Source organism: Ranitomeya imitator, chromosome 5 (genome assembly GCF_032444005.1).
Source record: "Ranitomeya imitator isolate aRanImi1 chromosome 5, aRanImi1.pri, whole genome shotgun sequence".
Lineage (NCBI taxonomy): Eukaryota > Metazoa > Chordata > Amphibia > Anura > Dendrobatidae > Ranitomeya > Ranitomeya imitator.
This window is the reverse complement of record NC_091286.1, coordinates 321,370,892-321,610,766: the sequence shown is the minus strand read 5'-3', so window position 1 is coordinate 321,610,766 and position 239,875 is coordinate 321,370,892. Positions and strand designations below refer to the sequence as shown.

General features: G+C 45.5%; 1 protein-coding gene across 1 annotated transcript; it reads left to right on the top strand.

The window, feature by feature from the left end:
- The first annotated feature begins 35,271 nt into the window (after positions 1-35,271).
- On the top strand, positions 35,272-199,583 carry FHL5 (four and a half LIM domains 5). The gene is made up of 6 exons (XM_069767998.1): positions 35,272-35,428; positions 159,021-159,192; positions 167,128-167,302; positions 171,635-171,804; positions 178,632-178,818; positions 198,714-199,583. Exons 2-6 carry the CDS (start codon positions 159,034-159,036, stop codon positions 198,863-198,865), a joined length of 843 nt encoding a protein of 280 aa, XP_069624099.1. The 5' UTR covers positions 35,272-35,428; positions 159,021-159,033; the 3' UTR covers positions 198,866-199,583.
- The last annotated feature ends 40,292 nt before the right edge of the window (positions 199,584-239,875 follow it).

Sequence of the window (239,875 nt, the reverse complement as noted above, 5' to 3'; positions counted from 1 at the left end):
TTTTTTTTTCTTCTTTTATTACTATAAAGACTAAAAGCAGCTCCTCTCCTACTACCTCTACTCTTGACTACCAGACCTAACAGGGAATAGATTTACAAAACTCCCACTCTCTATTATTGTCTTTGTGGGATGTTTTAACTAAGTTATGATGAACCATTCTGAAACCTAAATGAGGTTGGTTAAGCTTAATTCACACAGTGTTCTAATCTGACATTGGAGATACACCTAAAGAATTCCTATCATCAAGCTGCCCTTTTTATTTAAGAAAGCAGTAGGCAGCCACAGACTGATGGTAATTTCTAAATAGCATTTATTGTCAAAATGATTGCCACCTTAAATTCCTGACACTTCATAGCACAAGTTAGGTCCGAACTTCCAGGTTGTAGGATCCCGGCATATAGAGCTGGATCCCACAACTCTCTATGGTACTCCTCACTGTCTTGGTGCAAGAACTGCATGCATCGCAAGATCTCGTGCTTGGAACTAAATCAACTCTTCAGTATCCTTTCATAAGCATTTACTGATTGGTAACATCATTAGTTTGGTTACCGTTCAGCAGCTGATTAGTAAAGAATATGGAAAAAAAAAAAAAAGTGTAACCCAAAGTATTTTTTTTTTTTTTGTGGTGACTATACTACACTGTGTTGGAAAGATTCTTCTCTGCTTTCCTATGCGGTAGACTACAAGGATAATTTAATGCATGCTGACCCATCACAGGCTTAACCCAAGGAGCTTTTTTCGTTTGTTTTTCGCTCCCTTCCTTCCAAGAGCCATAACTTTTTTTTTTATTTCTACATCGCCACATTGGGGGACACAGGACCGTGGTGTATGCTGCTGCCACTAGGAGGCTGACACTAAGTAAGTACCAAAAAAGGTTAGCTCCTCCTCTGCAGTATTCACTGACTCCTGATAGAACCAGTTTAAGCTTAGTTGTCCGTAGGAGGCACACTGGGGTCTGTCATTCAGACCACACTTTCTTTATTTTTATTTATTTGTAACCCTTTTTGTTTTTGCGCAAGAGGAAGACTGGGGCAACGGACCCTTTCAAGGGGCCGATCTCCCCCAAACATCAATAGGCTAGCACGGCGAATGTCGCCTCCCCATACCCTCTCCTGCGACGTGGGATGCCACAGCAGGACACAGCCCTGCGAAATCCTAGGGGATCGAACCCTTAGGATACACAAAGGCCCCCATTACCATGGTGTCTGGCTGCCCCCTCTGCACCACCACTGTTTAAACTTGCAGTCGTTCACGACGAGTAGGGCAGGGATCTGGAGTCCTCCGGATACAAAATTGCATTACCCCCCCCCCCCCCCCCCTCTTCCAACCCGTTTTTTTTGCTTCCCGGCCCCCCCTAAGCAGGAGCGCACGTTCGGGCTTTTTCCCAGGCCATTGAGTCACTCCGCCGAGACGGGGTCATTGTCTCTGTCCCAGAGGACGAAAGGTTCTGAGGTTTTTGATCAAATCTGTTCATCGTCCCCAAGAGGGATGGAACAGTCAGGCCCATCCTGGACCTAAAGCTCTTAAACAGATTTGTTAAAGTCCGACATTTCAGGATGGAGTCCCTCGGTTCCATCATCACCTCGATGGAGCAAGGCGAGTTCTTAGCCTCCATCGACATTTAGTATGCTTATCTTCACATCCCAATCTTCCCGCCTCACCAAAGGTTCCTTCACTTTGCTGTCCGCGGGGGACACTTTCAGTTCACGGCCTTACCTTTCGGCCTCACCACCGCCCCCAGAGTTTTCACAAAGGTCATGGCGGCGTTCATGGACATAGTACACGCTCAGGGTCTAGTCGTGCTCCCCTATCTAGATGACTTACTGGTCAAAGGCCCATCTTTCCAAGCCTGAGAGGAGTGCGTTGGATACTCTTTCTCGGCTGGGCTGGTTGATCAACTTATAAAAGTCTTCTCTTGTCCCAGCTCAGCGGATCTCCTTCCTGGGCATGACTTTGGACACTTCCTGAGAGTTGGTGCTTCTCCCTCAGAAAAAGGTCCTAGCTCTTCACAGGGGTCCGGAAGCTCCATCAACGTCTCCCTGTTCTATCCGTTTCATCATGAGGATTCTCGGGAAGATGGTGGCTGCAATGGAGGCAATTCCATTTGCGCAACTGCATCTTCGTCCCCTTCAGCACGTACTGTTGTACAAATGGGATAGGAGTCTTTTTTCCCTCAACCAACCGTGTCCTCTGACCCCTCGGGTCAAGCAGGCACTCCAATGGTGGACGCTCCGGACCTCTCTTCTCCAAGGGATGTCCTTCCTCCCAGTCCATTGGCTGGTAGTCACTACTGATGCCAGCCTCCACGGCTGGGGAGCTGTTTTTCGCCATCACACTGCACAGGGCACTTGGACTCATCACGAGTCTCGCCTTCCAATCTATATCCTGGAGATGCGTGCAATTTGGCTGTCCCTGAGGCGGTTCCATCATCTCCAAGGAGGCCGCCTCATTCTTATCCAGTCGGACAATGCCACAGCTGTGGCTTATATAAATTATCAGGGGGGCGCCCACAGCAGGGCTGCAATGCGCGAGGTAGAGCACGTTCTTCGCTGGGCCGAAAACAACCACTGTGTCATATCGGCTGTTCACATTCCAGGAGTGGAAAATTGAGCTGCGGACTTCCTAAGCCGTCAAGGTCTTGCCTAAGGAGAGTGGTCTCTCCATCAGGACATTTTCCAACAGATCTGTCTTCGTTGGAGTACTCCGGACGTGGACTTGATGGCCTCCTGGTTCAATGCCAAGGTACCTCACTTTGTGGCCCGGTCTCGGGACCCAAGGGCAATCAGGGTGGACGCGCTGGTCCTTCCTTGGAGCCAGTTTCATCTTCCTTATCTGTTTCCTCCCCTGCCCTTCTGAGAGTCATCCGGAAGATCAGGGCGGAGGGCGTGTCGGTGATTCTCATCGCTCCGGATTTTCCTCGCCGGGCGTGGTACGCAGAGCTGGTCCAACTCATCGCAGATGTTCCTTGGCGACTACCAGATCGTCCGGAGCTGCTTTCTCAGGGTCCGATTTACCACCAGAACTCTGGGGCCCTATGTTTGATGGCTTGGCCGTTGAATCCTGGGTTCTGACTCAAGCAGCTTTTTCCCGCGAAGTAGTTTCCACCTTGATCAATGCTCAAAAGCCGGTGTCATTGCGCATCTATCATCGGACCTGGAAGACCTTTGAATGGTGCAGAAGTAGAGGTCGCCCTCTGTTGGTTTTCAATATCCCTACCATCTTGGAATTCCTTCAATCCAGTCTGGACTTGGGGCTATTGCAGAGCTCCCTTGTCTTGGCCTTGTCAGTCCTTTTCCAGCGTAAAATTGTTTCCAAACCCCAGGTGAGAACGTTCTTTCAGGGAGTCTCCCACGTGGTGCCTCCCTATAGAGCACCTCTAGAGGCTTGGGACATTAATCTGGTCCTAGGCGTCCTGCAGGAATCTCCCTTTGAGCCGTTGCAGGACATCTCTCTATCTCTCTCATGGAAGGTGGCCTTTCTTGTCGCTATTACTTCTATCAGACGAATCTCGGAGTTGGCTGCCCTTTCCTGTCGGACACCATTCCTTACATTCCACCGAGACAAGGTGGTCCTCAGACCGTCTCCTTCCTTTCTTTCAAAGGTGGTGTCTTCCTTCCACCTTAACGAGGATATCGTACTTCCTTAGTTTTGTCCTGCCCCAGCGGCACCGCGTGGAGAAGGCTCCTCACTCCCTGGATCTTGTAAGGGCTCTCAGACAGTATGTGTCTAGGACGGCACCTTTTCGTCAGACGGAAGCTCTGTTTGTACTCCCGGCAGGACACCGGAAGGGACTGGCCGCTTCTAAGTGGACAATCACCAGATGGATTCGGTCGACTATTAAAGAGGCTTATCGCATCAGAGGCAAGCCTATCCCAGCGGGCATCAGGGCACACTCCACTCGGTCAGTGGGTGCTTCCTGGGCCATTCGGAATCAAGCGTGTGCAGAGCAAGTTTGCAAAGCTGCAACCTGGTCTAGCCTGCACACTTTCTCAAAGCATTTCAATGTTCATACTCGGGCATCTGCAGATGCAAGCCTGGGTAGGCGTATTCTGCAGGCAGCAGTAGCGCATCTTTAGACAGCAGGCGCCGTGAGTTTACACTGTTATGTGGTTATTTCCCACCCAGCGGCTGCTTTGGGACGTCCCACGGTCCCGTGTCCCCCAATGTGGCGATGGAGAAATAGGCATTTTCGTGTACTCACCGTAAAATCCTTTTCTCCAAGCCACTCATTGGGGGAAACAGCACCCACCCTTCTTTGGCTTGTTGCCTATGATGAGCGTTATAGTTTTGACATGTTGTACTTACGGTTAAAATTTTTGTTAATCTCCTACTGCTTGGTCACTAAACTGGTTCTATCAGGAGCCAGTGGGCGGTGTATAAGGCTGCCGTCACACTAGCAGTATTTGATCAGTATTTTACATCAGTATTTGTAAGCCAAAACCAGGAGTGGGTGATAAATTTGAAGTGGTGCATATGTTTCTATTATACTTTTCCTCTAATTGTTCCACTCCTGGTTTTGGCTTACAAATACTGATATAAAATACTGACCAAATACTGCTAGTGTGACGGCAGCCTACTGCAGAGGAGGAGCTAACCTTTTTTTATTTACTTAGTGTCAGCCTCCTAGTGGCAGCAGCATACACCACGGTCCTGTGTCCCCCAATGAGTGGCTCGGAGAAAAGGATTTTACGGTGAGTACACAAAAATCCCTATTTTCCGTCAATATGGCCATGTGGGGGCTTATTTTTTTCGGGATGAGTTGTACTTTTTAACAACACCATTGATTTTACCATGTCGTGAAACAGAAAACGGGAAAAAAAATTCCAAGTGCGATGAAATTGCAAAAAAAAGTGCAATCCCACACTTGGTTTTTTTGGGGGCTTTTTTGCTAGGTTCACTAAATTTTAAAACTGACCTGCCATTATGATTCTCCAAGTCATTATGATTTCATAGACCCCAAACATGTCTAGGTTCTCTTTTATCTAAGTGGTAAAAAAAATTCCGCAATTTTCCGATTCCCGTAGCGTCTCCATTTTTTGTGATCTCGTGTTGGTTGAGAGCTTATTTTTTGCGTGCCGAGCTGACGTTTTTAATACCATTTTGTGCACATAGGATATTTTGAACGCTCGTTGCATTTTAATGCAGTGTTGCGGCGACCAAAAAAATGTCATTTTGGCGTTTTGATTTTTTTTTCTCGCTATGCCGTTTAGCGAACAGGTTAATTCTTTTTTTTTTTTTTTTTTTTTTTTTTTTGATTGGGCGATTCTGAACGTGGCGACAACAAATATATATAGATTTGATTATTTTTGTTTGTTTTATTTTCATTGGGGCGAAAGGGTAATTGCCACCTGGTATGCTGCTCATCTATTCCGCTTTTCCTGCAATGTCTGTCTATGTGACGTGCATGTAATTTCCACCTGGTATGCTGCTCATCTACTCCGCTTTTCCTGCAATGTCTGTTTATGTGAAGTGCATGTAATTGCCACCCGGCATGCTTTGCTTAACCATTATTTTCTATCCATACGTACTTCACTCCTCTTGCGTCTTCCTTGCACACCTGAGTGGCCAATCTACCCCCCACCCCCTCTTTATGACCTGGCTTAACTGTGAACATGTGCTCTGGACACACACGCCCACATCCCCCCTCTCAGCTGTGAGCCCTTAGGTGCACATATATTCATAGCCATGAGTCTGACCAGACGTGTCTGAAAATCTTTGAAATTCCATCTATTAAATTACAGATTTTTAATTACTATGAATTAGACTAGAATTGGACTGGAATTGACTGGAGGGTAAAGGAATAGAAAACTACTATAATGTTTCGGTTTCTTTTAACATTCACCCCCATACTACTTTATTTCTTCCTATTTCCTGTAATCCCTCCACCAAGTAAGGAACTAGTCATTTCTTCCTCCATCCTCCGCAGCCACCTCACCTCACCACCACAGAACTATTCCCCCACATACAATCCTTTCTCTCCAGGCACACACGGCCACATCATGACCTATCCAGCTCACACCTTCTAACGCTCTGTCTACTGCTCCTCATTGCTGGCGACATATCCCCAAATCCTGGACCTCCTCATCACATCCCCACACTCATTTCTAATCCCCTGCCACGATCCTCTACACGTCTTCGCAACCACAGTAACCTCATACCCATTCATCCAGCCCCCAATTTCCCTACCTGGAGCACTATGGAACGCACGCTCTGTCTGCAATAAACTGTCATTTATCCACGACCTCTTTATCAATAACAAACTCTCCTTCCTCGGCATCATTGAAACCTGGCTTACCCCCCATCTGACTCAGCCTCTCCAGCTGCTCTTTCCTATGGTAGATTCCACCTCTCTCACACCCCTCGCCCCAGCAACAAACGTGGTGGAGGGATTGGCTTTCTCCTGTCCGATACCTGCTCCTTTACCCCAATTCCACTACCACACTCTGCTACTCTTCCCTCGTTCGAGGTGCACTCTGTCCGAATCTACTCCCCCTCCAATCTCCAGCTGGCTGTCATCTACCGCCCCCCAGAACTAGCCATCTCCACCTTTCTTGACCACTTCACCACCTGGTTACTTCATTTCCTCTCAGCCGACATCCCCACTATCATCATGGATGACTTCAATATCCCCATTGACACTTCCACCTCAGCCGCCTCTAAACTTTTATTGCTCACTGTCTCCTTTGGTCTCACTCAATGGTCATCTGCAGCCACCCATAAAGATGGCCACACATTGGCCACACCCGCCTCTGTTCCCTTACTAATCTTACTAACTCACCCCTCCCCCTGTCTGACCACAATCTATTGACATTTTCTTCTCTATCCCCTCCTAGCTCGCAACCTGCACTCCACAAACTCTCACCCTCGCAGAAATCTCAAACACCTCAATTTACAATCACTCTCTGAGTCCCTTCTCCCTCTTACAGACATAGCTTCCTTCCATGACACAGATGCTGCTGCCTCTTTTTATAACACCACAATAACAGCAACAGGCAGCACTGGTTAACCAGCCTGGCCAAAGAACTGAGACGGGCTTCCAGGATCGCTGAACGGCGATGAAAGAGATCTCGTTCTGCTGAGCACTTCACTGCACATACAAGCAGTCCCTCGCCAGCTTCAAGTCCGCGCTCACTGCCGCAAAACAAACTTACAGTGCCTACAAGTAGTATTCAACCCCCTGCAGATTTAGCAGGTTTACACATTTGGAATTAACTTGGCATTGTGACATTTGGACTGTAGATCAGCCTGGAAGTGTGAAATGCACTGCAGCAAAAAAGAATGTTATTTCTTTGTTTATTTTTTTTTTAAATTGTGAAGTCTTTTCAGAGGGTCATTTATTATTCAACCCCTCAACCCACCAGAATTCTGTTTGGTTCCCCTAAAGTATTAAGAAGTAGTTCAGGCACAAAGAACAATGAGCTTCACATGTTTGGATTAATTATCTCTTTTTCCAGCCTTTTCTGACTATTTAAGACCCTCCCCAAACCTGTGAACAGCACTCATACATGGTCATCATGGGAAAGACAAAGGAGCATTCCAAGGCCATCAGAGACAAGATCGTGGAGGGTCACAAGGCTGGCAAGGGGTACAAAACCCTTTCCAAGGAGTTGGGCCTACCTGTCTCCACTGTTGGGAGCATCATCCGAAAGTGGAAGGCTTATGGAACTACTGTTAGCCTTCCACGGCCTGGACAGCCTTTGAAAGTTTCCTCCCGTGCCGAGGCCAGGCTTGTCCGAAGAGTCAAGGCTAACCCAAGGACAACAAGGAAGGAGCTCCGGGAAGATCTCATGGCAGTGGGGACATTGGTTTCAGTCAATACTATAAGTAACATACTCCACCGCAATGGTCTCCGTTCCAGACGAGCCCGTAAGGTACCTTTACTTTCAAAGCGTCATGTCAAGGCTCGTCTACAGTTTGCTCATGATCACTTGGAGGACTCTGAGACTGACTGGTTCAAGGTTCTCTGGTCTGATGAGACCAAGATCGAGATCTATGGTGCCAACCACATACGTGACATTTGGAGACTGGATGGCACTGCATACGACCCCAAGAATACCATCCCTACAGTCAAGCATGGTGGTGGCAGCATCATGCTGTGGGGCTGTTTCTCAGCCAAGGGGCCTGGCCATCTGGTCCGCATCCAAGGGAAGATGGATAGCACGGCCTACCTGGAGATTTTGGCCAAGAACCTCCACTCCTCCATCAAGGATCTTAAGATGGGTCGTCATTTCATCTTCCAACAAGACAACGACCCAAAGAACACAGCCAAGAAAACCAAGGCCTGGTTCAAGAGGCAAAAAATCAAGGTGTTGCAGTGGCCTAGTCTGTCTCCTGACCTTAACCCAATTGAAAACTTGTGGAAGGAGCTCAAGATTAAAGTCCACATGAGACACCCAAAGAACCTACATAACTTGGAGAAGATCTGCATGGAGGAGTGGGCCAAGATAACTCCAGAGACCTGTGCCGGCCTGATCAGGTCTTATAAAAGACGATTATTAGCTGTAATTGCAAACAAAGGTTATTCCACAAAATATTAAACCTAGGGGTTGAATAATAATTGACCCACACTTTTATGTTTAAAATTTATAAAAATTTAACTGGGCAACAAAACTTTTTGGTTTGTAAGATTTATGCATCTGTTAATAAATCCTGCTCTTGTTTGAAGTTTGAAGGCTCTAACTTATTTGCATCTTAGTAAACCTGCTAAATCTGCAGGGGGTTGAATACTACTTGTAGGCATAGTACTTCTCATCTCTCATATCATCCCTGACTCACAACCCTAAACAGCTCTTCAACACTTTCAATTCTCTACTCCGTCCCCCAGCATCTCCTCCCTCCTTTCTCATTTCAGCTGAAGAATGTGCCTCTTTCTTTAAGCAGAAGATAGATAACATCAGACAAAGCTTTGGCCCGCAGCCCCAATGCCCCTCCTCTTGACTTCCCAGCCCTGTTCCAAAGCCAGCTTCTCCACCATGACAGACGATCAGCTCTCCATCCTTCTATCAAGATCGCATCTCACCACTTGCACCCTTGACCCACTCCCATCCCACCTCATCCCTAACCTCGCAAAAGTCTTCATCCCAACCCTAACACAACTCTTCAACCTCTCACTTACAAACGGTGTCTTCCCCTAATCCTTTAAACACGCATCAATCACACCCATCCTCAAAAAACCCACCCTCGACCCATCCTCTGTGTCCAGCTATCTCCCGATATCCCTTCTCCCTTATGCCTCAAAACTACTGGAACAGCATGTCCATCTTGAACTGTCCTCCCACCTCTCCTCCTACTCCCTCTTTGACCGGTTACAATCTGGCTTCTGAACACATCACTCAACTGAAACTGCCCTAACTAAAGTGACCAATGACCTACTAACCGCCAACACCAAGCGACACTACTCTGTCCTCCTCCTCCTGGACCTGTCTTCTGCCTTCGACACTGTGGACCACTCCCTCCTGTTACAGATTCTCTCATCTCTTGGCATCACAGACTTGGCCCTATCCTGGATCTCATCATATTTAACAGACCGGACAATCAGTGTCTCCCTCTCCCACACCACCTCCTCATCTTGCCCCCTGTCTATCGGTGTTCCCCAAGGCTCAGTTCTAGGAACCCTACTCTTCTCCATCTACACCTTCGGCCTGGGACAGCTCATAGAATCCCACGGTTTACAATATCATCTCTATGCTGATGACACGCAGATCTACCTATCTGGACCCGACCTCACTTCCGTGCTGACCAAAATCCCACAATGTCTATTTCATCCTTCTTTTCTGCTCGTTTTCTAAAACAACATGGACAAAACAGAATTCATCATCTTTCCCCCACCTCACTCTACCCCTCCACCTGACCTATCCATCAATGTCAATAGCTGCTCACTTTCCCCGATCCCGCACGCTCGGTGCCTCGGGGTGATCCTTGACTCTACCCTCTCTTTCAAGCCACATATCCAAGCCCTTGCCTCCTCTTGCCGATTCCAACTCAAAAACATTTCCCGGATCCGTGCATTCCTTGACATGAAACCACAAAAACACTAGTACATGCCCTCATCATCTCCCGCCTCGACTACTGCAACCTCCAACTCTCTGGCCTCCCCTCTAGCACTCTGGCACCACTCCAATCCATCCTAAACTCTGCTGCCCGACTAATCCACCTGTCTCCCCGTTACTCCCCAGCCTCTCTCTGCCAGGCCTTTCACTGGCTTCCTATTGCCCAGAGGCTACAGTTCAAAACACTAACAATGACATACAAAGCCATTCTCAATCTGACTACTCCATACATCTGTGACATGGTCTCCCGTTACCTACCTACACGCCACCTTCGATAATCTCATGATCTCCTTCTCTACTCCTCTCTCATCTCTTCCTCCCACAACCGCATCCAAGACTTCTCCCGTGCTTCCCCTATACTCTGGAACTCTCTACCCCAACACATCAGGCTCTCGCCTACCACAGAAACCTTCAAAAGGAAACTGAAGACCCACCTTTTCCAACAAGCCTACAACCTGCAGTGATCCCCAGTATATTGAACCGCCACATGACCAGCTCTACCCTCACCTAGTGTATCCTCACCCATCCCCTGTAGACTGTGAGCCCTCGCGGGCAGGGTCCTCTCTCCTCCTGTACTTGTGTGTGCCTTGTTTTACTCATGTTTATTGTACTTGTCTATATGTGCCCCGTTCACATGTAAAGCGCCATGGAATAAATGGCGCTATAAAAATGAATAGTAAAAGGGTGGTGATTTTAAACTTTTATATTTTTTTTATTTTTTTAAATTTTTAAACACTTTTTTTATTTTGGCATGCTTCAATAGCCTAGAAACATGCACTACTCGATCGCCTCTGCTACATAGAGGTGATGCACAGATCACCTCTATGCAGCAGAATTACAGGCTTGCTGTGAGCGCCGGTCACAGGGTGGCGCTCATACCAATCTGCCATCAACAACCATAGAGGTCTCGAGGAGACCTCTGGTTGTGATGGCAACGCACCGATGACCCCCGATCACATGACGGGGGTCAGCGATGCGCATACTTCCGGACGCGCTGCCGGCAGCTCTTGTTAAATGCCGCTGTCAGTTTGACAGCAGCATTTAACTAGCTAATGGGTGCTGGCGGATCGCGATTCCGCTCGGGCACATGTTGATAACAGCTGACATGTCGCAGCTTTGAGGTGGGCTCACCGCCGGAGCCCACCTCAAAGCGGGGGATACTGCCAGCTGACGTACTATTCCGTCATTTCTTTTTAACCACTTTGCATCTTTGGATAACTGATGCAGTTAAAAGAAGTTCAAGAAGACCACATATGGACAGCAAGTTGTTTTTACATTGCTGTGCTTGTGTTTATTCTTTTGTGCGTTTATTTAGCACTTTTTCAGGCACAATACAGAGTGTAGCCTCCTGAAAAAGAAGGACTTTGCACAAACCCTTAGACTCCAGGCCAATTGCTTAACACCGGTGTTTGCCAACCAGTGGCTCCTCAAATACTGCAAAACCATATCGCCATATTTTGCAAAAGTTAAGACTTGCTGGGAGTTGTAGTTTTAGAGTAGGTATGGAGCTGGTTTGTTCTGTCCACATATAGAAGCACATGCTCGCGCTGGCAAGTTTGAAAGAAGTACTTGGCTGTAATGCCTAGTAATAAGTAATATCTTATTGTACTAAATTTAGGGCAAAATTGGCCAGAAATTGTCAAATTGAGCTTCTAGCATTTGTATAATTCTGTCAGTGAAAAATGACGCCTAATCCATATCTCCCAATTTTCCATTGCCCTTTTCTGAACTCTTAGTACTACAGATGCATGAGTGTTTGCTTGACTTTACCAAGCATCATATTTCATTAAAATATCTCTAAGAGATGGTAACTTGCTTTATTTCACAAACGATTTGTAAAAAATATATATTTCCAAATGAAAAATTTAGTTTGTCCCTTCAAATTATCATTATAAAATGAATAGAAGAATGGATGCAAAATATGTTTGGTGTTTATTTTTGTGTTTCTTGGTCTTCGTTCAATAAATTGAGCTTGTTATCTTTTCATGAGTGGAAATACTTTATCATTTGTATAAAAAAAAAATATTAAAGACATGGATGAAGACATTGTGCGAATGAAAAGCCCCACAACTTCTAGAGTCATATTTCTAGATTACGATGCAGAATAAACCTGGAGAAAGAGGCTTGTGGTGTTACTTTGCTTGTCTAAAGAAGTGTTCAGGTTTCATGTCATTGCCATATACGGTAAATCAATTAAAATTTCTATCCACTTTATGGAAATATTGGGACACTTGCATATTACACCCACAGGAGCTTTTGACATTCCATTCTAAACCCAGGTCAGCTTCCATTTTTCTGAGAAGGCTTTCTCCAATATTTTGAAGTGTATACATTTTTGCCCATTTTTGCCCATTCATCCAGAAGAGCATTTGTGAGGTCAGACATTTGATGTTGGATGAGAGGTCTTATTTCGTAATCTGTTTCAGTTCATCCCAAAGATGTTTGATGCTGTTGAGTTTCGGGGCTCTTTGCTTGCCAGTCAAATTCTTCCACACCAAACTCACCCAGCCATGTTTTTTATCAATCTTGCATTGTGCACTTGGGCCCTGTCATACTAAAATGGAAAAGGCCATGCAGTTGTCCAAAATGACTTGACATGCTGATGTATTAAGATTTCCCTACATTTGAATTAAGGGACCTACACCAACCACTGTAAAAAAAGAAAAAACATATCGCTATCTCTTCACAAAACTTTTATAGCGTTTGCAATTAGGCAGGTAAAATTCTCCTGGTATTTGCCAATCCCCGACTCATCCATCATACTGCCATTGGTTTGCCTGTCCATGGAGTCTTGTAAATAGGAGCCTTACCCTCCGTAGGGATGTTTGTACCCATGGTCAACATGCCCATAACTATAAAAATACAGAAAGTAGAACGGCACTAGAGTAGAACGTCTCCAAGCAGTCAGGACTATTAGCGGACAGCTGTGTATTCAGGCGCCACAATCAGTATAGGAACCGGTGCTCTGCATAAATGTCCAACAAGAAATCCATAAACAGCAGAGAAAAAGAAAATATGCGGCACTCACCTCAGAATAACTGTGAAGATTGTGGTCTTTATTGGAGAAAACTGCAAGTTACATCCATCAGGACATCAGGTATATACGAGGGTGCGGTATAGGAGCACCGCACCCTCGTATATACCTGATGTCCTGATGGATGTAACTTGCAGTTTTCTCCAATAAAGACCACAATCTTCACAGTTATTCTGGGGTGAGTGCCGCATATTTTCTTTTTCTCTGCTGTTTATGCCCATAACTATGGTGATGCTTAGACCCCATTCACTGCACTGATCTTAATTAGTAGAAATCTGCTCCTAAATCTCTGTAAGAATCAGGCTATTTCTTAGATGCTTTCATACAGCCATTATCACCATATTTGAGGCATTTTCCACTTTGAAGGCTTTGGGGCGCCTAGAGGTAGATTCTCAAGCTTTGCCTTGAAAAAACATTCTGGTTCTCTATTTAATTATCTTATGAATTTCATCAAGATGAAAGTAGTTTTTTTTCAGATATCCTTCACTTATTCCTCCAAAGAAGAATAATTTGTCTGCTCCACAAACTGGAACTCCTCAGCTGACAGAATATCAGACTTTCTGCGCTAAAGGTACCGTCTCACAGTGGCACTTTGGTCGCTACGACGGCACGATCCATGACGCTCCAGCATCGCACCATTATCGCTCCAGCGTCGTAGACTGCGGTCACACTTCGCAATGCACAATGCTGGAGCGATAATTTCATGACGTGTTTGCGATGTAGAAGCTGTTGGTTACTATGCGCACATGGTATACAATATCGTGCACACCTTTGTTACACGATGCGATCATGCCGCCACAGCGGGACACTAGACGACGAAAGAAAGTTTCAAACGATCTGCTACGACGTACGATTCTCAGCGGGGTCCCTGATCGCAGTAGCGTTTCAGACACAGCGAGATCGTAAGGATATCGCTGGAACGTCACGGATCGTGCCGTCGTAGCGACCAAAGTGCCACTGTGAGACGGTACCCTAAGTGTGACAAATCTCTTAGAAGGTGATTGACTCCTTCATTTAATCTTGAGTATAATATTTCACTTTGATTACTACATATTGTATGGACAGTTCTGCTGAACTCTCTGGCTGACAGGATATGAGTAAGGCCTCTTTCACACTTCCGTCTTTGAACTCCCGTCGAAATCCGTCGATTTTTGAGAAAACCGGATTCAGCTAATTTTTCTGCTGGATCCTGTTTTTTTCCATAGACTTGTATTAGCGACGGATGGCCTTCCGTTTCATCCGTCATGCACTGGATCCGTCGGAAAATCGCTGTCCATTGGGCGGGGACAACACAGAGGAAGGTTTTTTTCTGCACGTCGGAAAATTGCTCAGCGATGGATCCTGCGCTGCCCGTCGTTGGCTATATTGGAAGCCTATGGATGCAGGATCCGTCACTGACTGTCAAAAGCAGGAATCCAGCCACGGGTTCCGTCTTTTGAAACTGAGCATGCATGAAAGAATTTCCAGTCAGGGAAATTTGCTCTCTCTTTATTATTGATGATGCCTATGCAGCATCAATAGTAACAAGATATAATGTTAAAAATAAAAAATTGCAATATTCTTTACCTTCCTGCATCCCGCACAGCGTTACCAATGCTCGCGATGCTCCAGGCAGCTAGCGTTCCCAATAATGCATTGCGAAATGACCCGATGACTTTGCGGTCTCGTGACACCGCTACGTCATCAGAGGTCATTGCACGCAAGGCATTACTGGGAACGCTAGCTGCGGGGAGCATCGCTAACGCTGTGCGGGACGCCGGAAGGTAAAGAATATTGCGATTTTTTTTTTTTTTTTTTTTTTTTTTTAAACCTGGGTTGTGTTGTGTATGCGTTTTTGCAGCGGAAAACCGCTGCGAAGACACATACACAACAGGTGCACATAACCTCAACGGGTCCGTCAGGAAAACGGACCCAGGGCACCCATTTTTTACAGTCTGCACAGGATCCGTCATTTCAACATTTTGACGGATCCTGTGCAGATTGTAAAAATGGAAGTGTGAATGAAGCCTAATAAACTCATGGCGAGAGGAAAACAAAAGGTTTGGCTTATTAGAAGAAGTAATACTGTGATCACTAGTAAGGGTCTATATAACTGTATGCCAAGGGAAAAGAACCAGTATTGGTTATGCACCAATTGCAGCTCTGCCCACTGACTGACTGCTCCGTAACGCGCACTCTGACTGCTATCAAACTCTGACCATGATACATGGAAGCCTAACCTAGTGAGTGCCTGTAATAAGCACACAATCCAAGTGCACAGTGGGGACAGAGGCTGGATACTGCACCCACTGAAGATGTACTAAGACTGGATGTCAGACTCCTGGTCTATCATCTAGTATTTGTACTCTGCTTGTACAAAGCTGAGTACAAAATTTGTCTGACTACACACATCTAGAAGGTATGCAGAAAGGGATAGGGATGGCACTTCTGAAAGGTGATCGGGCTTCCATCAGCAACAAAAAAAAAATGGTGATGGAGAGCATTTAGGAAATGTTTAAAGGGAGCATGTCATGTCCGATGACACTATTAACCGGAAGGTATGGGGTTAATATAATTATTGATCTAAGGGGGCAAGCATGGTATTTTGGTCATGTGTAAATAGCTACTGTAAGCTGGATGGCGGCATCTTCAAGCATTGTCACGTAGCTTTCACCTTCCACATTTTAGTACAGTGATCAGATCTAGCAGTAAAGTAGCTCAAGATTATTAAAAACAATAGCATCAGACACCTATATTTGTTATTAAAGCACTCTGCCAGATCATATATATATATACCTGTGTAGCTGTGCCGTTAACGTCCTCGCCCTATTCTACAATTCCTGTCTTCTCTATATTCTCCCATCACTCAGTGTGCAGAAAGAGGAGTAATCCAAACCATGAAAGGACACTACAAGGAGAAGTGACAACAGCAACAAGGGATTGACCTTTATCTGCCCTTCACTGCCAAGAATGTCAATAATAACAACTCCCTTCTTTGCCCTAGACCACTAGGGATCCTGACATTAACCCCTTCTCTGACCTAGCCCTAAAGGATATTTGCATAGACTTATTGACTACACTACAGTAGTTATGGCTAGGGACTTGGCACTAAATACAGCAATATTTATGTGCTGCTCTTTACCCAATTCTCGAAGTGATCTACTCATGAGCTACAATAGCTTAGAGGGAACATTGTTGTAATTACCATTTCTGTCAATGTATCACACCTATGTTAGTATTTTATCAAATTATTTACGGATAACGTAAAAATACCAATTTTGTAGCTCTACAGCAGGGATGCACAACATGCAGCCCGTTGGCCACATATATATATGCTTTTCTGTGTCTGGCTCCTTACATGTATATTCCTTGCCAGAAGGAAAATGTGTTGTGTAGTGTAGAGCAAGGAAGGATAAGTACGCTGTGTCCCTCTCTGTAATCCTCAAATAGCAAATTTGTAGCACTCCAGAAAGGAGTAGATGACACAGAGAGGTGCCTATACATCAATAGAGCGCTCTTCAAGGTAGGTTTATGGGAGGAGTGAAACTTATTTTCTCTATCACTTCATTGGGGGACACAGGAAACCATGGGGTGTATGCTGCTGCCTCTAGGAGGCTGACACTACAAATAAGTTAGCTCCTCCTCTGCAGTGTACACCCCACCAACCGGGGCCAAGCTGGTCAGTTTTAGCTTAGTGTCAGTAGGAGGTAGACACGGGTCTTTCACTAAACCCATTTCTACCTTGGTTTTCGTCATTCTCCAGTAATGTCTCTTGATTTTCTCCTTTACCTCTGGATAGGTACAGTGTGAACAGTCACAACTGTACTCCCACGTAGAGACTGAGTACGGTGTGTACTGCCACCCTGTATCCTTATATGTCTAGTTTGGCAGGACCCCAACCCCTAACACTTGAAGCATGTTTAGGTGATCCTTATATGGTCCTGACCTGATGGTTTTAGGAGGCACGGTTGCATCTTCTGGAAAGGTACATCTCCTTTCTCCACAGGTTTTCCAGAAGTGATAGAAGAGCAGACTCTAGTAAAGAGGAAGATAGAAAATAAGTTTAGAATAAGATAAAGAAATTACCACAAAAGTAAATAGTAAATGTGGAGAATAGTAGTAAGGAAAAGATCTCTCTATCTCAAAAGATCCTCTTTTATTCTTAACCTCTCTGCGTAGACCTATTTTGTTTTATATGGGGCCTGTTTCCCTTTTATTTTCTGCCTTACAGGTAACTTCTGGGCCTCCGCGCTATCATTCCCTGCTCTGAGGTCGCTGTTTCTAAATTTAGGCCTCGACTTCAGCGCGGCCTACTCCTGGTATTTTAGCTCCTCCCCTTCATCTCAGTGGGCTTCTCCCCTGCCCATCATGGGTACGCCCCCTTTACTCTCATCAGCAGGTGACTCTGCCTACTTCACCTTGGCAGCTTCGGCGGGCTTTCTCCCGCCACCACTGGCATGCCTCCTTTTCTGTCTCCAACACTTAACTCCACCTCCCGGCAGTTTCGGGTGGGTTTCTTGTCCTGACGGTCGCAGTCACGCTCCCTCATCTTAGTTCTGGCGGTGAGCCCCGACCCCAGCAGCCTCATCGAGTCAGCCTTTTCGGGTAACTGCCCCTTCCCGCTCTTCAGTGGCGCATATTCTACGCACACTTTTTCCTTAGTGGCCCCTCCTCTTCCTCCCTATGGTCGCCATTTTCCGGCATCTGGTCCCGGAAGATGGCACCTTTTCTGCATGGAACTTATCTCCTGCAATCGCTCTATTCGGACCTCCTGGAAGTAGGCTTCAGAACCTGCATCTTCATGTGAGTATCTCTGCTCTGCAGACTGTCCCTCTCTTCAGCATATATCTTTCTGTCCCCTGACCTTCTGGCATTAGTAGGTCTGCTGTTTATCATGCCTTAATCGGTGGGAGTGCACTCTCACCCCCTACTCCCTTTTCCCTGCTCTTGTCAGGCACCTTCTGGGTTCTTCAATGTAAATGAGAGATCCCTTCTGGTCAGTACTCTCCCCTCTGTCAGGACTGCAGCAGTTCCCCCGTGCCCGCCACACAGGAGTCTACCTACTGCTCCCAGTGTGGGTTTTTCTTCCCAGTCACATTCTGCGGCAGACCTTTTAAGGTGTCGCTGACCTTAGTGGCCATTATTGACAGATGGCCTGTCCTTTCAGTAGTCACCAGCGAATCGCAGGATTCACTAACAATGCCTTGCAGTAGAGGCTGAAAGAGTTCTTGGCAGGAGCATAGTTCAAGGTCTTCCTCCTGTACTTCTCCTTGTCTCTTCCAGCAGACATCTCTCTCAACCTCCGGAGTCAGCCGTAGCAGGTTTAGATGTCATGTCTGAGGCTTACTTGGGCCCAGATTCTGAAGGGGCCTGTAATATGAGAGACATGGTTCAGAACCTTATTGTGGCCATCAACAAGGCATTTTTCTTTAATGATGCTACTACGGAACCCACAAAACACACGGTTTTGTTTAGATGATCGACACCAGCACCTATGGTCTCTGCCCCTCATAGGGATCTTGAGGAGGTTCCTTCCAGTGGCACGCCCCCCCTCCTCCCTCAGTGGCGTAGAAGCTCTTAGCCTTTTTTGATATGCAGATCTGCCTCTCCCTCCCTATGATCACTATCTGCTGGCACCTGGACATGGAATGTGGCGCTTTTTCTCCAGGCAACTCAGGTGCTCCTCCAGCATCTCCACACAGCCCCACTCCTGATGCCAGCATTTCACTGCTCTAGGCAGAGAGGTGGGCTGCTCCTACCCCTTCACTAGCGCAGTGTTTGGGACCGACTTCCTGCTGGGAAAAGACTATATCCTCCAGCAGTGTCTGCTGTGGCTTAGTTAAAAAAAAATACCACAAATCGCTTGCTCAAAGTTTTGAACCCAGGAGACAGAGAGGAAAGTTTAGTCTCCCTCTCATCCCAAGCTGACTGTTCTGCCTTCAGGTGAGATGACAGGACAGGCTTCAGAACAGTCTTTGTGGTGCTACTTACTACACAGCTGGACGGGAGATTGTTATTCTGCCTAATGCCATCAGGTATTCCGACCTAGGCTGCTGCTCTGAATTGGCTATATCCCATACCCTTTCTCCAGGGTTTTTTTCCATGGTGCATCAATCACAGCATACTGAGAGCTGATTGCAGCACACCTACCAGGCACAGTACGGTAGATTGATGCGGCCATCTTTCCAGTGCATTAGATGTGTCTTGGGTTGACTGCTGCAGTGTTACTGGTGTTCATTACCAGATTCAGGTGAGTCAGAAGCACTCTCCTTCATGTTCCTCATGTTCGATTGCAGCAGTACTCTATCCACTATCCAGGATTTAGATGCAGCACCTACCAGATACGTTTAGTCGATATCTGCCATCTTTCCAGTGATTCTGAGGTGCCCAGGGTTGTTGGCTGCATCGGTCCTGGTCTTTTGTCCCATAGTCAAGTGAGTCAGAAGCACTCTCTGTCATGTACCTCAGGGGTTTTGGCAGTACCTGCCTATGCTCTCTTCTATTCACCACTCATTAAATCAGAGGTGTTTGGCATTCATCTCTTCCAGCTGCAGCAGCGGTACTAGTCTGTGAGTAGTCTGTAGTCATGTGAGTCAGGCGCAGGCAGTGTAAGTGGCTAGTCAACTTTCAGGTACGTCAGACACGCAGGTGTCAAGTACCGGATGTCATCTGTCAGCCATGCACTGTGCCCTATTTGCATTGGCTCCCCAGATGTTTTTTTCACCTTTTGGTTATTCGGGCCTACTGTTAACTATCCAGTAGGTCGCTTTACAGCGCTGTCCTCAGGCTGTCTTCACTATCCAGTGAATTACACCTATCATAGTTGATTTACCATTTGCAGTTTATATGTTCTGGCTAATTCTTACTGAGTCAGATCCTATATATACCATGATTCTCTTGACTGTTCACTGTACGATCCTAAAGGCCTTTGAATTATCTCAATACCCGAGCGCTCCATCTGTTTGTCAGTACTGACCTCTTTTTTACTTACAGACACAGAATAGAACCTTAAACACAAGAATCTATCAACTCCGTGATTTGATTTCCGAATGTTGCAGGAACAAGTTCCCCCCCCCCTGATAGGAATTGGATCTTACTCTGCACAAGCATTGACTAGTGTATGAAGGCTACTCCAGGTTTCTTCCTTCGGCAAGAATCGTATCCTTAGTATGTTCACATTTACTTTTTTTCCGTTATCTGCGGTTGTGTTGTGACTCATACTTGGGTAAGCGGAGTCACCACACGAGAATCCTCACTGCATCCCTGGTAGTCCAGGATTGACAAGGTCACCCAGGAAGTCATAAGAATTGTCCCTTTCGTCAGTCACGTTTTCTTCTGGATGCTATTTGCTCCTTCCCATGACCATCCTTTTATGGATTGGCCTGGTCTCCTCCCACGTGTGCCGTGGCATACTTCAGTTCTTCTATTTGCTCTCTGTTCAGAGTAGGGTGGTATCCATCTCTCTATCGGGTTTCACTGCTCATTACTATTGTGCCTTCCCAATGCCATCTAGACAAATATTTCCATAGTTCCTTATGACCTTTCTCATCCCAGTACACTTGAGTTTAGCTTCCTGATTGATCCGAGTCTGCGGAGTCGTCCACAGCAGTCTACGTTCTACCTACGTAGAGAGGGAAGGGGTTGGCTCTTCAGACGGTTCTTGGTTTTTCTGAGCCGCTTGTTGATAAAACAGAACCCACGTCGCTCTGAAGAGCTCCCGAGTACTACACGAGGTTTCTTTCAGTACGTCAGTGTTTTGCTCTACAGTAGGTTCACAATAGCCTACTTTCAAGTTTTTTTTTCTTGTTATATCAATTTTTATGTCCCTGTCCTTTTTTATGGCCTGCTAGTGAAATGTGAAATCCAAACTCTGTTTCCTCTTGTCAAGGCGATCTTTGCAGGGAATCCTGCCTTTACAGTGGGGAAAAAAAGTATTTAGTCAGCCACCAATTGTGCAAGTTCTCCCACTTAAAAAGATGAGAGAGGCCTGTAATTGACATCATAGGTAGGCCACAACTATGAGAGTCAAAATTGAAAAAACAAATCCAGAAAATCACCTTGTCTGATTTGGCAAGATTTTTTTTCGCAAATTATGATGGAAAATAAGTATTTGTTCACCTAAAAACATGCAAGATTTCTGGCTCTCACAGACCTGTAACTTCTTCTTGAAGAGGCTTCTCTGTCCTCCACTCATTACCTGTAGTAATGGCACCTGTTTGAACTTATCAGTATAAAAGACACCTGTCCACAACCTCAAACAGTCACACTCCAAACTCCACTATGGTGAAGACCAAAGAGCTGTCGAAGGACACCAGAATCAAAATTGTAGCCCTGCACCAGGCTGGGAAGACTGAATCTGCAATAGGCAGCAGCTTGGTGTGATGAAATCAACTGTGGGAGCAATAATAAGAAAATGGAAGACATACAAGAGCACTGATAATCTCCCTCAATCTGGGGCTTCACGCAAGATCTCACCCTGTGGGGTCAAAATGATCACAAGAACGGTGAGCAAAAATCCCAGAGCGACACAGGGGGACCTAGTGAATGACCTGCATAGAGCTGGGACCACCGTAACAAAGGCTACCATCAGCAACACACTATGCCACCAGGGACTCGGATCCTGCAGTGCCAGACGTGTCCCCCTGCTTGAGCCAGTACATGTCCAGGCCCGTCTGAAGTTTGCTAGAGAGCATTTGGATTATCCAGAAGAGTATTGGGAACATATCATATGGTCTGATGAAACCAAAGTAGAACTGTTTGGTAGAAACAAAACTCACTGTGTTTGGAGGAGATACCAAGCGTCCTGCACGTTGTTGGGCTGTGAGCACAACCCCCATCTGTGGACGTCGGGCACTCAGACCATCCTCATGGAGTCGGTTTCTAACCATTTGTGCAGACAAATGCACATTTGTGGCCTGCTGGAGGTAATTTTGCAGGGCTCCGGCAGTGCTCCTCATGTTCCTCCTTGCACAAAGGCTGAGGTAGCGGTCCTGCTGCTGGGTTGTTGCCCTCCTACGGCCCCCTCCAAGTCTCCTGGTGTACAGGCCTGTATCCTGGTAGCACCTCCAGCCTCTGGACACTACGCTGACAGACACAGCAAACCTTCTTGCCACAGCTCGCATTGATGTGCCATCCTGGATGAGCTGCACTACCTGAGCCACTTGTATGGGTTGTAGAGTCCATCTCATGCTACCATGAGTGTGAAAGCACAACCAACATTCAAAAGTGACCAAAACATCAGTCAGAAAGCATTGGTACTGAGAAGTGGTCTGTGGTCCCCACCCGCAGAACCACTCCTTTTATTGAGTGTGTCTTGATAATTCCCAATAATTTCCATCTGTTGTCTATTCCATTTGCACAACAGCATGTGAAATTGATTGTTAAACAGTGTTGCTTCCTAAGGACAGTTTGTTTTCACAGAAGTTTGATTTACTTGGAGTTATATTCTGTTGTTTAAGTGTTCCCTTTTTTTTTTAGCAGTGTGTGTGTGTGTGTGTATATATATATATATGTATATATATATATACATACATATACATATACATACACATCTCATGCTAATTATTTTTCACTGTGGCTTTTGAGTCCTTGCACCCTTTGTTGGCCTTACACATTCTTCAATGTCCATTAACTAATTGTGTCTTTCTTTACTGATCTTTATTTATCTTGAAAGCATTCATGGGAAATGAGGAGGCTCATGTTAATCCCTGAAGATGATATATTGTATGGCTCGGCTTCTGAGGATCCGATTTTTCATGGGGCAGACACTCGCTAGATATGCTGCCTCCTTGTTTATAGACCTTCCTGTGAACATGGTAACAAGGATTACACACTGTTCCTTCAATCTTCTTTATATACTGCAACAGGTGTTGAAGAGAGGTCACAGCTTCCCTTCCAGGGACGGTGACCTAGCAGCCTGTTAAATGCAAGTGGACTCATTTAAGAATGTTTATCTCTAATAAACAAGTAGAGAGGTTATATAGTTTGTGTACTTGTTTATGTATTTGCTAATACACTCAACATGTCACTCAAAGCCAGCCCATACACCTTACCATCTAATGGAAGGAGACACACAAGAAAAAAATAAGGACCGCTATTCTTGGGAAATACAGCGATGAGCAAAGAGAACAGGTCAAAAATGGTCAAGTGGTCAGTTTTTACTTCATTCCTGCTGCTACCATGAATATTTTTTTAATCTACCATATGATTCCAGAGATATAGACCTTTTTATAGAGTGCTACTTTTTATTGTCTTTACAACAGGGCGTGACTTATAGGGTAATAATGCAGAGCAGTCAAAATGCACACCCCCAGATTAATCGATTAGTGCCCCACTTGGTACAACCCAAGAAAATTAGCGCCAAAATAACCCCCATATCTCTACTCTATTTCTATGGAAATAATTTTTTTTAAAATGTAATATTTAGGAGAGCAGCAGGAATAAAATAAGAGCAAAAACTGATCTCTTTTGCTCTATTGACAGCTCCTCTTCAACTACTTTTGAACCGCCCATAGATGAAAAACATCCAGGCTGTTTGTGTTGTACTGTGTAGTGATGCTCCAAAACGTACCTGCATAGTAGAAAGGCTGCACATGCAGCTGTGGGAGGAGGCATCCAGTTGTCAGACCCCACCTGACTGCCTAGATAGAAGGCAGGGATGGTTTGTTGCCATCTGTGCCTTCAAGCACAGTGTATGCAGTAAAGGTACCTTCACACATAACGATATCGTTGTTTTTTGTGATGTAGCAACGATATCGTTAAGGAAATCGTTCTGTGTGACAGCGACCAACGATCAGGCCCCTGCTGGGAGATCGTTGGTCGCTGAACAAAGTCCAGAACTTTATTTCGTCGCTGGATCTCCCGTGGACATCGCTGGATCGGCGTGTGTGACACCGATCCAGCGATGTCTTCACTGGTAACCAGGGTAAATATCGGGTAACTAAGCACAGGGCCGCGCTTAGTAACCCGATGTTTACCCTGGTTACCAGCGTAAAAGTAAAAAAAAAAAAAAACACTACATACTTACCTACCGCTGTCTGTCCCCGGCGCTGTGCTCTGCACTCCTCCTGTACTGGCTGTGAGCGTCGGTCAGCCGGAAAGCAGAGCGGTGACGTCACCGCTCTGCTTTCCGGCCGCTGTGCTCACAGCCAGTACAGGAGGAGTGCAGAGAAGCTGAGCGCCGGGGACAGACAGCGGTAAGTATGTAGTGTTTGTTTTTTTTACTTTTAGGATGGTAACCAGGGTAAACATCGGGTTACTAAGCGCGGCCCTGCGCTTAGTTACCCGATGTTTACCCTGGTTACCGGCATCGTTGGTCGCTGGAGAGCTGTCTGTGTGACAGCTCTCCAGCGACCAAACAGCGACGCTGCAGCGATCCGGATCATTGTCGGTATCGCTGCAGCGTCGCTTAATGTGAAGGGGCCTTAATAGGATTTGGGTGCAGTGATTATTTGATTGCTGGATCTAGAGAGTAAACACAAGCTGCTGACTTCTAGGAGTCACAATCTGCTCTTCTAAGCAACCAGGAGGCTGCAATTCCACTTTAACTAGAGCTAATAAACAGTGGGTACAGAAAGTATTCAGACCCCTTAAAAATTTTTCACTCTTTGCTTCATTGCAGCCATTTGGTAAATTCAAAAAAAATTCATTTTTTTCACATTAATGTACACTCTGAACCCCATCTTGACTGAAAAAATGTAATTTTTGGAAAATTGTTAAATAACTGAAATATCACATGGTCATAAGTATTCAGACCCTTTGCTCAGTATTGATTAGAAGCACCCTTTTGAGCTAGTACAGCCATTCATCTTCTTGGGAATGATGCAACAAGTTTTTCACATCTGGATTTTGGGATCATCTGCCATTCTTCCGTACAGATTCTCTCCAGTTCTGTCAGGTTGGATGGTGAAAGTTGGTGGACAGCCATTTTCAGGTCTCTCCAGAGATGCTCAATTGGGTTTAGGTCAGGGCTCTGGCTGGGCCAGTTAAGAATGGTCACAGAGTTGTTCTGATGACACTCTTAGGTTTATTGTCTTGTTGAACGGTGAACCTTCAACCAAGTCTGAGGTCCAAAACACTCTGGAAGAGGTTTTCATCAAGGATATCTCTGTACTTAGCCGCATTCATGTTTCCTTCAATGACAACCAGTCGTTCTGTCCCTGCAGCTAAGAAACACCACCTTAGCATGATGCTGTCACCACCATGTTTCACTGTTGGGATTATATTGGGCAGGTGATGAGCAGTGCCTGGTTTTCTCCACACATACCGCTTAGAATTATCACCAAAATCTTTGTCTCATCAGACCGTAGTCTGGGAGTCCTTCATGTTTATTTTAGCAAACTCTATGCCAGCTTTCATATGTCTTGCACTGAGGAGAGGCTTCGTTGGGCCACTGTGCCATAAAGGTCCGACTGGTGGAGGGTTGCAGTAATAGTTGACTTTGTAGAACATTCTCCCATCTCCCTACTGCATCTCTGGAGCTCAGCCACAGTGATCTTGGGGTTCTTTTTTACCTCTCTCACCAAGGATTTTCTCCCACGCTTGATCAGATTGGCTGGACGGCCAGTTCTAGGAAGATTTCTTGTGGTCCCAAACTTCTTCCATTTAAGGATTCTGAAGGCCACTGTGCTCTTAGGAAGCTTGAGTACTGCAGAAATTCTGTTGTATCCTTGGCCAGTTCCTTTGACCTCATGATTCTCATTTGGTCTGACATGCACTGTGAGGTCTTATATAGACAGGTGTGTGCCTTTCCAAATCAAGTCCTCTCAGTTTAATTAAACACAGCCTGACTCCAGTGAAGGAGTAGAACCATGTCAAGGAGGATCACAAGGAAATGGACAGCATGTGACTTAAATACGAGTGTCCGAGCAAAGGGTCTGAATACTTATGACCATGTGATATTTCAGTTTTACTTTTTTTATTAAATTTGCAAAAATGTCTACATTTCTTTTTTTAGTCAAGATGGGGTGCAGAGTGTACATTAATGTGAAAAAATGAACTTTTTTGAATTTACCCTATAGCTGCAATGAAACAGAGTGAAAAATTTAAATGAATACTTTTCGTACCCACTGTACATACCAGCCTAAGTTACAGGGAAAATCAGGAACAAAAATGTTTTATATTAAAGTGCCCCTCAAATGTCTTTTTTGACCTTATGGGAGCAATATATGTGAAACAAATGAAAAAATAAATAAAAATCAGATAAAAAAATATAATATAAAAGCTACTGCCAAGCCACCAACACCTTTACTAGCCCCACTCCTATCAGAAAATGATGTCCAATATATAAAAATAATAGTTACGGAAAGGGGAAAAAAAATTTAAAAGCATTTTGGTGGTCCGAAAAAAATGTGAAAAATAGATATGTATTTCCTTTATTTTAACGATATACGGTATGCAAAAAAAAAAAAAAAGTTTGACAATGACAGAACAATGTAGGCCAAAAGAAAATATACAAAATTGATGTCAATGTATCACAAAAAAAGATTTAAAAAATGTTTGGATATCCACAGGAGAAAAAAATGTACAGCTCTTTAAATTGCATGTATGAAAAAAAAATGTACCTGGTTAAGCATGTGGGTAAATGGCCTGGTCTTTGGCTTGCTAAACAAGGAATACTTGTTTATTTTCTGTATACATGGGATGATGAAAGGATTATTGTCTAAAGCCAGGCTGGATTTCTTCCAGCTCATTTCTTTGGTTTTTTCGTACTTTGTTCATCATACAGGGACGTGACTTCCCCTTTTTGGGCTGTGTATGTTGTCTATATAGATTTCAAAACAGTCTGGTTTGGGTCCTGCTCTGCCCCCATCTATTTTGAGGGTTAGGGTCTATCCTGATTGGGTACACCTTGTCACGGTAGGGTTGCTTTTATGCTCTTTTGATCAAAATAATCTAAGCTAAATGACCTGTGTTATTTACATGTACTATTACTGCTTCTATATTACCTTCAGGGTATGTGCATATTTTTATTATCCTAGGCTCTGTCTATTAAACGGCCACAGTGTGCATGTGCACCTACACATTGCACTTATACCAACATCTGTTCTGGCACTTTTCTTTGGTTTTGCTTTAGTACCATGTCATTTGTACATACAAGGGTGTGACTCCCCCTTTTGGGGCTGTGCATCTGGTCTATATAGCTTTCCCAGGCAGGTGCAAAACCGTCAAGTCGGGGTCCTACTCTACCCCATCTATTTTCCGGTCAAGTGTCACATTGGGTACACCTTGTTGCGGCAGGATGACTTTTATGCTCTTTTGGTCAAAATAATGTCAACCAAGTACCCTATGTTATTTACATTCACTATTACTATTTATTTTTGTATTTACTTACTGCAGGGCATTTTTCTTATTTTGTTTTCATCTTAGGTTCAGACTACCTTTAAGAAAACCTACTTATTTGGAGGACACTTTGTTTTAACACTAATTTTGTAGGAGTTAATCGTATCTATCAAAAGAATTTCTGACTCCTGGCAAAACACAATTTTCACTCGGAATTTCTAGTCTGATTTTGCAAATACACCTTTGTTCGGTTCCCCCCTATGAAAAACGAAGGGGAAAGGGTACATAGATCCAGCTGCAAATGGATATGGTAAAATTAAAAAAGTGGACGAGAGGTGGCAAGTGGAGAAAATTGATATGAGAAAGGATTTAGGTATACTAGGAGACAGTGAGCTAAATAACAGTACTTAGTATCAGATCGCTCATTCATTTACTCTCACCTATGTGCTGCATACAACTTGGAGAAGATACACATGACGGAAATAGATATATTACTGTATAGAGGGACTATGTGGAGGTAAAATTAGTTTTCTAATTCTAATTATCATACATTTTGAAATATATTGAAATAGAAGCATTATTATTAATATTTTATAATAGTATAAAATAAATATTATCATTGAAATTTAGAAATATATTGACAATGAGAGCTTTTAGGGACAATGGTATTAATGTGTTCATCCGATACAGGATTGTTCACTGCTGTTTAAACTTCAAATTTCCTAACAGAAGCAGATTATGTGGACCTGAATGTGAAGAATATTATGCAAATGCTTGGAAGAAGAGGCTTATCATGTATGTCATTCATTTGCTTATATACAGAATCGGCCTTCTCTCCTTGGGGCATATACCCAGTGGGAAATTTAAAGTTTAAGTAGTAGTTAGTGATATTGCAAAATTGAAGGTACTTAAGGCCATGAAATCTTTCCCAGCAGCTAGCTCATTTAGATCTCCGTGTTCTAAAGGTCATTGATTTATAAATGTGGTAGGACCACTGTAAAAACTATTTCTTATATGTCATGAGAAATTAAAATCAAATTAAACCTAAAACACTCTGCACCTGCATGGATAATGGGGTGGTCCACAGAATGGCCTAATGAGTGGACATACTGTGGCATGTAAAAGTTTGAGCACCCCTGGTCAAAATTACTATTATTGTGAAGAGTTAAAAAAGTTGAAGATTAAATGATCTCTAAAAAGCCTGAAGTTAAAGATGACACATTTCCTTTGTATCTTAGGGGAAAAAATTATACAGTGGGGCAAAAAAGTATTTAGTCAGTCAGCAATAGTGCAAGTTCCACCACTTAAAAAGATGAGAGGTGTCTGTAATTTACATCATAGGTAGACCTCAACTATGGGAGACAAACTGAGAAAAAAAAATCCAGAAAATCACATTGTCTGTTTTTTTATCATTTTTTTTGCATATTATGGTGGAAAATAAGTATTTGGTCAGAAACAAACAATCAAGATTTTTGGCTCTCACAGACCTGTAACTTCTTCTTTAAGAGTCTCCTCTTTCCTCCACTCATTACCTGTAGTAATGGCACCTGTTTAAACTTGTTATCAGTATAAAAAGACACCTGTGCACACCCTCAAACAGTCTGACTCCAAACTCCACTATGGTGAAGACCAAAGAGCTGTCAAAGGACACCAGAAACAAAATTGTAGCCCTGCACCAGGCTGGGAAGACTGAATCTGCAATAGCCAACCAGCTTGGAGTGAAGAAATCAACAGTGGGAGCAATAATTAGAAAATGGAAGACATACAAGACCACTGATAATCTCCCTCGATCTGGGGCTCCATGCAAAATCCCACCCCGTGGGGTCAGAATGATCACAAGAACGGTGAGCAAAAATCCCAGAACCACGCGGGGGGACCTAGTGAATGAACTGCAGAGAGCTGGGACCAATGTAACAAGGCCTACCATAAGTAACACACTACACCATCATGGACTCAGATCCTGCAGTGCCAGACTTGTCCCACTGCTTAAGCCAGTACATGTCCGGGCCCGTCTGAAGTTTGCTAGAAAGCATTTGGATGATCCAGAGGAGTTTTGGGAGAATGTCCTATGGTCTGATGAAACCAAACTGGAACTGTTTGGTAGAAACACAACTTATCGTGTTTGGAGGAAAAAGAATACTGAGTTGCATCCATCAAACACCATACCTACTGTAAAGCATGGTGGTGGAAACATCATGCTTTGGGGCTGTTTCTCTGCAAAGGGGCCAGGACGACTGATCCGGGTACATGAAAGAATGAATGGGGCCATGTATCGTGAGATTTTGAATGCAAACCTCCTTCCATCAGCAAGGGCATTGAAGATGAAGCATGGCTGGGTCTTTCAACATGACAATGATCCAAAGCACACCGCCAGGGCAATGAAGGAGTGGCTTCGTAAGAAGCATTTCAAGGTCCTGGAGTGGCCTAGCCAGTCTCCAGATCTCAACCCTATAGAAAACCTTTGGAGGGAGTTGAAAGTCCGTGTTGCCAAGCGAAAAGCCAAAAACATCACTGCTCTAGAGGAGATCTGCATGGAGGAATGGGCCAACATACCAACAACAGTGTGTGGCAACCTTGTGAAGACTTACAGAAAACGTTTTACCTCTGTCATTGCCAACAAAGGATATATTATAAAGTATTGAGATGAAATTTTGTTTCTGACCAAATACTTATTTTCCACCATAATATGCAAATAAAATGTTAAAAAAACAGACAATATGATTTTCTGGATTTTTTTTTCTCAGTTTGTCTCCCATAGTTGAGGTCTACCTATGATGTAAATTACAGACGCCTCTCATCTTTTTAAGTGGTGGAACTTGCACTATTGCTGACTGACTAAATACTTTTTTGCCCCACTGTATATATAATATACCGTATTTTTTGGACTCTAAGATGCATCGGACCATAAGACACACCTAGGTTTTAAAGGAGGAAATTAGGAAAAAGGAAGCAAAAAAATGTGGTAAATTCTGTACTTAATATCCCCTATCCTGGTAAATATGGTCCCCTCATCCCCATCCTGATACACATGACCCCTCCTTCCTTTCCTGGTATGCATGGCTCCCTCATCCTTATCCTGGTAAGTGACCCTCATCAGTAGCGCAGTGTCAGCTGGAACCTTCCTGCTGCTGCCGGTGGTCACGTGTGCCGATACTTCAGAGATATGAACAATCTGAATATTCATTTCTCTTAGGTATCGGCACACCTGACAACTGATAGCAGCAGGAAGCCGGTGGCTGACACGGTGCGCTAGTGAAGAGAAACGAGTACTCCCTGCTCTCTGCGATGAACAGTCCCAGTGAGTATTCCGGCAACTGTGCTCTGCTTGTGAGCAGCGCATGATGTCCCTGCCATGTGCTGCTTACAAGCATAAAGCAGCTGCTGGCAACGGAGCAGGACGCCACGAGGGAGTGGAGTAAGGTAAGTGTAATTTTTTTTTCTTCTCTTTTCTGATGGGCACATGCATACTAGGACCGTGATGAGGCCAGTCATACCAGAAAAAGGATGGGACCATGCATACCAGGACACGGATGGGGCCAATCGTACCAGGATAAGGATGGGGCCATGCATACCAGGACTGGGATGGAGCCAATCATACCAGGATAAGGATAGGACCAATCATACCAGGATGCCAGAAAGAAATTAATATCCATTGCTCTGTGCCCATGGGCGTGGAATATAGTGAATATTCATCTCTCTTGAGCAGCAGGCACAGGAGGTAGCCACAGCCACCGGCTCCTGCCTCTGTGACCCGCTGCTCCAGAGAAACCACTCCCCCACTATAAGAAGCACCCCTCATTTTCTTCTACATTTTGGGAGGAAAAAAGTGTGTCTTATAGTTCGAAAAATACGGTATATCTACAGTACAGACCAAAAGTTTGGACACACCTTCTCATTTAAAGATTTTTCTGTATTTTCATGACTATGAAAATTGTATATTCACACTGAAGGCATCAAAACTATGAATTAACACATGTGGAATTATGTACTTAACAGAAAAGTGTGAAACAACTGAAAATATGTAATTTATTCTAGGTTCTTCAAAGTAGCCACCTTTTTGCTTTGATGACTGCTTTGCACACTCTTGGCATTCTCGTGATGAGCTTCAAGAGATAGTTACCGGAAATGGTCTTCCAACAATTTTGAAGGAGTTCCCAGAGATGCTTAGCACTTGTTGGCCCTTTTGCCTTCACTCTGCGGTCCAGCTCACCCCAAACCATCTCAATTGGGTTCAGGTCTGGTGACTGTGGTGACCAGGTCATCTGGCGTAGCACCCCATCACTCTTCTTCTTGGTCAAATAGCCCTTACACAGCCTGGAGGTGTGTTTGGGGTCAATGTCCTGTTGAAAAATAAATGATGGTCCAACTAAACTCAAAAAGGATGGAATAGCATGACGCTGCAAGATGCTGTGGTAGCCATGCTGGTTCAGTATGCCTTCAATTTTGAATAAATCCCTAACAGTGTCACAAGCAAAGCACCTGCAGACCATCACACCTCCTCCTCCATGCTTCACGGTGGGAACCAGGCATGTAGAGTTCATCCGTTCACCTTTTCTGCGTCACACAAAGACACTGTGGTTGGAATCAAAGATCTCAAATTTGGACTTATCAAAGCACAGATTTCCACTGGTCTAATGTGCATTCCTTGTGTTCTTTAGCCCAAACAAGTCTCTTCTACTTGTTGCCTGTCCTTAGCAGTGGTTTCCTAGCAGCTATTTTACCATGAAGGCCTGCTGCACAAAGTCTCCTCTTAACAGTTGTTGTAGAAATGTGTCTGCTGCTAGAACTCTGTGTGGCATTGACCTGGTCTCTAATCTGAGCTGCTGTTAACCTGTGATTTCTGAGGCTGGTGACTCGGATAAATTTATCCTCCGAAGCAGAGGTGCCTCTTGGTCTTCCTTTAGTGAGGCGGTCCTCATGTGAGCCAGTTTTGTTTGTAGCGCTTGATGGTTTTTGCAACTGCACTTGGGGACACTTTCAAAGTTTTCCCAATTTTTCGGACTGACTGACCTTAATTTCTTAACGTATTGATGGCCACTCGTTTTTCTTAGCTGCTTTTTTCTTGCCATAATATAAATTCTAACAGTCTATTCAGAAGGACTATCAGCTGTATATCCACCAGACTACTGCACAACACAACTGATGGTCCCAACTCCATTTATAAGGCAAGAAATACCACTAATTAAACCTGATGAGGCACAATTGTGAAGTGAAAACCATTTCCAGTGACTACCTCTTGAAGCTCATCAAGAGAATTCCAAGAGTGCGCAAAGCAGTCATCAAAGCAAAAGGTGGCTACTTTGAAGAACCTAGAATATAAGACATACCTGTAAGTTCAGTTATTTCACACATTTTTGTTAAGTATATAATTCCACATCTGTTAATTCATAATTTTGATGCCTTCGGTGTGAATTTACAATTTTCATAGTCATGAAAATACAGAAAAATCTTTAAATGAGAAGGTGTGTCCAAACTTTTGGTCTGTACTGTATATTTTTAGGTTACAATATGTGGATATACTGCAAAAGTTATGAACAATGATATCTGGGTAGCAAACTCTAAAGAGATAAGTCTTCAAGAATGTCAAGAGTAGAAGGAGAGACAAAAAAAAAAAGAATGACTTACAGTGTAGACCTCTCCGGTAAGTCACTGCTTGCAAATTTTTATGTGACCTTTGACTATGACTGATCAGTACGGTAGTTACTGTGCTTTCTGGGAGCAACCATGGTTGAAGATATTCTTGTTTCTGAATTAAAAACTCCAAGCACGTCTTTACTATTGCTCAGGTTATACTGGGATATGTAGATGCGCATGGTATAAATTTATTTAGCTGGTCGATGCCAAACATGAGTTCAGGGCCCATTCAGATGTTTTTCACAGGCCGCTATATACAATGTTCTCCCTTTTTGTTTATTGCATCATTCTTTATTACATACAGTGTTTCCCTTGCTATTTATTGCATCATTCTTTATTACATACAGTGTCCTCCCTTATTATGATATTCAGTGAATGCGTGTTTAGTATTTCTTTGGTGGTCTGGAGTGTGGTCTGACTTCATTTTGAGGTGTAATGAATTGTGTTATTTTGTACTATTTGTGAGTGAAATGCCATACTATGCAAATCGCACAACTATTTCTTCTCCTCTTAAGTGCCTAATTGCTAGTCTCCAAAGTTCTCAAGTATAGTGATATGCCAAACACCACAAAAGCATAGCCTCATGCATGTTGCAAGCTCTTAGTGTGGAAGTAAAAGCTGTCAATTTCATTTATCACATGCTTTTATTCGCACCCCTAAGCAGCTTGATACATTATACTGCACACCTAACATCATCTCCAGGACCCTGGAACACACTAAGTAAATTTTTTTGGTCCACCCCTGAGTTGGTATACTTAGTAATAGCAGGATACTCTAAGCGTCCATGTGATCCAAAATACGTCTGCTGCTGATGGCTACCAATACATATCTTTGTTATTATCTATAATTGTATGTACCCTGGCTCTGTTGTCATTAGGTACTATCATAATAAACCTATGTGCATTTTTACTGTGCAGGCTACCAAGAAGCAAAAGGTCAACCGAAAGGGTCTAATAGGATTGCTGCGTCAGTCTACACAGGATTTTCTTGTAATCTGTAACCATCATCTTTTTGTCCAGAATAACTAACCACAGTTCAGCTGATAAATGTTAAACTACAGAAGAATAAAGAAGTGTGGACAATTTTTTGTCCGTTTTAATACTAGTCACCAAAGTGAAATATGATCAAAATAGAATCAATCAAGAGGACATTAAACCCTTCACGACAGAAGACATACATGTACGTCATTTGTCATGTCCCGCACTTTGCCAAGCCCACATCTTCCTTCTCTAACAGCCCCAGGCAGATAGGTGCTCCACCCGCAGCTGTTAAACTGTTAAATGCTGCTGTCAATTACAACATGCGGTCAGATGATCACAGCTTCAAACCTAACAAATACAGTAAAAAGTGAAAACCATGTTTTTCAAAATAGGACAAAAGGAAAAAACAAAACCAAAGCTCAAATCATCTCTATTTTGTTCCATTGAAAATAAAACAAACAATAAAAAAACATATTTGGCATTGCTGCATTTGTGATCAATCTATCAAAATATAAAATAAATTAATTAGATTGGTAAATGATATAACGAAAAAAAAATGTAAACACTAGAATTACATTGTTTTGGCTGCCTCAACATTGCAATAAAAGATGATCAAAACATCATATCTACTCCAAAACAACATCAGAAGAAATATCAGTTCAGGGTGCAAAAATAATTCTTCACAGTTTGTGGCTCTTGGAGGAAGGACAGGAAAAGCGAAAATGAAATTGCATGAAGGGGTTAAAGGGAACCCATCACTATATAAATGCAGTCCAGTCTGTAGTTGTCATGTCATAGAGCAAGGGGAGTGGAATAAATTGATATCTAGTTTTGTGAGAAAAGATTAGGTGTAACTTAGGTTTTGCTCTATAATATGATGCCAGCAGTTTAGACTGCGATTTCACGGTGACAGGTTCCCTTTAAACTACAAATAAAGCACATCAGTCTGCGGTTATAGAATTATATAGCAGGAAATGTCCATCACTGAAACAAAAAATCCCTTTTTTTCCCCATTTTCTTTTGCTTCCAGTAAATACCATATTTGACAGTTCCATATAAATTAGTGGAAAAAACCAGCCCTGAAATTTGTATCTATACATCTTTCTATCCTCTTTACAACAGTGTGTTTCCAGAAACACATTCCATTTATTTCTCCAACCATTGAAATTCTGAAAGTTAGCCCTTTGGGTTCTGGCAATGGTTAAAAAGAATCCAGCTGAACTTTACATTCTTCATTAAATCTATGCTGCTTTCTTTAATTTGCAAGTTTAGGGGCCGAATATAAACATCCGGTATTGCTATTTAGGAGACAGGCATTGGGATAAATGTGAAGAATAACAAAGCCGAGCTGCCTGGGAGCCAAAATCTGACAAGACTGGAATGACTGATACATTGCTCACTGACTCCAGTATGTAACTGGGAGCCCTCCCTAGAAGCCACTAACAGCCCAGCTGGGAGGGAGAGAAGAAGCTGTGAGTATCTGTCCAGAATGACTCTCGTAACATGTACCGCCATGTACCGATGTTAGATCTGGGGCTAATATTCCTTCTCTATATTCCATCTAGAAGTCTGTACTATTTTCCATTGTGCTGATTCATTTCTTCAGTAAATATGGGTTAATCTGATTAGGAAGTGAAATGTTTGGACTTTTTCTGATACACTTTCTGGAGAACGAGCCAAGCTGTGGGGCGATGATCTGGAGGAAATGCAGCAATATTTGGCCAGTAATGTAACACTTTTGGTCTCGGTAGAAGGTCAAAGTTACACGATCTAGAGTTTTTCCTGAGAAGTTGACTTAGTGTCAAACAAATATATTATGCATACACTACTTTTACTTGACGTACTATGCTTCACTATTTTATTATCACTGCTTCTACTTTTGCAAAAAAAATGTTTTGCGTTTCGCTTTAATTCTTGGTATTTTAATGATCAATATCTAAGGAGCCTCGGTAACATTAAGCTAGTGGATAAGCCTGCCTTCTTTAGTGACAAACAAAGCTTTTCCCCACATGCAAATATCTTACCCCACCCAGGAGCTAAAGTAGAGGTGCTCCAGGGACTTGTCCTGGGAGGATCTAGAAACCAGGTTAGTTTGGAAAACTGTGAAGGGTTTACTGTACCTGGGTAACAGAATAATTCATACTTCCTGAAAGAGCGCTCTTGGCCAGTTAGTAGCTCTATGAAACCTTTTGTACCAGCACTTTAAAAGCCACAGACTCGTGTATTAAAAAGGATGTTGTTAGGTGCAATTACTAGAATTCTGGACATTTATGATCTTTCTTTAGTTATTAATAGCTGAATAGATTTGGTTTTAGTGATCCACCATAAAGTAGGCACCAGTCACTCTTTAGGCAACTAATCCTCAATAATCCTACTTGCTATGTACACTATGTGTTACTTACAGTCCTACAAGGTCACTGACTTAGCTGACTCAGTGCTCATATAGAAGATACCTTCTAAGTTGTCTCCTAATATTCCATGGAAACGCAGGTAAAATTTTCAACAGGATCCCAGTTTAAAAAAAAAGTTCTATCTAATCTGCATACAGGATGTTATACAACCATGGCAGATCAGATTGATACATTTTTTTGAGAAGTTTTAGTAAAACTTGTATTGTATTCATTGGAATCCCTGGGGTTTGTACAGTATGTATATGAGTCCAGTGATTGTCCGTCTTCCTTGTATGACTGTACATGTAGAGATAGTTGTCAATCAGTAGTGAGACCGTCTACTGGGCTTATAAGCATATGAACTTTAAGGGTTTCCATGAATAAAATACAAGCAAATCTACATACATATCGTTCTGCTCAGCTTCTCCTACATCTATACCATGATGTCCACAGATCAGACTGCTTGTATAGCATCGCAGGTTCCCTTTAAACCAACGTGCTCATTCATCTAGACAGATATATGGAACAGTTCAGTTCTTTTTAAATTGCTTTTCCCTGGGATTACATTCCAGCACGGTCTAATGTTTGGCTGCGATAGCAGAGTGATGATCGGTGTCATTTTAGTTACTTCTGATGTTCACGCTCTATTTTATTCACTGTGAGAACTGTAAATGGAACATATTTGAATATGACACTTTTTTTGCATCTGAAGTCTGGTATATCATACCTGTGCCATCTGGGCTGCAGATGTGTAAACCATGTTTGACAGTTTTCAGAAAATATATATTTTTAATCTGAATTCAGAATATAGTCCCCGTAGCTACTTCTGAGAATTCAGATAACTTGGAATGTATTTCCAATAATTCTTTAATACATGGAAATTAGATGTACTAGTGAATAGAAAGTAGCATACTGTAGATCAGTAGAGTGTACAGATGGACATTATCTTCCATTTTTTGTTGGAACCATGCACAATCTTTCATCTAAAAGCTCATGGCTAAGACCTGAAGGCCATGAAAGAGTTAGTTAAACCTACTACTGCAGTAATTACATACATCAAGTGACTAGCATGTTTTCTGCTGATGTGTGCACTACTACTGCTACTTTCAAAAATGTGTGCATTTCTATCTAGAGTGGGGAAAATAAGTACTGCATTTGATACACTGCAAGTTTTCCCATCTACAAAGAATGGAGCGATCTAAAACTTTTATTATAGGTACACTTCAACTGTGAGAGATAGAATCTAAAAATAAAATCCAGGAATTCACAATGAATGGTTTTTACATAATTAAGTTGCATTTTAATACATTAAATAAGTATTTGATTTCTTACCAGCCAACAAGAATTCTGGATCTGACAGACCTGTTAGTTTTTCTATTAGCTACTATCTTCCTCCGTCTGGGGTACCATGCAAGATCTCGCCTCGTGGGGTAAGGATGATTCTGAGCAAGGTCAGGAGTCAGCCCAGAACTACATGGTAGGATTTGCTCAAAAACCTGAAGAGAGCTGGGGACAGTCTCAAACATTACTATTAGCAACACACTATACCATCATCAATATCCTGCAGGGCAAGTAAAGTCCCCCTGCTTATGCAAGCACATGTCCAGAAAAATCACATTGTATGATTTTTCCATAACTCATTTGAATGTCAATGGAGATTTTGCATGGAGCCCCAGACCGAGGAAGATTGGCAGTCATCCAATGTGTTTCTTCCATTTGCTAATAATTGAGCCAACAATTGTTACCTTCTCACCAAGCTGCTTGCCTATTGTTCTGTAGCCCTTCTCACCCTTGTGCATGTCTATAATTTTGTGCCTAATGCCCTTAGACCGCTATTTGGTCTTGACCATGGTGGAGAGGTTGGAGTGTGATTGAGTGTGTGGACAGGTGTCTTTTATATAGGTAAGAAGTTCAAACAGGTGCAATTAATACAGGTAATGAGTGTAGAGTAGGAGAAATTCTTATAGAAAAACTAACAGGTCTGTGAGAGCCAGAATTCTTGCTGGGTGGTAGGTGATCAAATACTTATTTCATGTAATAAATGGAACTTAATTATGTAAAAATCATATAATATGATTTCCTGGATTTTATTTTTAGTTTCTGTCTCTCACAGGTGAAGTGTACCTATGATAAAATTACAGACCTCTCCTTTGTTTGTCGGAGGAAAAACTTGCAAAATTGGCAGTGTATCAAAGACTTATTTTACTAACTGTGTATGTGTTTATATTTCAAAACATTAGGCGAGACATGATAAGACAAATTCCAGTTGCTTTTAGCACCAGGTTAATGCTATGGGGTTGGGAAGGTAGCAGCTGACATTCTGTAAATGCCGCAGTCTTCTTCCCAGTCTTTGGTGGTCAGTGACATATTCAGTCTTTTAAAACTAGTTGTCATTGTGTACTAGTGTAATGGACAACTTGTAAACCCGCTAGTGAGAGTCCTATAGTTCTGGGGATCGACCATGTTTCTTTTATTTATGGTGCCTTAATTTGAAAGACACATAAAACTCTGAAATGCATTTATGCTTGAACATATACACTGCACCAACTGTGAACACCCAACATTGTTGCTAATGTCACTGCCTTAGTCAGATGTAATTCTTGTCCTAGAACAAATTGTCGCTATTCTGGATGTTCAACACTATAAGTCTTGGTATCTCACAACTAGTAACAGGATTGAAGTTCAATGTGTATAAATTCTTAAGACATGCCCACTGCTTCTGCCAGCAAGACCAAGACACAGCCTAATTCTAAGTGTCCAACCTCTTTTAAAAATGTCACTATTACCACCTTTCTGACATCTGATGTAATAATCCATGCCTGCGCCCTGGGCCTATATGACCAAGGACAGATTGTTAAGTCATCGCGATTGCCGCCGGGTGTCAAGTGATTTTGATTGCTTGCACTAAGTGCCAGGAGCGGTCCCGCACCACTCTTGGCACTTTAATCCCCTAAATTCTGCAATCGAATTTGATCGCAGCATTCCAGGAGCCAGCAGAGGGGCGACAGGCCCTCCGCCTTTGGATCAGAGACCCCGCTGCGTGACGCGTTGTACCAATCGTCACAATGGTGACCTGATGTAGTCATGATGACATCTGGGTCACCAGAGCCAAGAAACTTGCTTTTTGTGCACAGTACATGATCAGCAACTTTGTCAGTGCAGAGCTGGCAGTTTGTACAGCACGGGGATGCTACTGCATCCAATACTGTACAATCGATCAGCCTGCAAAAAATGAAAAAAAGTAAAAAAAAAGTAAAACTTTTTTTAAATAATTGTAAAAATATTAAAAAATAAAAAAATAATTAAAAAAATCAAAGATAATGTATCTATAAATATTTTAATGAAAAAAGATTTAAACAATAAAAGAACACATTTGATATCATTGCGTCCGCAATGACCCAACATATAAAACTGTCCCACTAGTTAACCCCTGTAGTGAACACCATTAAAAAATAAAAAGCAAGGCAAAAAGCATTGCTTCATCATCATACCGCCGAATAAAAAGTAGAATAAAACCTGATAAAAAAGACAGATATAAATAAACATGGTTCCGTTGAAAACGTCATCTTGTCCTGCAAAAAAAACAACCTGCCATACTGCTCCATCAGCGGAAAAATAAAAAAGTTATAGCTCTCAGAATAAAGGGATGCAAAAATAGTTTTTTCTATAAAAGTTTTTATTGTGTAAAAGCGCCAAAACATAATAAAGATATACAGTAAATGAGGTATCACTGTGATAGTACTGACCCGAAGAATAAAGCTGCCTTATCAATTTTACCACACACGGTGTGTGATTTTATTATTTTCACGGCTCAATGTTATAAACATCTGTGAAGCACCTGGGGTTCACTACGCATCTAAATATATTCCTTGAGGGGTCTAGTTTCCAAAATGGTGTCACTTGTAGGGGGTTTCCACTGTTTAGGCACATCAGAGCCTCTCCAAATGGGACATGATGTCTGCTAATGATTACAAGAAATTTTTCATTCAAAAAGTCAAATGATGCTCCTTCCCTTCCAAGCCCCGAAGTGCATTTTTTTCCCCTCTTATTGGGTATCATTGTACTCAGGAGAAATTGCACAACAAATTGTATCATGCAGTTTCTCCTGTTACTGTTATGAAAATGCTAAATTTTGGGCTAAAAACATATTTGTGGGGAAAACAAGATTTTTTTCATTTTTATGGCTCAACGTTATAAACTTCTGTGAAGTACCTAAGGGTTCAATGATCTCACTACACATCTTCATCAGTTCCCTGAAGGGCCTAGCTTCCAAAATGGTGTCATATGTGGGGGATTTTCACTGTTTAGTCACATCAGGGGCTCTCCAAACGCGACATGGCGTCCGCCAATTGTTCTAGCAAATTTTGCATTCAAAAAGTCAAATGGCTCTCCTTCCTTTCCAAGCTCTGCCGTGTGCCCAAACAGTGGTTTTCTCCCTCATATGTGGTATCGACATGCTCAGGAGAAATTTACAACACATTTTGGGGTCCAATTTTTTCCTGTTACCCTTGTCAAAATAAAAAAATTTGGATCTGAGGTAAATTTTTTTGTGAAAAAAAAGTTATATGTTCATTTTTTTTTTCCATAGTCCAAAAATTCATGTGAAGTACCTGACGGGTTATTAAACGTCTTGAATGTGGTTTTGAGCATCTTGAGGGGTGGAGTTTTTAGAATGGTGTCACTTTTGGGTATTTCCTATCATCATATAGACCCCTCAAAGTGACTTCAAATGTGATGTGGTCCCTAAAAAGAAAATGGTTTTGTAAATATTGTTGGAAAAATGAAAAATCACTGGTGAAATTTTAACCCTTATAACTTCCTAACAAAAAAAATTTGGTTCCAAAATTGTGCTGATATAAAGTAGACATGGTAGACATGACATGGGAAATGTTACTTAATAAGTATTTTGTGTGATTTACAGTATGTCTCTGATTTAACCCCTTCATGACCAGGGGATTTTTCGTTTTTCTGTGTTCGTTTTTCGCTCCCCTCCTTCCCAGAGCCATAACTTTTTTATTTTTCCGTCAATTTGGCCATGTGAGGGCTTATTTTTTGCGGGACGAGTTGTACTTTTGAACGACATCATTGGTTTTAGCATGTCGTGTACTAGAAAACGGGAAAAAAATTCCAAGTGCGGTGAAATTGCAAAAAAAGTGCAATCCCACATTGGTTTTTTGTTTGGCTTTTTTGCTAGGTTCACTAAATGCTAAAACTGACCTGCCATTATGATTCTCCAGGTCAGTACGAGTTCATAGACACCTAACATGACTAGGTTATTTTTTATCTAAGTGGTGAAAAAAAATTCCAAACTTTGCTAAAAAAAAAAAAAATTGCGCCATTTTCCGATACTCGTAGCGTCTCCATTTTTCATGATCTGGGGTCGGTTGAGGGCTTATTTTTTGCGTGCCGAGATGAAGTTTTTAATGATAGCATTTTGGTGCAGATACGTTCTTTTGATCGCCCATTATTGCATTTTAATGCAATGTCGCGGCGACCAAAAAAACGTAATTCTGGCGTTTCGAATTTTTTTCCCGCTATGCTGTTTAGCGATCAGGTTAATACTTTTTTTTAATTGATAGATCGGGCGATTCTGAGCGCGGCGATACCAAATATGCGTAGATTTGATATTTTTTTTATTGATTTATTTTGATTGGGGCGAAAGGGGGGTGATTTAAACTTTTATGTTTTTTTTTATTTTTTTCACATTTTTTTAAACTTTTTTTCTTAACTTTTGCCATGCTTCAATAGCCTCCATGGGAGGCTAGAAACTGGCACAGCACGATCGGCTCTGCTACATAGCAGCGATCTGCTGATCGCTGCTATGTAGCAGAAATGGAGGTGTGCTGTGTGCGCCGACCACAGGGTGGTGCTCACAGCCACCGCTCATCAGTAACCATAGAGGTCTCTGGGACCTCTATGGCTACAATATACAAGCATCGCCGACCCCCGATCATGTGACGGGGGTCAGCGATGACGTCATTTCCGGCCGCCCGGCCGGAAGCGGTAGTTAAATGCCGCTGTCTGCGTTTGACAGCGGCATTTAACTAGTTAATAGGTGCGGGCAGATCGCGATTCTGCCCGCACCTATTGCGGGCACGTCAGCTGTTCAAAACAGCTGACATGTCCCGGCTTTGATGCGGGCTCACCGCGGAGCCCTGCATCAAAGCAGGGGAGCCGGCATCGGACGGTATAGTACGTCCGATGCCGGTAAGGGGTTAAGGGCAAAAAAATTCAAAGTTGGAAAATTGCAAAAATTTCTAAAATTTTTGCCGTTTTAATTTTTTTCACAAATAAACGCAAGTCATATCGAATAAATGTTATCACCATCATGAAGTACAATATGTCACGAAAAAACAATCTCAAAATCAGTGGGATTCATTGAAGCGTACTAGAGTTATTACCTCAAAGTGACATTGGTCAGAATTGTAAAAATTGGCCTGTCATTAACGTGCAAAACCACCTTTGGGGGTAAACTGGTTAAAAAGGAATCTGTCAGTATGATCAACCCTCCTAAGCCGTATATATGGCACGTAGGTCATTTGAAGCTGACTAAAATGATACCTTGGTATCTGCAATCCGATGTCTTATTCCAGAGAAATCCACATTTTTCTTGTATGTAAATGTGCTGCTCAGGACCATGGGCGGACACTGATCTGCATGAGAATCTGCCTCCAGAGCTTCTTTTAAATAGAGGTGGGCTTTACCAGTGTGAGACATGTAACACAGTACAGCAGAGCTGAAGTCAGTCTCGTAATAAACACATTTGCAGGTGCAGCTCTCACAGCTTTGCTGTGCTGTAACACTATTGCAACCCTGTTGTCTGTGAGATGGAAGCAGAGCGGAACCTGCAGACATGTCAGTTATAATCACACACAACTCCGCAGTTAGGTCAGGAGAGCAGAGTGCGGCCTTTACACAACACACTGGTAACCATTACATATCACACTGGTAACCCCTCCTTTCACTTAAAATAATCTCTGGAGGCAAATTCTCAGGGAGATCAGTGTCCGGCCCATCGCCTGGAACAGCTCATATACGTATAAGAAAAAAGTGGACGTCTGTTATAAAACATCGATATGCAGATATCAAGTTATCATTTTAATCAGCTTCCTACGACCTGCATGCCTATATAGATGGCTTAGGAGGGCTGAAACCAGAAAACCCCAATAAATACATTGTCCATACAGACAGGACAACAGTACACAATTCTTTACTACTGTTTGCATGCTAGTATCTTTAAATCTTTTTAAAAGTTTTTACCTTACCCAAAATAAAAAAAGAAAAACACATGGAAACAGTTACATGGAATAAAGTTAAGACGCAGCTTAATTTTGTAGCTAATATATTTTAGGCAGGGTTTATGTGCCACTGATAAAATTGGACCCATCATGCCCATATGTTGCTTTGTGTGGGACGCATTGTTCCTGCCGGTATAGCTGAGGGGTGGAAGACTTGAAGGCTGTTTTATGCACTATTCTGGTCCACTTATTTTAAGCAGGAGGACTGTGGGTAAGTGAGAAATGTCTTTTCATTCACATGACAAAAAATTGGCCACAACTGACCAGGAAACGAGTCTGAGGTTGGATACAGCGCAGCGCACAAATAGTGTAGGTTATTTTTGTTGGTCAACAATAAAACTGCAGATTGCTTATTCCATAACTTCGAGATGATTCATTTTTCTTCTATCAGGAAACCAAGACAGAAGTTTAGTATGCACATTTTTTATGGATTTTCCAAAAATAGACTTTAGAAAACAGGACGGAGATGGAGGAGGGAGAGAAAATGGGAAGGGGATAGACTATTCCTTTGAGGTTTGTGGTTTATTTAGCTATTCATTCCTTGTTTATTTTTCAAATATTTTTCATACAATTTCAATACTGTTTTGCTTCGAAGAGAGTCTACTGCATACTGAGAATCTACAGATTTACACTTACTTTTCTACATTTACTGAGCTGATAGAGATGAATTCCTTATTATATATTCTGTATGCAGTGTATGCCCCAGAATGGCTCTGTAATTATTATGGTGCTTCGAGTAGTGTGTTGACTTATTCTATGTTTTATACCTAAATGAAGCTCTTCCACCAAACTTTTATTGGCTCTCCAGAACTTGCCTTCATAGGCTTTTATCATTAAAATGATATTCGGCCCACACGTAGCCTCCAGTGTGCTCCGGGAAGTTGGAATAGTCGTCACCTGACCCTGATGGGGACTGGATTGGTCCTGAAAGTTAGGAGAAGATGGCAATCGACAAGTATACAACCACATTTAATCTACACTACGTGTACATTTCCACAAGTTTAGACAACAAAGTTTTGCGGGGTACTTTAAATGCAAAAACAACAAGGTTTATTTATTGGAGGTATCCCTCGGGTCCTGGATTTTTAGAGCAGCGTTCTCTGATTACCTCCCACACTTCAAAACCATACTGATAGGTTACTGAAAGTCCTTTAATCCATCAATATGGACATAAGTGCTTGGCCCTATAGGAAAATAAAATTAAGGGAAGTTCTGTTGTGTGCCGATTGCTCCCAGGTCAGAGCGGTAGTTGCCAACAATTCTCCTGCTTTCTGTGACATGGGGCCTCACTGCCATGTTGATTGACAGCTGGCTTCCCGCTGCATTAGGCTGAGTTGGCTGTCAATCAACATAAAATCAGCAGTGATGCCCCATTGACAGAGCAGAGCACAATACAAGAAAGTGCGAGAGGGAACTACTGTCGGCATCACTTCACAGAAAGTAGGAGAATTGCTGCCAGGGGCTGTCAGTGACTACTCTTAGCCAAGAGCCAAGGCTGCAATGCAGAACAGGCAGGTAGTTATCAAGTTAGCAACTATGTGCCGATAAGTGCTTAGTCACTTAGAAAAATAAATTAAGTCTCGGATAACCACTGTAACTGGCTGCTGATGAAGTGTGAGTATGTAAACTCCATACGGCACATGTTGGTGCTATATGTAGTGAGCGTTGGGAAAATAACGTTAATAATATAACTGACTCTATATCTAAAGCTTAATATGCCAAATATAATTCAGTGAACTACAAAGTAGTTAGTACTAGTATAACTATTATACCATTACATTGTTCAATACAGCGAGATTATCGATGCTGGAGTGGAACTTAAAGAGAAGCTGTGATCATGATGTAAAGTAAAGCAATGGCTGTAATGGTCCTGTAATACTGATTACAATGATGCCATAGGTGAAGAAATCCACTCTATTTTTCATTAATCATCATTTGAAATGTTCTGCTAACTAGATAATTCGATTTTGGTGCACAGGGGATGGTCTGTACACAGGGTCTCCTCCTCCCTCTCTGTGATTCCCCAGCACGTCCACATGCATCCTTTATTTGAAGAGGAAATTTCAAATAGAGGAAGCAGTGATTTGTTATTCAAAGACTGGAGGCAGGCGGAGTGGCTGGGGAATCACAGACCGGAGGCAAGTGGAGGGGGTCGAGGAATCACAGACCGGAGGCAGGTGGAGGGGATGGGGAGTCACAGACCGGAGGCAAGTGGAGGGGGTCAGGGAGTCACAGACCGGAGGCAAGTGGAGGGAGTCACAGACCGGAGGCAGGTGGAGGGACTGGGGAATCACAGACCGGAGGCAGGTGGAGGGGATGGGGAGTCACAGACCGGAGGCAAGTGGAGGGGGTCGAGGAATCACAGACCGGAGGCAGGTGGAGGGGATGGGGAGTCACAGACCGGAGGCAAGTGGAGGGGGTCAGGGAGTCACAGACCGGAGGCAAGTGGAGGGAGTCACAGACCGGAGGCAGGTGGAGGGACTGGGGAATCACAGACCGGAGGCAGGTGGAGGGGCCGTGGAATCACAGACCGGAGGCAGGCGGAGGGGGTCGAGGAATCACAGACCGGAGGCAGGTGGAGGGGATGGGGAGTCACAGACCGGAGGCAAGTGGAGGGGGTCAGGGAGTCACAGACCGGAGGCAAGTCGAGGGGGTCAGGGAGTCACAGACCGGAGGCAGGTGGAGGGGCCGTGGAATCACAGACCGGAGGCAGGTGGAAGGGTCGGGGAGTCACAGACCGGAGGCAGGTGGAGGGGCCGTGGAATCACAGACCGAGGCAGGCGGAGGGGTCGGGGAGTCACAGACCGGAGGCAGGTGGAGGGGCTGTGGAATCACAGACCGGAGGCAGGCGGAGGGGTCGGGGAGTCACAGACCGGAGGCAGGTGGAGGGGCCGTGGAATCACAGACCGGAGGCAGGCGGAGGGGTCGGGGAGTCACAGACCGGAGGCAGGTGGAGGGGCCGTGGAATCACAGACCGGAGGCAGGCGGAGGGGGTCGAGGAATCACAGACCGGAGGCAGGTGGAGGGGATGGGGAGTCACAGACCGGAGGCAAGTGGAGGGGGTCAGGGAGTCACAGACCGGAGGCAAGTGGAGGGAGTCACAGACCGGAGGCAGGTGGAGGGACTGGGGAATCACAGACCGGAGGCAGGTGGAGGGGATGGGGAGTCACAGACCGGAGGCAAGTCGAGGGGGTCAGGGAGTCACAGACCGGAGGCAGGTGGAGGGGCCGTGGAATCACAGACCGGAGGCAGGTGGAAGGGTCGGGGAGTCACAGACCGGAGGCAGGTGGAGGGGCCGTGGAATCACAGACCGAGGCAGGCGGAGGGGTCGGGGAGTCACAGACCGGAGGCAGGTGGAGGGGCTGTGGAATCACAGACCGGAGGCAGGCGGAGGGGTCGGGGAGTCACAGACCGGAGGCAGGTGGAGGGGCCGTGGAATCACAGACCGGAGGCAGGCGGAGGGGTCGGGGAGTCACAGACCGGAGGCAGGTGGAGGGGCCGTGGAATCACAGACCGGAGGCAGGCGGAGGGGTCGGGGAATCACAGACCGGGGCCAGGGAATCAGACCGGAGGCAGGAGGAGGGGCTGGGAAATCACAGACTGGAGGCAGGCGGAGGGGTCGGGGAACCACAGACCGGAGCCAGGCAGAGGGGCCGGGAATCACAGATTGGAGGCAGGCAGAGCGGCCGGGGAATTACAGACTGGAGAACCACAAAGCGAATTTCTTCAAAGTATCAATGTAATCTGTATTACAGCACCAGTATAGCAATATTTTCTTTACTTTACAAAATCTTGCTGAAAGGTTCTCTTTGTAATCAGTCCTGTCATAGCAATGAATACAGGATTACCTGCTTCTTATACAAAATGTATTTGTGTGGTGATTGGATATGAGAGTACTAGGTAATATTTACAGTGGAGAAAATAAGTATTTGTTGCAATGACAATTTTGCGAGTTTTCCCACCTACAGAGAACGGAGAGGTCTGTAATTTTTATCTTAGGTACATTTCAACTGTGAGAGACAGTCTTAAAAAAAATCCAGAAAATCACATTGTATGATTTTTACATAATTATTTTGCATTTTATTGCATGAAATAAGTATTTGACACAATAGAAAAACAGAATTGAATATTTTGCACAGAAACCTTTGTTTGCTGTTACAGAGGTCAGACATTTCCTGTAGTTCTTGCCCAAGTTTGCACACATTGGAGCAGGGATTTTGTCCCACTCCTCCATACAGATCTTCTCATGATTTTTCAGGTTTCAGGGCCGTTGCTGGGCGACATGGAGTTTCAAATTGCCCTGGCTGAGTGTTTTGGGTCATTGTCATGCTGGAAGACCCAGCAATTACCCATCTTCAATACTCTTACTGAGGAAAGGAGGTTGTTGGCCAAAATCTCGTGATACATGACTCCATCCATCCTCCCTTCAATAGGGTGCAGTTGTCCTGTCCCCTTAGCACCACAAAGTATGATGTTTTCCCCACCATGCTTCATGATTGGGACAGTGTTCTTGGGGTTGTACTCATCCTTCTTCCTCCAAACATGGCGAGTGGAGTTGTCACCAAAAAGTTCTATTTTGGTCTCCTCTGACCACATGACATTCTCCCATGCCTCCTCTGGATCATCCATATGGTCACTGGTGAACTTCAAATGGGCCAGGACATGTGCTAGTTTGAGCAGGGGAATTTGTCTGCTCTGCATGATTTTAATCCATGATGGTGTAGTGTGCTAGTAATGGTAATGTTTGAGACTGTAATCCCAGCTCTCTTGAGGTCATTGACCAGGTCCTCCCATGTAGCTTTGGGCCGATTCCTGACCTTTCTCAGAATCATCCATACCCCACATGGCAAGATCTTGTATGGAGCCCCAGACCGAGGAAGATGGACAGTAAAGTTGTGACAACAGTGGTTGACTTCCTACCAAGCTGCTTGCCAATTGTCTGGTAGCTCATCCCAGCCTTGTGCAGGTCTACAATTTTGTTACTGGTGTCCTTAGACAGTTCTTTCGTCTTGGCCATGGTGGAAAGGTTGGGGTATGATTGATTGAGTGTGTGGACACGTGTCTTTTATACAAGTAACGAGTTCAAACGGGTGGAATTAATACAGGTAATGAGTGCCGAGAGAAGTGCTTCTTAGAGAAAAACTAACAGGTCTGTGAGAGCCAGATTTCTTGCTGGTTGGTATATGATCAACTTCTCATTTCATGCAATAAATTGCAATTTAATTTTTTAAAAATCATACAATTTTCTGTTTTTTTATTTTTTTTAATTTTTAGACTTTGTTTCTCACAGTTGAAGTATACCCACAATAAAAATTGCAGACCTCTCCATTCTTTGTAGGTGGGAAAACTTGCAAAATCGACAGTGTATCAAATACTAATTTTTGTACATGTAATGTTACATAAGTCATTGCATGATGCTGTCATGGACTGTTCTTGGGTAAAGAACATGTCCTAACATATTTTTAGTGTCCATTTACTGCTAGTGTCTATGGAAAGAATTCAGTATGCAGGAAATGCAGTATAAGAATGTGTGTGTGTGTGTATATATATACTAGCTATTGAACCCGTTCTACGCCCAGGTGGTGAGCATTTATATTGGTATATGGTCTCCATCCTGGTATGTGCTGCTCCATCCTGCGTCCCCATCCTGTCATGTGTTGCTCCCATCCTGTGCCCCCATTCTGTCATGTGCTGCTGCCATCCTGCGCCCCCATTCTGACATGTGCTGCTCTATCCTGCGCCCCCATTCTGTCATGTGCTGTTCCCATCCTGCGCCCCTGTTCTGTCATGTGCTGCTCCCATCCTGCGCCCCCGTTCTGTCATGTGCTGCTCCCATCCTGCGCCTCCATTCTGTCATTTGCTGCTCCCATCCTGCGCCCCCATCCTGTCATGTTCAGCTCCCATCCTGCGCCCCCGTTCTGTCATGTGATGCTTCCATCTTGCACACCCGTTCTGTGATGTGCTGCTGCCATCATGCACCCCCGTTCTGTCATGTGCTGCTTCCATCTTGCACCCCTGTTCTGTCATGTGCTGCGTCCATCTTGCACCCCCATTCTGTCATGTGCTGCTGCCATCCTGCGCCCCCGTTCTGTCATGTGCTGCTTCCATGTTGCACCCCCGTTCTGTCATGTGCTGCTTCCATCTTGCACCCCCGTTCTGTCATGTGCTGTTCCCATCCTGCGCCCCCGTTCTGTCATGTACTGCTCCCATCCTGCGCCCCCGTTCTGTCATGTGCTGCTCCCATCCTGCGCCCCCGTTCTGTCATGTGCTGCTCCCATCCTGCGCCTCCATCCTGTCATGTGCTGCTCCCATCCTGCGCCCCGGTTCTGTCATGTGCTGCTCCCATCCTGAGCCCCCGTTCTGTCATGTGCTGCTTCCATCTTGCACCCCCGTTCTGTCATGTGCTGCTGCCATCCTGCGCCCCCGTTCTGTTATGTGCTGCTCCCATCCTGCGCCACCGTTCTTTAATTTGCTGCTCCCATCCATATGCCCCATACGCTGCTCCATAATATATGCCCCGTATCAGGTGGCGTAAGTAACAAATAGCTGTGGCATGAAGTGCCACAGCCTCATGCCACAACAATTTGTTACTTGCGCCACCTGATTCCTTTCCACCGCCATTATCTTGGTCCTCCTGCTGGCGGAATCGGCGCCTGCGCAGTCCGTGCTTTCCGGCACCATTTTCTTGAAGACACACTGCAGGGCGCAGGCGCCGATTCCGGCAGCAGGGCAAAGGAATCAGGCGGTATAAGTAACAAATTGCTGTGGCATGAAGTGCCACAGCTTCATGCCACAGCAATTTGTTACTTATGCCATTCCTTTCTGCCCATTTTCTTCATCCTCCTGCTGCCGGAATCAGCGCCTGCGCAGTCCGCGCTTTCCGGCGCCATTTTCTTGAAGACACACCTGCCGGAAAGCGCAGACTGCGCAGGCGCCGATTCCGGCAGCAGGACGAAGAAGAAAATGGGCGGGGCGGAAAGGAATGGTGTAAGTAACAAATTGCTGTGGCATGAAGTGCCACAGCATAATCAGGGTGCAAATATGTGCACAGTGTCCCCCTGATCCCGACCCCCTGCTCCCGGCAGTCCGCGCCTTCCAGCGCCATTTTTTTTTATCTATAATATAACGCTGGGAGTGTCACTCTGTCCAAAGCCTTTATAGACTGCACAGGCGGGACGCTCCTAGCGTTACATTATAGCCAGTGTCAGGAAAAAAAAATGGCGCCGGAAAACGCGGACTGCCGGGAGCAGGGGGACATTTATGATCCGTAACCCGGATGTGGGGACACTGTGGACATGATTGCGCCCTGATGATGCTGTGGCAGTTCATGCCACAGCAATTTGTTACTTACGCCACCTGATTCCTTTCCGCCACCACTTTCTTGGTCCTCCTGCTGCCGGAATCGGCGCCTGCGCAGTCCGCGCTTTCCGGCGCCATTTTCTTGAAGACACACTGCATCGCAGGCCCCGATTCCGGCAGCAGGAGGACCAAGAAAATGGCGGCGGAAAGGAATCAGGTAGCGTGTGCACAGGATCCGCACATGACAGAAAGGGGGTGCAGGATGGAAGCAGCACATGACAGGATGGGGACGCAGGATGGAGCAGCACATGACAGGATGGGGACACAGGATGGAGCAGCACATGACAGGATGGGGACGCAGGATGGAGCAGCACATGACAGGATGGGAGCGCAGGATGGAGCAGCACATGACAGGATGGGGACGCAGGATGGAGCAGCACATGACAGGATGGGGACGCAGGATGGAACAGCACATGACAGGATGGGGACGCAGGATGGAGCAGCACATGACAGGATGGGGACGCAGGATGGAGCAGCACATGACAGGATGGGGAAACAGGATGGAGCAGCACATGACAGGATGGGGACGCAGGATGGAGCAGCACATGACAGGATGGGGGCGCAGGATGGAGCAGCTCATGACAGGATGGGGACGCAGGATGGAGCAGCACATACCAGGATGGAGACCATATACCAATATAAATGCTCGCCACCTGGGCGTAGAACGGGTTCAATAGCTAGTATATATATAATATAGTTGTGGCCAAAAGTATTGACACCCCTGCAATTCTGTCAGATAATACTCAGTTTCTTCCTGAAAATGATTGCAATCACAAATTCTTTGGTATTATTATCTTCATTTAATTTGTCTTAAATGAAAAAACACAAAGGAGAATGAAGCAAAAAGCAAAACATTGATCATTTCACACAAAACTCCAAAAATGGGCCAGACAAAAGTATTGGCACCCTCAGCCTAATACTTGGTTGCACAACCTTTAGCCAAAATAACTGCGACCAACCACTTCCGTTGACCATCAATGAGTTTCTTACAATGCTCTGCTGGAATGTTAGACCATTCTTCTTTGGCAAACTGCTCCAGGTCCCTGATATTTGAAGGGTGCCTTCTCCAAACTGCCATTTATAGATCTCTCCACAGGTGTTCTATGGGATTCAGGTCTGGACTCATTGCTGGCCACCTTAGAAGTCTCCAGTGCTTTCTCTCAAACCATTTTCTAGTGCTTTTTGAAGTGTGTTTTGGGTCATTGTCCTGCTGGAAGACCCATGACCTCTGAGGGAGACCCAGCTTTCTCACACTGGGCCCTACATTGTGCTGCAAAATTTGTTGGTAGTCTTCAGACTTCATAATGCCATGCACACGGTCAAGCAGTCCAGTGCCAGAGGCAGCAAAGCAACCCTAAAACATCAGTGAACCTTCGCCATGTTCGACTGTAGGGACCGTGTTCTTTTCTTTGAATGCCTCTGTTTTCTCCTGTAAACTCTATGTTGATGCCTTTGCCCAAAAAGCTCTAATATTGTCTCATCTGACCAGAGAACATTCTTCCAAAACGTTTTAGGCTTTTTCAGGTAAGTTTTGGCAAACTCCAGCCTGGCTTTTTTATGTCTCGGGGTAAGAAGTGGGGTCTTCCTGGGTCTCCTACCATACAGTCCCTTTTCATTCAGACGACGACGGATAGTACGGGTTGACACTGTTGTACCCTCGGACTGCAGGGCAGTTTAAACTTGTTTGGATGTTAGTCGAGGTTCTTTATCCAACATCCGCACAATCTTGCGTTGCAATGTCTTGTCAATTTTTCTTTTCCGTCCACATCTATCTAGGGAGGTTAGCCACAGTGCCATGGGCTTTAAACTTCTTGATGACACTGCGCACGGTAGACACAGGAACATTCAGGTCTTTGGAGATGGACTTGTAGCCTTGAGATTGCTCATGCTTCCTCACAATTTGGTTTCTCAAGTCCTCAGACGGTTCTTTGGTCTTCTTTCTTTTCTTCATGCTCAATGTGGTACACACAAGGACACAGGACAGAGGTTGAGTCAACTTTAATCCTTGTCAACTGGCTGTAGGTGTGATTTAGCTATTGCCAACACCTGTTAGGTGCCACAGGTAAGTTACAGGTGCTGTTAATTACACAAATTAGAGTAGCATCACATGATTTTTTGAACAGTGCCAATACTTTTGTCCACCCCCTTTTTTATGTTTGGTGTGGAATTATATCCAATTTGGCTTTAGGACAATTCTTTTTGTGTTTTTTTCATTTAAGACAAATACAATGAAGATAATAATAACAAAGAATTTGTGTTTTCAATCATTTTTGGGAAGAAACTGAGCATTATCTGACAGAATTGCAGGGGTGTCAATACTTTTGGCCACAACTGTATATACAGTACAGACCAAAAGTTTGGACACACCTTCTCATTTAAAGATTGATCTGTATTTTCATGACTATGAAAATTGTAAATTCACACTGAAGGCATGAAAACTATGAATTAACACATGTTGAATTATATACTTGACAAAAAAGTGTGAAACAACTGAAAATATGTCATATATTCTAGGTTCGGCAAAGTAGCCACCTTTTTGCTATGATGACTGCATTGCAGACCCTTGGCATTCTCTTGATGAGCTTCAAGAGGTAGTCACCAGAAATGGTCTTCCAACAATCTTGAAGGAGTTCCCAGAGATACTTAGCATTTGTTGGCCATTTTGCCTTCACTCTGCGGTCCAGCTCACCCCAAACCATCTCAATTGGGTTCAGGTCTGGTGACTGTGGTGACCAGGTCATCTGGCGTAGTACCCCATCACTCTCCTTCTTGGTCAAATAGCCCTTACACAGCCTGGAGGTGTGTTTGGGGTCAATGTCCTGTTGAAAAATAAATGATGGTCCAACTAAACCCAAACTGGATGGAATAGCATGCCGCTGCAAGATGCTGTGGTAGCCATGCTGGTTCAGTATGCCTTCAATTTTGAATAAATCCCCAACCGTGTCACCAGCAAAGCGCCCCCACACCATCACACCTCCTCTGTTGTGAATTCTGTTATCGAACTCCCTCCTGTGGTCATGAATGGTACTTCGGCGAGTTCTGTCCATGGACTCCCTCTGGTGGCTGTGAGTGGAGCTGCTGCTTCTGAGGTTCCTTCCACAGGTGACGTAGTTTATTCTTTGGCTGGCTGCTCTATTTAACTCCACTCAGATCATTACTCCATGCCAGCTGTCAATGTTCTTGTACTGGTTCAGTTCGCTCTTGGATCTTTCGGGTGACCTGTCTACTTCAGCAGAAGCGAAGTCCCTGCTAGTTTATTATTTGTTCTTTGTTTTCTTGTCCAGCTTGCTATCATGATTTTGCCTTGCTAGCTGGAAGCTCTGGGATGCAGAGTGGCACCTCCGCACCGTGAGTCGGTGCGGAGGTCTTTTTGCACACTCTGCGTGGTCTTTTGTAGTTTTTTGTGCTGACCGCAAAGATACCTTTCCTATCCTCAGTCTGTTTAGTTAGTCTGGCCTCCCTTTGCTGAAACTTGTTTCATTCCTGTGTTTGTGACTTTCATCTTAACTCACAGTCAATATATGTGGGGGGCTGCCTTTTCCTTTGGGGAATTTCTCTGAGGCTTTATTTTCTATCTCTAGGGCTAGTTAGCTCTTAGGCTGTGAAGAGGCATCTAGGCCGAGTTAGGTACGCTCCACGGCTATTTCTAGTTGTGTGATAGGATTAGGGGTTGCGGTCAGCAGAGCTTCCACTTCCCAGAGCTTGTTCTGTGTTAGTTTAACCATCAGGTCGTTCCAGGTGCTCCTTACCACCAGGTCCATAACACTCCTCCTCCATGCTTCACGGTGGGAACCAGGCATGTAGAGTCCATTCGTTCACCTTTTCTGTGTCGCACAAAGTCACAGTGGTTGGAACCAAAGATCACAAATTTGGACTCATCAGACCAAAGCACAGATTTCCACTGGTCTAATGTCCATTCCTTGTGTACTTTAGCCCAAACAAGTCTATTTTGCTTGTTGCCTTTCCTTAGCAGTGGTTTCCTAGCAGCTATTTTACTATGAAGGCCTGCTGCACAAAGTCTCCTCTTAACAGTTGTTGTAGAGATGTGTCTGCTGCTAGAACTCTGTGTGGCATTGACCTGGTCTCTAATCTGAGCTGCTGTTAACCTGTGATTTCTGAGGCTGGTGACTTAGATAAACTTATCCTCAGAAGCAGAGGTGACTCTTGGTTTTCCTTTCCTGGGGCGGTCCTCATGTGAGCCAGTTTCTTTGTAGCGCTTTATGGTTTTTGCAACTGCACTTGGGGACACTTTTAAAGTTTGCCCAATTTTTCAGACTGACTGACCTTCATTTCTTAAAGTAATGATGGCCACTCATTTTTCTTTACTTAGCTGCTTTTTTCTTGCCATAATACAAATTCTAACAGTCTATTCAGCTGTGTATCCACCAGACTTCTGCTCAACACAACTGATGGTCCCAACCCCATTTTTAAGGCAAGAAATCCCACTTATTAAACTTGACAGGGCACACCTGTGAAGTGAAAACCATTTCCGGTGTCTACCTCTTGAAGCTCATCAAGAGAATGCCAAGAGTGCGCAAAGCAGTCATCAAAGCAAAAGGTGGCTACTGTGAAGAACCTAGAATAACAGACATATTTTCAGTTGTTTCACACTGTTTTGTTAAGTACCGTATATAATTCCACATGTGTTAATTCATAGTTTTCATGCCTTCAGTGTGAATGTACAATTTTCATAGTCATGAAAATAGAGAAAAATCTTTCAATTGGGTGTGTCCGAACTTTTGGTCTGTACTGTATATGTATGTATATATATATGTATATGTGTGTATATATATATATATATATATATATATATATATATATATATATATATATATACCCACTGCAATATAATATTAAAATTACTAATACAACTAACTATTTTACAATACGCTTGAAAAGTCTGGCATAATTTTCGGCCTAGAATTCACCTCTGGATTTTTTCTATTTTGGGACTACTTAGAAATATTTGAGATGTTGTCCTCTTTAATTGGAAAAGCCAAATGTTAAATGAAGTAGTCCCCATTGTAAAAATAACATATACTCACTTTCCGTATTAACACCATTCCAGGGAAGTCGGATCTCAAGGCTTTCACATTATGTCATGTGATCCCTGCATCCAAGCAGCAACCACTATTTGGCTGCTGTGCTCTCACTTCACTCGGAAAAAAATGTTGGACAAGTGGAAGTCTTGTGAACATGTAGGGGGTGTGCTGGAGGCTAGTCTGTGCTCTGCATGCCTCTGTGTACCTGCTTTATGAAACCGGGCACATTGTACTTGTGAAGTGTAACTGTTTTACTGTACATGAATGTGTTAAACAATGTACTAATTTTCATGCATTGTGTATGTTTCATGATTAGGGATAGAGATGGGGAAATTTAGTATTAGTGTTTGAAGAGGTAAAACAGGACTTAGAATAGTGGGCCCCACTATAGCGTAGGAGTTTAGCGTGAGTTTAGACAAGAAATAACTAAGCCAATAGGAGGCTAGTCGGTGTGAGGAGTTAATGTGAGGAAAATTGTTCTAGAAGGTTTGTTGGTTGAGGTATAGGGAGAACAGTGAGGTTGTAGACCGGAGCTCTGTCAATACCGAGGCTCGTCAATCCAGGCCCAACGGGTGGACAGACATTGGAGCACGAGCAGATCTGGGCAGCATGAGAGAAATAGTGGCTAGGCTTATGGGAAACTTCTGTAACATTTGAGTCCTACGGTCTAACAAGGATTGGCAGCGGCATCCTTTACTTTTGCCCAGGATGGGGAAAATGGACGGGGAGCACCAGGAACAAGCTAGTCCGGCTATTCAGGAAGCTGCGGTACCGGGAAATATGGTATGGGAACACATGTCGTCAGGAAGAACCAGGGACAGCTCAGGGAAAAAGAGTGTCCGTAACATATGAAGATTGCTGTGCGGTGTCTTCATCTAAACTGGATGAGCTTAGTAAAGTTTTGTTGAAAATGAATCTGGACTTTGAGAATCTTTGTGTGTTCCTGAACAAAGCTGGGACTCTGCAGTCTGAGGAAAACTCTGACCCACAGGTGGGTGAAATGCATAACATATACAGCACACCAGAGAAAGGACATTGTGTTAATGCAGCGGGGCAGTGGGGTGCATTGGAACAGCAGCCCCTCACCACGACTACCACCCTGGCCCCCTGTTACAAATACAACAACCCAATAGAAGTCACTGATGCGCCTGCATCATTGGAACAGCATTGATGTGGGAGGTATGTTTTTTTTTTATTTTAGAAGGGTGAGAATTTCATAAAAAAATATTTTATCTAGGTAGTGGACAATCACTTTAATAGTTCAATGTTAGGCCCCATAAATTGTTCATTTGATGCTCTGCAAGTAAAATTAGTTAAAGCATAAGCCAGAATAATTCATGTTTTTCCCTCAATTGTAGCCTTAATAGCAGTCTGATGTTTTGCTGTTACAGCAGTCTGCAGCTTTCTACCATCATAGTACTGGGGAAACACAAGTGGCTGGATTCATTTGTGACTTTTCGAAAAGTCGCAACATTCCTCACAAGTGCACTGTAATTCCCCCTGGAGAGATTTTATGTACAATAGAACATTTTGCACAATTTTTGCTCCACTTTGTGAAAAAGGGTTAAAGACCAAAATATAGATTTTTTTTTAATTTGCAAAATTCATCAACTGTTTTCACCATTTTGAAGAACACCGTGCAAAAAACAGCAATGAAAACTAGAAGCCAAAAAAGAAATGAGGCTTAAAAAAGCACCAAATAATGTAAATGATGAATCAGAGTCAAGATTTATAAAATGAGTGTTTCTAAATTCTTTCCGGAAGAAAAAAATAAAGAAATTTATGAAGATAAGAAGCACAATGCTCCAGTAAAACAGTAAAAAGTTCATTATTGTGCCCAGATAGTAGTGAAAAATGCCTTCATCCGCATGATCAAAAAGCGATCAGATCGGGTCATGCATCATTCAAATAAGCAGGACCGTACAGTAGCTTGTATGCGTCATCAACGCCCTTCTGCGGATCCTGCAAAGCCAGAACTGTCTATAGAGGAAGAGTAGGGCAAAAATAGATGCAAAATAAGCACGTGGGAAGGTGCCATGCCGAGTCTGCACAAAGCTCCTATGCTTGGTTTGAACAGTCATTTTGAGCTGACAGACTCCATTAGGGTTTGTGTCTCTGGCCAGCAAAAATGAAGAATAAAGAGTGACATTCACATAAGCCTAGAAGACTGTGAAATCTTTTTTTTTTTTTTTTTTTTAACTCAAACTCAAGTATCTAGAGCACAACTAAGAGTATACACAAAGCATAATCCCCAATCTTGGAGCTAAGGCTACTTTCACACTAGCGTCGGAATCTCCCCGTCGCAATGCGTCGGGCAGAGATTCCGATGCTAGCGTTTGACGCACTGCACAACGGGTGCAGCGGATGCATTTCTCCGGCGCATCCGCTGCCCCATTGTAAGGTGCGGGAAGGTGGGGGCGGAGTTCCGGCCGCGCATGCGCAGTCGGAAAAAGCGGTCCGACAGGAGCAAAAAACATTACATTTAACGTTTTTTGCTCCCGGCGGTCCGCCACAACACGGCGCAACCGTCGCACGACGGTTGCCACGTGTGGCAAAGCGTCGCAATGCGTCGCTAATGTTAATCTATGGGGCAAAAACGCATCCTGCAAACAACTTTGCAGGATGCGTTTTTTGCCATAAACGACGCATTGCGACATCTGGCACAAAACGCCAGTGTGAAAGTAGCCTAACTTGATGATATTACCAATAATAATAATGTGAAGCCGTTGTAATGGGCACGAGGGGGACTCAGTGGTTAGCACTGTTGCTTTGCACCACTGGGCCCCTGGGTTCAAATCCCACCAAGGACAACATCAGCAAGGATTCTGTATGTTCTCCCCATGTTTGTGCGAGTTTCCTCCCACACTCCACACTGATAGGGAATGTAGATTGTGGGGACAGTGATGATAATGTCTGTAAAGTGCTGTCGAATATGATGCATCTATATAAGTGGGTAAAATCCATGACCACACAACATTGCCTTACAGAAATTGCTTTGGCTCAGGAATCTGTGCTCATCATCAAGCACTCCTAAAAAAGATATCCAAATGCCGCACTGTCTTTATATAGTAACACTTCTGTCTTTCACACATTACTATTCTGTGCCAAATGTTTTTATCAGTGCACAACGAGTTGTTCTTTCCTTAAAGAATACAAATGTAATGAGGAAAGACTAAGTTTACATTTGCTTGGTTTCGGTTTTCTAGGTTTCTTTGTTGCTATTTTTTTCTTTTTTTTTCTTTATCAAAACTAAATGGCAAAAGAAATACATATGTTGTCAAGAACATTCGCATTGAGCTGCCTTCAGTGACTTCTGAGATACTGACATTAATGGGTCATTTTGAAATTTCAGAAAGGTTTATGACAATATTCTACAAGTAATGAGGGAGGTTCATGATGGAGATTTTGAAATTGAGGCAAGCCACTTTCTTGGTAGTTGAAATGGTCGAACATAAATAATATGAAATGAATAAATTAAAGATTTTTCATTATCAGAAACTAGGAACAAAAACCGTCTCGCTTTTTGGGGGAATGGATACAACCATGCACTACACTGAAAGCCAATAGATTAAAAGTGGTGGTCTCATTTGTTACATGGGTAAAGTGACAAAGTGCTTCTAAAAACAAGCTACTTTGCTATATACCTCTTATTAAAAAATCCTCTCCATTCTCATGGATGAAGGGATTTTTAATTCTAAGACCGGGGCTGCACGCTCCGAAACCGAGCAGTGCCGGGATTTGATGCGAGAGACTCGCGCAAGTTTCTCGCACTGAACTCGCAAGTGTGACCCCGGCCTAATAGTTTGTTGTTCATTGTCTAGAATACCAGCCACCTCTGCAGTCTATCAGAGGTGGCTTGCAAATATTGGTTGATCATTGGATTTGGCCAGCTTCAGTATCTCTGCGCTCCTTCTTTGTTGGACAACCAAATCTGCCCCTGCTTACCGGCAGGACCATGCCAAAGGTATGAATTAACAATCTTCTGATCCCTAGGTTAAGCTTCTCATAACAGGGCATTGTCTAAAAAGACTACCGCCCTTTAATAGGCAATAGCCTAATGGTTTTGATCACTGTAAAAAACAGGCTAAGTTATGTAGAGAAGTCATAGAGCGTTGGCTATATATGTAAAATGCAAAAAATAATAGCAAAGCTGATGACTAGTGTTGAGCGATACCTTCCGATATCGGAAAGTATCGGTATCGGTTTGGATCGGCCGATATTCAAAAAATATCGGATATCGCCGATACCGATACCCGATCCCAATGCAAGTCAATGGGACCAAAATATCGGAATTAAAATAAACCCTTTCTTTCCTTGTAGGTTCATTCTACATGAAGGAAAACAACTAAGAATAATGCCGGATGTATTTGGGGAGGTGGCGGAGACATTAAAGTCATAGAGGTTTATCCCAATCAAATAGAATAGCATGTTTTTTGTTTTTTTTTAAGACGTTCGGAGTGACAAAGATATTGACTATGTAAATTTTTTTTTTATTTTGTCAGATATTGATGTTTCACTATTCCACGCCCTTCCCCTTCTTTTTTTTCTTTTTTTTTTTCTTTTCCCACACTTTCATCTTCATCATCATCAGCATCTTTGACATCAACTTCTTCACCTTATTCATCTTCTTCTTCATCTTCTACCTATTTTTTTTTTTTTATTACATTCTTCATATTCATTTTATTCAACTATTATTATTCTTCTTATTCTACATATTCTTTTTATTCCACTGTTATTATTCTTCCTATTCTACTTCTTCATCATATTCTCATTTGTGACAGGCATTCCCGTAGTTGTTATCTATAAAAGTTTGAAGATTACACCTTCCGTTCTGCCAGTCACAAAAGTTACATTTGTCCGCGTTCAGTTTGGCCTGCAGCATCAGGCTTTATCCAGGGGCACCACGAGGAGGAACGGACTCACCCCCATACACTGCTTAGTCTTCTTCTGCATATAATTTAGATAATATCTTTTGCTCTGATATTAAGTCTTATGCTTAATGTTCTTCTGCTCTTTGTTCTGCAGCCTCTTGTTCTTCTGCTTCTCGGTCTTCCATGTTGTCGTCTCCAGGGTCGTCGTCTCCAGTGTCGTCATCTCCGCCGTCGTCGTCGTCGTCGTCATCGGGGTGGTCTTCCGTGTCGTCGTCATCGTGGTGGTCTTCCGGGTCGTCGACGTTAGGGTCTTCAACTTGGAAATGTAGCAGAAGGTACAAGAAGGCTGAGAAAATGCCAAGAACCAGCTGATGGAACTGGAACTCGGATGGCTACCCGAAGGTTCAAGAGCCTATGGAACTACCGAGGACCAGCTGACGTTACTGGAACCCGGTTACTAAGCAGGAGGTACCCGTGCTAAAAAGCACTACCAAGGACCGCCTGACGTTGACGGAACTCGGATACCCAGAAGGAGGCACCTAAGCCAAAGGCTCTGCCCGGAACCAGCTGACGTTACTGGAACCAGGATGGGGAGCAGAAGGTACAAGAGCAAAAGACACTGCCGAGAACCAGCTGACGGTACTGGAACCCGGATGGGTAGCCGAAGGTCCAAGAGCCAATGGAACTACCGAGGACCAGCTGACGTTACTGGAACCCGGTTACTAAGCAGGAGGTACCCGTGCCTGAAAGCACTACCAAGGACCACCTGACGTTGGTGGAACTTGGATACCCAGAAGGAGGCACCTAAGCCAAAGGCTCTGCCCGGAACCAGCTGACGGTACTGGAACCAGGATGGGGAGCAGAAGGTACAAGAGCAAAAGACACTGCCGAGAACCAGCTGACGGTGCTGGAACCAGGTGGTGGACCCGAAGGCCCACAGGAGAGGAGAGAACAGCTAGGCCGCGAGGCAGCCGCAGTTACCGAACCCCAACAGTCCTACAGGGGGAGCTGGGCCTACTGGCACTACATAACCAGCCTTGACTACCAGTTCACGCAGCCCACATAGGAAGCTCCTAAACTGGAGGCACCCTGGAGTTGGCTAACTCGACCGCACCACGACGGGGCAAGCATAGGCGTCTCAGTGAAGTTGACACAACCCGGAAACAGCTGACGGTGCTGAAACCAGGCTTGGCACGAGGGAGTACCTGTGACAAGAACACTGCCGAGAACCAGCTGGCGGTGCTGGAACCCGGATGCGTTGCCCCAGTGTGCAAGAGCCAATGGCACGACCGAGGACCAGCTGACGGTGCTGGAACCCGGTTACTAAGCTGTAGGTGCCCGCGCTTAAAAGCACTACTAAGGACCGCCTGGCGTTGGCGGAACTCGGATACCCAGGAGGAGGCACCTAAGCCAAAGGCTCGGCCCGGAACCAGCTGACGGTGCTGGAACCAGGTGGTGGACCCCAAGGCCCACAGGAGAGGAGAGAACAGCTAGGCCGCGAGGCAGCCGCAGTTACCGAACCCCAACAGTCCTACAGGGGGAGCTGGGCCTACTGGCACTACAGAACCAGCCTTGACTACCAGTTCACGCAGCCCACATAGGAAGCTCCTAAACTGGAGGCACCCTGGAGTTGGCTAACCCGACCGCACCACGACGAGGCAAGCATAGGTGTCTCAGTGAGCTTGACACAACCCGGAAACAGCTGACGGTGCTGAAACCAGGCTTGGCACGAGGGAGTACCTGTGACAAAAACACTGCCGAGAACCAGCTGGCGGTGCTGGAACCCGGATGCGTTGCCCCAGTGTGCAAGAGCCAATGGCACGACCGAGGACCAGCTGACGGTGCTGGAACCCGGTTACTAAGCTGTAGGTGCCCGCGCTTAAAAGCACTACCAAGGACCGCCTGGCGTTGGCGGAACTCGGATACCCAGGAGGAGGCACCTAAGCCAAAGGCTCGGCCCGGAACCAGCTGACGGTGCTGGAACCAGGTGGTGGACCCGAAGGTCCACAGGAGAGGAGAGAACAGCTAGGCCGCGAGGCAGCCGCAGTTACCGAACCCCAACAGTCCTACAGGGGGAGCTGGGCCTACTGGCACTACAGAACCAGCCTTGACTACCAGTTCACGCAGCCCACATAGGAAGCTCCTAAACTGGAGGCACCCTGGAGTTGGCTAACCCGACCGCACCACGACGAGGCAAGCATAGGTGTCTCAGTGAGCTTGACACAACCCGGAAACAGCTGACGGTGCTGAAACCAGGCTTGGCACGAGGGAGTACCTGTGACAAAAACACTGCCGAGAACCAGCTGGCGGTGCTGGAACCCGGATGCGTTGCCCCAGTGTGCAAGAGCCAATGGCACGACCGAGGACCAGCTGACGGTGCTGGAACCCGGTTACTAAGCTGTAGGTGCCCGCGCTTAAAAGCACTACCAAGGACCGCCTGGCGTTGGCGGAACTCGGATACCCAGGAGGAGGCACCTAAGCCAAAGGCTCGGCCCGGAACCAGCTGACGGTGCTGGAACCAGGTGGTGGACCCGAAGGTCCACAGGAGAGGAGAGAACAGCTAGGCCGCGAGGCAGCCGCAGTTACCGAACCCCAACAGTCCTACAGGGGGAGCTGGGCCTACTGGCACTACAGAACCAGCCTTGACTACCAGTTCACGCAGCCCACATAGGAAGCTCCTAAACTGGAGGCACCCTGGAGTTGGCTAACCCGACCGCACCACGACGAGGCAAGCATAGGTGTCTCAGTGAGCTTGACACAACCCGGAAACAGCTGACGGTGCTGAAACCAGGCTTGGCACGAGGGAGTACCTGTGACAAAAACACTGCCGAGAACCAGCTGGCGGTGCTGGAACCCGGATGCGTTGCCCCAGTGTGCAAGAGCCAATGGCACGACCGAGGACCAGCTGACGGTGCTGGAACCCGGTTACTAAGCTGTAGGTGCCCGCGCTTAAAAGCACTACCAAGGACCGCCTGGCGTTGGCGGAACTCGGATACCCAGGAGGAGGCACCTAAGCCAAAGGCTCGGCCCGGAACCAGCTGACGGTGCTGGAACCAGGTGGTGGACCCGAAGGTCCACAGGAGAGGAGAGAACAGCTAGGCCGCGAGGCAGCCGCAGTTACCGAACCCCAACAGTCCTACAGGGGGAGCTGGGCCTACTGGCACTACAGAACCAGCCTTGACTACCAGTTCACGCAGCCCACATAGGAAGCTCCTAAACTGGAGGCACCCTGGAGTTGGCTAACCCGACCGCACCACGACGAGGCAAGCATAGGTGTCTCAGTGAGCTTGACACAACCCGGAAACAGCTGACGGTGCTGAAACCAGGCTTGGCACGAGGGAGTACCTGTGACAAAAACACTGCCGAGAACCAGCTGGCGGTGCTGGAACCCGGATGCGTTGCCCCAGTGTGCAAGAGCCAATGGCACGACCGAGGACCAGCTGACGGTGCTGGAACCCGGTTACTAAGCTGTAGGTGCCCGCGCTTAAAAGCACTACCAAGGACCGCCTGGCGTTGGCGGAACTCGGATACCCAGGAGGAGGCACCTAAGCCAAAGGCTCGGCCCGGAACCAGCTGACGGTGCTGGAACCAGGTGGTGGACCCCAAGGCCCACAGGAGAGGAGAGAACAGCTAGGCCGCGAGGCAGCCGCAGTTACCGAACCCCAACAGTCCTACAGGGGGAGCTGGGCCTACTGGCACTACAGAACCAGCCTTGACTACCAGTTCACGCAGCCCACATAGGAAGCTCCTAAACTGGAGGCACCCTGGAGTTGGCTAACTCGACCGCACCACGACGGGGCAAGCATAGGCGTCTCAGTGAAGTTGACACAACCCGGAAACAGCTGACGGTGCTGAAACCAGGCTTGGCACGAGGGAGTACCTGTGACAAGAACACTGCCGAGAACCAGCTGGCGGTGCTGGAACACGGATGCGTTGCCTTGCCTATTAAAGATTGTCTTCCTAGAGCCCCAACTAGCGGTGTTGGAGCAAAGGGTAAGCAGGGGGAGATGAGTGTAGGCCGAAGCCTGCACTGGAGGCAGCTTTGTGTCTGCGTTGCGTTTGCAGGACACTTTGCCGGCTACACACTGGGGGAACAGCTGGCGTTGCTGAACCCCACTAACACAATGGCGTGTGTTTTTCTCTGTGCAGCTAGCACTTGCGGGCAAAAACTAGCGATGTTAGAGCCCGTGTTGAAGCAGGAGGAGGAGGAGAGGAGCAGAGTGTAGGCCGAAGCTTAGTTGAACCAATTTCAAAGGAAACCTTTAACCCCCCCCTCAGGTGTTACAAAGTACAAGAGACACACCTTGTGCAGTATTAATGCTGCACAAGTGAAAGGTTGCTCTATTAATTTGTCTACTTGCACACGCTGAATGAAAGACATACACAATTTACCCCATTCTACAGTCAAACTGTAGTGGATGCGTGACTTGGTTTTTTGATGAGACGCAGCACAGGTGTCCAAAATAACGCCTTGGTGCTTGGAGCAGCTTCCTGAGCGTTGTTATTTGCTGTACAGGAGTCTGCGCTCTTGTGTTATCCCTTGGCAATGCCCTGTTAGCGCTGCCCATCTTATGACATCATTTCATGTTGGCCGGTGCGGTTAACGATGGCCATAAATCCCAGACCCACAGTGTCTTTTCATAAAGCCACACTGCGGTGCTGGGATTCGTGGCCTTGAGCAGTAAATATTTTGGCCGCTCACACACGTCCTTACACCTGCTTCAGACTGGGCGGCCTCTGCTGATCCCTTCTCGCATGCCGCGGCCATGAGGCTGCACAGTCTGAAGAAGGCTGAAGGAGATGAGTTAAGACAGGCGAAGATATGCACTGCTCGTGCCCATCAATCACACCCTCGCAGTCAAAATAATTAAGACAACGAGGAGCATTTTATTCAGGCAGGGCGGACGAACAGGCGCAAGTAGCCAACCAATGATGTCAGAAGACGGGAAGCGCTACCAAGGGGGGTGCTGCGTATCATTAGAAAGGAAAGTCACACCTCAGGGACAGTGGAATGGTCTCAAAGAGACACATTTTGTACGTGTTGAGTTCCACGTGGGCAAGGAGAAAACATCAGCCACCTTGTACAAATGCAGCAGTACTGCTGTACAAGGTGGCTGTTATACATAGAAACACCTGGGGGTGGGGGCCAGGCTCCCTTCAATTTCAGTTCATGTGCCTGCGTGGCGTTTGCAGGTCACGTTGCAAGCTGCACAGCAGGGGAACAGCTGGCGGTGCTGAAACCCACTAACACATTGGCTGGTGTTTTTCTCTGTGCAGCTAGCATTTCCGGGCAAAAACTAGCGGTGTTTGAGCCCAGGGTCAGCAGGAGGAGGAGGAGAGGAGCAAAGTGTAGGCCGAAGCCTGCACTGGTGGCAGCTTTTGGTCGGTTGTGCCAGCGTGGCTTGTGCTGGACACGATGCCGGCTACACAGCGGGGGAACAGCTGGCGTTGCTGAACCCCACTAACACATTGGCTGGTGTTTTTCTCTGTGCAGCTAGCATTTCCGGGCAAAAACTAGCGGTGTTTGAGCCCAGGGTCAGCAGGAGGAGGAGGAGAGGAGCAAAGTGTAGGCCGAAGCCTGCACTGGTGGCAGCTTTTGGTCGGTTGTGCCAGCGTGGCTTGTGCTGGACACGATGCCGGCTACACAGCGGGGGAACAGCTGGCGTTGCTGAACCCCACTAACACATTGGCTGGTGTTTTTCTCTGTGCAGCTAGCATTTCCGGGCAAAAACTAGCGTTGTTAGAGCCCAGGGTCAGCAGGAGGAGGAGAGGAGCAGAGTGTAGGCCGAAGCCTAGTTGAACCAATTTCAAAGGTTACCTTTAACCCCCCCTCAGGTGTTACAAAGAACAAGAGCCACTCCTTCTGCAGCATTAATGCTGCACAAGTAAAAGGTTGCTCTATTAATTTGTCTACTTGCACAAGCTGAATGCAACACGTAGACTATTTAGCCCATTATACTGTTTAACAGTAGTGGAGGCGTGACTTGTCTTTTTAAAGAAAAGCAGCACAGGTGTCGAAAACAACACCTTTTTGCATGGGCGCAGCTTCCTGAGCGTTGTTAGTTGCTGTACAGGAGTCTGCGCTCTTGTGATCCTTTGGCCATGCGCTGTGAGCGCTTCCTGTCTTATGACCTCATTTCATGTTGGCCGTTGCGGTTAGCGATGGACATGAATCCCAGACCCACAGTGTGTTTTTAAAAAATCACACTGCGGTGCTGGGATTCGTGCCCTGGTGCAGTAAATATGTTTGCCGCTCACACATGTCCTTACACCTGCTTCAGACTGGACGGCCTCATCTGATCCCTTATCGCCTGCCGAGGCCATGAGGACACCCAGTCTGAAGAAGGCGGAAGGAGATGAGTGAACACAGGCAAACATATGCACTGCACATGCCCATCAATCACACCCTCGCTGTCCAAAAAAATAAGACACCGAGGGGCGTTGTTTCGAGCAGGGGAGATGCACAGGCGCAGCCAGCTAACCAATGATGTCAAAAGACGGGCAGCGCTAACAAGGGTGGTGCTGCGTGTCATTACAAAGGAAAGTCACACCTCAGGGACATTGTAATGGTCTCTAATGAGAAACATTTTCTACGTGTTGAGTTCCACGTGGGCAAGGAGAAAAAGTCAGCCACCTTGTACAAATGCAGCAGTACTGCTGTACAAGGTGGCTGTTATACATAGAAACACCTGTGGGTGGGGGGCAGGCTCCCTTCAATTTCAGTTCATGTGCCTGCGTGGCGTTTGCAGGTCACGTTGCAAGCTACACAGCAGGGGAACAGCTGGCGTTGCTGAACCCCACTGACACATTGACTGGTGTTTTTCTCTGTGCAGATTGCATGTCCGGGCAAAAACTAGCGGTGTTAGAGCCCAGGGTCAGCAGGAGGAGGAGGAGAGGAGCAAAGTGTAGGCCGAAGCCTGCACTGGTGGCAGCTTTTGGTCGGTTGTGCCAGCGTGGCTTGTGCTGGACACGATGCCGGCTACACAGCGGGGGAACAGCTGGCGGTGCTGAACCCCACTAACACATTGGCTGGTGTTTTTCTCTGTGCAGCTAGCATTTCCGGGCAAAAACTAGCGGTGTTTGAGCCCAGGGTCAGCAGGAGGAGTAGAGGAGCAGAGTGTAGGCCGAAGCCTAGTTGAACCAATTTCAAAGGTTACCTTTAACCCCCCCCCTCAGGTGTTGCAAGGTACAAGAGCCACACCTTGAACAGCATTAATGATGCACAAGTCAAAGGTTGCTCTATTTAATTTTGCTCCTTGCACACGCTGAATTAAACACGTACACTATTTAGCCCATTATACTGTCAAACAGTAGTGGAGGCGTGACTACTAGTCTTTTTAAGGTGACGCAGCACAGGTGTACAAATTTACACCTAGGTGCTGTGCGCAGATTCCTTACCGTTGTTATTTGCAGTACAGGAAACTGCGCTCTTGTGTTATCCCTTGGCAATACCCTGTTAGTGCAGGCCGTCTCATGACCTCATTTCATGTTGGCCGCTGCGGTTAACGATGGCCATAAATCCCAGACCCACAGTGGCTTTTCATAAAGTCACACTGCGGTGCTGGGATTCGTGGCCTTGTGCAGTAAATATGTTCGCCGCTCACACATGTCCTTACACCTGCTTCAGACTGGGCGGCCTCAGCTGATCCCTTATCGCATGCCGCGGCCATGAGGCCGCACAGTCAGAAGAAGGCGGAAGGAGGGGAGTGAAGACAGGGGAACATATGCACTGCTCGTGCCCATCAATCACACCCTCGCAGTCAAAATATATGAGACAACGGGGGGCGTTGTGTCGGGCAGGGGGACGCACAGGCACAGCCAGCCAACCAATGATGTCAGGAGACGGGCAGCGCTAACAATGGGGGTGCTGCGTGTCATTAAAAAGGAAAGTCACACCTCAGGGACATTGTAATGGTCTGTAATGAGACACATTTTGTACTTGTTGAGTTCCACGTGTGCAAGGAGAAAAAGTCAGCCACCTTGTACAAATGCAGCAGTACTGCTGTACAAGGTGGCTGTTATACATAGAAACACCTGGGGGGGTGGGGGGCAGGCTCCCTTCAATTTCAGTTCATGTGCCTGCGTGGCGTTTGCAGGACACGTTGCCAGCTACACAGCAGGGGAACAGCTGGCGGTGCTGAACCCCACTAACACATTGGCTGGTGTTTATCTCTGTGCAGCTAGCATGTCCGGGCAGAAACTGGCGTTGTTTGAGCCCAGGGTCAGCAGGAGGAGGAGAGGAGCAAAGTGTAGGCCGAAGCCTGCACTGGTGGCAGCTTTTGGTCAGTTGTGCCAGCGTGGCTTGTGCTGGACACGTTGCCGACTACACAGCAGGGGAACAGCTGGCGTTGCTGAACCCCACTAACACATTGGCTGGTGTTTTTCTCTGTGCAGCTAGCCGTTCCGGGCAAAAACTAGCGGTGTTTGAGCCCAGGGTCAGCAGGAGGAGTAGAGGAGCAGAGTGTAGGCCGAAGCCTAGTTGAACCAATTTCAAAGGTTACCTTTAACCCCCCCCCTCAGGTGTTGCAAGGTACAAGAGCCACACCTTGAACAGCATTAATGATGCACAAGTCAAAGGTTGCTCTATTTAATTTTGCTCCTTGCACACGCTGAATTAAACACGTACACTATTTAGCCCATTATACTGTCAAACAGTTGTGGAGGCGTGACTTGTCTTTTTAACGAGACGCAGCACAGGTGTCAAAATTTGCACCTAGGTACTGGGCGCAGATTCCTGAGCGTTGTTATTTGCTGTACAGGAGTCTGCGCTATTGTGATCCCTTGGCCATGCGCTGTGAGCGCTTCCTGTCTTCTGACCTCATTTCATGTCGGCCGTTGCGGTTAGCGATGGACATGAATCCCAGACCCACAGTGTGTTTTCAAAAAATCACACTGCGTGGCTGGGATTCGTGGCCTTGTGCAGTAAATAGGTTTGCCGCTTACACATGTCCTTACACCTGCTCCAGACTGGGCGGCCTCAGCTGATCCCTTATCGCCTACCACGGCCAGGAGGCCGCACAGTCTGAAGAAGGCGGAAGGAGATGAGTTAAGACAGGCGAACATATGCACTGCTCGTGCCCATAAACCACACCCTCGCTGACAAAATAAATATGACAACGAGGGGCGTTGTTTCTAGCAGGGCGGATGCACAGGCGCAGCCAGCTAACCATGATGACAAAAGACGGGAAACGCTACCAAGGGGGGTGCTGCGTATCATTACAAAGGAAAGTCACACCTCAGGGACAGTGGAATGGTCTCAATGAGACACATTTTGTACGTGTTGAGTTCCACGTGGGCAAGGAGAAAAAGTCAGCCACCTTGTACAAATGCAGCAGTACTGCTGTACTAGGTGGCTGTTATACATAGAAACACCTGGGGGGGTGGGGCCAGGTTCCCTTTTAATTTCAGTTCCTGTGCCTGCATGGCGTTTGCAGGTCACGTTGCCGGCTACACAGCAGGGGAACAGCTGGCGTTGCTGAACCCCACTAACACATTGGCTGGTGTTTTTCTCTGTGCAGCTAGCACTTCCGGGCAAAAACTAGCGGTGTTTGAGCCCAGGGTCAGCAGGAGGAGGAGAGGAGCAGAGTGTAGGCCGAAGCCTGCACTGGTGGCAGCTTTTGTTCTGTTGTGCCAGCGTGGCTTGTGCTGGACACGTTGCCGACTACACAGCAGGGGAACAGCTGGCGGTGCTGAACCCCACTGACACATCACCTAGTGTTTTTTTCTGTGTAGACAACACTTCCAGGTGGCAACTGACAGTGTTGAAACCCAGGGAATCAAAGAGGAGCAGAGTGTAGGCCGAAGCCTGCAGTGGAGCAAGTTGAAAGGGAACCTTTAACCCCCCCCCCCAGGCATTTGTTGCTGAAAGAGCCATCTTGTACAGCAGTAATACTGCACATGGAAAATGGTGGCTCCGAAAATTATGCTCCTTGCAAACGCTGAAGTACACACTCATATAATGTGTCCCCTCACACCGTCAAACCATCCCGGAAGTGGGACTTTCCTTTGTAATGTGACACAGCACAGCCGTCATTCCAACCCCCTTGGTGCCGGGCACCACCTCCTCAACGTTGTTTGGTTCTGTCACGGAGCCCGCACTGTAATGTTATCCCTTGGCCATGCACAGTTAGCGGTGCCCGTCTTCTGACATCATGTAGGTGTCAGGCTGGCAGTGCCTGTGCGTCCAAGCTGCCCGAGATCCAACCTTGCAGTGTCATCTAATGTAGTCCCACTGCGGGCCAGGGATCCATGGGCATGCGCAGTGCATATCATCGCCTCTCACTCACCTCCTTCCTGCTTCTTCAGACTGTGCGGCGTCACGGCCGTGGCATGCTATTAGGGATCAGCTGACGCCGCCTAGTCTGAAGAAGCGTGAAGAAGGGGAGTGAGAGGCTAGTATATGCACTGCGCATGGCCATGGATACCAGGCCCACTGTGGGATCACATTAGACGACACTGCGAGGTGTGATTTCGGGCAGCGTGGACGCACAGGCGCAGCCAGGACGACAACAAATGATGTCAGAGGACGGGCAGCGCAAACTGTGCATGGCCAAGGGATAACATAACAGCGCAGGGTCCATGACGGAATCAAACAACGCTAAGGAGGCAGCGCACGGTGCCAAGGGGGTAGCAATGACGGCTGTGCTGTGTCACATTACAAAGGAAAGTCCCACCTCCGGGACGGTTGGACGGTGTGAGGGGACACATTACATGAGTGTGTAGTTCAGCGTTTGCAAGGAGCATAATTTCAAGAGCGACCTTTCCCTTGTGCAGTATTAGTGCTGCACATGGTGGCTCTTTCAGTAACAAACGCCTAGGGGGGGGGGGGGACAGGTCCCCTTACATTTTAGTTGTGCCAGCGTGGCGGTCGCATGACACGTTGCCGGATACACAGCTGGGGATCAGCTGACGTTACTGAACCCCAATAACAGAGGAGCGACTGTTGACTGTGCACACAGCACTTCCAGGCACCAACTGGCGGTGTTAGAGCCCAGGGACAGCAGGAGGAGCAGATTGGAGGTATTGCCGCACACACAGCTGGGGATCAGCTGACGTTACTGAACCCCAATAACAGAGGAGCGACTGTTGACTGTGCACACAGCACTTCCAGGCACCAACTGGCGGTGTTAGAGCCCAGGGACAGCAGGAGGAGCAGAGGAACAGAGTGTAGGCCGAAGCCTGATTGGAGCAAGTTGAAAGGAAACCTTTAACCCCCCCCCCCAAGACGTTTGTAGCTGAAAGAGCCATGTTGTGCAGCACTAAGGATGCAAAAGGAAAAGGTTGCTCTTTTAATTATGCTCCTTGCAAACACCGAAGTAAACACTAAAAATGTGTCCCTTTATACCGTTAAACCGTTCCGGAGGTGCGAATTTCCTTCGTAATGGGACACAGCACAGCTGTCATTCCTATCCCCTTGATGCCGTGCGCTGCCTCCTCAGCGTTGTTTTAAGCTGCCACGGAGCCTGCGCTGTTCTGTTAGCCCTTGGCCATGCCCAATTAGCGCTGCCTGTCTTCTGACATAATTTGGTGTCAGGCTGTCAGTGCCTGTGCGTCCACGCTGCTCCAGATCCCACCTCGCAGTCTCATCTAACGTAATCCCACTGCGGGCCTTGGAACCATGGGCATGCACAGTGCATAACCTCGACTCTCACTCCCCTCCTTCCCTCTTCTTCAGACTGTGCGGTGTCACGGCCGTGGCATGCTAGGGATCAGCTGACGGCGCACAGTCTAAAGAAGGCGGAGGGAAATGAGCGAGAGCCCGAGGGGAAGATATGCACTGCGCATGCCCATGGATCCCAGGCCCGCAGTGTGACTCAATCAGAAGACACTGCGAGGCGGGATCTCGGGCACCGCGGCCGCACAGGCGCAGCCAGCCTGACACCAAATTATGTCAGAAGACAGGCAGCGCAAATAGGGCATGCCCAAGGGATAACAGAACAGCGCAGGCTCCGTGACAGCTTAAAACAACGCTGAGGAGGCAGCGCATGGCACCAAGGGGGTAGGAATGACGGCTGTGCTGCGTCACATTACGAAGGAAAGTCCCAGCTCCGGGACGGTATAACGGTATCAGTGAACACATTTTATAAGTGTTAAGTTCTGCGTGTGCAAAGAGCTAAAAAAAAAGAGCTACCTTTTCCTTGTGCAGCATTACTGCTGCACAAGATGGCTCTTTCAGTAACAAACGACGGGGGGGGGGGGGGGGGGACAGGTTCCCTTACATTTAGGTTGTTGTGCCAGCGTGGCGGTCGCAGGACACATTGCCGGCTACACAGCTGGGGATCAGCTGACGTTACTGAAACCCAATAACACTGGGTCGTATGTTTTTACTGTGCAGCCTGCACTTCTGAGCCGCAACTGGCGGTGTTGGAGCCCAGGAATAGCAGTTCAGGTGGTAGAAAGATGAACACAGCAGGAGACCTGGATGACACCCAATTACTTAATCAGGCAGAGGAGTGGCAAATTCCTGCGAGATCCAGGCCTGGTTCATTTTCAGGAAAGTAAGCCGGTCAACGTTATCGGAGGATAGTCGCATGCGACGGTCTGTTAGTACACCACCTGCGGCACTAAAGACACGTTCCGATAAGACACTAGCCGCAGGGCAAGCCAGCACCTCCAATGCATACTGGCTTAGCTCTGGCCATGTATCCAGCTTAGAGACCCAAAACTTGAACGGGGAAGAGCCGTCTGGGAGTACAGTAAGAGGGCAAGCCATGTAGTCTGTCACCATCTGACGGAACCGTTGCCTCCTGCTGACTGGAGCCGCCGGTGATGGTGTAGACATTTGGGGCGGGCACACAAAAGTGTGCCAGAGTTGTGCCATACTGGGCTTGCCTTGGGCAGAGGCACTGCTTCTGCTCCCTCTTTGGGCAGAGCCTCCCCCACTGCCTCGACGCACTGAGCTGCTTTGTAAAGCACTAGCAGCACTCCTCTCAGTTGGACAGGAGAAGATGATGGAATTCACCAGTGTGTCGTGGTACTCCCGCAATTTACGCTCCCGGGTCAACGCAGGGATGAGGTTTTGGACGTTGTCCCGGTAGCGAGGATCGAGGAGGGTGAACACCCAATAATCAGGCATGTTGAGAATGTGGTCGATGCGGCGGTCGTTTCTCAGGCACTGCAGCATGAAATCCACCATGTGCTGCAGAGTGCCAACCGGCCCAGAAACGCTGTCCCCTGCTTGAGACATGATCTCTGCCCGCTCGTCATCACCCCACCCTCGCTGTACACACTGACCACTGGACAATTGTGTCGCTCCCTCCTCTGGACGGAGCTCTTCCTCCTCCATTGACTCCTCCTCATCCTCCTCACAAATTGGCCCCTGCGTACCCCTTTGTGAGGAACCACGTGGCGCTGACTCTCCAGAAGCTGATGGAAAAGGTGACTCCTCATCCTCCACCTCTTCCACCACATCATCCCTTAACCCTTGCAAAGTTTGCTGAAGCAGGCAGATAAGGGGGACAGTCATGCTGACTAGTGCATCATCTGCACTTGCCATCCGCGTGGAATAATCAAAAGGACGCAAAACCTGGCAGACGTCCTTCATAGTGGCCCACTCTGTGGTTGTGAAGTCTGATCGGCGCTGACTGCGACTTCTTTGCGCCTGATGCAGCTGGTACTCCATAACTGCTTGCTGCTGCTCACACAACCGCTCCAACATATGTAACGTGGAATTCCACCGGGTAGGTAGGTCACATATGATGCGGTGTTCCGGAAGGCGGAATCGGCGCTGCAGAGCAGCAATGCGGGATCTGGCCAAGCTGGAACGCCGCAAGTGAGCACACTCTAGGCGGACCTTGTGCAGCAGGGCATCAAGATCCGGATAGTCCCTCAGAAAACTCTGCACAACCAAATTGAGCACATGTGCCAGACATGGGATGTGAGTGAGGTTGCCAAGGGCCAAAGCTGCCACCAGATTTCGGCCATTGTCACACACTACCATGCCTGGCTGGAGATTCGCTGGCAGTAACCACACATCGCTCTCCTGCTTTATGGCATTCCAGAGCTCCTGCGCTGTGTGGCTTCGATGCCCCAATGAAACTAGTTTCAAGACGGCCTGCTGACGTTTGGCCACGGCTGTGCTCATGTCGGTCATAGGTAAACGTTCACGGGTCCATGTGGGGGTGGACTGTGACGGATCCTGCAGAGAGGAATCAGAGGAACTGGTGTAAGAGGAGGAGTCGATGCGTACAGACTGGATTCCTGCAATCCTTGGAGTGGGCAGGACACGTCCTGCGCCACTCGCACGATCTGTACCTGGCTCAACAACATTAACCCAATGGGCAGTGAGGGAAACATATCGCCCCTGTCCATGCTGACTGGTCCACGCATCGGTGGTGAGGTGGACCTTGCTACTGACGGCGTTCAGTAGCGCATGTTTTATGTTTGCCTCAACATGCCTGTGCAGGGCAGGGACAGCCTGCCTGCTGAAGTAAAAGCGGCTGGGCACCTTGTACTGTGGGACTGCCAATGCCATCAAGTCACGGAAGCTGTCAGTCTCCACCAGCCTGAACGAGAGCATTTCCAGGGACAACAGTTTGGCAATGCCTGCATTCAGAGCCTGTGCTCGGGGGTGGTTGGCCGAGAATGCCCGCCTTTTCTCCCATGCCTGTACTACCGATGGCTGTAGAGTAGACTGGGAGTGTGAGGATGACTGGGAAGGTGGTGCTGTGGGTGGAATTACACAAGGTCTCTGGGAGGAAGCCAAACCAGCTGTGCGTGAGCTGGAGGAAGAGGCAACACGAGCTGAAGAGGTGGTAGCTGCCGCTGTTGGTTGGCCTACATCTTCAGTGTGTTTCTGTAACTCCACCGCGTGCCTGGTCCGCACATGTTTCCACATATTTGTGGTATTGAGGTTGCTGACATTTTTCCCTCTTTTTACTTTATGATGACACAGCTTGCATTTGACAAAACAAATGTCATCTGCAACTGTGTCAAAAAAGGACCAGGCACTGCAAGTCTTGGGAGCGCCCTTTTTGGCTTTGGAAAGAGACAGGCTCCTAACGGGTGCCAAAGTGGAGGCTACAGGCTCCGCAGTCTTCCCCCTCCCTCTCCCTCTTTGGCCCGTAAGAGGAAGCTCTTCCTCTGAGCTGCTCCCACCACCTTCCTGTTCCTCACGCCACGATGGGTCAAGGACCTCATCATCTCCACTACCCTCTGCCACCAACTGCTCCTCCTGGGTAGTCTCAGCAGCACAGTACGCACGAGAAAGCGGCACCTGAGTTTCATCATCAGATGCGTACTGCGCTGTGGTCACCGGAGGCACTGGCCCACCTGCCTCTTCAGAGTCAGAGAGAAAAAGGTGTTGGGCATCACTGCACACTGCCTCTTCTTCCATTTCTCCAATGCTGCTTGGCTGGCCCCCTGTTTCCAAGCCAAGAGATTCAGAGAACAGAAGTAGAGACGGCTCCTGTCCTGGGCTCTCTGACTGCCTGGCCAATTTGGCAGGTGGTGAAGAGACAGATGGCTGCTCTCCAGTGCTCTGTGCCTGAGAGGATGTGGCACTAACTGAAGTCGATGCCGAGGCGTTAGCTGCCATCCACCCGACAACGGCTTCAATTTGGTCTTCACGCAGCAGCGGTGCACGGCGCTCTCCGACAAAGCTGCGCATGAAGGACTGTTCCCTGCTGAAACTGAGTGACGACGAGTCACCGGCGCCCGCAGCAGGCACAGAATCACCACGTCCTCTCCCTGCTCCTCTCCCTGCTCCGCGCCCACGCCCACGTGCCTTACTCCCTGCCCTCTTCATCTTGGTTGACAGATAAAGATAAGCAGAAAAGTACTAAGGCCTTAGTGTGCTTATTCCTGTAATGCTCCTCCTAACAGGTGTAAGAAACACTAATGTTGTAAATTGTGGACTAAACTTTATTATTTTTCAAATGTGGCCTACACAAGTGTTAAGTTGTGTTTGGTGAACTTAACCTTTTTTTTGGTGCAGATCGGGCTACAGAGCTAGTTTAAATCACACGGAGACCGTGCAGACAGCCGTAAACGGCGCTGCAAGGCCAAGAAACCCTCCTCTAGGTTATCCTATATAGTGTTTTTCCACTATTTAGCTGGATACGAGTGGAAAGACACTAATAGGAATTTTTTTTTTCAAATTTTAAACAGGCTGCACTATTTGAAAAAAAGGAAATTGTTTTTCAAGGTATGAGGCAGTAACGCACCCTGAGCTGAATCCAACCGGCTATGGCTGCACACAGACTACAGGGCGAGCTGGGCTCACACGGAGACCGTGCAGACAGCCGTAAACGGCGCTGCAAGGCCAAAAAACCCTCCTCTAGGTTATCCTATATAGTGTTTTTCCACTATTTAGCTGGATACGAGTGGAAAGACACTAATAGGAATTTTTTTTTTCAAATTTTAAACAGGCTGCACTATTTGAAAAAAAGGAAAATTTTTCTCAAGGTATGAGCCAGTAACGAACCCTGAGCTGAATCCAACCGGCTATGGCTGCACACAGACTACAGGGCGAGCTGGGCTCACACGGAGACCGTGCAGACAGCCGTAAACGGCGCTGCAAGGCCAAAAAACCCTCCTCTAGGTTATCCTATATAGTGTTTTTCCACTATTTAGCTGGATACGAGTGGAAAGACACTAATAGGAATTTTTTTTTTCAAATTTTAAACAGGCTGCACTATTTGAAAAAAAGGAAAATTTTTCTCAAGGTATGAGCCAGTAACGAACCCTGAGCTGAATCCAACCGGCTATGGCTGCACACAGACTACAGGGCGAGCTGGGCTCACACGGAGACCGTGCAGACAGCCGTAAACGGCGCTGCAAGGCCAAAAAACCCTCCTCTAGGTTATCCTATATAGTGTTTTTCCACTATTTAGCTGGATACGAGTGGAAAGACACTAATAGGAATTTTTTTTTTCAAATTTTAAACAGGCTGCACTATTTGAAAAAAAGGAAAATTTTTCTCAAGGTATGAGCCAGTAACGAACCCTGAGCTGAATCCAACCGGCTATGGCTGCACACAGACTACAGGGCGAGCTGGGCTCACACGGAGACCGTGCAGACAGCCGTAAACGGCGCTGCAAGGCCCAAAAACCCCCCTCTAGGTTATCCTATGTAGTGTTTTTCCACAATAGAGCTGGAGACTGGTGGAAAAACACTAATAGGAAATTTGAGAAAAAATGTGCAGCAGGCTGCACTAAGAGCAAAAAAGAACAACTGTGTGAGGCAGTGTGAACCCCCCCTGAGCTGAATACAACCGGGTATATGGCTGCACACAGACTACAGAGTGAGCTGCACACACACACACACAGAGACCTTGCAGAACGCTGTTAAAACAGCGCTGCAAGGCAAGAGCAAGGTGAACAGTGAAGAACACACAGCGTTTTGCTAAATTAGCCTTTGGAAAGGAAAATAAAGCAATTAGCTAGCTCAACTGGCCCTCAGTTAGAACACAGCGTCCTGTCCCTAACTGAAATCACAGCAGAGTGAGCGCAAAATGGCGGCAGCGCTTTTTTATAGTGCAGAGTGACATCATTTCAGCAGCCAATCCAAGCCTTGCCAGTACTTACATGCCCACCATGCTAAACAGGATGTGCCCACACTTTCATTCATTCCTCATTGGCTGCTGCGTTCAATTTGAATTCTGGGAACTTCCGATTCCGGTATCCGATACGCGGGAAGTATCGGAATTCAGTATCGGAATTCCGATACCGCAAATATCGGCCGATACCCGATACTTGCGGTATCGGAATGCTCAACACTACTGATGACAAAACCCATATTACGAACCATACAACCTGAGTGTGAATAATACATGTGACTAAGTAAGGCTACTTTCACACATCAGGTATTCGCTGTCAGGCTCAATCTGGCTAATTAAAAAAAAAAAAAAAACAGATCCGGCGAATGTTGCTGCCGGATTTGTTTTTTTCCCGTAGACTTGTATTAGTGCCGCATTGCGCCAGATGACCTTGCGCACACATCTGCCGTTTCCGGTTTCTGGAAAAAACATCCATAGCAATCATTTTTGCCTCTGGAGAAAAAGCCGGAAGTGCCGAATCCGGCGCTTCCGACTGTTTACTAGAATGGAAGCCTATGGGAGCCGGAAGGTGCTGGATCCGGAAAATGACGGATTCCGGCATCGGATTCTTGTCTTTTAAACTGAGCATGCTCCAATTTTTTTTATACAATTATCTGGATATGCTAGTCAGATCCGTCAAAAAAACCGGATCCGTCACATCAGTTTTTCACAATCTGCGCCGGATTTGTTTTTTCCAACATTTTCCGGATTGTGCCTGATGCAAAAAAACCTGATGTGTGAAAGTAGCCTAAACTTGCAAGTAGCTCTCCTAAAGAAGAGATTTTTTTTCCAGATTGCAGATATCAGGGTATCACACTGTTCAGCTTCCTATGATCTGCATGCCCATATAGACGGCTGCGGAGGCCTGATTCTACTGATAGGTTCCCTTTAAAGCAGGTGGTTTTTCTGCTCATGACATGCTTTATGCTTGGATTGGAGGAGACGGAGATTTGAGCTCATTGTACCTGCAAAATAATCTACATTCTTTTCTACAACCACCACTTTACCAGTAGAACCTAAAAGTTCTGTTTTCTCTCAACCTGCTTTCATTTAGCAGCTAGGCAGCTACAATAAAGTCCATATATAATATATAAAATAACCTAATCTAATGATTTGTGTAACATGGATTTTCCTTTTATTGCAGATTGTTAGTTATTAAGGTTGAAGGGAGACTTTAAGTCCATCTAGTCCAACCCATAGCCTAACCTAACATGCCCTAACATGTTGATCCAGAGGAAGGCAAAAAAAACCCATGTGGCCAATAGTAAGCTCCACTTTGGGGATAAAAATTCCTTCCCGACTCCACATACGGCAATCAGACTAGTTCCCTGGATCAACGCCCTATCGAGGAACCTAGTATAGTATAGTGTTGCTCTGATAGATTTTTACAAGGCATCTGCTCTTTGTCCCAAAGCTTCACTTCTCAGCTCTGTGTCTTGGGAAAGTTGCAATCTGACCTCTACAAGGGAAGCATTTAACATAACAGACAGCTAATAAGAATGTCCAAGCTTTGTTGCGCTGGTGATTTATTGGCAACCAGACCATTCAGGTTAATGTTATATAAGAAACAGACCGTTTAATGCGGTTTATAATACATATACTTTATAAAATGGAGACCAATTATTTTCATATAACATTATTTCATTTATTATGAATTCCTTAGGATAAAGTATGCTATTACCCTGTTTATTTTTTATTTCTATGTAACCCCTTTACGAGTAATCACAGGCATAGCACATCATGAGCAGGTGTCAGTTCTCGCACCATGACGTGCTATGTCAGTCATGCTTTAAAACTGACACTGTTTGTAAACCTACAGTGACATGGCAGGGGAAGAGATGCAGGGACCCATGTCATTGGTCCGCGCACTTCGAGGGCTGTGATCGATCAGTCAATCTGACTGACCGATCACCGCATGAAAGATTAGCACCTTCCGCAGGAGCTCAGTGCAGCTAGTGGCCGAGCTCCTGCAGTGTGATGCTTGGACAGTGCCAGTACCTCCCAATGGCTCATTAACTCTCTAGATGCCACGACTGAGAGCAATCATGACATTTGGAAGGTTGTGAGGGAGTAGGCTTCCTTTCTCACCTCCATCAGCATGACATGGAAATCACGGGGAGCTGATGTTTGTCATGGCACTCAGAGGTCAAACAATGACAGTTCTCCTGTTACACCCACCCTGTGTCCTGTTACAGTGTGTTACAGTGTTACTGTGTCCCTGAGTTTTTTTTTTTTTTTCATTTTATTGGAAAAATTATAAACTGCTGATAAGCGTTTAACCCTTCTAACTTACTACCAAATAAAAATGTTTAAATGAAGCAGATGTAAAGCAGACATGTGGGAAATGTTATTAACTATTTTGTGTCGTGTATCCATCTGATTTAAGGGTATAAAAATTTAAACTTTGAAAATTGTGAAGTTTTTACATTTTTTTGTCAAATTTTTGACAATTTCACAAATAAACACAAATCTTATTGACCACCATTTACCACTAACATAAAATGCAATGTGTCATGAAAAAACATTTTCAGAATCAATGGGATATGTTAACGCGTTCCAGATAATACCTCATAAAAATGACACTGGTCTGATTTGGAAAATGCGGCTCGGTCATTAACGTACAAAGTGTCTCTGTCCTTAAGGTACCATCACACTTAACGATTTCTTTAACGATATCGTTGCTTTTTGTGACGTAGCAACGATATCGTTAACGAAATCATTATGTGTGACAGCGACCAACAATCAGGCCCCTGCTGGGAGATCGTTGGTCGCTGGGAATGATCAGGACCTTTTTTTTGGTCGCTGATCACCCCGCTGTCATCGCTGAATCGGCGTGTGTGACGCTGATCCAGTGATGTGTTCACTTGTAACCAGGGTAAACATCGGGTTACTAAGTGCAGGGCCGCGCTCAGTAAACCGATATTTACCCTGGTTACCATTGTAAAAGTTAAAAAAAAAAAAAACAGTACATACTCACATTCCGATGTCTGTCACGACCCCGGCGTCAGCTTCCCGCACTGACTGTGTCAGCACCGGCCGTAAAGCAGAGCACAGCGGTGACGTCACCGCTGTGCTCTGCTTTACGGCCGGCGCTCACAGTCAGTGCGGGAAGCTGACGGCGGGGGATGTGACAGACACCGGAATGTGAGTATGTGGTTTTTTTTTACATTTACAATGGTAACCAGGGTAAATATCGGGTTACTAAGCGCGGCCCTGCGCTTAGTAACCCAATGTTTACCCTGGTTACCCGGGGACTTCGGCATCGTTGGTCGCTGGAGTGCGGTCTGTGTGACAGCTCCCCAGCGACCACACAATGACTTACCAACGATCACGGCCAGGTCGTATCGCTGGTCGTGATCATTGGTAAACCGCTAAGTGTAACAGTACCTTTAGTGTTAAAAGGGAACAAGTTTTTAGAGCGAAAAGTAACATGACAGTAAACTACCTGTAAGGCCAGGTTCACAAGAACGCAGAAAAAAAACAAAAAAACGCTCAGCATTTCATCCAGAAAAGTGGGACCATTTGTTCTCGCTTGTCATTAGTGTGCAATCGTTTTTTTTCTTTACTCAGCAGCTATTAATCGTTTACAGGAACATTTAGGGTATGTGCACACGTATAATGGTCCACTGCGGATTTTTCCGCAGCGGATTTGATAAATCTGCAGGGCAAAAATGCTACGTTTTTGCTGCAGATTTATCGTGGATTTACCGCGGTTTTTCTGCAGATTTCACTGTGGTTTTACAGCTGCGGTTTTCTATAGGAGCAGCTGTAAAACCATTGCGGAATCCGCAGAAAGAAGTGACATGCTGCGGAATGTAACCCACTGCGTTTCCATTTTTTTTTTTTCGCAGCATGTTCACAGCGTTTTTTTGTTTCCCATAGGTTTACATTGTAATGTAACCTCATGGGAAACTGCTGCGGACCCGCAGCTGCGGAAACGCCGATCTGCAGCGTTTTCTGCATCGTGTGCACATACCCTTACAGTTTCTTGAGTTACAGAATTGCAATGTATCCATAAAAATCACATGCTATACTGCGTGCCATCCCATTTTTTTTATGTACCCATAGATTTGATAGGATGGACAGGCGAGACTCACCCAGTTTTTTTACATGCAAAAATTCACTCCACTGCCTCATTGAGTAATATTGCTCCAAGTACTGTCTGTTACTTCACCATAAATATGGTCATATGAACTAGCCCTAATGATGATTACTTCCAGATCTTTATATTATAAGTCCGTGTCTCCTGTTATGATAGGCAATTCAGTACCACAATGGACATAGCGGTCAGAGCACATACAGTGATCTGACAATAACCCAAAATCATAGAACGAGCTCTGAGACGTGGGAACTCTGCAGACCGCAATCCCTAATCCTCTCCAAACAACACTAGAGGCAGCCGTGGATTGCACCTAACTCTGCCTATGCAACTCGGCACAGCCTGAGAAACTAACTAGCCTGAAGATAGAAAATAAGCCTACCTTGCCTCAGAGAAATACCCCAAAGGAAAAGGCAGCCCCCCACATATAATGACTGTGAGTTAAGATGAAAAGACAAACGTAGAGATGAAATAGATTCAGCAAAGTGAGGCCCGACTTTCTTAACAGAGCGAGGATAGAAAAGGTAACTTTGCAGTCGACACAAAACCCTAAAGAAAACCACGCAAAGGGGGCAAAAAGACCCTCCGTACCGAACTAACGGCACGGAGGTACACCCTTTGCGTCCCAGAGCTTCCAGCCACAAATTAGACAAGCTGGACAGAAAAAATAGCAAACAAATAGCAAAGAAGAACTTAGCTATGCAGAGCAGCAGGCCACAGGAATGATCCAGGGAAAAGCAAGTCCAACACTGGAACATTGACAGGAAGCCAGGATCAAAGCATTAGGTGGAGTTAAGTAGAGAAGCACCTAACGACCTCACCAGATCACCTGAGGAAGGAAACTCAGAAGCCGCAGTACCACTTCCCTCCACCAACAGAAGCTCACAGAGAGAATCAGCCGAAGTACCACTTGTGACCACAGGAGGGAGCTCTGCCACAGAATTCACAACAGTACCCCCCCCCTTGAGGAGGGGTCACCGAACCCTCACCAGAGCCCCCAGGCCGACCAGGATGAGCCACATGAAAGGCACGAACAAGATCGGGAGCATGGACATCAGAGGCAAAAACCCAGGAATTATCTTCCTGAGCATAACCCTTCCATTTAACCAGATACTGGAGTTTCCGTCTAGAAACACGAGAATCCAAAATCTTGTCCACAATATACTCCAATTCCCCCTCCACCAAACACGAAGTCGGGGACCCACACGGCGTCTGCGATTAGCGAAACGTTGAGCCTTCTCCTGGGACAAGGTCAAATTGTCCACTACATGAGTCCAAATCTGCTGCAACCTGTCCACCACAGTATCCACACCAGGACAGTCCGAAGACTCAACCTGTCCTGAAGAGAAACGAGGATGGAACCCAGAATTGCAGAAAAATGGCGAAACCAAGGTAGCCGAGCTGGCCCGATTATTAAGGGCGAACTCAGCCAAAGGCAAAAAGGACACCCAGTCATCCTGATCGGCAGAAACAAAACATCTCAGATATGTTTCCAAGGTCTGATTGGTTCGTTCAGTCTGGCCATTAGTCTGAGGATGGAAAGCCGAGGAAAAAGACAAGTCAATGCCCATCCTACCACAAAAGGCTCGCCAAAACCTCGAAACAAACTGGGAACCTCTGTCAGAAACGATATTCTCTGGAATGCCATGTAAACGAACCACATGCTGGAAGAACAATGGCACCAAATCAGAGGAGGAAGGCAATTTAGACAAGGGTACCAGATGGACCATCTTAGAAAAGCGATCACAGACCACCCAAATGACTGACATCTTTTGAGAAACGGGAAGATCAGAAATAAAATCCATAGAGATATGTGTCCAAGGCCTCTTCGGGACCGGCAAGGGCAAAAGCAACCCACTGGCACGAGAACAGCAGGGCTTAGCCCGAGCACAAATCCCACAGGACTGCACAAAAGCACGCACATCCCGCGACAGAGACGGCCACCAAAAGGATCTAGCCACTAACTCTCTGGTACCAAAGATTCCAGGATGACCAGCCAACACCGAACAATGAACCTCAGAGATAACTTTATTGGTCCACCTATCAGGGACAGTCTCTCCGCTGGACAATGATCAGGTTTATTAGCCTGAAATTTTTGCAGCACCCGCCGCAAATCAGGGGAGATGGCAGACACAATTACTCCTTCCTTGAGGATATCCGCCGGCTCAGACAAACCCGGAGAGTCGGGCACAAAACTCCTAGACAGAGCATCCGCCTTCACATTTTTAGAGCCCGGAAGGTACGAAATCACAAAGTCAAAACGGGCAAAAAACAGCGACCAACGAGCCTGTCTAGGATTCAACCGCTTAGCAGACTCAAGATAAGTCAAGTTCTTATGATCAGTTAATACCACCACGCGATGCTTAGCTCCTTCAAGCCAATGACGCCACTCCTCGAATGCCCACTTCATGGCCAGCAACTCTCGGTTGCCCACATCATAATTTCGCTCAGCAGGCGAAAACTTCCTGGAAAAAAAAGTGCATGGTTTTATCACTGAGCAATCAGAACCTCTCTGTGACAAAACAGCCCCTGCTCCAATCTCAGAAGCATCAACCTCGACTTGGAACGGAAGAGAAACATCTAGTTGACACAACACAGGGGCAGAAGAAAAACGACGCTTCAACTCTTGAAAAGCTTCCACAGCAGCAGAAGACCAATTGACCAAATCAGCACCCTTCTTGGTCAAATCGGTCAATGGTTTGGCAATACTAGAAAAATTGCAGATGAAGCGACGATAAAAATTAGCAAAGCCCAGGAACTTTTGCAGACTTTTCAGAGATGTCGGCTGAGTCCAATCATGGATGGCTTGGACCTTAACAGGATCCATCTCGATAGTAGAAGGGGAAAAGATGAACCCCAAAAATGAAACCTTCTGCACACCAAAGAGACACTTTGATCCCTTCACAAACAAAGAATTAGCACGCAGGACCTGAAAAACTGTTCTGACCTGCTTCACATGAGACTCCCAATCATCCGAGAAGATCAAAATGTCATCCAAGTACACAATCAGGAATTTATCCAGGTACTCTCGGAAGATGTCATGCATAAAGGACTGAAACACTGATGGAGCATTGGCAAGTCCGAATGGCATCACTAGATACTCAAAATGACCCTCGGGCGTATTAAATGCAGTTTTCCATTCATCTCCTCGCCTGATTCGCACCAGATTATACGCACCACGAAGATCTATCTTGGTGAACCAACTAGCCCCCTTAATCCGAGCAAACAAATCAGATAACAATGGCAAGGGGTACTGAAATTTAACCGTGATCTTATTTAGAAGGCGGTAATCTATACAAGGTCTCAGTGAACCATCCTTCTTGGCTACAAAAAAGAACCCTGCTCCTAATGGTGACGATGACGGGCGAATATGCCCCTTCTCCAGGGATTCCTTCACATAACTGCGCATAGCGGCGTGCTCAGGCACGGATAAATTAAACAGTCGACCTTTTGGGAATTTACTATCAGGAATCAAATTGATAGCACAATCACAATCCCTATGCGGAGGTAGGACATCGGACTTGGGCTCATCAAATACATCCTGGTAATCAGACAAGAACTCTGGAACCTCAGAAGGGGTGGATGACGAAATTGACAGAAATGGAACATCACCATGTACCCCCTGAAAACCCCAGCTGGACACCGACATGGATTTCCAATCTAATACTGGATTATGGGCTTGTAGCCATGGCAACCCCAACACGACCACATCATGCAGATTATGCAACACCAGAAAGCGAATAACCTCCTGATGTGCAGGAGCCATGCACATGGTCAGCTGGGTCCAGTATTGAGGCTTATTCTTGGCCAAAGGCGTGGCATCAATTCCTCTCAATGGAATAGGACACTGCAAGGGCTCTAAGAGAACCCCACAACGCTTAGCATACTCCAAGTCCATCAAATTCAGGGCAGCGCCTGAATCCACAAATGCCATGACAGAATACGATGACAAAGAGCAGATCAAGGTAACGGACAGAAGAAGTTTTGACTGTACCGTACCAATGGTGGCAGACCTAGCGAACCGCTTAGTGCGCTTAGGACAATCAGAGATAGCATGAGTGGAATCACCACAGTAGAAACACAGCCCATTCAGACGTCTGTGTTCTTGCCATTTAACTCTGGTCAAAGTCCTATCGCACTGCATAGGCTCAGGTTTAAGCTCAGGTAATACCGCCAAATGGTGCACAGATTTACGCTCACGCAAGCGTCGACCGATCTGAATGGCCAAAGACATAGACTCATTCAAACCAGCAGGCATAGGAAATCCCACCATGACATCCTTAAGGGCTTCAGAGAGACCCTTTCTGAACATAGCTGCCAGCGCAGATTTATTCCATTGAGTGAGCACGGACCACTTTCTAAATTTCTGACAATATACCTCTATCTCATCCTGACCCTGACAAAGAGCCAGCAAATTTTTCTCTGCCTGATCCACTGAATTAGGTTCATCGTACAGCAATCCGAGCGCCAGGAAAAACGCATCGATATTACTCAATGCAGGATCTCCTGGCGCAAGAGAAAATGCCCAGTCCTGAGGGTCGCCGCGCAAGAAAGAAATAACAATCAAAACCTGTTGAACTGGATCACCAGAGGAGCGAGGTTTCAAGGCCAGAAATAATTTACAATTATTTTTGAAACTCAGAAACTTAGTTCTATCTCCAAAAAACAAATCAGGAATAGGAATTCTTGGTTCCAACATAGCTTTCTGATCAATAGTGTCTTGAATCTTTTGTACTCTTGCCGAGAGCTGATCCACAAATGAAGACAGACTTCTAATGTCCATCGCTACACCTGTGTACTGAACCACCCAAATGTCTAGGGGAAAAAAAAGGCAAAACACAGTGCAAAGAAAAAAAAATGGTCTCAGAACTTATTTTTTCCCTCTATTGAGAATCATTAGTACTTTTGGCTTCCTGTACTGTTATGATAGGCAATTCAGTACCACAATGGACATAGCGGTCAGAGCACATACAGTGATCTGACAATAACCCAAAATCATAGAACGAGCTCTGAGATGTGGGAACTCTGCAGACCGCAATCCCTAATCCTCTCCAAACAACACTAGAGGCAGCCGTGGATTGCGCCTAACTCTGCCTATGCAACTCGGCACAGCCTGAGAAACTAACTAGCCTGAAGATAGAAAATAAGCCTACCTTGCCTCAGAGAAATACCCCAAAGGAAAAGGCAGCCCCCCACATATAATGACTGTGAGTTAAGATGAAAAGACAAACTTGGAGATGAAATAGATTCAGCAAAGTGAGGCCCGACTTTCTTAACAGAGCGAGTATAGAAAAGGTAACTTTGCGGTCTACACAAAACCCTAAAGAAAACCACGCAAAGGGGGCAAAAAGACCCTCCGTACCGAACTAACGGCACGGAGGTACACCCTTTGCGTCCCAGAGCTTCCAGCCACAAATAAGACAAGCTGGACAGAAAAAATAGCAAACAAATAGCAAAGAAGAACTTAGCTATGCAGAGCAGCAGGCCACAGGAATGATCCAGGGAAAAGCAAGTCCAACACTGAAACATTGACAGGAAGCCAGGATCAAAGCATTAGGTGGAGTTAAGTAGAGAAGCACCTAACGACCTCACCAGATCACCTGAGGGAGGAAACTCAGAAGCCGCAGTACCACTTCCCTCCACCAACAGAAGCTCACAGAGAGAATCAGCCGAAGTACCACTTGTGACCACAGGAGGGAGCTCTGCCACAGAATTCACAACAGTCTCCGTTGGTAAATTCTTATGCAAATTAGCCTGCAATTGCAGGGGCTTGGTCTGCACTTATGGCTCTCTGGCTTCTCCTGTGTCTTACCAGTGATTGACAGGTCGCTTGCTTGCCTCTGTGCCCTGCTCCTCCAGCTGACTTCTCATGCTGGTGAAGTTGACAGAGCCATAATATACATGTTCACATAGACCACCTCTGCCTGTGCAAGATGTCAGCCAGGGGAGCAGGTCAGAGAGACCGATTATACCCACACTCACCAGTGATAATAATGTATAGTGCATTAGAATATGATTTTTATAGGGGCTAAGGCCTCTACAACACTGTGTAGCTCATTTAAAATGCATTGTTGGGGTGACAGACTCCCTTTATACCCACAATGTACTATACAGTTATATGAAAAAGTTTGGGCACCCCTATTAATCTTAAGCTTAATGTTTTATAAAAATTGTTTTTTTTATCAACAGCTATTTCAGTTTCATATATCTCATAACTGTTGGACACAGTAATGTTTCTGCCTTGAAATGAGGTTTATTGTTCTAACAGAAAATGTGCAATCTGCATTCAAACAAAATTTGACAGGTGCATAAGTATGGGCACCCTTATCATTTTCTTGTTTTAAATACTCCTACCTACTTTTTACTGACTTACTAAAGCACTTTTTTTGGTTTTCTAACCTCATTGAGCTTTGAACTTCATAGCCAGGTGTATGCAATCATGAGAAAAGCTACTTAAAGTGGCCACTTGCAAGTTGTTCTCCTATTTGAATCTCCTCTGAAGAGTGGCATCATGGGCTCCTCAAAACAACTGTCTAATGATCTGAAAACAAAGATTATTCAACATAATTGTTCAGGGGAAGGGTACAAAAAGCTGTCTCAGAGATTTAACCTGTCAATTTCCACTGTGAGGAACATAGTAAGGAAATAGAAGAACACAGGTACAGTTCTTGTTAAGGCCAGAAGTGGCAGGCCAAGAAAAACATCAGAAAGGCAGAACAGAAGAATGGTGAGATCAGTCAAGGACAATCCTCAGACCACCTCCAGAGAGCTGCAGCATCAACTTGCTGCAGATGGTGTCACTGTGCATCGGTCAACTATACAACACACTTTGCACAAGGAGAAGCTATATGGGAGAGTGATGCGAAAGAAGCCGTTTCTGCAAGCACGCCACAAACAGAGTTGGCTGAGGTATGCAAAAGCACATTTGGAGAAGCCAATTTCTTTTTGGAAGAAGGTCCTGTGGACTGATGAAACCAAGATTGAGTTGTTTGGTCATACAAAAAGGCGTTATGCATGGCGGCCAAAAAACACAGCATTCCAAGAAAAACACTTGCTGCCCACAGTAAAATGTGGTGGAGGTTCCATCATGCTTTGGGGCTGTGTGGCCAATGCCGGCACCGGGAATCTTGTTAAAGTTGAGGGACGCATGGATTCCTCTCAGTATCAGCAGATTCTTGACAATAATGTTCATGAATCAGTGACAAAGTTGAAGTTACGCAGGGGATGGATCTTTCAGCAAGACAATGATCCAAAACATAGCTCCAAATCTACTCAGGCATTCATGCAGAGGAACAATTACACTGTTCTGGAATGGCCATCCCAGTCCCCAGACCTGAATATCATTGAACATCTGTGGGATCATTTGAAGAGGGCTGTCCATGCTCGGCGACCATCAAATCTAACTGAACTGGAATTGTTTTGTAAAGAGGAATGGTCAAAAATACCTTCATCCAGGATCCAGGAACTCATTAAAAGCTACAGGAAGCGACTAGAGGCTGTTATTTTGGCAAAAGGAGGATCTGCTAAATATTAATATCACTTTTCTGGTAGGGTGCCCATACTTATGTACCTGTCAAATTTTGTTTGAATCCAGATTGCACATTTTCTGTTAGTACAATAAACCTCATTTCAAGGCAGAAACATTACTGTGTCCAACAGTTATTAGATATATGAAACTGAAATAGCTGTTGCCAAAAAAAACATTTTTATAAAACATTAAGCTTAAGATTAATAGGGGTGCCCAAACTTTTTCATATAACTGTATATTAGTAACATACCTCCAGAGCTTTACTCTAACTTCCTGATTGGGAAATACATTTAGACAGAACAAGAGCGGCTTTCTTCAATTTAATAAAAAAATGTAATTGTCTATAATCTTATTATAATAGTAATGAAAATCAGGGGACTTTAGTAAATGAAATGAATTGGCATGACTTATGGCTGGATTTCGTTCACATAGAAAAATATTAAAAAGTGTAGCTTCTTTCATTATTAAGAATCACCCACTGAATTTTGTGAGATGTCTCCTCTCCTATTTTTCTTTCAAAAGTCAGACAATGAAAATGAATAGATTAAGGCGAGTGTCACAATCCATTTTTGGAATTGGGGCAGCTCTGGTTCCACTCACATTAAAACGTTTTCCTTTCAGGCCAGAGGGGGTTAAATGCAGTTTTTCCCCTCTGGCAAGCTGGTGTTACTGCAGTGCTGCTGGTCAACTGATGTTACTGGTGACCACTCCCACATCCTTAACCCCTTTACCCCCAAGGGTGGTTTGCACGTTAATGACCGGGCCAATTTTTACAATTCTGACCACTGTCCCTTTATGAGGTTATAACTCTGGAACGCTTCAACGGATCCCAGTAATTCTGACATTGTTTTCTCGTGACATATTGTACTTCATGACAATGGTAAAAATTATTTGATAGTACCTGCGTTTATTTGTGAAAAAAATGGAAATTTGGCGAAAATTATGAAAATTTCGCAATTTTCCAACTTTGAATTTTTATGCAATTAAATCACAGAGATATGTCACACAAAATACTTAATAAGTAACATTTCCCACATGTCTACTTTACATCAGCACAATTTTGGAACCAAAATTTTTTTTGGTTATGGAGTTATAAGAGTTAAAAGTTGACCAGCAATTTCTCATTTCTACAACACCATTTTTTTTAGGGACCACATCTCATTTGAAGTCATTTTGAGGGGTCTATATGATAGAAAATACCCAAGTGTGACACCATTCTAAAAACTACACCCCTCAAGGTGCTCAAAACCATATTCAAGAAGTTTATTAACCCTTCTGGTGCTTCACAGGAATTTGTTGAATGTTTAAATAAAAATTAACATTTAACTTTTTTTCACAAAAAATTTAATTCAGCTCCAATTTGTTTTATTTTACCAAGGGTAACAGGAGAAAATGGACCCCAAACATTGTTGTACAATTTGTCCTGAGTACGCCAATACCCCACATGTGGGGGTAAACCACTGTTTGGGCGCATGGCAGAGCTCGGAAGCGAAGGAGCGCCATTTGACTTTTCAATGCAAAATTGACTGGAATTGAGATGGGACGCCATGTTTCGTTTGGAGAGCCCCTGATGTGCCTAAACATTGAAACCCCCCACAAATGACACCATTTTGGAAAGTAGACCCCCTAAGGAACTTATCTAGAGGTGTGGTGAGCACTTTGACCCACCAAGTGCTTCACAGAAGTTTATAATGTAGAACCGTAAAAATAAAAAATCATATTTTTTCACAAAAATTATCTTTTTGCCTCCAATTTTTTATTTTCCCAAGGGCAAGAGAATAAATTGGACCCCAAAAGTTGTTGTACAATTTGTCCTGAGTACGCTGATAGCCCATATGTGGGGGTAAACCACTGTTTGGGCGGATGGGAGAGCTCGGAAGGGAAGGAGCGCCGATTGACTTTTCAATGCAAAATTGACAGGAATTGAGAAGGGACGCCATGTTGCGTTTGAAGAGCCACTGATGTACCTAAACAGTAGAAACCCCCCACAAGTGACCATTTTGGAAAGTAGACCCCCTTAGGAACTTATCTAGATGTGTGCTGAGCGCTTTGACCCACCAAGGGCTTCACAGAAGTTTATAATGGAGAGCCGTAAAAATAAAACAAAAATTTTTTCCCACAAAAATTATTTTTTAGCCCCCAGTTTTGTATTTTCCCGAGGGTAACAGGAGAAATTGGACCCCACAATTTGTTGTCCAATTTGTCCTGAGTGCGCTGATACCTCATATGTGGGGGGGGGGAACCACTGTTTGGGCGCATGGGAGGGCTCGGAAGGGAAGGAGCTCCATTTGGAATGAGGACTTAGATGGAATGGTCTGCAGGTGTCACATTGCATTTGCAGAGCCCCTAATGTACCTAAACAGTAGAAACCTCCCACAAGTGATACCATTTTGGAAACTAGACACCCTAAGGAACTCATCTAGATGTATTGTGAGAACTTTGAACCCCCAAGTGTTTCACTACAGTTTATAACGCAGAGCCGTGAAAATAAAAAAATCTTTTTTTTTTCCCACAAAAATTATTTTTTAGCCCCCAGTTTTGTATTTTCCCAAGGGTAACAGGAGAAATTGGACCCCAAAAGTTGTTGTCCTATTTGTCCTGAGTACGCTGATACCCCATATGTTGGGGTAAACCCCTGTTTGGGCACACGGGAGAGCTCGGAAGGGAAGAAGCACTGTTTTACTTTTTCAACGCAGAATTGGCTGGAATTGAGATCGGACGCCATGTCGCGTTTGGAGAGCCCCTGATGTGCCTAAACAGTGGAAACCCCACAATTATAACTGAAACCCTAATCCAAACACACCCCTAACCTTAATCCCAACAGTAACCCTAACCACACCTCTAACCCTGACACACCCCTAACCCTAATCCCAACCCTATTCCCAACTGTAAATGTAATCTAAACCCTAACTGTAACTTTAGCCCCAACCTGAACCCTAACTTTAGCCCCAACCCAAACTGTAGCCCTAACCCTAGCCCTAACCCTAGCCCTAACCCTAACCCTAGCCCTAGCCCTAACCCTAACCCTAACCCTAGCCCTAGCCCTAACCCTAGCCCTAACCCTAGCCCTAACCCTAACCCTAGCCCTAATGGGAAAATGAAAATAAATATATTTTTTTTATTTTTGCCTAACTAAGGGGGTGATGAAGGGGGGTTTGATTTACTTTTATAGCGGGTGTTTTAGCGGATTTTTATGATTGGCAGCCGTCACACACTGAAAGACGCTTTTTATTGCAAAAAATATTTTTTGCGTTACCACATTTTGAGAGCTATAATTTTTCCATATTTTGGTCCACAGAGTCATGTGAGGTGTTGTTTTTTGCGGGACGAGTTGACGTTTTTATTGGTAACATATTCAAGCACGTGACATTTTTTGATCGCTTTTTATTCTGATTTTTGTGAGGCAGAATGACCAAAAACCAGCTATTCATGAATTTCTTTTGGGGGAGGCGTTTATACCGTTCCGCGTTTGGTAAAATTGATAAAGCAGTTTTATTCTTCGGGTCAGTATGATTACACAGCACTCTGTCAGATCACCGATCTGATAGCAGTGCAGGCTGCTTCACAGTGCCTGCTCTGAGCAGGCTCTGTGAAGCCACCTCCCTCCCTGCAGGACCCGGATCCGCGGCCATCTTGGATCCGGGGCTCGAGCAGGGAGGGAGGTGAGGAGACCCTCGCAGCAACGCGATCACATCGCGTTGCTGCGGGGGGCTCAGGGAAGCCCGCAGGGAGCCCCCTCCCTGCGCGATGCTTCCCTGCACCGCCGGCACATCGCAATCATCTTTGATCGCGGTGTGCCAGGGGTTAATGTGCCGGGGGCGGTCCGTGACCGCTCCTGGCACATAGTGCCGGATGTCAGCTGCGATAAACAGCTGACACCCGGCCGCGATCGGCGTCGCTCCCCCCGTGAGCGCCGCCGATCGCGCTGGACGTACTATCCCATCCATGGTCATAGGGGCCCACCCCAACTCGACGGGATAGTACGTCCCATGTCAGAAAGGGGTTAAAAAGGTCACCTGATGCATCAGCTGACTGTTGGTGATACAGGTCCTTTCTGGAGACCAACCCTGCAGGAGCAGCTCCTTGGTGTCAGCCGCCAAGTCTGGTGTTTGGAGTCCTGTTGCTGTACTATCTGTGGTGTGGAGTTAAGCAGCAGTGTGCACAAGCTAAGTGCTGAGTTTTTTTTTACATGTCCCTTTGTTGTTTGTGCATTCCCCTTTTGGTATTGTGTTCCCCTCACTGTCATATTGCGTAGTCCTGTTTATTTGCTTTGTGGCACAGTTTACATTGTTCACCTCCTGGGTTGGGGGTTTAGCTCCGGGATTTACAGGAGACAGGGATAGGTCGGTGACTTGGGCCTCCCTACCTTCAAGGCTACCTCCAAGATGAGGAAAGTCAGGGCTCCCCCTAGCCTGAGGGGCAGTTCAGGGGCCCAGATTCCTCATCTCCTGTTTTCCCATTACAGCCCCATGACAGCCAGATTTCCACATGCAGGTTTCAATGTCCTCACTAAGATGGCAATGCACATACTGGTGACGGGTCTCTTGACCTAAATGGGTATATAGTAGTATTGACTGCTTAACACAGGTGTGTAAATCCAACCTAGTGGCATAATGAAAAAATAAGAAGATAAATTATTATTATTTTTTTTGTACAGCACCATTTATTCCATGGTGCTTTACATGTGAAAAAGGGGGCAAATATAGACAAATACAATAAACATGAGCAAAAAAACAAGGCACAAACAGGTACAGGAGGGATGACCCTGCCCACGAGGGCTCACAGTCTGCAGGGGATGGGTGAGGATACACTAGGAAAGGGTACAGTCATGTGGCGGTTCAGTAGGCTGAGGATCACTGCAGGCTGTAGGCTGTGAGTATTGTAAGGCTATGACTCCTTTTATTTTTATTTTCTTCACTGCTATCAATTTGCTTTAAGACAATGATTGAGATGATTTGTCAAGGCATAATCAAAATGTTTAGGCTAGCAATAACAAAAGTGAATATCAGAAAATACTATATTTAGCTGCAAGACAATAATATAATTGTACAGGAAAAATATATATATTTGGACCTTATTGGCCAGTAGATAGAAAAATAGTAATATTTGAGAGTCTTCACCAGATTTACCCTCACACAACTTTTTTTCTCTTTCGGCAAGGATATAGATAAAAGTGCTTCTCACTAAATTAGAATATCATCATAAAGTTAATTTATTTAAGTTCTTCAATGCAAAAAATGAAACTCATATAGAAACAAACAGTGTGATCTATTTCTAGTGTTTATTTCTGTTAATGTTTGATGATTATGGCTTACAGCCAATGAAAACCCAAACGTCATTATCTCAGTAAATTAGAATACTTTATAACACCAGTTTAAAACATGGGGTTAGGGTCAAGCGAGTTTGCTGGCCAATCAAGCACAGTGATACGGTTTTTAAATCAGGTATTGGTACTTTTGGCAGTGTGGACAGGTGCCAAGTCCTGCTGGAGAATGAAATTTCCATCTCTAAAAACTTGTTGGCAGAGGGAAGAAAGAAGTACTCTAAAATGTCCTGGTAGAGTTGTCTATTGGTCATGGGTGGCGTGACACCAGGACTGCGTCATATCCTCAATACGTCTGTGTGTGGTGGCTCTTGAAGCTATGGCTCCAGCGGCTGTCCACTCCCTGTGACTCTTCCCAAAATTTTTGAATGGCCTTTTCTTAACAATCCTTTCAAGGCTGCAGCTATCCCGGTTGCTTGTGCACCTTCTTCTACCCCACTTTTTTCTTCCACTCAAGTTTCCATTAATATGCTTGGATATAGCACTCTGGACAGCCAGCTTCTTTAGCAATAACCTTTTGTGGCATACCCTCCTGTGTCAATGACTGCCTTCTGGACATCTGTCAAGTCAGCAGTCTTCCCCATTATTGTGGAGCCTACTGAAACAGACTAAATGTACCGTCACACTCAGCGATGCTGCAGCGATATAGACAACGAGCCGATCGCTGGAGCGTCGCTGTTTAGGTCGCTGTAGAGACGTCAAACACAGCAACTCCAGAACGATGCAGGAGCGATCCAGTGACGTAACGGCGACTCACTTATCGTTCTCGCTGGTTGTTAGCTCCATGTAAAACATTGCTGGCATCATTATTTTTGATGTCAAACATGACGATACACGCCGACCTGACGACGAAATAAAGTTCTGGACTTCTAACTCCGACCAGCGATGGCACAGCGGGATCCAGATCGCTGCTGCGTGTCAAACACAACGAGATCGCTATCCAGGACGCTGCAATGTCACGGATCGTTGTCGTTTTCGTTGCAAAGTTGCTGAGTGTGAAGGTACCTTTAGGGACATTTTAAATGCTTAGGAAACCTTTGCAGGTGTTTTTTGTTGATTATTCTAATTTAATGAGATAATGACTTTTGGGTTTTCATTGGCTGTAAGCCATAATCATCAACATTAACAGAAATAAACACTTGAAATAGATCACTCTGTTTGCAATGACTCTATATAATATAGAAGTTTCACTTTTTGTATTGAAAAACTGAAATAAATTAACTTTTTGATAATATTCTAATTTTGTGAGAAGCACTTGTATATCTAAAACACACCCAAACTGCTATGGGCAGTAAAATGGCATCCTAGTATGCCAATTTTTATCATGACTAAACTGGAAAATGACTTGTTAGCATCCTGCTCCATCAAACCCTTTTATTATTCTCGTTACATCAGTGACATCTAATAATAATCTCAACTGAGTCTTACAAGAACCTGTCAAATTCCATGACAATTTTAATACATTTCATACCACCATAAACTTAACATGGGACCACTCAAAAATGGAAATCAGCTTTCTAGAAACTACCATAAAAATTCAAAATGGTTCAATGGTTCCATCTTCTACAACCAGGCACTTTAATATAATCGTATCTTTTCCAGTCCAATGGACAGGGATGAACACTTAACCCATCTTAAAAAGACATTTTTAAACCAACGCTACCAGTCCATCTCCATTGATGATCAGATCATTAGAGCCACAAGGATCCCTAGAAGTCATTTACTTCAATACGGAGAAAAAGAGGAAAATAATCGTGTACCTCTGTTGGTGACTTTCAACCAACAGCTTGAGGTACTGAAAAAAACTGTTAACAAACTTCACCACATCCTACACAGGGATGACTGGCTCAAAACAATGTTAAAAGACCCTCCTTTGCTGTGCTACAGACCAAATTTAAGAAACAACGTGATCCCAAGTTCAATGCCCTCGGATACACCAAGATGAACTTATCCTTGCAATGTGAAGAGCTGCAAAACATGCACTCATGTTGAGATCAAAAGCAGGAAACAGATTCCCAACGCACAGCAGGGCTATAAGATTCACTGGACATTCATATGTCTCTCTTCCAATGTGGTGTACTTAATTCTGTGCTATATGTCCTATTTGGGGTCTCTATGTGGAAGAAACAGGACACAAACTGAGAGCAAGGATGAGGTCTCACCCCCACACGATTAAAAAAAAAACCAAAACATTTACTTGTGGCAAAACGTTTCTGTGGTTCAGAACGCAACAAAAACAACATGAAAGTGGTCATATTAAATTACAAAAACATTAAAGGGTTTGGGAATACAAACTTATTACAGTCTTTGATTCCCTCCACACAGGACTAAATATATTAGGAGGATTTATGGCTCAGTACAAAAGAAGAGGAATTTGCTCCAGAGACAGTGAGGGCACCAGGCCTCTGATCTTACTTGAATATTGGGCCTATAAAACTTTCACACCATTAATCTAATACATTAAGGATTCATTCTCTGAGCTGTTTATTTAAATGTCCATTTAACATGCCATACCCCTTTTTTTTGTATCCATATATGTGTTTCCACAGATACTTCGTTATACCATGACCGAGGAAGAGACCTAAGAAGTCTCCAAAGCTTGCTTTGTAACACCATTTTATTTTTGTTAGCCATTAAAAAGTGTCACAACTACAAGATTATCATGTTTTTCCCATTGAGAGCAATCGTTCTTCAACTTGCTAACACAGTACCAAATCCTTTTTCCTTGTAACCACAATTTGAAGGGTCACATATTTATGCACAACAGGACACAGGAATAATGTAATAGATAAGTCAAGTGATGTGAAGCAGAACTTTCAGTATGGGAAGGAAAGAAACAGCTGTGGCCTTAAATATTGGAACAGTTCATAGATGAGGAGTATGAAAGTTTTGGAAACCATATACCAGACCTCAATCACAGTACAATAAAACTTCTTACAGAGGAAGGATACTGTGTGTAAAATGATTCATATGGTAAAGGAAAACTCCACGAGACTATGTACCCTCTATCCCTTGTATATAGTTCTTACCAAGATACCGTTGGGTAAAGACTATTTTTGAATGGTGGTCACCCTCATTGAACTGTGGAACTTACGGTTCTGGACCGATCACACCATTGGCTGCAAGCAGTTGGCACAGACGAAAGGCCCTTACAGCACAAATCTACACACCCAGCCAAGACCTACACTTTCATGTAGCACGCCGGGGTGTAAAAAGACTATTGCCTCGCCTGCGGCTACTGCTCCGTGCCTCACCTCAAACCTTCATGAAGAATTTACTGGAGTAAGATGCACTATTATCATTAAGAATTAATGAATTTGTCGCATCTTCAGCTGCTGTGCATCACTGTAAGAAATATGCTCCAGTAATGCAATGGAGCATAATACTGTTATAAATAATAATAACAATTTTTAAGCAGAAAATATAACAAATTTTTTACCCTTCATATTTTTTTTCAGCCCAGTTTTCAAAAAGGTGTTGAAGCCGGCCGGCAATAGTGTTAAAATGCCAAAAGTACAAAAAGTTTTGTGCAACTATTGATTGGGTACTTCTTGGCGTAATAATGCTAACGATAATAATAATTTTATTTCTGTCGCGCCAACATATTCCGCAGCACTTTACTTTTTAGGCCTCTTTCAGACGTCCAGATAATTCTGGTACCGGAGAAATCAGTACCGGAATTATCCGTGTCCGTGTGCTCACGTAGCACATCAGTGTGGCACACGTGTGGCATCCGTGTGCCGCCTGAGGACCACACGGACCATGCAGGAGAGACAGCGCTACACTAAGCGCTGTCCCCCCTGTGTGGTGCTGAAGCCGGCATTCATCTCTTCTGCCCCGCAGGAGAGAAGAGATGAAAGATCAAGTTTTTGTTATTTTTTGTTAAAAATAAAGTTTGCGGGTGAGCTCCCACCTCCCATCCCCCGTGCGCCGCCCGGCCCCTTGCATAGAAATACTCACCCAGCTCCCGCTATGTCTCCTCTCAGTGCCAGCAGCAGGTCCTGTGTGAGCGGTCACGTGGGACCGCTCATTACAGTGAGGAATATGCGGGCCCTATTTTATCCTCACCTACCCCTTGATTGTGAGCCCTCACGGGCAGGATCCTCTCTCCTCCTGTACCATTGTGACTTGTATTGTACTGTACTTGTTTTTATTATGTATACCTCTCCTCAAATGTTAAGTGCCATGGAATAAATGGCGCTATAATAATAAATAATAATAATATTTCCACTTACTGTTATGGAGTTTAGAAACTTAGAGTATGAAGGTAGAAGAGCTGTCTACAGACTACCGTAAGTTGAAAATCTCTAACTATGCACATCTGAAGACTATAGCAGAAGCAGTGGTATGTAAAAGTGTACAATCCAGTTAAGTGTATGTTAAAGGTGTAACCCAGCTATGGTCACTGAAGCACACCTTCCAGGGCCTAGGGGTTATTCGGTACCGGGTCTGGTGATCATAAAAGTGGTAGTCACGGTGGCAGCGACCCGGGCCGTGGCCCTGGGAGTCCAAATTAAAGAAAAGGTCTTTAAAGGGGTTTTAAGGAATAAGAATGTTCATGACGCCACCTGTGGTATTCGGTCAGGCGTGACCGATGCTGCTTAAAGGGGTCCTCTGGGGATTGATGGCACTGCAGCAAAGATGGTATGGCTTCCCACAGGTGAAGCTGGGTCCCCAGGGCTCCCGGAGTAGTAGATAAAGATGGTGTAGTAAGAAAGAGAACACAAGGTTGCAGTCTCTTTACCTTTTTACTGCAGAGTTCAGGCAGCCACAGGGTACCGGATCACAGGTACTGGTATGGTCCAGCCAGCTTGGAAGCGACTCAGGAATCCCCCCTTACCAGGTGAGGTTGGAAGCCTTCCTTTCTGCGCTATGATGTAGTCTCTTGCTGCCTTAGGCCTCACACAAAAGGTCCTCACGTTCTCTCTGTCCCCCTTGCTGGTAGGACACTACCCGCACGGTAGGTAACTCGAGCCTTTTTACAGGGTCTCTCAGGATGACTCCAGGCTCTATCTGTCACTGTGCCTTTGGGTGTTAATGATGGAGAGGCGACTTGCAATCTGCTGTCCGCCGGTTTCTGCCTTGGGGCATAGAGATACCCCCACAACCTCGGTCATCCAGCTACCAGAATTCCGCGCTTCAGCATACAGGGAGCTCAGTCGCAGCTTCCCTCCAGCTCTTCACTCTCCTGCGCTTCTCTTCCCCTCTCAGTCTCCTACAGACTGCTCTGTTCTCGTTCCTTCCAGGAGCGGCAGCACCTCACGTGGCTGCATGCCCCCAGATTTTCTCTCTCAGACTATCCACTCCTGTCTCTGTCTCTCCCTCAGACAGACTAACCACTCCTCCCCCAGGCCAGAATATATATATCTAAATATAGGGAGGGTCCTCTGAAACTGGGTTCGGAGCTCCCCCTTCTGGCCTGGAGTCAGAACAGTGTTGTATGTGCTGAATACCTGCCAAAGGGATCTTTCCTCACTTCCAAGCATGGCATCACTCTCCCCGTGAGGAAAGCAATGCCATTGTAACAACTGGTTACCTGGGGTGTTACATGACTTCCTCATAGGGAGGTGAGCGAAGCCAGTGATAAAGTCTACAGATACCTACTAGCTTGTGTTTACAAGAAGCTGATATAGTGCACCTTTCCAATTCTAATGAATAGTACAGCTGTTCAATAACTGCAATTCAAGCATGCAAGTGGGGAGATATCTATAGATATGATGTCAACGGAGTTTCTCACCTTATGGATATGAGCAGAGCTGGACAATCCTATTTATTTAATATTATACTTAGTTCAGGGAGCAAAAAAGGGAAACAGAGATATTTTTAATTTGCTCATGAATGTAGAAAATGTTTGCCTGTGTGGTGTGTGGTGTTTTGTTTACAAGAGATGTGTGTGGCTACTTGTGACCATGTATCTAATCAGTGACCTTAGCAGCGGTCACATGCTGTGCTACTACCATCACTGTGTAACACATTCACTCTCAACTGGTCAAAAAGGAGACCACCTTAGCCTCTAAGCTGGATCTCCTGGGCACATAAGACGACTATTTTTGTTTAGTATTTTTATGATTTTATAATTTTTTAATTTATTTCAAAAGCACTGGATAACCTGTTTAACTACAAATCTGGAAATATATGAGCGAGCACTAAAGTGCTCGAGCGCTCGGTGCTCAAATCAAGTAGGACGGACGCTCGGACAGGCTCAACTCAAGTACCGATAATGGAAGTCAATGGGAAACTCGAAAATTTTTACGGAAGACCCTAACAAGAGGGCAGGAGGGGCAGGGGGAAATTTTTTTTAAAAAAAACAAACATAATTGCTGAGATGGATGGAAACCGAGCTCAAATGGAATTGAAACAACATGGGGAAGATGCCTGGATGCATCTCTGACAACATTGCATCCAGCATCGACATGGGAGTATTACTTCACTTTGTGTACTGACATAACATACAAAATCAAAGATAAAATGTATTCTACAGTAAAAAAAATGTTAGCAATCATTCTTTCCTGTATAGAGATTGTATATAAGGCAAAATTAAAAAGAGAAAAAAATATCTCCTCCACCCGTTAAAGGGTAGGTGCCATCAGAAAAAAAATATTTCTTCAACAATTGAAAAAAATGTACTGTTTTAATTTTTTTTTTAAAATTAACATTTGTTTTTAATGGAGAAAAATATGAAAAATAAATTTAAAAGATTTGGTATTTCCACTATTAAACACTTGGGGGAGCAACTGCTGAAATTTGCCATGAAAACATAGTGTACAGCTAGCTCACATTACAACTACAGTAAATGTGGGTGGGATCTGCTCACGTGTGTGATATAACTCCTGCCCTCCTCTTCTGGGCATTTGCAACAGGATAAGAAAGGATGAAGTTTAGGATCACAGTAAGGAGCAATATTATTGGTGACTGCAAAGTGCTACTGACAAGCAGACATTGTCATGGAGGAAAGCCAGCAGCACCGATGGGCCATCTCTCAACGTATTTCCCGGTCACCTATAAATACAGTAGATGATATCACAGAGGGGGAAATAAAACTTCACCCACCAGTATTCTGACAACAGAGTTGTGATAGCCTATGCACTAAGTGCAAGGCCTGTGAAAAATTCGAAGGAGGGCCTGCAATACACCCTGGAAGATTTGTAGAGTAGGGCTTCAGAAAACATTTGGTTTCCAGTCTTAAGAAGTGGGACTCTAATAAAGCTTATGCACAAAGTGTAAAAAATTATGAGTGAGGGCCGTCTGATGACCCTGTAAAAACTTGGAACAAGGGTCACATGACAACCCTGAAAAAATTTAGAGCGAGGGCCACATGATGACGACCCTGTAAATATTTTGAGTGAGGGTCGCATGATGACGCTCTGAAAATTTGGAGCGAGGGCCACATGAGGACCCTGCAAAAATTATGAGCGAAGGCTGCATAATGACCATCTTGATATGGTGGAGGAAGAAAAAAAAAGAAGAAACCATGAACCGTATACTATTTTTTGGGGGTGGGAAAGGGCGCATGGGAATACAGTGAGGTCCATATATATTTGGACAGAGACAACATTTTTCTAATTTTGGTTATAGACATTACCACAATGAATTTTAAACAAAACAATTCAGATGCAGTTGAAGTTCAGACTTTAAGCTTTCATTTGAGGGTATCCACATTAAAATTGGATGAAGGGTTTAGGAGTTTCAGCTCCTTAACATGTGCCACCCTGTTTTTAAAGGGACCAAAAGTAATTGGACAATTGAATCCAACGCTATTTCATGGAAAGGTGTGGGCAATCCCTTCGTTATGTCATTCTCAATTAAGCAGATAAAAGGCCTGGAGTTGATTCGAGGTGTGGTGCTTGCATTTGGAAGATTTTGCTGTGATGTAAACATGCGGTCAAAGGAGCTCTCCATGCAGGTGAAACAAGCCATCCTTAAGCTGCGAAAACAAAAAAAAACCCATCCGAGAAACTGCTACAATATTAGGAGTGGCAAAATCTACAATTTGGTACATCCTGAGAAAGAAAGAAAGCACTGGTGAACTCATCAATGCAAAAAGACCTGGGCGCCCACGGAAGACAACAGTGGTGGATGATCGCAGAATAATCTCCATGGTCAAGAGAAACCCCTTCACAACAGCCAACCAAGTGAACAACACTCTCCAGGAGGTAGGCGTATCAATATTCTAATCTACCATAAAGAGAAGACTGCATGAAAGTAAATACAGAGGGTTCACTGCACGGTGCAAGCCACTCACAAGATTCAAGAATAAAAAGGCTAGACTGGACTATGCTAAAAACCATCTAAAAAAGCCAGCAAAGTTCTGGAAGAACTTTCTTTGGACAGATGAAACCAAGATCAACCTCTACCAGAATGATGGAAAGAGAAAAGTATGGCAAAGGCGTGGTACAGCTCATGATCCAAAGCATACCACATCATCTGTAAAACACGGCGGAGGCAGTGTAATGGCTTGGGCATGCATGACTGCCAGTGGCACTGGGTCACTAGTGTTTATTGATGATGTGACACAGGACAGAAGCAGCCGAATGAATTCTGAGGTATTCAGAGACATACTGTGTGCTCAGATCCAGCCAAATGCAGCCAAACTGATTGGTCCTCATTTCATACTACAGATGGACAATGACCCAAAACATAAAGCCAAAGCAACCCAGGAGTTTATTAAAGCAAAGAAGTGGAATATTCTTGAATGGCCAAGTCAGTCACCTGATCTCAACCCAATTGAGCATGCATTTCACTTGTTAAAGACTACACTTCAGGCAGAAAGGCCCAAAAACAAACAGCAACTGAAAACCACTGCAGTCAAGGCCTGGCAGAGCATCAAAAAGGAGGAAACACGGCGTCTGGTGATGTCCATGAGTTCAAGACTTCAGGCAGTCATTGCCAACAAAGGGTTTTCAACCAAGTACTAAAAATGAACATTTTTTTTAAAATTATTGAATCTGTCCAATTACTTTTGGTCCCTTTAAAAACAGGGTGGCACATGTTAAGGAGCTGAAACTCCTAAACCCTTCATCCAATTTTAATGTGGATACCCTTAAATGAAAGCTGAAAGTCTGAACTTCAACTGCATCTGAATTGTTTTGTTTAAAATTCATTGTGGTAATGTCTATAATCAAAATTAGAAAAATGTTGTCTCTGTCCAAATATATATGGACCTAACTGTACACTAGAAAAAAATGAATATTTGAATTGGTTTTATATTCCGCTGCTGTAATCCAGAGGGGTTGAGAAGTCTGGGCCAATCCAGTCCTAGTTCATTTTGATACGAGTCCTAAGAGCACTTATTAGTTAATCCACAAAGAGTTATAGAATAGGACGGCACTAGAGCGATACTTTATGCAGCAGCAAGGACCATAGATAGGATCCAGAGCATTAGGCGTCACGCTTACTACGGGGTATTCGGTGCACAGCAGCTGAAAACCAATAGTTCATGTATGCTCATAAGTAAGAAAATATGCGGCACTCACCCCAAATTCTGCAGTGGAAAGCGTGAATTTTAAATGGAAAACTTCAACAGATAAATATCCGTTACAACATAAGGTAAGCAGGAGGGTGCGGTGTTGGAGTTGTATGCCCCCAACAGCACTAAAACCCAAATCCGCTTTGACAAAATGCTAGCAGCAGGGCATGCCAGAACCTCCAAACCATAGAGTCGGGGTTGGACTGGCGGACTGGCCAACCGGCCAGATTCTCTGATGGGCCCGGGCACTGACATCTGCTTGCATACAGGGCCAACAGCTGCCTAGGGCCCCCACTGCACCAGAGGCCCCCAACCAGTGGTGTGTCACTAAGGCTACTTTCACACTAGCGTCGGCCCGACGTACCGACGCACGTTGTGAAAGAAATGAACAACGGGGGCAGTGGATGCAGTTTTTCAACGCATCCGCTGCCCCATTGTAATGTCCGGGGAGGAGGGGCGGAGGTTCGGCAGCGCATGCGCGGTCAAAAATGGCAGACTCGGCGCAGAAAAAACGTTACATGTAACTTTTTTTGTGCCGAGGGTCCACCAAAACACGACGTATCCATCGCATGATGGATGCGACGTGTGGCCATACGTCGCAATGCGTCGCTAGTGCAAGTCTATGGAGAAAAAACGCATCCTGCGGTCACATTTGCAGGATGCGTTTTTTCTCCAAAAGGACGCATTGCGACGTAAGCCAAACAGTGCTAGTGTGAAAGTAGCCTAAGACTGGAGCAAAGCCAAGATCAGCAGGGGGGAACGAGGAGAGGTGAGTATTGTGGCTATATATATATATATATCTATAATATAACGCTGGGAGCGTCACTCTGTCCAAAGCCTTTATAGACTGCGCCGGCGCAGTCTGGCCCCCACAGAGTGACGCTCCCAGGAGATCGCGGTATGCGTAAGCACTGAACGCATACCGCGATCTCCACCGGAGAGTCAGGGACCGTGGACGCGCCAGGAGGGAGGGTAAGTATAGTCACCTGTCCTCCGTTCCAGCGCTGTGTGCGGCTCCGTCTCCGGCTCCTCTGCTGTGACAGAGTCCAGTCACAGGCAGAGGAGCCGGAGTGTGTGTTCAAGAAAATGGTGCCGGAAAGCGCGGACTGCGCAGGCGCCGATTCCTGCTGCCGGAATCGGCGCCTGCGCAGTCCGCGCTTTCCGGCGCCATTTTCTTGAACACACACTCCGGCTCCACTGCAGGTGTGTCTTCAAGAAAATGGCGCCGGAGAGCGCGGACTGCGCAGGCGCCGATTCCTGCTGCCGGAATCGGCGCCTGCGCAGTCAGCGCTTTCCGGCGCCATTTTCTTGAACACACACCTGCAGTGGAGCCGGACGATAGGTGATTATGGTATTTTTTATTTTTATATGGCAGCAGCATACGGGGGCATATAATACAATAGTGGCGCAGGATGGGAGCAGCACATGACAGAACGGGCGCAGGATGGCAGCAGCACATGACAGAACGGGCACAGGATGGCAGCAGCGCATGACAGAACGGGCGCAGGATGGCAGCAGCACATGACAGAACGGGCGCAGGATGGCAGCAGCACATGACAGAACGGGCGCAGGATGGCAGCAGCGCATGACAGAACGGGCGCAGGATGGCAGCAGGATGGGAGCAGCACATGACAGAACGGGCGCAGGATGGCAGCAGCGCATGACAGAACGGGCGCAGGATGGCAGCAGCACATGACAGAACGGGCGCAGGATGGCAGCAGCGCATGACATAACGGGCGCAGGATGGCAGCAGGATGGGAGCAGCACATGACAGAACGGGCGCAGGATGGCAGCAGCGCATGACAGAACGGGCGCAGGATGGCAGCAGCACATGACAGAACGGGCGCAGGATGGCAGCAGCGCATGACAGAACGGGCGCAGGATGGCAGCAGCGTATGACATAACGGGCGTAGGATGGCAGCAGGGTAGGAGCAGCACATGACAGAATGGGCGCAGAATGGCAGCAGCGCATGACAGAATGGGGGCGCAGGATGGGAGCAGCACATGACAGAACGGGCGCAGGATGGCAGCAGCACATGACAGAACGGGCGCAGGATGGCAGCAGCACATGACAGAACGGGCGCAGGATGGCAGCAGCACGACAGAACGGGCGCAGGATGGCAGCAGCACATGACAGAACGGGCGCAGGATGCAAGCAGCACATGACAGAACGGGCGCAGGATGGCAGCTGCGCATGACATAACGGGCACAGGATGGCAGCAGGATGGGAGCAGCACATGACAGAACGGGCGCAGGATGGCAGCAGCGCATGACAACGGGGGGGCAGGATGGGAGCAGCACATGACAGAACGGGCGCAGGATGGCAGCAGCGCATGACAGAACGGGCGCAGGATGGCAGCAGCACATGACAGAACGGGCGCAGGATGGCAGCAGCACATGACAGAACGGGCGCAGGATGGGAGCAGCACATGACAACGGGCGCAGGATGGCAGCAGGATGGGAGCAGCACATGACAAAACGGGCGCAGGATGGCAGCAGCACATGACAGAACGGGCGCAGGATGGCAGCAGCGCATGACATAACGGGCGCAGGATGGCAGCAGGATGGTAGCAGCACATGACAGAACGGGCGCAGGATGGCAGCAGCGCATGACAGAACGGGGGCGCAGGATGGGAGCAGCACATGACAGAACGGGCGCAGGATGGCACCAGCACATGATGGAGACCATATACCAATATAAATGCTCGCCACCCGGGCGTAGAACGGGTTCAATAGCTAGTATATATATATATATATATATATTACTGTGGAGGGAGATGGTTATATTCCATAGAGGGGAGGGCTGCATTATACCCTATGAGAGGGCTACATAATATTCTATGGAGGGGACTCCATTATACCCTATGAGGGGGCTTCATTATACCCTGAGGGGGCTACATTATACTCTATGGGGCGTGTCATGATCCCAATGGCAGGGGATCACAAAAGGACAAGCACAAAAACAAAACAAGCTCTAGGGTGATGGAACCTGAGCTGACCGCGATCCTGAACCTAAACACACAACTAGCAGTAGCCGGGGAACGTGCCTACGATGATTCCTAGACGTCTCGCGCCAGCCGAAGGATTAACTTCCCCTATTAGAAGAAACACAGACCTCACTTGCCTCCAGAGAAACACCCCACAGAAATAGCAGCCCCCCACATGTAATAACGGTGAAATGAGAGGAAAGCACATACGTAGTTATGAAAATAGAATCAGCAAAAATGAGGCCCGCTAAAGCTAGATAGCAGAGGATACAAAAGTGAACTGCGCGGTCAGCGAAAAACCCTTCAAAAAAACCATCCTGAAATTACTTGAACTCATGTGCCAACTCATGGAACATGAGGAGTAATTTCATCCCACTAGAGCAACCAGCAGCAAGGAATCACATATCTGCAAGCTGGACTAAGACAAAAATTAAGCAAAACGTGGAACAGGAAAATCAAAACTTAGCTTGTCCTGAAGAAAACAGACGCAGGGAGCAGAGGTAAAAAGACACGCTGATTACATTGATAGCCGGCGAGGAAATGACAAAAAAGCCAGGTTAAATAGGAAACTCCCATAACCTGATGGAACAGGTGGACACCAGAGACCGCAGAGAACACAAGTCACCCAGTACCATCAGTAACCACCAGAGGGAGCCCAAAAACAGAACTCACAACAGGGGCGGCCTCGACCAATCAGCAACAGGCACAGTATCGACATAGAAATCCCGCCTCTCTGATTGGTCGAGGCCGCCAGGCCTCGACCAATCAGCGACGGGCACAGCGACAATGATGTCATAAAGGACGTAGACATCCCGCATCTCTGATTGGTCGATGACGTAGATGTCATAATGGTTGCCATGGCGACGATGATGTCATAAAGGTTGCCTCGACCAATCAGCGACGGGCACAGTCTGCCGCGAATTCGCCTCGACCAATCAGCGACGGGCACACTATCGACGTAGATGTCATAATGGTTGCCATGGCGACGATGATGTCATAAAGGTTGCCTTGACCAATCAGCGACGGGCAGTCTGCCGCGAATTCTGGAATCATCATTGTCCATATACTACGTTGACATGCATATTCTAGAATACCCGATGCATTAGAATCGGGCCACAATCTAGTATATATATATATGTTACTGTGGAGGGAGATGGTTATATTCCATAGAGGGGAGGGCTGCATTATACCCTATGAGAGGGCTACATAATATTCTATGGAGGGGACTCCATTATACCCTATGAGGGGGCTTCATTATACCCTGAGGGGGCTACATTATAGTCTATGGGGATGCTTTATTATACCCTATGGGGGCTGCATTATACCCTATGAAGGGGCTACATTATATTCTCTGGGGTGCTGCATTATACCTTATGAGGGGGCTACATTACATTCTATGGGGGGCTTCATTATATCTTGTGAGGGGCTGCGTTATATTCTGAGGGGGCTAATGCAAGTCTATGGAGAAAAAATGCATCCTGCGGGCACATTTGCAGGATGCGTTTTTTTCTCCAAAAGGATGCATTGCGACGTAAGCCAAACAACGCTAGTGTGAAAGTAGCCTAAGACCGGAGCAAAGCCAGGATCAGCAGGGGGGAACGAGGAGAGGTGAGTATTGTGGCTATATACACAGTGGGGCAAAAAAGTATTTAGTCAGTCAGCAATAGTGCAAGTTCCACCACTTAAAAAGATGAGAGGCGTCTGTAATTTACATCATAGGTAGACCTCAACTATGGGAGACAAACTGAGAAAAAAAAATCCAGAAAATCACATTGTCTGTTTTTTTAACAATTTATTTGCATATTATAGTGGAAAATAAGTATTTGGTCAGAAACAAAATTTCATCTCAATACTTTGTAATATATCCTTTGTTGGCAATGACAGAGGTCAAACGTTTTCTGTAAGTCTTCACAAGGTTGCCTCACACTGTTGTTGGTATGTTGGCCCATTCCTCCATGCAGATCTCCTCTAGAGCAGTGATGTTTTTGGCTTTTCGCTTGGCAACACGGACTTTCAACTCCCTCCAAAGGTTTTCTATAGGGTTGAGATCTGGAGACTGGCTAGGCCACTCCAGGACCTTGAAATGCTTCTTACGAAGCCACTCCTTTGTTGCCCTGGCGGTGTGCTTTGGATCATTGTCATGTTGAAAGACCCAGCCACGTTTCATCTTCAATGCCCTTGCTGATGGAAGGAGGTTTTCACTCAAAATCTCACGATACATGGCCCCATTCATTCTTTCATGTACCCGGATCAGTCGTCCTGGCCCCTTTGCAGAGAAACAGCCCCAAAGCATGATGTTTCCACCACCATGCTTTACAGTAGGTATGGTGTTTGATGGATGCAACTCAGTATTCTTTTTCCTCCAAACACGACAAGTTGTGTTTCTACCATACAGTTCCAGTTTGGTTTCATCAGACCATAGGACATTCTCCCAAAACTCCTCTGGATCATCCAAATGCTCTCTAGCAAACTTCAGACGGGCCCGGACATGTACTGGCTTAAGCAGTGGGACACGTCTGGCACTGCAGGATCTGAGTCCATGGTGGCGTAGTGTGTTACTTATGGTAGGCCTTGCTACATTGGTCCCAGCTCTCTGCAGTTCATTCACTAGGTCCCCCCGCGTGGTTCTGGGATTTTTGCTCACCGTTCTTGTGATCAATCTGACCCCATGGGGTGGGATTTTGCGTGGAGCCCCAGATCGAGGGAGATTATCAGTTGTCTTGTATGTCTTCCATTTTCTAATTATTGCTCCCACTGTTGATTTCTTCACTCCAAGCTGGTTGGCTATTGCAGATTCAGTCTTCTCAGCCTGGTGCAGGGCTACAATTTTGTTTCTGGTGTCCTTTGACAGCTCTTTGGTCTTCACCATAGTGGAGTTTGGAGTCAGACTGTTTGAGGGTGTGCACAGGTGTCTTTTTATACTGATAACAAGTTTAAACAGGTGCCATTACTACAGGTAATGAGTGGAGGAAAGAGGAGACTCTTAAAGAAGAAGTTACAGGTCTGTGAGAGCCAGAAATCTTGATTGTTTGTTTCTGACCAAATACTTATTTTCCACTATAATATGCAAATAAATTGTTAAAAAAACAGACAATGTGATTTTCTGGATTTTTTTTTCTCAGTTTGTCTCCCATAGTTGAGGTCCACCTATGATGTAAATTATAGACGCCTCTCATCTTTTTAAGTGGTGGAACTTGCACTATTGCTGACTGACTAAATACTTTTTTGCCCCACTGTATATATATATCTATATATATATAGATATATATATATATCTATATATATAATTGCCTAAGGGTTTTTCCGCCTGTCTGTCTGTCTGTCTTTCTGTCTGTCTGTCTGTCCTGGAAATCCTGCGTCTCTGATTGGTCGAGGCCGCCAGGCCTCAACCAATCAGCGACGGGCACAGCGACAATGATGTCATAAAGGACGTAGACATACCGCGTCTCTGATTGGTCGAGGCCGCCAGGCCTCGACCAATCAGCAACGAGCACAGTATCGACGTAGATGTCATAATGGTTGCCATGGCGACGATGATGTCATAAAGGTTGCCTCGACCAATCAGCGACGGGCACAGTCTGCCGCGAATTCGCCTCGACCAATCAGCGATGGGCACACTATCGACGTAGATGTCATAATGGTTGCCATGGCGACGATGATGTCATAAAGGTTGCCTTGACCAATCAGCGACGGGCAGTCTGCCGCGAATTCTGGAATCATCATTGTCCATATACTACGTTGACATGCATATTCTAGAATACCCGATGCATTAGAATCGGGCCACAATCTAGTATATATATATATATTACTGTGGAGGGAGATGGTTATATTCCATAGAGGGGAGGGCTGCATTATACCCTATGAGAGGGCTACATAATATTCTATGGAGGGGACTCCATTATACCCTATGAGGGGGCTTCATTATACCCTGAGGGGGCTACATTATACTCTATGGGGATGCTTTATTATACCCTATGGGGGCTGCATTATACCCTATGAGGGGGCTACATTATATTCTCTGGGGTGCTGCATTATACCTTATGAGGGGGCTACATTACATTCTATGGGGGGCTTCATTATATCTTGTGAGGGGCTGCGTTATATTCTGAGGGGGCTAATGCAAGTCTATGGAGAAATACTCTATGGGGGCTGCATTATACTTTATGAGGGGGGTACATTATATTCTCTGGGGTGCTGCATTATACCTTATGAGGGGGCTACATTACATTCTATGGGGGGCTTTATTATATGTTGTGAGGGGCTGCATTATATTCTGAGGGGGCTATATTATATTCTATGAGGGGCTGCATTATACCCTATGAAGGGGCTACATTATATTCTATGGGGGCTGCATTATACCCTATGATGGGGTTGCATTGTACCATGAGGAGACTACCTTATACCCTATAATGGACTACATTATAATACTCTATGACGGGGGCTGCATTATATCCTATGAGGGGGCTACATTATATTCTATTGGGGGCTGCATGATACTATGTGAGGGGGCTGCATGATACCCTATGAAGGGGCTACATTAAATTCTGTGGGGTCTGCATTATATTCTATGAGGGGGCTGCATTATACCATATGAGGGGGCTACATTATGCCCTATGAGGGGGCAACATTATACCCTATGAGTTTTCTACATTTTATTCTTTTGGGGGGCTGCATTATACTCCATGAGGGGGCTACAGTATATTCTATGGGGCCATTAAACCCTATGAGGGACTACATTATATTCTATGGGGGGCTGACTTATACCCTATGAGGGGGTGCATTATATTCTGAGGGGGCTACATTACATTCTATGGGGGGCTTCATTATATCTTGTGAGGGGCTGCATTATATTCTTAGGGGGCTACATTATATTCTATGAGGGACTGCATTATACCCTATGTGAGGGCTACATTATATTCTATGGGGGGCTGCATTATAGTATATGAGGGGGCAGCAATATACCCTATGAAGGGGCTACATTATATTCTATGGGGGCTGCATTATACCCTATGATGGGGTTGCATTATACCATGAGGAGACTACATTATACCCTATAATGGACTACATTATAATACTATATGAGGGGGGCTGCATTATATCCTATGAGGGGGCTACATTATATTCTATGGGGGGCTGCATGATACTATGTGAGGGGGCTGCATGATACCCTATGAAGGGGCTACATTAATTTCTGTGGGGGCTGCATTATATTCTATGAGGGGGCTGCATTATACCATATGAGGGGGCTACATTATGCCCTATGAACTACTCAGAACGATCGGACTGACGTAAAAGACAGCTGAAACAATGAAGAGATCCAGAGGATAATTAAATCAAGGCTTTATTAGTAAAAAACATGTCTAGTGCCATAGTGCACAAGCACCTAAACAGGAAGTGGGGTGCCAAGTTATACAGATTGCTATAAGCATATATAGCCACACAATATGGAGCAGATGCCACACATACACTTAATATATGACACTAGAGTTGCCTAAGCATACTAACAGTGTAACTATAATAAGCATAATAAGCATGTATAGTTATAGGAGACAAATGCCATATCTACCTGTGGCTGACCCGGCGTCCCACCTCACCCCAACGCGCGTTTCGCATCCAGCTTCTTCCGGGGGCTTTGTAATGGCTCCTAACCAGAGCATCTTTGAGGTTCGGTGACCGTCTAGCCACAAAAGATCGGGCAGGGGGCAATACCTTTTTTAGGGTGGGATCCACCATTAAGACTTCCCAGTGTTTTCGAATGATATCCGTTAGGCCCAACCACTGGCAGTTGTAAGTAGAGATGAATCTCACCTGATTATCCTCACTCTTTGATTCTTTTTTCTGTTTGTAGAGCAATTCATCCCGATTGGATCTTTTGGCCTTCACATATCCCCTCCTTATACATCGAGAGCTGTATCCTCTCGCCTTGAACCTCCGAGTTAGATCAGTAGCTTGTTGTTCAAATACCTTCTCCTCTGAACATATCCTTATCAGGCGCAGGAATTGCCCTATAGGAATTCCCCTTATAGTCGATTTGAGGTGAGATGAATCTGCTTGTAGTAACGCATTCGTAGCCGTGGGTTTCCTGAACACGTCAGTACTAATCCGTCCTTCCTGCGTCAGTGTGATCTTTAAGTCCAAGAAGTCCAGGCTTCTACCAGTATGGAAAGTAAGTTTGACATTAATGTTGTTATTATTAAGGGTACTCATGAAGCGGTTAAGACTCTCCAATAAGCCTTCCCCAAAAAAAAAACCCGTAGTCAATTATGCACTTTTTCTTTGCGGGCAGTAATTCCCAGGCTGTGCGCATGTGTCGCCCTCCCATCCTATTCATTTCCGGGAGCGCTCTGCACTGGACCGCTTGCGTCTCACAAGCGTTCCACTGAGCGCCGGTCCGGAAGTGACGTTTTCATCTAGGATATGGGGATAGAGCGACGCACGCGCCACTGATGGTCTGGCGTTACCTGGCAACCTTCGGCGATCACATGACTCCAGCCTCGTAGCTCATTGGTGTTTATGCACGATAAAAACTCTGCACTTACCCGCCCCAGACACGCCCCCAGAAGAAGCTGGATGCGAAACGCGCGTTGGGGTGAGGTGGGACGCCAGGTCAGCCACAGGTAGATATGGCATTTGTCTCCTATAACTATACATGCTTATTATGCTTATTATAGTTACAGTGTTAGTATGCTTAGGCAACTCTAGTGTCATATATTAAGTGTATGTGCGGCATCTGCTCCATATTGTGTGGCTATATATGCTTATAGCAATCTGCATAACTTGGCACCCCACTTCCTGTTTAGGTGCTTGTGCACTATGGCACTAGACATGTTTTTTACTAATAAAGCCTTGATTTAATTATCCTCTGGATCTCTTCATTGTTTCGGCTGTCTTTTACGTCAGTCCGATCGTTCTGAGTAGTTAGTATGAGTTGGAAAGTGCCAGTTACAGTGTTTGTTGGAATATTATGCCCTATGAGCGGGCAACATTATAATCTATGGAGGGGGCTGCATTATACTATGAGGGTCTACATTATATTCTTTGTGGGGCTGCATGATACTATATGAGGGGGGCTGCATTACACCCTATGAGGGGACTACATTATATTCTATGGGGGACTGCATTATACCCTATGAGTTTTCTACATTTTATTCTTTTTGGGGGCTGCATTATACTCTATGAGGGGGCTACAGTATATTCTATGGGGCCATTAAACCCTATGAGGGGCTACATTATATTCTATGGGGGGCTGACTTATACCCTATGAAGGGGTGCATTATATTCTGAGGGGGCTACATTATATTCTATGAAGGGGGCAACATTATATTCTATGAGGGGGAGGGCTACCCCAACCCCTGCTATATCATTAAGATGTGTACTTCCTTAAATTATATTAGATATTAGCGTGTTTCACCGCACAATTGATGGTCTTATATTTATTTCTATGTAGCTACAGTGGGCTCCAAGAATGATTTTCTCTGGTGGGCCCAAGGTGCTCCTGTCCGACGCTACATAGAGTGACAGTTCATGTCATGAGTCCAGCTTGGATACCCTATTGTTGTATGGTACAGAGGAATCACAGAGAATGCTGGTACAGTTGGCTAGGTACTTCACTATTTTCCAAAACATTTCCCTCCTTGTCTGATTACCCTGCGCATCAGGGCCTGGGCACTGGGAGGATCTAATGAAACTGTCCCAGATCTTTGATAGTGTCTCTCCTCCTTCGTTGCCCTAGGATCTACTACCTCTGCAGCCATCATTGTTAGGTGGGAGTTTTTGTACTAATTGTTCTACTAGGGTCTTCAGGTATTGCACAATTTTACAATCCGCAGGAAGAAGAGATGAAAAGTTTTCCTTGTAGCTTGGGTCAAGAAGGTTGAATAACCAGTAATCATTGTTGGCCAAAATGTGTGTAACGTGAAGGTAACTGGGAAAGGCAGCGAGACAAAGTCAGCAATGTGTGCCAGACTAACAACAGGCAATACTTCCCTATTCCCACCTGGAGGTGGATTCTCCATCTCCTCCCTCTCTTCTTCCTCTTCTCTTGTCCATCTGCGCAAAACAGACCAGATGAAGCTGGTGTGGGTAGTACCCTCTGTAGCGCAGGCAACCATTTCCTGTTTCTACTCTATCTCAGCATCCTCCTGCTTATTATCACCCAAACCATGCTGGGAAGATCAAATGAGGCTGGGCTGGGTACTTGGTGGCCTGCTTAAATGTTTATTGTATAGTTGTCAACATCAGTGTACTTTACATTAGATCTGTTTTTAGATTGGAGGCACTTTTACATCATTTTGGATTGTGTATAATGTTTTGAGGTTTTTATGTCTTTGATACAAATAAAATAATATACGGTAGTTTTTGAACTTTACATTCTTGTGGCCTGTCTAATATTCTTTGGTCGGTCTTTGTGTATCTGGGTACTTACTATGTATGTTCTACCTCCATCTCCACCTGGTCCACATGCAAATCTTTCTCTTTAATTGTGAGTAGCAAGTGTTTCAGTAGACACAGAAGTGGAATGGTTACGTGGATTATGTAGTCATCGCCGCTCAGCACCTTGGTTTATTCCTGAAAGATTTGTAGAACCTCACAGGTGTCCGACATCATTGCCCAATTGTTGGTTATTATGTGCGTACACTGACTGGAAATATGAAGGGCATGTTGTAGCTGGTGTTCAACTACTGCCCTCTGCTGCTAACAAAGCCTTGCCAATATATGTAATTTTCAGCGCGTGGTCACTTTGCATACTAGTTGGCGAGCTGATACTTGCAAGCGCTTCTGCAGCACTGCCAGACTGGCGGCAGCTGTAGCTGACTCGCGGAAATGGGCGCACACGTGGTGCACCTTCACAAATAGCTCAGGCAAATCTGGGTAGGTTTTCAGAAACTGCTGAACCATTCAGTTGAGCACATGGGCCAGGCATGGTACATGTGCGAGCTTTCCCAGCTTCAGAGCTGTCACCAGGTTACTGCCATTATCACACATGACCATGCCTGGTTGTAGATTCAGTGTTGAGAGCCACAGATCTGTTTAGTCTGTTATACCTTTCAACTCTGTAGCGGTGTGCTGTTTGTCACCTAAGGAGAAAAAAGCACAAAGTGGAAAATAAAACATAACTTTTAATACTCAAAAGTAGCTAAAAACAGTCACCCAAGTGAACATATAATACGGGACCCTGTCACCACCATATAAAATGGACATGGAGAGATGACAGGTCCTACACAGGATTAAAAGTTTCCAGCAATATATGCGGAATCAATCCGGGATAGAGTATCCAAAAGAAGCTGTTCGACAATCTATAAGACAGCAACTAACTCTATACCACCGGACGCATATAATCACAATAGACAGTAGTCAGCATGTACTGTAAAATATGCTTACTGTACTAATAAATAAACAGGAATGGTCTCACCAATTCCGTGGGCAGGCAAGGGAGCACCGGATATTCTTTTAGTCAAGCGGACATCCGGACCGTGAAGAGATGACAGTCCCTATGTCAATCCCTAGGGGGCTACGATAAGCTATCCCCCGAGCTCCCGCCCTTACAAGGGCAGTCCACATCTACCCCTGTAAACACATATGCCCTGCACTCTCCCTATGTTGTCCCGACGCGTTTCTTCCAAGCTCAAGTCATCAGGGGACTCGCTTGTGTAAGGGGATTAAGTGCAAATAACAGAGGGACAAAAGGTCCTGCCCCCCTCTATGCTGCCCCCCTCTATGCTGTTTGTCACCTAAACAAATTAGTTTAAAGGGACTCTGTCACCTGAATTTGGAGGGAACAATCTTCAGCCTTAGGGGCGGGGTTTTCGGGTGTTTGATTCACCCTTTCCTTACCCGCTGGCTGCATGCTGGCTGCAATATTGGATTGAAGTTCATTCTCTGTCCTCCATAGTACATGCCTGCAGCAGCAATATTAAACCCTGCCTATGTTCCTGACCCGATTACGCTATGCAGCCGGCCAACCACATGCCAGTAGTCAACATAGCAACGGCATTACAACGTATGTTGGGCACTCCCCTCATGTTTATTGGCTTCATAATGGGCACAAAACATGCGAGGTGGGGACTTGAGCATGGCGTTTGTGCACGTGCGATACTCAATTGAGTAACGAACATACCCAAGCACCCCGATGCACTATTGAGTATCGAGCAGTGGTGAGCCCGCTCTTTTATCACTAATATATATATATCACTAAGGACAACTACTGCAAGACATTTGTATGTTCTCCCCACGTTTTCTTGAGTTTCCTTCAGGTACGTTGGTTTTCTCCTAGACTCCAAAGACATACAGATAGGTAATGTAGAATGTGAGCCCCAATGAGGACAGTGATGATGTCTATAAGGCTGTGTGCACACGTTGCGGATTTGATTGCAGTTCCGCAGCGTTTTTTGCCGCATGGAATTACATCAAATCTGCAGTGTAATGCACAACCAATGTAAGTCTATGGGAGCCGCAGACTTGATGTGCACATGCTGTGGAAAAAGCCGCACCGAAACGCAGCTTTTTTTTCCGCAGCATGTCACTTCATTTGTGTGTAACTGCAGTGTTTCTGCACCCATAGACTTGCATTGAGTCGGGCACATCTGCAGCAAAACCGCAGATGTAAAAAAGATCTGCGGTTTTGCTGCGGATGTAGGTCCGAGAAACGCTGCAGTTTGGGAGGAGGGAAGCGTGTGGGCGGAGTGAGGGCAGAGTGTGGGCGGTGACTGTGTGTGTGTCTGTGTGTGGGCGGGGTCTGCGGGCTGTCTGGGTGTGTGCGGCGCTGTGTGGGACTGTTTGGTTCTGTGCGGGTGTGTGCTGGACTGTGCGGGTGTTGCTGGACTGGACTGTGCGGGTGTGTGCTGGACTGTGCATGTGTGTGTGGGACTGTGCGGGGCTGTCCGGGTGTGCGTGGGACTGTGCAGGGCTGTCCAGGTGTGTGCGGGGCTGTGCGGGTGTGTGCGGGGCTGTGTGGGTGTGTGCGGGACTGTGTGGGTGTGTGCGGGGCTGTCCGGGTGTGTGGTGCGGGGCTCTCTGGGAGGTCTTTGAGGGTGTGTGCAGGCATCTTCCGATGGGACTACAAGTCCCATCGGGCTCTGCCTGCTACAGTGACAGTGAGTGACACATTAGCCAATGATGGGACAGTAGTAGTCCCATCATCTGGCTAATGTGTTGAATATGAAAAAAAAGTACAGTGCACGCAACATACAACACGCAACAAGCTACATACAACATGAAACATACAACATGCAACATACAACACTCAACATACAACATGCAACATGCAACATACAAGATGCAGCATACAAAACGCAACACACAACATGCAACACACAACATGCAACATGCAACATGCAACATACAGCATGCAACATACAACAAGCAACATACAACACACAACATACAACATGAAACATACAACATGCAACATACAGCAAGCAACATACAACACACAACATACAACATGCAACATACAACATACAACATGAAACACACAACATACAACAGGCAACACAACACACAACATGCAACACACAGCATGCAACATGCAACACGCAACATACAACACCCAACACGCACCATGCAACATGCCACATACAGTACATACATACAGTACATACATACAGACATACAGTACATATAACATATAGTACATATGCACCATCACCTAGTCACATTGATCCCCGAAGCCAGTGTCACCTGTAAAAAATATTAAAATAATAAACAAACAATATACTCCCTGATCCGCAGAAATCCAATTAATACGAGTGTCCCACGACGATCTCCCGTGGAGAGCAGCAGCATCAGCTGATGCGATCACTCTCCAGGGGCTCCAGGAATACAATGATGGTAAGTATCCTTCCGCATTGTATTCCTCCGCCAATGTAAAAAATAGTCCCTAGTCTCACTTGTGCCACTGCTGTGTGGGAAAATTCCCATGCAGCAATGCCATAAAGTGAGACCCTGAACTAAGGTAACCTCAGTGATACACTGCAGGAGCCATTGTCTCCTGTCAGTGTGTCACTGAAGATTTGTAGAGCAGTGACATCACCCGATGTCACTGTTCTATGGGGGAGATCGTCGTGGGACACTCATTATTAATTGGACTGCGTCGGACAGGGAGTATACGGTTTATTATTTTACATTTTTTGCAGGTGATCCAGTATGGTAAGTATGGTTAAATTAAGAATAATAAAATACTTTTTCTGGCTGTGTCTTTATTTTTTAACCCTATCACTACTCCAGGATTAGTAATGGATAGGCGTCTTATTGACACCTCTCCGTTATTAACCGGGCTTAATGTCACCTTACAATAGCAAGGTGACATTAACCCCTTATTACCCCATATCCCACTGCTACTCAGGAGTGGGAAGAGAGGGGCTAAGTGCCGGAATTGGCACATCTTACAGATGCACCATTTCTGGGGCGGCTGCGGGCGGATATTTGTAGCCGGGGGGGGCCAATATCCATGGCCCCTCTCTAGGCTATGAATATCAGCCCGCAGCTCTCTGCGTAGCCTTTCTGGCTATAAAGTATAGGGGGACCCCACGTCATTTCTTTGGGGGGTCCCCCTATTTTGATAGCCAGTAAAGGCTACACAGACAGCTGCGGGCTGATATTCATAGCCTGGGAGGGGCTATGGGTATTACTCCCTGAGGAAGCGGTAACAATAGAACGCGAAACGCGCGTTGGGGTACGTGATCCAGGACCCTGACAGGACTCCTCTGCACACATGGGTAATCTATTTATCTGAACTTCTTCTAAATGTGACTACTGGTACACTTAGTTTATGTGGTGATCTTTGGAATATGGCCATTGGGAGTATGCCATCTAATTAGATCGCCACATGTCTGAGGTAGTACAGCTCATGTGTGGTAGTACTCAATTTTGATTTTTATCATTTAATGCACTGTTTTCTTAGGCTGGGTTCCCATTGCGTTATGGGACCGCGTTAAACGGACAGCGTTGCACTGTGAAATTAACGCCGTGCAACGCGGCCGTTAACGCGCCCATTCACGCTAATGGGAACGCGCTTCACTAGCGCGTGCCATGTTCGGCACGCGCTAGCGACGCGCCGGTGATTCCTGGCGCGCCTCGGACGCTGCTTGCAGCGTCCGAGGCGCGCCCGCGGTCCGTTCCCCGCTCTCGCAGATCGGGGATCTGCGAGAGTGGGGACGTTAGCGCGACCCCGACCGCAGCCCCATAGAAAACATTGCGTTAGCGCAATCCGCTAGCGCTAAACGGATTGCACTAACGCAATGTGACCCTAGCCTTAATATTTATTTTGGTCCTGTCCTGTGTACCTGGATGACACGGATGTATCTAAGGATATAGTTGCTATGCACTTTGTATACTATTGATTATTATTTATTGTATTTCTGTTTAGGATTTATTTAATAAATATTATTTTTTGTGAATAATTGTGGCCAGTTTTGACTCTTGGTGCTCCTAATTTGAGGATTTTAGTATAGTTGCAAAGAAAATTATTTCTAAAGAAAACAAATACACAGTTTCTAATATTGTTAAAAGTGCATGAAGATTACAGTCTAATATCATGTATAATACAATATAGCCTACCATATACACCGAAACATGTTCTAGAGAGTAAGATAACAAGGAGCTAAGGATGAAAAATAGAGCAATAGAGTTTTATCTGGTGGTAACAATTGATAGATGTGGAGTAGTTGCTCACCTGATGGGATTTTGGGTACCCAACACTCGGAAATGACTGCTTTAGCATGGCTGGTTGTCAAAAATGTAGGCGACCACACACCAGTTTTTAAATTATTTATTTATTTAAAAATACCAGAGTGGGAACCCCTATATTTTTGACAGCCAGCCTTACTAAAGCTGTAAGAAAATGTGACCAGGGAGCACCACAAATACGGGTAATACCAGAGGTGCTACATCAGGTAGTATAAATGTAGAAATTAGTAATAAGAGGAGAGAAAGAACTACCTAGTGACATGCACACTCAATGAGTATATAATTTATATGAAATTTTTTTAGGCAAAAAATATACATATAAAACTAAGAAAAAACATACAAAAAGTCCTAATGTTAGACCTAACATTCCGATATTTATAGATGATAAGAAACATACTCCATAATAATCTACTAAAAAGTAAGATGAAGAATCTAGATCAAATATTGCACATGCCCAGAGGTAATGATAAAATAACAGCTCATTGAAAAAGAGCAGTATATGATATAACAATTCAAAAAATAGACCCCAATAGAGGTAGGAGTATACAGTGCCTCCTAGGTAAAAGGCTGCAAAGGATCCCAAAGAGGGACCTTCAGAATGAAAAAATATAATACATTGAAGGGAATAGGCTCCATTGAGGTGAATAGGAGCAATAACAACAGGCAGGAGGAAACCATTATAAATTCTACTCGTAGTGCCAACTTATGAAAGGAAATATGTAGGCATAAAAGGGGGGCTGAGGGTGAGTCAGCACTAGTCCATATAGCACAGTATGATGTGTGAAAAAATGTGTTATATTATTGAGGCCTTAGCCTCTCATACCTGTAGCTGGATCTCGATTAGCCACTGATGAATAGAGTGTACATCTAGCACCACGAGAGACCATTAGAGGAAAAAAGAGAACTGCAGTCTGATCTGTGACAAATAGATGCGCCTTTTCCTTGAGGTTACGGGCTGCTATTTTTAGGCTGGGGGCAATACCCATGGCTGAGAATACCAGCCCCCAGCCGTCTGCTTTAGCATGTCTGGTTGTCAAAAATGGAGGCGACCCCACATCATTTTTTTAAAATTATTTATTTAAGTGATTAAAAATACCAGGAGTGGGGACCCCTCTATTTTTGATAGCCAGCCTTGCTAAAGCTGACAGCTGAGGGTTGCAACTCGCAGATATCAGTTTTGCCTGTCTGGTTAACAAAAATACAGGGGAACACATGCAGTATTTTTGTTAATGATTTATTTAGAGCACAGGCACCAACTGATGAATACTCCCATCAGCCGAAACCTGCTATCAGTTATTAGCGGCAGAAGGCATAGGCTGATGAGAATAGTAGTCCCATCAGCCAGAGGCGTAGGTAAGGTTTCAACTTAGGGGAGGGCGAAACATCTGAGTGGGCCCCTAACCAGCTAACCCTGATTACAGTTACGGTTGCGCACTCTAATTGTGAATATAGTGGAACCTCAGAATATGACCGCACTGTTATTGAAAATAAATCTATATACAAAAACGAACATCGACTTTACCGCCATATTGTGACCATATGCAACTTTTGATGGTCACAATACTCTGAGTGCCCCTATAACAATGATGCTTAAGTGCCCACTTAACATTTAATAATGTCCCCTAAGTTCTCCCATGTACTGCTCCATTATACACAGTATGGTGAGCTCAAAGCTTCCATATACACAGTCTAAGGCCCCCACAGATCCCCTATACACAGTATGATGATTCTATAACTCCCCAATACACCGTATGATGTTCCCACTGCTCCCCTTTACACAGTATGATCCCACTGCTCCCCTATAGATAGTATGAGCCCAATGCTCCCCTATACACAGTATAATGCTGACAGAACTCCACTATAGAAAGTATAATGTCCCCCTGAGCTCCTCTATATACAGTGTAATGGGCCAACAGCTCCCATATGCACAATATGCCTTCACAGTTCCCTATACACAGTATGATGGGCCTGCAGCTCCTGTCAAACAGTATGATGTCCCCCACAGTTCCCTATACACAGTATGATGGGCCCACAGCTTCCTTATACACAGTATGATGGGCCCACAGCTTCCATATACACAGTATGATGGGCCCGCAGCCCCCATATACACAGTATGATGGGCCCACAGCTCCCTTATACACAGTATGATGGACTCACATCTCCCTTATACACAGTATGATGAGCCCGCAGCTCCCTTATACACAGTATGATGGACTCACAGCTCCCTTATACACAGTATGATGGGCCCACAGCTCCCTTATACACAGTATGATGTGTGCACAGCTTCCTTATACACAGTATAATGGACACACATCTTCCTTATACACAGTATGATGAGCCCCCAGCTTCCTTATACACAGTAGAATGGACTCACAGCTCCCTTATACACAGTATGATGTGTGCACAGCTCCCTTATACACAGTATGATGGGCCCGCAGCTCCCATATACACAGTATGATGGGCCCACAGCTCCCTTATACATAGTGTTAGGAGTCGAGTTTCCTCTGCTGCACAGGGGGAATCTCGATCCGTCTCCGCTGCGGTCTCCCATTCTCCTCCAGCCGCAGTGGAGTCTGCTCAGCAGGGACGTCGCTCCCAGTGTCTTGCTCGCTCTCACTCTGTACAGAGAGTTACTGCTGCTTCTTCAGCTCCTGCCATTAAAGTCAGTGCTGGTCAGCGGCGAGCGGACTTCCCTGGGACTAAGTCCTTGTTTGCGCACACTGAGCATGCCCAGAGCAAGATCTCCCGTTGGAGATCGAGGGTCATGTGCTCTGGCTCTGCAGCGCATTCCATTGGTCCTCTTGGCAGGCCCTGGAAGGGCAAAGTTTCTGTGGCCACTTCCTGTCCTGCAATTATATAAACTGCGCATGACCGCACGGCCATGCGCTAGTGTACAATTGAATACGTGTGTTTGTTGTGAGTGCAAGTCGTTCATTAAATACCCCTACCCTATTGTATGACTGTTCGCGTATGGAGTATGGCTGCTATCTAGCGCCCGACAAATCACTCAACGTGTCACACATGTATCAGCGTCTATTGCTGTGACCGCCAGTGCGGCGCCACGTGCCAGTAGTGCGCTTCCTGACCCACGTCTGGGTGCTTAGTGGTGCCAGCCAGCACGGCACAGTTCGCACTTTGGTGCTCTAATTATAAGAGTTGCCTAACACACCCAGTTGCGGTGTTGTGCCAGCAAGGGTCTAATCGGACTTCAATCCTAGTTGGGGTTAAGTTCGCTGACTGCTTGCTCGCCTTCTATGTGCGGTACCGCGATCCTGTGACGCAACAGGATCGCTTCCTTCACGTTGGGTGAAGTTTAACCCACGCGAGTATACTTATGAGTACCGCCATATAGTCCGTCATTACTCAGCAGCAGGTTCCATCTCTGCACGGTGGACCCCGGGCTACGAACGCACCGTACACTATCAGTCTTATTATTTGGTGCGTTTCGCTAGCCCTAACTTTACACTAGCGCCAGGGTCTGGCTAGTGATGACGGACAAACAGCAATCCCTGCGGTATATACAGCAGCTGGAGGGTAGGTTGGCGGCTCTCGAGAGCGCAACCTCAGCTGTGGATGTTACCGCAGTTGCTGTACAGGCTGCCAGTGTGGCTGCAGCAACTTTGTCCATTGCCACCCCTGTTCCGACATTTTCTCGCCTCCCGCTGCCAGAAAAATTTTCTGGTAATAGCAAATTTTGTAGGGGATTCGTGAGTCAGTGCTCTATTCATCTCGAGCTTCTGGCTGCACGTTTCCCCACAGAGCGGGCTAAGGTGGGATTTATTGTGTCTCTATTGTCGGACAGGGCGTTGGAATGGGCTACGCCGCTGTGGGAGCGTGGCGATCATGTGGTGCAGAGTGCTCCTCTGTTTTTGAGCACTTTAAAACAGGTCTTTTTAGGACCTCAAGTCACCCATGACACTGCGCTCCAACTGCTGGCATTAACTCAGGGTGAGTCCTTGGTCAGTCATTTTGCCGTCCAATTCCGCACTTTAGCATCAGAGCTGGAATGGTCGGATAAAGCTCTTATCCCCATATTTTGGAGGGGCTTGGCTGACCATGTAAAGGACGCTCTGGCCACTAGGGAGATTCCTGCCACACTGGAGGAGTTAATAACAGTCTCCACTCAAATTGACCTCCGTTTTAACGAGCGGAGGTTAGAGCGAGCCCAGTGTAGGCAGAGGTTTCGGCTGGCTCCTACTTTCGCTAAACCTCTGGAATCTCCGGTCCTGGTTCCTGAGTCACATGAGGCCAGGGAAGTGTCACAAGCGGGACCTAAGTCCCGGACCGCCTGTGCACTCAGGGTCTGTCATGTTTGCCAGCAGTCTGGACATTTAGCCACCAGATGTCCTCAGCGGTCGAGGAAACGTCAGCGTCTAGTGGTCGTAGGTGGAGGTACACTAGACACGGCGACGTTTGCCTCTAAATTGTCCTTTAAGGGGACAATTACTATAGGCTCATTCTCCCACTCGGTAGAGCTCTGCATGGATTCTGGGGCGGAGGGCAATTTTATGTCTTCTGCCTTCGCCCAACGCCACACAATACCTCTGGTTATGCTAGCTCAACCTGTAACGGTACGAGTGGTGAATGGGTCGACTCTGCCCTCACAGATAACTCACCAGACCATCCCTTTTACTCTGTCCATGTCGCCATCTCATCAGGAGATTATTTCTCTGCTCGTCATTCCAGAGGGAATTGATGAAGTCCTGTTGGGAATACCTTGGCTACGGTACCACTCTCCTCATATCGAGTGGTCCTCAGGCAGAATTCTGGGATGGGGTGAATCTTGTGGGGGTAGGTGTCAGAGGGAGTGCGTTCAGGTAGCTACAACTGAGGTACCCGCAGATCTTTCCTCTCTCCCCAAGCAGTATTGGTCGTATGCAGACATATTCTCCAAAAAGGCGGCGGAGACCCTTCCGCCCCATCGCCCCTATGACTGTCCTATTGACCTCTTGCCTGGTGCTGAGCCTCCCCGGGGTCGAGTCTATCCGCTATCTCTCCCGGAGACGGAGGCAATGTCACAGTACATCCAGGAAAATCTGGCAAGAGGGTTCATCAGGAAGTCAGTGTCACCTGCTGGGGCAGGGTTCTTCTTCGTGCAGAAGAAGAGTGGGGAATTGCGTCCATGCATAGACTACAGGGGTCTTAACGCCATCACCGTTAAGAATAAATACCCTTTGCCTTTGATATCTGAACTGTTTGATAGGCTTCGGGGAGCAAGGGTATTTACTAAATTAGATCTGCGGGGTGCTTACAACCTGATTCGCATCCGTGAGGGGGACGAATGGAAGACGGCTTTTAACACCAGGGATGGGCACTATGAATATCTGGTGATGCCCTTTGGGCTCTGTAATGCCCCAGCCGTTTTCCAAGACTTTGTGAACGATACCTTCCGGGATATGCTTTCCACCTCGGTCGTAGTCTATCTGGATGATATTCTCATCTACTCTCCAGATATTGACTCCCACCGGAGAGATGTTTGCAAAGTCTTCGACCTCCTACGGGCAAGCTCCCTCTATGCCAAGTTGGAGAAGTGTATGTTTGAGCAGGAGTCCTTACCTTTCCTAGGCTACATCATCTCAGCCCAGGGATTGGCTATGGATCCTGCCAAACTACAGGCTGTGATGGACTGGCAGGAACCCCATTCTCTTAAAGCGGTGCAGCGCTTTATGGGGTTCATCAATTATTATCGCCAGTTCATCCCGCATTTCTCAACTTTGGTGGCTCCCTTGGTTGCCCTCACCAAGAAGGGGGCGAATCCCAAATTGTGGTCTGAGGAGGTCTCCAAGGCTTTTATCTCTATAAAGTCACACTTCGCTAGCGCTCCCATTCTTCATCGCCCCGATGTTGATAAGCCATTTATCATGGAGGTGGATGCCTCTTCTGTTGGTGCTGGAGCAGTCCTCTTCCAAAAGGATGCTCAAGGTCGGAAGCATCCTTGCTTCTTTTTCTCCAAGACCTTCGCACCAGCAGAGAGGAATTATTCCATCGGGGACAGGGAGTTGCTAGCCATGAAGTTGGCTTTCTCGGAGTGGAGACATCTCTTGGAGGGAGCACGTTTTCCCTTCCAAGTCTTCACAGATCACAAAAATTTGGTGTATCTGCAGACAGCTCAGCGGTTGAATTCTCGCCAGGCCAGATGGTCCTTGTTCTTCTCCCGGTTTCATTTCACCCTCCATTTCCTTTCTGGGGAGAAGAACATTCGGGCCGACGCTCTCTCTCGCTCCGTTGTGTCATCTGCGGAGGAGGAGCCTCGGCTTATTGTCCCCACCGAGAGTTTGAGAACCCGGTTTCGCTGGAGTCTGTGCCCCCGGGCACGACTTTTGTTCCATCTAGTTTGCGACCGGAGGTTCTCTCTTGGGCGCACTCGTCCAGGGTGGGTGGACATTTTGGTACTAAAAGGACATCAGAGTTACTGGCGAGGACATACTGGTGGCCGCATATGGCTCGTGATGTCGCGGAGTACGTTCGGGCGTGTGTCTCTTGCGCCAGGAACAAGACTCCTCGGCAACGGCCAGCTGGTTTGCTTTATCCTCTGCCCGTGGCTGACAGGCCCTGGGAGATGGTCGGGATGGACTTTGTGGTTGGCTTACCCAAGTCTCGTAATTGCACCATTATCTGGGTGATCACCGATCATTTTTCCAAAATGGTGCATTTGGTGCCTCTTCCACGGCTGCCATCTGCACGGGCGTTGGCTGTCTTGTTTATCAAGCATATCTTTCGCTTACACGGTATGCCTGACAAAATTGTTAGTGACCGGGGTCCCCAGTTTGCGTCTCGATTCTGGAGGGAGCTATGTCGTCTACTCAGTATTGAGTTAAATCTCTCTTCGGCATATCATCCCGAGACGAATGGGTTGGTAGAAAGGGCCAACCAGACCTTGGTCACATATCTGCGACATTTTGTTTCTGCCAGACAGGATGACTGGGCATCCTTGCTACCGTGGGCAGAGTTTGCACTTAACAATGCCGTAGCCGACTCCACCGGTCAGACTCCATTCCTCTTAAATTACGGCCAGCATCCGCGTGTTCCTGTGCCATGGCTGTGTCTTCCGCTGATCCCAGGGTGGCAGACTGGGCTGTGGAGGCACGGGACATTTGGGATCGCACGCAGGATGCCATTCGGGCCTCCAAGGAGAGAATGAGGTCCTCCGCCGATGTTCATCGGCGCCCCGCTCCGACTTTTGCCCCTGGCGACTTGGTGTGGCTCTCCGCCCGTAACATCAGGCTGCGAGTTGAGTCCACTAAGTTTGCTCCTCGCTACTTGGGTCCCTTCAAGGTTCTCGAACAGGTTAATCCTGTGGTCTACCACCTGGCTCTTCCTCCATGCTTGGGTATCACCGACACCTTTCATGCGTCCCTCTTGAAACCCGTATACATGTCCCGGTTTTCCGAGTCATCTGCCGGGACATCGGGTTCGTCTACGGACGATTACGAGGTGAACGCTATTTTGGGGTGCAAGGTGGTACGCGGCAAAAAGTTTTATTTGGTGGATTGGAAGGGTTATGGTCCAGAGGACAGATCTTGGGAGCCTGCTGAGAACATTCGGGCCCTGCAGCTCATTGCTGCCTTCGAGCGTAGCAAGGCCCAAGGAGGGGGGGCCCTAGGAGGGGGGGTGATGTTAGGAGTCGAGTTTCCTCTGCTGCACAGGGGGAATCTCGATCCGTCTCCGCTGCGGTCTCCCATTCTCCTCCAGCCGCAGTGGAGTCTGCTCAGCAGGGACGTCGCTCCCAGTGTCTTGCTCGCTCTCACTCTGTACAGAGAGTTACTGCTGCTTCTTCAGCTCCTGCCATTAAAGTTAGTGATGGTCAGCGGCGAGCGGACTTCCCTGGGACTAAGTCCTTGTTTGCGCACACTGAGCATGCCCAGAGCAAGATCTCCCGTTGGAGATCGAGGGTCATGTGCTCTGGCTCTGCAGCGCATTCCATTGGTCCTCTTGGCAGGCCCTCGAAGGGCAAAGTTTCTGTGGCCACTTCCTGTTCTGCAATTATATAAACTGCGCATGACCGCACGGCCATGCGCTAGTGTACAATTGAATACGTGTGTTTGTTGTGAGTGCAAGTCGTTCATTAAATACCCCTACCCTATTGTATGACTGTTCGCGTATGGAGTATGGCTGCTATCTAGCGCCCGACAAATCACTCAACGTGTCACACACGTATCAGCGTCTATTGCTGTGACCGCCAGTGCGGCGCCACGCGCCAGTAGTGCGCTTCCTGACCCACGTCTGGGTGCTTAGTGGTGCCAGCCAGCACGGCACAGTTCGCACTTCGGTGCTCTAATTATAAGAGTTGCCTAACACACCCAGTTGCGGTGTTGTGCCAGCAAGGGTCTAATCGGACTTCAATCCTAGTTGGGGTTAAGTTCGCTGACTGCTTGCTCGCCTTCTATGTGCGGTACCACGATCCTGTGACGCAACAGGATCGCTTCCTTCACGTTGGGTGAAGTTTAACCCACGCGAGTATACTTATGAGTACCGCCATATAGTCCGTCATTACTCAGCAGCAGGTTCCATCTCTGCACGGTGGACCCCGGGCTACGAACGCACCGTACACTATCAGTCTTATCATTTGGTGCGTTTCGCTAGCCCTAACACATAGTATGATGGATCCGCAGCTCCCTTATACACAGTATGATGGGCCCGCAGCTCCCTTTTACACAGTATGATGGGCCTGCAGCTCCCTTATACACAGTATGATGGGCCCGTAGCTCCCTTATACACAGTATGATGGGCCCACAGCTCCCTTATACACAGTATGATGGGCCCGCAGCTCCCTTATACACAGTATGATGGGCCTGCAGCTCCCTTATACACAGTATGATGGTCCCACAGCTCCCTTATACACAGTATGATGGTCCCGCAGCTCCCTTATACACAGTATGATGGTCCCACAGCTCCCTTATACACAGTATGATGGGCCCGCAGCTCCCTTATACACAGTATGATGGGCCTGCAGCTCCCTTATACACAGTATGATGGTCCCACAGCTCCCTTATACACAGTATGATGGTCCCACAGCTCCCTTATACACAGTATGATGGACCTGCAGCTCCCTTATATCAGTATGATGGGCTTGCAGCTCCCTTATATATAGTATGATTGGCCTGCAGCTCCCTTATACACAGTATGATTGGCCCGCAGCTCCCATATACACAGGATGATGGGGCCACAGCTCCCTTATACACAGTATGATGGATCCGCAGCTCCCTTATACACAGTATGATGGGCCCGCAGCTCCCTTATACACAGTATGATGGTCCCACAGTTCCCTTATACACAGTATGATGGTCCCGCAGCTCCCTTATACACAGTATGATGGACCTGCAGCTTCCTTATACACAGTATGATGGGCCCAGAGTTCCCTTATACACAGTGCAATGGGCCCACAGCTCCCGTATACACAGTATGATGGGCCCACAGCTCCCTTATACACAGTGTGATGGATTCACAGCTCCCTTATACACAGTATGATTGGCCCGCAGCTCCCTTATAAACAGTATGATGGGACCGCAGCTCCCTTATACACAGTGTGATGGATTCACAGCTCCCTTATACACAGTATGATTGGCCCGCAGCTCCCTTATACACAGTATGATGGACCCACAGCTCCCGTATACACAGTGTGATGGTTACTCATACAATCAAGAAGCACTCGAGTATGATGTACCGGAGAGCGAAAGGGCTCTGCTCTCCCTAGACACCAACAGGGTGTCCTATCACTGGGACCACTCCAAGCAAGGATAAATACGAATAGATAGAGTGATAAAGTCCACAAAGACATAATTCTATTAAAATATCAATAATATTTTTTATTATAAACAGAATATACCAACAAACATATAAAACATGAATCAAATGCTGCAAAAGTGTGCTGTATGCACCATGCAAGCTGGGGAGGGACAGTAAGGAGGAGACATGAAGGAAATAAAGCAAAGGAGGGAACTCTCCTAGTATATCCTTATATCGGTGAGGAAGTGCTAATGCATTCTTTCTATACAGGGTCCCACAGGTATCCCATATACATAACTGGCAAAAAGTTACTGGTAACACATTGCAGGCTTACCCATTATAAGTCTCAGGAAGCGCGCCCCTTCCATCACAACACCCCCGAACGCACGTTTCGCCAAATGGCTTTCTCAACAGGGTTCACAAGTGACACGTCCCATGCTGTTTAAATAATAATAGAACCGGAAGAAGCGCCGGACATACCGGCGCATGCGCTGTGGCGCCCGGCGCGCGTCATCGCCAAGGCCGCTGCAGCTGGACGTGCATGTAGGTGGAACTCCACCATGTGACACACTTTTGCAGCATTTGACTCATGTTTTATATGTTTGTTGGTATATTCTGTTTATAATAAATATATTATTGATATTTTAATAGAATTATGTCTTTGTGGACTTTATCACTCTATCTATTCGTATTTACACAGTGTGATGGGCCCGTAGCTCCCTTATACACAGCATGATGGGCCTGCAGCTCCCGTATACATAGTGTGATGGACCCGCAGCTCCCGTATACACAGTGTGATGGGCCCACAGCTCCCTTATACACAGTGCGATGGGCCCGCAGCTCCCTTATACACAGTATGATGTGCTCGCAACTCCCTTATACACAGTATGATGGACCCGCATCTCCCGTATACACAGTGTGATGGGCTTGCAACTCCCTTATACACAGTATGATGGACCCGCAGCTCCCGTATACACAGTGTGATGGCCCCGCAGCTCCCTTATACACAGTATGATGGGCTCGCAACTCCCTTATACACAGTATGATTGGCCCGCAGCTCCCTTATACACAGTGCGATGGGCCCGCAGCTCCCTTATACACAGTATGATGTGCTCGCAACTCCCTTATACACAGTATGATGGACCCGCATCTCCCGTATACACAGTGTGATGGGCTTGCAACTCCCTTATACAGTATGATGGACCCGCAGCTCCCTTACACACAGTATGATGGGCCTGCAGCTCCCTTATACACAGTATGATGGGCTCGCAACTCCCTTATACACAGTATGATGGGCCCGCAGCTCCCTTATACACAGTATGATGGGCCCGCAGGTCCCATATACACAGTATGATGGATTCACAGCTCCCTGTCATGATTTGGATGTCCCGGTAATTTACTCATCCTCCGGCGTATTCACTATTTTGTGGCAGTGCTGCAGTGCCGCTGCTCAAACTTATGAGCGCAGCTTCTGACTGGCCAGAAGTTAGAAGTTATGTCACAAGCGCTCAATGTAAGACTATGAGGCTATGTGCACTTGTTGCAGATTCGTGTGCGGAATTATCGTGGATTTCCTGTGTTTTTTGTACAGATTTCACATGTATTTTCACACCTGCGGATTCCTATACAGGAGCAGGTGTAAAACGCTGCAGACTCCGCAAAAAGAATTGACATGCTGCGGAAAATACAATGCAGCGTTTCCGTGCGGTATTTTCCACACCATGGGCACAGGGGATTTGGTTTTCCATAGGTTTACATGGTACTGTAAACCTAATGGAAAACTGCTGTGAATCCGCAGTGGCTAATCCGCAACGTGTGCACATAGCCTGAGCGTGAGAAAGAGGCCAGAACGAGGCTCCCATAGACTCACATTGATTAGTGACCTCTGCGCTGCTCCATGAAACACTGGGGCAGCGGACAGGTCACTAACTGCAGGAGAAAGAGGCGAGCAGAGACAAAAACAGATGAAAACGCCAGAAGGTGAGTATCAGACAGAGGGTAGGGTACTTGGATTTTCAGCACCGCTCCAGCAATGAAGTAAAAAATAATGCTGGAGTGGTGCTGTAAATGTGATGCAGCTCTTGATTACTGTATGCGGGCTCCTTATACTAATACTGATAAAAGACTCAGGTGGTACACATCAAAAGCCCCCTAACCCCCCACCCCCACCCCCCAATCTCCAGCATCCCCAGACAGCAAATATTACATGTGATGGAGCACATATAATATAACAATACATTATAATATTCAGCCCCAGTGACCTGTCCTCCCTCCCCCACTTCAGCCCCAATACTCCCATCATCTCACATCCACCCCTCAGTGCCCTGTCCCACCTCACCCACGTTCTGCCCTCACAACCCCCAAATGGTCTCACATTCACCCCCCAGTACGCTTTCCCCCCTCACTCACTTTCAGCCCCCACAATACCCCAACAGTCTCACAGTGACATACCTGAATTTAATAAACCTAATAAGTTCCATCTCCACTTACTGATAAAGTTTGCACTGCAGGCAGGACCAGGAAGTGTCTAGGTGAAATGAAAGGTGGGCACTAGGACCCAGCGTGCCTGAGCCAATCCCAGCGTGCACAGACACAGACTAAAGAAAAACTGCAGCCAGGAAAAGCTTCATGATCAGGTCAGACAGGGCGAACCATTCACTGCAGGAGGGGAGACTCTGCAGCCGGCCACTGTGCTAGCAGCGTGCAGACATCAGACGGGAGCAGACATTATATTGCTTTGCTCCTATGCTGTGTTCTGCTTCGTCACAGAAGTGGCCCTGCCCTGGCTCTCAGTGGGCCCCTTCATGTGACAGGGCCCGTGGCGATGGCCCCCTCTGACCCCCCAGTAGCTACGCTACTGCCATCAGTTGATGCCAGTGACTGGAGGTATACTTTTTATCTCTGATCACAGCTGGGACCTCACGCTGTCATTTAGCAGCGTGGGAACCATTGCTGTCTGATTTTACCACCGATCAGAAGCAGTGTCATTGCGAGAAACACACAGTGTTTGGGGGGCCAAACCTGAACAGTAACACGGACCTCCTGGTGAAGCCCATGTTCACGGTCCATGCCTGAACAGCAGATGTTTGGTACAGACCCCGAACATTACTGTCCGGATTCACCCATCTCTAGTCCCTATCCTGCCAAGGTTTCAGCAGGTTGCCATAATATATGGGAAAAGGCTTTTTTTCCCTGATTGATGTAGTTTATACGACATCTCCCACCTTTTCCACTACCCTATAGGGTCACTGCACTGAGTAAGGGACTTGTTCTCCCGTATGGGCACTAAGAAGTATCGGATGACCAATTGTCTCAACTGAGCAGACTAATTCTACTGCCTGGATTTTTTCTCTTGGGCCCTGAAGAAGCACTCTTACTTGTCTCTTCACTTTATACCGATGACACAACAAATCATTATGCCTCGCCCCTTGCAGAAACCAACTCTCAGCTACCGTCTCCTGGGCAACCCCATTTACATTTTTCAAAGTAAGTTTTTCTGTTTAGTCCCTGAGCTGGGCAGACCCATAGTTGTCCTGGAATGCCTCAGTGAATAAAAATTCGCCATTTACATCCTGTGACTTTATTACTATAGCCAACTTTTGACAGCATGCCGGCCTCCTGGGTGCTACATCTTTAGCTCATAAGTCCCAGAATAAAGGAAAATCTTGACCGGTTACAGCAGACAAGTCCTTCACTACTCCCATTTGATGGGACACGGAATCACAATCTGTGCTTATCTCCACCTGGGCCATGGAATAGTTTTTGTTGTCTCCATGGATACACCTTACCTCCACTCCCTTCCCTTGTACTAACACACGCAGAAACGTGGCCCTTGCCAGGGTCACCATACTCCCTGAGTCTAGAAGTGCCATTACTTTGACACCGTTCAGTCACCTGGCATTCTTGAGGCCCCTCACCAAGATGAAGAACAGAACTGCAGGGTAGCCGAAGTAGGTCAAAGGACAATATGCTGATATATCAAACAAAACTTGCCTCCATTGTTTCCCACAGTACTACTCCTATCCGGTTTACTTATAAGGTATGCCTTATCTAATATTCCCCCACATCACTATCCTACTGGCTTATAGGAGTCTTTAACAGGACTCTCTCATACCCCCAGACGCTGCTCCTTTAGTGCCCTGTGACCCTATGGTCTCATTCACCACTTATTAGTACGGTATGTACCTCACCTTCCTCTTTCATATTTTCTGGCTGTCCTCTCCTATTTCGTGAAGTGGAACTAATCAAGCCTCGATACTCGGTGTACTTCTCCTCAGCGTATATTTCACTTATATATTTGACCTGAATCCTATACCGATGCTGTTTCTCTTTCAAATATTCCATGTATATACTTTGTTTTGTATGATTATTATTTTTTACTTTTGTTTATGTTTGGTTATTTGTTTTCTCACATGTAGTTACTGACGAAGGTCCGTATGAGGGACCGAAACGTTTATTGGGTACTACTACAATAAAATTTGCACTAAAGCATCAAGTTGAGTGCTAGGTTCTTTTCATTATATTGTATGAAGGTATGGGAACCTAACCTTAGCACCATTTCACCAGTAGTGCATACGGTTGTTTTGTTTGATATTACTCCCTTACGTGGTGCACACTGACGGGTCATGTCCACATTCTCCTATAATGCTGAGGAGACCTCGAATATCCTGGCACGTTCCACTTTTAATAGTGATTTTCTGAAAATCCCTCCAAGGGAAACGAGGGGGAAAGACTTAGAACGGGAGCTCCGTCACTTTACCAATATTGAACTCCACTGCGCTACACTTTCCGAATACCTTCGAGCACAACGGATCCCTAGGGGTCTACGTGTTCCACTACGTCCCACACTGTTTCGGGACTCTCCTGAATATTGCACTAGATACGAACAAATTCTTAACAAGTGTTCTTTCGATATTATCACCCTGACTATTGAGCACCTGCAAAAGGCGATCTCCACAAGCTCCGAGGCCATCAAATTCATCGAGGCTCAACTATCTTCATCCGGGTCTCCCGAAGAACTCACTACCCTTAAAGATCACATATCCAAGAACATCGAGAAGCATCGACGGGAGACGGAGGAAAGAAAACGTATTAAATTCAACAGGGACACGGAGGACTACGAGCGCCAGCAGGTATACAGATGGCAGGACAACTTCTCCGGTCGTCGAAATACATCTCGCCAAGCTCCGCGTACCTCCCTCGACTACTCGTCATCAGGCTCAGAGCAGGATTTAGGTACCCCTGTTACACTCCCACCACGTTTTTTAGGCCAACGACAACGCTTCCCGCGAAGAAGACCACGAGGCGCGGCCACGGACACAGGAGGAGACTCGGTCCAAGGGAGGATCACGAGATCTCAGGTACCAATCCGTTGGTAATTAACATTTCTGACAGACTGCTAGGTGTAGCGGAATACAAAGTACTACAGAAAGGGTTGTCATTCTGCCCGTCATATCAATGTCATACATTTGATCTTGAAATGGATCTTCAACGATTCTTCCGCACTCTCAGACTGAAGGCCTTTTTTTCCACATCCCCAGAACCGCCCTCCATACAGCCCTCAATGGTACCACTTGACTATCCTCTTTCCTCACGGAGTTTAGGCCTCTATACTAAAAGCCATTTTAGACCTCCACATGGCTCACATGCCATGGAATCCTTTATAGGTTTCATCAAAGAGTCGTTCAAATCACTATGTGAGGACATCAGAAGGGGTAGGTTATTTTTTCCCCCCAATCTCTCCTCCATAGAACGTCAGGCTTTACGGGGCCTACAAAATGATTGTAGCCTTATTTTCAAACCCGCTGATAAAGGGGGCGCCCTCGTCATAATGAATAGGTCAGATTACCTCAACGAAATTAAACGTCAATTAGACAACTCCACGGTCTATGTTAAATTACAACGAGATCCCATAGCCGCTATCAGGCAAATCATCTCTGATACACTCTTGAAATATACTGAACTGGGGGTCCTAGACCCCAAAACACGGGAATTTCTCACTAATTCACACCCAATCACTCCAGTATTCTATACTATTCCTAAAATCCATAAGAACTTGGAGAAACCCCCAGTGAGGCCCATAGTCGCCTCAACCGACTCCATCCTCTCCCCTCTGGCCATTTATTTAGAAAAGATCCTTACTCCACTGATTAGGTCATCCAAGTCCTTCATCCTGGACACAGGATCCTTCCTCAATATCCTTAAGGATATAGGACCCATTCCTCCACACTCCACACTGATAACTGTTGTGGATTCTGTTTTTGGGCTCCCTCTGGTGGTTACAGATGGTACTGGGTGACTTGTGTTCTCTGCGGTCTCTGGTGTCCACCTGTTCTATCAGGATATGGGAGTTTCCTATTTAACCTGGCTTTCTTGTCATTTCCTCGCCGGCGATCAATGTAATCAGTGTGTCTTGTTACCTCTGCTTTCCGCTTCTGTAATCATCAGGACAAGCTAAGTTTTTGATTTTCCTGTTCCACGTTTTGCTTTATTTTTGTTTTAGTCCAGCTTGCAGTTATGTGATTCCTTGTTGCTGGTTGCTCTAGTGGGCTGATATTACTCCTCATGTTCCATGAGTTGGCACATGAGTTCAAGTAATTTCAGGATGGTTTTTTGTAGGGTTTTTCGCTGACCGCGCAGTTCACTTTTGTATCCTCTGCTATCTAGTTTTAGCGGGCCTCATTTTGCTGAATCTGTTTTCATTACTACGTATGTGCTTTCCTCTCATTTCACCGTCATTACATGTGGGGGGCTGCTATTTCTGTGGGGTGTTTCTCTGGAGGCAAGAGAGGTCTTTGTTTCTTCTAATAGGGGAAGCTAGTCCTTCGGCTGGCGCGAGACGTCTAGAATCATCGTAGGCATGTTCCCCGGCTACTGCTAGTGTTGTGAATTAGGTTCAGGATCGCGGTCAGCTCAGTTTCCATCACCCTAGAGCTTGTTCTGTTTTTTTTTGTTCTTGTCCTTTTGTGATCCCCTGCCATTGGGATCATGACAGTATCGCCGGCCCGAAAAGTGGTAATCGTATTGGCTGAAGTAGGAGGAAAAGTAGTCTGAGGAAGTTTTTTTTTTTTTTTTTTTCCTTCCCTCAGAGTTTGCTGCCTAGCCTTAATTGCAGCCTGGCTGCGTCTTACCTCCTCTTAATCCTTGAATGGCTCTGACCTCAGCTGTTTATCATGGACGTCCAGAGTTTGGCTTCCAGCCTGAATAATCTTGCTGCTAAGGTTCAAAATATACAAGATTTTGTTGTACATGCTCCTATGTCTGAACCTAGAATTCCTATCCCAGAGTTTTTTTCTGGAGATAGATCTAGTTTTCTGAATTTTAGGAACAATTGCAAGTTGTTTCTTTCTTTGAAATCTCGCTCCTCTGGAGACCCTGCTCAGCAAGTCAAGATTGTAATATCTTTCCTGCGGGGTGACCCTCAGAATTGGGCATTTGCATTGGCACCAGGGGATCCTGCGTTGCTCAATGTGGATGCGTTTTTTCTGGCATTGGGTTTGCTCTATGAGGAACCTAACCTAGAGATTCAGGCTGAAAAAGCTTTATTGGCTCTCTCTCAGGGGCAAGATGAAGCAGAAATATATTGTCAGAAATTTCGGAAATGGTCAGTGCTTACTCAGTGGAATGAGTGCGCTCTGGCTGCAAGATTCAGAGATGGCCTTTCTGAGGCTATTAAAGATGCTATGGTGGGGTTCCCTGCGCCTACAGGTCTGAATGAGTCTATGACTATGGCTATTCAGATTGATCGGCGTTTACGGGAGCGCAAACCTGTGCACCATTTGGCGGTGTCTTCTGAACAGGCACCTGAGACAATGCAATGTGATAGAATTCAGTCCAGAAGTGAACGGCAAAACTATAGGCGGAAAAATGGGTTGTGTTTTTATTGTGGTGATTCAGCTCATGTTATATCAGCATGCTCTAAACGCACAAAAAAGGTTGATAAGTCTGTTGCCATTAGTACTTTACAGTCTAAGTTCATTCTGTCTGTGACTCTGATTTGTTCATTGTCAGCCATTTCCGTCGATGCCTATGTGGATTCAGGCGCTGCCCTGAGTCTTATGGATTGGTCATTTGCCAACCGCTGTGGGTTTAGTCTGGAGCCTCTGGAAGTCCCTATTCCTTTGAAAGGAATTGACTCTACACCTTTGGCTATGAATAAACCTCAGTACTGGACACACGTGACCATGCTTATGACTCCCGTTCATCAGGAGGTGATTCGCTTCCTGGTACTGTATAATTTACATGATGTCTTAGTGCTTGGTCTGCCATGGTTACAAACTCATAACCCAGTCTTGGACTGGAAAACGATGTCTGTGTTAAGCTGGGGATGTCAGGGGGTTCATGATGATGCACCTCCGATTTCTATCGCTTCATCTACTCCTTCTGAGGTTCCTGTATTTTTGTCTGATTATCGGGATGTTTTTGAGGAGCCTAAGCTCAATTCGCTTCCTCCTCACAGGGATTGCGATTGTGCTATAGATTTGATTCCTGGCAGTAAATTTCCTAAAGGTCGTTTGTTCAATCTGTCAGTGCCAGAGCATACTGCTATGCGGGATTATGTTAAGGAGTCCTTGGAAAAGGGACATATCCGTCCATCTTCGTCTCCTTTGGGAGCAGGTTTTTTTTCGTGGCCAAAAAAGATGGTTCCTTGAGGCCTTGTATAGATTACCGTCTTTTGAATAAGATTACGGTCAAATATCAGTATCCTTTGCCTTTGTTGACTGATTTGTTCGCTCGCATTAAAGGGGCTAAATGGTTCACTAAGATTGATCTTCGGGGTGTGTATAATCTTGTGCGGATTAAGCAGGGTGATGAGTGGAAAACCGCATTTAATACGCCTGAGGGCCATTTTGAGTATTTGGTGATGCCTTTTGGACTTTCTAATGCTCCTTCTGTCTTCCAGTCCTTTATGCACGATATTTTCCGTGAATATCTGGATAAATTTATGATTGTGTATTTGGATGATGTTTTGGTTTTTTCTGATGACTGGGAGTCCCATGTTCAGCAGGTCAGAAAGGTGTTTCAGGTCCTGCGGGCCAATTCTTTGTTTGTGAAAGGTTCAAAGTGTCTCTTTGGAGTCCAGAAGATTTCTTTTTTGGGGTATATTTTTTCCCCTTCTACTATTGAGATGGATCCCGTCAAGGTTCAAGCTATTTGTGACTGGACGCAGCCTACATCTCTTAAGAGTCTACAGAAGTTCTTGGGCTTTGCTAATTTTTATCGTCGTTTCATAACTAATTTTTCTAGTGTTGTTAAGCCTTTGACGGATCTGACTAAGAAGGGTGCTGATGTTGCTGATTGGTCTCCTGCGGCTGTGGAGGCCTTTCAGGAACTTAAGCGCCGGTTTTCTTCTGCTCCTGTGTTGCGTCAGCCAGATGTTTCACTTCTTTTTCAGGTTGAGGTTGATGCTTCTGAGATTGGAGCGGGGGCGGTTTTGTCACAGAGAAGCTCCGATTGCTCGGTGATGAAGCCATGTGCGTTCTTTTCTAGAAAGTTTTCGCCCACTGAGCGGAATTATGATGTTGGTAACCGGGAGCTTTTTGCCATGAAGTGGACATTTGAGGAGTGGCGTCATTGGCTTGAGGGTGCTAGACATCGTGTGGTGGTCTTGACTGATCACAAAAATCTGATTTACCTTGAGTCTGCCAAGCGTCTGAATCCTAGACAGGCTCGTTGGTCACTGTTTTTCTCCCGTTTCGATTTTGTGGTTTCATACCTGCCAGGTTCAAAGAATGTGAAGGCGGATGCTCTTTCTAGGAGTTTTGTGCCTGATTTCCCTGGAAATTCTGAGCCCACTGGTATCCTTAGGGATGGGGTGATTTTGTCGGCTGTCTTCCCAGACTTGCGACGTGCTTTGCAGGAGTTTCAGGCGGATAAACCTGATCGTTGTCCACCTGAAAGACTGTTTGTTCCGGATAATTGGACCAGTAGAGTCATCTCCGAGGTCCATTCTTCTGCGTTGGCAGGTCATCCTGGAATATTTGGTACTAGAGACTTGGTGGCCAGGTCTTTTTGGTGGCCTTCCTTGTCGAGGGATGTGCGTTCTTTTGTGCAGTCTTGTGAAGTTTGCGCTCGGGCTAAGCCTTGCTGTTCTCGGGCCAGTGGATTGTTGTCACCTTTGCCTATCCCGAAGAGGCCTTGGACGCACATTTCCATGGACTTTATTTCGGATCTCCCTGTCTCAAAAAATGTCCGTCATCTGGGTTGTGTGTGACCGCTTTTCTAAGATGGTTCATCTGGTACCCTTGCCTAAGTTACCTTCCTCCTCTGAGTTGGTCCCTCTGTTTTTTCAGAACGTGGTTCGTTTGCACGGGATTCCGGAGAACATTGTTTCTGACAGGGGATCCCAGTTTGTGTCTAGATTTTGGCGGACGTTCTGTGCTAATATGGGCATTGATTTGTCCTTTTCGTCTGCATTCCATCCTCAGACGAATGGCCAGACGGAACGAACTAATCAGACCTTGGAAACTTATTTAAGGTGTTTTGTTTCTGCTGATCAAGATGACTGGGTTACCTTTTTGCCGCTTGCCGAATTTGCCCTTAATAATCGGGCTAGTTCTGCTACCTTGGTTTCTCCTTTCTTTTGTAATTCGGGGTTTCATCCTCTTTTTTCCTCTGTTCAGGTGGAGCCTTCTGATTGTCCTGGAGTGGACATGGTGGTGGATAGGTTGCATCAGATTTGGAGTCATGTGGTGGACAATTTGAAGTTGTCCCAGGAGAGGGCTCAGCAGTTTGCTAATCGCCGTCGCCGCGTGGGTCCTCGACTTCGTGTTGGGGACTTGGTGTGGTTGTCTTCTCGTTTTGTTCCTATGAAGGTCTCTTCTCCTAAGTTCAAGCCTCGGTTCATCGGTCCCTATAGGATCTTGGAAATTCTTAACCCTGTGTCGTTTCGTTTGGATCTCCCGGCATCGTTTGCTATTCATAATGTGTTCCATCGGTCGTTGTTGCGGAGGTATGAGGTACCTGTTGTTCCTTCGCTTGAGCCTCCTGCTCCGGTGCTGGTGGAGGGAGAATTGGAGTATGTTGTGGAGAAGATCTTGGATTCTCGTGTTTCCAGATGGAAACTTCAGTATTTGGTCAAGTGGAAGGGTTATGGTCAGGAGGATAATTCTTGGGTGGTTGCCTCTGATGTTCATGCTGCTGATTTGGTCCGTGCATTTCATAGGGCTCATCCTGGTCGCCCTGGTGGTTCTCGTGAGGGTTCGGTGACCCCTCCTCAAGGGGGGGGTACTGTTGTGGATTCTGTTTTTGGGCTCCCTCTGGTGGTTACAGATGGTACTGGGTGACTTGTGTTCTCTGCGGTCTCTGGTGTCCACCTGTTCTATCAGGATATGGGAGTTTCCTATTTAACCTGGCTTTCTTGTCATTTCCTCGCCGGCGATCAATGTAATCAGTGTGTCTTGTTACCTCTGCTTTCCGCTTCTGTAATCATCAGGACAAGCTAAGTTTTTGATTTTCCTGTTCCACGTTTTGCTTTATTTTTGTTTTAGTCCAGCTTGCAGTTATGTGATTCCTTGTTGCTGGTTGCTCTAGTGGGCTGATATTACTCCTCATGTTCCATGAGTTGGCACATGAGTTCAAGTAATTTCAGGATGGTTTTTTGTAGGGTTTTTCGCTGACCGCGCAGTTCACTTTTGTATCCTCTGCTATCTAGTTTTAGCGGGCCTCATTTTGCTGAATCTGTTTTCATTACTACGTATGTGCTTTCCTCTCATTTCACCGTCATTACATGTGGGGGGCTGCTATTTCTGTGGGGTGTTTCTCTGGAGGCAAGAGAGGTCTTTGTTTCTTCTAATAGGGGAAGTTAGTCCTTCGGCTGGCGCGAGACGTCTAGAATCATCGTAGGCACGTTCCCCGGCTACTGCTAGTGTTGTGAATTAGGTTCAGGATCGCGGTCAGCTCAGTTTCCATCACCCTAGAGCTTGTTCTGTTTTTTTTTGTGCTTGTCCTTTTGTGATCCCCTGCCATTGGGATCATGACAGATAACTATGGATGTAAAAGACTTGTATACGTCTATCCCTCACATTGAAGGTATTAATTCTGTCCATAAACTTCTGACCCATTCTGGCCTTCTACCTGATCAGATTAACTTGTTTATTGAACTGTTGACTATCATTCTTACCCGTAATTATTTTTTGTTTCAGGATGACTTCAATCTACAAATCCGTGGCACCGCGATGGGCTCCAACGTAGCACCCCCGTATGCTAATTGCTACATGGCCGATTTTGAGGAGAGTCAGATATACTCTTTTCATTATATAATATGCTGATATATGACCTGGAGCACAACACCAACAGACAATGTTACGAGATGTACCCCTTGATCCCGGTTTTGACCCCTCCTGGCAGGGCCGGCGTCAGCACCCGGCACAGCGGGCAAATGCCGCGGCCCTGGGGAGAGGGGGGGGCCACTCATGCTGTCATAGATACAGCTGGGAGAGCAGAGCAGGAGATAACATGCTCTCTCCCCCCACAAAGTCACTGCTGGCTGCGTTCTCTTAACCCCTATGTGCCAGCTCTGACACAAGCATCTTCTCACTCAGTCAGTGCAGCCAGGCAGGCACACATAGGGGTTAACAGAAGGCAGTCAGTGTGACGTTGTGGGCGGAGAGAGCACGTTCTCTGCTCTCCCCCCTGGGTGGCTGCAGACAGTGCTGAAGTTTATCAGGCAGATTCCGGAGGAGCTCTGTCCTACTAGTGCCTGAGTGACTGCAAAGGTATCCAGCAGAGCAGTGGTTGCAGATGGACTTGTGGCTCAGTCTGCTGCTGTCTTTCTCCACTGCCTAAAAATGTGGGTGATGTCTGGAGGAGCAGCTGGTGGGGTGCAACCTGCAGCCGCCCAGCTCACCCAGAATACATGCATGCTGCACCAAACCTGCACCAGTGGGGTAGGAAGAAGCTTAACCCCTTCCCATCTGTATTAAGGTTATTGCTGAACCTTAAAGATAACAATCCGACCCGCATAAGTGGGGTTAACCAGATGCCAGGAGGAAGGGGAGCTGCTGCCATGGATAAAACTGAGCTGTGGGCTGTACGTTGGGGCCCCGTGGCCCCAGGCTGGTGACTGGAGGGACTCTGCCCAGTGCTGGCATGTGGGTGATTTCTGCTCCGGAGTCTCAGCTTCTCTCCTCCACATCACACTGTGCAGTCACAGCAACATTGGTTGTCTCTGTCCAGGTCCCAGCAGCTGCCACTGCTCCCACCAAGGACATGGCATCACTTAACCCTTCCCCTGCAGCCACCGGCAACAAATCCACATTATTCCTTGATTAAATCAGGTTCCAACCCAACAGAGGAGCAGACATTTCCTGCTGCCATTAGGGTCCGGGAGGGGGTGACATTGGCTGCCCTGCTACTCTGTAGTGGGGGGTGACAAGTGTAACATGGGGTAACGATGACAGAGAAATGCACAGGATAATAGTGAGCGCGACAGAGGGCAGTGTATGGTATGGAGCAGTCAGGGGGTGGGCTGCAGGATCCCCCCATACTGTACATGACTGCTCGGGACAGGGAGGCGTTTAATGAGCTTCTAATGACAGGGCACTAATTGGGTCATTAGGGTTTGTGGAAAGGATTCAGCATCAGGTCCCTCATTAATGCCCGAGCCGCCTGTTACTTTGTAGCACAGATCTGTCGGGGCCGCAAAACCAAACAACGTTGTTTATGTAGAAAAGTCTTTGTTTCATAGAAAAACTCAAAACAGAAAAGCACCTCTCCTGTATATATACACTGCACAGCACCTTTCCTCCTGTATATATACACTGCAGAATCTACAATAGCTGTCACTCATGTAAGAAGTGAAATCTGGCATTGTACTATACATTTCTCTGCCGTATCTGTGCATCATAAATCGGGGTATGTGTTAAAGGGGGGGGCCCACTGAGACTCTTTCGCCCGGGGCCCTCGAAAACCTGGAGCCGGCCCTGCCTCCTGGGACCTTGAGCACCCCTCAGAGGTGATCTTGGGCACTTTCTATTGGGTAACCCTGAAAGGTGACATCAGGCTTACCTGACTAATAAAGGTCTTCTACTTAGCCAAATATCTTCCCAGGAGGCTCACAGGGTCATCTGCATTGTGGTGATCTCCTTGGGCAGAAACATTACTGTGTCCAACAGTTATTAGATATATGAAACTGAAATAGCTGTTGCAAAAAAAACAATTTTTATAAAACATTAAGCTTAAGATTAATAGGGGTGCCCAAACTTTTCATATAACTGTATAGCTTGGAAGTTCGTCCAAGGTGATGTGTGCAAAATGATGCAAATTTTAAAATGGGTTATCTTGGCAAAAATAAATAAATGTGTACATTATTATAGTACATTATTATAAGACCACATCGTGGTTTTGGGAATAACACTTTAAGTGTGCCATACAGTTGTGTTTTTCAACCATGCCTTTTGAGTAGATCCACATTACCACGTCATGGTTCTACTAAACCTGTAGGAACATCACAGTAGAAATATACAATGAAGATGGCCTTCTTAAAGAAGTTGACCAGTTTATAGAATATATGGTGAAACTGAAATTCTGTCACAGATCTTCTAAAATAGTATTTTCAAAAAGTTAATGTTAGGGGTCGAGTTCCTGCCTCTGCACAGGGGGAATCTCAGGCCATCTCCGCTGCGGTCTCCCATTCTTCTCCTGCCGCAGTGGAGCTTGCTCAGCAGAGACGTCGATCCCAGCGTCTCGCTCAGTCTGACTCTGTGCTAAGAGTTACTGCTGCGTTTCCTGCTTCTCCCATTGAAGTCAGTGCTGGGCAGCGGCGAGTGGACGTTTCTGGGGCTAAGTCCTGCTTTTCACATTCTGAGCATGCCCAGAGTAAGATCTCTCAGTGGAGATCGAGGGTCACATGATCAGATACTGCAGCTAAGGTCCTTGTAGCTGCTAGGACTAAATCCTGCTTTGCACTCTGAGCATGCCCAGGGCGAGATCTCTCAGTGGAGATCCAGGGTCACATGCTCAGGTGCAGCAGCACTCCATTGGTCCTTCTTTGGAAGGTCCTAAACATGCTGCAGCTATTTAAGCCTCGCATGGCCGCACCGCCATGCACTAGTATTGTCTTGTAAATATGTGTGTGTGTTGTGAGTGAAAGTCGCTCTTTAAATAACCCTCCCTATTGAATGTCTGTTCGCGGAAGGTGTATGTTTGCTATCTAGCGCCCGACTTATCCAACAGCACGAAGCACACATTACAGCTACCAGTTGCTGTGTCCGCCAGTACGGCGCCGTGCGCCTGCTCTGCGCTTTCCTGACCCAAGCCTGGGTGGTTAGTGGCATCCGTCAGTGCGGCACCGCACGCACTCTTGTGCCTTTATAATATTATTTATGTTCCTCTGACACACCCAGTTGCGGTGTTGTGCCAGCAAGTGTCTAATCGGACTTCAATCCTGTGTAGGGGTTGAGTCCGCTGACTTCTTGCTCGTGCTTTATGTGCGGTACTGCGGTCCTGTGACGCAACAGGATCGCTTCCTTCACGCAGGGTGAAGTTAACCCGTGTGTGTATACTTAGTACCGCCATATAGTCCGACTTACTAGCAGCAGGGTCTTTTACCTGCACGGTGGACCTCGGACTGCGAACGCACCTAGTTTCTTATTATCTATACTTGGTGCGTTCCGCCGGTCCTTAACAGTAAAGGTACCGTCACACTTAGCGACGCTGCAGCGATACCGACAACGATCCGGATCGCTGCAGCGTCGCTGTTTGGTCGCTGGAGAGCTGTCACACAGACAGCTCTCCAGCGACCAACGATCCCGAGGTCCCCGGTAACCAGGGTAAACATCGGGTAACTAAGCGCAGGGCCGCGCTTAGTAACCCGATGTTTACCCTGGTTACCAGCGTAAAAAAACAAACAGTACATACTTACATTCAGCTGTCTGTCCCTTGCCGTCTGGTTCCTGCACTGACTGCTGGCCGTAAAGTGAAAGTGAAAGCACAGCACAGCGGTGAGTCACACAGCGGTGACTCACCGCTGTGGCTGTGCTGTGCTTTCACTTTACGGCCAGCAGTCAGTGCAGGAACCAGACGGCAAGGGACAGACAGCTGAATGTAAGTATGTACTGTTTGTTTTTTTACGCTGGTAACCAGGGTAAACATCGGGTTACTAAGCGCGGCCCTGCGCTTAGTTACCCGATGTTTACCCTGGTTACCAGTGAAGACATCGCTGAATCGGTGTCACACACGCCGATTCAGCGATGTCTACGGGGAGTCCAGCGACGAAATAAAGTTCTGGACTTTCTTCCCCGACCAGCGATCTCCCAGCAGGGGCCTGATCGCTGCTGCCTGTCACACTGGACGATATCGCTAGCGAGGACGCTGCAACGTCACGGATCGCTAGCGATATCGTCTAGTGTGACAGTACCTTTAGTCTTTTCAGAAGGTGTAGCAAAGCAAGGTAGACTAGGGTTAAATCCTAGCTCTACAGTCTGATAAGTGTACCTGGCTGGCTTTGCATATAACAGATGTTTATCTCAATCAGTCAGCTGGGTGGGAAGCTGATCAGAGTGGATTTGTGTTGGAGTTGAAAAGAGACTGCACAGGACATGTTCACCAAACTGCAAGTATCAGTGTTTGCTATGGATGATAGTGGCTTTGATTGACCAGACTGGGACCAGCTCAGCAGTGTATAGGTAGCCAGGATCTGCCAGACACACAGGGTTAAAATATTACAAGGTTTAAGCAACTGGTACAAGCTAATATGCAGAAAGAGCAGTGGCAGCACTAGCAGTGGCAGCAGCAGCCAGACCAACAAGAAACCAACAAACTACTGATCCAGCAGCAGATTGCTCTCTTGGCAGGAACTGTCTCGGCCAGGCAGATGGCACCTCCTGCCAGGCAAAGTGTAGTTAGCCATCGAGCATCGAGGCTTTCTTGTCTTTGAAAGGGTGTCAGACAGGTAGAAACTGTCCCCCAAGGCAATGAGGTTCTGGCTCCAACCATTAATGGGGAACCGCAGAAAGCAAACTATGACTTTGCTCTGCAAGATGACAGCAAGCTAAAGGCGGAGATTATGGCACTTTTAGGTGCAACCTTGGCAGTCCTGGAGCAATGGGTGCACCTCTGGTGCTACTAAAATGACAAGCCTCCCCGCTCCCAGATGTTTGACCTGTTACACTTGGTGCAAGAATGGCTGAGACCTGTTCTCTTTACAGAAAGAGTGGTGGTGGATGAAATTATTCATTTACTACATAAGTTCATGAAAAGATGTTGTTTTTTTTTATTATAAAACATTAAGCTTAAGATTAATAGGGGTGCCCAAACTTTTTCATATAACTGTATTTACTCTCCATCTGCCATTAGAATCATCCTGTAGTAGTTCAAATGGCCATGGTTGATCATGTGCAGTGTAGCTTCTCTCAGTTGGAATTCTGCCAACAAATTTGCTTCTACTGTGAGGGATGATTTCACAAAAAAGGGCATCTTTCATCATAGTGCAGAGAGCTCATACCAGGAAGCAGCAGTTTACAGATATACTGTTAAGTAAGACGAGCGATGTGCTGCACGATGGGGCTTTATACAGATTATCTGAGAGGGGAGATATACTGCAGGATGGGCTGTATGCAGGGAGTGTCAAGGAGAGAAATTCTAAAGGAAGGAGCTGTGTGAATTATTGCAGGAGGGGACTGAGAAAAGAAATATCTGCAAAAAGAGGCTCTGCATACAGGGGACAGAAAGGAGTACACTACAATTCAGAAGTTTAGGGTCACTTAGAAATTTCCTTATTTTTGAAAGAAAAACAGTTTTTTTCCAATGAAGCTAACATTAAATTATTCAGAAATACACTCTATACATTGTTAATATGGTAAATGACTATTCTAGCTGCAAACGTCTGATTTGTAATGCAAGCAATATCTTCATAGGTTTATAGAGGCCCATTTCCAACAACCATCACTCCAGTGTTCTTATGGTACTTTGTATTTGCTAACTGTGTAAGAAGGCTAACGGAGGGCTAGAATACCCTTGAAAACCCTTGTGCAAGTATGTTAGAACAGCTGAAAACAGTTTGGCAGGTTAGAGAACCTATAAACCTGACCTTCCTTTGAACTAGTTGAGAATCTGGAGCATTACATTTGTTGCTTCCATTAAACCCTCAAAATGGCCAGAAAAAAAGAATTTTCATGTGAAACTCGACAGTCTATTCTTGTCCTTAGAAATGAAGGCTATTCCATGCGAGAAATTGCCAAGAGACTCAAGATTTCCTACAACGGTGTGTACTATTCCCTTCAGAGGAGAGCACAAACAGGCTCTAACCAGAGTAGAAAGAGAAGTGTGAGGCCCCACTGCACAACTGAGCAACAAGACAAGTACATTAGAGTCTGTAGTTTGAGAAATTGACGCCTCATAGGTCCTCAACTGGCAGCTTCATTAAATAGTACATGCAAAACGCCAGTTTCAACGTCTAGAGTGAAGAGGCGACTCCGGGATGCTGGTCTTCAGGGCTGAGTGGCAAAGAAAAAGCCATATCTGAGACTGGCTAATAAAAGGAAATTATTAATATGGGCAAAAGAACACAGACATTGGAGAGATGAAGATTGGTAAAAAGTGTTATGGACAGACGAATCCAAGTTTGAGGTGTTTAGATCACACAGAAGAACATTTATGCGATGCCTAACAACTGAAAAGATGCTGGAAGAGTGTCTGAAGCCATCTGTCAAGCATGGTGGAGGTAATGTGATGGTCTGGGTTGCTTTGGTGCTGGTAAAGTGGGAGATTTGTACAAGGTAAAAGGGATATTGAATAAGGAAGGCTATCACTCCATTTTACAATGTCATGCCATACCCTGTGGACAGCACTTGATTGGAGCCAATTTCATCCTACAACAGGAGAATGACCCAAAGCACACCTCCAAATTATACAAGAACTATTTAGGGAAGAAGCAGGCAGCTGGTATTCTATCTGTAATGGAGTGGCCAGTGCAGTCTCCAGATCTCAACCCCATTGAGCTGTTGTGGGAGCAGCTTGACCGTATGGTATGCAAAAAATGCTCATCAAGCCAAACCAACTTGTGGGAGGGGCTTCTGGAAGCATGGGGTGAAATTTCTCCAGATTACCTCAGCAAATTAACAGCTAGAATGCCAAAGGTCTGCAATGCTGTAATTGCTGCAAAGGGAGCATTCTTTGACGAAAGGAAAGTTTGAAGGAGATAATTATTATTTCAAATAAAAATCTTTTTTTCTAACCTTGTCAATGTCTGGACTAGGTTTTAAATTCATTTGGAAACTCATTTGATTAATAAAAGTATGAGGTTTTCATGGAAAACACAAAATTGTCTGGGTGACCCAAAACTTTTGAATGGTAGTGTATATACTGAAGGATGTATCTATGTTTGAAGGGGGATAGAAAGGAGAATATGCTGTAGAAGGGAGCTCTGAATAAAGGGACTGAGATTAGTTAACTACATTGTGTGCCAGTGGTGGGTGTGGACTCACTGCACCGCTGGCCAGGTTTACCGTGTAGAGTTGTGACTAAATGGCTGTTTTCACTGGAGCCTCTGATGGTGAGGATTGGATGGGTCGTTATGGTAGCCCCCATGTGCTACTCCAGGGCAGTACCCGGACCTGCAGCAGCTGACCAACTGGTCAAGGAATACAAGTTACAGAGGGCACAGGCAGAGACGTAGTCTGGCAGTCCATGGTTGGGGCAGGAGCACAGGATCAGGATAGAAAGCCAGGGTCACGAGCAGAGTGGTCAGACGACAGGAGGAAAATAACTGAGTCCGTAACAGGAGAGAACACTAGATTACACCTTGACTGAATACTAGGAGATGAACTGCATTAGGAACCTAAGTTCAGGCATGGTGTGGCGTTCAGAGCTGCCCAATATATCCCCTGCTGGCAGAGAATATGCCAGGGAAGTTAAATTCTGCAGGACGCAAAGGGATTAAAATCCTACAAGGTCTGGCTGTGCCTCCTTATAGCCAGTCTTGAGAGTCTCAGTAAGCAGTGTGCTGGGAATGCTGCAAGAAGGAGTTCAGCTTAATGGTCTGAGACTATGAGACTAATAATGTAAAACTGAATATACTGAAACTCAGACCAAGCTTTTTTTTTTACACTGGATAGCACATAACACTCCAGAATGCCTTGATAGCTTTTACATGTTATTTTACCCTGTACATACAGTTGTGGCCAAAAGTATTGAGACCCCTGCAATTCTGTCAGATAATACTCAGTTTCTTCCTGAAAATGTGAAAATGATTGCAATCACAAATTCTTTGGTATTATTAACTTCATTTAATTTGTCTTAAATGAAAAAACACAAGAGAGAATTAAGCAAAAAGCAAAACATTGATCATTTCACACAAAACTCCAAAAATGGGCCAGACAAAAGTATTGGCACCCTCAGCCTAATACTTGGTTGCACAACCTTTAGCCAAAATAACTGCGACCAACCACTTCCGGTAACCATCAATGAGTTTCTTACAATGCTCTGCTGGAATTTTAGACCATTCTTCTTTGGCAAACTGCTCCAGGTCCCTGATATTTGAAGGGTGCCTTCTCCAAACTGCCATTTTTAGATCTCTCCACAGGTGTTCTATGGGATTCAGGTCTGGACTCATTGCTGGCCCCCTTAGAAGTCTCCAGTGCTTTCTCTCAAACCATTTTCTAGTGCTTTTTGAAGTGTGTTTTGGGTCATTGTCCTGCTGGAAGACCCATGACCTCTGAGGGAGACCCAGCTTTCTCACACTGGGCCCTACATTATGCTGCAATATTTGTTGGTAGTCTTCAGACTTCATAATGCCGTGCACACGGTCAAGCAGTCCAGTGCCAGAGGCAGCAAAGCAACCTCAAAACATCAGGGAACCTCCGCCATGTTTGATTGTAGGGACCGTGTTCTTTTCTTTGAACGCCTCTTTTTTTCTCCTGTAAACCCTATGCTGATTCCTTTGCCCAAAAAGCTCTACTTTTGTCTCATCTGACCAGAGAACATTATTCCAAAGCGTTTTAGGCTTTTTCAGGTAAGTTTTGGCAAACTCCAGCCTGGCTTTTTTATGTCTCGGGGTAAGAAGTGGGGTCTTCCTTGGTCTCCTACCATACAGTCCCTTTTCATTCAAACGCCAACGGATAGTATGGGTTGACGCTGTTGTACCCTCGGACTGCAGGGCAGCTTGAACTTGTTTAGATGTTTGTCGAGGTTCTTTATCCAACATCCGCACAATCTTGCGTTGAAATCTTTTAAATTTTTCTTTTCTGTCCACATGTAGGGAGGTTAGCTACAGTGCCATGGGCTTTAAACTTCTTGATGACACTGCGCACGGTAGACACAGGAACATTCAGGTCTTTCGATATGGACTTGTAGCCTTGAGATTGCTCATGCTTCCTCACAATTTGGTTTCTCAAGTCCTCAGACAGTTCTTTGATCTTCTTTCTTTTCTCCATGCTCAATGTGGTACACACAAGGACACAGGACAGAGGTTGAGTCAACTTTAATCCATGTCAACTGGCTGCAAGTGTGATTTAGTTATTGCCAACACCTGTTAGGTGCCACAGGTAAGTTACAGGTGCTGTTAATTACACAAATTAGAGAAGCATCACATGATTTTTCGAACAGTGCCAATACTTTTGTCCACCCCCTTTTTATGTTTGGTGTGGAATTATATCCAATTTGGTTTTAGGACAATTCTTTTTGTGTTTTTTCATTTAAGACAAAAATAAATGAAGATAATAATACCAAAGAATTTGTGATTTGAATAATTTTCAGGAAGAAACTGAGTATTATCTGACAGAATTGCAGGGGTGTCAATACTTTTGGCCACAACTGTATTCAAGACACTGTGCCAGATGCAGCAAAGCAGCCCCAAAACATGACTGAGCCTCCTCCATGTTTCCCATTACGTACCATGTTCTTTTCTTTGTATGCTTCATTTTTGCACCTGTGAACATAAAGCAGATGTGACTTGCCATAGAGCTACAGTTATTTCTCATCTGTCCAAAGGACATTTTCCCCAAAGATTTTTGGTTTGTCCATTTGCATTTTGGCAAATTGCATTCTCACTTTATGATTTGCTTTCAACATTGTTTTTTCCTTGGTCATGTTCCATTAAGTCCACTTTTGCTAAGACCGCAACAAATAGTGCGATCTGACTTTGAAGTAACTTGATCTAGGGGTTCACCTCTAATCTCTTTTGGAAGTTGTTCCGGGCTCTTCAGTTCCCATTTGTATCATCTGTCTCTTCAACGTCTCATCAATTTTCCTCTTGCAGCCACATCTAGGGAGGTTAGCTACAGTCCCATAGTCTTTAAATTCTCAATACTGTGTTCAACATTAGTCACATGAACATTTGGCTGTTTGGAGATGATCTTATAGCCTTTACCTTGAGCATGTTTGTGTATCATTTTCTTTCTAATCGCCGAAGACAGCTCTCCCTAGCTTCCTCCATCCATTTTAAATGTGGTACACGCCATGATAGCAAAAAGCATAGTGACTACTTTTTACCCTTTAAATAAACAGATTGACTAATTACAAGTTTGCAGTCACCTGTTATGCTAAGTACAGAACTTAGTTTAACATGTTCCTATGGTCAAATTATTTAAAATCTTTTCTAGGAGTACCATCAATTTTGTCCAGGCCACAATTCAAAAGCAAATGTCTAATTTTCATTAGCTGATATTCAGTAAATTCCAATAGAAATTTATTTTGGAAGTTTCAAGTCATTTCAGTTACCATTATGGGTTTTTCTTACTTCAACAGAAGCGTACCAACAATTGTCCACACGTGTAAATTCCCAATTAATTGGGGTTTCCAAGCTCAATGGATTTTCTTTCATGTGTATATAACATTTAACTTTTTTACAAAATATTAATTAAAAACTGCATCAAAACCTCAGCAAAACATTAAGAAAGCTTCAAGCTCACTGACAGCTATAATTGTCTATTTTAGCAGTAATTCAGTCTTACATGTTACAAATATGCAAATGTCATTAGCAAATTTCCTTGATATATTAATGTCTTCAAAAGGTTCTTGTCAAACTATGCGTAGTTAAAAATAATATTTTTCATATTCTTCCTCGCCAGAGAAATAAATTAGATCAATACTCTAAAATTGTGTGGTGTAGCTGGGAAAGAAACCATATGCTGGATGCTCTTTCTACACAGGTATTTTCCTAGCTGCATCAATCTATTGTTTAAAGGGATTCCCCAGAAATCAGTGTTCAGTTTCTCTTGAGCAACACCGCAGGAGAATTAGCACTTTGCAAAGTCAAGAATTACAATACAATTTTCAGTGTACTGTAGGATATAAAAGGTTCTCCAGAGTGAAAGATGTTCTTGGTAATTGTTCTCTATTATAAAGAAGCATTTGCATCAATGTTTTAATCCTCTTAATATATCGCTATCAAATTATGTAGCACTTTGTACTTACAATTGCTCATTTTGCCTTTCTACCCAGTAAATTATTTGCTTATCTCTGCTCTGTGTAGAAACAGGAAGTCTATTTTCCCTGCAGAAATCATTCCCTTCTTCAACTCCTGACCCAGCTTCTCCCTCCTTCCTCCTGCCAGGGACTTTCACAGTGACTCATGAGTCATGCAGGGAAAATGTACTTCCTATTTCTACGTAGAGCTTAGAAGGATTCAGCTAGTCAGTTTTTAATCACGTGATATCATGGACCGAATGGAAAACAGAAGAATTAACTGGGTAGAAGAGCAAAATGAGCAATTGTAAACACAGTGCTATATAGTATGATAATTGCAATATGAAGAGCATATAGAGAATAACTGCACATAAATGAACCAAATTTCACTAAAATATAATATTGTACTAAGGAAATATATAAAAAGAGTATACAATTAATCACAAAAGAGTGATCTACTACCATACAAGTCAGAGGTCAGAGGAACAGCAGTAAGTTCAAGATACCTATTTATAATAACACTAGATTGTGGCCCGATTCTAACACATCGGGTATTCTAGAATATGCATGTCCCCGTAGTATATGGACAATGATGATTCCAGAATTCGCGGCAGACTGTGCCCGTCGCTGATTGGTCGAGGCAACCTTTATGACATCATCGTCACCATGGCAACCATTATGACATCATCGTCGCTGTGCCCATCGCTGATTGGTCGAGGCAACCTTTATGACATCATCGTCGCCATGGCAACCATTATGACATCATCGTCGCTGTGCCCGTTGCTGATTGGTCGAGGCCTGGCGGCCTCGACCAATCAGAGACGCGGGATTTCCAGGACAGACAGACAGACAGACAGACGGAAAAACCCTTAGACAATTATATATATATAGATGTGTGCACATAAATGACAGGTAAGTAAGTACCAAATCAATACATACTGTAAGAGTAATGCCACTGGTGCAAGTCACTAAAAGGTAGTGGAGAGATCTAACGGCAAAGAGAACATAATGATGTTATTACATGTTATTATAAATAGGTATCTTGAACTTAAGGCCCCTTCACATTAAGCGACGCTGCAGCGATACCGACAACGATCCGGATCGCTGCAGCGTCGCTGTTTGGTCGCTGGAGAGCTGTCACACAGACCGCTCTCCAGCGACCAACGATGCCGGTAACCAGGGTGAACATCGGGTAACTAAGCGAAGGGCCGCGCTTAGTAACCCGATGTTTACCCTGGTTACCATCCTAAAAGTAAAAAAACAAACAGTACATACTTACCTAACGCTGTCTGTCCCCGGCGCTCTGCTTCTCTGCACTCCTCCTGTACTGTCTGTGTGAGCACAGTGGCCGGAAAGCAGAGCGGTGACGTCACCGCTCTGCTTTCCGGCTGACCGACGCTCACAGCCAGTACAGGAGGAGTGCAGAGCACAGCGCCGGGGGACAGACAGCGGTAGGTAAGTATGTAGTGTTTGTTTTTTTACTTTTAGGATGGTAACCAGGGTAAACATCGGGTTACTAAGTGCGGCCCTGCGCTTAGTTACCCAATGTTTACCCTGGTTACCAGTGAAGACATCGCTGGATCGGTGTCACACACGCCGATCCAGCGATGTCCGCGGGAGATCCAGCGACGAAATAAAGTTCTGGACTTTCTTCAGCGACCAACGATCTCCCAGCAGGGGCCTGATCGTTGGTCGCTGTCACACATAACGATTTCATTAACGATATCGTTGCTACGTCACAAAATGCAACGATATCGTTAACAATATCGTTATGTGTGAAGGTACCTTTAGGCTGGGTTCCCATTGCGTTATGGGACCGCGTTAAACGGACAGCGTTGCACGGCGAAATTAACGTCGTGCAACGCGGCCGTTAACGTGCCCATTCACGCTAATGGGAACGCGCGTCGCTAGCGCGTGCCGAACATGGCACGCGCTAGTGTAGCGCGTTCCCATTAGATTCCTAGGCGCCTAGATTCCTGGCGCGCCGCGGACGCTGCTTGCAGCGTCCGAGGCGCGCCCGTGGTCCGTTCCCCGCTCTCGCAGATCGGGGATCTGCGAGAGCGGGGACGTTACCGCGACCCCGAACGCGGCCCCATAAAAAAATTGCGTTAGCGCAATCCGCTAGCGCTAAACGGATTGCACTAACGCAATGTGACCCTAGCCTTACTCTGGTTCCTCTGACCTGCAGTTCCACTTGTATGGTAGTTCTCATTGTCTGATCACCCTTTTGTGATTAATTGTATACTCTTTTACACATTTCCTTAATACAATATTATATTTTAGTGAAATTTGGTTCATTTATGTGCAGTTTTTCTCTATATTCTCTACATATTCGTATGCACTGAATCCTTTCTATTTAATCCCCCTATGTGGGCACAGTTGTTTACAGTCCATTCAACACTGTGCATTGTTATCTACAGGGTGGACCATTTATATGGATACACCTAAATAAAATGGGAATGGTTAGTGATATCAACTTCCTGTTTGTGGCACATTAGTATATGGGAGGGGGGAAACTTTTTAAGATAGGTGGTGACCATAGTGGCCATTTTGAAGTTGGCCATTTTGGATCCAACTTTATTTTTTCCAGTGGGAAGAGGGTCATATGACACATCAAACTTACTGAGAATTTCACAAGACAAACAATGGTGTGCTTGGTTTTAATGTAACTTTATTCTTTCATGGGTTATTTACAAGTTTATGACCACTTATAAAATGTGTTCAAAGTGCTGCCCATTGTGTTGGATTGTCAATGCAACCCTCTTCTCCGACTCTTGACACACTGATAGCAACACCACAGAAGAAATGCTAGCACAGGCTTCCAGTATCCATTGTTTCAGATGCTGCACATCTCGTATCTTCACAGCATAGACAATTGCCTTCAGATGACCCCAAAGATAAAAGTCTAAGGGGGTCAGATCAGGAGAGCTTGTTGGCCATTCAACTGAGCAGAAAAATCTCTCTTCATTAATTGATAGTGTTAAAATAGGTAACACTTAAAGAGCTATATTAGACTTAAAAGTGTATTCATTCATAGGATTCATTACCATATTCCACATATCAACTACATATCCACAAATAAAGCTTCACATTTCTAAGTAACCTCCACCGCTGTTGGCAGAACTTATGTAATCCACGTAGAGTCGCAAGATATGACTAATGGATATACACTTACATAAAATGTTTCAGATTTTGAGTCATCAGCTTTTAGTACCTAGAGTGTGCCATTTTTCAACAGCTACATTCAGTGGCCTTGATGAGTCTTTTGTCATTGTTTACACTTTGGAACAATGGATTAATGATAGAACTTATGGAGATAGCAAAGAAATGTCTTGGTTAAAGACCACCGTACGCAATGTTATGGCAGATCCTTCAGTGGGCAGCCATCTCAGCTGGTCATACCATACACAGGAGACCGTGTTCGGCCCAGCGCTCCTGTGATCTCTATGAAATAGACAACATGCCAAATTGACATCTCCCACTTCTGTGGCTCCCATACAAATTAGAGTGTTGGCTGAACCTACTGACAATTGGTAGCTATGACCAACATTTTTCTAATGTGCTCAGGGGGGTTTTACTATGAGGCTGCCGTCACACTAGCAATATTTGGTCAGTATTTTACATCAGTATTTGTAAGCCAAAACCAGGAGTGGGTGATAAATGCAGAAGTGGTGCATATGTTTCTATTATACTTTTCCTCTAATTGTTCTGCTCCTGGTTTTGGCTTACAGATACTGATGTATAATACTGACCAAATACTGCTAGTGTGACGGCAGCCTAAAAGTCCCATAGACAAGGAACTGAGCATCAGCGTCCAAGCACAATTCGTGCTTTACTCTCTGCTCTTTTGCCGAGCTCTAAACCATTGGTACTAATCTTACAGTTTGATTCATAGAAAATTATCTTTGAAGTATTTGGTTGCCTCATGTTTAATGAAACAAATGAATTAAATACTTTTGCGCTGGCATTATAGGCTTATCTTATTACACAGATTCAGCAGCTTTAGTATGTTAATGCAAGTTAGGATGCAGATAAAGGCCAGAAGTGTTGTAAATTTGGTTTCCACAGGAAATATTGATTGTATAGTTTCTTCTACAAGATGTTCTATAATGGTTCTTAGTATGTAGATCAGTACTTAATAGCCTCATTTATTTCACTTTGGCACACCCTGCAGTATGCATTATATGTTAATAGAAGGTATTTATCTACTATATCTCTTGTGTGCTCTCCTTTATTCACACGGTGTTCTGCACACAATTCTTCAAAAATGTAATTTGAAAATCAAGCGGGTTTTCCTATTTCTACATTAGTATTTCAATATTTTAATGTATCGGTTGATTACCATTCGTCTAGTAACATTCCATCACCATTGTTTTTTTATATATATTTTACTGTTTTCTTATCTTTCAGCTGAATTATTGTCATGGATGACAAAGCTTTTGACTGCTACCGCTGTAAGAAATCCCTTTACGGTCAAAAATATACTGAAAGAGAAGACAATCCATACTGTGTCACATGCTTTGAAAGCATTTTTGCAAATAAATGTGAAGGATGTAAAAACCCAATTGAATGTGATTCTAAGGTAAATGGAGGAAGTGTGAATAAACATAATCCAGTGATACTGAGATTAATAGAAATTAGTCTGTGCGGGTTTCTTAAAGTGTAGTTCAGTTTAAAGTGACTGAGTATAGACAACCTCCTCTTGATATGGGACGGATCGGAGGTATTGGCATTGGAATTCTTGTACTACTTGAATAATAAGGATTTAAACTAAAATTAACTCAAAACTCAACAAAAAAAAAATCATTTTTTGGACATTTTTTAAAAATTTGATCAGGATATGACTAGAGATATCCCCCTACAGGAAGGAGATGGCTAAGAATTCTCTATTGTATGCAACCTCTATGACAGATTTCCATAGCAGAGGATTTCCGTGGCAGCGATCTGTCCCATATAAGTATTCTAGCAAAAAATGTAAATTAATGAGTCCATTAATGCGCCCCTCTCTTTTCGTGTGTTATGCAAGTATTCTATTAGGCATAACATATTGTATGCCTCTACCCCTCCTTGGTCAGAGCTCATCTGGAATATTGTGTCCAGTTCTGGGCACCACATTTGAAGAAAGACATTGAAAAACTGGAGCAAGTTCAGAAAAGAGCTACCAGGATGGTGAGCGGACTGCAAAGTATGTCCTACGAGGAACGGTTAAAGGATCTGGGAATGGTTAGCTTGCAAAAAAAGGAGGCTAAAATGAGACTTAATAAGTGTCTACATACAGTATATCTGAAGAGATGTCACAATGTAGAGGGATCATCCTTATTCTCATTTGCACATGGAAACATGAAAAATAATGTAATGAAACTGAAAGGGAGAAGATACATATTAGATATTAGAAATAACTTTTAGACAGTGAGGATGATCAATGAGTGGAACAGGCTGCCACGAGAGGTGTTAATTTCTTCAATGGAATTCTTTAAACAGAGGTTAGACAGTCATCTGAGATGGTTTAGTTAATCCTACATGGAGCAGGGGGTTGGACACGAAGACCCTTGAGGTCCCTTACAACGCTAACATTCTATGATTCTATATACAAGTTTTTCCTGGAGTGTAAAACTTAACTTTTAAAAAGAGTACCTATCATTAAAAATCACCCCTCTATTTTATTTTCATATATTACAAATGAAACAATAAATACATCTAAAATCCATTAAAAACATCATTAGGTAAAGGCATTTGCGCACCATATGAAGGGTGAGCCAATTGTATGCAAATTGTCAAATTTCTGAATCATTCCCGAAAGTTACCCACATAACTAGTGGCACTGCAAAGTCATTCCAAAGCACAAAACTGATCTATCTGCCCAGAACAGTGTGATCGAGCAGAAAAATCATGTTTGGTTCTATTGCATGAAATACTATGTGCACTCAGCTGTTACTTTATAAGAAGAGTGTTCACTCCAGTTCAATAACACTTCACTGTCCATGCATGTCATACTGTGTGATAGTGATGGATGTGAAGCGCTGTGGAGCATTAATGAAAGCTTCTCTAATATAGTAAAACTGTGTCCCTTACAGCAGCGCACACATTATCATTCACTCTATCAGCGACATGGTCTCTGCACCAATCAGAGAGATCCCAGGATAATGTTCAAGATCTCGCCGTTTAGTCATAAGAGAATGTGGAGTGACTGATAATGTGCGCACTGATGTTGGGGGCCATAGTTTTATTTTATTAGACATTTTTTTATTGCTGTTCCATAGCATTTCACTGTCTATCACTATCATACTGCTCTCTGCTCCAATTGGCATGAGAATGGTTTCTTCTGCCTGCACATGAGCAATAGAAGCATGCATGGTGCAAGAGGATCAATGAAAAAACATGCAATCCACAATATGGCAGCATGCTTCCATTGGAAAAATGTATTACATATTAAAGATTTTTAGAGAGATACTGACTTTGAACAAAGTATTTGTAACAAGTAAACACCCATGTATAGTCAAGGGAGGCTAAAAGTGTTAGCACTCTTGAAATTGTTCCAGAAAATGAAGATTTTCTCCCAGAAAATTATTGCAGTTACACATGTTTTGTTGTACATGTTTTTTTTTAGTTTGTTTGTATTGGAGCTACACAAAGAAACAGGGGAAAAAAAGCTAATTGGACATAATTTCAAGCTCAACCCCAAAAATAGGCAGGACCAAATTGTTGGCACCCTCAACTTAATATTTGGTTGCACACCCTTTGGAATAAATAACTGCAATCAATTCCTATAACCATCAACAAGCATTTCTACACCTTTCAACTGGAATTTGGGACCACTATTCTTTGCAAACTGCCCCAGATCTCTCATAATTGAAGGATGACTTCTCTCAAAAGCATTTTTCATTGCTAGGCCCCAGGGGCGCCGCTACCATGTGGCAAGTTGAGCGCTTTGCCTTAGGCGGCACTGCCATCACTGAAGTGAGGGGGCGGCAGATTCTGCCGCTGTAGTAACTGAATTTGCGTTGGAGACGCAGGTTCATTTAGTACTCTATTATACAGGGCTCAAGGCCGGCGTCAGCACCCGGGCAAGTGCTGGGGCCGTAGCGAGAAGGATCACCAAAAAGAGCCGGATCACCAAAAAAAGCCGGAAGTGTGTGTGACTGGCCGGGTTCTGCTCCTCCTGCAACATTAGCTCAGCTGCGACATCACTGACAACACGTGACTGATCACATGCTCGTGACAACATGAAAGGTCCTCTACCTCCCGGATGTAGTTTTCTCCAGTATGGTAAGTATATGCTCCGGTCACTGCTGCTCTGTGCAGCTCCGCTGCTGAGGTACGGCGGCCGCATTGTTCTGTGCTCCTCCGCGCACACTATCGGGCGGCTGCAGTGACAGGTGGAGAGGTGTGTCAGGGACCAGGTGCAGTTTGTGCGTGTTCACAGTTCTGTCTGTGCTAGCAGATTCCGTGCAGATTTTACAAGTTCACATGTCCAGACCTTGCTGTGGATTCCGCACATGTCTGCAGCAATCCATATACTATACAGGTAGCGGGAGTTTCACCATCCTATTCACACACTGCAGAAAAATGCAGGGTGTGAAACCTGCCGCGGACTTTACCATAGCCTGAGTAGGGTGAACTCATCAGTAACCTACAGATTCACTCACAAAGCCGCAGCGGATATTTCCTGCAATGTGTGAACATGGCCCAGAGTTAAAGAATAAATATAAGCTGAGCCATATGCTACGTGGCTGTGCTATATGCTACGTGGCTGTGCGATATGCTACGTGGCTGTGCTATATGCTACGTGGGCTGTTATATGCTATGTGGCTGTGCTATGAACTACGTGGACTTTGTTATATGCTACGTAGGCTGTGATATATGCTATTTGGGCTGTGCTATATGCTCTGTGGGCTGTGCTATATGCTACATGGGCTGTTATATGCTACCCGACTGCTATATGCTACGTGGGCTGTGTTATATACTACTAGGGCAGCACGGTGGCACAGTGGTTAGCACTGCAGTCTTGCAGCGCTGGGGTCCTGGGTTCTAATCCCACCCAGGACAACATCTGCAAAGAGTTTGTATGTTCTCTCCGTGTTTGCGTGGGTTTCCTCCGGGCTCTCTGGTTTCCTCCCACATTCCAAAGACATACTGATAGGGATTCTAGATTGTGAGCCCCATCGGGGGCAGTAATGATAATGTGTGAAAAACTGTAAAGCGCTGCGGAATATGTTAGCGCTATATAAAAATAAAAATTATTATTATTATTGTTACATGGGCTGTTATATGCCACGTGGCTGTGTTATATACTACGTGGGCTGTGTTATATGCTACGTGGGCTGTGCAGTATACTATGTGGCTGTGCTGTGTTATATACTACGTGGGCTCTGTTATATACTACGTGGCTGTGCTATATTTCTGAACTGTATCTGTGCATCATGAGTCGCGGTATGTGTTAAAGGGGGGCCCATGGGGGGCGCCATTTTGCAGCTTGCCTCAGGCAGCAGAGAGGCTAGGTTCACCCCTGCTAGACCCCCATGAACTAGGGCTCAAACCCAGCTTTCTGACACTGGGCACTACATTGAAACCCAAAATCCTTTGTTAATCTTCAGATTTCATGATACCTTGCACACAGTTAAGGCATTCAGTGATAGTGGCAATAAAACAACCCCAAAACGTATTTGAACCTCCACCATAGTTGCCTGTAGGTACCGTGTTCCTTTATTTGTAGGCCTCATTCTGTTTTTGGTAAACAGTAGAATACTGTGCTTTACCAAAAAAATTTCTCTTGGTTTCATCTGTCCACAAGATGATTTCCAAGAAGAATTTTGGCTTACTCACATACATTTTGGAAAACTGCAGTCTAATTTTTTTTATAGGTCTCTATGTCAGCAGTGGGGTCCTCCAAGATCTCCTGCCATAGCGTTTCATTTCATTCAAATGTAAGCGGATAGTTTGTGCTAACACTGATAGTTCGCCTGGTGGACAGAATGAATTTATTTGGATCATGATTAGCCTTGCTTATCCACCATCTGGACTATCCTGCATTGCATTGTTTTATAATTTTTTTTGCCATCCATGTCCAGGGAGTTTAGCTACAGTGCCATGTGGTAAACTTCTTGATTATATTGCGAACTGTAGACAATGGTTACAAGTTATCAGACAATTCTCTTCTCTTTCTATTCTCCATGCTTATGTCATGATCCGTTCCGGAATTTAGTCTTGTCTGCTATTTCTCTGGGTGGATCATGTCAAGGGTTAACTTTGCTCTGCCTCATTCTGGGCTCGGGTTTGCTATTTAGCGTCCAGGTATCCAGAGGGTGGGGTCAGCTATAGCTCTGTCTTTGGCATGTGAACCTGACTCTGGAAGCCCTTGATTTGTCCTACTGTGAGCCCTGACTTGTCCTGTGTCTGTTATCTCCCCCTGCCTGCCCTTTCACAGTGTCTTTTTGTTTGTCTGTATATCTGCTTGACTCCCTGGTTCTGATCTCTTGGCTTGGCTTGGTAACTCCGTTTCAGTTTGTCCCTATTGTACCATATTTTGCCCGTCCTGGTTTACTGATCCCTTGCTATGTCCTGACTATCCATTCTGTCTAAATCCGTTTGTACTGTTGTGCTCTGACTTGTTTTTCCTGACCTCTCTCTCGCCACTAGGTGGCGTCTGTTCAGTTGCTCTGTGTGTGCAGTCTGGCTTCACTACCAGGCTCCCCCTGGTGGAGGTTGCGCTGTACTGCACTGCACCTGCATGACAGTGTGGCACACACAGACACACAATGCAAAGATTGAGTAAACTTTCACCTATTTATCTGGTTTGAAGTGCGATTTCGTATTGCCCACACCTGTTACTTGGCACAGTTGAGTCTGAACGAGCATCACATGCTTGAAACAAAGTTTTTTACTCACATTTTTGGAACAACAATTTTGTCCTGCCCATTTTTGGGGTTTAGGGTGAAATTGTGTCCAATTTGACCTTTTTGTCTTTATTTTTTGTATTGTTCCAATGCACACAAAGGAAATGAGCAGGTGTATAACAAAACGTGTAATTGCAAACATTTTCTGGAAGAAATACTTCATTTTCTGAAATAATTTCAAGGGTGCCAATACTTTTGGCCATGATATGGCACTTTACAGACAAGGAGTGGTGTGGGGTTCATCACAATCATTTGTAGGCCGCAGGCTTCCGCTGCCTTCAGGCTTCTGTCCTAAGGATGCATGGGACACCAGGTTCTTTGCAACAGTCAAACTTTTACTAAACAGTTCAATTTCATCAGGTGGGTACAGGTGGGATAGGGCACAGGAATTCAGACTTCCTTCCTTCTTAGCACAACTCATCTTCTGTTCTGCCACATATTTATTCTGAACTACCCCTAAGCTGACTTCATCATCCCCATAGTTTTTTTGTCCACTCTGGCAGTGCAACTGGGACTGGCCACCTGCCTCTCATGCAACTCCATGTCCATCTACCTTGTCATGTCGACAGACATGGGCCACTCCATGGCACCTGGCCCGAGCCCTAGGGTCCAAACATTAGTTAGAGGCTCCCTGGTTAGAGGGAGTTCAGTGTCAGCTAGTGAAGTGTATAGTGGAGTTCAGGTTCAGGTGGGGTGGTGGATTGCTAGGGGCAGCATTGGCCAAGGCAGTTCGCAGCCAGATTGAGATTCCTTCTTATCAACACCAATGCCCTTCCACTGGGCTAATCCTATCCTTAACCATTTCCTGTCTTACATGCTAATCTAATATCCATATGCTATATTCTGTGCTGTCCTAAGCTTACCCTTATGCCACACATTATGCATTAACACTTTATATCCTGTATATTAGATTATATTAGACATGTTATTTCACATAAAACCACATGATGATATTCAGACAGTGCGTATGTTGTCTTCAGCAGCAGGAACAGGGTAAGACAGTCCACATCCCTACACACACGGAAATATATATTCTATATAATTTTTTTTATTTGTCAATGAAAATCCATTTAGTCACCGCCATCAATAATGTCTGTTGGATCAGTGATGTCTTCTGAACAAATGGTATTGGGCCATTTAGGAAAAATGTTTTATTTGTTGTGATGCCGCGATCACTAACGGGTTGGGGAATACTCGCTTAGCAACGGAATTAAGGCACATGGGCACGTTTTTCTCACAAAAACAGTCTATCTGGTTTATTTTGCACTCATAAACCATTTGAGGCCATGTTATATATGTCACAGGCTTAACACATACTCCACTGCACTTTATAGTATACGGCTTTAACTTGCAGTCACTAAACACGCCAAACCTCTTTGTCCAGTTACCGTGGGTGACCGCATGCCGAACAGTTCATTAATGTCCATGGAACACAACAGGCACCAACACACAACATTAGGTTGCAGTCTCTAAACATGCTGGACCTCTTTCCGTCCAGTTACCATGGGTGACCGCACAGTTCATTAACTGACCCCCTGTCAGGTCACACAGTTCTCCATACTCTGGGTTACCTTCCAGGAGCTCCTGCTCCACACGCTGACTTCTGTCAGTGCTCTCTCTCCCAGGGAAGCTGCCAAACTTGGATCACCATCCTGGACAATGCCTTGCTCACCAGGCCACCTGACAGTCCAGATCTTCAGACAGATGGTAGCTCCCCCAATGCAGTGCCATCACAGACTCGGCATACGTGGCCTCTCCATGCACTATTTCGGAGGTCCTACTCCCAGGATCTTCCAAAACAGGATGTGCTATTCAGGAAATCCTACTCCCAGGATCTTTCAACACATAGTCCTCCAGGTCCAAGGCCTCACCATGTGCTCTTCAGGAAGTCCGTCCCCACCTGGGAGACTTCTAACATATAGACCATCCAGACCATCCAGGACCTTACACACTCTCCATGTGACCACACCATGGTCACATTATATACTTGTAACTACTCCCATAGGTGGGAGATATGTGTGGTTAGTCAGACCCACCCAGCTCTCTGACTAACCCTGTAAGCCTCCCTTTTAAGCTACCCAAACACAACTCTTATGGAACTACAAGTCCCAGAACAACAATACTGGCTTACAGCGCAGACTCCCTCTGCGACACGTACCAGCCATTTACAATCATACTGGACCCTGTTTCACAAACCTAGTTAAGCCTCCATGCGTATCCTGAGGAGTCTACATAGCGCCCCCTAGCTGCAGCATGGGTCACTGCATCACATTGTCTATATGCATTTATTTAAAGATTAGACTTTTCCCATGGTGCGTATTTGCCATGTTTTTCAGCGCATTTTTGCCTTGAAAAAAAATGGAGAATCAGCAAAGCCAATGAGATTTTGGAATCTCTTGCACATGCTGCTTATTTTTTCCTTGCGGTTTTTGAACCAAATAGTCTTCTCAAAACTGCAGCATTTCAGTTATTTCAGCTTTTGTTGTAGTGATTTTCACTCAAATGAATTGGATAGAAATGCATCCAGAAACTCACATTTTTAACACTGCATTTTACTGCAGAAAAACCTGCTGCACATACGCAACATGTGCGCATACCCTAATGAAGGTTTATTTTTCTTCCAGGATCTTTCCTATAAAGACAGCCATTGGCATGAAGCTTGCTTTAAATGTGTCAAGTGCACGTGTTCTTTGGTGGAGAAGCCATTTGCTGCCAAGGATGAGCTCCTGCTGTGTATTGACTGTTACTCTACTGAGTATTCTGCAAAGTGTTTTAGCTGCAAGGCCACCATAATGCCTGGTAAGACTCGTCTCTCTGCAGATCACTAAAGAGGAACCATATAGATCATTTTTTTTCTTTTTCATGTGGCACATATCCCTTAGCCAGATAGGTTTACCTCCTAGGTAAATTGTTCTCCATTCTCATCCACTTTTGTGTGTTCTAATGGTGGCTATCAACATTCGGTTGAGCATGATGTTCTGCATGGAGGGGAGTACCCCACTGCCTGCCACCTCAGAGTTTATTTCAAGGAAGAATGAGGCCTTTAAATTCAGTGTGCCCATTCCTAGTCTTTTCTAATCTCATTTGTCACAGGATCATTAAACCATGTTAGATGGTCGCCAGTCCTCCCAAAATCAATGGGAATGGTTGACTTTCATCTTATGTATATGGTACCTTACTGTAAGTGATTAATGTCAGGATGCAGGAGTCATTTATCTATTAATCTATATAATGACCGAGGTTAGGTGAATCTCCTAGAACTTGTTCAAGTTAACTGGATCTGTTATGATCCATGCGTAGTCTCCATCAAAAAACGGAATGGAAAAATCCCGAACTATGCTAAACTAAGTGGACATCAAGTCAATATGAAAAGCAGTACTACAAAAATAAGACTAAAATTGGTGCAGTAAGATAAATAAAAGTAAACAATATATCGTAGTTAAAGTCACCCTGCATAATAATGGTAGAAGCCTACACAAATGACACGTTTTCTGGGACAACTTGTGTCTTGTAAATGTTGACGATCCAGTTTTAATACAAATATGAATGCCATGCTGGACCCTCCATAGTCATTTTGCATGGTAAAGAGAGTCTTGTCTTAGCAACTTTATATGTAGACTGTCTAAAGGGGTTGTCCAGGCTTCTCACATAAGTCTGGAGTCACTGAGTGCAGAATCATGAATCACTTTGCATGCAGCGCTGTGCGGATTCTCCAGCGCTGGTGGTGAGAACGTGACAGATTACAAGATATGCATACGTCCGACCACATTCTATGTGTGTGCATCACACTCAATGCAAGTGAATTCAGCGAGCTGTGCAGTCTAGTCAGAACGTGGCCTGGAGCATGCTTAGTACATACTTGCAGTCACATGAAATGGAGAATCCTCACAGCTTGTGCTCTGCCAGATGTGAGAATTCACAAGTCTGCAATCACAGATTAACTGGAGACTTGTGAAAAGCCTGGACAACCCCTTTAATATTTTGCTATTGAAGTTTGTATGTTCTCCCAATGTTTGCCGTTGTTTCCTCCCACACTTCATAGACATACTAATAGGGAATTCAGATTGTGAGCCCCAATGGGGAGAGTGATGAAGTCTGTGAAGTACTGTGGAAGTAATGGTGCTATATAAGTAAGTAACATTAATAATTAAATATTAAATGTTTAATATTGGTCTCAAACTTTTTCATTAACCCCTTCACGACATGCGCCATACTAGTACGGCGCATTTCGGTTCTCCCCCTTGATGTGGGTTCCGGCACTTAGCCCACATCTTTTCCGGCACATGTCAGATGTTTTGAACAGCTGACATGTGCCCATGATCCACTCCCGGCTATTAACCCGTTAAATGCCGCTGTCAAATGCTGACAGCAGCATTTAACATGCGCTTCCGGCAATTGCGACGGAAATCCACCCACCGGTGACCCCGTCACGTGATCGCGGGTCACTGATGGGTTGGCATGACAACCAGACACCGCCTTCAGACTTCTATGGTTGTCATTGCCGGCTTGCTATGAGCACCACCCAGTGGTCTGCGATCATAACAAGTCAGCAATTCTGCTACATACAGGCAATCTGATCATTGCCTGTATGTACCAGAGCTGATCGGGTAATGGCAGCTTCTATTCTCTCATGCCAAAAGTAAAAAAAATGTTTTAAAAAATATTAAAAAAATAAAAACTTTTGCCCCATTCAAAATAAAACAATATAAAAACCTAAAAATATACACATATTTGGTATTACTGCATTCAGAATTACCCGATCTATCAATATAAAAAAAAATTAGCCTGCTCGCTAAACGGCGTAACGAGAAAAAAGTCAAAACGCCAGAATTACTTTTTTTTGTCCCCGCAACATTGCATTAAAATGCAATAACGGGCGATCAAAAGATTGTATCTGCACCAAAATGGTATCATTAAAAATGTCAGCTCGGCAAGCAAAAAATAAGCCCTCACCCAACCCCAGATCGTGAAAAATGGAGATGCTATGTGTCTCAGAAAATGATGCTTTTTTTTTTAAACAAAATTTGGATTTTATTTCACCACTTAAATAAAAAAGAACCTAGACACGTTTGGTGGCTATGATCTCATAATGATCTGGAGAATCATATTGGCAGGTCAGTTTTAGCATTTGGCGAACATGGTAAAAAAATAAATTAAAAAAGCATTGTGGAATTGCACTTTTTTTTGCAATTTCACCTCACTTGGAATTTCTTTCCAGTTTTCGAGTACTTGACATGGTAAAATCAATGGTATCGTTAAAAAGTACAACTTGTCTTGCAAAAAACAAGCCCTCACTTGGCCGTATTGACGGAAAAATAAAAAAGTTATGGCTCTGGGAAGAAGGGGAGAGAGAAACAGAAACTCAAAAATGAAAAAGGGCTCTGTCTTGAAGGGGTTAAAAAAATTTGCTGAAAAATGCTGTCTTCGCCTAAAGCAATATTAATGCAATATTTGTAGCAAGTCCCCATCTTCTATGGAAGTGTTTTCTCATGTAGGAAAGAGGCCCAACTGTGATCACTAACTCTGCATCCTCTTTAAGGCTACGTTCACACTAGCGTTGTGCGCCGCTGCGTCGGCGACGCACAACGCACGCAAAAACGCTGCGTTTTTCGACGCGTGCGTCGTTTTTTGACGAAAATCGGACGCAAGAAAAATGCAACTTGTTGCGTTTTCTTGGTCCGACGCTAGCGTCAAAAAAGACGCACGTGTCGGAAAACGCAACAAGCAAAAACGCATGCGTCCCCCATGTTAAACATAGGGGCGCATGACGCGTGCGTCGCCGCTGCGTCGCCCGACGCTAGCGCGACGCACACTAGCCGAACGCTAGTGTGAACGTAGCCTAACTTCTCCCATGCTCATAGAACTTGTGGTATTCCTTGAGTACATCACATTTGGTGGACACAGAAGAGTGTCAAGAACCAAACCAGGTCCATAGAAATTGGTATTTTTTTATCTATTCTCAATGTTCTTGTTAATGCGTGCCCATATATTTCTGAATCATTCTGACCAGACAGCTTAGATTCCCAGCTTTGGAGATAAAAATTATTAAGACTGACATTTGCAAATGAGTCTTGATGAAGAAAACACTGGAGTAAGATGCAATGTAACGGACTGGGTGGTGGAACCAATGTCCTGTGATTTGAGGAGAGCTTGGAGAGGCGTGACTAGATGGCTCACCAAGTCTAATGTAGGGTGCACGGCAGCAGATAATACAGTGATCCAAGTAGGGACGAGGGAGGCAGGACCAGGTGCTTCACCAAGGCTGACCCTGGGTGGATGGCAGCTGAGCCCCAAGGACAGGAGGAAAGAATGGCCGGAATGCTAGACAGGCAGGCAGCCACGGCTGAAACGCAGGTATACATTGGCTTGGGACACTTTAGGAAGGTGCGCAAGTGGCCCCTTTAAGTAGGTGGGAATGTGCTCAACCTAAGCACAGGGCCTGGGTATCTGCATGCTGTGCGCATACCACAGACATCAGCAGCAGGAGAGGAGGGAGGAAGTGCGGGACCATGGTGGTGAGTAAGTTGTCATCTCTGCCAGGGAATGAAGGCAGAGATGCTGGCACTACATGCACCAATTTCTTAAGTAACACTTGTTACTTAATGAATTTGGCGCATTTTTCAGCAGGACATGCGCCACCACCAAAAATGCACTTCAGTCAGCAATTCGGTGTACATTTATTTTTTGTAATTTATACAACATTTGTGATTAATTTGATGGTAGTGCTTTCCTTTCTCTGTGACTAAGCTCAACCCACTATATAAAAAATTTGGAGAGTTTGTTAGGACTGGTGGAAAAAAAGCCCAAAGTTACAAAATGTTCAAAATGTTTGGAGAACTACAGGAGGCGTTAAGATTTTGTAACATTTTTAGACAATTTTATGCCAGAATTTCTGGTGAAAACTGTTTCATGAATTGGAGCTTCAATGCTGCAGACTGATTTCATCTCTGTTTTGGGGTCATACCATTTATATCCTAAAATCAAATCCAACAAGTTTCAGAAATGCAGACAAGCCTTCACTCATAATTTTGTATATACAACCCCTTTGTTTTACAGTCTTTGCTGCTCTTTTTTATTTATATTATTGCGGACGATTACATCTCTCTTTAAAGATGTTCCTTTATATTACAGGTTCTCGTAAAATTGAGTATAAGGGCTGTAATTGGCATGAGACATGCTTCGTATGCCAAGGCTGTCAGCAGCCTATAGGATCTAAATCATTTGTGCCCAAGCACTCTAGCCTATATTGTGTTGATTGCTATGAGAAAGACTTTGCACAGCACTGTGCCGCCTGCAAAAAGGTACTTTATATACATTTTGTGTCCAATTTTAACCAATTATCCAGTAACATGTTATGTTTACATATACAAAAAATATACGAGTAATACCAAAATATCAATATTCCGGGATATAGGAGGTTCATAGCCTTCTTCAGGATCAACAGTGAAGCATAATAGGATCTTCCGTCTATTTTAAATCTTGCTTTGTTACTATATTTAGCATGTTACTATGGCAGATAGCCAAAATTGCTGTATACCGTTCATATGAGAGATCTAGCTGTTTACATCAAATGGACGAGTAAATTATTAATATACATATGGACATATTTGAGAATGTAGAGGGCTCAATAAAAGGTAGCATAATTTAAAATACCCCTTTGTGTTTCTACAGTTCTTGTCCTATTATCATCCAATCCCTCAACATCACTTCCTATCTTTTCCTGTAAATGATGTAGATAGAACTGTCTCCCTGTAATTATTATATGCACAGATAGTACTGTTTTCCTGCCTCTCCCTGTAAATTGTTTATGCACAGATAGCACTACATTTAAGTCTTTCCTTTTAAAATATGTGTGCAAAAGGTAGTACACGAGAAGCCTATAAGCAATAGAAGTGCACAACACTAAGTCAAGAAAGTAGGGGTTTCCTGATGCAAATGGACAACAAAACATTCACTCCTAATCTAGGAACTTTCCGATATTTATGGACACAACTGTATCACTTATCACTCTCCCATAATGACAGTTCTGTGCTGTGTGGGGTATAAATATGTGATTCTTCAGAATTTGCTTTAGTCTATGCCTGATGAAGGGACCTGAGTAGTCTCAAAAGCTTGCAATTTGTTACCATCTTCTCAGTCAGCCATTAAAAGGTATCAACCACTGAGGACTCTCAATTCTAAATATTTTTCTGATGCAAATGAAAACTCTGCTTGTCATGGAAAATATAATATAATTGTCAGTTATTGGGAAAGATTCCTACGTGGATTGCGTTTGTTTTTTCACATTGGGCCTATATATTACTTTTATTTGAAGCTACAACCCAGAGGTGATAAGGACGTGTGAACATGGCCTAAGACTTGAGATGTTGGTCATTTCTTAGGGGGTGAATCGAATTGAAGGTTTGTCATGGTTTCTGAGTACCCCATGCACTTTGAACCTATACATAAGACACAAATGTAAGGTTTCTGGTATATTTACTTTTATTTTTAGAGAATGGTTTTCCATTTTTTACTGTATGTTTTGTATGCATGTTTTTGTATCAATTAAGCATTTTTACAGTTTGCTATTTTAAACTACATTTAATAAGTTCTAGCTTGTGTTGTTAAACAAATTCATTTCCTGAGCTCAATTGTGTGGAGAGAAGTCAGGGAGAAACTACAGACTTCCCAAAAGTGTGCAAGCTCTTGAACCAAACCTTTATGGTGGCCGTTCTATGTGAATATTTGTGTGTGTTAGATGTTGGGGGTTTGTAATGATTTTAGACAAGACTAGGTTGTCTTATAGTGGTCACCTGAGGTCACACCAACACATCAAAGTGAGGGTAGTCACAACACTACTAATTACATAAAACCAGAAGGAAGAAATGTTGAAGTTCTTGGTTTCAATAATGTTTCAGCTTTCATACACTCCGATGACAAAATCAAAACCACAGTTTGATGTCCGCATGATTTGCTAAATGGAAGTACAAAAGTTAGACTTTACAGTTTAACCCCTCTGTGACCTTAGACGTACTATCCCGTCGAGGTGCCCTGGGCTTATCTGACCCTGGACGGGATAGTACGTCCAGCGCGATCGGCGGCGCTCACGGGGGGAGCGCCGCCGATCGCGGCCGGGTGTCAGCTGCTTATCGCAGCTGACATCCGGCACTATGTGCCAGGAGCGGTCACGGACCGCCCCCGGCACATTAACCCCTGGCACACCGCGATGAAACATGATCGCGATGTGCCGGCGGTGCAGGGAAGCATCGCGCAGGGAGGGGGCTCCCTGCGGGCTTCCCTGAGCCCCCCGCAGCAACGCGATGTGATCGTGTTGCTGCGGGGGTCTTACCTCCCTCCCTGCCTGCCCGAGCCCCGGATCCAAGATGGCCGCGGATCCGGGTCCTGCAGGGAGGGAAGTGGCTTCACAGAGCCTGCTCAGAGCAGGCACTGTGAAGCAGCCTGCACTGCTCTCAGATCAGTGATCTGACAGAGTGCTGTGCAAACTGTCAGATCACCGATCTGTGATGTTGTCCCCTGGGACAAAGTAAAAAAGTAAAAAAAAATTTCTAAATGTGTAAAAAAAAAAATATTCCAAAATAATGAAAAAAAAATAAAAATATTATTCCCATAAATACATTTCTTCATATAAATAAAAAAAAAAACAATAAAAGTACGCATATTTAGTATCGCCGCGTCCGTAACGACCCGACCTATAAAACTGTCCCACTAGTTAACCCCTTCAGTAAACACCGTAAGAAAAAAAAAAAAACGAGGCAAAAAACAACGCTTTATTATCATACCGCCGAACAAAAAGTGGAATAGCACGCGATCAAAAAGACAGATATAAATAACCATGGTACCGCTGAAAACATCATCTTGTCCCACAAAAAACGAGCCACCACACAGCATCATCAGCAAAAAAATAAAAAAGTTATTGTCCTGAGAATAAAGCAATGCAAAAATAATTATTTTTTCTGTAAAATAGTTTTTATCGTATAAAAGCGCCAAAACATAAAAAAATGATATAAATGAGGTATCGCTGTAATCGTACTGACCCGAAGAATAAAACAGCTTTATCAATTTCACCAAACGCGGAACGGTATAAACGCCTCCCCCAATAGAAATTCATGAATAGCTGGTTTTTGGTCATTCTTCCTCACAAAAATCGGAATAAAAAGCGATCAAAAAATGTCACGTGCCCGAAAATGTTTTCAATAAAAACGTCAACTCATCCCGCAAAAAACAAGACCTCACATGACTCTGTGGACCAAAATATGGAAAAATTATAGCTCTCAAAATGTGGTATTGCAAAAAATATTTTTTGCAATAAAAAGCGTCTTTCAGTGTGTGACGGCTGCCAATCATAAAAATCCGCTAAAAAACTCGCTATAAAAGTAAATCAAACCCCCCTTCATCACCCCCTTAGTTAGGGAAAAATAAAAAAAATGTATTTATTTCCATTTTCCCATTAGGACTAGGGTTAGGATTAGGGTTGGGGCTAGGGTTAGGGCTAGGGTTAGGGTTAGGGCTAGAGTTAGGGCTAGGGTTAGGGCTAGGGTTAGGGCTAGGGTTAGGGTTAGGGCTAGAGTTAGGGCTAGGATTAGGGCTAGGGTTAGGGTTAGGGTTAGGGCTAGGGTTAGGGTTAGGGCTAGGGCTAGGGTTAGGGTTGGGGCTACAGTTAGGGTTGGGGCTAAAGTTAGGGTTAGGGTTTAGATTAAATTTACAGTTGGGAATAGGGTTGGGATTAGGGTTAGGGGTGTGTCAGGGTTAGAGGTGTGGTTAGGGTTACCGTTGGAATTAGGGTTAGGGGTGTGTTTAGATTAGGGTTTCAGTTATAATTGGGGGGTTTCCACTGTTTCGGCACATCAGGGGCTCTCCAAACACGACATGGCGTCCGATCTCAATTCCAGCCAATTCTGCGTTGAAAAAGTAAAACAGTGCTCCTTCCCTTCCGAGCTCTCCCGTGTGCCCAAACAGGAGTTTACCCCAACATATGGGGTATCAGCGTACTCAGGACAAATAGGACAACAACTTTTGTGGTCCAATTTCTCCTGTTACCCTTGGGAAAATACAAAACTGGGGGCTAAAAAATAATTTTTGTGGGAAAACAAAAAGATTTTTTATTTTCACGGCTCTGTGTTATAAACTGTAGTGAAACACTTGGGGGTTGAAAGTTCTCACAACACATCTAGATAAGTTCATTGAGGGGTCTAGTTTCCAATATGGGGTCACTTGTGGGGGTTTCTACTGTTTAGGTACATTAGGGGCTCTGCAAACGCAATGTGACGCCTGCAGACCAATCCATCTAAGTCTGCATTCCAAATGATGCTCCTTCCCTTCCGAGCCCTCCCATGCGCCCAAACGGTGGTCCCCCCATATATCTGGTATCAGCGTAATAAGGACAAATTGGACAACAACATTTAGGGTCCAATTTCTCCTGCTAACCTTGGAAAAATACAAAACTGGGGCTAAAATATAATTTTTGTGGAAAAAAAATATTTTTTATTTGCACGGCTCTGCGTTATAAACTGTAGTGAAATACTTGGGGGTTCAAAGCTCTCACAACACATCAAGATGAGTTCCTTAGAGGGTCTACTTTCCAAAATGGTGTCACTTGTGGGGGGTTTCTACTGTTTAGGTACATTAGGGGCTCTGCAAACGCAATGTGACGCCTGCAGACCATTCCATCTAAGTCTGCATTCCAAATGGCGCTCCTTCCCTTCCGAGCCCTCCCATGCGCCCAAACGGTGGTTCCCCCCCACATATGGGGTATCAGCGTACTCAGGACAAATTGGACAACAACTTTTGGGGTCCAATTTCTCCTGTTACCCTAGGGAAAATACAAAACTGGGGGCTAAAAAATAATTTTTGTGGGAAAAAAATTTTGTTTTATTTTTATGGCTCTGCATTATAAACTTTTGTGAAGCCCTTGGTGGGTCAAAGTGCTCACCACACATCCAGATAAGTTCCTTAGGGGGTCTACTTTCCAAAATGGTGTCAATTGTGGGGGGTTTCAATGTTTAGGCACATCAGTGGCTCTCCAAACGCAACATGGCGTCCCATCTCAATTCCTGTCAATTTTGCATTGAAAAGTCAAACGGCGCTCCTCCCCTTCCGAGCTCTCCCATGCGCCCAAACAGTGGTTTACTGCCACATATGGGGTATCAGCATACTCAGGACAATTTGGACAACTTTTGAGGTCCAATTTCTTCTCTTACCCTTGGAAAAATAAAAAATTGGGGGCAAAAATATAATTTTTGTGAAAAAATATGATTTTTTATTTTTACGGTTTTGCATTATAAACTTCTGTGAAGCACTTGGTGGGTCAAAGTGCACACCACACATCCAGATAAGTTCCTTAGGGGGTCTACTTTCCAAAATGGTGTCACTTGTGGGGGGTTTCAATGTTTAGGCACATCAGTGGCTCTCCAAACGCAACATGGCGTCCCATCTCAATTCCTGTCAATTTTGCATTGAAAAGTCAAACGGCGCTCCTTCCCTTCCGAGCTCTCCCATGCGCCCAAACAGTGGTTTACTGCCACATATGGGGTATCAGCATACTCAGGACAAATTGGACAACAACTTTTGAGGTCCAATTTCTTCTCTTACCCTTGGAAAAATAAAAAATTGGGGGCAAAAATATAATTTTTGTGAAAAAATATGATTTTTTATTTTTACGGTTCTGCATTATAAACTTCTGTGAAGCACTTGGTGGGTCAAAGTGCTCACCACACATCCAGATAAGTTCCTTAGGGGGTCTACTTTCCAAAATGGTGTCACTTGTGGGGGGTTTCAATGTTTAGGCACATCAGTGGCTCTCCAAACGCAACATGGCGTCCCATCTCAATTCCTGTCAATTTTGCATTGAAAAGTCAAACGGCGCTCCTTCCCTTCCGAGCTCTCCCATGCGCCCAAACAGTGGTTTACTGCCACATATGGGGTATCAACGTACTCAGGACAAATTGGACAACAACTTTTGAGGTCCATTTTCTCCTGTTACCCTTGGTAAAATAAAACAAATTGGAGCTGAAGTAAATTTTTTGTGTCAAAAAGTTAAATGTTCATTTTTATTTAAACATTCCAAAAATTCCTATTAAACACCTGAAGGGTTAATAAACTTCTTGAATGTGGTTTTGAGCACCTTGAGGGGTGCAGTTTTTAGAATGGTGTCACACTTGGGTATTTTCTATCATATAGACCCCTCAAAAAGACTTCAAATGAGATGTGGTCCTTAAAAAAAAATGGTGTTGTAAAAATGAGAAATTGCTGGTCAACTTTTAACCCTTATAACTCCCTAACAAAAAAAAAATTGGTTCCAAAATTATGCTGATGTAAAGGAGACATGTGGGAAATGTTACTTATTAAGTATTTTGTGTGACATATCTCTGTGATTTAATTGCATAAAAATTCAACGTTTGAAAATTGCGAAATTTTCAAAATTTTCGCCAAATTTCCGTTTTTTTCACAAATAAACAAAGGTACTATCAAAGAAATTTTACCACTATCATGAAGTACAATATGTCCCGAGAAAACAGTGTCAGAATCACCAGGATCCATTGAAGCGTTCCAGAGTTATAACCTCATAAAGGGACAGTGGTCAGAATTGTAAAAATTGGCCTGGTCATTGACGTGCAAACCACCCTTGGGGGTAAAGGGGTTAACATGTGTTGGATTTTTTGACAGTGACTCATGCTGAATAATAAATTTGTTGGATCTATGAACACTCTTGACTAACTTTACACCACCTATTGTTTGGCTTTTTTCTTGTGCAAACATTGTGTTGCATATTGGCCAATGGCCATTTTGCAAGTAAGCTACACAATTCATCACTAGTCCCTCAAGCTTAAAAAATAGGTGTGGATATAATAAATAAATTTACAAGTATACCTACAATTTACAACTTGGGGGGCATTTTTTGTGCCAGTCAGTCTGAAAATAGTAAATCTACCTTGAAGTGTCCACAAGAACCAAAAATATTGCAGTGTCATTATTCCCAATGTGGGTGATGTGACTCGGACACATTTCTAATTAAATTAGTTTTCTTTTATGCAGTTTGATATTGTGTTATTAATATTGACCTTTTTTGAGTTACATGAATTATAATTCTATACTTGTTAAACCCCACCGTCATAATGTCTTGCTTGAACAGGCGATCACCAAGGATGGAATATCTTTTGAAGAACAGCCTTTTCACCGCGATTGCTTTTTATGTACCGGATGTAAGAAGAAACTGGCTGGAGAAAAGTTTACATCGCAGGATGATATGCCATACTGCATGGATTGCTTTGGTAATCTTTTTGCACAAAAATGCAGCGCTTGTGCCCAACCCATCACGGGTAAGTGTTATACTGCGTTCTTTGGGCATGTAATTATGTAATGTTAACTCAGTGTGCAGCAAAAGGATATTAACTACTGACTAGTGACCAGAGAATAAGGAACCTGTGTTTTTTTAACCTATGAAACTATGTAACTTTATAGTAACAGTAAATAATTATATAGGTTGAAAAAAGACATGGGTCCATCAAGTTCAGCCTTTCCCCACTAGTTCTATATTCTCTATCACTAGATTATTTATAATCCACAATGCCATTTGTCATGAGGAAATTATCCAGCCCCTTTACACCATGTTCCAAATTATAATGCAAATGACATTTTTCGAGGATTTTCCTAAATGGTCGGTGCAAATGACAGTCAGTCTAATAAAAGTCATCACCCATTAGAGTATACAACATTTTAATGAAGAAACCTCCCAATGATAACAGTATAATCTCCACAATGAATAAAAACTCAAAATGCACTGTTCTAAATTATTAGGCACAGTAGAATTTGTAAACATTTGATATGTTTTAAAGAACTGAAAATGCTCATTTATGGACTTTGCAGCATTAGGAGGTCACATTCACTGAACAAAAAAGCTATTTAGCTCCAAAACCTCCTAACAGGCCAAGTTACATGTTAACATAGGAACCCTTCTTTGATATCACCTTCGCAATTCCTGCATCCATTGAACTTGTGAGTTTTTGGAGAGTTTCTGCTTGTATTTCTTTGCATGAAGTCAGAATAGCCTCCCAGAGCTGCTGTTTTGATGTGAACTGCCTCACACCCTCATAGATCTTTTGCTTGATGATACTCCAAAGGTTCTCTATAGGATTGAGGTCAGGGGAAGATGGTGGCCACACCATGAGTTTATCTCCTTTTATGCCCATAGCAGCCAATGACTCGGAGGTATTCTTTGCAGCACGAGATGGTGATGCATGAAGGTGATTTTGCTCCTGAAGGCATGTTTCTGCTTTTTATAACATGGAAGGAAGTTGTCAGTCAGAAACGCTATATTCTTTGCAGAGGTCATTTTCACACCTTCAGGAACCTTAAAGGGCCCTACTAGCTGTTTCCCCATGATTCTGGCCCAAAACATGACTCCTCCACCTCCTTGCTGATGTTGCAGCCTTGTTGGGATATGGTGGCCATCCACCAACCATCCACTACTCCATCCATCAGGACCATCCAGGGTTGCTCAACACTCATCAGTAAACAAGACTGTTTGAAAATTAGTCTTCATGTATGTCTGGGCCCACTGCAACCGTTTCTGCTTGTGAGCACTGTTTATGGGTGGCCGAACAGTAGGTTTATGAACCAAAGCAAGCCTTTGTAGGATCCTAAACCTTGAGGTTTGAGATACTCCAGAGGCACCAGCAGCTTCAAATATCTGTTTGCTGGTTTGTAATTACTTTTAAGCAGCTGCTCTCTTAATCTGATGAACTTGCCTGGTAGAAACCTTCCTCATTATGCCTGTATATAGTATATACCTGTGTGTCATCTTCCCTGTATATAGTATGTACCTTTATGTAATCTCCTCCTGTATATAGTATATACCTGTATGTCATCTCCTGTATATAGTATATACCGGTATGTCATCTCCTCCTGTATATAGTATATATCTGTGTGTCATCTCCTCCTGTATATAGTATATATCTGTGTGTCATCTCCTCCTGTATATAGTATGTACCTGTGTCATCTGCTCCTGTATATAGTATATACCTGTATGTCATCTCCTCCTGTATATCGTATATACGTGTATGTCATCTCCTCCTGTATACAGTATATACCTGTGTGTCATCTGCTCCTGCATATAGTATACTAGATTGTGGCCCGATTCTAGAATATGCATGTCCCCGTAGTATATGGACAATGATGATTCCAGAATTCGCGGTAGACTGTGCCCGTCGCTGATTGGTCGAGGCAACCTTTATGACATCATCGTCGCCATGGCAACCATTATGACATCTACGTCGATACTGTGCCCGTCGCTGAATCAGAAACGTGAGATGTCTACGTCCTTTATGACATCATCGTCGCTGTGCCCGTTGCTGATTGGTCGAGGCCTGGCGGCCTCGACCAATCAGAGACGCGGGATTTCTACGTCAATGCTGTGCCGGTCTCTGATTGGTCGAGGCCGCCAGGCCGCAATCAGAGAGCCGGGATTTCCAGGACAGACAGACAGACAGACAGAAAGACAGACAGACAGACGGAAAAACCCTTAGGCAATTATATATATAGATACTTGTGTGTCATCTCCCCTGTATATAATATGTACCTGTATGTCATCTCCTCCTGTATTAGACGTCGTTCACACGTTATTTGGTCAGTATTTTTACCTCAGCATTTGTAAGCTAAATTGGCAGCCTGATAAATCCCCAGCCAACAGGAAGCCATCCCCCCTGGCAGTATATATTAGCTCAGACATACACATAATAGACAGGTCATGTGACTGACAGCTGCCGTATTTCCTATATGGTACATTTGTTGCTCTTGTAGTTTGTCTGCTTATTAATCAGATTTTTATTTTTGAAGGATAATACCAGACTTGTGTATGTTTTAGGGCGAGTTTCATGTGTCAAGTTGTGTGTGTTGAGTTGCGTCTGGCGACATGCATGTAGCGACTTTTGTGGGATGAGTTTTGTGTGGCAACATGCGTGTAGCAACTTTTTGTGTGTCGAGTTGCATGTGACAGGTTAGTGTAGCTACTTGTGTGCAACCAAGTTTTGCGCGTGCCAAGTTTTATGTGTGGTGCGTTTTGAGTATGTGCAAGTTTTGTGTGAGGCAAATTTTGCATGTGTTGCAACTTTTGTGCATGTGGCAATTTTTCCGCGTGTGCAAGTTTTGCATGTGGCGAGTTTTCCATGAGGTGAGTTTTGCATGTGTGGCTAGTTTTGCGTGAGCCTAGTTTTGCATGTGGCGAGTTTTGTATGTGGAGAATTTTGCACGAGGTGAGTTTTGAGTGGCGACTTTTGTGTTTCAACTTTTATGTAGCAAGGTTGGTGTATACAGTGGGGCAAAAAAGTATTTAGTCAGTCAGCAATAGTGCAAGTTCCACCACTTAAAAAGATGAGAGGCGTCTGTAATTTACATCATAGGTAGACCTCAACTATGGGAGACAAACTGAGAAAAAAAAATCCAGAAAATCACATTGTCTGTTTTTTTATCATTTTTTTTGCATATTATGGTGGAAAATAAGTATTTGGTCAGAAACAAACAATCAAGATTTCTGGCTCTCACAGACCTGTAACTTCTTCTTTAAGAGTCTCCTCTTTCCTCCACTCATTACCTGTAGTAATGGCACCTGTTTAAACTTGTTATCAGTATAAAAAGACACCTGTGCACACCCTCAAACAGTCTGACTCCGAACTCCACTATGGTGAAGACCAAAGAGCTGTCAAAGGACACCAGAAACAAAATTGTAGCCCTGCACCAGGCTGGGAAGACTGAATCTGCAATAGCCAACCAGCTTGGAGTGAAGAAATCAACAGTGGGAGCAATAATTAGAAAATGGAAGACATACAAGACCACTGATAATCTCCCTCGATCTGGGGCTCCACGCAAAATCCCATGCCGTGGGGTCAGAATGATCACAAGAACGGTGAGCAAAAATCCCAGAACCACGCGGGGGGACCTAGTGAAAGAACTGCAGAGAGCTGGGACCAATGTAACAAGGCCTACCATAAGTAACACACTACGCCACCATGGACTCAGATCCTGCAGTGCCAGACGTGTCCCACTGCTTAAGCCAGTACATGTCCGGGCCCGTCTGAAGTTTGCTAGAGAGCATTTGGATGATCCAGAGGAGTTTTGGGAGAATGTCCTATGGTCTGATGAAACCAAACTGGAACTGTTTGGTAGAAACTACAACTTGTCGTGTTTGGAGGAAAAAGAATACTGAGTTGCATCCATTAAACACCATACCTACTGTAAAGCATGGTGGTGGAAACATCATGCTTTGGGGTTGTTTCTCTGCAAAGGGGCCAGGACGACTGATCCGGGTACATGAAAGAATGAATGGGGCCATGTATCTTGAGATTTTGAGTGCAAACCTCCTTCCATCAGCAAGGGCATTGAAGATGAAACGTGGCTGGGTCTTTCAACATGACAATGATCCAAAGCACACTGCCAGGGCAATGAAGGAGTGGCTTCGTAAGAAGCATTTCAAGGTCCTGGAGTGGCCTAGCCAGTCTCCAGATCTCAACCCTATAGAATACCTTTGGAGGGAGTTGAAAGTCCGTGTTGCCAAGCGAAAAGCCAAAACCATCACTGCTCTAGAGGAGATCTGCATGGAGGAATGGGCCAACATACCAACAACAGTGTGTGGCAACCTTGTGAAGACTTACAGAAAACTTTTGACCTCTGTCATTGCCAACAAAGGATATATTACAAAGTATTGAGATGAAATTTTATTTCTGACCAAATACTTATTTTCCACCATAATATGCAAATAAAATGTTAAAAAAACAGACAATGTGATTTTCTGGATTTTTTTTTCTCAGTTTGTCTCCCATAGTTGAGGTCTACCTATGATGTAAATTACAGACGCCTCTTATCTTTTTAAGTGGTGGAACTTGCACTATTGCTGACTGACTAAATACTTTTTTGCCCCACTGTATGTGGAGAAATGTGTGCTGAGGGTGGTATATGTGTTCAAGCACGTGGTAGTGTGTGGCGCATTTTGTGTGTGTGTTCATATCCCCGTGTGTGGTGAGTATCCCATGTCGGGGCCCCACCGTAGCAACTGTACGGTATATATTCTTTGGCGCCATCGCTCTCATTCTTCAAGTCCCCCTTGTTCACATCTGACAGCTGTCATATTGCCTCCAACACTTTTCCGTTCACTTTTTCCCCATTATGTAGATAGGAGCAAAATTATTTGGTGAATTGGAATGCGCGGGGTTAAATTTCGCCTCACAGCATAGCTTATGACGCTCTTGGGGTCCAGACATGTGATTGCAAAATTTTGTGGCTGTAGCTGCGACGGTGCAGATGCCGATCCCGGACACACACACACACACACACTCAGCTTTATACTGTATATTAGATGTAAAGCTCATGAAAAGATGTGGCACTGTTAAGGAAACACATGCTTAATGCAATGATGGACAAATCAGTAGTTTGTGGATGCCTTCCTTCTTATGTTTAGATGCACTTGATCTTGCACGTGTTGGCCAAAACCTGTGTCATGATGCACAATTTTCTTTGATATAGAAAAAATAAACTAATTTAGGTTCATGTTGTCCATAGATTTGATCATTTTAAGAAAACGCAAAAATTACAATTCATGCTGAGACATGTCACTGTATCTGACGTGAAATCAGAATAAACCTTTCCTGTTTTAGGTCAATTAGGATTACCATAATTATTAATATTTGCCAAATGCCATATTAATGAGAGAGAATGTTTTAAGGCATTTTTATTACTTATGGCAAAGTCAAAACTTTGCATACATTTCATTACTGGTTGACACCATTGCCCTTAAATTGAATGACTTGCGTCAAATGTTTGGGATATACTTCCACAAACTTCTCACAACAGTTGGTTGGAATTTGAGCCCATTCATCCTGACAAAACTGGTGTAACAGATCCAGGTTTGTAGGTCTCCTTGCGCTCACCTGCCTTTTCAGCTTTGCCCATAAATTTTCAATACGACTGAGATCAGGGCTTTGTGATGGCCACTCCAAAACATTGACTTTGTTAACCTTAAGCCACTTTGTTACCATTTTGGCAGTATGCTTCAGGTCATTGTCCATTTGGAAGACCCATTTCCACCCAAGCTTAAACTTCCTGGCTGATGTCGTAAGATGTTGCTTCAGTATTGGCTCAATCTTCTTTTCCCATAATGCCGTCTATTTTGTGAAGTGAAAAAAGTCAAAAACACTGCACTCATCCAGTTCAATTTTGCTCAAGTGGAAAAGTTTATTCGGTGGTGTGTAGATAATAGACGAGACGAAACAGTAAAGGCAACAAGTTTAACGTTTCGGCCACACAGTGGCCTTGATCACAAATGGTGCCTTAACGTCTGTTCGTAATGCGTCATGTAGAAGTAGTAATATTCTAATGTACATAAAGGTAAAGATGATCCAATGGTAACCCAAATAATGGATATAATAACTTAGATTTCAAAGGTGCCTGATACGGAAAATTCCGCGGTGATTTGGTACATCTGTCAGGAGTCGGGTCAGCTTGCTAGGTTGTGAGCACTTATATGGTCCCGTAAAACATAAGGTCCCACCAGGGAAAAGGTGATGAAGGCCGGGAATCTTTTACTTCCTTAGTGCCAAACTCTGTCAACCCTGTTCAGCAGGCCGTAGTCTCCTAGCGATAGGTGGTGCAGTGGAGGCACAGAAGTGAATTATTGAATCCGCATTGGTGGTTCAGGGAGAAACGCCGACACTGCCAGTGTCAAGGCGGGGAAAGCGGCGGTCCGCCGCTTTCCCCGCCTTGACACTGGCAGTGTCGGCGTTTCTCCCTGAACCACCAATGCGGATTCAATAATTCACTTCTGTGCCTCCACTGCACCACCTATCGCTAGGAGACTACGGCCTGCTGAACAGGGTTGACAGAGTTTGGCACTAAGGAAGTAAAAGATTCCCGGCCTTCATCACCTTTTCCCTGGTGGGACCTTATGTTTTACGGGACCATATAAGTGCTCACAACCTAGCAAGCTGACCCGACTCCTGACAGATGTACCAAATCACCGCGGAATTTTCCGTATCAGGCACCTTTGAAATCTAAGTTATTATATCCATTATTTGGGTTACCATTGGATCATCTTTACCTTTATGTACATTAGAATATTACTACTTCTACATGACGCATTACGAACAGACGTTAAGGCACCATTTGTGATCAAGGCCACTGTGTGGCCGAAACGTTAAACTTGTTGCCTTTACTGTTTCGTCTCGTCTATTATCTACACACCACCGAATAAACTTTTCCACTTGAGCAAAATTGAACTGGATGAGTGCAGTGTTTTTGACTTTTTTCAGTATTTGGGGGTCCTCGGATCCCGTTCACTTGCACCATCATAACTCCATTTGTCGGGTGCTAGCTCTTTGGTTTCTTCTAATATTTTGTGAAGTGCACCAGTCCCTCCAAGCTTTCCCCTTTTTCCTCCAAATGTAAAGATGGTCATTAAGCAAAAAAAAATAAAATTTTAGTTTCATTAGACTACAGGACATGTATCCAAATATTAAGGTTTTTGTTCCTGTGTGCATTTGAAATATTATTCTGGCTTTTTTTTTTTTTTTTTTTAATGTAATGGCTTCCTGGCAGAGTGGCCTTTTACTCCATGTTGATACAGTACTCGTTTCACTGTGAAATATTGACATAATCTTACCAGCTTTCGCCATCACCTTCACAAGGTATTTTGCTTTTGTTCTTGGGTTGATATGCACATGTCGGACCAAAGCACTTTCATTTCTGGGACACAGAACCCATCTCCTTCCTGAGCCGTATGATGGCTGGACATTCTCATCTTGTTTGTACTTGCGTATAATTGTTTGTACAGATGAACAAGGCACCTTCAGGTATCTTGAAATTGTACTCAAGAATGCTTGCCAGACTTTTGCAAGTCCACAATTCTCTTCCTGATATCTTGGCTGATTTCTTTAGACTTTCAAATGATGCTATACAAAGAAGCTGTGTGTTTCAGGTGTGCATTAAAATACATGCACAGGTATGTCTCTAATTAACTCAGATGTTGCCAAAAAAAACAGACGCTTTTAAACACATGACATGACATAATATGGGGAGTCCAGAATTGTTCAAAGGCATAGAATATGTGTATGTAAACTTTTGACTCTGAAGTAATAAAAATGCCTTAAAACATTCTTGCTCTCAATAATCTGGCATTTGGCAAATAATAATTATGGTATTTCAAATTGACCTAAAACGGGAAAGATTTAATCTGATTTATTGTCAGATACTGAGAAAAACATGCATATGTGTCTTTTTATATTGTGTATGTAAACTTCTGGTTTCAACTGTATATGACAATGTGACAGATAGAAGCTGCACTGTTGATTTGGAATCATCCAGCAACTATAGGGGTTTAAAATGGTTACTTCAGACAGAGAGTAGTTAGCTCAGCCCTACGGGATACTGGGAAAGTTGTTTTCTCTATCGCCTTTCATTGGGGGACACAGGAACCATGGGTGTATGCTGCTGCCACTAGGAGGCTGACACTATGCAAATAAAAAAGTTAGCTCCTCCTCTGCAGTGTACACCCCACCGACAGGAAGTAGGATATTCAGTTTAGCTTAGTGTCAGTAGGAGGTGGACACGGGTCTTTCATTAGACCCTTATCTACCTCAATGTGCGTCGTTCCTTTTCAGGTTTTTCCGGAGGGATACAGGGTGATTAGTCACACCTGTAGTCCCACAAAGCGGACTATGAGTACGGCGTGTACTGCCACCCCGTATCCTCATAGATCCCTCACCAGGACCAAGATCCTAGCACACAAGCGTGCTCAGAAGTCCGGTCCTGGCTCCGTCCCCCACCCACTCGCCTTCCAGAGCCTGTCGGTTGGAGGAGACGAGGACGTCCATCACAGCTCCGTGGACGTCTCAATCCCCTCAGGTTAGTAACTGCGTGGGATGTTTAGGTGAGTATTTCCCCTAAATTTTCAGATCTTCCCCTTACTCTCGCAGTGTGGGGGAGTAGAAGTCCCTAAATGCGCGCTGCACTATCTTCTAGGGCGGCGCTGATCCTATTTTAAAAGGGATCCCTGGGGCACCAAGACGAGCAGTAGCTCTGCACTATTGGCTATCCCCTTCATCAGGGCCGCAGTGTCCTCCCAGCGGCCGCACTGCGCAGCGGCCGCAATGTCACCTTTCTGGCGGCGCCGGCACCGCTCTCCCCTGCGGTCGCCCTGCGGGCTTCGGCGGCGCGTTCCTCTTTCCGGCGGCGCCGGCCTCTAATTTAGGTCCCGGCTTCTGCCGGGGCCTACTTCGGCGTCGCGTCCCTCAGCTCCGCCTCACCCTGCGGCCCTGGCAGGTTGCCGCACTGCTCTGCGGCGCACTGTTCCGGGGCCGCAGTCTCTTTTCCAGCGGCGCCGGACTCTAATTTAGGTCCCGGCTTCCGCAGGGGCCTACTTCCGGTACCGCGCTCCTCCACTTCCGGTTTCTTCGGGCGGGCTTTCTCCCGCCCGACAAACTGCCCTGCAATCTCCGCCCACCGGCGCCATCTGGGCTGACTCCGCCCCTTCCTCCACGTCGCTGCTGAGCACAGGGCAGGAGATTTCACTCGTGCCCGCATTTTCTCCTGGGGGCACAGCACATCGTTGCAACAGAGGCCGCAGGGCAGCAGCTCCATCCTTCTGTTCCACTGCTGTTCTTCAGGCCTGCAGAAAGTTCCAGACAAGAGTGCCCCAGATGTGTCTACCTGTTCTCCTAGGGGCTATCGTTCCAGAGGAGCATCTTCCAGGCCGTGCAGCCTTCCATCTGGACACTGCAGCGTCTGCCGTGAGTACCTCTGCACCGCAGTTTCACTCAATCCCCTGCCCCTCCCCCCCCCTCCCTGTTCCCTAATCTTCTGACATTTCCCTCAGGGGCCCCTTCGGTCTAATTTTAAGGGAGGTCGCTCCCGGCCTCCTACCTTTTCCTGTGTCTTAGTGAAACACTTTCAGGGTTCGCTTTGTACCCACAAGCTCCCCTCAGACAGGCCTGCAGCAACCCACATTATGTTCAGCTCCGCCTCAGAGCGAAGTCGCCACCACAGGCTGGGTCTCCCCTCTGTCTCTATCAGTAGCGGATCTCACTCCGGTTTCCCAGACCCTTGTGTCAGTGCTCAATCGGTTGCCCCGGCAGACTTCCGTAGTAGCCAGCGGGTCGCAAGAAGCTCTGTCCGAGTCTTCCAATACAGGCCGCGTAAGATCCAGACGGGAACGCCGGTCTGAGTTCTCTTCTCGATCCATCTCACGGTCCTTCTCTGTGGTCGAGCTCCCCCTTATCCTTTCCCCCTCCCCCCCGGAGTCAGGCGAGGCTTTCTCTGATGTGCCTTCAGAGGATAATTTGGGACCGGAGTCGAACCATATCTTAACATGAGGGATATGGTTCAAAGCCTCATTGGAGCGTCCAATCTGACCTGTGGCATCAAAGATTCCTCTACGGAACCCGCAGATCAGGCGGTTTCGTTTAGATGGTCTAAACTTCCTCCCAAGGGATTCGCTCCTCATCCTGAATCGAGGAGCTTCTGGCCAGAGAGAGAGAGAATTCGACCAGACGTTCTCAAAGAGAAAAGCGTCTTGGAGTCTCATATCTCTTTCCTCTGGATCTCATCGCCAACCGGAATGAGAGGCGATGGAGAAAGACCTCTCCCTCTGTGGATCCGCCGACTGCTAGACTTGCCACTAACACAGTCCTCATGCGGCCCGGTGGGGCGACTCTGACAGATTCCATCGATAGGATCATGGAATCCTTCGTGAATTCGGCTCTCGAACCTGCCGCATCATCCCTATGCCCGGCTTTCGCTTCCACTTGGGTTTCGAAGTCGGTATCCGAAGGGGCTAAAACAACTCCGTTGGGGCATTCAAGCCGGAGCTCCACCAGACTGGCTGGCGGAAGTTGCCACCCAGATTACTCACGCCGAGGAATAATTTGTTCCCTGCATGTCGCGTCTTCTGCCGCTCAGACACCCAGTAATGTTGCCAGCCGTCGCACTGCTTGGCACACGAGTCATCAAAGAAGTCCCTTACGAGCCTGCCTTCTTCAAGGATCACGTCTTTTCGGTTCCAAGCTGGACCAAATTATTATGGACGCCACTGGCGGCACCAATTCTCTTCTTAGGCGGCAACTTCGGTCCTTTCGGCCTTTTTTTTTCGTCGTTTCGCGACATCAGATTCCTTTTCGCAACAGAGGCCACAGGCACGTTAAGGAAAGAAGGTATTCTTTGACTCAATCCTTCCTGGTGTTCCCGCTACTCCTAAGGTGGATTCTCCAGGTCCAGGTCTGGAAGTTCCACCTAGGCAGGACCCACGACTAGACCCCAGCCCGTTTCTCAGGCTGGGCAGCCGTCTCCTGTTCCTCAGGGACGTCTGGGTCTCCTCAGTAGAGGACGCTTGGGCCAGGGCACTTGTATCCTCTAGATACAAAATCTTCATTTCTCGGTCCTGGGATCGTTTTCCTCGAATCCCAACTTCCAAGAGACCCCGCTCTGGTCCCGTGTTTCTTTACAGCCATTGTTTCCCTCCTTAAATCCGGGGTAATCGTTCCTGTCCCAGAACAGGAACGGTTCAACGGTTCACAGGCTTCTCTTAGAATCTTTTTGTATTGACAGAGGATGACAAGGTTCGTCCCAGTCCGGATCTCAAATTGCTGAACAGGAAGTTTCGTCGGAGACACTTCAGGATGATATTCCCTTGTTCAGTAATCGCTTCCATGGAGGCTCAGGAACTTCGGTTTCAGGCTCCCGAAAATCTATCCATCTTTCCCAACACTCTAGCCGTTGCGGGTGGCTCGTCAACAGGAAGAAGTTCAGTCTTGTTCAGTGCCTCGTATCTCCGGGCATGTTCTTCGACATTTGTCGGACCAGAGTCTTCCTTCCCGAAGACAGGATATCCCTTGTTATGTTTGCTAATGACAGGTGTTATGTAGGCAATCCAGAAACACAGTGTGCTTAGCGATCAGAGCGCACACAGTGATCTGACAAATACCCAAAAATACAAGAACGAGCTCTGAGACGTGGAAACTCTGTAGACTGCACACCTGATCCTATCCTAAACACAACTAAAAGCGGCTGTGGATTGCGCCTAACAACTACCTAGGCAACTCGGCACAGCCTAAGAAACTAGCTAGCCTGAAGATAGAAAAATAGGCCTGACTTGCCCCAGAGAAATTCCCCAAAGGAAAAGGCAGCCCCCCACATATAATGACTGTGAGTAAGATGAAAAGACAAAACGTAGGGATGAAATAGATTCAGCAAAGTGGGGCCCGATATTCTAGGACAGAGCGAGGACAGTAAAGCGAACTTTGCAGTCTACAAAAAACCCTAAAGCAAAACCACGCAAAGGGGGCAAAAAAAAACCACCGTGCCGAACTAACGGCACGGCGGTACACCCTTTGCGTCTCAGAGCTTCCAGCAAAACAAAAGACAAGCTGGACAGAAAAAAAGCAACAAAAAAGCAAAAGGCACTTAGCTATACAGAGCAGCAGGTCACAGGAACAATCAGGAGAAGCTCAGATCCAACACTGAAACATTGACAAGGAGCAAGGATAGCAGCATCAGGCGGAGTTAAGTAATGAAGCAGTTAACGAGCTCACCAGAACACCTGAGGGAGGAAGCTCAGAAGCTGCAGTACCACTTGTGACCACAGGAGTGAATTCAGCCACAGAATTCACAACAGTACTCCCCCCTTGAGGAGGGGTCACCGAACCCTCACCAGAGCCCCCAGGCCGACCAGGATGAGCCGCATGAAAGGCACGAACAAGATCGGAAGCATGAACATCAGAGGCAAAAACCCAGGAATTATCTTCCTGAGCATAACCCTTCCATTTAACCAGATACTGGAGTTTCCGTCTAGAAACACGAGAATCCAAAATCTTCTCCACAATATACTCCAATTCCCCCTCCACCAAAACCGGGGCAGGAGGCTCAACAGATGGAACCATAGGTGCCACGTATCTCCGCAACAACGACCTATGGAATACATTATGTATGGAAAAGGAGTCTGGGAGGGTCAAACGAAAAGACACAGGATTGAGAACCTCAGAAATCCTATACGGACCAATAAAACGAGGTTTAAATTTAGGAGAGGAAACCTTCATAGGAATATGACGAGAAGATAACCAAACCAGATCCCCAACACGAAGTCGGGGACCCACACGGCGTCTGCGATTAGCGAAAAGTTGAGCTTTCTCCTGGGACAAGATCAAATTGTCCACTACCTGAGTCCAGATCTGCTGCAACCTATCCACCACAGAATCCACACCAGGACAGTCCGAAGACTCAACCTGTCCTGAAGAGAAACGAGGATGGAACCCAGAATTGCAAAAAAATGGAGAAACCAAGGTAGCCGAGCTGGCCCGATTATTAAGGGCGAACTCAGCCAACGGCAAAAAGGACACCCAATCATCCTGGTCTGCAGAAACAAAACATCTCAGATATGTTTCCAAGGTCTGATTGGTTCGTTCGGTCTGGCCATTAGTCTGAGGATGGAAAGCCGAGGAAAAGGATAGGTCAATGCCCATCCTACCACAAAAGGCTCGCCAAAACCTTGAAACAAACTGGGAACCTCTGTCAGAAACAATATTCTCAGGAATGCCATGCAACCGAACCACATGCTGAAAGAACAAAGGTACCAAATCAGAGGAGGAAGGCAATTTAGCCAAGGGCACCAGATGGACCATTTTAGAAAAGCGATCACAGACCACCCAAATGACTGACATCTTTTGAGAAACGGGAAGGTCAGAAATGAAATCCATCGAAATATGTGTCCAAGGCCTCTTTGGGACCGGCAAGGGCAAAAGCAACCCACTGGCACGAGAACAGCAGGGCTTAGCCCTAGCACAAATCCCACAGGACTGCACAAAAGTACGTACATCCCGTGACAGAGATGGCCACCAGAAGGATCTAGCCACTAACTCTCTGGTACCAAAGATTCCAGGATGACCAGCCAACACCGAACAATGAAGTTCAGAGATAAGTTTATTAGTCCACCTATCAGGGACGAACAGTTTCTCTGCTGGACAACGATCAGGTTTATTCGCCTGAAATTTTTGCAGCACCCGCCGCAAATCAGGGGAGATGGCAGACACAATGACTCCTTCCTTGAGGATACCCGCTGGCTCAGATAAACCCGGAGAGTCGGGCACAAAACTCCTAGACAGAGCATCCGCCTTCACATTTTTAGAGCCCGGAAGGTACGAAATCACAAAGTCGAAGCGGGCAAAAAATAACGACCAACGGGCCTGTCTAGGATTCAAGCGCTTGGCAGACTCGAGATAAGTCAAGTTCTTATGATCAGTCAATACCACCACGCGATGCTTAGCTCCTTCAAGCCAATGACGCCACTCCTCGAATGCCCACTTCATGGCCAGCAACTCTCGATTGCCCACATCATAATTACGCTCAGCGGGCGAAAACTTCCTGGAAAAGAAAGCACATGGTTTCATCACTGAGCAATCAGAACCTCTCTGTGACAAAACCGCCCCTGCTCCAATCTCAGAAGCATCAACCTCGACCTGGAACGGAAGAGAAACATCTGGCTGACACAACACAGGGGCAGAACAAAAACGACGCTTCAACTCCTGAAAAGCTTCCACAGCAGCAGAAGACCAATTAACCAAATCAGCACCCTTCTTGGTCAAATCGGTCAATGGTTTGGCAATGCTAGAAAAATTACAGATGAAGCGACGATAAAAATTAGCAAAGCCCAGGAACTTTTGCAGACTTTTCAGAGATGTCGGCTGAATCCAATCCTGGATGGCTTGGACCTTAACTGGATCCATCTCGATAGTAGAAGGGGTAAAGATGAACCCTAAAAATGAAACTTTCTGCACACCGAAGAGACACTTTGATCCCTTCACAAACAAAGAGTTAGCACGCAGGACCTGAAAAACCATTCTGACCTGCTTCACATGAGACTCCCAATCATCTGAGAAGATCAAAATGTCATCCAAGTAAACAATCAGGAATTTATCCAGATACTCACGGAAGATGTCATGCATAAAAGACTGAAACACAGATGGAGCATTGGCAAGTCCGAACGGCATCACTAGATACTCAAAATGACCCTCGGGCGTATTGAATGCAGTTTTCCATTCATCTCCTTGCCTGATTCTCACCAGATTATACGCACCACGAAGATCTATCTTAGTGAACCAACTAGCCCCCTTAATCCGAGCAAACAAGTCAGATAACAATGGCAAGGGATACTGAAATTTAACAGTGATCTTATTAAGAAGGCGGTAATCAATACACGGTCTCAGCGAACCATCCTTCTTGGCTACAAAGAAGAACCCTGCTCCCAGTGGTGATGACGATGGGCGAATATGTCCCTTCTCCAGGGATTCCTTCACATAATTGCGCATAGCGGCGTGTTCGGGCACGGATAAATTAAATAATCGACCTTTAGGGAATTTACTACCAGGAATCAAATTGATAGCACAATCACAATCCCTATGCGGAGGTAGAGCATCGGACTTGGGCTCTTCAAATACATCCTGATAATCAGACAAGAACTCTGGGACCTCAGAAGGGGTGGATGACGAAATCGACAAAAATGGAACATCACCATGTACCCCCTGACAACCCCAGCTGGATACCGACATGGAATTCCAATCCAATACTGGATTATGGGTTTGTAGCCATGGCAACCCCAACACGACCACATCATGCAGATTATGCAACACCAGAAAGCGAATAACTTCCTGATGTGCAGGAGCCATGCACATGGTCAGCTGGGCCCAGTATTGAGGTTTATTCTTGGCCAAAGGTGTAGCATCAATTCCTCTCAATGGAATAGGACACCGCAAAGGCTCCAAGAAAAACCCACAACGTTTAGCATAATCCAAATCCATCAGATTCAGGGCAGCGCCCGAATCCACAAACGCCATGACAGAAAACGACGACAAAGAGCATATCAAGGTAATGGACAGAAGGAATTTGGACTGTACATTTATAACGAGATTATCCATTGAAGAGCACAGACCCTGAATATCCATGTCCACACCTGTGTCCAGAATCACCCAAATGTCTAGGGGAAAAAAAAAAGTGAACACAGAGCAGAAAAAAAAAAAAAAAAAAAATGATGTCAGAACTTTTTCTTTCCCTCTATTGAGAATCATTAGTTTGGCTCCTTGTACTGTTATGTTTGCTAATGACAGGTGTTATGTAGGCAATCCAGAAACACAGTGTGCTTAGCGATCAGAGCGCACACAGTGATCTGACAAATACCCAAAAATACAAGAACGAGCTCTGAGACGTGGAAACTCTGTAGACTGCACACCTGATCCTATCCTAAACACAACTAAAAGCGGCTGTGGATTGCGCCTAACAACTACCTAGGCAACTCGGCACAGCCTAAGAAACTAGCTAGCCTGAAGATAGAAAAATAGGCCTGACTTGCCCCAGAGAAATTTCCCAAAGGAAAAGGCAGCCCCCCACATATAATGACTGTGAGTAAGATGAAAAGACAAAACGTAGGGATGAAATAGATTCAGCAAAGTGGGGCCCGATATTCTAGGACAGAGCGAGGACAGTAAAGCGAACTTTGCAGTCTACAAAAAACCCTAAAGCAAAACCACGCAAAGGGGGCAAAAAAAACCCACCGTGCTGAACTAACGGCACGGCGGTACACCCTTTGCGTCTCAGAGCTTCCAGCAAAACAAAAGACAAGCTGGACAGAAAAAAAGCAACAAAAAAGCAAAAGGCACTTAGCTATACAGAGCAGCAGGTCACAGGAACAATCAGGAGAAGCTCAGATCCAACACTGAAACATTGACAAGGAGCAAGGATAGCAGCATCAGGCGGAGTTAAGTAATGAAGCAGTTAACGAGCTCACCAGAACACCTGAGGGAGGAAGCTCAGAAGCTGCAGTACCACTTGTGACCACAGGAGTGAATTCAGCCACAGAATTCACAACAATCCCTCCTTTGTCAGGAAGTTCGCTTGCTCCAGGGTTTTCGGCTCCCCTCCTTTCCGATGGGCCTTAAAGGTCCTAAAGAGGTTGGTTGCAACATCGGAAGCAATTTTCCCTTTGCCCATTTCATTCAAGACTTCTTCAGCAGGCTATTCTATCACAGGGGGACAGGTCTCTCGTCTCCTGCATCGTCCGATCCGGCTTTCTCCCGGGTCAAATGGTTCCTCGACTGGTGGCCGAGGTCGCTTCTCTTATCCCGGAGTAGATCCTTCACAGCATATCCTTCCTTCCAGTTCCCTGGCAGGTGGTGACGACGGACGCCAGCCCGCTCGGCGGAGACGCGGGACTTTGTCACCTGTTCTTTTCAGGGTTGTTTGGTCGGCGCAGGAGTCCTCTTTGCCGTTCAATGTCCTCGAGTTCCGGATCTTCTTTCTGTCTTTCCTTCACTGGGCAAGGATTCTCAGCAGCCTGCCAATTCGAATCCAGACAGATAATGACACAGCTGTGGCATATGTCTACCACCAGGGGTGGACTCGGCGTTCTCTGGCATTGGCCGAGATTCCAGGATCCTCCTTTAGACAGAGGCAACGGTCCTGGTGAGCTCTGCAGTGCATGTCCCCGGCGTGGACATTTAGGCCGCCGACTTCCTTGGCCGCGAGGGCCTCGCGGCAGGGAAATAGTACTTCAGCAGGTTTCCTATCAGATTGTTCTTCGATGGGGGACTCCAGAGGTGGACCTCATGGCATCCCGATTGAACAGGAAGGTCCCTCGGGTCGGCCCAAGGTTCCGTGACCCTCTCACAGTGGTGTTGACACACTGGCCATTCCTTGGTCGCAGTTCGTGCTCCCCTATCATTTCCCTCCCCTTCCCTTGCTTTCCAAGCTTTCGAAAAAGATCAAGGCGGGATGGGTGCCGGTCATTCTGATCGTCCCGGATTGGCCCAGGAGGTCTTGGTTTGCAGACATCGTCAATCTCCTCGCGGACTCCCCTGGTGCCTTCCAAACAGACCCGAGCTGCTGTCTCAGGGTCCGATTTGCCACCCGAATTATCGGTCGCTCTGTTTAACGGCGTGGCTGTGGACTCCACAGTTCTAAGAGCGTCCGGCCTTTCGGCCCGGATGAGTCACACTATAATCCAGGCTAGGAAGCCTTCGTCTTCCTCAAGGATCTTCTATCGTACCTGGAAGGCTTACTTTCGTTGATGCGAGTCCAACCGCTTTTCACCTATGTCCTTTTCCCTGCCTTCCATTTGGGTTTCCTTCAGGCAGGACTGGATTCGGGCTTCGCTCTCAGTTCCCTAAAGTGCCAGGTTCCTGCGCTCTTCTTCCCTTTAAGAAGACGTTTTCTTCTTAGCCACAGGTTAAGACTTTCCTTCAAAGAGTAGCCCACGCTGTCCCTCCGTACAGGGCCTCTGTGGATTCATGGGATTTAAAGGATGTGCTGGTTGTTCTAGGGGTTCCCCCCTTTGAGCCTCTCAGGGAGTTTTTCTCTGTCAGCACTATCTCGGAAGGTGGCTTATCTCAGGTCCATCTCTTCAATCCGCAGCGTTTTTGAGTCGGCGGCCATTTCTTGCTGACCTCCTTTCTTGATTTCCACCAGGACAAGGTGGCCCCAGGTCTCCCCCTTCCTTCCTTCCTTTCACGAGGTGGTTTTCATCTTTCCACCTCAACGAGGACATCGTTCTACCTTCCTTTTGTCCAGCTCCGACTCATCCTCTGGAGCGATCGTTGTACAGGCTGGACCTCGTCAGGGCAGTGAGGATCTCCCTGGCTAGCACGGCCGCTTTCCGAAAGATGGATTCTCTTTTCGCCATCCCTGATGGCGTGCGTAGAGGCCTGCCGGCTCCCATGGCGACTATTGCTCGCTCGATTAGAACGGCAATTTTGGAAGCTTAACGGGTCAAGAACAGAGTGCCCCCTCCTGAGATAAAGGCTCACTCTACCCGGGCAGTCGGCGCATCCAGTGTGGTACGTCACAGGGCTTTCGCCGACGGCTTTGCAAAGCGGCAACGTGGTCTTCCATCCACACGTTTCACCGAACTACAAGGTCCATACCTATGCTTCGGCTGACTCCAGCCTGGGCAGAAGGATCCTGCAGGCGGCAGTGGTGAGTCCTCGGACTTGATGGAAGTATGTTTTTCCCACCCCAGGGACTGCTTTGGGACGTCCCATGGTTCCTGTGTCCCCCAATGAAAGGCGATAGAGAAAACAGGATTTTTGGTTGCTTACCGTAAAATCTGTTTCTCGGAGCCTTCATTGGGGGACACAGCACCCTCCCAAGTTGAACAGCTCTGTTTACTGTATACGTTTGAGTTCTTTGAACACTCTTTGAGTGTTTGAAACTGTTAATTTGTGGAGCGCCGTGGAATTTGTTGGCGCTATATAAATAAAGTTTATTATTATTATTATATTATTATTCTTTCTCTTTTACACGTTGCTTCTCCTACTGCTTTCTCACTAACTGAATATCCTACTTCCTGTCGATGGGGTGTACACTGCAGAGGAGGAGCTAACTTTTTTATTTGCATAGTGTCAGCCTCCTAGTGGCAGCAGCATACACCCATGGTTCCTGTGTCCCCCAATGAAGGCTCCGAGAAACAGATTTTACGGTAAGCGACCAAAAATCCTGTTATTGTGTCTTGCACATCCAAGAGTAAGGGGTGTGCTAGAGAGTCTCCTGTCAGACTCAAATATCCTGAGTGGCCTGCAAGCAACAACAAGCATTATGCTGCTGAAGCGTGGGAGATGATGCCTCCCAAAGTGAACATTTATCATTTTATTCAATTTATTGGCAAATTCAAATATGTGATAATATTTACACACATGAAAAGTATTGTGCTATTGTACAAGAGCCAGAAAATTATAGCAGACATTAGCACACACTTACTGAAAGTGAGCCATAATACATGAAAGTAGGCCATAATCAAGATGGTATTTTGGCATAATTACTACACATTGAACCTGTAAAAAATGGAGAATTGCATGTGACAGCTTTATCACACCTTGTGTAATATCTGCCATCTGCTGTAACATCCTTGCTTTAGCTGGCACCAGTATTCTCATTGCTATGATATGATCGGCTCATGGAGGCTTGGATGAAGGTTCTTATCACGGCTGGGGGTCATGTTTCTTTGTGACTCACTTCTGATGCTAAAACAAGCCTGGAGCCAAATATTACGTTGCTATGTAACAACTATTTATTTTGCACACAAATTAAGATAGAGGCTGCCTCCTGCCGTTATGCGGATAAGGAGCGATACTGATGTCAAATGGGACTTTGTTTGCATTAATGTGTTTTTTCTCACATTCTCATCCATTTTCCTCCTGCACAGGTCAAGGAGGCGGCCAGTACATCTCATTTGAGGACTGTCAGTGGCACAGTGATTGCTTCGCCTGTTCAAAGTGCAACCTTTCCCTTATTGGCCAAAAATTCCTGTCACAGCAAAGCCAAGTATTCTGCACCGAGTGTGGTCAGGACATGTAGATAGATGTATCTGACAGCGACAATTAGTAGGGCATTTTTTTTTTACCTTCGATAAAGCCAACAGTAATCCTGTGCACTGAATGCTTAATGTGTGTAATGTGAACCTCGACCTGTAGGCAACATATGGAAATTGCATAAAGAACTCAAAATAATGCACTTATTATCAATATGTATTGCATAACATTTGTTTGTTTTTGCTGCAAGATCCTGTAGGTCATGATTATCACTGAAGTAAAGAATGAAAAGATCTAATTTGGCATTAGTTTGGCAAGAGTAGCAAAACTTCATTTTGTTCTCTACATGTGCCCAGCGTAGGCCACGCACCAGCCTCTGTACTTGAGTCTGACATGGCCAATTTAACTCTCTGTCCTGGTGGTCAATGTAAAGTATGTGCTTTGTAGCTGAACATTCATATAGAAAGTCAGGTTTAGACATTTTTGCTTTGCAAATACTGGTAAAAGCTACACCAATCAGCCATAACATTAAAACCACCTGTCTAACCCTATATACAGTAAAACAAACAAACAAAATGTAAGTAACCTATTTAATACATAGTGTAAAAAGCTCATCGTGGGAATGTAGCCGTAGTCCTATAAGGAGCAAGGTCAATGCTTCATGAATCGGACATGTTTTTGGGTTTGTGTTGGATTGCAGGATGCATCATGCTGAAAGTTGTTAATGAAATTTTAGCTTATTGTTGCCATAAGGGAGTGTACTAGGTAAGGCCGGTTTCACACGTCAGTGGCTCCGGTACGTGAGGTGACAGTTTCCTCACGTACCGGAGAAACTGACTCATGTAGACACATTGAAATCAATGTGTCTCTGCACATGTCAGCGTTTTTTCACGGACCGTACAGTAAGCGCTGTCCCCCCCACGTGGTGCTGAAGCCGCCATTCATATCTTCTCTCCAGCAGCGTTGCTGGCTAGAAGATATGAAAAATCCTTTTTTTTTTTCTCCGTGTTTAACCCCTTCCCGACCCATGACGCCACGTAGGCGTCATGAAAGTCGGTGCCAATCCGACCCATGACGCCTATGTGGCGTCATGGAAAGATCGCGTCCCTGCAGGCTGGGTGAAAGGGTTAACTCCCATTTCACCCGATCTGCAGGGACAGGGGGAGTGGTAGTTTAGCCCAGGGGGGGGTGGCTTCACCCCCTCGTGGCTACGATCGCTCTGATTGGCTGTTGAAAGTGAAACTGCCAATCAGAGCGATTTGTAATATTTCACCCATTATAACGGGTGAAATATTACAATCCAGCCATGGCCGATGCTGCAATATCATCGGCCATGGCTGGAAATACTAGTGTGCCCCCACCCCACCCCACCGATCGCCCCCCCAGCCCCCCGATCTGGCCGGTACACTGCTCCGGCTCCCCTCCATCCAGTGCTCCGCTCCCCCCCGTGCTCTTGTCCGCTCCCCCCGTGCTCCAATCACCCCCCCGTGCTCCAATCACCCCCCCTGCACTCCGATCCACCCCCCTGTGCTCCGTTCCACCCCCCCGTGCTCCGTTCCAGCCCCCCCGTGCTCCGTTCCATGCCCCCCGTGCTCCATTCCAGCCCCCCCGTGCTCCGTTCCACCCCCCCCGTGCTCCGTTCCACCCCACCGTGCTCCATTCCAGCCCCCCCGTGCTCCGTTCCAGCCCCCCCGTGCTCCGTTCCAGCCCCCCGTGCTCCGTTCCACGTCTGCCGCGCTCCGATTCCCCCCCCCCCGTGCTCCGATCCCCCCCCGTGGTCCCCCCCACCCCATCATACTTACCGATCCTGCCGGGGTCCCGTCAGTCTTCTCCTTGGGCGCCGCCATCTTCCAAAATGGCGGGCGCATGCGCAGTACGCCCGCCGAATCTGCCGGCCGGCAGATTCGTTCCAAAGTGCATTTTGATCACTGAGATAGATTATATCTCAGTGATCAAAATAAAAAAAATAATAAATGACCCCCCCCCCCCCTTTGTCACCCCCATAGGTAGGGACAATAAAAAAATAAAGAAAATTTTTTTTTTCAACTAATGTTAGAATAGGGTTAGGGTTAGGGGTAGGGTTAGGGTTAGGGGTAGGGTTAGGGGTAGGGTTAGGGGTAGGGTTAGGGGTAGGGTTAGGGTTAGGGGTAGGATTAGAGGTAGGGTTAGGGTTAGGGGTAGGGTTAGGGGTAGGGTTAGGGGTAGGGTTAGGGTTAGGGCTAGGGGTAGGGTTAGGGTTAGGGCTAGGGGTAGGGTTAGGGCTAGGGTTAGGGTTTCGGTATGTGCACACGTATTCTGGTCCTCTGCGGATTTTTCCGCTGCGGATTTGATAAATCCGCAGTGCTAAACCGCTGCGGATTTATGGCAGATTTACCGCGTTTTTTCTGCACATTTCACTGCGGTTTTACAATTGCGATTTTCTATTGGAGCAGTTGTAAAACCGTTTCGGAATCCGCACAAAGAAGTGACATGCTGCGGAATGTAAAACCGCTGCGTTTCCGTGCAGTTTTTCCGCAGCATGGGCACAGCGATTTTTGTTTCCCGTAGGTTTACATTGAACTGTAAGCTCATGGGAAACTGCTGCTTTTCCGCAGCATGTGCACATACCTTTAGAATTAGGCCATGTGCACACGGTGCGGATTTGGCTGCGGATTGGCCGCTGCGGATTCGCAGCAGTGTTCCATCAGGTGTACAGTACCATGTAAACATATGGAAAACCAAATCCGCTGTGCCCATGGTGCGGAAAATACCGTGCGGAAACGCTGCGTTGTATTTTCCGCAGCATGTCAATTCTTTGTGCGGATTCCGCGGCGTTTTACACCTGTTCCTCAATAGGAATCCGCAGGTGAAATCCGCACAAAAAACACTGGAAATCCGCGGAAAATCCCCAGGTAAAACGCAGTGCCTTTTACCCGCGGATTTTTCAAAAATGGTGGGGAAATATCTCACACGAATCCGCAACATGGGCACATAGCCTTAGGGTTAGGGTTGGAATTAGGGTTGTGATTAGGGTTGTGATTAGGGTTATGGCTACAGTTGGGATTAGGGTTAGGGGTGTGGGGGGGGGGTTAGTGTTGGAGGTAGAATTGAGGGGTTACCACTGTTTAGGCACATCAGGGGTCTCCAAACGCAACATGGCGCCACCATTGATTCCAGCCAATCTCGTATTCAAAAAGTCAAATGGTGCTCCCTCACTTCCGAGCCCTGACGTGTGCTCAAACAGTGGTTTACCCCCACATATGGGGTACCAGCATACTCAGGATAAACTGCGCAACAATTACTGGGGTCCAATTTCTCCTGTTACCCTTGTGAATCTAAAAAAATGCTTGCTAAAACAAAATTTTTGAGGAAAGAAAAATGATTTTTTATTTTCACGGCTCTGCGTTGTAAACGTCTGTGAAGCACTTGGGGGTTCAAAGTGCTCACCACATATCTAGATAAGTTCCTTGGGGGGTCTAGTTTCTAAAATGGGGTCACTTGTGGGGGGTTTCTACTGTTTAGGCACACCAGGGGCTCTGCAAACGCAATGTGACGCCCGCAGACCATTCCATCAAAGTCTGCATTTCAAAAGTCACTACTTCCCTTCTGAGCCCCGACGTGTGCCCAAACAGTGGTTTACCCCCACACATGGGGTATCAGCGTACTCAGGAGAAACTGGACAACAACCTTTGGGGTCCAATTTCTCCTGTAACCCTTGGGAAAATAAAAAATTCTGGGCTAAATAATTATTTTTGAGGAAAGAAAACGTATTTATTATTTTCACAGCTTTGCATTATAAACTTCTATGAAGCACTTGGGGGTTCAAAGTGCTCAACACACATCTAGATAAGTTCCTTTCGGGGTCTAGTTTCCAAAATGGGGTCACTTGTGGGGGGTTTCTACTGTTTAGGCACATCAGGGGCTCTGCAAACGCAACGTGACGCCCGCAGAGCATTCCATCAAAGTCTGCATTTCAAAACGTCACTACTTCAATTCCGAGCCCCGGCATGTGCCCAAACAGTAGTTTACCCCCACATATGGGGTATCACCGTACTCAGGAGAAACTGGACAACAAACATTGGGGTCAAATTTCTCCTGTTACCCTTGGGAAAATTAAAAAATTCTGGGCTAAATAATTATTTTTGAGGAAAGAAAACGTATTTATTATTTTCACGGCTCTGCATTATAAACTTCTATGAAGCACTTGGGGGTTCAAAGTGCTCACCACACATCTAGATAAATTCCTTTCGGGGTCTAGTTTCCAAAATGGGGTCACTTGTGGGGGGTTTCTTTTGTTTAGGCACATCAGGGGCTCTGCAAACGCAACGTGACGCCCGCAGAGCATTCCATCAAAGTCTGCATTTCAAAACGTCACTACTTCAATTCCGAGCCCCGGCATGTGCCCAAACAGTAGTTTACCCCCACATATGGGGTATCACCGTACTCAAGAGAAACTGGACAACAAGTATTGGGGTCAAATTTCTCCTGTTACCCTTGGGAAAATTAAAAAATTCTGGGCTAAATAATTATTTTTGAGGAAAGAAAACGTATTTATTATTTTCACGGCTCTGCATTATAAACTTCTGTGAAGCACTTGGGGGTTCAAAGTGCTCACCACACATCTAGATAAGTTCCTTTCGGGGTCTAGTTTCCAAAATGGGGTCACTTGTGGGGGGTTTCTACTGTTTAGGCACATCAGGGGCTCTGCAAACGCAACGTGACGCCTGCAGAGCATTCCATCAAAGTCTGCATTTCAAAACGTCACTACTTCACTTCCGAGCCCCGGCATGTGCCCAAACACTGATTTACCCCCACATATGGGGTATCAGCATACTCAGGAGAAACTGGACAACAACTTTTGGGGTCAAATTTCTCCTGTTACCCTTGGGAAAATAAAAAATTGCAGGCTAAAAGATCATTTTTGAGAAAATAATTTTTTTTTTTTATTTTCATGGCTCTGCGTTATAAACTTCTGTGAAGCACTTGGGGGTTCAAAGTCCTCACCACACATCTAGATTAGTTCCTTTGGGGGTCTAGTTTCCAAAATGGGGTCATTTCTGGGGGATCTCCAATGTTTAGGCACACAGGGGCTCTCCAAACGTGACATGGTGTCCGCTAATGATTGGAGCTAATTTTCCATTTAAAAAGCCAAATGGCGTGCCATCCCTTCCGAGCCCTGCCGTGTGCCCAAACAGTGGTTTACACCCACATATGGGGTATCAGCCTACTCAGGTCAAACTGGACAACAATATTTGGGGTCCAATTTCTCCTATTATCCTTGGCAAAATAGGAAATTCCAGGCTAAAAAATCATTTTTGAGGAAAGAAAAATTATTTTTTATTTTCATGGCTCTGCATTATAAACTTCTGTGAAGCACCTGGGGGTTTAAAGTGCTCAATATGCATTTAGATAAGTTCCTTGGGGGGTCTAGTTTCCAAAATGGGGTCACTTGTGGGGGAGCTCCAATGTTTAGGCACACAGGGGCTCTCCAAACGCGACATGGTGTCCGCTAACAATTGGACCTAATTTTCCATTCAAAAAGTCAAATGGCGCGCCTTCCCTTCCGAGCCCTGCCGAGTGCCCAAACAGTGGTTTACCCCCACATATGAGGTATCGGCGTACTCGGGAGAAATTGCCCAACAAATTTTATGATCCATTTTATCCTACTGCCCATGTGAAAATGAAAAAATTGAGGCGAAAAGAATTTTTTTGTGAAAAAAAAGTACTTTTTCATTTTTACAGATCAATTTGTGAAGCACCTGAGGGTTTAAAGTGCTCACTAGGCATCTAAATAAGTTCCTTGGGGGGTCTAGTTTCCAAAATGGGGTCACTTGTGGGGGAGCGCCAATGTTTAGGCACACAGGAGCTATCCAAACGCGACATGGTGTCCGCTAACGATGGAAATAATTTTTCATTCAAAAAGTCAAATGGCGCTCCTTCCCTTCCGAGCCTTACCATGTGCCCAAACAGTGGTTTACCCCCACATGTGAGGTATTGGTGTACTCAGGAGAAATTGCCCAACACATTTTAGGATCCATTTTATCCTGTTGCCCATGTGAAAATGAAAAAATTGAGGCGAAAAGAATTTCTTTGTGAAAAAAAAGTACTTTTTCATTTTTACGGATCAATTTGTGAAGCACCTGGGGGTTCAAAGTGCTCACTATGCATCTAGATAAGTTCCTTGGGGCGTCTTGTTTCCAAAATGGGGTCACTTGTGGGGAAGCTCCAATTTTTAGGCACACGGGGGCTCTCCAAACGTGACATGGTGTCCGCTAAAGAGTGGAGCCAATTTTTGATTCAAAAAGTCAAATGGCGCTCCTTCCCTTCCAAGCCCTGCCGTGTGCCCAAACAGTCTTTTACCCCCACATATGAGGTATCAGCGTACTCAGGACAAATTGGACAACAACTTTCGTGGTTCAGTTTCTCCTTTTACCATTGGGAAAATAAAAAAATTGTTGCTAAAAGATAATTTTTGTGACTAAAAAGTTAAATGTTCATTTTTTCCTTCCATGTTGCTTCTGCTGCTGTGAAGCACCTGAAGGGTTAATAAACTTCTTGAATGTGGTTTTGAGTACTTTGAGGGGTGCAGTTTTTAGAATGGTGTCACTTTTGGGTATTTTCAGCCATATGGACCCCTCAAACTGACTTCAAATGTGAGGTGGTCCCTAAAAAAAATGGTTTTGTAAATTTCGTTGTAAAAATGAGAAATCGCTGGTCAAATTTTAACCCTTATAACTTCCTAACAAAAAAAAATTTTGTTTCCAAAATTGTGCTGATGTAAAGTAAACATGTGGGAAATGTTATTTATTAACTATTTTGTGTCACATATCTCTCTGGTTTAACAGAATAAAAATTCAAAATGTGAAAATTGCGAAATTTTCAAAATTTTCGCCAAATTTCCGTTTTTATCACAAATAAACGCATAATTTATTGACCTAAATTTACCACTAACATGAAGCCCAATATGTCACGAAAAAATAATCTCAGAACCGCTAGGATCCGTTGAAGCGTTCCTGAGTTATTACCTCATAAAGGGACACTGGTCAGAATTGCAAAAAACGGCAAGGTCTTTAAGGTCAAAATAGGCTGGGTCATGAAGGGGTTAAAATAAAGATCCCTGTACCGGAATTATCTGGACGTGTGAGACTGGCCTAAAAATGTATATAGTAAGTGTCTAGGTAAATTCCCCATGAGTGCCAACAGCAAAGGTTTTCCTGCAAAAGATTGTATACAACATGACACTGCCTCTGCCAGTCCCTTCAAAATCTGTGTCAAAATGAAGCTAGAAAAATTGATTTGATTTAGATTTCTCTTTTCTTCATCCACGCTGAATTTGTGGTAGATATTTATGATAATGTAGGCAAAGTGCCACATGCAGAAATATTATGCACCGCTTTAAACATCAACAATTAAATACTGAAACCATATAACACAAATCTATTTGCAGCAAAAATCTGAATCAGTAGTAAAACTAATCAAGATTGTTGTATGGATAGGTGGTACAAAGGCCGTCCTTCCTCAAAAAGTGGGTGGGCAAACAAAAACACAGAAATTGTGATAAACTCCAAGCAGGGCCGGTTTTAGACAAAGTGGGGCCCTAGGCAAAAATTTAAAGTGGGGGCCCTAAATGATAACATTGCACTGTGGCCCCCATATTTATATCGGCCAATGGATCTGCCACTATTAGCTGTATGCAGGGTCACTGCTGGCACTTTGAAAAGCAGCTTTTCGCCATGTTCATAGGCAGAATTTTTGCAGCTTTTTCTTCTGCAAATAATAAGTTTACAGCAGTTTACAACACAAAGAAAAACTGAGATTTTCAGAAATCTCCTGCACACCCTTTTATTTTCCGTTGACTGAATTTCACAACTGTGTCTGTCCAGACCCCAGCATGTCAATTTATCTTGCGCAGACGCGAGTCTCCGCAAGAGAAATCTCACCCCTGCAATGTATAGGACACCGGGATTCCACACAGTTCAATGAACACACGCGGAATCACCTGTGTTCAAAAGATGGCAGCACTTTGGATGCAGCACATGTCCGCTGCATCCAAAGGGCTGCCATTTCCGGATCCTCTGCAAATACCCTAAAAAATGGGTGTTTTGAAAGCAGTGTTTTTACTGCCAAGAGAGCAGGCTTTGGCTGCAAAAAAAAAAATGCACCAAAAACGCTGATTCCTATGCACACCTGTACTATATATGTGTATGGTTTATCCTTATTATTTCACATGGGAATTCATTTATTTCTATATAATAAATGCCCTGATTCAGCAGACAATATTCCTGTCTTGTGTCATCCAGACAGTAGTGACAGGACTTCGCCCTATCAGATTACAAGCAATGATTAAATATACCTTCACACATAACGATATTGTTAACGATATCGTTGCTATTTGTGACGTAGCAACGATATCGTTAATGAAATCGTTATGTGTGACAGCGACCAACGATCAGGCCCCTGCTGGGAGATCGTTGGTCGCTGAATAAAGTCCAGAACTTTATTTCGTCGCTGGACTCCCTGGAGACATCGCTGGATCGGCGTGTGTGACACCGATCCAGCGATGTCTTCACTGGTAACCAGGGTAAACATCGGGTAACTAAGCGCAGGGCCGCGCTTAGTAACCCGATGTTTACCCTGGTTACCATGCTAAAAGTAAAAAAAAAACAAACACTAGATACTTACCTAACGCTGTCTGTCCTCCAGCGCTGTGCTCTGCTCTCCTCCTGTACTGGCTGTGAGCCGGAAAGCAGAGCGGTGACGTCACCGCTGTGCTTTCCGGCTCCCAGCCAGTACAGGAGGAGAGCAGAGAAGCAGAGCGCAGCGCTGGAGGACAGACAGCGTTAGGTAAGTATCTAGTGTTTTTTTTTTTTTACTTTTAGGATGGTAACCAGGGTAAACATCGGGTTACTAAGCGCGGCCCTGCGCTTAGTTACCCGATGTTTACCCTGGTTACCGGCATCGTTGGTCGCTGGAGAGCGGTCTGTGTGACAGCTCTCCAGCGACCAAACAGCGACGCTGCAGCGATCCGGATCGTTGTCGGTATCGCTGCAGCTTCGCTTAATGTGAAGGGGCCTTTAGTGACTGGTCAGAGCCCATGCTGATCCCTGCTGTATGTGACTGTGAAACCTGATCCTACAGCAATCAGCACAGATTATCTCAATGAGAATAACTGTTTAACTCCATATTAGCATGGGTTTATGAGAAATCGCTCCTGTCAAACCAATCTAATCAGTTTTTATGAAGAGGTAAGCTATAGGCTGGACCACGGTGAGTCATTGGACGTGGTATATCTCGATTTTTCCAAAGCGTTTGATACCGTGCCGCACAAGAGGTTGGTACACAAAATGAGAATGCTTGGTCTGGGGGAAAATGTGTGTAAATGGGTTAGTAACTGGCTTAGTGATAGAAAGCAGAGGGTGGTTATAAATGGTATAGTCTCTAACTGGGTCGCTGTGACCAGTGGGGTACCGCAGGGGTCGGTATTGGGACCTGTTCTCTTCAACATATTCATTAATGATCTGGTAGAAGGTTTACACAGTAAAATATCGATATTTGCAGATGATACAAAACTATGTAAAGCAGTTAATACAAGAGAAGATAGTATTCTGCTACAGATGGATCTGGATAAGTTGGAAACTTGGGCTGAAAGGTGGCAGATGAGGTTTAACAATGATAAATGTAACATAGTAACATAGTAACATAGTTAGTAAGGCCGAAAAAAGACATTTGTCCATCCAGTTCAGCCTATATTCCATCATAATAATTCCCCAGATCTACGTCCTTCTACAGAACCTAATTGTAAGGTTATACACATGGGAAGAAGGAATCAATATCACCATTACACACTGAACGGGAAACCACTGGGTAAATCTGACAGGGAGAAGGACTTGGGGATCCTAGTTAATGATAAACTTACCTGGAGCAGCCAGTGCCAGGCAGCAGCTGCCAAGGCAAACAGGATCATGGGGTGCATTAAAAGAGGTCTGGATACACATGATGAGAGCATTATACTGCCTCGGTACAAATCCCTAGTTAGACCGCACATGGAGTACTGTGTCCAGTTTTGGGCACCGGTGCTCAGGAAGGATATAATGGAACTAGAGAGAGTACAAAGGAGGGCAACAAAATTAATAAAGGGGATGGGAGAACTACAATACCCAGATAGATTAGCGAAATTAGGATTATTTAGTCTAGAAAAAAGACGACTGAGGGGCGATCTAATAACCATGTATAAGTATATAAGGGGACAATACAAAGATCTCGCTGAGGATCTGTTTATACCAAGGAAGGTGACGGGCACAAGGGGGCATTCTTTGCGTCTGGAGGAGAGAAGGTTTTTCCACCAACATAGAAGAGGATTCTTTACTGTTAGGGCGGTGAGAATCTGGAATTGCTTGCCTGAGGAGGTGGTGATGGCGAACTCAGTCGAGGGGTTCAAGAGAGGCCTGGATGTCTTCCTGGAGCAGAACAATATTGTATCATACAATTAGGTTCTGTAGAAGGACGTAGATCTGGGGATTTATTATGATGGAATATAGGCTGAACTGGATGGACAAATGTCTTTTTTCGGCCTTACTAACTATGTTACTATGTTACTATGTTACTATGAGCTCCAGGACCAAATGAGTAAATCACAGCACTGAGGGGGTCTCAAGGGGGGTTTGGGAGACACGTTCTGGGACTGCTGCTTCACTGCTGTACACCCTCTGGGCACTTCATACAGGGGTTGCAGAGGCAGGGGGCCCCCTTTCTAGGTGGGTGCCCCTGGCGACTTCCTGGTCTGCCTGTGCCAAACGCTGGCCCTGACTCCAAGAACTGATGAGGCAAGATTGGGATGCTATCATAGAGAATTTGGCCCAGAAGTAGAGATGCGCAGATTCGCTTCATGCAACCTTGGTCCACGGTTCTGGTTAGTGCTCTCTGGGCATGGACAGGAGCTGCACGAATTTCCTTATCAGGCATCCCTGGCTTTTTGATTTGCCAGGCTGGCGCCAGCACATGTACACCGCACACTGCACAAATGACTTCACACTAGGGCAGTGAATCTAACGACACTCCAAGAAACACAGAAGCTTAGGAAATGTCCATGACCTGAGAACTCTAACCTGGACTGTGGGCAAATCTCTCCCCAGAAGCTGTTATCCAGCATGCCAAAGCAATTTGCAAAAAAAGTCTTGAAAAAATGAGGGCGAACACTTAATATTGAATCTTTACATAGACTCGATGTATTAGGAAAACTCTAAAACCTTATGAAATGCTTATAATTGTACTTGGTAAATTAAACAAAAATTAATACGCCCAAACACAGAGCACCACCCGTCACGATATCAGGGATGAGTGAACATAGAGAAAAATATGCAAATTGCCTCTTCCGAGAAAAAGAGGACTTAAAGGGCCTTTGTCACCCCCCCCAGCCGTTATAAACTAAAAGAGCATTATGCACAGTGCGGGGCTGGGATTCCTGGGCAGATTCCTGCACAGACCGACGCTGAAAGGCGGGGAACCTGGGGGAGCGTCTGAGCGATCTGATGTCATCGGTCTCAGTTTTATTATTTTCATTAAAAAATGTGCTTTTTATTTATTTCTCTGGTGGTCATTGGTTCCTTGACACGTTATCAAACATTAAAGCAGCAAACTGTGAAAACCAAAATTTGTGATAGTCTCAATACTTTTGGCCAAAACTCTATAAGATAATAAATTACACACTTATATCTATCATCAATATTATGTATGGTTGTATCTGATCTATTTACTCCATCTATCATATCTATGTGTGTGCAGATATCTAAAATGACTATAGATTACTCTGACCTTGATGAAATGTTTTTGGTAGTTATATAAATGTATATAGTTATCTGCAAGTAATATAAAGCCATATAAAATATATTGCAGCAAGTATCTGTAATATTGTGTTATTTTACTATGTTACTACAGTGGTGCACAACATTTTGGGCCTGATGGGCCACAATAAAACGGTCCTACAGTAAAAAGCATCAGTTTACTACAGGAACAACATTTTCTGTCAGTCAAAACGAACAACATAGAGATATATAAACATATAGAAATATACCACACACAGAGTTGCTGTAATGAGATGACATGCCGCCTTCCTCCAAATCAAGCAAACACCAAGATAATAATATAGTGATTTAGCATTGTGTGTTCCTGCAAGGCCACAGACTAGCACAAATGTCTCCAAATAATCTCCTACCTAAACGTTATTATAAGTTTGTCTTCTGGCCCCTATCCTACAGTATATTCCAGAACCTAAGCAAATCCCAGCTATACATAAAGGCGAATAACAAACATAATTGTGACACCATGTTACTCTCTCAATTCTTTTTTTTTTTATTTCAAGAAAAAGTACAACACATCAGACAGGTATATTGTACGGACAGTTGTGCAATTATTGAGAAAATGAAATAACCGTATTGTATATTTTAATAAAGCATTGCACATATTGTAGTATATTCTTTCTTGCACAAGCAATAAGTTTACTAGAAAGAATATATTTGTTGGCTCCATTTTTTCAATTCATTGCATTTGTAACATGTTTTTATGGCAACAAATGAAGAAACCGGATACAAAAAGCTGCGTTTTCCAAAACACACAACAAATCACAACAATGGATAAAAAAAGACACCAAAATGTAGATTGGTTTGTAAGGTGTTTTTTCCATATACTTTCACCTGACTGTAATGTTTTTTGGCATAACAAAAAAAAACACATGAATAAAAATATCATAAAAAATACAGTTTATAAAACCACCATTAAGAGATATGTTTACTTCTCTTGGTTTCAGATGCCTGCTGTAATAAATTGGGCTGAGCCCACCATTGAAATGAAGGTTTGCTTTATTCCTTGCTGTACTGTATACCTGTGTATTGCTAGGACTATGTGCTTACATACATTGTCACCATCTGTACATTCTCTATTCTCTTCTAATAAATGATACAACATAGTAGTCTGCGTGGATTCCATTTATCCAGATACCTGCAACAGATAATATTAAGGCTGTCATAACCAGAGCCAATTGCAAAAAAAACTTTTCAATTATTTTGCAGCAGAAATGTCCTGTCTGTACATGACCGGCGTCTGTGCATAGTGCTCACTGTTCATCAAATGCACTAAGTCCGACTCTTCGTGTTGCCCTAAAAGGTTAGCATTAAAAAAAAGTCCAATCTGGGGGCTTCCCTTTGGGTTTACACATGGAAATGAAGTCAGGTAGCTTAATATTTGATTTTTTTTAGTAGTAATTGTATCGATTATGTTCAGTGTCTTCTTGTAATAATCTTTTTTTTTCTGCTCACCCATGTGATCACAAATGGAATAAGTTAGAATTATGTTTTTTTTCCCTTCCACGCAACAATACATTTTTATAATGTCATGGGGCTGGGAACTAAGAACTGAGAGGCATCAGCTCAAGCGATCACAGACCGGTCCTGATGGCGCTTCTGCTGCTTCAAATCAACTGAACAGTTCGTCCTCTTCCCAGCTGCTCTGCTGATGCGCGTGCCTGCCAAAGTCATCCTGATTGACATCCAGCCCCCCGGAGTTATGAAGTTATAAAACAAATATGATAATGATAGTGCATAAATCTCAACCAAACCACATGGGCATTCCGACTTTATGTATCAGTTTGTTAAAAGAGCACTTTGCTGCCAAAGGGAGAAATAAAAAATCACCAATGCGTATGTGTAATGAATGCAGTAATATTCTCAGCAGTCACTCCGGTCCACTACGACACCACGTGACAACATTTGTACCCTGCTGGATCACACCGTTTGAGGCAGTGGCTATTTTTTCAATACAAGTTTATGAGACTCAGAACCAGACTACAGAGCCTCATTCTGAATTTCATAGACTTACATTAAGTTTAATGTAAAAAGTAACATGGTACTGAAACAGACCAGAGTGCCACGGACAATGGCAGAAGATGGCGACCAGTGAATAAGTTACTACACTCATTACAAGACCAGCATTCAGAGGGTAAGAAGGGGGGAATTGTCCAGGCTCTTTCCACCTTGGGGCCCCCCAGCATTTACAGCAGGAGCTACACTGAGAATAGCATTATCAATGTGGCTTGTGATGTGGAAACTGCTTCAGGACCTTTGGTGACATCACAATCATGTGACCATGATGTCACCACAGATCCTGTGCTCTGCGGGAGTTGGAAGAACTGAAGAGAGGAAGTGGACTGGTGGTAAGTCTCCTATTGTCTTATGACTGTGTGTCTTTGTACAGTGGCTCGCAGAAGTATTCAGGCTGTAAAATAGGCTTTTTACCTATTTTGTTACATTACAACTAGTGATGAGCGAGTATACTTGTTGCACGGGTTTTCCCGAGCACACTCAGGTGGTCTCCAAGTATTTGTTAGTATTCGGAGTTTTAGTTTTTGTTGCCTCAGCTGCATAATTTACAGCTGTTGGACAGCCTGAATACATGTGGGAATTCCCTAACAAACAGGCATTCCTCACATGTATTCAGCCTGTCTAGCAGCCGTAAATCATGCAGCTGCGGCAATGAAAATTAAATCTCCGAGCACTAACAAATACTTGGAGACCACCTGAGCGTGCTCGGGAAAACCCGTGCAACGAGTATACTCGATCATCACTATTTACAGCCTGTGTTTGTAATTGGATTTTTGTGTGATGCATCAGCATCAAATAGGATAAGTTGGAGAAGTGAGAAAAATATAATCAAATTAAATTTATAGGATCAAATAACTAAAAATTTACATGTGGCTATGAAGCCACAAACTTTGTGGTGCAAGCAATTACCTTCATAAATCACGTTTAGTGGAAGGAAGTCCACCTGGGTGCAATATAAGTGTCCCATGTCTGTCAGCATATACACACTTTCTGAAAGGCCACAGAGGCTGCAACACCATTAAGCAAGATGCATCAGTAACCAAACAAACCCATGAAGCCCAAGGAGATCTCTAAACAAAGAGACGACTCAGCCCCAATCACCCAGAGCAAGGTAGGCAAAGCACCCAGAGGCAGGCAGTGCCTAAGCCACCACAGGTTCCCTGTCTAGGAAACCCGGCACTTTTCAGCGTGCAACTTAACCATGCCCACTTTTTATCAGATGCCATTTTCAACCCCTGCGTCCCTGGGCAGAAGCAGTGCCATCACCACCAGATACGCTATGGTAGTCATGGGCAACAACAATAACTCTTCAGCTACACAGGAGGAGGGGTGAACCTGTACTGCTCTCGGCTAATGTGAATAAGGCATCTTTCTTTGATGCGCCAGAACATCCCACTCTCCATTCTCCTGTCCATCTGCCTCAGTTAGCCACCACAAGTATCTTACCACTTGACAATAGTCATAGAGTCATCTCTAGATAACAGTCCCGATCTCTTCCCAGGGCTCTACTGTTCATGAGAGAAATAGCCTCTGGCCACAAATGGTGTAGATCCAGACATTTTTCTAGAGCATCAAGATGCAGTAGGAGGTTTTGTCACTCCAAATCCTCGTGGTGGTGCTCTCCTTCTGCAACCTCCAGTAGTTTGTCGGGTAAGAGCAGGTCTGATCACCATTGTAAGAGGCAGAAGCCTTTGATGTTGGCCAGTCAGCCATGCAAGAAAGAAGGTGAGCCCTGTGTGGTCCTGGAAAATCCTTCAGAATCTACACTTTTTCCATCTGCAAATGGTGGGTTCAATTCTATGGTGGATTGGGGAGATAAGTTAGCATGTACTGATTTAGTAAGGGCCCTAAAGACCTTAGTAAATTAATTCGTGCTAACCCCCCACTCAGTGATGGAAACAAACAGCTTGAAAAATCATGCACTGGTTTTCATAGAGAAGCTTTCTTTTGTGGTCTCAGCTCTTTAGGGTAAAACCTGGATGAGGATACCAAAAAGAACATCTGAGAAAGTCAATACATACACATTTGGCCCCTACTGTATTTTATGCTGACCACCACTTGGCTGATAAAGAGCGTAGGTTTACGGCTGAAAGGCTGCTTGACAGAAGCACATTGTAGCAAAAACTATGAGCAACTGGCTTCCAGCCTGCTGCTCGGCTTCCCTGCGGTTTTACTTTAGTTTTTTTTCATCTCCTTTTTATTTACCAGGGAGCCTTCTTTAGGGAGAAATTTGAAATCTGTTAAGAAAAATCCAGTTTTTGTCATGAAAAATTTCAAAAGAGGTCAGATTGGGTATAATCACGGACCCTTTTCAAATTTGAGAGTTACTATAGGGATTGTTCCCGAAAAGGAGTTGAATAAATATAGTTTAATTCATCACCTCTCCTATCCTAGGGGAACATCAGTGAACGATGGCATCTCAAAGGATGATGCATCAGTAGCTTAGGTCTCCTCTTATAGAGCCATGGGTTTGATCAGGAAAGCAGACCAGGGAGCCCTTATGGCAAAATCTGAAGGTCAGGCTTTCACCTGCTTACTGTGCACCCTGATTGTCATCATTTGTTAGACTGCCATTTAGACTGGCTTTTTTTATTTTGACACGTCGGCCTATGAGATGCTTTATCTCATGCCACTACTTTGAAATGTTTAGCAGTTTATTTTTTTTATGTCAGAAGCTTCCGCACTTATGCGGGCAGCTTCCAGGGAAGGCACACCATACCCTCCTGGCACTATGGGAGGTACTAACAAGTGGATGTTGTCTTTGATCAGGTCTTCTTTGGCTTCCGCTACATGGAACAACTATGATAAGGCATGAGATGAGTAGTGTCATTTTGTGGGACAGAAATTTGGGGAAAAAGGTTTCTTCACTTCTAGGCAACATGGTTCAGCATTTTTTATACCTTAGGGACAGGCTATCCACACAGAGACGGTCAGCAGTTTTTATTTTTGCATGCGGGGCCTTGTTGACCTCACTTAAGTCCTTCCTTATTCGCTAAGTGTTGAAGAAAGTGCTGGAGAAAGGAGCTAGTTAGAAAGGAATGTTGGCACCCCATTTCCTATTCATTGCTGGGCTGTTTGATTGTTGCTACTAATACCGTCTGTAAGGATAAATAAGATGTGGCTTTATACAGTGCGGCTTTTTCACTAGTTTTTTTGGGGGTTGGTGAGCTTGTGGCACCGTCAAAAGAGAAGTCGGGGGGGGGGGGGAGCTTATTAAAAGACAAAGTTATCTTCAGTAATTTGTCTATTCAGCTATGGATTTGTCACTCTAAAACGTATCTTTTGTTGTGTCTTATGGAACCCGTTAAAAGGAAATAAAGATTTTGTATGCCCCATCCATATGGTTCTTGAATAGTCAAATAATTGTAGTTTTGTCCGGCGGTAACTATTTTTTAAAATCATTCTGACGGTAGTTTTAACAGCTTTTCTAAGAATGGCTCAGCTCATGACTGATGCACACTGATCTAGAGCATTGCTGTTTTTTATCTGAAATAATCTTGGGTTGGTCGGAAATTATTCCACGGATCACTAAGCAAGGCATCGCAGATGCTTTAGCTGTAGAGAGGGCCCGTATAACTGTTAATTGCCGGGTTTCACATTTTTTCAGGTCCAGGGTGTGGTAATTCAGCATATACAGCATGGAGGCGGGTAACCATCACCTGATGTCCAATCCTGAATGATATAGAGTTGGACACCCTAAGGTGTCCCTGACCAATAGCCTAGAGGCCTCTGATACTTAAGGCATCCTCACCCATTGGAAGATGCCTGAGAAAACTATTTCCCTCAGTTAGCATTTGCTACTGAGCTGCCAGGTCGTGTCTGTTTCCTGTCCCTGAGGGCTGCAATACTCCTTTATTTGTCTTCTGTTTGTGTCTCTGTGTACGCCACCCAGTGGGGCGTTGTACACTGGTCTGAATCTGTGTTCCGTTACTTCTGTGTCTGAACTCTGGTCTATGTCCGTTCCTGTTCCTTCTTTGTTTACCATTCTCACTCTGCTGTGTTTATCTCTGCGTTTCCTCTCTGCTCTGTTTGCCACTATCAGTGGCTCTGCATCTCTCTTCTCTGTTCACCACTACCCGTGGCTCTGTGCTTCTCTACTCAGTTCTGCCACAACCTGTGGTTCTGTGCCTCTCAGCTTTACTTGCCACAACCTGTGGCTCTGCACCCTGTGGCTCTTGGCTTTGCCTCCTGCGGTTCTGGCTCTTGGCGTTGCCTCCAGCATATCCGCTCTTGGCTCCGCCCCAGCATCGCTGCTCTTGGCTCCGCCCCCAGCTGCTTCGCTCTTGGCTCTGCCTCCAGCGGCTCCGTTCTTGGCTTCGTCTCCTCCTTTACCTTCTCCTTCTCTGCTCTTAGCTCCACCTCCTGCTCCTACTCTGCCTCCTGTGGTTCTGCTTCGCATCCGCTCTTGCTCTACCTCTGTTCAGCAACTTGCCGTACAGGTCTCTACCTGTTTCCATTTACCCTCCAGTCTGAACAGGTTCTTACCTGTTTCCATACACTCACCCGTATACCAGTTCCTACCAGAGTATCAGCACTGACCACCTGCCTGCCAGAGTGCCAGCCGTGCCCGCCTGTCTGCCAGAGTACCAGCAGTGCCCGTCTGTCTGCCTGTATCTCCGTCAAGCCAGTCTGCCCGTCAGGGCCTCTGACGTACCCATCCGTCAGCCAGTGTCACAGCCGTGCCTGCCTGCATCTAGTTCCCCGGTGGGATCAGCATCCACAGTCAGACTCCACCCTGGAGTGGTACCTGGCAGCTACCTACTGCACAAGTCTGACTTCACCACTGGAGGCTCCAGCGAACACCTAGGAAGTTACTTAGTTACGCCCCTTCCAGGGAAGTCTGGTCTGTGGTCCAGTGGGGCCACAGCCCCTGCATGCCCGCGCCAACCAGTCTGGGCACGAGCGTTACAGATTGCTCAGGCCATGGTCCCCGCTGAGTCCCATGAGCTGTCACTCTCGGAGTGAGATGAACTTTCTGCTTGCCAGCATAGGTGAACGAAAAAAGTTTTTACTGGGCCCCTCTCCTTTAATTGTGACAAAGCTACAGATGCATAACCACCCACCCACACACACACATCCACACCCGCACATCTTACATAGCTTCCTTTATTATGTATACTAGCTGAAGAGCCCGGCGTTGCCTGGGCATAGTAAATATCTGTGGTTAGTTATAGCACCTCACTTCTCTTATTTTCCCATCACACCTCTCATTTTCCCCATCACATCTTACATTTTCCCCCTCACATCTCTCATTTTCTCCCTCACACCTCTAATTTTCCCCCTCACTCCTCTTATTTTCCCCCTCACTCCTCTAATTCCCCCCTAACACTTGTCATTTCGACCTCACATCTGTAATTTTCCGATCACTCCACTATTTTCCCTCACTCCTCTGATTTTGCACTCACACCTCTCATTTTCACCTCAGTATATACATGTTTGTCATTTCCCTTATATATAGTATACACCTGTATGTCATCTCCTGTATATAGTATATACCTGTATGTCATCTCCCCTGTATATAGTATATACCTGTGTGTCATCTCCCCTTTATATAGTATATATCTGTGTGTCATCTCCTCCTGTATATATTATATACCTGTTTGTCATCTCCTCCTATATATAGCATATACCTGTATGTCATCTCCTCCTGTATATAGTATATACCTGTATGTCATCTCCTCCTATATATAGCATATACCTGTATGTCATCTCCTCCTGTATATAGTATATACCTGTAGGTCATCTCCTCCTGAATATAGTATATACCTGTATGTCATCTCCTCCTGTATATAGTATGTACCTGTATGTCATCTCCTCCTCTATATAGTATATACCTGTGTGTCATCTCTCCTGTATATAGTGTATACCTGTGTGTCATCTCACCGTACATAGTATATATATCTGTATGTCATCTCCTCCTGTATTAGACCTCGTTCACACGTTATTTGGTCAGTATTTTTACCTCAGTATTTGTAAGTTAAATTGGCAGCCTGATAAATCCCCAGCCAACAGGAAGCCCTCCCCCCCGGCAGTACATATTAGCTCACACAAACACATAATAGGCAGATCATGTGACTGACAGCTGCCGTATTTCCTATATGGTACATTTGTTGCTCTTGTAGTTTGTCTGCTTATTAATCAGATTTTTATTTTTGAAGGATAATACCAGACTTGTGTGTGTTTTAGAGCGAGTTTCGTATGTCAAGTTGTGTGTGTTGAGTTGCATGTGGCTACATACATGTAGCGACTTTTATGAGATGAGTTTTGTGTGGCGACATGCATGTAGCAACTTTTTATGCGTCGAGTTGCATGTGACAGGTTAGTGTAGCAAGTTGTGTGCAGCAAGTTTCGTGCATGGCGAGTTTTGTGCATGGCGAGTTTTATGTGTGGTGCCTTTTGAGTATGTGCAAGTTTTGTGTGAGGCAACTTTTGCATGTGTTGCAACTTTTGTGCATGTGGCAATTTTTCCGTGTGGGGCGAGTTTTTCATGAGGTGAGTTTTGCACATGTGGCGACTTTTGCGTGAGCCTAGTTTTGCATGTGGTGAGTTTTGAGCAGCGAGTTTTGTTTCGACTTTTATGTGGCGAGGTTGGTGTATGTGTGGTGAAATGTGTGTTGAGGGTGGTATATGTGTTCAAGCACGTGGTAGTGTGTGGCGCATTTTGTGTGTGTGTTCATATCCCCGTGTGTGGTGAGTATCCAATGTCGGGGCCCCACCTTAGCAACTGTACGGTATGTACTCTTTTGCGCCATCGCTCTCATTCTTTAAGTCCCCCTTGTTCACATCTGGCAGCTGTCAATTTGCCTCCAACACTTTTCCTTTCACTTTTCCCCATTATGTAGATAGGGGAAAAATAGTTTGGTGAATTGGAAAGCGCGGAGTTAAAATTTCACCTCACAACATAGCCTATGACGCTCTCAGGGTCCAGACGTGTGACTGTGCAAAATTTTGTTTCTGTAGCTGTGACGCCTCCAACACTTTTCCTTTCACTTTTTTCCCCATTATGTAGATAGGGGCAAAATTGTTTGGTGAATTGGAACGCGCGGGGTTAAAATTTCACCTCACAACATAGCCTATGACGCTCTCGGGGTCCAGACGTGTGACTGTGCAAAATTTTGTGGCTGTAGCTGCGACGGTGCAGATGCCAATCCCGGACATACACACATACACACACACACACACACACACACACACACACACACACACACACACACACACACACACACACACACACAGCTTTATATAGTAGATTGCCATTCCTTATTACACAGTGCCCTCTCTTGGTATGTAAAGCACAGTCCATTAGAAATTGGATGATTTATAGTGCCCCCTGTCTTTATTACATACCGTCCTCTCTTGTTAGATATATAATGCGATGATGGCTGATGGAGCAGTCGAAAGCTTCTATTCTAATGGAGGACCTGATGGACTGGTCGTCTGGTCATCTGGCTGCTCTATCAGCATTCACTTTACATCTGACAAGGTAGAGGACTAAAAAAGAGGGAGCTGTGAATAACAAAAATAAGCATACACTATGTAAGAGACAGCACTGTACATAACAGCAGAGTAAGCTATGTAATAAGGGATGGCACCATACATAACTAGAGAGGATGGTAAGCAATAAGGGACAGTATTATACAAAATAAAAGAGGAAACTATGTAATTAAGAATGGTATTATACATAAATGACTACGCTATATACTAAGTAGCTGTGCTACACATAATACGTGATTACACTATATACTAAGGGACTGTGCTCTACATAATAAGGCTACATTCCTGTATCTGTGTGCAGTGTCAGTGTGCTGCCTGCTTTTACAGACGCATTGAGCATGTCCTGTTTTGACCCTCAAAATTGGATCAGAAGAGAACATTCTCTGACCCTCATGGATTTCATTCTCAGATCTGTGATTTTCATGTGTGAATGGACCTATAAAACTCTACGGGCCAGTGTGCAAAAAAACCTGAAAGCATACGGACAGTTAACACAAATGTGAGACTGTAGAATAAGGGATTTTACACGTAACATTATCACTCCAAGTCATACAGTACAGATACAGAATAATATCGACTTCCAGGCACTTACCACTGACATCTCATCTGATTAGAGCAGGTTTCTCCAGTTTCTTCTCCATCTGGTCAGACCTTCATGTCGACATCTCCCAGCCACCACTCAACTTGTCATGATGATTGTCGCAGCCCTGAAAATAACAAGGTCATATACATCGTATACATTCTTGTGTCTCTCGTCTGAATACAGATATGTACCCCATCATTAAAAATATAAAGTGATAAGCAGCACTGTGTCCCTCATTAACTATAATCTTTGACTGCCAATAATATAAACTATTCAGTCTGTGACTCTCCCCAATTAACTGTAAGGCCAAGTGAACATGGAAAATATACAAGGGTTTACAGAACAAGCAAAATGAATGAGATCTCTGAAGTCTCATGCACACCTTGCTTATTTTATCCTTGTAAATTTGCAGCAGATTAAAATCTGCATAATGTCAATTCTTGCAGTGTAATTCATCAGTACTAATGTGGGGAAATACTTAAAGCATGGGGAAAAATGTGGAAAAAAATGTATTTTACGCAACTTTCTTTCTGCCAACACATTAGGATATGCAGCAGAATTTTCTCCTGCAATCCTGAATGTGTGCACATAGCCCTAGTCCCTGTCCTGTATCCCCCCCATTCATAATGAATTTGGGGGTGGAAGAAGCTATCAGGTGCTGAGCATCCTCCGCCACCTCCCAATTCATTACAAGTTCCTGATAGCATCTTCTCCCACCTTTAATTTCATTATAAAGGGTCCTATGCCCCTTATCGGCTCCTCGCCCATTCTCCAATAAACTTTAAGTCCCAGATAACATCACAATGAATCGTGAGATGGAGGACGACACTATCAGGGGCTTAGCACCCTCCTCCCCCTGTTCGGAAGTCCATTATAAGTCAACTTTCCTCCCATCTCAATCCCCTGCATTCCATTATTGCCCTCCTCCCCAACTACACGCACTCACATGCAGCATCTTTGTCGCCGGCATGTTTCTATCTGACACAGGTGCGTGCTGAACGCTGATGTCATCCAGCCGCATGGCTGTGTCAGACAGGAAGTGCGGGCATGAAGCACAGGACTGATCCCTGCAGCTCCACTCCCCTGCCATTTTCTCCTGTAGGCAGCGGAGCTGCAGGGATCGATCCCTGCCCACCGCAAATGATGGCAATCTGGCCAGGGTCTTCCCCAGAACCTCAGGCCAGAGAACCAGGCCAGATTGTCCTCAGTGTTAGCCGCCCTGTAGGAGTCCCCTCCACCTCCCAGCCCCGCGCACATGTGGTATGCCACCCCCTGGTCTGATGTTAAAGGGAACCTGTCAGCAGTGTTGTATATAGTAGCCCACACACAGTGCCAGGTCAGGTTGGCACTGTTATACTGATTAAAATGATACCTCGGTTGATTAAATCCATCTTATGGTTGTTCTTTAATCTTTATTTTCAGTTTTGTGTTATTTATAGGCGGGGTTCATGTATGTGGTGCTTTCGTTAGGTATTCATAATGCAGACTGCTGACAGGTGCCATCTTGGTGGAAGACTTTTTTTTTCTCCAACAAGATGGCGCCGCCGGCGCCTGCGCAACAGCAGCTATCGGGTGTCTACACAAACCGATAGCTGCTACTACGCAGGCGCGGTGGGCACCATTTTCAAAATGACTTTTTTTTTACCTCGCTCACGTAAATCTGCAGAAGGGAATAAGTGCACAGAAACCATGCGATTATGCTGCAACACAGATGCCACGGCCGGCATCTGCCTGCAGAAGTATTTTTTTTTTCTTATTCCGTATGACCTGTCAGCAGTCTGTATTATGAATATATAACACTGGTCAACACAATTTTTCTGGTAAAAGGTTTTAAAACATATTTTAAGTCAATTTTGGCTGCTGATTACGAATATGAACACCGTTTTTGGCTATCACATCAGGATTTTGAGATATTTTCAATTTTTGATGAAAATTACTCCTAATGTTTTATGATAAAAATACATGATTTTCGGTACTACATTTTGTATATTTTTAATCAAGGAATAACAAAGATTACAAAGTCTATGTACAGCAAGTCATATATACTGACAGAATTAAACTACAAAATATAAAAACACATATATATGGCACACAGATGAATGGCAAATGGCAGTTATTTGAACTTTTTTTTCTTGGCTGATCTGTGATGTACAGCTTCTGGGTTGTCTCTCATCAAGCTCCAGCAATATTCAGCCATCATATGTGAGTCCCACCGGCCTTGATACCGTTCTTCCATTGTTTTAATGTCCTGATGAAAACGCTCCCCTTGTTCCTCGCTCATATCCCCAAGGTTCTCTGGAAAAAAGTCAAAATGGCTGTGTAAATAGTGAATCTTGATACTCATTCTCCATCCAAGATTTCGCAGACTCATTAGTAGCTCTTCCACATTCTCTTCATAGTTGTCTGCTTTCTTATTCCCTAGAAAATTCTGCACCACATTACAAAATGCATTCCAAGCTCTTTCTTCTGTCTCATTCATTGATGTGATAAAATTTGGGTCTCTCATAAGTGTTCTTATTTTAGGTCCATCAAATATTGCAGCCTTTTTCTTCTCTTCACTAAGACCAGGAAAAGTTGAACATATATAGTTAAAGCATTCTCCACTGTGATTGAGAGCTTTGATGAACTGCTTCATCAATCCAAGTTTTATGTGTAAGGGAGGAAAGACAATGTCCTTCCTATCCACTAGAGGATCATGGATGGCATTCTTATCGCCAGATGCCAAACTCTGTCACTGAGGCCATTCAGTTTTCACCCAATGCTCTGCTATAGCTCTACTGTCCCAGTAGCACAGAAAACAAGGGTGTTATCAAAACAAATGGGAATTATGCATGTTCAAAGAAAACAAAGATATTCTCACATTTATTGCGAGACTAAATGGAAACTAAATTTACCTTAGTGAACCGTATAAACCGACACTTTTCATACACTACTTATATTTATCATGGAATTCTTGAAAATCGGCTATATACCTATAGCCCAAAAACGTGATGTGATAGAGAAATTATAAGATCAGATTTGAATTCAGCCCCCTCAAATTAGTCTAAAACTGTTCTTAAAGTCCATGCCAGAAAAAGTTTATTTTTTTTGTAGACCAGTATAATCAGAGCACCACATACACCAATCCCGCCTTAGGACACGAGAATCTCATTAACACAAAACTAAAAATAAGGATGAAGAAACAACCACAAGACGGATTTCATCAACCAAGGTATCATTTTATTCAGTATAACGGCAACAACCTGACATTGTGTAGGTTACTATGCACAACCCTGCTGACAGGTTCCCTTTAAAGTGGAGGAGAGGCCATCCACTTGATCACATGGTCTTTCTGACCATCATATACAAGGTGTACCGCTGTGCGGCTGCCAAACAAAGGAATTCAAATAGCCCGTCCAGCAGGGCCGTACTGTTGTGAGTTCTGTTTTTGGGCTCCCTCTGGTGGTTACTGATGGTACTGGGTGACTTGTGTTCTCTGCGGTCTCTGGTGTCTACCTGTTCCATCAGGTTATGGGAGTTTCCTATTTAACCTGGCTTTTTTGTCATTTCCTCGCCGGCTATCAATGTAATCAGCGTGTCTTTTTACCTCTGCTCCCTGCGTCTGTTATCTTCAGGACAAGCTAAGTTTTGATTTTCCTGTTCCACGTTTTGCTTTATTTTTGTCTTAGTCCAGCTTGCAGATATGTGATTCCTTGCTGCTGGTTGCTCTAGTGGGCTGAAATTACTCCTCATGTTCCATGAGTTGGCACATGAGTTGAAGTAATTTCAGGATGGTTTTTTGAAGGGTTTTACGCTGACTGCGCAGTTCACTTTTGTATCCTCTGCTATCTAGCTTTAGCGGGCCTCATTTTTGCTGATTCTATTTTCATAACTACGTATGTGCTTTCCTCTCATTTCACCGTTATTACATGTGGGGGGCTGCTATTTCTGTGGGGTGTTTCTCTGGAGGCAAGTGAGGTCTGTGTTTCTTCTAATAGGGGAAGTTAATCCTTCGGCTGGCGCGAGACGTCTAGGAATCATCGTAGGCACGTTCCCCGGCTACTGCTAGTTGTGTGTTTAGGTTCAGGATCGCGGTCAGCTCAGGTTCCATCACCCTAGAGCTTGTTTTGTTTTTGTGCTTGTCCTTTTGTGATCCCCTGCCATTGGGATCATGACACCGTACTGGCCATCTGCAATTCTGGCAAATGCCAGAAGGGTCTGTCTGGTCATAGGCTGCCTTGTCTGCTACGTTGTTAACAGAATCAGTGTTCTCAAGAAACCCATACTGTTAACAGTTGTGATGGAGCACAAAGTTGCTGACTCAGTCACTTAACCCAGCAGTCCACAGGTATCATTAGAAATATTGGTGTTGTAGTAAAGCTTGCTTTTTTCCATCCAGGGTAATATTAGTAATATATCCCATCTGGTGCTTGGGGACGGGGACAACATGGACCTGTGTGATTTCAAATGCCAGGGCTGAATTTTAGTCCCAGCCATACCTGCTGTCCAGTGATAAAAGCCCTTGTGTCTGGATGTTGTAGATAGTTTCTGCGCTTTGATTGGTTGCTAAAATGTAGATGAGTCGCCCGCCAGGGCCATGGAGTACCTGGCACTGGGTCCGGTGTACACAGGGGATGTCACGGTGGTGACCCGGTCAGTGGCCCTGGGCACCAATGTAAAATGGGAAAGTCTTTAAAAGGGATTTGGTGAATAGAATTTATGTTCGTGATGCCACCTGTGGTATTCGGTCAGTGTGCTTTAAGGGGTGATACTATGGCAGCTAAATGGTATAACTTCCCACAGGTGAAGTGTTTCCCCAGGGCTCCTCATGTGTAGATGGAAGGAGGTGAATGGTGCAGTAAAGAACGAGGACACAGGTTTGCAGTTTCCTTTCCTGGTTTACTGAAGACTTCAGGCAACCACAGTCCAGAGTACCAGATCACAGGATAGGCAGAGTCCAGCCGGCTTGGAAGCCAATCCAGAGTCCCCTTTACCAGGTGGAGTTAAAAGCTTTCCTGTACCGTGGTGGTGTTGTAGTCCCTTACTGCCTATGGCTTCAGATAAGGTCCTCACAGTTCTTCTCTCTGTCCCCCATATAGGATAGGACAATACCTGCATGACAGGTAACTCGAGTCTTTTTACAGGGACTCTAGCACGCCCGGGCTCTATGTGTTACTGTGTCTCAGGTGTGTGTGGCGGACAGGTAACTTGCAATTCAGCTGTCCTGATGGTCTCTGCTGTAAGTCCCTAACAACCTTGGTGGTCCGGCTACCAGTTATCTGCGCCTCAGAGGTAGGCAGCCTGCTCTTAGCTGGTCTCCCTTGATTTTACTCTCCTGTGCTTCGCTCTCCTTCATGCTCACTGAACATTGTTCGGCTTTCTGTATGTCTCTTTCCAGGAGCTGTAGTACTTCAGACAACACGGCCCCTTCAGACCTTCTGGCAATCTATGTTGGTCCACTCTCTCCTCTGTCTCTCTGACAATCTGAACTCCCTTTCCCTCCAAACCACAATATATATAGGGGAGTCACCTAGGAATAGGATCAAAAGCTTCCCCTTGTGGCCTGGAGTGTGAACATGTTGTGTGCATTGTGATTACCCGATTGAGCGTTATCCTTCATCGCTTCCAAATGTAACATCACTCTCCCCGTGAGCAAAGCAATGCTACTGTGATGACCAGGACCCTGGGACGCCACACTCCCCCCCGTTAAATCCAGTACTCCCAGACTGTAAAAAGAAGAACAACAATACAGATTAGCAAAAAGACATACACATTTTTGAATGCTGTAAACATGTAAAACTGGTTAACCCCTTCCCGACCCATGACGCCACGTAGGCGTCATGAAAGTCGGTGCCATTCCGACCCATGACGCCTATGCGGCGTCATGGAAAGATCGCGTCCCTGCAGATCGGGTGAAAGGGTTAACTCCCATTTCACCCGATCTGCAGGGACAGGGGGAATGGTAGTTTAGCCCAGGGGGGGTGGCTTCACCCCCTCGTGGCTACGATCGCTCTGATTGGCTGTTGAAAGTGAAACTGCCAATCAGAGCGATTTGTAATATTTCACCTATTATAACGGGTGAAATATTACAATCCAGCCATGGCCGATGCTGAAATATCATCGGCCATGGCTGGAAATACTAGTGTGCCCCCACCCCACCCCACCGATCGCCCCCCCAGCCCTCCGATCTGGCCGGTACACTGCTCCGGCTCCCCTCCGTCCAGTGCTCCGCTCCCCCCCGTGCTCTTGTCCGCTCCCCCCGTGCTCCAATCACCCCCCCGTGCTCCAATCACCCCCCCTGCACTCCGATCCACCCCCCCCGGTGCTCCGTTCCACCCCCCCGTGCTCCATTCCAGCCCCCCCGTGCTCCGTTCCACGCCCCCCGTGCTCCGTTCCACCCCTCCCGCACTCCGATTCCCCCCCCCCGTGCTCCGATCCCCCCCCCGTGGTCCCCCCCCACCCCATCATACTTACCGATCCAGCCGGGGTCCCGTCCGTCTTCTCCCTGGGCGCCGCCATCTTCCAAAATGGCGGGCGCATGCGCAGTGCGCCCGCCGAATCTGCCGGCCGGCAGATTCGTTCCAAAGTGCATTTTGATCACTGAGATAGATTATATCTCAGTGATCAAAATAAAAAAAATAATAAATGACCCCCCCCCCTTTGTCACCCCCATAGGTAGGGACAATAAAAAAATAAAGAATTTTTTTTTTTTCCACTAATGTTAGAATAGGGTTAGGGTTAGGGTTAGGGTTAGGGGTAGGGTTAGGGGTAGGGTTAGGGCTAGGGGTAGGGGTAGGGTTAGGGGTAGGGTTAGGGTTAGGGCTAGGGGTAGGGTTAGGGTTAGGGCTAGGGTTAGGGTTTCGGTATGTGCACACGTATTCTGGTCCTCTGCGGATTTTTCCGCTGCGGATTTGATAAATCCGCAGTGCTAAACCGCTGCGGATTTATGGCGGATTTACCGCGGTTTTTCTGCGCATTTCACTGCGGTTTTACAACTGCGATTTTCTATTTGAGCAGTTGTAAAACCGCTGCGGAATCCGCACAAAGAAGTGACATGCTGCGGAATGTAAACCGCTGCGTTTCCGTGCAGTTTTTCCGCAGCATGGGCACAGCGATTTTTGTTTCCCGTAGGTTTACATTGAACTGTAAACTCATGGGAAACTGCTGCGGATCCGCAGCGTTTTCCGCAGCGTGTGCACATACCTTTAGAATTAGGCTATGTGCACACGGTGCGGATTTGGCTGCGGATCCGCAGCAGTGTTCAATCAGGTTTACAGTACCATGTAAACATATGAAAAACCAAATCCGCTGTGCCCATGGTGCGGAAAATACCGCGCGGAAACGCTGCGTTGTATTTTCCGCAGCATGTCAATTCTTTGTGCGGATTCCGCAGCGTTTTACACCTGTTCCTCAATAGGAATCCGCAGGTGAAATCTGCACAAAAAACACTGGAAATCCGCGGAAAATCCGCAGGTAAAACGCAGTGCCTTTTACCCGCGGATTTTTCAAAAATGGTGCGAAAATATCTCACACGAATCCGCAACGTGGGCACATAGCCTTAGGGTTAGGGTTGGAATTAGGGTTGTGGTTATGGTTAGGGGTGTGTTGGGGTTAGGGTTGTGGTTAGGGGTGTGTTGCGGTTAGGGTTGTGTTTAGGGTTATGGCTACAGTTGGGATTAGAGTTAGGGGTGTGGGGGGGTTAGTGTTGGAGGTAGAATTGAGGGGTTACCACTGTTTAGGCACATCAGGGGTCTCCAAACGCAACATGGCGCCACCATTGATTCCAGCCAATCTCGTATTCAAAAAGTCAAATGGTGCTCCCTCACTTCCGAGCCCTGACGTGTGCCCAAACAGTGGTTTACCCCAACATATGGGGTACCAGCATACTCAGGACAAACTGCGCAACAATTACTGGGGTCCAATTTCTCCTGTTACCCTTGTGAATCAAAAAAAATGCTTGCTAAAACATAATTTTTGAGGAAAGAAAAATGATTTTTTATTTTCACGGCTCTGCGTTGTAAACGTCTGTGAAGCACTTGGGGGTTCAAAGTGCTCACCACATATCTAGATAAGTTCCTTGGGGGGTCTAATTTCTAAAATGGGGTCACTTGTGGGGGTTTCTACTGTTTAGGCACACCAGGGGCTCTGCAAACGCAACGTGACACCCGCAGACCATTCCATCAAAGTCTGCATTTCAAAAGTCACTACTTCCCTTCTGAGCCCCGACGTGTGCCCAAACAGTGGTTTACCCCCACTCATGGGGTATCAGCGTACTCAGGAGAAACTGGACAACAACTTTTGGGGTCCAATTTCTCCTGTAACCCTTGGGAAAATAAAAAATTCTGGGCTAAATAATTATTTTTGAGGAAAGAAAACGTATTTATTATTTTCACGGCTCTGCATTATAAACTTCTATGAAGCACTTGGGGGTTCAAAGTGCTCACCACACATCTAGATAAGTTCCTTTCGGGGTCTAGTTTCCAAAATGCGGTCACTTGTGGGGGGTTTCTACTGTTAAGCCACATCAGGGGCTCTGCAAACGCAACGTGACGCCCACAGAGCATTCCATCAAAGTCTGCATTTCAAAACGTCACTACTTCACTTCCGAGCCTCGGCATGTGCCCAAACAGTGGTTTACCCCCACATAATGGGTATCAGCGTCAGGGCCGCCATCAGGGCATGACGGCCGTGACTGGCGTATGGGGCCCGGTGAGCAGAGGGGGCCCGCATCGGGCCCCCTCTTATCTGCTCACCGGGCCCCTACCGGCAGCCGCAGGCTAACCGGGCCCTTAGCGCCGACGCTGCAGCTGTTTAAAGCTATTGACGTGCGGGCGCGGGCCCGCACGTCAATAGTTAACAGCCGCGGCGCCGCCAGCCAATCTGAGGCTGGCAGGCGCTGACGTCAGCCGCACCGTGCGTGCATGTCGCCGGCGTCTGACATCATTGTCAGTCGCCGGCGAGTGCATGCACGCTGCAGCTGCGTGGAGACTTCGCCCACCGCAGGACCGCGGCAGGTAAGAAGAACTTTTTTTTTTTTTTTTCTTGAGAGCGGCGATCCGGGGGCCCAGGGAAGAACACTGGGGCAGAGTGTGCTGGACGCAGAGGGGGCAGAGTGTGCTGGACGCAGAGGGGGCAGAGTGTGCTGGACGCAGAGGGGGCAGAGTGTGCTGGACGCAGAGGGGGCAGAGTGTGCTGGACGCAGAGGGGGCAGAGTGTGCTGGACGCAGAGGGGGCAGAGTGTGCTGGACGCAGAGGGGGCAGAGTGCTGGACGCAGAGGGGGCAGAGTGTGCTGGACGCAGAGGGGGCAGAGTGTGCTGGACGCAGAGGGGGCAGAGTGTGCTGGACGCAGAGGGGGCAGAGTGTGCTGGACGCAGAGGGGGCAGAGTGTGCTGGACGCAGAGGGGGCAGAGTGTGCTGGACGCAGAGGGGGCAGAGTGTGCTGGACGCAGAGGGGGCAGAGTGTGCTGGACGCAGAGGGGGCAGAGTGTGCTGGACGCAGAGGGGGCAGAGTGTGCTGGACGCAGAGGGGGCAGAGTGTGCTGGACGCAGAGGGGGCAGAGTGTGCTGGACGCAGAGGGGGCAGAGTGTGCTGGACGCAGAGGGGGCAGAGTGTGCTGGACGCAGAGGGGCAGAGTGTGCTGGACGCAGAGGGGGCAGAGTGTGCTGGACGCAGAGGGGGCAGAGTGTGCTGGACGCAGAGGGGGCAGAGTGTGCTGGACGCAGAGGGGGCAGAGTGTGCTGGACGCAGAGGGGGCAGAGTGTGCTGGACGCAGAGGGGGCAGAGTGTGCTGGACGCAGAGGGGGCAGAGTGCGCTGGACGCAGAGGGGGCAGAGTGCGCTGGACGCAGAGGGGGCAGAGTGCGCTGGACGCAGAGGGGGCAGAGTGCGCTGGACGCAGAGGGGGCAGAGTGGGCTGGACGCAGAGGGGGCAGAGTGCGCTGGACGCAGAGGGGGCAGAGTGCGCTGGACGCAGAGGGGGCAGAGTGCGCTGGACGCAGAGGGGGCAGAGTGCGCTGGACGCAGAGGGGCAGAGTGCGCTGGACGCAGAGGGGGCAGAGTGCGCTGGACGCAGAGGGGGCAGAGTGCGCTGGACGCAGAGGGGGCAGAGTGCGCTGGACGCAGAGGGGGCAGAGTGCGCTGGACGCAGAGGGGGCAGAGTGCGCTGGACGCAGAGGGGGCAGAGTGCGCTGGACGCAGAGGGGGCAGAGTGCGCTGGACGCAGAGGGGGCAGAGTGCGCTGGACGCAGAGGGGGCAGAGTGCGCTGGATGCAGAGGGGGCAGGATGGATACGATGGAGACAGATGGGGCAGGATGGGGAGATCATATGGGGCAGAATGGATACTCATGAGGGCAGGATGGGAGAACATATGGCTGGAGCCTGCAATGAGACACACGGGGGCTAGGATGGCGAATATTACCATAGGGGCTAATTAAGGGATATTATTATTGCAGTGATGTATTTATTTTATTTTTTGAGTATACTGTTTCAAATGGGGGGAGGTCCTGTTACTGTGCAGAGTGATACTATGTCACCTTCTTTATGTGGTGTAATGTAGAGGCTGTGAAAATTAAGTAATGTATTCTGCAAGTGGAACTCAAGATAACTGTGTTATTTCTGCAGAGACGAGTCCTGGCTGGCTGGAAGAAATGATGGCGGTCTGTGCTGGATGAAAGATGAAGGACTTCACCTAGAGACGTCACTGGTGAGTCAGTGTTAACTATACACTGACACTATACACTGTATACTATATACAGAGCTCCTGTGTATAATGTCACCGGTGATCACTGTATTACCTGTAGACACTGCTTACTAATTACAGATCTCCTGTGTATAATGGCACTGATGGTGATAGTATTGTGTTTTGTTTTTTTTTTATTACTGATCAGTATTGTAGTATTCAGTCACTATGTGGTGGTAATATGCGGTCTGGTCATGGTGTTGTGGTATTTGTTCCTTGTGTTTGATATTATTCGGTTACTGTGGTGGTAATATGTCATCTGGTCATAGTGCTGTGGTATTTGTTCCTTGTATGTAGTATTATAGGTCATTTTAAAAATTGAAAAATAAATAAAAATATACCTAAATTGTATTGCATATTTTAACAAATATTTAGTAGGTTACAGTAGAGTAGGAAGAAGAAGAAGACACAAAAGAGAATAGTAAAACCAAAAACACTCAGTTTGAAAAAATGTTGCAGTAATCCGCAAGTGCTAGTAAAAGATGTAAAAAACAGGGTATTTGGTTGATACGTTTTTTGCAAAAAATGTATACTAAGCTGCTCTACCAATCTTCACGGTATACCCTTATCAGAGCAGTCCTAACTAATGTATGCAATCCCTATCTGATGTATTTAAAAACCTGATCATCTGTATATAACCTGTGTGAACAGGGTTCAGAGAGGAAAAATCCATGTGTGCATACAGGGTAGAACAGCTTTTGTGCAGATAGCCCAAGAGGAGTGGTGGAACTCCCCAGTCTTGTAAACACAAGAGAACAATTATGGAAACAGGAACACATGGGCTACAGTAGAGTAGGGCACGGCCAAAAGTGTCTACCGTGTTCTGGTGGCGGCTTAAAAAATCTTTTGGCCAAAACAAAAGCTGCTGGCTATATGTGTGATCTGGTGATGGGAACTGTTAATGTGTGATAGGTGAGAAGTGGAGATTTTCCAAGAGATGGCGGTGGGACTGTGGACAGTTCGAGGGGTGGAGCCTGGAGGCGGGGCTGGGGTGGAGCCTGGGCGGAGTCTCAAGGGGGCCCCGAAAATTTTGCCAGTATGGGGCCCCGAAATTTCTAGTGGCAGCCCTGATCAGCGTACTCAGGAGAAACTGGACAACAACTTTTGGGGTCCAATTTCTTCTGTAACCCTTGGGAAAATAAAAAATTCTGGGCTAAATAATTATTTTTGAGGAAAGAAAACGTATTTATTATTTTCACGGCTCTGCATTATAAACTTCTATGAAGCACTTGGGGGTTCAAAGTGCTCACCACACATCTAGATAAGTTCCTTTGGGGGTCTAGTTTCCAAAATGGGGTCACTTGTGGGGGGTTTCTACTGTTAAGCCACATCAGGGGCTCTGCAAACGCAACGTGACGCCCACAGAGCATTCCATCAAAGTCTGCATTTCAAAACGTCACTACTTCACTTCCGAGCCCCGGCATGTGCCCAAACAGTGATTTACCCCCACATAATGGGTATCATCGTACTCAGGAGAAACTGGACAACAACTTTTGGGGTCAAATTTCTCCTGTTACCCTTGGGAAAATAAAAAATTGCAGGCTAAAAGATCATTTTTGAGAAAATAATTTTTTTTTTTTTCATGGCTCTGCGTTATAAACTTCTGTGAAGCACTTGGGGGTTCAAAGTCCTCACCACACATCTAGATTAGTTCCTTTGGGGGTCTAGTTTCCAAAATGGTGTCATTTCTGGGGGATCTCCAATGTTTAGGCACACAGGGGCTCTCCAAACGTGACATGGTGTCCGCTAATGATTGGAGCTAATTTTCCATTTAAAAAGCCAAATGGCGTGCCATCCCTTCCGAGCCCTGCCGTGCGCCCAAACAGTGGTTTACCCCCACATATGGGGTATCTGCGTACTCAGGACAAACAGGACAACAATATTTGGGGTCCAATTTCTCCTATTATCCTTGGCAAAATAGGAAATTCCAGGTTAAAAAATCATTTTTGAGGAAAGAAAAATTATTTTTTATATTCATGGCTCTGCGTTATAAACTTCTGTGAAGCACCTGGGGGTTTAAAGTTCTCAATATGCATCTAGATAAGTTCCTTGGGGGGTCTAGTTTCCAAAATGGGGTCACTTGTGGGGGAGCTCCAATGTTTAGGCACACAGGGGCTCTCCAAACGCGACATGGTGTCCGCTAACAATTGGAGCTAATTTTCCATTCAAAAAGTCAAATGGCGTGCCTTCCCTTCCGAGCCCTGCCGAGTGCCCAAACAGTGGTTTACCCCCACATATGAGGTATCGACGTACTCGGGAGAAATTGCCCAACAAATTTTATGATCCATTTTACCCTACTGCCCATGTGAAAATGAAAAAATTGAGGCGAAAATAATTTTTTTGTGAAAAAAAAGTACTTTTTCATTTTTACAGATCAATTTGTGAAGCACCTGAGGGTTTAAAGTGCTCACTAGGCATCTAAATAAGTTCCTTGGGGGGTCTAGTTTCCAAAATGGGGTCACTTGTGGGGGAGCGCCAATGTTTAGGCACACAGGAGCTCTCCAAACGCGACATGGTGTCCGCTAACGATGGAAATAATTTTTCATTCAAAAAGTCAAATGGCGCTCCTTCCCTTCCGAGCCTTACCATGTGCCCAAACAGTGGTTTACCCCCACATGTGAGGTATTGGTGTACTCAGGAGAAATTGCCCAACACATTTTAGGATCCATTTTATCCTGTTGCCCATGTGAAAATGAAAAAATTGAGGCTAAAAGAATTTTTTTGTGAAAAAAAAGTACTTTTTCATTTTTACAGATTAATTTGTGAAGCACCTGGGGGTTCAAAGTGCTCACTATGCATCTAGATAAGTTCCTTGGGGCGTCTAGTTTCCAAAATGGGGTCACTTGTGGGGGAGCTCCAATTTTTAGGCACACGGGGGCTCTCCAAACGTGACATGGTGTCCGCTAAAGAGTGGAGCCAATTTTTGATTCAAAAAGTCATATGGCGCTCCTTCCCTTCCAAGCCCTGCCGTGCGCCCAAACAGTGGTTTACCCCCACATATGAGGTATCAGCGTACTCAGGACAAATTGGACAACAACTTTCGTGGTTCAGTTTCTCCTTTTACCATTGGGAAAATAAAAAAATTGTTGCTAAAAGATAATTTTTGTGACTAAAAAGTTAAATGTTCATTTTTTCCTTCCATGTTGCTTCTGCTGCTGTGAAGCACCTGAAGGGTTAATAAACTTCTTGAATGTGGTTTTGAGTACCTTGAGGGGTGCAGTTTTTAGAATGGTGTCACTTTTGGGTATTTTCAGCCATATAGACCCCTCAAACTGACTTCAAATGTGAGGTGGTCCCTAAAAAAAATGGTTTTGTAAATTTCGTTGTAAAAATGACAAATCGCTTGTCAAATTTTAACCCTTATAACTTCCTAACAAAAAAAAATTTTGTTTCCAAAATTGTGCTGATGTAAAGTAAACATGTGGGAAATGTTATTTATTAACTATTCTGTGTCACATATCTCTCTGGTTTAACAGAATAAAAATTCAAAATGTGAAAATTGCGAAATTTTCAAAATTTTCGCCAAATTTCCGTTTTTATCACAAATAAATGCAGAATTTATTGACCTAAATTTACCACTAACATGAAGCCCAATATGTCACGAAAAAACAATCTCAGAACCGCTAGGATCCGTTGAAGCGTTCCTGAGTTATTACCTCATAAAGGGACACTGGTCAGAATTGCAAAAAACGGCAAGGTCCTTAAGGTCAAAATAGGCTGGGTCATGAAGGGGTTAATGTAAACTGGAGTATCCCTTTATGGGAGGAATTGATGCTTGAACATTACAAGAACATATTTACATAGTACACATACTTTTAACAATAGAAACAGTATAATAACTAACTATGAAAGGCAATTACCTTTTACGGGTATGCTATCTTTAAGACTTCAAATTGCAAAACAACCGTTACTCCTATTTGCTTCAAAGTGCAGAAATTTCCTTACAAATGGAGACTACCCCTACGGTGATACTGCATCAGGTCCACTTAATTCAAGAGTGCAACATTAGGCATTCTATAACCTTCAATACTTTCTGCACATAACACTATCTAAGTAGAAATGCAAAGTTTCTGTTTATTCTTGCTCACTATACTAACTCACTAATCAATTATGCATATATTAACCATCTGGCATATAAATTACAGTGCTAACTGACTTATTTTAATACCATAAAACATTTATAACTTTAATAAAGTGCAACAAGTCAACATTCCCTTTAAGGGTGCATATGTCTTTCAAGTCTTTCAGTATGGAGGTAGTGCAATCAATATTCAAGTCAATCATTTAAACAGCAATAATGATGCGAGGGACCATCATAAACCCCCAAAGTAGGGCTAGGGTGGGCTATAAGGCGTGTATTCAGACCCGGAATCTTGCCTCTCCAAATAAGTTTTTCTTCAGGTTTCTGTAAAACAAAGCAACTTTTAAGGCAAACGTTAATCCACAGTTCCTTTAAGAGCTTGTGTGTAAAACCAGTAGAAAGCACCTTAAGAGGTGCAAACTATTTACAAAGGAAAGTTCCTGATCATGCACAGTTAATGATTCACAGTTCTTGAAAACTTTTTTGTGCAAAACCTTAGTCAAGTAAACAAACTCTTTAACAGTCAACTTATTCACTGTCAAGTTCTTTTACTTTGGCAGTTTCCAGGGTAACACTTGGCGTTGGATACTTCCTGGCCTGGGAAGAGTTGGGTCCAAATTCCCACCTGGTGCCAGATAAATGTCATGGGTTTGGTCCTCATGCACAGTCAATACATGTGGCGTTAAAAGCCTTCCTCTAGCGTGGTGGTGTTGTAGTCCCTTACTGCCTATGGCTTCAGATAAGGTCCTCACAGTTCTTCTCTCTGTCCCCCATATAGGAGAGGACAATACCTGCATGACAAGTAACCTGAGCCTTTTTACAGGGACTCTAGCATGCCCCGGGCTCTATGTGTTACTGTGTCTCAGGTGTGTGTGGCGGACAGGTAACTTGCAGTTCAGCTGTCCTGATGGTCTCTGCTGTAAGTCGAGTCCCTTACAACCTCGGTGGTCCGGCTACTAGTTATCTGCACCTCAGAGGGAGGCAGCCTGCTCTTAGCTGGTCTCCCCTGATGTTACTCTCCTGTGCTTCGCTCTCCTTCACGCTCACTGAACACTGTTCGGCTTTCTGTATGTCTCTTTCCAGGAGCTGTAGTACTTCAGACAACACGGCCCCTTCAGACCTTCTGGCACTCTATGTTGGTCCACTCTCTCCTCTGTCTCTCTGACAATCTGAACTCCCTTTCCCCCCAAACCACAATATATAGAGGGGAATCACCTAGGAATAGGATCAAAAGCTCCCTCTTGTGGCCTGGAGTGTGAACATGTTGTGTGCATTGTGATTACCTGATGAGAGTTATCCTCCATCGCTTCCAAACGTAACATCACTCTCCCCGTGAGGAGAGCAATGCTACTGTGACGACCAGGACCCTGGGGCGCCACATACACACATTAAGAAAAAAAAAATTACAGTCCACCACTCCCACTATACACAGGGCCGCAATCAGGGCACTACAGCCGTGACTGGCGTATTGGGCCCGGTAAGCAGAGGGGGCCCGCATCGGGCCCCGTCTCATCTGCTCACCGGGCCCCCCCTGCAGGCGCTGCGGCACACTATTGACGTGCGGGCCCGCACCCGCACATCAATAGTTAACAGCCACCAGCCAGTCGGAGGCTGGCAGCTGAATAGGGCCGCAGTGCGCACTCGCCGGCGTCGCCGGCGTCTGACGTCATTGTCAGCCACCGGGCCCGGCGAGTGCGTCTGTGTGGAGCCTGGAGGGATCTTCGCCCGGCGCAGGAGCATGGCCAGGTAAGAACTCGTGTTTTTTTTTTTCTTTGAGAGCGGCGATCTAGGAGGGCCCGGGGGGCAGGATGCTGGACACACAGGGGCAGAATGCTGGACACACAGTGGGGCAGAATGCTGGACACACAGTGGGGCAGAATGCTGGACAGCCAGTGGGGCAGAATGCTGGACACAGTGGGGCAGAGTGCTGGACACACAGTGGGGCAGAATGCTGGGCACACAGTGGGGCAGAATGCTGGACACACAGTGGGGCAGAATGCTGGACACACAGTGGGGCAGAATGCTGGACACACAGTGGGGCAGAATGCTGGACACACAGTGGGGCAGAATGCTGGACACACAGTGGGGCAGAATGCTGGACACACAGTAGGGCAGAATGCTGGACACACAGTGGGGCAGAATTCTGGACACACAGTGGGGCAGAATTCTGGACACACAGTGGGGCAGAATGCTGGGCACACAGAGGGGCAGAATGCTGGACACACAGAGGGGCAGAATGCTGGACACACAGTGGGGCAGAATGCTGGACACAGTGGGGCAGAATCCTGGACACAGTGGGGCAGAATGCTGGACACACAGTGGGGCAGAATGCTGGACACACAGTGTGGCAGAATGCTGGGCACACAGTGGGGCAGAATGCTGGACACACAGTGGGGCAGAATGCTGGACACAGTGACAGGGGCAGAATGCTGGACACAGTGACAGGGGCAGAATGCTGGACACAGTGACAGGGGCAGTATGCTGGACACAGGGGCAGACTATGAGGCCCGGGGGCAGAATTCTGAACATTGGGGCAGAATGCTGGACACAGTGGGGCAGAATGCTGGACACAGTGGGGCAGAATGCTGGACACAGTGGGGCAGAATGCTGGACACAGTGGGGCAGAATGCTGGACACAGTGACAGGGGCAGAATGCTGGACACAGGGGCAGAATGCTGGACATTGGGGCAGAATGCTGGACATTGGGGCAGAATGCTGGACATTGGGGCAGAATGCGAGACACGGGGCAGAATGGAGATACGGGGCATGATTGGAGACACGGGGCAGGATGAAAGACATGGGGGCATGACTGGAGACAGATGGGGGAGGATTGGAGACAGATGGGGCAGAATGGAGACACAGGGGGCGTAATTGGAGACAAGTGGCAGGATTGCAGACACGGGGGCATGGTTGGAGACATAGGGGGCAGAATGGAGACATGGGGCATGATTGGAGACACTGGGGGCAGAATTGGAGACAGATCGTGCAGGATCATGGGGCAGGATGGATATGATGGAGAAAGATGGGGCCGGATGGAGAGATCACATGGGGCGATCATATGGGGCAGGATGGGGAGATCATATGGGGCAGAATGGATACTCATGAGGGCAGGATGGGAGAACATATGGCTGACGCCAGGAATGAGACACACGGTGGCCAGGATGGGGAATATTATTACCTAATTTAGGGATATTATTACTGCAGTGATGTATTTATTTTATTTTTTGAGTATACTGTTTTAAATGAGGGGGCGGTCCTGTTACTGTATAGAGTGATACTATGTTGCCTCTTTTTCTTCATGTGGTGTAATGTAGAAGTTGTGAAAAATTAAGTAATGTGTTCTACAAGCGGAGCTCGAGATAACTGTGTTATTTCCTGCATAGACGAGCCCTGGCTGGATGAAATGATGGCGGTCTGTGCTGGATGAAAGATGAAGGACTTCACCTAGAGACGTCACTGGTGAGTCAGTGTGTAACCTATACACTGACACTATACACTGTATACTATATACAGAGCTCCTGTGTATAATTTCACTAGTGATCACTATATTATCTGTACACAGACACTGCATACTAAGTACAGATCTCCTGTGTATAATGGCACTTATGGTGATAGTATGGTGCTTTTTTTTAATTACTGATCAGAATTGTAGTATTCAGTCACTATGTGGTGGTAATATGTGGTCTGGACATGGTGTTGCGGTATTTGTTCCTTGTATGTGATATTATTCGATCACTGTGGTGGTAATATGCGGTCTGGACATGGTGTTGCGGTATGTGTTCCTTGTATGTGATATTATTTGATCACTGTGGTGGTAATATGTCATCTGGTCATGGTGTAGCGGTATTTGTTCCTTGTATGTGATATTATTGGTCATTTTAAAAATTGAAAAATAAATAAAAATATACCTAAATTGTATTGCATATTTTAACAAATATTTAATAGGTTACAGTAGAGTAGGGCCCGGCCAAAAGTGTCTACCGTGTTATGGTTGCGGCTTAAAAAATCTTTTGGCCAAAACAAAAGCTGCCAGCTATATGTGTGATCTGATGATGGGAACTGTTAACCCCTTCCTGACCCATGACGCCACGTAGGCGTCATGAAAGTCGGTGCCAATCCGACCCATGACGCCTATGTGGCGTCATGGAAAGATCGCGTCCCTGCAGATCCGGTGAAAGGGTTAACTCCCATTTCACCCGATCTGCAGGGACAGGGGGAGTGGTAGTTTAGCCCAGGGGGCTTCACCCCCCCGTGGCTACGATCGCTCTGATTGGCTGTTGAAAGTGAAACTGCCAATCAGAGCGATTTGTAATATTTCACCTATTATAA

What these genes read in the sequence shown, in the direction of transcription:
- FHL5 (XM_069767998.1), top strand. Translation starts at nt 159,034, where the DNA reads ATGGATGACAAAGCTTTTGACTGCTACCGCTGTAAGAAATCCCTTTAC. An exon ending in ACTGTGCCGCCTGCAAAAAG is followed by an intron (nt 171,805 to 178,631) that starts GTACTTTATATA and finishes TTGCTTGAACAG; the next exon opens with GCGATCACCAAGGATGGAAT. An exon ending in TTGTGCCCAACCCATCACGG is followed by an intron (nt 178,819 to 198,713) that starts GTAAGTGTTATA and finishes CCTCCTGCACAG; the next exon opens with GTCAAGGAGGCGGCCAGTAC.